This window comes from Phasianus colchicus, chromosome 6, assembly GCF_987193195.1.
Source record: "Phasianus colchicus chromosome 6, bPhaCol1.hap1.1, whole genome shotgun sequence".
In the NCBI taxonomy this organism is placed as follows: domain Eukaryota; kingdom Metazoa; phylum Chordata; class Aves; order Galliformes; family Phasianidae; genus Phasianus; species Phasianus colchicus.
The window spans coordinates 22,908,794-23,197,151 of record NC_143441.1 but is presented as its reverse complement, the minus strand read 5'-3'; the positions used below and the strand labels follow the sequence as shown (position 1 = coordinate 23,197,151).

Sequence of the window (288,358 nt, the reverse complement as noted above, 5' to 3'; positions counted from 1 at the left end):
CCTGATGGCACTCTATCATTGCTCCTTATTATTATTTACTAATGTAAATCCCACTGGACCATTCTGAAGAAAAATGCCCTTTGTACTGAGATAATCCATGCCCCCAGTTGACTATGCTTAGGTAGATGGAATAGATACAAAGCTAAGACAGAAAATATATTTAATGTCAGGTCCCCTGTTAACACTGCTCTGTGTACCATGGTTTGCATGATGAACTGGTCAACCTCACCATATTTGCACCCAACCTGGCATGGAATGTTTCAAAGAAAGAATTTTGGACTAACAGATCTGAAAGTGCTAAATTGTGATAAACTTTGTCTCATTTTTTCGACCAGTACTGCAAAGCAGGCCTAGTGAACATGTAAGATCCTGACTGATGCTTCTCTGTGTGCTGTGCTGCACCAGGGCTACAGATCATGAGTCACCTCGTGCTAATCCATAGAGAGCAGACGTTTGTTTTAATTATACATTTGCAGACTCAGCTGGCTGTAGAACTTGCTAATTTAAAGAGAAATTCTGGTTTATGTTGAAGGTGGCATAGTTTCAAGCACAATGTATATTTGGTATCTAAGCAGCACAATTAATGTTTTTGAGGAGAGAATTTGGCTAATTTTCTGCAGACTGTAGTTTTGATACCAAATGAGAGTGCTGAAAAAATAAGCACTGTGTTAACTTTTTAGCTACAGCTGTAGCTACAGCAACCCAATGAGAGCCAGCAGCTTTGACTGAAAGAATCAATACATGTCTGTGGGGATAAACTAGTAAAAAAAAAAAGACTGTAATTTCCTTCATAAAACAATGATGGACACTATGCTCAAATATTTAAGGTATGTCAATAGCATGAAAATATTTTACATAATGCCAGCAAGTTGAGATCTGGATAGCAAAAGATCTTATTTATTGGAACCATGAGTAGCAGTAGAGCACCAGTTTTTTATCTTCAGCCACCACTATAAGCACCTTCCTTGATGAGGAAAAGCAGGCACTGAGTAAGCGATGAAGGGAAATCAAGGAAGTTTTCCCTTCTTTTAAGCTTTTCTAACTCTGCAGCAGTGGTAGCTTCTTGCCTTGGGTATAATGTTTAACTAACAGGAATGTCAAGTAATCCTGTTGTGATATTGTTATTAACTTAGAGGAAACACCTGAGCCTTCACTAGAAAGGGGAGGCAGCAACCTGTCTGTGGACATCATTCTTCAAGTACATCACTGTACATGTGGAAACATTGCAGTTTTCATTTTCTCCATTTCCAAATTGTGTACTTCCAACCACAAGAGTGTACTTTTACTTTTCTTGGAGAATTGTTTCTTTTGTACCAGTTTTCCTTGAATAGTTCAACTTGAGTGCTAAGAGTACTTGTGTATAGATTTACAAAAAAGGAATTAAGCTATTTTTAAGTTAATTTTAAATTGCAATCTCTCTTTGGATTTCAGAGCCTGTTAGGGAGAAAAAAATTTTTTTTTGAATTGCGAGCATTGTTGCTAGTCCTAAAAAGGATCCATTATCAACTATTAGAGATGAAATGTGCTATAAATTGTAAGGCATACATAAGATGCAGGTTTCATTTTGGTCTTTCTGCTCTATGGAGTTGAGGGGTAATACACCTGTCTGATTTTCAGAGAGGAAACACTGTAGATACAAACCAGGGTGCAAGTATGTTCCTTTGCCTTAATGTTCTCAATTAAGCCTTGACATGCATGCCTCCTTTTCTTGTTGTATGTAATGAAATATAGTACCTCTCAGTCACTGTATCAGATGTGGGACAAGAAAGAGAAAAATAATGTATTATACAGTTGTTATGGCATATATGGTTTCTTCTAGAATTAGTGTGTTGGTGCCAATACCAAGGAGAAATCAACTTATGTGGACCACATTACTGTTTCTACTTGCCCTTCTGAAGCTCTTTGCTTGAAAGAATGCATGTTTTTCATCAGACAAAGAAGCAGAAACATGAACTAAAATAAACATACTGAATTAATGTATGTTTGATTTTTTAAAAAAGAAAAGTTTTCTTAAGAGTTAAAAAAAAAAAAAAGGAAGAAGAAGAAGAGAGTGCAATATTTGAATTTTTTCAACAACAAAAAATGGAGACTGTAAAACACCATCTTAATTTCATAGTCTTTTTTTTTTTCCTTTGTTTTTCCTTGCCTGTGAAAAAGAATTGAGAAAAATAGAATAAGGACAGAAATGAAGGCATCAGAATGGGAAAATTAAAAGAACTGATAGAATGGGGAAGAGCAAATGCTGCCCTTTTCTACAGGCCAATGAAAGGATTGCAAGTATTGTGGACTATACTTGAAGCATTCCTAGAAATCTACAGTGAAATGCATGCTTCAATGAACATAGCTGTATTTAAGAGTTTTATGTAGCATATGTAATTAGAATATCTATTAACGTTCTCTGGGCAACAAGTAATTAATAATGATGTTACAAATGTTTGCATGAAATTATTGTTTCTGCTCTTTAGAGGTTATTGCAGTGCTGACTCGTAACACTCTTAATGCATGGGTCATGGGAGGGCACCATGCAGCAATATTCCTGGTAAACATGCTTAGTTTGTGCCATTATGGAAGAGTAGACTGCGTTGCTATGACCAAAGCTAAGCTCCATTTTGTTTCTTTCAGAAACATTTAACCCTTTTTCTGCTGCACAGATATTAACAACACCTGTTAGTTGAAAAGATGATCTATAGATCATTTTGTAGTCTGCCTTATTTGCATTGAAATATTTCTCTACAATAATAGGCCCTCATAAGAAAATATTTATTTCTTCTTTCCAAGAAAGGAAAATTGCTTTTAGAATGAGTTTAATTCAAAATTAGAACAAGTAAGAAAATACCTTAAACATCTTCATTGTTCCTCCTTTTCATTAGTTATAATTCTTCTTCAACATATATAGTCCTTCTAGTTACGTGTAATATCAATGATTTCCAGAAAGAAAGAGAGGCCCATGCTGGCAAAACTGTGTATTGTTAAAGCAGTTTCTATTATTTGCAGTGTCAAATCGTTTAACATGGAAGCTTTTCTTACTGAGTTGGACTAGAATTTCAGTGTCGTTGCTTTTCACTTTGCACGTATTTGGGCAGGAGCTATATAAGAGAAGGCATGCTTGACAAAGCAGTCTATTGTAGAAGTTTCTATCCAAGAGGATTAAAAAAGAGCTTAAATTACAAAGATAATCTTATGGATCTTTCATAGGGACTGTAGATCTTGTTCTGCTGATTTAGAGGTTAATGTGATAATCATCAGCAGTGCAGACGGAAGCCTTCTCGAGTATCACTAATTTTGCCTGAAAATGTTGGTAAGCCATTATCATCTCCTCTGAAGTCTAGTGACCGAGAGTAGTATCCCAGTTTGGCAAACAAAGTGGCAGGCTGTCTTAGCCTTACAGTTTGGCAGACACTGAAGAAAGAATGTGAAAGCAAATCCTGTGAAGTTGGTTTTGTTGTTGCTGTTGTTTTCCTCCCAGCTTTTATAATTTATTTTTATGGATCCATTGTGTAATCATCAATAAGGCTGACAAAGCTGTATAGTGAAGTCAAAGAGTACTGTATTTCATAACATCTAGGTTGAACAGGTTTCTACCTCTTTATTACATGCATCCAAATTAGATACACTATCCTTATATATTTATTTGTTTAAGAAAGTTCTCATCAATGTTTTTCAGGAATTATTTTTTTTTCTGTGGCATGAGATGTTTCAGAGAATGAGGAAGTAGCTTTTGGGGTTTTTTTCAAGCAGATGTGGTATTCTCATGTGCTCCTAGAATGCAGTCAATCTTCATTTAAGTTAACTAAGCTTTTCTTTTGAGTCATGTCAGCATCTGTCAGGATTTTGGAATGATGTTTTAGGGCTGCTCAACATAAAGAATGAGCTACCGGACATCTCTGGTCATTGTAAAGCATTACAGTTACCTTCAATGTTTGATGAAGGAGAGCAACTTTTCTTTCTACTTGCTCATTTATTGGAAAGAAACAGAATGCTGACATGGAGATAATGTATGCTGGGATGCCAGGAGTGCACTGGCACAAAAATATTTGTGGTAAAAAGAATCTGAGAAAGTTCATTACAAGGGTTGCTAACGACTACATTACGTTACTGCTTTTTATCACTGAGTGCCAGATCAGTTCTGTCCCAGGAACCTTTAAGGATTATGTACTTCTGGTTGCAGCAGGTGGTAGTGATAAACAAAGCTTGTCAAGGCTGGCAGCATGCATCTCTTCCCCGGCGGTCTTTCAAATTATATGGAAGAAAGACTGTGGAAGCCAGGACCTGAAGGTAAACTAATAGATATTATTCAAGTCTGCTGAGTGTTAAATACTTCAAGAATGCAATGTTTTGTTGCTGCACAGACTTGATAAAATCAGAGATGAGGCAGTGTAGTTTCCAGTAATAATCTCTGTGGTTCACGGGATTTTCAGATGTATTTTCTTTTTCTCTGTAAAATGTCTGATCAAAAATATTTTGCTGTCTGTATGCTTCACAGAAATTTGATAGTTTCTTCATTTTCTCTAAGGCAGACACTTCAAACACTACCAAGATATATTTGAAATTCTGAAGTTAGTGATCTGCTACCAATTGCTGCATGTCATTGCACAAGTCTTGATTTAGTGGAATAAAATTATTGGTGAACCCAGTTGCAAAATTTCGCCCTGGCTGCATGTTAGTCACTTACTCAGTGAAACCGCTCATATGCAAAGATAAGGAAGGTAGTTGAAAGAGGTGCTCTATTTAGCTTACAGACTTTCTGGCTTTGTAAGGCTGAGCTCTATCTTGCAAGCAAATGTAGAAGGAGCAAAATATTTTCTTCACTTTGTGTGTACAAAGAGAAATGCTTCCAGATTTCAAACAGAATAATGGCTGTTATCATGGCTAAACAAGGTTCAGGGTGGCCCTCAAAACTGCTTGTTAGCCTAGAGCTGTGATTAAACCACAACAATGTGTGCAGCCTGAGACAGCAGCTTTATCTCCTGGAAAAATGGAGATTTATTCATTGTCTTACACAGTCTCTCACTTGTGGCACTCTCCTTCCCAGGACAAATGAGATTCAGTGCAAAGCATAAGTGCAAGTGGTCATTCCCCCCCATGCCATTGCTGAGTGGAAAATTTCCAGTCCTCTGCTAACAAACCTGAGAGTTTGTTTTCTGCTAGGTCACGTGGCAATTCATTAATATCAGCCAGCACTGACCTTATTCTGTATTTCAAGTGTAATCACAATCCAGCACAACAGACTTTTTTTACTTTTTTTCTTTTTTCCCCTGAAACTCAATGCCAGAAAACATTCCACGTTTATTCAGCTGCTAGCACAATGGTTCTGTGTCCTTCTCTGGTGCATCTATGAATTTTGATAGCAATAGTAACAGCATACTGCTCAGTCTTTAAGTGAAATTACATAGGAGAGCTTTCTTATTTAAAAAAAAAAAAAAAGTATTTCAGAACTAACAAAGTAGACTTTTCAGACAGTAGAGCTGTAATATCCAACTTTTAATACACTCATGGAGAGATTTCATTCATTATAGAATCACAGAATCATAGGCATTGGAAGGGAACTCTGGAGATCATCTAATTCAACCCAACCCTCACACAGGACCTATTTTCATCACCACTTGGTCATGTCAAAACCTCAGTGCTCATCATTAAATACAGAAAACAGAGGCAAGCTGCCTTTCCCTTTGAATGTTATGCAGCAAATTAGCAATATGTAAACAAATTGAAAAATATAAGTCAGCAGTGTGTTGCTATTCACTAATGTACATTTCATACTTTCTCTGTATCAACATTTTAACAGAATATGAATGATTGCCTCCTTTCCGTTCAGGTAGATATTGCCAGTATGTGCATCAAGACTGGTGCCAAGAACATACCCACAGTGTTTTCGCTAACAGATGCCCAAGTTCCAGATGAACGCTTTCTTGTGCTGATTAATGACTTGTTGGCATCAGGTGATTAGACCAACACATTTCTTGAAAGATCTTCTCCAATGACAAATGATCTGTGGTTTCAGTGAACTTTAAAGAGATTATTTCTCTTTCAGGTATTTGTAGGGAAGCCTTTGGAGAAGCCAAATAAAACCAGCCAGCTTGAGCATTGAGTTTAACTTGCTTAACAAAACACAGAGGAGACAAATTGCTAAGGCTTATCATGCATGAGTGCATTGATTTTGTGGAGATAAGAATCTCTTTCACTTAATATGTTTTCTTTGATATGATTTCACTGACATCAAGCCTTTTCCTTGTGACTGTACAGGTGTAAAAGAGAATAATGCAGTTGCACCCATCTTGAAAATATGAGGATCTGGATTCCAGTTGTGGGGATCTGGAGAAAGGAGAGAAAAAAGAGGTGGATGGGGGGAAGAAGAAAAAAAAACAGAATAACAGGATAAATACCATGCTATGCAGCTGGGGAGCATCTTGAATATATTTTAAAAATATTATTTCTATTTGTAACCAGACAAAACATCAGTGAAGACAAGAACTGCTATTCTGTGGGACATATCATACCTATTGGCAAATATTTTTGCCTTTTTAAAACAATATTGTTTCTTCTTCCTTAAAAAAGAATTGTTTTCTTTAAGTAAGTGAAAAGGTGTTGTGAATAAGAGAGATGTTGTTTTGTTACTTGATTGACTATCAGAACAATTCTCTAGTTATGTACCAAAACTTCATCATGCTAAATACTATATAGATTATTTTTTTTTTCTGAGTGTACTCTATGAGGCTTCTCCTAACTTCCCTTTCATCTTTTCACAGGAGATCTTCCTGATCTGTTCACTGATGAAGATGTGGAGGGCAAAGTTGCAGGAGTCAGAAAAAAAGTCTCTGACCTGGACTTGATGGACACCACAGAAAGCTGATGGAGGTGGTTCTTCAGTGGAATGCAGTAGTTGTTAAAAGTAAGGATGCCTACTGGCAACACTTTCCTAATGCAACTCGGGATTAACCTTCTTTGCTGCAAAAGCACATTGCTGGCTCATATTCAAACTGCTGTCCTCCAGGACTCCCAGGTCTTCTGCAGACTTGATTCCAGCTGGCAGCCCCCAGCATGCCCTGGTGCATGGATCTGTTCTGCAGATGATGAATTTTGTAATTCCTATTGAAATTTGTGAGGTTATAGTGGTTATCATGAGGTTAAAAACATTATAGCACACCACTTTCTCAGTTTTTTCCTCTCATCTTTTCTTCATTTCTTTCCTGCTTCAGTTTTGCTGGTATTCCCTCCTATCTGTAATTCTGTTGCCATCATTTCTGACCCTCTACAAATTTCCTCTGTAACCCAAAGTCCAATGGAGTACAGGATTTAGTGTTACATATTGATTTTACTTTTCTGGACTTTAGTGACATGATCAATAGCAGTGCGTACCTTCAGTATATCTCTTTCTAGTCAGTGCTATTTGTCTCTGTTTTGTGGCTGTTACATTTTTTAAGACAAGGTTTCTAGCACTTCTTTAAGTTCTTATTCCTCTTTTCTTTCCCTTTTCCCTTTGTGTTTTCCTTATTCCTCCTACATTTTTTTTATTTTTCTTTTTAACGGCTTTTTGAAAACCAGCTTTCAAACACCTTTACCTTTTACCTTGCAACAATTTCACCAGTCCCCTTCTGTGCAAATTAGTGCTTCTGGAGACAAGAACAGGAAATGTCTATTGATGTTGCAGGGAAGCAAAGTAGAGTTGCTATAGTACTAAAGAAGACATAAAATTTCATGAGTTAACACACTGGCAGATATCTCTATGGACTTTCAGTTAGCGTCAAGCAACCTTCTGCCTTCTACTTTCCCTAAATTTGAAGAATAAAAGGCTAATGAAATGTGAAAAGGAACAAAAGAAAGAATTTAGACAGTTTCAGTATACTGAGGCTTAGTGAAGTAATATGGTCTCAATTTGCCATTTCATTCTAAAAAGTCAGGATTCTATGCTAAGCCACATTTCCATTTTGCTCACCCTTCATCTTATCAATGCTTACAAATATCTCATGAACAGGAGTCAAGCTGATGGGGCCAGGCTCTTTTCAAGGGTGCTCAGTCAGATTACAAGGGCCAATGGGCACAAACTGGAACATAGGAAGTTCCATATGAACATGAGGAAAAACATGTTTACTTTGAGACTGTCAGAGCACTGAAACAGGCTGCCCAGAGAGGCTGTGGAGTCTCCTTCTCTGGAGATATTCAAAAACTGTCTAGATGGCTTCTTGTACAATCCACTGTAGGAAACCTTCTTCAGTAGGGAGGTTAGACTAGATGACTTTCAGAGGTCCCTTCCAACCACTACAGTTCTGTGTTTCTATACCCTGCAGTTCTCTTTAAGATTAGAAACACAGCTCAAGAACACAGACTACACACTGCCCCTCTTTGGACCACTGCAGCTCTGTGCAGCTTTTGCTTTGATTGTTTTCATCTGGAAGTTGCAATCAATTCTACTATTAGTGTACTGAGAACGCTTCATTTATGAGGGTATACATTTATGTCAGTGTAAGATGGAAGCATGTCAGTTGACACCATTATAACACAGGGGTCTGCAGTTGAGGTTTGTGCAGAAGTTTTTAAATATCCTGCATCTTTGTGCAGTAACCACTCTTAAATACCCTGGAAGTTACCAAAATCTCTTAGAAAATAATAGGCAGAATAAGCAACTTTTTCTCAAAGGCATGGGTATGAGACAAGGACAGTTGATCCTCATGAAGATCCTGAACTGTTGTCTTTTGATCTCCACTTGGTATTAATATTCTTTTGATTCTAGCAACTTTTCAACTTTTTCCCAAAATAGGGAATACCAGGCCTGAAATACCTTAGAGCTCACAGGTCCTACAGAAACATACTTCTTAAGTGTAAATTTCCTGACAAACATACTCTTTCCATCTTTTTGTCCTTGCCTTTTTTCTTTGTTCTTTGTGTCTTAATAGCTCATCTTGGTTTTCTCAGTGCTCTTAAACATTATTGTATATTATAAATACATACGGCTTTTCTTCTGAACAGCATCTCTGTTACTCAGTCCCTGTGTAGCCAGTATTCTTCACATGCTGCCAGTCTCTACTACAAATGCTTTTTCCCGTTTCTTGAACAGATTTCCTCATTGTCTGCTTTTCTCACTTTTGTAAGTTTAGATGATATCTGTTGTGAAGTCCCAGCAATAAGAATTATATCTGCTGCTGTTTTGTTGAGGGACATCTATTTTCCATTGCCTTTCCTGTAAGCAGACTGAAATACTTTAGCCATCACATCCATCACATCTCCTTATGCAAGGAGAACATTCTTCTCCCTGCATGGTCCTGTCAGTGTTTAATTTCCTCTCCATTTTCTGAGGGACTCCAGCAGCTTCAAGTTTCAGTCAGAGTTAATATCATCTGGCAGGTGCCCTGCATCACCACAAGCAGTATCATCTATGATATTACTAATAGTTTTCTTTAAAATAATTATCTCTATTTCCAAATCCTCTTTCATCAGGACATGTTAGTCTTTTCTGGTGCTCTGTTTTGTAAATTGTGCAGCTCCATCACAGCAGGGCTGTTGGCCAGTTGTCACAGTTACTTCTTCAAGAGAATAAATGCACATGCCTTTCAGCTTGAATGCCTTAATCCCAGCTAGAGAACTTTTGACTCTGTGTTTGGCTAATATTAGCCTGGTTTTAATTCATGAGGATATGAGTGGTATCATCTATCAGTTACCAATTGCACTTCTTGACTAATCCTTGAAGTCACCAACCAATGCCAGCAAGGAGGCGTGTGGATCAAGGAGAGACACACGAACACTCCTCCCCACTAAATGAAGTCTCAGTTAGGTTATTAGACAGTGAAGCATGTCCCAGAGTTCTTAAGTTTTGTAGTGCAAAATCTAGCTGCTTCTGCAGTTGGCAGGCTCTTATGCAGTTCTCTGTGGAAAGCTCCAAGGTTTTTTAATTTGAATGTCAGCCATCTTTTTTTGAATAATGTAAGGCTACATCTATGTTAGTGTATTTGAAGTCTGTTTTACAGTCCTGAGGACCTGCCTGTGTTGTGACATGACTGGCATCCGCTTGACTTAGCTTTTCTCTTGCTCTGCTCTGGAAATATGTTTCTTTAAAATAAAGTAATGGACTTATCTGGGAAAACTTTATTTTACTGTATGAGAAACACTCACTGTTTATATGTTGGTTGCCTGCATGAAAATTGTTTGCTTATTATGTTTACCAGCTTTTGCTAGATGCTTCATCTGTTTCTCTCCTGCCTGCCTTCAGTCATCAGTCTGTTCACACTCCGTTCCTTACTAATTTTTTATGGAAGATAAGCGTTGAGAGCTTTTGTGTTCTGTGGTAATCCACATGAGATCTACTAGTACTGTTCTGAACTAGCATGGGATTAGAATAAAGATTAGAATACGTTACCATAATGTACTGTTTAAAAAAATCCAAAAATTTTTGGGGGAGTGGCAGAAAACAAGGAGAAAATAGATGGATTTTGGGTATGATTTTGTAAATCTAGCATTTAGATGCTAGGAGAAAGTTAAAGAGTGAACAGTCTCAAGATGTCAACATTATCTTTCAGGGATACACAGTTTGTATAACCTTATGTAGGTCCTTATAGATACTAGGTCTTTTAAGTCCCACCAAATAATGTTAGAGAAAGTACCTTCCTCCTTGAAGCTCAACACAAGACTGATGTAAATAGGGCTTGAATCATTCCATATGAAGAATCGTGTATAATATTTATGAAGAATAAAATACTACGGAGGGCACAAGACAAAAATACTGATTTCTGTTTGGCAAATAGTGCAAGACTTTGATTTGGACACTTCTTGCATTCTCTTGCTTAGAGAGTCCAAATATGACAAATATGAGCCTTGTAGGAACATGAAAAAGCTGCAACTTCCAGCAGGACTATGGTTTGCAGACTTGAAGGTGTAGAATAGATTCAGTTTGGCACCAGTGCTGTAACAAGGACACTTGTAAGAAGCACACTAAAAGGATGTCAGATATCTCTAGGCTTTCCATTACTATTTCTACTACGTCAAGGGTGGTATGTTTATGTGTGGAGGTGGCTGCTAGAGGGATAAGAGGAGAAAATGAGGTGCCACAAACATCAACATTTTTTGCTATGTGTCTGATAATATAACTTTAGAACTTCATCAGAAAGCAAGGTGACATGAATGAGAGGGAGAATATCTAGTTAAAGAATGTGTGGTGTAAAAGAGAAGAAACTTCTGAGAAGTGGCCAGGGTGTTCAACAATCTTGAAACACATACAGCATATTCTTCACCTACGTTACTTCTCTATTTCAGACTTTTGAAATGGAGACTGTTCTTGAATCTTTTTGATTACTGCTTCCTTGTTTGTCCTTCTTTCTCATCAGCATGATGAGATCTTGATGTAAACTCCAAGATCTTTCTATGGTCTTTCTACAGTTTTAGCATAGTTGTCATCATTTTGCTAGAATGGATTTCTACATGGATATTTCTGCCACTTGCCTTATTATAAGAGCAAATAAAGTCTTCTCTTTACTATAGGCCACTGTGCTGATTGACAGATCTTTGTGCTGTCCCCATACAAGCTGGACTCCATTGTCTTTTTGCACAGACATAGACCAGTGGCTACATTTCTGCTGGCACTCTTGAAGACAGTGTGGGGCATTCTTCTTTCAAGTGTGAGAACATGTACTGCTGCTTGTAATTCTTGCAAGAGTCAAAGGTCACAAATGATTTAAAACCATTGGTTTCTCTTGCTGATTTGTTCTCAGGTACTTTATAGGCAGTGTGCAAATCACCTGTGGTTAGAAGAACTTTAGGCTGTAGAAGAGTTAGAGAGGTATTTTAAGCTGTTTCATAATGAAATACATCAGCAGGAGGACCAGAATTACTACAGCAATTCAAAACACTGTTTTAACAAGAAATAGTCATCCATATCCTGTTCCATAAGACAGATTAAAAATGTACTATGAGAAGCTATGGGAAGCTGATAAGTATGTTGGAAATGGAACCAGTGAATACCCTCCATTTAGAAATGTAAAGAAGTAAATGGACTAAATAAAAAGTGGAACATGCAGTTAGTTCACAGTGCAGTCTAAAGCACAGACTTGGGGACTCTAATTTATTAAATACTTATGGTTCACCAACCAGGAAAGATTTCAATGAATTCTTCTCTATTTTATGCCCCACATAATATTTTAGTCTGGAGCATTTTCTCTTGGTGTCTATCAGAATTTGGAAAATCATTATTTCTGTTTGTCTTTCTTGCTTCTTCCTTATACCCCTTTTCAACTTGCTCTCTGTCTTCTTTCTTTTATCATTGTTCCTCTCTTCTACCTTTCTTTTCTTCTATTTACACTACAACTCCCAAGAGAAATTGACTGCTTCTGTTTTTCTTGCTGTTACAATTGGCCTTCTAAAAATGGTGCCAGTAATCTGAAGCTTTCAGTTGTCTCAAAATCCCATCCAGTTTGCACAGCCATGAAGGAAAAGTTTTTGTGTGATACAGACTGACCTGGCTGTGACCAAAAGACATTTATTGATTGATTCTGATCTCAGCCCTGCCAAGGAGGATGTGGGGATTCTGGGATTCTGGAGGATGAAAAGATAGGCACTAGACAAAAGAGTGTTCTTGCAACCCAGAAGGCCAACTGTATCTTGGGCAGCACCAAAGGAGGAGTGAAACACAGAGAAGGAGGTGATTGTTCCCCTTTTGCATTGCCCTGGGTGATCTTCTCTAGTGCTTGATTTAGTGGCTGGCAACTCTGCTCATGTCAGGAGATTGCAACAAGATGATCTGCAGGTTCGTTTGCAACCCAAGCCATTCTATGATAAGTCTTGTAAGGCAAAAGGATACCTCATTTAATGAGAAGTATATAGGAAAGAGCACTGCCCTGTCTTAAGATTTTAATATCTCATTTTGCTAATGAAACAAAAGCAAACACCAGGGCCAAAACATGCTTTAAAAGCAGTAAGTAGGTCCATGGATATCAACAGAGAGATGGAGTAATCCTTCCTTCCCAAATGTGAGTTGCTTTGGATAGGCCTAGTAATACCAGTTGCCAAATACAGATTTATTTTTCTTTGACAATTCTAGCCTGGTTTGGGCTTTCCCCTTTTTTAAAAATAGCTTCTAAACATTCATGTAGAAACCAAAATCCCAATCTCATTTCATTTACATTCTTTTGACAGAGTTGCAGTGCATATTAAAATGGCCGGAAGTGGCTTGAATAGATTAAGAAACCCGAGAGCTGGTTTGGTGTCACAGGGACTAGGTGAATGTGTGCTTCATTTCTGTGCAGCTGCCTTCTTACTTACAGTTATCAACGTGAGAAAGCTGCTAGTCACGTGGGGAGAGGGAGCAGAAGTGTTGAGTATGCAGCGTATGTATAGCGGAAAGAGAGTAAAACCTATTTGCCCAAGATATCATTCTAGCTGACTAAGTTTTGTAGCTGCCAAATTGGTTTGGAGCCTCAGCTGTGAGTTGGCTCACCCTGGTGTGGGTTCATGGTTCACTGCACGCTTTTCTTTTCTGGTCTCCATCACTGTATAGTTCTCCCTCCTTCCCTCTCTGCAGATATTCTGTGTTTCTGCCCAATGGACTCATGCGAGGAGCTTGGGCTGAAAGTTCCCAGCATTGCTAACTGTGTGTTATTGACAAACTCTATCTGTGGCTGCAGGACACCCCGTGCTGGGCAGTGGGAGGCTCACTGGGGGAGCCAGGGGGGAAAGCAGTACAGAGCCTTTAGCTTGTTGGCCCTGTAAGGAAGCAACAGAGATATCTGAAAGACTGGTAACTGAATAAGCTAAAAATGGAACAATGTTCTTTTAAGTCCTTCTTGCACACTTGTTTTCAATGTTGTTCAAGCTCTCCCCTGCTAGAAGCTGCACTTTATGAGCATGCCACTGTCCAGTTCCTTTGGAGGAGTGGTTGCTTTGGTTGGACTGATGATCTTTGTGGTCTTGTCCAACCTCAGTGATTCTGTGATTCTAATTTAGGGAGGTCAACATAGTGCAGGCAGGGAGGGATCAGAAAAAGGAAAGTGTGCTGTAATTGATAGTACCACTGTCTTTGCAGAATCCTTCCATCCTGAGCTGTTTAGGAATACGTAGGTACAGAATTCATTTTGCCCTTCTCAACGCAGTTTTATGTATTCACTTACACTGCAAGCAGGGAGGCTGAAATTTTGCACTACGCACTCCAGGCTAACTAAAGAAAAGCTGTAAGTTAAAATCTCCCCTGCGACATGACAAATGCGTTTAGAACTTTGCTGCCTGGCTAATTATTCTCTCTGTGGTTCTGGTCGGGTCGGGGGATAGAGCCAAGAGCCCTCCCGGCGGGCGGGCGCTGCGGCTGCCCGGGGCCGGTCCGCTCACGGCGCGCTGCTGCCCCCTGTAGGGCAGGCTGGGAAGTGCAGCTCTGCTGCGCCTCGGCGTTCCGTTCCTGCAGCACCGCCCGCGGTATTCCAGCAGCACGCGGTGCGATCGGGAAAGTTATGTCTGGTGGGATGTCTGCGGGGCTTGTTCTTTTTCAACGTGTTGCCAACTTACATATTCCCGTTTATTTTTAAAGAAAATAACAGGAATATGCGGAGATAAAGGGAACAGACATTTGTTTTAACTTAAATTCTTTTTTTTTTTTTTTTAATTAGATCCTTAATTAATATTATATCTTGCTCTTTTGAAAGTACATCTGGTCAGCAGATTTAGGCTTTTCAAATGGAGGTTATAATTTACTTTAAGGACTATATTCCTGTGTAATTGCTTTGTAGCTGTTTAGAAGAATTCCTAAATTTTTGGCACTGGGACAGTTTGCCCAGAGCAGTCAGTGGTGGATGCCCCATCCCTGGAAATACCTGAGGTCAGCCCAGATGGGGCTCTGAGCAACGTGATCTGACTGTCGGGTGTCCCTGTTCACGACAGGTGAGTTGAACTGAGATGGCCTTTAATGGTCCCTTCCAATCAAATAATTCTGATTCTAGAATTCAGATAGATAGTAAAGAACAGAATGCTTTACTGCTTGTGAGTGAAAGTTCATGCAGCATTGACACAGGTAGGGCTGTGCCTGAGTTAAGCAATAGACAGGATATGAAAAATCTGAAGAGGAGACAGGATGGATTGGAAAGTGATGAGAAAAGTGGACCCAGAGCAGAGACATAGCATAGGAAGGCATGGAAACATGAGAAACTGTGAGAGTGTTGTAAGAGAAGAGAATCAAAATTGGACTAGAAAAGTAGGAGAGGTACCTGGAGTTCTGACACATAGTGTAACTGCTGGCATTGTGAAGAGCAGTGAAAGATCTGTTATTGAATTATTTTGCCATAATTAACTTTTAGCTTTCCTATTTCACTATTTAGGAAGCGTACTGAATGTTTCTGCTTGTTACATATTACTTTTAATGTTCTATACAAATATGTCATTATATCTAAATGATAGGGAACAGGAAATGGAACATTTCTGAGTTTAAACGCTAAAGGAAATCTAGGAAAAAAATCGGGGTGATTGAGAAGCGGGGAGGAAGCCTTGAGTTCCCTATCTATTTTTAAGCCAGCTCCAGGTGCTTTTCCATTGGATGCAGTTCATCTGGGGGAGGAAGGTGAGCTGCAGTGCCAGTGTGTGCTATGAAGGAGGGTGTGAGCATTCCATCTGCATTGTGTGGAATTTCCTTCTCCCACAGAAATCCCCACTTATTCCCGGCCAGTGTGGGGGTGAAGGGCAAGAGGGGCAATGAGTTCAGACACAGTTGGAGGGAAACTGTGAGTATCAGAAATGTAATTGGTTTGGATGCCTTTGATTGGATGTCACCTTGGCAGGAAAAAAAAAAAAAAAGAAAGAAAGAAAAAAAAGAAAAAAAGAAAGAGGAAAAGAGCCCTCTTCTGTCTCAATACTCAAACTGCTGAACTTGGATACACAAAGATCACAAGCAAAGAACGTTGTGCAGCAACACCAAAATCTGTATTCTGAGCTGAATGAACATCCAAAAATGCCTTTGTAGCTCACTTGGTATAAATAATCATCCAGAGTATTTTAAACTAGATTAAAATTATTTTAAAATCATGTCTGTCTCTACATTCAGTGGTGAACAATCGCCCTTACTTTTTACTAGTTTCATGTATCACCATAGCATACAGTAAAGGAATCAAATTACTCAATCTATCTCTTCTAAAATAATTCAAAGTACATCTCTGATATATGCTTTTCATATGTATTTTACAACTGTTGTCTTGTATGCTGCTCCTTCAAGACGCAGCACTAAACATCACACACAAGTAAGCATACCAAGGATAAATTAATTATGCTTTTAGCAAAATCCAAGGTATTTTACAACTATGATATGGCAAAGAAAAGAAAACAGAAATAACTTTTTTTTTGCCTTCTCCTCTTGCCTTTTATACTCCCCCCACATATTCAAGTTCAAAGATGCACCCAGTCTTACTTGATTTATCAGTTTGGATAGGACAGATTTACACCTTAAGGAAAGCAGCAAGAAGGACTCTGGCAAAGCTCCTAAGTCCTCCTCGTAACATGCACTGTTGTTTTTGGATGCTTAATGTCAGTCAGCCAAGGTCTAAAATAGAGAGACTGCATCTCAAACAAACAAACGCCATTGCCCATATATGTTCTTTCACATTTAAAGTAGGCTTATTTCTCACTCATTTTTAGGACTATTGAATTTGAATTGTGACAACCTATTCTTCACTACTGGTTTCAAGCTACTTTATGCTTTCTAGTGAATGGCAGTTAAATCAGATTTTGTTACTGTATCAAATCATTTTGTTTGATATTTTTTGTAATAAGGCTAAATTAGCAAGAATACTTTCCTTTGCCTAAAACCCTGAATAGGCATATACTGAAAAATACAATGTAGCATTAAAAAAAAAAAAAACACAAAAACTGAAGATAAATGAATGGCAGAATAAATAATTTATGCTAATGAAATTACTGCAATTAGTAGTTCCACAATGACCCTTTTAAAAGCCACAGCTGTTAATGTCAGGAAGTGCTGTCACCACTGACCTTATCATAAGAGAAAGTGACAAATTGGAAATGCAGGGAAGACCAATCATCAAAGAGGTCTGTTCGGGAACGATTAGTGTTTTCTGAAAAACAGCGTGAATTACAACCAGCTGCTCTCTGGCTCGGCTTGTCTCCCATGCTGTGCCATTTTGTTAAGCTCGGTAACAGTAGTTATTTTGCCCCATTGAGACAAGTTGTCTCGGGCCACTTCCAGCTCTACCGGAACCCACTTCTTCCCTTGCTGATTTACAAATGAAATTGTTGTTAGAGGGCTTTTCAGGGCTGCTGAGTAGAGACCTCTCATAAGGATCATGTGTGAGAAGGCTATCTTTGCCTAGGAAGATCCGAATGGCAGGGTGTGCAGGTCGTACACAATAGGAAAGGAGAAAAAGGCTGTAAGAGATGTCAGTGTGAAGCCAAGTGCTGCACAAATCTGCATAAAATGCCCATTCCTGCTGACCAGCCTTGCTGTTAGAAACATTTTTTTGCAAGTGCATGTAATGTAAGATGGATTTATGCTAGCTTTGCTTCAACTAATGTATTTTTTTATTATTATTATTTGTAAAGCAATTTCTTTCTGCTTTCCCTAAGCGTAAATCATTCTTTGTTTAGTCCTTGCATTAATTTCTGTTGTAGTAATTGCAGGTGAAATACGTATTCTTTTAAACTGGATTTTAAAAGTCACGAGAAAATAATGAGGTTTCTCACTGAGAAAAATGGCAAGATTTTCTGCATCAGCCTGATTATAATATTAATGATGTAGGCTTAAAACATTTAACTACATCAACAACCATTCGTGAGCAATTTTCCCAAAGTTCTCTAAGCATTATTGACAATGCTTTGGTAAATTACGTGTGACTTTCCTAAGAGTTGGTGTAGCTCATTTAATTCATATTAATTGATTTTTAGGCTTCCCTTGATTAATTGAACTGGGTTAGTCTTGTACAGAATGCAATAAATAATCATTAAAATGAAGGAGATGTGACTCCACAAATTATAAAGTTAAGTATGCTAGAAGTCACAGAGGACAAAATGGAAGTTAGTTACAATGATGGAGTTAAATAGGCTTTCCTAGAATTTCCCTGTTAATTTAGCATGCAGTATCCTAGCTTAGACCTGTATATGGATATATTTTAGTATTATAGGTAGATATGATCCTTTAAAATGAAGATAAATGAATTTAGAGTGTTCCTTTATCCTAGGGAAGTACATTCCTAAAGCTTCATTTTCAAAAAATTAAGGAAACCAACAACCAGTAGCTGGCAAAGTTACCAACATGTTTTCCCCTCTGCTCACATTCGGCTGCCCTGAGGGCATCTGGTCTGAGCTGGGGGCATGTAATGGATGGCCAATCCTGTTTGATCCAAAGTTAATGGCATTAAAAAAAAAAAAATCACTCTGTTCTGAGTGGGAATTTAACAATATTTGAAGTATGTGAAGATCAGAGGTTTTAGGGTAACCCATTTTCTTTATGGGATATATTTTTAGGTGGGGTTTCCAGAGGTGGAATAGAAAAATATAGTGTACACAGAATCATAGAATGGTTAAGACTGGACAAGATCACTAAGATTATCTGGTCTAACCATGACTAACTTTATTAATTCTGTATATGTAGTAATTGACATCATCTGTGCTTTTAGATTTTAGGAGTATTTATTTAAAAAAAAAAAAAAAAAAAGTATTGCTACATGAGTTTAACACTGGGAGCTGACTGGTTCATTCCCACTTCTCAATTTGAAGCCCTGCAAAAATAGAAAAGTATAACTGCTGTCTATCTGAAATAGCATAGTTTAAACAATGATTAAAATACTCTGAATTCTAATTTGACAATGACCAAATGGTAATCTGACAGATGGACCACTTGGATGGTTGAATGATTATACTCAAAGAGTTGCAGTCAATAGCTCAATGTCCAGGTGGAGATCAGTGAGAAGTAGTATTTTCAGGGGTCAGTAGTGGGTCAGACACTATTTAACATCTTTGTTGGTGACATGTTCAGTGGGACTGAGTACACCCTCAGCAAGATGGTGATGACACCCAGCTATGAGGTATGGTCGCCAAGCTAGAGGTAAGGGATGCCATCCAGAAGGACCTTTACAGGTTTGAGAGGTGGGCCTGTGCAAACCTCATGAAGTTCAACAAGGTCAGGTGCACGTGGGTTGAGGCAACCCCTAGCAAAAATACAAACTGGGCACAGGTTGCATTGAGATCATGTTGAGAGAAAAGGACTTGGAGGTGTTGGATGATGAAAAATTCAACACAAGCCAACTTGTAGTCAAGAAAGACAACTTGGGCTGCATCAAAAGAAGCATGACTAGTTGAGCAAGGATGGTGATTGTCCCCCTCTATTCTGCCGACTTGAAACCCCAACCTGCAGTACAGCATTCAGCTCTGGGACCCTCAGCACGAGAAGGACATTGAGCTGTCGGAACAAGTCCAGAGGAGAGCCAAAAAGATGAGAGGCTGGAGCACCTCTCCTGTGAAAACAGGCTGAGAGAGCTGGAATTGTTCAGCCTAGAGAAGAGAAGGTTCCAGGGAGACTTTATAACAACCTTCTAGTAACTAAAGAGGGCCTGCAGGAAAGCCAGTGAGGAACATTTTACAAGGACATATAGTGATAGGACAAGAAGTAATGTCTTTAAACTAAAAGAGGGTATATTTAGATTAGATGTAAGGAAGAAATTCCTTACACATAGGGTGGTGAGGCACTGAAACAGGTTACACAGGTAACGTGTTTATTCAATGCCAGGGTCAGTGGGGCTCTGGGTAACCTGGTCTACTGGAAGATGTCCTTGCCAACAGCAGAAATGTTGAAACAAGATTATTTTTAAGGTCCCTTCCAACCTAAACCAGTCTATCATTCCATGCTGAAACACCCAATCACAAAACAGCAACTAGATGGACATTTGAGCATCCTGAGGGAGCAGTGCAGCAGGTGCAGTTAGACTATTCTTACAAAATTCTCAAAGTCATCAAAATTCCATGAGCTACAAATATGGTCATATGGAAACAAAAGGTGATGCTTTTAATAGAGATCCATGAAGTGTACATGAATTTTGTTTGTAGATCAGCTTCTTGGGGCACATATTGTTAGAATCTCTCAAGAATGATAGCTAATGATCCTGACTCCTGAATAATGTATTATCTTTTTCCCTGTAGGTAGAAGATCTAAAATTCAAACTTGCTTCACAAGAGGCAGAACTGCAACAGAGAAATCAAGATGCTGAAGCTTTGACTGCTAAGATAGGGTTTCAGACTGAGAAAGTGAGCCAAGAAAAGGCCATTGTCAAAGCAGAGGAGCAAAAGGTCGGTCTAATTCCCCCGTTTAGTGCTGTTGAGCTATATTTAGCAGAAAATAAACCTTTTTAGGTGAATAGTTTTGAACAACTTCCTCTCCAGGGAGCATAAAGTCTAAAGAATTATTATACTTACACATGTAACAGCATTTCACACCATGATTACCACTTGACCTTTCTTTACATTATGCCTTTTCCCAACCTTTTAGCTGTTTTAATGAGATGAAAGAACAATAAATACTGAGCTCATTCAAGCATTTAATGGATGTGGATCTTGAGAATCAGACCTATTTGTAATACAGTAAAGGTCAGAGAGTCATCTCTGAGCACTTCAGATTTCTAAAGGCTTTGAGGCTCTAGGTGAATTGAACAACTCGATTGATACAAAAGTCCATTCCAGTACATTGCAATATTGCAAGATGCAAGCCTTGCATTTTAAGATTATAATGGAATTCCTAATTGTATGCGTCATCAATGTTGAATCTTCCTCCTACTCCTCTCAGTTCAGCCTATAAATATTAGTTATCAACTTCCACACTGGAAACATAGAGGTTTAGTGTATTAGCTCTCACCACAGACTGGATAGAAATGCAGTTTCATTTTGATTCTATAATTTTAATCTACTGTTAAAAGTGCAGGTTTTGAAATTAAACACTGAAGTATTGAATGCTATAAACTGAAGCTCCTCTGCCTTTAAATCTGAAAGACTCATTCAACTTTAGCATTTGCTATGAAACCTTAGGTCTATTGTGTCATTTATCAATATTGCAGAGAGAAAATTTTAAAGGACTCACAATAGCTGTTCACATCTGATTTGGAGCTATGGAAACTTTAAGTTGCCAAAAAAATTGTAAACCTTTTTCAGATGCTGGTGAATGGGGAAATTCATGCTGTTTAGGAGCAATCAAAACTTTCATTCACTTCTGTTTTGCTTTTAAAAAAAAATATTATTATTAGCTGATATTTAGTACTTTCAATAATAACCTTATGCCTCACTCTAATTTTAATGAAGAAAAGGTGGTTTTTGCCACTGACATAAATGAAGACTGGGTCAGGACCTTTATATTTCTTTGTGTTATGCTAATTACGGATTTCAGCCTTTCACTAGTCCATATCTTCTGTAGGGATCAAAAATTGCTGTGAAGTTTCAAGTCAGAACAGTGCAATTAATTAAGCTTGAGCAAATTGTATCAAAAAGCTCAACGTCCTAACAATCTCTTTTCTTTGGTGCTTTTTCCCTATTAGTTCTATGTGCTTATGATGCTACAATTTAAGTTGATCAAAAAATAAAGCATTCATTAAGCAACTAGGTGAAACACATTGAGTGACTGTCATGGAATAATAGTACCTTTGGGGCACTTCGTTTCAGAGATGACATTCAGCATGTTGCATTAATGATTACCATATTCTCCTGTTCATTGTTTTATTGCACTTGTGAAATGTTTTCACTGGAATGAAGGTGTTGTTTAATGCTACATTGTTATAAGGCTAATGGAAACTTCTGAATATTAATCTTCTTCTAACCTTTTTGTTACCAAAAGTCCCCAAACCGATAACCCACCAGCTAAGCAATTTGTGATTAATCTTTGTAACTGATTAAAATGCACTGCTTTTTTAAAAATTTCCTGTTCTGCAGGTTTCAAACTGTAGTTTATAAGGCAGTTTTCAGTTTTACAACACTTGAGCCATTAAATGCCCCAGAGGTATTCCCCAGAGTGAAGCGTTATGTAAGAAAAGATGAAGAGTGGAAGTCACTTTAGATCAGACTCTTCAGCAAACACAGGAACAGCTTGGGTGCCCTGTAAACATGGCAGAATTACATATCCATACAGTAATCAACAAAGGTCTATGACTGTTGCACTACTGCGGTTTAAAATACTGGGCAGTAACGCTGCTGTCATTTTATGGGCAGTCTGCGTGCTCTGAATGCTTCCAACCAGAGAGGTTCCCGGAGGAAGATGCATGTGACACTGCCTTTTTAGATGGGAACCCTTCCAGAAGAAGAATCAAACACAGGAGGTTGTAGGTGGGTACAGGACAGGGACAAAGATGAATCCACACCAACCAGCTTGTCTGATTTACCTCTCTCAGTTGAAGTATGCTGTTTGCATTGCATATTTAAGGTGCTGTGCTCATGGTCTGATTGCTAAGGGCACACAATAGGGCACATTCCTTCTAGCTTTTCTAACAATTTAGCCATGATATAAGATCTCTATAGTGTAGAAATCATTGATGTGAAGGGGACTAAACTTCTGGAGAAAGAGTGAAAATCTCCTTTATCTCTTGTGAAGGGAAATAGATTTGAGAAATACTTTTCTAAGTGTTATCTGAAACTTGTTTGTTTTTCTCTCCTTTAAGAAAAGTGAACTGGGCCTGTAATTGATTTGAGCGTCAGCACGCAATAAGTAACTAAGCGTAAGGGAAAAAAGAGACAGGACTGTAATGGAATTTGTGTGACTTATATTAACTGTTTGTTTTAATGAAGAATACTGTCTCACGTAAGAAGCGCTGCATACTTGGAGTGATGCTTTTTCACCTGGTTAAATGCTTAGTAAGGTTAACCAAAGGAGCATCTTGACTGAGTTTTAAATTTCTTCCTTTAAGTTAATTTTGAGAACATGGGCCTCAAATTGTCTTAGAGACCATATAGATAAATTCAAAGCTGCAACTTTATATGCATTATTTAATTAATTAATTTATTAATTTAAAAAATACACTGTGACTAAGGTGCAAACCAGTAAGAACTGGGAATTTAATCCTGAAAACTACACCAGTTCTGTTCAGCACTTTTCTTTCACAAGAGACAAAGATTTAACTTTATTAGTAACAATTCTGGCGTAATGAATATTGATTTTTAATCCTTTTTATTTCCATGGCTAATGTCTGTTTGTGTCCCTTCTAATAAACGGATACATGAAAAGTGCCCCTGACAGTAGTAAAATAAATTTTGTAAGGATCTTACATTCTTACAGAAACTTGTTATTGCTAATGCACAATGCTTGATCCAAATATTAACATCATGATCACTGTGATATCCTCCTTCTCTCTAATTAGACTTTGTTTAGGCAAGACCCAACAGGAAACATGCCTGTGAGATGAGCATGAGGTACAAGGATAATGATGAGCTTGTATAACTAACTTCAGCCCCAAGCAATGTGTCCTGAGAAATATGCATGATAATCTCCCAAATATGCAACTGCAGATGTCACAGTGCCCTCCAGGGAAAATTTACCAGATAGATTTGCACCCATGGAATTATAATCAGCTTTTAAACTGCTAGTTAAGTCAGTGCAGGAAGTTGTGAAAGTGCTCGGATTTCACTTAAAACTGGAGCTAAATGATATAAAGTCAATTTGAGCCACTGCTGAGCCAAAAAAATACTCTTGATAAATCTGCCTACATTGATATGTTTAATTTCCAAGCCTGAAATGAAATACTGTTTTCATACAGGATATGTTCTTTTCTTTTGTTCAGCCCCTTGTTTGAGTCCTACAGTTTCAGAGTTAGCGCAGCAAAACAAAAAAGAATGAAGCAAATTTACCAAAAGATGGAGGATGTTTTGACAAATCTGATGCATTAATCTATGCCCAAAAATACAGTGAATGTTTTACTTTGCAGGGAACACCCCAGTGTATGACCAGGACTAACTATTAACTTTCTTTGATTTTCTAAAAAGGAGCCTTTAAAATGCAAAAAATGGTGGAGTGATTACACAAAGGTTAAAATGGTCACCAGGTTAACCTGTCATCAGGTTAACGGCACATATCTAACATGAGAGCAAGAATAAGACAGTGTTGTGGAAGATGGAATCAGAGCAGCCTGTGAAAAAGAATTTGAAAAGTTATTATTTTGAGTATAAACTGTATTTGGCAGATAAATCAGATAAAGTTTCTTGCTTTCCAGTTTGCAAAACTGAGCACTGGAGGATGACTGAGAGTACCCCATTATTATAATAATCCAGGTAAAGACTGTCTGTGATCACACAGGCAGTTGTCCATAAACATAAACAAAAATGATTTCAGGTGTACCTATCCAAAACTATTTTGTTTCCTACCTCCTGTGTATATGTATTCACCTCTCCGTCTCAGTTTGTGTTTTCTCTGCAAAAGGGGCAGTCAGCAGGTTTCCACCTCCTGCTATTGTAAAGAAAGGGCATAGCAACGCGCAGAGATGCTTTATGATTCAGAGCATAAGGAACAAAGGAAGCCCGTATAGCAAATTTTCTCTCTGGAGCAATGAGAATAAATGTGATCTAGCTACCCCGAGGTTAAAATACTATTTTAGCAGAAATGCTACATACAGAATGAAGCGATAAGAAACTCAGAAACCTGTTGACTTGTAGTGATAGTAGACAGCCGATTTGTCAGCATATCCTTCTGTCTCCAGCTCTTTATCATCTTACCCCTGTTAGATACAAGGCCTCCTCTAAAGCAGTTGTTTTGTATAAAGTAATCTGTTTTAAAATCTGCAGCAGTAGCTTTCAATCCAAATCATAAAATTCATTGTTTTAATGGGTGGCAGCAATCCAAGCAGAAGTACACTGGAAACAGAAAGAGTGTGAGGCTATCCTGATGAAAGCCAAACCTGCTCCTGTCACTGCTAAAGTAGCCTTAGTTCACACTTAAAAAGGTAAAGACTGCATATTCTGATGTCTGCTAAAAAATTGTTTATCATTTAAAGCTAAAAAGTTATTCCAGTGGCAAGCTGCCAAGCACAATCAAAATTCCATTGTTTCTGTGCAAAAACAGGTACCTGAAATGGTGTTACACTCCCCATCAGCCTACGTTGTGCCTTACAAACAGAATTGCAGAGGCTGTGGTCATGAATATTTTGTCGTGTAATATTAGTGATAGCCTTCAAAATTCCTGGTAATCAGAAAGTTCTGTGGAACAAATCCACTATTACTGCACAGTCCTGCACATGTTTCTCTGCTCTTCTTTTTTCAGGTTAATCTTACAGATCTGAAAGCCTTCACCAACCCTCCAGTGGCTGCAACAAATGGTACTGCTGCAGTAGTGGTTTTTACTGACTTATGAAGAGAAAGTGCCCAAAGACCAAAGCTGGAGACTCTGGAAGTCTTTATTGGAAACTTAATGGCCAGTGGGGTATGGTATAGGATCCGAAATTAGAGGAGAAAAGGATACTTAAAAATTGGAGGCAGAGAAGGAGAAACTAAATAACATATTTATTTTCTCACAGTTTAAGTCTCTGGGGATAAATGCTGATTCTGCTTTGTTCTCTTCTGCGTGAGTTTGGTGACAAGTTTAAGCCAGCCTGAGCACCGTGGGAATTTATTAATAGGAAAAATAGATGAAAGGACAAAGGGAGAGAATTTTGCGATATTTATCTCATCTCTAAAAACTTCTTACATGAGTCACAATATATGTTTGTGAGGGTAAATTCTTCGGGATTTGAGGGGAAATAATGTTTTTGCTTTTACAGCATAACGTTTCCAAAACAACAATTTAGTGCAAGATTTCAGTTTTGCATTTGTGATGAAAGTAGGAGTTAGCTTCTGGTTCTTTGAAATGGAAAAGAAATAATGCACTGGAGCTTCTTTTCTTGCAGGTTGATAACTTCTTTAAAGCCTCAATAAACTATGATAAGGAATGTGTACCTGGGTTATCAATACAGTAAATTTCACTTAGTTGTTTATGTACCAATTCCTCTCTTTACTATCACTGATGGGGAAATTTCTGTTATTGAAGGTCTTTATTATCTTAGAAAGCTGAATGTAGTGTTCTGAGGAAAATGCAAAAGCAGCCTCCTTCCAAGGAAGATTTCAGTACTTGACGGAATGTATATATGTATTTATTTTTAGAAAAAAGCTGGAAAAGAAGTGCAGCTGTCCATGTCCTTTCAATTTTCATTATGGTTCAACAGTTGGGAAATATTCATCTCCAAATGTGAGTGTTTAAATCAAAATGCCCATCCGAGTCTGGCTGTCTAGAGTGTAAGACATGTAGTTGATCATCTGTGTTTCCCCTGAACACTTGGTAGCAGGATGGCTTCATTCATCCTAGTATGATAGCAGATTATCATTTAATTATGAGATAGTAAACAGATAATCAGGTTAGAAATCTACTTAAACTTAATGCCTGTCTTACGCTTGTATTCTAAAACTATGAAAAAGTTACATATAGATTAATTTCAGCTGAAAAATAGGCCCTCCTGAGAATGTACTTGGTTCTGCTTAAAATACCCTTACATGAGCTATAATTGCATATCCTCTAGTCTCTCTATATACAGAAAGAAATCTCTACATGTTTTACTGATGTGTAGATGAACGGTTCTAAAGCAAATATACATAATAAAAGACCAACAGGGTAATGTGAAAATCTTTCAACAGAAGTTATTTGCAAATTTGATAATGAATGTGAGACCAACTTTTTGTCTAATGTACTTACGTTGTAAGTCTCTTCAGTGTGTACGTGAAGTAGAGTCAAAATGTTGTGCATTGGTCCAGGCAAATACTAAATCAGCAACAGCTAAAGAGAATCTACACTCAATCAGGAAGAAGCTTGTTTTAAGCAATACTTTACTTATATGCATACTTCTCTAATATCTTGAGCCCATTTAACTTATCTATTTAATTTATTTATTTTGTTTTGTTTTTAATTGATTTTATTACTTGCCAGCTAAAGTATTAAGGATATATTTACATTGAGCATTGTCATTATTTTTTCCTACTGCACAACATTCAGTGGTTTTGGTGAGTGTACATGAAGCTGCTCCTAAGAAATTGCTGAATATCCTGAAAGCCATCTGGTCATGTTATCCAAATGGATTAGTAAACCAAAAATAAGAGTTGGTACAAATAGTTGGCTATGATTTTTACTAGATATATATGCTGTGTGTTTGTAAGTAAGCTACTGGACTATCACAATAGCTAGAGTAAAGGACTATGGCATCTCCAGCTTGTCTCTGCTCGAGCTTGTCATTAAAATATCATCAAACCTCCCCTGATTTTTTTGAAAGACCTCCAAACACATACACATGCGTACATGCATTAGAAGTGGAAAATTTGACTATGTACTGTTACTGACAAAAATATTTTCTATATTGACTGAACAGAAGATTATGTTTACCAGCAAGTACCCATTTAACATTTCTGAGGGATTATTTGTGGATGTTTATTAATTATTCATTTAATAGAGTAACTGCAACACAAAGCACCTCTGAAACAAACAAAGACACTTTTGGTATCTTGGGAGATGGTGGGTGGAAAAAGTTCCTCTACTGCAAGCTAATTACTCTGACTTATTGAACACGACTTTAAATGATTCAAAAGACGTGGCATTAACTGAATTCAGAAGGCTTTGTTTTGATTCTTTCTGTTGTGAGTATTTAGACCTGGAATCTCAATTTAAGTTATCAAGCAATAAATGAAGGCTGGTTGATTTCATAATGTGGGGATTGTTCTCACTCTTTTCTCTTAAAGTATCAATTTAAGAGAATGAAAAAGATTTGCTTTTAATGAAACTTAGAAAACTGTGGATTACGGTATCTGAAAGTTTTATTCTTTCTTTCAGTAATTCCCATTTAGTTCTCCTGCTACTACAGTACCCAGCTTTTCCTGTTCTGGAGATGCAGATTTAATGGTTAAACAAAAATAGCAGTGATCAACCTTCCTCTTCTAGTCCTCTCTGCCCTTCACCCTCAAAATCCCACCAGCTGGTACAACATGTATTTTTCCCTACTTGTGATATTGCCTTCCTGTGACCTCTTCATCACATCGACCCTAATGAATGTTGTATCTACACTAAAAAATATCTTGATTGAAAAGCCTTTTTTATTACTGCATATAGCTACACCAATGGATGTCTATTAAATGCAAATATTTTTTGGACAAAATTGTCCTTAATTACTTTTTATTATTAATTTTAATGCACAGCAGTCACCCCTGAAACTCATAGAGGTTTGTTGGGATTTTTTTAAGCATCCCTCAGAGGAGAGCACTAATATATCTCCATTCTTTGTCTGACAGTATCTCCAAAAATCCTTTCTTATTTGAGGTGATCTTGCTGTTGAATAAGTCTCCAGCTTTAAGCCTAGTCCTGTCTTTTATTGTTTATTTGCTTCCACTTCCATCTCTTCATAAATTTTTTGGAGTTGATTAGCAGCAGTTTATTTTCTCAGCTCTACTGAGTTCCTGATGGGAAAAGAGTTCTGCACCACAGAAAAAGCTGCAGTTCCCTTTACAGTTATCTGTTTCCTGTGTTAGGCTAACATTTGTCACGCTGCCATTTATTATGAGTTTGGTTTTTTTTGCTAACTGCTTTATACAACCCATATTGCACGTTCTGACAGGCTTCCTTTTGCAGTGAGAGGATCCAGATAACCGATTCATAGGACAGCTGGTAACTTGATTAACATCTTTAACGAGGTCCTTAGCTTCTTAACTTGTGATTTTCCAGTAGGTATTACTTATAAGAATATAAGCTCCATAGCTCACAAGGCTGGTGAATGGAGAGCATTGTGGTACATTAAATTCTCTGTTGATCGATGGAAAATAGTGCATATTGGAAGGAAAATAATGAGCTGCTCAAGAAGATGTAGTTCGCTGTATAGAGGAGCCTATGAAATGAGTATAAAGAGAAGGCAAAATTTTTTATTCTGGGAAAGAGTGTAAAAAAAAGTAGGCCTAGATTTAATTGACATTAGGTACTGATAACTCCATGTACACAGTCAGCCTGCAGAACACTCCTGATCCTAATTTCAGCTGTATGCCTCCGTAGTCTGTAAAACATAGAAGTCCTCAAATGCTGAAGCAAAGTAACTCCTGATGTAAAGCCATTCTTACATACATCTCTCTGATTTGGATCCAAACTGCAGGAAGGTTTCATCTCACCACCACTTCAGAAATCAACCTGCTGTGCTGCCCTATCTGCTGTCTTCTGTAGGGTTAAACTTCTTTTAAGCTTGCGCGAGACCTCCATGTTCAGCCACAGGAGAAGGTACTCCACCAGTGTAAATCCTTTCGCATTTGCATCAAATCAAGCAGAACAGAAAAGAGAGACTCTGTCTGTCATTTATGAATGTTGGCTTCTCGATAGTCCTCTGCATTCTGGAGCTAAACAAATTCAGTAAGAGCAATGAGTCAGTTACTCTTCTATCTTGTCTCCTTTGATTCAACACATTAAAGTGACATTAATGTTTTCTTATCATCATCCACAAATCAATCCCTATGTTCATTTGCACCTTATACTTCAGTTTTTCCTTGTCCTTTTCCCTTCTGCTCATTTATTTGCCTGTCTCTTTCCAACCTTCCTCTATCTAATTTTCTAAAGAATAGACAGTGAGGGCAGAGTATCAGGTGTTAGTGATCTCTGCTCCTGCACTCACTGCAGGGTTGTGCTCCCTGACTCATAATTCAGTTTCTTTCTGTTGGTTGAGAGAGAGAGGAGAGTTGTACGTATTTTTCATATGGAAGTTTTTGTGGGCAGCAATTTTCAGTAATGATAATTGCTGCAGCTGTTGGTAATCAATAATACATCTTCAGCAGAGACAGCACAGTAAACTAACCTCCTTTCACTTTTCATGGTTTCCAGAATATATCTTTAAATGACAAATTAAATTCTTATCAAACATGGGCATTATTGTAATGAGTATTGTCACAGTAATTTTTTTAATGTCAAATACATACAAACCAGTACTACTACTAAAGATCTATGTTGTTTTAAATATTTACAGTGTTTTAAAGATGATTGAAAAAATATTGCTTGGATGGTGATAACTGCAGATCATATATTGCAGGTTTAAATTTTAATATACAAGTATAGACATTTGTCCATCCAGTTGAAGAATTGCTACACTAAATGAAAAGAAAAACAGATTAGGAAATAGAAAATTAAAAAACGTATTTCTTTTCACAAATTTTTTAAGCATTTTGAGTTCAATGAAATTGAATCTCCATCCTTTGAGAGACTGCAGTTGCCTTCTAAAAATATTTGTGAAAATTCTGATTGTACGCTCTTGTATGTATTACAGGAACTAAGACTATTACATGCAAAAATAAAAGTGAATACAAGGTACTATCTCATTGGTGTTAAAGCTAAAAAGATGGGCCAAGTTCACTCTTTTGGAGGATATGGTGCAATTTGTACTGTTTATCATTAGAACTGCTTTACTATCAGTATTAATGTATGAGGGTACTTAAATACAATGAAAATACTCTCTATATAGGGTAATGGCTCCCTGCTCGGAACTGTGGGGCATAATTCCTGGTGCTAACCTTCTCACTAACAAGTAGCAGTCCACATTACAGGATTATGTGTGAATTATCCCACAGATAACAGCAATTTTCTAACTTGCTGAGCTGGAAAGTATGGAATTTTTATTTTTACAACCAAAAGAATCTTTTTCTTCTTCTTCCACTAACTGTACTGGACTAATTATTACCGTATTTTTAGATGACTATTTTTCAGGACAGGATGTTGAAACTTAAACCACAATTTAAAAAAATTAGTTCCTGTTCCAAGCATCTTTCAGCTGCTTTAACTACACAGGCATTAACAGAAAGATGTATATATATATGTGATTTATTTAAGAATACCACGTCAACCTGAATGCTCTATAAAGGAAATCTGGAGAAAACAGTACAGCTAAGTGAGTCACCAGTTATATGGCAGAAGTGGCTGATCCTGAGTTGAGGTGTGTTCAGTAGGAAATGCCTGAAAGCAGAGAGAGGGCACGTTGCTATGCTTAAAGAAGAGTGCAAAAGACAATGGTTAAAGGGTGGATTGGCACTCAGGATATCTGCCCTCTTTCCTGTTACTGGTAAAGCCATCCTATCTGCCCAATAGCAAATTGCCAGATCTTATGCCGTGGGCTCCTTATAAAAAAGTTGGCTAATTATTTTTTCTTGCTTTTTTTTTTTTTTCCTCTTTGGTGCAATTTTAAATGATCTGAAGCACCCAGGAGATATTTACACTGTTCTCAAACATCTAGAATACTAAACGTGACATTCTGTGGAGTCTTCAGATCCCTCAGTAATACAGTTCATTTTCATCTAGCAGAAACTTTTATCCACTTATAATCATCTTCAAGCACCAAATCTCTTCCACTTAAATCATCTTTTGGTAGGGGATTCCAATCTTTCTTTATTTTTTTCTTTTTTACTTTTTTGTCTAAATGTGCTTAACTATGTTGTTCCAGGAGCTGCAGAAAGAATAAAAAGTACAACAAAACTTTTCCTCAGAAATTTTTATCCTTTGAACTTAAAGGCACTATCTATCATTATTTTTAAAATATGTTACTTGAAACAAAAGCAAATAAAATAGCAACAAAAAGTCAAAAAGCCAAAAAGCAAAAAATCGTACGCTTCAACATTTAAATGAATCCCTTTACTTAGTCTTGGATAGCAATCTGTGTAAGCTCACAGCTTCGTTTCAGAAATCAGTTGCAGAGGAAGATAGACAGAGATGATGTCAACCATTCAAACAAACAACACTACTGAAATGGCCAACAGGTTGGTCAAGGGATCTGATGTAAGAACACTTTGCCCGGATGTTGTAGTTGGCATGAGTTTTGAAATATTTGAAATGTTCCATTAAACATGGAAGCAAATTTTGAAGATGTTGTAAGGACAAAATCCTGGGAGTGACATCTGAGGTGACCCTCATACGGAATCTTTTAAATGAAGGGGAAAAAAGAGCGTAATAAAATCCTGAGAAGCAAAATGTGCTGCACTGCAACTGAGGAATATAACTCGCATTTCCTAAAGGAAAGAAAAAAAGCAGGTATTACTGAATGACTGATACTGGCATGATTGCTAAGGAGAAATCTCAATAAGTAAGGCACCACATTTATACATAACTGAGAACACATCGTGACAGCCTGGGCAGCCTCTAGTTAATGAGCAGAAAGACTGAATAATCCTCTAGGTCAGGATGGAGTCACCTTTCATCTGCCTTCACTGCACTTTTGATTGTACGTAAGTGGAAGGCACCAATCAGATATTTGCTGCTTGCTTCTGTTTTTCCCTCTTGCAGAAACCATTCATTTTTTAATAAGAATGAATAGCATTTATGTTAGAATTATGCATATATTTCATTGTGGTTATTACCTTTATTTATAGACAAACATCATTAAAACTAACATATGCTTCTTTAATGGTCACCGGCCATTTAAATCAGCCACAGCATTGCTGTGCGCTCTAAGTCTTACACAAATCGTCTGTCTTGGTTCATCCTTTAGAGCTTTATTGATTCCTTTTTCACAAATAAGCGTAAATAACAGTAAATAAGAGCTTCAAAGAATAGCTAAAATACTATACCAAAGGCAGCCTTAATAACTTTTTCATAAGTTTTAACTTGGATTTCATAAGATCATTGTGACCTTTCTTTCCAGGTTCACAGAAAGAATATTTTTGTTTCTGCAAATCTCTCAGTAGAAATTGGCAATTAAAAAGATTAGATCAGTTTGTAAGAAATGCACCATTAAAGTACAGAGCCAAAGATAATTTAAAATAAATAAATAAATAAACAGTTCAGTTGAAACAGATCCATTTTTTTCTCTGATTCTAAGATCAGTACACTCAGAAACTTGTAGTGTGTGAATAATCTTTGCTTTGCAGAGCAACAGTGAAGTCAGTGGTGTGTAACAATGTTATCTGCATATGAATATTCTTGTTTTTCCCAACATGCCTGAGTCAGTCTCTGTAGACCTAGCCCAGCAGATCCTCAAAGCCTTTGGAGACCCTGTGGAAGCCAATGGGCCTTGCCGATAGTGAGTACTCTGGATTGGATTTGAAGCTTTATGCCTAGTTAAGTTTTTTTACAAGATAAGAGTTTTTATTAGCGATGTTTTTGTGTAAGTTAAGGGGGAAAATATTTAAAAGGATTAATTGAGAATGTCACATCTTTTCTGCTGAGAATAAATTCTTTTTGACTAGAACAGGAGACGGTTATGTTCTGAAAAGCATCAAGACTGATGATTTTGTCTATATAGCATTGACCTGCAAGCTCAACCATTCAGACTAATAAATCAGGCAATTTATATTTAATCATTAACTAACTCCCGAGCTGAACAGCTGTTCAAAATTAGAAATGGGTCACCCCGGCCAGGATGACATTACAGGCAATCTATAATGCATTAGAATAAAATTATAGTGATTTTTAACTGTCTGGAAATTTATTACACTGCATGTTCCAACTCTTAAACCCTTGTTAGCCAATGTCACTAGTGATTTATGGTGCTTGGGTGGTACGGTAAAATTACTGAAGATTTAAATAGACAATCATTCTATGTTTAGTAAATCTTCAAATTCCAAAGCTATTTTGGAGAATGAGGTGGGTGCTCTTCATTGTTTATGACTTTCCAGTCAGTGACAACAAGAGGAGAGAATGGATAAATCAAAAAGCTCTCTTGTAAATTAATGGATTTTTGTCTTGTTGCCTTCATTTAATGATTTAAGGAAGAATCCTGTTATATTTGTAGGAAGAAAACAGCTGTCTAAAATACTTAAAACAAAACTCTTATATATAAATATTCCGTCTATAGCTTTCCATGGAAGTAGCCCTTTACTTGTCCCTGGTTAAGTGGCTCTTGTTAATGTAACGGGAGCTTGGGAGGCCTTCACATGCTGCCTTCCTGCATTTTCATTGTAAAAAATTTCAATGCTAACAGTTAAGCACTGTATTTTACAGACAGTTCCATTTCTTCATGTCTTCTGGTTAACCACATTAGTAAATACTTCCGATTGCCTGAAAAACATAGAAGTAATATTCTTTATAAATATCAGCTTTAACAGTTGCTCTCTTACTTTGTTTGTTTAAACATAGAGGTTTATTTTTTAAATGGAAGAAACCATGGGGGATTCTGTCTATTCCAAGGTTCTCATTGATTTTGATTAGAACAAGTAAATGTCTGGAAAAAAATGTTTTTTTATTGACGTCATCACTCTGAAAAATATCTGTACTGATAGTGGGTAAAGAACACAGTGTTTCCCTTCTTTCTTGCTGGCCCTTGATTTACATCAGTCATTCTGCCCTCTGAAATATGGTTTCCTGATTTCTCTGATGCAAGTGAGCAAACTGTAAAGCAACTTCTGTTTTATCCTTGCTCCTATTTATCGGAAAAATGTTTCTATAGGTATTTGAAATGGTACAAATCAGGAAGTCTACTCCAATTTTACATATAGAGTTTCATCAGTTTGAAGGTGACTCCAATATGTCTTCAAGAACCATGTAGATGCGGCACTGAGGGATCTGGCTCAGTGGACATGGTGGTGATGGGTTGAGAATTGGACAGGATGAAGTTAGTGGGCTTTTCCAACCTCGTTTCCTCCCCCCTTCTTACTTCTTTTTCTTCCCGACAGCCTCCTTTCCTAACACTGCCTTTTCTGAAACTGTCCAGAAGTGATTGCCTTGACTCTAAGCACCATCACCTTGATGTATCTGCCTGCACATGCCAGATACTGCCAGTGATGTAGTATGCCTGCCACAGTGTACCTGCCCTAAGCAAAAGCATCATAAAGGGAAGGAAAAAAAATAAGGAAAAAACATAAAAAGCTTTTAATGAAGAGTTGTATCCAAATTTTTCAGATTCAAAGGGTTCAAATTGCCACCAGAAAGCATGAATTTTTTCAAGCCTTAGAGCCTTAGGAAGTTTATCCCTGACTGACAGGGAACATTTCCTGTAGTGCCTTTCTTTCATTTTTAATGTGAGGGTTGACTGTTCTGTCACTTCCAAGTTGTTCAGGAAATGATATTTTCTAGTCTTGCTCTGCAGTCTGAAAATGTGCATTGGAGCCAATCTGTTGAAAACCTCAAACCATACAAGAAAACTGTATGTGATGATGTTACGTCAGCAGCAGCATTTGCATCTTTCTTTGGAGCCTTCACAAAACCATGCAGTCAGGAGCAGATGGAACATTTCTGGATTCTTTTTCTGAAGCAACAGAAGGTGAAATTTTACTGTACAAAATGGCAGTCTAAACTGAGGAGTCTAGTTTGCTAAAGTCACGCTCTCTCAAAAATGATTATTGATCATATTTAAAAGTGGCTATGAAATGCCCACTGCAGTCTGATTTCCAGTGTATATACTCCAGTACAAAATACTTTCATCAGTACTTTGAGGATAATGGTAATGAGGACATAAGGAAAAAAAGTTCCTTCCCTTTCCAATTCCATGAGAGCCTGTAACCCTTGGAGTTGTCTCCGCAAATCTTTCTCACTTGGATGCTTCAGTATTTTAATCTGTAGTCTACTAAATAGGAGACCTATATTTCACCTGTTTCTGCCACTTCATTCATCTCTCAAACACTGCTCATACAGCTGTAGCATGATGTGGTGTGACTGGCATAAACTTACATCATGCCTGTGTTGCTGCACACTCTGTGCTGGGTTGTTCTAGTGTCACTGCCTTTGCAGCACTGACACCTTGTCTTCCTTGTCCATCCTTGTTCCTTTCCTCCTCACTACTGTAGGTGGTCCTGACTTCTTCCAGTTTGTTCCATATTTCGCGTCTGCCACAAATCTCAGTGCTGTACTGCAATTAGAGCTGAAGATGCATGTGAAGAGTGGAATGCTTTCCCCTATTTTAAATCACAAAGCTAAGGCACAGCAGATGAGCTGAGTTGCCTGAGGACACTCCAGAAATTCACAGTTAAAGCTGAATCCTGACTTCCCAAGGTCAGCACTCAGAGCTTCACTGCCATCTTTTTTTGCAGTTATTTGATTTTTGAGAGTTTAAAAATAATTAATTTGTGTGGAGCTATGTCTTGCTTGGAGCATTTCCTTGATCTTTCCAACCAAAACTTGGTCTGAAGATAAAGTCCTTTCTAAGTACTTCATCCTCCTTGCAGCATAACACTGATAGGTAGAAAAATGCCCTCCCTTTACTCAGTTCTGACAGTGGAGCACTGGAAAAAAACATCATTCTTTATTTTCTAAGCATCCTAGAAAATTGATGGAAACTTTTAAAAATAAAAGTAGCTTATACTGTAATGTTGTATTTTTAAGATGGTTGCAATGTGAAATAAAATACCTTATATCAGATTTGATTATTTTCCTGCAAATGGGGAAGAGTAGAAAAGAATGAGAAGTGCATATAGAAGGTGATGTTAAAAATTGTTGATTTTAGTTATTTATAATAATCTTTAGAAAGAACAACAACCAGTACCATGTCATGAAGTACAAGTTTTCATATTAGAATACATTTCTTGTATTGTGTAAAAACTTGTATTAGAAATCCTGATAAAACTTTGTTGCTTGTTTTTATCCATAAGGAAGAATTTCAGTTCATGGAAGTGAGTATATTGTTTGCTTTACAGTCCAGAGACAAAAGAAATCACATTGTCATATTTTGGTACTTTTAAATAAATGTGTTATATGCAGGAGATATGTATGTTAAATGCTTTCAAGGATATACATCTTTCTGGTCCTTTTATTTTGGACTTGGTGATTAGAATCAGGGTTTAGATGCTTTTGGACAGAATTATGTGTGACATTTCTGCCACAGAAACTTCATTGGATGTATTGTTCAGTTCTTATTAATATTAATGTGCAAATTTGGTTCAACTTATTCATATGTAATGATTTCTGTATAAAAATTTTGCATGCTTTTAGGTGTTAAGGTGCATTTTTAAGATAATCTCAAGTCTGCAAGCCAACAAAAAGGACTATATATGTCTAAGGAAGAAAACCTGGGATAATGTGGAAAAGAAATTGGTGAGAATTTGTCCTGCATTTCACTATGAAAAAATTAAACACTGATTCCAGAAATAACTGCTCAAGAGCATGCTTGAGCATTGAATTTGCAATATCAGAATCCATACACCCTGAAATTTATAATGCTTGGGTTTATCTTCTCAAATATAAATGTATTTTATGAAGTGAGCAACTTAAATGAAAACATATTTTTGAAAATCCAAAATAAAGACCATAAACTGATTCTTTTGCATCTTGAGTTGGAAAGGGTCCTCTTTAATATCCTGCCAGGAAAATCTTTTAACTACTTCAGCCCAGGTACCACTGAGTCACGTCTTGGTGCCTGCTAATCTTGGTGTTATGTTGTGTTCCAGTCTGCCTCAAAGTTTCCTGTTCCTAATGATCAGACCCTGCTAACCTGATGGATGATGCTCCAAGTGCAGCACAGAGTAACAAGGGACTGCTTGGTGATGAGATGTCAGCAGAACGTGCCACCATTCTGACACACTGTGAGCACTGCCCTCTGATGATGGATCCCTAGAAACAGGGAATTAAATGGACAAAGAATAAATACAGAGCAAACTTGAAAGCCATACATCTAGGAGAGAAGGGTTATGTATGTGCTGAAAGGCTGGCTTTCATGCTCTCTGAGTTTTGTGTTTGCTCTATGTTGGAATGCATTTACTTGATTAGTTGGAATAGTAAAACACTGCAGCTTATTTACCTGTAGTATCATTTTCCATTTGAAATGGTGCTTAAAAGGAGGCATTTTGCTGTACTTTGTTCAAGTGCTGAGGAGAGAATAAAAAACAAGTTGGGAAGGGCAAATCAATTTTCCATGGTAAGGTGCAAATTCTGATGGTATGACACAGCTTGCTCTGTACAGTGTAGTCAGCAAAACACTGCACGTGCGCCTAAAGGAGGGGAAAATTCAATCCAGAGTACTGCATTCAAGAATGAGGTAATATCTGGTCCTTTGCAGATAAACAAGTACAGTTGTAATTCTTGTTGCTTTTACTGGATGACACATAAGTTGACAGCACTTCCATGCAATTGACCTGTTCATATCATTTTTCATATTTACTTTGATTTAGGGAGACAACTATTCAAGTCTTGAACTGCTCCAATTTAAAAAGTTATCTGAGTTTATTTTACTGAATTCCAGATAAAACACGAAATTACACAGCAAGTGGTCACAGTAATGTCTCATGTTTAAAAACTGTTAATCATTTATCCTTTCTGCTCCTCTTTTTGACCACCTGCCCTTATTTTTTCCCTTATCCAATTTGTGAACTTCACTCATACTTTGCAATACACTTCTGCATAAAGCTAGCTTGTCCTAATTATTTATCTTCCACAATTATCTGCTCCCTAATTGCTGCCTATTGAAGCAGAGGTCTTATAATTTATTCAGTCTAACCATTGAAGAAAATGTTTATTACGTAGAAATCTACAATACTTAAGTATAAAGTTAAAAAAAAAAAAAAAAAAAGTTAGTAAATATGTTCCCTCTGTCCCTGGTTTCTACATCTTCAGTGTGGGGCTTGATTCTCATGTTTGCTTACAGGAAAATCTTCAGCAGTATATTTCTATTTAATATCAGGACAAGAAAAGTATAAATGTAAATACATTTAAATCCAAATGGTAGAACATTTAACAAGAAAGTCTTTGTGAATAATTTTGCACAGTTTAACCAAGTTATTTTAGAAAAGCTTCTTCAATTATATTATAGAGTTCTGCCTATGATATCACTTTTCTAATATTTTGCTATGGGGTTTTGTTCCTTTTCATGGAAAGTTTTCTGAAGACTGTTGATACAACTTTGGCTTGTGGAGAGATTATACTAATTGGAAACAGTGCTGAATTTATCGATCCCATACTTGATTCCCTACTTGGAAGGCATACAGGTAAAAGGGGAAGGTATATTTTTGTAAACAGAATTTGTCCATGACAGCAGGATATATATTGCTTTGATTTGACACTTTATGCTTACTTTTTCATTACACTTCATGAAGTTATTTATTTATTTTAAAATTCAATACCTAAAAACTGATGATGAATGGATATTAAAATGTCAGTACTTGCATCTGATTGGATAAAAAAAAAAAAAAAAAACCTTCTCAATTCTTGAACTGGACTTGAAGTATAATACTTCAAGTATTATATAAATGCAGGAATTTCCTCAATTCAAAGTGCAAATGTATACTTCTATAATTTAAAACAAACAAATAAATAAATAAAGGAAGTCCAAGAACAGAAGCTGTCCCAGACTCTCAATGGAAAGACAGCAGCACTCCAACTCAGGGTCTGGAGATGGGTGTTCAAGTGGGAGATTCAGATTCAAACCAGGTAATTCAAGAATGACTTACTGTGTCTTTCTCTGAAACTGTTGCAGGAGTGGTAAATGGCACCCAGTAAGCAGGCATATATGTTCTGGGTGTGCCTATGAATCTCAACTTTTGTTTCTACACCTTCCTTTTTTCCTAGATTTTTTTGGGGGGAAAAAAAAAAAGCTATATGAATTAGAAAATACCACCAAAACGAATTCCTATGATCTAGTTAAGGTACTCTAGATACATTTTCATGGATGATAATAGGAAAAGTCATTGAGTTTATCCACAACACTTTGTACAAAAGCATGTTAGACTGTGGTGTCTTCTATCACTTTATATGAAAGCTTCCAGTGTAATTGCTGAGTCTTCCATGCAGCTGTCAGCCTAAAGAACAATACTGATTTTAAGTCGCATGAGTAAACTATGTTAAATGTTTGATCTGGCTGACTGCAATGCCTTGCTATATTTTCCACTCAATTATGAATTCATTTTTAAGTCCTAAAGACTCCCCCTACTCTATTTCTGTTTTCAGTCAACACATTCACGAAGTAGACTTTTCATGTTTGAGAATACAATTCTCTTTTTGGTAAAAATTAGAGATATTCCTAAAGCATTTCTTGACGGCCTCAAATAATACTCAAAGAACATTCAGATTGCTTGCACAGATTGAGATTATTTCAGGAGAATATAGGAAAAATATATTCAATAAAACTGATATCTGGTTTTGTACAGACCACTCAAGACTTTTCCCCCTCCTCCACCATCCAGAATTTCAAGCATTGGTGCCCATGCTGTAACTTTAAGCAACAGCTCACATCTCCTTGAATACATGAAGCTACCAGAAGATGCACTCTTGCCCTGTACCAAGACTCGAAATCAAGTTTTCTGAGTGAGTATTTTAGCAGCACAACTGACTCAGTGTTCCATGGCTTGCAGAAGATGAGGCAGGTCTCCTTTGTGAGGCACCGGTAATATATGCACCCCTGTATTACAAAAGAAGGAGAGTTTCCCTCATTCTGGATTAATTTCTGTTATTTGTTTATTTTTGTAGTTGTGTCAGGCACTTTGGTATTTTTTTCTTCCTAATAAAGAAAGACTAGAAAGGTATTTGTGATAGATATGGTGCAGTCCAGCAGTTGAAGTTCATTAATAATTGGAATGTTGCAGAGTATGAGGTAATGAATACTAATTACTCCTTTCATGTCTGACAGCACCCTGTGGACCAATACATCAGTCCAGACTTTAATTTGGTTCTAGTAATGGTTTCATCAATAGTACATTAATTCTGTGTTTGAAAAGATATACAGTTGAACCTGACCCACACAGTAGATACCACTGTCATAAAATGGCCACATACTGACAACAACTGGATAATTACAAATAATTAAATCCACTGAGCTTCAGACAATCCTAATTTTAAGTAAAATATATCTTATCATATCAATCGACAGAAAGCATAGCTAGGGAGATTTATCAACTTGTACTCCTTCCAAAGCAAATTTACTGGCCTGCATATTAGAGAACTTTCTGTTCTGTGAAGCAGCTTCATAAAATTCTATTCCTCCCCATACTGCTTACCAGGATTATATTTGTGTCAGACTCAGATATTTTGTACCGCTTCCGCCATTGGTTTTGAATGAAGACAAAAAAAGAGACTCTCAGCTTCAGGACTCTTCAAATATATGTATACATTTACATTTTCTTCAAAACTTGGGTGATTATAGTGTGAACTACAGGTACTTGTTATCTCTGAAAACTAGATTTTTTACCCAAGTGCCCTAGCTAGTAGTCAGAAGCCTAACAAGCTTATGGTGCTCAAGTTTTAGTTCAGCTTTCTCGAGCTGAAAGCCTGCTCAGTGGATCTTAATGTATGTTGATCCCATGTTGAAAAGAACTAAAAAATGCTAATGCTAATATTTTTATTTCATTTTTCTCTTAGAGAGGAGAAAGAAAAGGCAAAAGTTGTTAATTTCAAACCTTATTTGTTGCAGTACACAGCTCTATGTAAGCACAGATGATACAAAAAAAAAAAAAAAAGTAAAATTCAGGTGCTACTTATTGGCAGCATATGCAAAAATGATTCAGAATGCACACACACAGATTTGTTGGAACAAACAGCTCAAGGCATGGAAGTAAGCAAGTAATAGTTTTGTACAATTGTTTTTGCTCTAGCCTGCTGATTGCAGAAGAGAAGTGATGCCAATGAATAGGTTTGGTCTGGACAAACTTTGATATTTAAGGTTTATCTGTGTATTTCTTATCCTGCCTCCCCTGATCCACTGTTGTAGAGATAACTGTATGTAAGCATTAGCTATACTAAGTCAATGTCATTTTGACCAGCAATGGAGATGATAAAGGGATAAATTCATTGCTCATAAGACTGCTGTTTGCACTCATATGACCTGCTACACCTACTCAGCTCCTCCGTGCCTTCGCAAATAGTAGTCATGTTTCTTCTGCTGTGAGACTGAGCTATTCAGGATTATTTAAGATGTCCAGAAATTTGATTTATGTGCGAATGTTGTTTGAACGAACAACTTTCCATCCTCATGAGGCGTGACTGTTATTCACACATAAGCTCAGCCAGACAATTCCTTTGGTTTCTCTACAGGGATGGCTCTCCTTGCCTTGAACATCTTGCCAGCTGTGCAACTCTAAGGCAGCATTTTTCCACTGAACAAGTTTGACCAACTTACACAGTCTGCCTACTGAGACTGCCTAATAACAGTTCCCTTCTGCACTTGTTTTCACCTGATTTTTTCTACCCTCTCTACATTACTTGGTGGAGTTTGCAAGTCTTTTCCAGAAGCTTTTAATTTTAAGCAGCGGGAAGTGAAAGAAAGGCTCCTCCAGAAAATGTGTTTATCCCTCTTTCTTCATACTGAAAAATACTGTTTCCCTTTCATTTCCCTTTCTTTTCCCATCCAAGAATTTATCAGTTATTTTCTGTTGTGGTTTAAGCTGGCAAGCAGCTGAACACTACACAGCTTTTTGCTCACGCCCTCACCTCCCAGTGTGATTTCTTCCCAGTGGGTAGAACTCATGGGCTGAGATAAAAACTATTTATTAAGACAGAAAAGAAAGAGAGAAATAACAGTAAGGATAATAATAGAGAGATTATATAAATAGACCTATATATGAGGGATGCTCCGAAAGCAATGCCTCCTATTTTATTATGTTGGTCCATGATGTCAAGGCGAATGTTGGCAGTATGGCAGTAGAGGTTGAACCTTCCTATCAATATTCCGTTACATGTTCTTGCTGTGTGACAGATGGCAGCAGAGGGGCAGTCTGACAGAATGGCGTCTGACATGGAAGTGCATGTGAAGCAAAGGGGTGGAATTGAATTCTTCCATGCAGAAGAAATGGCACCCACTGAAACTTATTGATGTTTGCTGAACTTTTATGGAGACCAAGCAGTGGATGTGAGCACAGTGAGGTGGTGCGTGGTGTATTTTAGTGTTGGCAACAGTAACAGTGGTTCACCTTCACTGGTGCAGGTTTCTACAAGTGCTGCATGTGAGCTCTTTTTTGTTGCTGGTGAAAATGCACAGCTAATGGTAGTGACTATGGTGAACAATCATGTTATGCAGCTGATAATTCACTTTATATTTATATACCCTTTCTAATTTTGAGTTGAACTAAAGTGTTTGATAAGAATTTTTTTTTATAAACTTGAGTCATTTCATGATATGAAATTGTTATTATATCATCAACATATTTTTATCTTAATTCAATGCTCTGATTGAAAGTCCTACACATTGTTTCTTTAGGCAGCACTTGCACAGGGGAAAGCAGTTATTGTGCTGAGAACTCAGATTTTGAAAGGTCAGAACAGACACTGCAGTCATTCCTGGGCTTCTCACAGATCTCAGTGCCGCATTAGCTTCCGAGCTGTATTCATTCTTAACACTCTTATTGAAAACCAGTTATTCCTCAATATTTACACAGGATTTTAAAAGTGCTTTGGGAACCACTTTTGAATCCTTTAATCTACTTTTTCATGATCCATGAGAATTCCAGCAGGAAAACAGTATCTTTCAAAATAACAGAGAGCTGGATCTTAGATGAATCACTCTGTGTATTCCTGGCTAGAATGGCACATTAATTTGATCAGTTCTATCTGTCTCTGCTGGTGGAATAAATGATTATGAAGAAAAAATTATCAAAAGTATATTTTCTCTTTAGTAATTTCTTTGGAGTTCATTTTTTACTATGCCATCCATCAAGCACTTCCATAAATGGTACCTATACATACTGCATTATTTCAGAATCCAGACATAAACTTTAAATGGATGCATTTCATTAAAAATAAAACAAAACAAAAAAGGTATTTCTACTGAGTTACCTTTGTGTTTTTAGTTTTTGCTTATACTCCTTAATCCAAGCGAGAGCAATAACATAACATTTATTTTTTCCAGATCTGATCACAAATCCTAGAATAGTAGCAGTAATAAAACTGAGTGATTATGTAGTTTTTGCCTTTCATAAATGACAATCACAAAAAATTGGTAATTTATTGCTCCTGTAAATTGAGAACCCATAAAGTAAGCAGTGCAATTCTCTTAGTTTTTCTTTCCACTGTCAAAGCAAACTAAAATTTATCTTTCGTCAGATTTCTGCTTCTGTCTTTTACCTTCTGTGTTGAAAGCACAGCCAAATGGCTCTGTATTGAGCTGCAATGTTCCGTTATCTCCATCTGCAGACAATTTTGAAGACTGTGAAGAAGCTGTAGTGTTAGAATTGAAATCCATGTTGCAGAGCTGAGAGGAGAATTCTGCTCCATCTACGGAAGGGTGCATGTCTGTGTGGTTGAATGTACCTAGCTATGGCTATGGTGTGTGAGCTCAAGCCAGGAATGCTCACCTCCAGTAGACCTCATTGCATTAGTGCATACATTATGCACACATCTGAAGTTGTCTTTTAGAGTCATGGGTTTCAGCACATTAAGTTATTCTTAGGAATTCATTTGCAGTATATCATAATTGGCTGCTATTTCTTCCTGGTCCTTGGTGAAATACAAAAGTGCATTCAGAACATTGTTTTGTTTAGTCTCTGACTCTGGCTAAGTGGATGACAGAAGTAGGCAAGGATACTAAAAGTTGAAATATATGCCCCTGACTCGGGAGGTGCGCTTTGATATCCTAAAAACAAATCAGTATTTATGTTTGTACAGATTTGTTTCATTCAGATGCTGATAAGGCTTTCATGAGTTGCATTTCAGTACTCAGCCACAGTAGTATAGCAATCACTTTTAAAACTGATCTGGTGAGAAAATGGCATCTCTTCAGTAACGGGTTCTTGTTCAACTGACAAAAAGTGAACCCAGAATGATTCATTCTTTCGTATCTGCTTAGTGCTGTAGAATTTCTTGCAAAGCTATTTCAAATGATAAAAAAAAAAACAAAACTGAAAAAAACATCACTTAAAGAAACAATTGTAAGAACTAACAGCTATGTGATAAAGAACTGTTTGAAAACATTTCTGAGTTTATGTTGAGCAATCAAGATAGGTAAGTTTACCCCATGCCACCAACTCTTCAGCACAGCAGTGAATAAAGTGATGTCTGCTGTATATGCAAACGAAACTGCCAATTAAGAAATGCTGTATGAATTTTTCATATTGTTTTGATCTCTTCAGTTATTGTTTTGTTCCATAAACTGCAGGCACATAAAGTTTGGTTTGCATCTGTTTCTTGTGCTGCCAAAATTATACAATACCCATCTTTTGCAATTAGGATTTTTATGATTTCCCCCTTCTTGTGCAATTTATTCCTTTTCAAGTGTATCCAGCTTGAAGACCAAAAAAAAAAAAAAAAAAAAAAAAGTGAATTCTACAGGAATTTCCATCTCATCTTTCACTCTAAACTTGCTAATCCTCCCCACAAGCCGGAGCTGAAGGCTCAGACCACCCTCATTATTTTCACTGTCACCAGGGACAGGCTGGAAGAACAGCTGTTTTCTGAGGACCAGTTTCCTGACTTGGAAAACCATAAGGTAAAAAATGTATTTTTATCTTTCTGTTACTCCTGAGATTTTAATATGCCTGTTTGCAACTGCTGTACAGTAATTATTAGTAACCCACACATTAAAGAGATTTTAAGGGTCAGATATTGTAAACTGCTGAAAGTGTTTCTATAGATTTGCTTAAATTGGTGCTCGCAGAGAGCTTGAGACCAAAATTCAGCTCAGTCTGTCAGCTGCCCAGAGCAGTTTTGTAGGTGGCAGTAAACTTGTAGAGAAATTTGAGTCAACTGCCAGAGAAATATATTGCAAGGTGATAATTGCTGAACTAATTTTAACATCTTGAATTCACCTGTAAAATGTGTATAATTAATTATTTTGAGCAAAATACTCCTATGAGACAGAAGCAGTCAAATTCCTGTCTGTCCAGCAAGTGCTGTCCACCCACATGTTCACAGCTTCTTATTTATGGTAAGGAATTGTCATGTAATCATTTTTTATTTCCTTTTGATCCATCTCTTTACTTCATTAGAATAGTCTGGACAGCATCAGCCCCATCTACCATTACTCACTGAAGTTACACAATTCTCTGTCTTGATTTGGTTTCACAATGCAAGAAATAAAGTGCTGGGTCTCCAGCAGTGAAGTCCAATGTATATTGATTATTATTTGTACCAGATAATTATGGTGACAATATTGTGAGACTGAGAAAGGACAATGCCATGTAACCTCTTGTTGGTTTACAGTACCTCTATATAGGTGCCTCAATGCTGGCTGCTCCATTCTGATGAAGATTTCTGACTGAGTTTCTCAAGCTTACCTGCCTTTTTTGCAGCCATCCCACAGGGTCAGGGAGGAGGAGCTGTCAGGGATTGTCTGTGAGCAATCCATTGTGGCAAATCTTTCAAAGTACTGATGCTATGAGAAAGAACTCAAAATTATTGGCTTTCTTGAGTGAGAGGGATACATCTGCTGAGTTAAATAAGGAAGAAGAAGAGTACTGCTGTCTTCAGCACTTGCTCATGGATTGTTGAAAGTTTCTTCAAAAGCTTCTTGGCAGAAGTGGTTCAACCCCCCAGTGCTTCGTGTTTTTGAGGGCTTTGGACATCTCTTCTCATAAGCCTGCATTTGTAAGCAAATTGATTATCTTGCATGCAGGAAAGCAAGAAAAATTCTGGAATATATGCAATTAAAGTGGGAAAACAACTAGAAGAAACCCTATTAGTCATGGAGGAAGCTTTATTGATATGCATTCAGTCCAAGTGCAAGAACTGTTTTGGTTGCTATAGTTTTGTAGCCTACTTCTACAAAGTTGAAATTTCCATCAAAATGATAATGAATCTATTCCACTATCTATGTAAAAAAAAGAAAAAAAGAAAAAAAAAAAAAAAAAACAACTTATCACCACCATTATCAAAAAAGCAACTCAGAACTGGCAAATTTCCCAAAGGTTTGTGACAGCTTGCAGTCTGAAGAGGGCCTAGAAAGATGATGTGGACAGGTGTGCATGACTTGTACTTCTGCCTTTTGAGACATAAAATGGATACTTGAAGATAATTAGATGGAATTCAGAAATAATTTCTTCTTTGGTAGTGCAGTGTAAAATAATTTGTAGCCAAGTTTATGTAAAGTTATCTTCAGTGCTCAAGATTCACATTTTTGCTTGTTTATGTTCCCCTAATCTAAGGAAAAATAAGTGCTGATAGCTCATTTTAAAATTTAGGTGAATTTACCATTCAGCACATAAATGAACAACAATTCTATATTCTGCAAAAATATATGACTGTCAGGTTGAATTTGATTTTCAAGGTGATTTTAAGAGTAAAGGTAAGTTCAATTGCATGCATGTGAAAAAATGGTTCTGGAAAAATCTGTCAAAATCTTTTATAACAAATATATCTGAACACCATTCTATCTGCAATAGATTTCAACCTAGTGTTTCAAAGTAACCTTAAACCAAGATGTAAATTCTTGTGTCAAAGATTCAGAAAAAGCAGCCATAGGAGTCCTTGTAGCTCTGAGCTTCCTACTCAATGAAACTTTGAGTGCTGAATACTTTAAGGCTGAAGTGGCTCTGAACCAAGTCTGATGGCCTTTTTCAATTTTGTACACTGTCAAGATTCTTCTAAGAAATAAAGAGGTAGAAGTACTTGAATTGGATTTCCTTCTTTGATTCAGAGTTGAATGCACTTACCAGAGTCCTGTTGACTTCCTAAGTACTCAGTCATGAAGTGCCATTAGATTAGATTGAGAAAATTGCTTTTTAGTTCTAAATCATTTTTTATGTTATTTCTGGAGACCCAGACAATCTCAGATAAAGTCATATATTTCATAGGAATTTGTGGTAGAAATAGTGATGCTTTCAAAGAGTTGCCTTTGCCTTTTGAATACATTTTTCCTCAGCCATTGTGTATTGTGAGGAAATCCGGCTATACTATAATTTGTGTCCTAGAAAGATATCACTGATCTTCATACTGCTTCTTATTATATTAAATGTTCCACACAAGGTTTCTACTTTGGTATATCTTAATGTTTAACAATAAGGAGATGGTAAAGCAATACAGGCAAAAATCAACTCTTATAAATAATAGTATTTGTGGATGTATGATTTAGTATCTTAAGGTACACCTTGAGTCTTTTGCAATTGGTTAAACCAGACTTTCTTTACATATTCCTGGAAGTATCAATATTTGTTTTCCCTTTTCATCCTTCACACAAAAAGAAAAAATAGGAAAAACTTGTTTATCAGAACTGGCCGCCCAGAGAGGTTGTTGTCTCCTTCTGGATGCTTTCTTGTGTAACCCACTTTAGAGAACCTGCTTTAAGAGGCTTGGACTAATGATCTCCACAGTTCCCTTCCAACCCCTAAGATTCTGTGATTCTATGAAAGTGTGTCATCTGCATTTCTGCCTTTGGTATGTTTCTAGGCTATGGAAGTGATGGATGTGTTCAAAAAGTTAGATAAAGATATTGAAGTATCCACCTAGTGGGGGAAAAAGTGAGTGGACTCAAAAATATCCAAAAAAGGAAAAGCTCTCCTGGGAATGGAAACACAAAAGCTCTCTTCAGAAACCAACCATACTGGTGACAATCCATCCGGAAAGAATGATATGTGCTCATAGGTGTCATCTGATGACATCTGCCAGGGTGAGTATGTGTGAGAGTAGCTTTTATGTAAATACAAGGAGAAAAAAAAAAAAGATTTAAGAAGTAGGCAAAGAACTTATAAAACTGGGTGATTGCCCAGAATTTGAAAAAAAAAAAACTCCTGTGGCCATTCCCAGACTGTTCTGCTTGTGAGAGTTTACTAACAGGTGGTTTGTTGAGACATGAGTTGTGGCATGTTTGAAGATATGTTTGTGATTTCTTTTTTAAAATTCAGTATCCTGTTTTGAAAAATTCTGTTCTTCAGCAAAGATTCAATCTGTTCTTATCTCAGTTACTTTCTAGTTGTACTGTTTTAATCTGCTGGTCCTAAGTGGTGGTCTCATAGATCTGATCCTTCAAACCACAGCATCACTGTTCTTACCCATTCAGATGCCTTCTGAGAAAGCAGTTTTTCTGTCCTGGGTGTTTATTGTGCCCAAGTGCCCTGGATTTACAAGACAGCATTGCCTGCATTTATTGACTTCTTTGATTCTGCTACTGAAGAAGTCCTTCTCATTCAAATTCTCATGCAGTTTTCTGTGGTCTCTATTGCACTGAGAAACAGATCACCATCTGGCTACTTTTTTTGGTAACAATTCACTTTCCTGACACTGTCTTTAATGAAACTGCTTAGGCCATCCCTATCAGATTTCAAGTTTAAGAATAGTGAGGGCTTAAAGTGTACATCAGGGAACATTTTTTATTTAAGAACATATTTTCTGTACATTCAGGAATTCTGTGGAAGAAGAGTGTAGCTTGAGATATGTGGAAGGCAAAGGAATGGATTTAGTAAAGTCATACAAAGAAAGCAGTCCAACCTGTCCTTTTTTTTTCTTTCCATCTCCAGGTGCAAACCCATTTGAAGACATGGAGATCTAGGTAAGCTTCTTATTTGCTTCTGATGCAAGAATCATGCAGGCATGCTTAACTAAAGAAAAAATGAGCTCCCAACTGAAATGGACCATACAGAGCCATATATGTAAACATACCAATATGTGATATTTATATATATGCTTGTATGTATGTACCCATACATACATGAGTGTATATGAGTTTATTTTTACTAAACAGATTGAAGCCCTCTGGAATGGTCTGTCATTAAAATGGAGTATGCGTTACCATGGAAAAGTTGGCTAGGGTTTATTTTCAGCAGAAGATTCAAGTTCTAAATTTCTTCCTCCCCCACCATATTCATGGTAAATTGGGTGGATGAAAAGTATAAGGCCATAAGTGCTACAGTGTGAAGAAATGTTTAGACTGAGCATTCCTCTGCTTGGCATAATGCAGGTTTCCTTTGTACTATTTTCTACCTTTTGACTAGATGAGGGCCAGAGGGCAATTTTCTCCATGCTCATGTAATCTTGTGCCCCCTGTGACTAAATAATGGTCATTATACAAACTATACTCAATTGTATAGAGTTCTGTCGCTTTATACTTAGGATTACTATTCCCTACAGACAATAGTGAGAATACCAGGTTAATACAGCTGTGACCTCACTGTGCTCAATTTAAACTCAGGCCTCACAAGGTGAGAGACTTGTGCATTTACCCACTGAACCAATCAGTTAAAAAACTGATGTGATATCTACCACATGTTGCTCCCTTTTTTACAAGGGAATTGCTCTGTACCCCCTGTAAGAGTTTCTAAAGCTCAGTAACAATGCTGAGCATCTATCAAAATGTCAAAAGGTTCATTATCTTAAAACCAAGGGAACAGATTTCTGCAGGCTTTTTCTAATACCAGCAATAAGGCCACTGTTGAGAGCTCGCAATTTTGCTTGTTGAAATTCTAAGGGTTTAGTGAAGTGCTTCAGAAGAAGTAATATGCATTGCACAAGTGATAGTGGAATTAATGGGGGCATTATCATTCTTTTTCCTTTCTGCTCTGCTAATTTTCCTATCTCCTCCCCTTCCGCCATTCATTCTCCCCCAATTATTTATTTTACAGAGAAAAAGCTTCCACTATAGACTCTGGAAGATTTCATATCTCTTTAGGACAAGGGCAGGAGATGGTTGTGGACGAGGACTTGATAAGGCTGCCAAGTATGGCCACTGGCTGCTTCTCCAAGTCAGTGTTAAATGGCCTCTCTGAAGGCAACTGTACACTCGGTTGGAGGGATGTTCCCAGATTACAAACAAAATATGAAGAAGGTTACAGCAAAAGTTTTAAACAGCTAATAATCTTGTTCTTTTTTCACTCTTAATTGTAACAGGATAAACATTATATTAATAGACTGTATGCTATATTTTTCTTAATGTTATCCTTGCCCTCCCAGGAGGAGCAAGAGAGATAACAGAGAAAGCCTCTGGTGAGTAGGTAGGGCTGTTCTCAGGAATATGCTTTCCACACATATGCTGTCCATCACTGGACAGTGATGGAGACCTTAACAAAATGGGTCTGACTAGCTCTTGGGAAGCTGCATAATTACTATTGGAGAATTGCTCATCCAAGATAGCAACAACAGCTCTGATCAGCTCTGGAGCATTGCAAACTCTGCAGCAGACAGAAACCCCATGCAATGCCCTAGCAAACTAAATGACATATGACAGTGTTGACAGGAGCACTGCAACTACCAGTGCTACTGAAAGAAGGTAACAGCAATAGTAGAGGCAACAGGCATGAAAGAACACATGAAGTTCCACTAAACATAAGCAAAATCTTCTGTACTGTGAGGGAGACAAGCACTGAAGACCCCTCTTTGGAGATCACTGCATGGAGAGAGAAGATGGGGCGATTATTTTCTTGCGCAGTGTGAAGAGTGAGAGATGGCTGAGCTGCAATTTGAGTTAAATTATTAGTACTGTAACAAAAAGGTGTAGACTGTGGGCTAGTGAATGGGTGAAACTCACACAGCTCCATTTTAAATCTTGATATTTCCATTATTTCCTAGCAGGTCATTTGGAGATAAATTCTTTACATTCATAAAGAACTTCTTCTTCTATCTGTCAGTGACATTCCATTCACTTTGTATATTAAGAATAATAAAGATTCTGATGTGGTATGAAACATTTTTATGTATGATAGCTGTAAACATTTGCCTTTACCTAGCACTTCTTCAGTCACGCTCCTGGTATGTATTGGACATGTTTTGCCTTAGGCCTCATGTTCTACAGAGAATTTAAGTTACATTCAAGTGCTCTACCACTTCACACTTATTTTTATATGTGAGTGTATGGGAACTGCTGAGTCACGGCCTGAACCTCTGATTGATCACCTGAGGCGAGCAATGAGTCAGCCCTGGGAGCACAGGTGAAAGCAATTCACCTGTGCTGCAGGAAGGGGTGGAGCCTGGCTCCACCTCTCCTAGACCCATTTAAGAGCTGACTACCAGTGGGGAAGGATCTCTCTCTCTTGGGAAGATCCGCTCCACTGGTCTTTCCTGAGTGAGCCCACAACATGGGTGGACATCCTATTTATTCTCTTTGTCTCGCTGTGCCTAACTCTCTTGCTTATTTCATTATTATAACATCTTAATATTATTTGATTGTATAATATTCCTTTATATAATTATCATTGATTATACAGTGAGTAATGCTATTATATCACTCAACTCTAGGTTTATAATTTCATTAGGTTCAAAATCAAGGCCTGGAACAAAAACAATGTCTTGAGGATAACAAATGTATTTGTTATCTCACAATAAACTTATTGGTTGTTTTCCAGCAGAGTATTTATGTGGCAGCTAAGTGGCTAGGAATCTTGGAAAAACTCCTTGAGCAATACAGTGAAGAAAGTCACTCTGATTTCCATGTCTTCATTAGTGCTGAACCAGCACCAGCCCCAGAAGAGCACATTGTTCTTCAAGGAATACTTGAAAACTGGATTAAAATTACCAGAGGAACTCCTACAAGGATGCTAGCTGATCTATACACTGCCCTCTACAGTTTTGGCCAGGTGAGAGCAAGATGGACTTTCTTCATTCATGTTTTATTTACTCCTTTCTCTGTGGGGAGAACTGATGGTGTTGATGACTAAGGTGTAGCAGACCAGAACTTTGGGGTCTTTTTGCTAGCTTCTGTTTCCAAGGTAAATGGTAGCCATGTGGTACAGTCTGCCACATGCCACCTCTATGTTTTCCATTCATTTCGGGGGGAAAGTTGTGTTAATAGCACATACATACACATCCATAAATATCTAGGTATGGATGTGCATAGCTATGTTTATAAAGATAGGAAAAAAAAGGTATGTTTATTGTACCAGCTGTACCCAGTGGTACAGTCTTTTGAAAACACTTGACCATTTGATGGTACCCATCAACTTTGTTCAGCTCTTAGTTATTACTAGGTTAGACAACATCCATTCTCACACAAAATAGATTTATGCATCCAGATATTCTGGCATTGCTTCAGTACCCTGTGTATGAATTCTTGTAGTTAGGCATAAAGAAGGGAATTTATGAGCAAGAGTTACATACTGCTCGCTGTTTTGTCTTTCACTCTTCTCCTGTGTGAGCACTGCTTGATAGGAGAACGTAAGCAAAGTGAGAGGTAGAAATGTAGAAGACCTGGATGGGCTCCGCCTGCTTCCCTCTAAGACTGGTTCTCCTTACTCTGAGGAACTTATAGACAGATCTTCACATTTGGTGCAAGTCAGGAGGGAGTACTGGAATAGCAAGTTTCATGTCAGCAAATCATACCATGATAAAAGCAAACAAAATGATTTACTTTAGCCACCTATAAAGTATTCAGGCTTCTCAGGACAGTGGTCATGGAACCAAGCCTGTCAGAGCTCAAGAAGCATTTGGGCAACATGCTCAGAAATACGAGTTGAATTTTGGGTGGTCAATGTGTGGAGCCAGATATTGAACCCCATTATTCTCGTCCATCCTTCCAACCCTGGAGATTTGCTAATACTATTAGCACGTCTTTATGTGTATGTAGGATACATGAAGGCAGAGCCTGGATGCAAGCAGGGTAAGAGTTGCTTCTAAAAGAAGCTCTGTCAACCAATACCTGGAAAAGCAGAGCTGTGCACTAAAGGAGCTGTGTCACAGCTGCTGTAGCTACAAAGGCATCAATTATGGCAGTATGAGAATAGCTGTAGTTTTGTGATTAACCAGACATCTTCTACTGCTGTGATGTTTTTCCTTTTTATATACATAACTAATTATAGAAATGCTTTTAATGGCAAGCTGAAAGAAAAGGCTAGACAAAATTTTTAACAAAAGCAACCCATATGCATTATTGTCCCACTTCAGAGTATTTTCAGTTCAAAAAATACATATGTGTGTTTTAATTAGCTCATTACTAAGCTTGGTACTTTGGAATCACTCTCACTCCTTACTCTCCCTCGCCCTTATTTCGAGCCATGAATGTTTGAAACTTACTGCAAGTTCCCATGCAGACATTATATTTAACACATCTCTTGTCAAGGTATTTTAATTTTTTGGAGGAAAAAACAGTATTGAGAAAATGAAACTACACCTTACCTAGTTGGAATAAATTTCATGTTTTGTTTCTTTAGGATGGAAGCTTGTCTTGGATTTTTAATGGTTAAACTCAAGGTTGTGACTTGAGCACAGTTTTTTCTTTGTCAGACAGAATCTTCACTTTTGCTCAGACTTTGCAACCTGTTGTTCAGTTAACAATGACTTGTTTTAGTTTTGGCAGCCAAGAGTTTATCCCTCTGAAGTTTCTTCCACACATCTATGCGTTTATGGGTATCAAAAGTTGTATTTGTTATGTCTATTTCTTCTAAAATTTAAAGGTAGAACATAGAGAACTGTCAAAGAGTCAAGAATTAATTTCTGCAAGATTTATGGGGAAATGCCAAAATATCTCAGTTTTAAGACTAGCTAGAAATCTTCAGAGAATTTTACTCAGAGTTTTTACCAGTACTACAAAAAAGCAAAAGCAAAAAAACTGTGATTAAATTTCACTTTCAAACATGACTGTTTCAGAAATGGTGTAAAATCTGAAGGAACAATATGTTTTTCAGACAATGTCAAACTTGCATATTTTCTACCTGGAATGAAGCCTGTGGGTGGTTTATGCAAAGAAACTATAGTGGTTTTTATTTACAGATTTCTACTTAAACTCCCTATATTTATTAGTTTTAGTTCAACAGATGTAATTCCTAAGGGATGCTTGTAAATAAAAAGGTAACCATCAACTACTTTGCTTCCAGGAAAGACTGCCCCGAACACTGTGCCATAGTTGCTCATCTTTGTTTCTCTCTCTTCCAAACTCAGGCCAGTGTGCATTCCCTTTCAGCAGCTGAGGCAGGCACAGCTATCAATAACATTGCTGGCTGTTAAGTGGATAAATGTAATCCTTTTTTTCCTTTGGCAGGATACCCTTGAACTGTGTGGCAAAGCACAGGAGTTTAAGAGCATCCTTTTTTCATTATTTTCGCACTCGTGTTGCCAGCAGAATCTTCTAGCCTTCCAGGCTGCAAACATAAATATACCCATTCAATACTAGAGATCTCACTGTTTGCATCACAGTCCTCTGCAACTACTTAGGCAATCACAGAGAGGTCATACACAGTGGTCAGTTAAACACAAGCCAAGGTTAGTTTGTCCCAGTCACCTGTTCATACTGAATAATGGGGGTATAGCTTTTATCTGAAGCAGTTATTTAAATATCTGGCATTATGAGGTTCTGTTGCTGAGAATGAAAATAAACCAGATCAAAGCTTCTTCCTTATTTTTTTTCCTAGTGGTGGGTGCCTGAACTTTATAATATAGGTCAAACCAGTTCCACATCAGTAGCTAAGGGGGTAAAAAATGCCCTTCATTATGTTAACAAAAACAGTGGTTTACATGTGCATATATGCCAAATTCATTAGGCAGGTAATGAAGCATTTGCACAAATGTAATTACATAGAGCAATTCTGACAGTTCATAACACTGCATTAATAATCACTACAATTAGTTCTGATGATGGAAGCAATTTACAGCACGTCACATGTATAAATAATGGTGCATTTCCTGCATGTGTCATTATTATGTATTAAGGATGCCACCTTGTTGTGACTTTCTCAGTAATGTTCCCCTTGAGTCGAAGTTAAGGGTAGATGAGTGATTTTATTTCTGAGCTACAGCATATTTTACACTTGTATAGTTTAAATACTCAGTTGAGGTCATTTATGTAAGTTCTGTAAATGCAGTGTCTAAATAATTGCAATAATTATTTATTGCTGAATAATGTGGTTAGTACAGAACAGGTCCTCCTGTGGTCAGAATTTAATGAAATATAAGAGATATTTATAGCTTTAAAGGAAAAAAAAAAAAATTACCCCTTGGTGATATGCTTTCCTCTGTATCTCTAAACATGCATTTACTCTTAGAAATTAATTTTCCTTTCTAATTTTCCCCCTACTGACCTTTTTTTTTGCTAATAGGACACAAAACTTGTTTTCCTTTCTGTAGTACTTCGTGTCACTTTGAAATAATTGTTTAATTTTATGGTGATGATTTAATAATGTTTCCCATTTAGAAAACAAGTCTTTAAAATCAGCTGATTCCAACTTTCAGTTATCTTTGCTAATAAATCTTACTGCTCTTTAAGCTTAGTTCTTTTCAAACCACACTTCATAAGCTTGATAATTAATTCTGCTAATTAAAGAGAGGGAGGATTCTGATGGCAGGAAGGACTAGAAAGGTCTGTAAGAGCAAGAATTATTTCAGCTCTCCCTTTGGTAATAATGCTTATTGGCCCTTTTCATTGTAGAGGTTAGTGATTCATTACACTGTGGCTTTATCAGCATTTTTTTATCTTAGAAATTGTAGAGGGAAGAGTGAAAGACTTTCCAAAATGCAACTTCATATGCATATGCACATGTGCATATGTGTGCATATGTACATATTGATATAACTCCCAGTTTGGTACCCTTCGGGAACAAACTTGTTTCATACAAGTAGGGATTGAGCAGAGTAGCAGAAATGCTGAGTCACGGCTTGAACCAGTGATTGAGCACCTGGTGGGAATGCAGGGCCAACCCAGAGGAGCTCATGTGCAAGCAATGCTTCTCAGTGACCAGAAGGGCTGGAGCCAGGATCCATCCCTTCCCAGCCCTCACTTAAGTGTTGGCAGTGGAGGGTATCTTGCTGGAGGTCCCTATCTACCTGAGATCTTACAAAGGTAAGCAGATTTTCTTCTTTTTTGTTTCTGCATCCATGGCTGCTGCACAGGGCTTGTTCTCATTTGCTGCAGCGTCGGATTGTGGCACCCCACTATTATTGCAGTACCTTCCATCACATTACAACCAGGAATAATAGACTAGAAAGCATTATCTAGCCCATCAGCTACTGAAGAATGTCCCATCTCCTATCATTGTTGGCATCAGTTTGTGCTGTGAATGAATATTTAACATTCTTGCATCTCAGTTGGACTTAACACATTTTCCCACTGGAAAGATGAATTCTGCCACACTCATCACTGGCAACGATGGTAAAGTGCAGGATGCCTGACCTTGCCTCAGTGTCCCACTTTTTCCCTCCACTGTATTGTCCATGTATGCATATACTTGGAGCTGTTTGGTGTTGAGGGGGATGTGAGCTCTAGTCTCTCTGTATTTATCCAGTGAGCAATGGCTTGGGCCTTTCTGAATAGAAACAGACCAATTTTTCATAATTACAACAGCAGTTATGCAAACCTGACAGCCCAAATAATTTCTAATACAAAGCCCTCACTTTTCTTGCAGCAGTGAAAATGTCCCTCTTATGAGCTTTGATTATTCCCATGTAATCTACGCTTCTAAAGGTATGTGTCTGAATGAGCCTGTACAGAGTTAGAATACTGATACACTTTTCCAAAATACAAAGGGAAGCAACCATTCCTTTAGAGAAATATATTTTAAATGTTAAAAGCATTAAGTGTGCTTCTATTGCTGACCAAAAGACGCGAGTTTATTCTGATGGCGAAGATGTTCCATTTTAAGCCAAAGTTGTTGTTGTTTTTCACAAGGATCCTCTGCTTGGGCTTCTCATCAGCAATGAGTGACGTTGCTCATTACGTCCTGGTGGCCTTTTTTTCCCCTCCATTCTCTTCCAACAAATTTAAAAGAAAGATGGATTTAAGTCTCATGTATTCCAATTGAAATAAAGTTGCAGCAAGCATACTGGAATAGCAGCAGCTATTTTACATGTTCTGTTCTGTCATATCATGTAATATTTAAAGCCTATAATTAAAATTTTTACTTGAACTGTTGGGAGGCAAATATTGCCCCCAAGGGCGTAAAGGTTCCTGTTTGGAAAGGCTTCATCACAAACTGGCATATTTTGCAAACCAAAGGGTAGCAAAAAGAAGCTTCAAACTCTGTGAAGCCAAATGAAGCAGAAAGACAGTAGTTCCTTGAATAAAATGTGTTACTGCTGCTAATCACAAAGCATAATGGCAACATTATGGCTGGAGTTCTACAATAAACATAATGCTTATGTGATGTGGCAGTAATGGGATTAATATTAATTCAATTTTTACTGAATCTTTTGAATAAATCCCAAATTCAAATGAAGTAGAATTTCAGTTACTTGGTGTTTCCTAGAGAGGCAATATAAAAGGCTGCAATCAGATACAAGTTTTTTATTTCTCCTCTAAGAAAGGCACAGTAGGTTACCTTCCTGTCACTCATGAGGATTATGTTTTTAAAGATCTGCATGGGAAAATGCATTCACTTGCTAATGAGTTATTTTCTCTTATACCATGCAGTGTTTTGAAAATGTACTTTTCTCCTTAAAGATTTTTAGGAGGGATAAGCTAGAAAATATGACATTAGGCTCAGATGATACTGCTTTACACGGTCAGACAAATGTAGTCATAAACTTGATATTATTACTCAGGTATTTATAGGTACCTCTTGCTGAATTGAAAAAAATAGAAAGAAAGCCAGGAAATCTGTACTTCAGTGTAGTTATGTTCTAAACAACAACAAAAAACAGAAGTGAGAATACTTAACTATGTAGCTTTGTGGAAGGAAACTCTGGATTTTCTTTTGTTTCTCACAACAGTATTTATTCTAGGCAGCTTTGATTTTATTCTTTTGAAAACTGATGTTGTTTCACCTAATGATCTTGGGTAGATTCTACAGGAGAATTTGAGTTATCTCTTTGGTGGCCACACCACCAAAGCCTGGGACTGCAGGCTTTGCTTCATACATTTGCCAGAATTCATCACCTTGTCTGTGTTAATAACTTTCAAACCACTTGAATGTGTATACATAGTTTGTTAAACTCGAGGTAAATTCGTCTTTCAGGACTGGAACCTTCTGGGGAAGTCCACAAGCTTTCTGGTCTTTGTGGTCCCACCATACCAGAGATGTGACTGTCTGTTGTGGAATAAATTACCTGACTTGAAACGAGCACAATGATTCATCAGAAGATTTTGTCTGCAAGGGTTTGTGACTTGGCACATTGCTTCTTTAAATACTTTTGCAAGCACTTACTTGGCAACTTCGATTCAGTGTTTTGTAATGCTGCTTTATATAGCCAGCCTAGTCACATAATGGTTCAGTGTATTTAGGTCTCAATTTTCCTATTTTAATTATTTTGTTTTCATATGTTACTACTTAGAAATGCCTGGGCAGATATAACCATATCTTTTTATTAAGCTGCACTTTAATTGATAGGTTCCCCTGATACAGCAGTCCAGAGTGGCACAACCCTCAACACTTCTATCTAATTGCTTAAATGTCTTTTTCTCTGAATAGATAATAGGATGGAAACATTATACATTTTCTTTCATTTTCATGTTCCCAAAACAGGGAGAACAGCTTATTAGTGTGTGCATCGTTTTTCATGGCTCTCTCACACATCTGTTTCTGTAGCTGCAGCTTTGTCAAATTGCCACCAGCTGATGTATACTGCATGATCTGAACTTTGCCTTTGAGTTTTGGTCCCGGATGGCAGTGCATGTAGAGCAGCTAAGAGTGTAAGGTGCAAAACTGCTAAAGCTGCTTCTATTCAGAAACAAAGGGCAAAACTTCTAAGGGTACAAGAAGAAAATTCTACTTTTAATTCTAAAACTCTTGCACGATAAATACTTTAATCTGTTTTCATATATGAACATCCACATAGATCTGTGTATTCATCCATATTCATCCACATTTTATACAGATAAGAACAACCCTAGCTGTTTCCCCTCTGCTGCTGAACTAACCACTTCAGAGCATTTACTCCATACAATTTGTGGAAATCACCTGAGAGCTTTTTCTAATGCCTTTCCAGACTTGCTATTTTTCTTTGTCCAAAGCTAAAAAGCTTTTTTGGAAGAGAAAAAAAAAATAGCAAGTTACGTTGGAGCATGCCATTTGCTGAGCCTGGCTAGCTTAGGGAAAATGTACTTTTCACCCTTAACTCTGCCATAAGTTCTGGGCAATATCAGTTTGCTCACATGTCCCTGTCCTTAACAAGTGGGTTTTCATATGTCAAAGAGCCACATGCAGATTAACGCAATTGGAAGGAACTATTCTGAAGAAGAGGCCCAAGAGGAAGTTGCCATGGAGATGCGGAGGCTAAACACTACTGTACTTGTGACCTCCGCCAGGATGATTTCTCCAAATGACAGCGGAGGTCGCGGGGGCACACGGGGGAGCTGGTTCTGCCTGTTCCTGCTCTGCATCCAGCCCCTGGGTGAGTAAAGAATGACTGCTTCCCTTTTAGGCAGTCCATTAACCTTCACAAGCCTGAACTTTCATTCAAATAATTGTAAAATAAGTATAGGTGGTGAAACCTGAGGAGAATCACTGCTATTTGTATGGCCTTTGGAAAGTTTAGAGACCCAACCCTGAGCAGGGATCTGCTGCTGTTTCAGAGAATTAGATTGTATCTTTCCAAGCTCTCTGCTGTAATTGGAAAATGTTACAGCACCAGCAAAAACAGAAACTTGTGTGCACTGGCTGATGGTCAAATGAATGCAAACAGGACAGATGTGCATGCATCTCCATCGTGGGTTTGCTGGGGAGATTGCCTTCTCTTTTACTCACCCGTGTTGCTGCTGAATTCCTTTAGCTGTAAAACCTTTTGCAAGTGTGTTAGAATTAAGCAGCACAGGTCAGCTTTGCTGTCCCTCATCTGAGGTACAACATAGGGACACAGTGGTGGTGGATCCTTGCTCAGAGCTCAGTGGGCTGCAGCTCCCTCCGGCTGCGTGTGTGGCTCCAGGAGTGCCAGCACAGAGCAGTAAGTGCTGCGGCCTGATGGCATTGGTCTTTCACTCAAGGTGAATAACGGCTCTTTTCAACACCCAGGCATTGCTTTGAAGTGGCATCTTAAGGCACAGCTTATTGTGGGTGAGGTTAGTTGTGCTGGCTCCAGTGTAGATAAATGGCTGGTTGCAGAACCAAGATTACTTCAGAAATAAGTGCTTCTTGGTATTATTTTGAGAGTAGCTTGTTGTCGACAGTTCTAAATGCCAAAAGCCTTTACATTTTATTGTGAATTTGTGGATAGGACCTTGCATTAGCAAGAAATGTCTCCTGTGAAAAGCACCTCTTACAGTCAGAAATAGTTCACAGCAGCAATAACTTGCAAGTCTAGCCTAAATCCCAGATAGGTCTGTGTCGAGTTCGGAGAAGTTCTGAATCCAGTGAAGTCCTTACAGCACAGGAGCTGGGAGACTGGAAAACAAGTATGACTGCTGCAGCTTTTATCCTGTTCTATCATCAGTCAGAGGGCAGGACCCTGCAGAGGACCTACCAAAACAGCGCAGTTAATAGTATCTGTTTCAGTATTGAGCTGGTTGATAACTTCATCTTCTGCTATGAAAGTTATCATCAGAGTCTATCTCATGGAGGATAAAGCATCAGGACAAAACTTCAATGCAAGACACCTGCATTTGGAGAGAGGGAATGGAGTTGCATGTTTTTTCTAGTCCAGCTTTTGGGTGTCAACAGCCAGGCAGAAAAGAAGGGGAGGGAGATCATCACATAAAGAAATGACCTAAAAGATGAGCATCTATATGCAAAATGGATTGGGATCACTACTTCTGACAAGCCAAGAATTGCTCAAATATCATATACTCTGGATTCTCTTCAGATCATTCATCTTTTGCCCCTTACTAGATTTCCATGGAGAGGAACAAGCATGAGTGTCTTGGAATTTTCTGAGGCTTCTCATTGGTGGAGATTTTTAGGCTGAGGTACTAAATGAGCTTTTTGTCTTGGTCTTCACTAGCAACCAGGATTCTTGTATTTCTCACGTCCCTGAAGCTTGCATCCCTGGGCCTCTAGGTGGGAACCTGGGCACTAAAGTCCTCCCTCCTTTCCCACCTCCCCCCCCCCCCCCCAAATCTGCTGTAAGGGCTGAGCAAGTCTGAGACCTTTTGAGACTAAATGTATACAAGTCTATGGGACCAGATGACATGCATCCAAGATCCTAAAGGAGCTGGCTGATGTGGTTGCTGAGCAGCTATTCATCATACTTCAAAAGTTGTGGCTATCAGGCAAAAGTCCAGGCCAGGACTGGAAAAAAGGAAACATCACTCCTGTTTACAAGAAAGGGAGGAAGAAGGACCTGGGCAACTACAGGCCAGTGAGCCTCACCTCTGTGCCTGGGAAGATCATGGAGCAGATCCTCATAGAAGACATGCTAAGGCACATAACAGATGAGCAGGTGATCTGAGACAGCCAGCATGGCTTTACCAAGGGAAGGTTATGCCCGATCAATTTGATCGCCTTCTGTGATGGAGTGATGACATCAATGGAAGGCGATTGATGTACTCTACCTGGATTTCTGCAAGGCTTTTGACAGGGTCCTGCATGGTATCCTGGACTCCATCAGAAGAGGGGTAGGGATCAGGAACAGGGAAGTGATTGTCCCTCCCTACTCTGTCCTGCATCCTGGTCTGGATGGGCATATTCTGAAAAACATGAGAACTTGCTAACAGTATACCTCAAATTGTGTACGGCCTCCAGTAGCACCCTGATGATAACTCCTGAGCTGAAAGGTGACCAGACTGACATCATTCCCCAGAGATGGGCAGTGAGGGCCTGTTACAGACCAAACAGTGAAACACTTCCCCTTATACACAGAGGCAGAAGAGGGTGGGGACATGAGGGCTGGTGGGCTGACTGCAGCTGCTGCTCTCTGGGCTGAGGTCCTCAAACAGTGTTTGTTTTGTGCCACAGGCACATCATCCTCCAAACATTCAGTTCAGAGCTCCTTTTCCTGTCAAGAGACGGGAGCATTTAAGGACCGCATGAAAGCTAGAATGTATTTTAACACTGGCTTGTTCGCGTAGGGACCCAACTAGAGAGGTGCAGTATGACTGTCTGCAGACAGCAATGCAGTCTTGCTCCCTTGACAGGAAGCTGGAGGTTGGTTTGTTTTGTAGCACGCAGAACTTTTTGTTTCTAAACACTTGCATCAGTGCTGTTAAAGGGGAAAAAAAATGAACTGATTAAAAAAAAAAGTCAGTCAGTCCTAGGCTTGTGAACAACAGGCCTGAGAGGATCACATTAACAGCTCTGACATCAAAATACTGTTCCAATACTGAACTACTGTGATTGTTATTTTTAAAGCTGTTATGCAGGGCACGGCACACACACAACAACTTGCCTTTGGCCAAGATGTGCTTGATTGTAGAAGGTATCAAAGAGACTAAAGAAGACTGGTCTTCCCAAAGAAAGGAACCTACATTATCAGGCTTTTCATGAAAGATAAGAAATAAATTTAAATTGCTTGACCTCAATAAGATATTACAGGGACTGCGGGTCCCTTATTTAAGTAGGTAAGTTCCACCAGGAGCTGGACTCAAGTGCTGTGGTCCTATAAAAGGTGCAAAGAAAGTTTAGGAATGATAGTGGATTGCTTTGGTCTGCTGTGACTACACATTTCATACCAGACCGATGTTATTCACTATCTATATTGCTTGCATTTACACTATTGTAAACTGAGACTAAATGTGGTTGACCTTGTAGAAAAGCAGCAGTTCTGAACTAGAACTTTAAATTTCAGTCTCTGATATTGATCACCTACATATTTACTGCTGTTCTTACCAGATATGTTGGATGATCATTATCTGTGCTATCTTGGATGTGGTTTTAGATTTTGAAGATTTTTCTGAAAAAGCTAATCGCAAAATCATCCTTTTTTTCTTCTCTCTGGGCACAAAGTTATCACTCAGCTAAGCTGATCTAACCAACTCTTTTTTGTTTGCCAGAGGCAATACATACTTGTTGAGGAAACATGACAAAAAACAAGGAAATTCTTGAGAATCCCTGAATTAGCACAAGGTACAATGGTGCACCCAGATGTGATACATTTGTGCAATAAGTATATTTTTCACCTGTCTCCAAGGAGTCAATTAGTGCAGTAGATGTAACATGGCTCAAAATATCCCTGAATGGAAACTACGTTCACCATTTCTTAATTTACAGAAGATACATAAACACTGTACCTTGCACTTTTGGAATTGTATTTTCTTGGCAGTGAAGTGTCTAGTTTAGGAAGGACAATTAAGGCCTACAGTCAAAAGGTGATTTTAGTTTTAACCTGGAAAGGTTGCCAACTAAGTTACAGCTAATTATAAGAAAGGCATATGACTCCAACAGGCACTCAGGGAAACGTAACCATTACTCACACTCTTCACTAGACTGGAATAAAATCAAATCACAACAACTCTTTTGAAAGAGAATTACTGCTCCAGGAAGTAAGCCAAGGTGAGGGTCTGGAGTGATGACAAGCATGTAGTTCAACTACTGCTTTTAAAAAGATAACCTGAATTTTTCAGAGGATATTTTAAAAATACTCAAGAAGCAATGCTACTAATCCTCCTGTTCTTATCAGTTACAGTTTCTTTGTGTTGTCATTAGCAAACATAAGCTTTCCTTCAAGTCCACTATAAGCAACAATTTCTATGCAGGTTTGTGTTAGAAGATCACAATAAGCAGCTGTTTAAAGATCAATACTTCTGGCCTAGCACTACAGAACACCACTTCAACTATTTGCCTATGTTTATTGCAGGTGCTAGGTGAGACATCCAGCTGGGGTCCACAGCTGAGGAACTGACTCCAACAATGCCAGTCATTTTCATAAATGTTATTACAGTATAGCAGAGGAAAAAGGATGCTTATGAATAACCAGTTCATAAAACCAAAATCAGAGGGCCAGCTTACTTTTGGACTTTTAATCTGAAAAGCAAACAGAAGACTACAAAATGGCAGGTATAGCTTTTCTCTTGGCTGTTTAGTACTAACCTTTCAACAGTAAGTGCTGCTCTCTGATTCTACTTCACAGTTAAAGTAAAAGGAGATAAGTAACTTCAGACAAAACAGCAGATCTGCCTTACAGAAAAGCATTCCTAAGTATAACAGTAAGGGTATTATATGTTATTTACTCATCCTTCAGTGTTGTGTTCATGTGCTTTTCCATATATTTATTAGTGCTGTAATTCCTTCATTACACTGATTATGGGAAAGTAAATGGGAAACATCACACTGGCTGATTGCAGTTTGACTCATAAAAATCTTCTCCTCGATTATTCTTTATTATTTCTACATAAAATGAAATACATATCTTACATGAATTTGAACATAATCATACAACAATACAAAAGCGTTGCTTGAAGTTCTTTGAAAGCTTAGTTGTGTGTATGAAAATAGATCAAACTATGGCCTGTATTTCAAAAAAACCCTCAACTCCATTGTTTAAACCAGTTAATTAGTAACAATATCTATAAGGTGGCTGGATCAGGCAGCAAGTATATCACACACAACTGCTACTAAGCAATTCATTTTCTTTAATGGGATGTGATGTTTTTTGTTCTTTTCTCTATTTTGTTTTTTTTTTAAATTATTATTTTTTATTTTTACAAAACACTTCCACTTTCATGTTTCAGTGGTTAATTGCACTTCGGATTCAAAAAAATAAAATTTTCATCCTCCCACTGGCAGGTTTATATCAGCTTTGGCTGGAATATAATGGCATGCAGATGGAAGAACACGTTCAGAAAGCAAAGGTTGGAAAATTCGATCTTTATGGTCAAATTGAAACAAGCATTTCTTGAGGTATTGTATACTTGTTGGATTTTGATTGTTCGTAAACAGAGTATGCTTTACAGGTAGTTGTTAAACTCTCTTTTTGAAACTTCGCACAATTGCATAAGTAAAAATATTGCTCAAATTACTAAAGTTCTCCATCATGCAGTTGTATAGACCTGTTAGAAATTAACCACTCTAAGGTTGAAGAGTGCCATTCCACTTAATGTATAGGTCTGTGCATGTAGATTTCTCTACCAAAACATTTTCCTGAGAGATGTTTTGCATAAGACCACATTAATTAAAAAATTCCACACATTGAAATGTATATACTAAATTCTAAAATTCTATCTTATATAAAACACAGTAATAAACTTTTAAAGTCAAAACTTGTCAACATATTAAACAGTTGCAGGCACACCTTGAGTTCAGTGCTCTCAATTGCCTTCCACCAGTTGTTTTTGTAAACTAGAAGACATAAGAAAACAATGTTAGTGCATTTTAGGAAACTCAGATTCCTCAAGAACATATCATTTCCATTTCTGAAGATGATAGTTTCCAAAACAACAACTCTATTTGCTAGAAGCAACTCATACTGATTTTAAAACAGGGAAAAGCAAATCAGTTGTTTATGCAGGGCCTATGTCTCACTTCAACAAAACTGATCTCAGCCTATGAAAATTCAGAGGAGATTTTTTTTGAAAGAAAGAGGATCTATCCCTGGCAGAAGTCAAGTACTAAAGGGCTTCAGCATTTCTAGAAGGCCAACTAGCACAAGAAGCTGCAACTTGGTTTAAAGCCCAGAAATTGAACAATTGTTATTAAAGCAAAATTACCCATGCTTAAGAAGTCTCCATTGAGAATACAAAATAAAGAAATACACTGCAGTTATTTGCTGTCTCAGAGACCAATTTTCATACTAAATTTAAGGTCACACAGTAATAAGGATTTGTAAAGCTATTTTGAAATGGCAAAGTCCAAAAGTGAAGAGACATTCGTGCCCACTAGCACTATAATGAAGACCTTTTAAAAATGCTCAACTCAAGCTTAGGCAGCAGTGTTGGAGACCTGAGCTGAAAGGACCACTGGGCACAACCCTCACCTTTCCAGGTATTCTTTCACGTTGTCATAGCCATAGAACTTGGCCAAATGGATGAGCATTCCTGTGGCACAGCGACCATCACGCTTGCGGCAGTAACTGCAGTTACACACACCGCGACAAGGAGGACAGATCCAGTCCTGCAAGGAAGAATGGGGGTGTCATTAAAGACCAGCTGTAGGTAGGGTTATACTATCCTTTGCACAGGAGTATGGCTTCCTTTTTGCCTTGTTATTCAGGGTAATCAACAAGTCAGCCAAACTTGTTACACTTACCACATACTGCAGGATTAAAATAAGATCATTAGTACTCTGTTGGTTTCAATAGGTCTTAGTCTGCAAGTTCAAGCTCTCTGGCTGACTTACTCATTATTAATTCAAAACAGATAAAAAGCACCTGTAATATTGCCTATCACTCTTGGGGTTTTGGATACTATGACCTTGGATGCACCTTTGAGAGACTGGGCATGATGATGTTAGATGGAACCAGAAGGGGCAGCAAGCTGGGTAAACCAATTAGCAGAACTTTAAGCTAGATTCAATGGGGAAAGAGTACGTACTTTTAAGTGGCAGAGAAGAGCCAGCAAACACTGTCATTATGTATAAGCAGCAGCAAAAAAACCTCAGATTTGCCCCAGAGAAATGTGGGAAAGCTCCTCCAAGAAGGTAACACAGCCAACTGCCCAGCTGAAGTGGCTCTACAGCAATGCACACAGCACATGGAATAAGCAGGAAGAGATGGAAACTATGGTGCAATTATAAAATTACAAACTAATTGCTACCAGGGAAACATGGTGGGATTTATCACAAAACTGGAATACCATGATTGAAGGCTACATGCATTTTAGAACGGATAGACACTGCAAGAGGGCTGAGGGACTTGCCCTCTATGTGAAGAAGTGGACAGACTAAAGAGCTGCCTCTGAGAAACAGTCCTGGGTTAAAATTAGGGATCAGACCAAGAAAGGACATCTGGTGGCTACAGTCTACTTACAGGACACCTGATCAAGGGGAGCCTGTGGATGAGCTACAAGCTTCCTGCTTCAGCTACAAGAATCACAGAATCATTAGGATTGAAAGAGACCTTTGGAGATCACATAGTCCAATCCCCCTGCTAAAGGTTTTCTAGAGCATGTTACACAGGAAAATATCCAGGCAGCTGTTGAATATCTCCGGAGAAGTAGACTCTACAACCCACTTTAGAAGCTTGTTCAGTGCTCTGTCATCCTCAAAGTTTTTTTTTTTTTTTCCTTATGTTTATATGGAACAAACTGTGCTCCAGTTTGTTCTCATTATCTCTTATTGCCACTGGTTACTGCTGAAAAGAGCCTGGCCTCATTCACTTGACTCCCACTCTTTATTTAGGGTGCATTAAGCATTGATAAGATCCCCTCTCAGTCTTCTCCAGCCTTAACGGTCCCAAGTCTCTTAAGTCTTTCTTCATACAGGAGATACTCTAGGCTCTTAAACATCTTAATGGCGCTCCACTGGAGTCTCTGTAGAACTCTCCTGTTTTTCTTGAAATGAGGAGCTCAGAACTCAGGACACACTACTCTATATGTGGCTTCACAAAGACAAAGCAGAAGAGAAGGATCACCTCTTCTTAATGCACCGCAGGATACCATTGGCCTTCTTGGCCACAAACACACACGGCTCGCTCGTGGACAACCTGTTACCCACCAGGACACCTACGTCGTTCTCTGCAGAGCTCCTTTCCAGCAGGTAAGCTAAGTACAAAAATATCGATTCTGCCAGATACCTTTATGTGCTCATGAGTCCCATTTTCTGGCTGTCGTATATGCACACTCCTTGCTCAGCATATCAGGGGAGTCAAAAGAACCAACTCTAAGACATTTAGGTACCCTCCTCCTTTTTTGTCATACTTAAATTTTTATCATCTAAAACCTTCTCTAGGTTCTAGATGATACTGAAAGTAGGCCATGTTACTGAAAGCATAAAAAGAAAGCACTTTTTGAGCTTTTCCCATAAGGGGACAGATTTCTTTTCTCAAAAACTCTCATACTTTCTCTCTCTGCTGTCTGGTAAGCAATTAGAGCTTGGAAAGCACTAGGACAGATAGGCTGTAACATAGATCCAGTATCTCCCCCTTGCACTCCAACAAAAATTAGCATCAGTCCCCATGATACTGCAGACCTTAGAGGAAAAGGCTTTAAACCTCAACATTATTACAAGCATAAATTCAGCACAGCTTAATAATAAATCGTATTATTTATACTTTGTTCCCAAACCTGAAACAATACTTACTGGATCAAGCAGTGCTGATTTCACATCTTCCCCATATCTGTTTCGAAGACATGGTCCACAAAACTGCCCCCTCACACCTCCACAGCCCTTGTTGCGACAGATGGTCTTTGTATCAATTGTCTTTTGTCGACACTGGTGGCAAGTACTGCCCTAAAAAAGTTGGAAAGAAGGAAAAATAAGCATGTGTAAAGGGCACCTTAAATGCTTAATTGGTTAACAATCCTAATACATCCACTGATAGCAAAGCACAGACTTCCAACAAAACTAAAATTCAGCAATGAACATCTTAGTAAGAACTGAAGTTTTGTCATTATTATCAATTTATGTAGTATCTCAGATGCTGGAGATTTTACAGAAACAGTGCCTGTCCTTAGCTTTAGAGTCTCAGACTACATGAAGCTCATGCTACAATTCTTATTCCCACCTCAATTTGGCAGTGAGCTTATGTATGGCATACTCAGAAAATGACTATCTCTGCTAATACAGCAATGAAGAATAAAGCACACAGTAAGATGATCCTCTAGCTTTTGATGACTATTAATAATAACTAAACCAGATAAAGGAAAGGAAGGGTTCCAAAGAGTTCCAGCAATCTAGCTGGAAACTAACCAACCCTTACAGAAATGTAGTTTCTTGAAGGCATAATGAGCAGCAAGGATCAATGGCATTTAGCTGCACAACCACAACAGCAACAATTAAAATAAATAAGAATGAAAGATAATAGGTTTTCAACTGAAGAGCCATAGCCATAACAGCTTCCATTTAATTCTATGGCATCAAAGCATTTATTTGCAGTGGCAAAAATTTGTTGGGACAGTACTAATCAGCATGAGCAAGTCCTCAGAAGACTGTCAACACTTTCAAGTCATGCTTGTGCAATACAGTAGCAAGAGCCACGCTCTCCAGAACTTCAGGAAAGCACACATTTCAGCAAGCATCAGATATGCTGTTGGAAGACCATTAACGGACACAGTACAGAAAATATTAGCCACTTACTAGAACTTTGTCATAGATTTTGTCTTTAACAGTGATTGCAATGTTGTCCAAGTCATCCTCAGTAATATCCTCTACTGGACGGTAAGATGAATACTTTGATGACCTCCTCCTTTTGCGCACGCCACAATTCCCCTGTTAAACAAACTAATCTCAACACCTTTTGTCTGGTGGCATGAAGACTGTCACCACACGTGACGACAAATTATCTCATTTATAAGGCACATGTAACTTAATGGTGTAGTCTACAGGCTCATGAATCACTGAAAGAACAGAGAGTAGATTTGAGCAACCATCCAAATCCACCGGCCTGTTTTCTCTCCCCTACTCCCCAATCATTTCTCTACTCCATTTATTATTTAATCTGTTTAATTATTTCTTCTTATGGTTACCTCCTTTTACTTCTGCTCCCACAAAGCCCATTTTTCTGCTTCTTTTCTTTGTGTTCCCTGCACACCTCTACTAATTTCATACTCTACTTCTTCCCTCACAATTATAGCCACTTGCTTTCTCCAGTCTTTGTTCATTCAGTTTCCTATTTCCTAGCATATTCTCATATTGCTTTCACCACAGACAATCTCTAATATTCCACTAAAAATCTTTACTTAAGTTTTAGGTTAGTCCAGTCTTTCATTACTATCTTGCTAGTTATGTGGAAAAGAGTCCTCTACTCACTAAATGCTCTTTTTGTTTTCCATATATTCTCTATAATCCTGAATCACGGATCATCATTATGCCCATCAGGAGATTTCAATCATGTATGTGTCTCACCTAATCCTGGGCCTTCCCCCTACCCCACGTGATACCACATCCTAAGTCAGATCTGCTTTTTCCAGAACAGAGGGATTTTCATTCCATGTTTTTTAGTGGTCAAGTTCCTGCCGTAATTGTTCATCTATGGACAGTGCTATGGGAACTGGGAATCCAGTCCCTAGTATATACAGATACAGAGCAAGTCTTTTTCATAAAGGCTACATGGTAAATAAAGTCAATACAAATGTAGATGGTTTGTTGGTGCAGGTTCCCTTCACTCTCAGTTTAATTATGCAATTCCTAACTTCCTTCTGCTATTTCCAGAGAGGAATTTTTGCTATTTTTTCCCTGAGTCTGAAGATTCAGAAGATTTGCCTTACCACTCCACTGTCTTGCCACTCAAATGCCTTATATATTTGGGTTCTAACAACTTTCGGAAAACAAACACTAGAACCTAAGTAAACTGTCTTGTTATTCTTGGGCAACACAAGTCACAACTAGAGCCCAGAAAATGGATGAAAGGCAGGAATGCCTGAAGACAATTTCTATTGCTAATCACAAATCAAAGGTTCTCATTAACTTCCTCCAAGAAGTGATGTCTACCTTAAGCATTGGCCAACAATCTATACAAATGTTTCTCTCTATGGAAAGTATCAAAGTCTGGCAAATACCATGCTCAGGCTTCTCTTCAAGAGGTTTTCTTGTTTATAGCTTTGTAAGTGTTCTGCAAATCTGACAGCCGACATAGTAAATTTTTCCAAGGCAAATTTCTCAGGTGGGCGAGCGTTTCTGGTTGGGTTCATGCGACGTGTTATCTGGCCTTCAGAAAACGTCCTCCTTGGTATTCTCTTCTGTTTCTAGAATGAGGAAAAAAAAATCTAGTTCTTGTAATTTCTAGTATTTTTCAGTTACATCTGTAGTGTTAAACACCAGAAGGATTTCAAAATGTCTGTTCCACACTAGTGCTTTTATGAATTCATTCTTCTTCCACTCCTTATCTGTTAAGCCAAACACGACAATTTCTAGCAGATAGAAAGTTTTCCCTACATGCTATACCTTTTTGCTCCTCGTAAAAGACCAGTTTTCATAGTCAGATTATATTTCAATTAACATCACAGAACTGTACCAAAACCCTATGGATGGCACATTAAGCTTAAAGCTATTTCTCACTGCTCTTCAGCAGCTGAAGGTTCAGAAGTTCCCACAACATGATCAGACCCTTAATGAATAAGCCAAAGTCCAGGTTTTCTTTCATACTGTTCATCTTAAAGGGCCATGGAAAGAACCTGAATAAATCTCCTCTTCTACATTCCAACGAATGGCAAGGATCTCTTGATATTATCAGACTTAATAATTATTAACTGAATTCATGCAACGGACTCCTGCATGGCCACCTAACATAAAAATATCTATAAAAGTGTCACTCTACTACATCTGACAGCTTGAAAAGATGAAAGAAGTTAAATCTGCTTGCCATCATATTTCCTTAGCAAGAAGTGAAAGACGCTTTACAAGAAGAGAGGTTATTAGTCAAAAAACAAGAAGAAAGGAAACTAGAACGTTCCTGATCTCTTTTCAACCCCTCAAATGAAGACACTAAGTGAAAGTAACATGCTATAGAAACATAACCATTCCTTGAATACAGAGACATGCATTTAGCCACAGCTAAATTGAAGACTTTCACAGACTTTGTAATTCTGTTTCACATTATCACTGACACACAGCAACATTTACAGGCTGGTTTCCTGAAGACATGGCTCTTCAATTTTACTTTACAATTCTTCAGTTTGTAACATGTGAAAAAACATTACAGACTACTAATCCACTTCTGGCTAAGAAAAGCTACAGTATCACTACCCTAGTTTCATGTTGAACCGGTTGAATTTTATCAGCATTAATAAGTGTGGATTTTAAAGGAAAAATCTGTAAAAGAAAAATTAGCTGGGAAATTTAAACGATCTAAACACAAAGGAAAGCAATTTTCTTAATTTGCACAAATGCAGCTAACTGCCTAGTATCTCAAAAGAATTTCTGTGACAAAAATTATAAAGTAGCATCTAATCTTGGTCTTCATAGTTCTTCATACAATTATCTTATAAAACACCATTTCCCCACAAAAACTTCAGTATTTGAACAATACCAAGAGCAAATCCATACAAAGTAACCAAAACCAAGGAAAATCCAAACAAAAGTTGGTGAAAGTGTTTTATCAAGAAGCATTTTAATCAAAAGTCTAGCATAAATATCCATCATCTCTAGCCAGTGCACAGAGCCTTACCGAAGGAGTTGAGGCAGGTGTCTTCACTGGGAATAGGTCAGGTATGGAATTCAGCTCTGCTAGTAACTGGGCAAGCTGAAAGAAACAGTAATATCATATTGAAAAGTCACTACAAACTTGCATATTTTTGACATGCATCATCCAGCCTTTGTATGCACTCTGAGACATACCTGAATGCATTAAATTTCAGCGCATGAAACATTTCAATAGCACTTAAACTGGGGCTCAAAAAAAGGGGCTCATTTATGTACGAGTGAAAAAAAAATCCCACAATTTTGCAACTTCATAGCTTCCATTAATTCTTACTGGAATATGACAGCCAATATTACATTCGATCTTGTCAAAACAGCACTGAAAAAGTGTGTCCTCAACACTAATGAAGTTTACAGTGGTAAAATTGGAATTAAAAGGAAGGGTGGAAGCAGAGGCCCACACACACCTAAGATTTGAACAAAGAGTGCCTGGAGGCTGCAACACATCCTGGAACAATGCAAAACTGGAGGAATCACAAAGGACCCAAAATCAACACACTACACTGCTGAATTTGCAGACTACTGTGAAAATTAAGAGATCTAATGGAATTTTAGACAGGGGGAAAAGCATTTGGCAATGATCAGTCTCACTTCTCCCTTATCTACATACACACTTTCAGTAGTAGCAGTAAATTATAATTAAACATCACATTCCACTGAAAAGTTACATTTATAATCCTTAGCAGTTTTGGACAGACTTTCCAACCAGTGAGTGCAGAAGACCCCACAGGTACAATGGGAAAGTAGAAACTCTATTGAATAAACAGCAAGAATGACCTGAAGGAACCCAATAGTTTTCTGACAGGTTCCAAACTTAAGTCTATAACATGGATACCTGTAACAGTGTTCACAGTACTGTTACAGTGCTCATAAGTCTTACCATGGCTTTATTTTCTTTAATATTCATAGCTCTTTTAAGCAGAGCACTGGAACTTTCTTCCTGCGTTTCTTTCATGTCTTCTTCAGATTCTGAAGCAGAGCCCTCTAGTTTGTCCCATCGCTTGCAATTTCTTTCTTTTGAAAGAGCAGTGGAGGGTTTACTGTCCTTTAAAGGTAGCTTAGGAAAAGCTTGTTCAGGCACTTTTTTCTCAGAAGACTTCCTGGTTGGAAACTGAAAGGCAACACGAAGACCAAAGCTTCTTCTTTTGGGAGATACTTTCTTCTTTGCCTCTTCCTCCTCTTCTCCCTCAGTACCCAATAAATTACCATGTTCTTCATCACTCAAGTCTGACTCCATCGCCTACGGACAGGCAGAACCATGTTATTTTTGCTGCTATGGCACACAAAATGTTATTTTTAATCACTAATTCTAGGCAGCAGTTTCACCATCTAAATGCTACAAATTCACCCAAATCAACAGGTTTTTACAAAGCTAGCAGCATTCAACTTCCTCCAACACAAACTCTGTGCATTAATGCACAGATATACAGACAAGGCTATCAGGAACAGTATTGCCTAGCAGTCAGTATACAAAGAGGGGGAGTTGTTCTCATTTCTAATATGAGATACTGCACTCAGTGAAGGTGGGGTTTTTCCCCTCTTTCAATATAATACGTATATTACGATATTCTTCAGTATGTATAATGATTATCATGGTGTGTCGCTAACACTGACTATAAGATAGAAATTTACACAGAAAAAGAAAAGGAAAAAACCATCAACATATACATACTGCCTTTACTGGAACTACTTTCTTCTTCACATCTTCCCCACTAGAAGCAAAGCCTTCAAACGCATCAGTTTCAGAATCAGTGTCTTCAGTGAAAATCTTCTGTAGCTCTTTAGTAAGGTATCTGGACTGGTATCGAATGCCCTGTAAAAATACCAGTCAGAAGCTATAAGAAACAGTCATACATAAAGTAGAAGCTAGTTAGAATGAACATGTTCAAAGGATTAATCAAGTATGAAGTAGATGATACATATTGTGAAGACACACTGCAGGCAAAGCTTGTCAAAAGAAAAAAGGTAGAAAACATTCAGAGTTTCAGCTCTGAGTTATTTTAACTTATTGAGTTGGTTTTTTTGGTCATTTTGAACACAAGACTAACTGAGCTTGGTCTCTTGGTAAAAACTTGATTACTTTGTCCTCTACTACTACCCAATAAAACTAAACCATTTTTCTTGTTTATAAATTATGAGTTTGTTGTGTTTGTCTCTTCTGGGTGCAAAAAAAAACCAACAGGCCTTAAATGTCTTAGTACTGAAAATATTAAAGAAAAAGGAAAGAAAAGCAAGCCACAAGCACAGGAAGAAAGAGTCCTCCTTTTTCACTTCACAGGAGAAAAAGAACTCTTTTCTGGGTTTGCCACAGAAGTGCTAAAGGCTCCTGGAGTTGGAGTCTGTTCCTTCTTACACTGTTACACCATTACTGAAGCAACAGATATCTACAAAAAAAAAGCACTCAGTAGTCTAAAATCCCTCCGCCTTCCAACTGCTCAACTTCCCTTTAGCAGTGCAGTTCACTTTTATTGTTCAAATGTGTTCTAGACTGACCCCAGATTTGACCCACAGACTAGGAAATGAAATGCCAGTCCATGAAAGAACAAAATCTCATTAGAACGCTTCTCAGTATACGTATATTCACATACCAAATATAGGACAAAATCTAGCACTTTTTTTTGGGCATCTTCAAACACAGTGCATTCATAAAATCAGAATTGTATTTCCATAGTTTTAATCAGAGTTAGTAGACCATTTGTCAATTCATCCTTGTGATTCCACTGAAATACTTGTTCATAGTAGGAACACACATGTTCACACCACACCTGCTTTTTCAGAGCCTACAACATTCATTTAAGTTTGTATCCCCAATTTTCCTCTGCTGTTACTTCCTCCCACTCAAGATACAAAAATGACCTTTCATATGATGCAATTGCTAAATATCTTTATTGTTCTCTTCAATTCCCTCCTATCCCTGACTTCAATTACACGCTTCTTTACATTAAGATAAAATCTGATGAAAAAGATACAATACATTCAGTGAAAATACTTACAGGGGAATAAGAGGGGGGAGATACCGCATACGCTGTTTCTTTACACTTAAACATCTCCCTCAAGTTATTATGGATAATTAGAATGAGTTTTCTGTGAGCAAAACTGCTTTACTCTTTTGTTGATAGCTGCAGTGCAGCTGCTTGAGAAAGGAACAAACACAATTGAGACGTTAAAGTGAAATTGCATTTCTCAGAGGCAAACAGAAGTTTGTATGTATTCTGTGTTTCCTTGAAATTCCACAACGAAGGATAAAAAGTGGCTGGGGGGGGGGGGGGGGGGGAGAATCTTAATTAGCCTGTTAGCCAAAGTGGCTGAAAATAATGCACCTAAAGCTATGTCATGTGAATAATGGTCTACACACAGTGAAATAAGCATCAGGGATACCTATTGCAGAAACTGCTGAAACTCATCAGAAGCACAGAGATTATGGGAGCTGGCGTGCAGAAATCTCAGAGGAAAGACAGAGACATCAGTCAATATTTATGAATGCAATTGTTCACTGACAACCAAGGGATTACCTGATGCAGGAATGTCCCACTCCACCTCTGCAAGGCAGCTGCCTCACCTCCTCCCAGCCATCACTGCATTTTTTCTGACCTCACCATTTTTGCTCTTCACACCAAACTCTTTTGGATATTTTATCTTTACTCAAGGAACCTAAATGGAAGCCTTCTGCCTCCCTGGGGCATAGGTAAGAGATGTTACTAGAAAACTCACTAACCTGCTACAGCCCTCTGATTATTATCCATTAATGAGCTTTCATCTCAGTGAAGATGAGGTAGTAAAATCCCTACGGGCATTCTGAAAGGCCTTTGGGGGGATTGGTTAAAGAATCATCACACAGGCACGGTTCTCCTTTATCCTTCTAGCAGCAGAAAACAATACTGAGAGGCTCAGGCAACCCCAATTGATCAACATATGGCTACAAGGCTGGCATCACTGGCCAAATTTTGAGCTTTATTTGGAGTTATCAACACAACATCAGGCCTACTGATGCTTGATGGGATGCACCTTTCTTAGAAGAGAAAAAGGATTTTTGTGCAGGGCTGATCAACAGAGCTTTAAACAAGATTGAAGAAGGAAAGGGATAAAAATCAGTCTCAACAGTGATAAACTACAGAATGGCACACCAAAATTTGAGGAACTAAGAGCTAGTGAGATCCTTCACTCTTCTCCACAAGATGCTAGGTATAATGAAGCACTTTTGAATGATTCTACACCAACGCAGGCAGCAAGAGAAAGAAGCAAGAGGAGCTTTACAATAGGGATGGTGAGCCACTGGATTAGGTTGCTCAGACAGCTGGTGGATGCACCATCCCTGAAGACATTCAAGGTCAGCCTGCACAGTGTTCTGAGCAACTTGATCTAGCTGTAGGTGTCCCTGTTCGTTGCAGGGGAGTTGGACTAGATGATCTTTAAAGGTCTCTTCCAACTCAAACAATTCCAGAAGGCTTGTCTCAGTCCCAAAGTATAACATCACTGGCAGAGTGAAACCTGGTATGCAGAGTTCTGTGGTTGGTATGTCATGATGGACAGCTCTAGGCCCTTTGTCAGGGACAGGAAAGGCAGTAGAGGTGGGGTGGCACTTAAGGAAGGGGCTGAGCTCACAGCTGAAAATGATGCAGTTGAGAGCCTCTAGATAAGGATTAAGGGATAAGTAAATGAAGTGTATGTCGTTGTAGGAGTCTGCTTCAGGCCACCCAGCCAGGATGACATCAATAACTTATTCTATAAGTAAGTAACAGATACCTCCAGATCAGCCATCCTTATCCTTATGAGCAAGTTTAACTTGACAGACATTAACTGGAAATATCACACAGCTGATACAAACAGATTCAGATACCTTCCAGATAACTTCCTGGTAGAGGTACGAAGGGAGCTGACCGAAACTTCAATCCTGGTTATGGGGAGAGCAGCTTCAGGCTGCTCAGAGAACTAGCTAACAAGGTTCCCAGGGAACTGCAATGAGGTTCAACAGTGCAGATCTCTTTAATATCACCTCTTAAAAGCACAGGAACAGACAATTCCAAAATGTCACAAGTCATGCAGAACTCAATTTTAGGGCCAATTCTCTTGAAAATATGAAAATAATATTTCATCAATGACTATGACACAAGACTTGAAGGTATACTAAGTTTGTGGATGACAATGAACTGGGAGGAGCTGTTGATTCCCTTAAGGAAGGGTAGAAAGGCATTGCAGAGAGACCCTGACAAATTGAAGGGCTGGGCAATCACCAACCATATGAAGTTTAACAAGAGCAAGCACTGAATTCTGCACCTGGAATGGGGCATCCCCAGCTACTCGTACAAAGTGGGTGACAACAGACTGGGGAGCAGCCCCATGGAAAGGGATCAGGGGATTCCGGTGAGAGTCTGCAGTGCCAGCTGTACATTCTGAACACATCTCACTTGGAGCAGGGAATACTGTGGGATTCCTAGAAGCACGTGATAACAGTACTTAGCTCTTACACAACACTTTCTATCATAGGATTTTAAAATCCTTTGCAGCAGAGATCATTATCACAACCACCTCCTCACACACTGAGAAACCAAAGCAGAATGAAGTAAAGTAAGGTGCCTGCAGTCACCAAGCAGGCAGAGAAGCACAGGATCCCACACAAGGCTCTACAACCACTTCTTCATTAATCATTCTTAACACCCAGTATGAAGCCACAAATGTAACAGCAAACCACCTTCTGGCTGTTTCAAGCTAACAGAACACCCACTGAGCAGCAAGATTACAAAGCAACTCAGAGCTCAGCATATTTCACTTCTTAAGACACTATATATCTCCATAGTGTAGACTGCAGTTCTACTTCCAAACAGCTTCCGCATTTTGTACAAATCTCTCCTGACAGTATTTGCTCAGAAATAGTACATACATCAGCAAGTCTCATTCTGTTTGTTCCCTTTGCTAGCACTAGTCATATTCCTTGTCTTCAGCAATGTTTAACATGATGGGCTTCAAAACAAAACAGACTGTACTCTCAGTAAAAACTCTCTTACAGAACATCAGGCCATATCTATCAGGTATTTAAGCTCCTAAAAGATTGAAAACTGAATCTTCTGGCAGCCAAGACAGCATATCAGTCATTCCTTGTGAACTCAGCAGGTTCTTCCAGACACCAAACAAGAGAAAGCAAAATATCAAATGATCAGGATTATCCATGCTATTTCAACCACTAAGACAGCGAAGAACTAACAAATCTCAGAGACAGCTTCTCTGGGCCAGTACCACTACAACAGCAATTTCAGTCCAGAAACAGTAACAGAGAGATATTAATGTCTGGAACACGTACTTTGAAATCTGCAAGGATACTCACAAAACCAGTCTACTCCCACATATTTCCACTTGTCCTATTTATCCAGAGCAATGACCCTAGGATGCTCATATTCTTTCCTATTTTCTACACTTGCCTATTTCATTTGGGATCTCCTTCCAGTGAAACCCATTTTCTTTCTAATATTATGAAGCACTTTTTAAAAGCTATCCTCAAAACTTGGAAAGAATAGGAAGTTTATCTAAATTTGGTTTTTGTTTTTTTTTTTAATATGACAACTTCAGATTCCTGGTTTTGCTGGGAGTTATGGTTCATGCAGCCTGGACACAGGTTCAGAGTACAACTGCACCAGGAGAGCACATCTGGGCCACAGTAATCCATTCCTACCCTGGATTCAGAGAGATTGTGGATGCCCCGTCCCTGGAGGCTTTCAAGGCCAGGCTGGATGTGGCTCTGGGCAGCCTGGTCTGGTGGTTGGTGACCCTGCACATAGCCGAGGTGTTGAAACTAGATGATCATTGTGGTCCTCTTCAACCCAAGCCATTCTACGATTCTATGATTCAGGAGGGGGGAAAAAAAAAAAAAAGGCATCAAAACTACTGTAGCTGTCTTCAGACAACAATATCTGTCTGGAAGCATCATCTTGGAACCCCAGAAAATCTTCAGGGTCACTGAGGGCATTTAAACAACCAGTTACTTCTTTGGGTATCTGTTTCCAATTCAAAACAAGACAGAAGATATGAATCAGACATGCCAACTTAAGAGAAAAACTCAAACTGGCAGCAGCACAACTTATTTTTACATTCCTATTCAAGTGCAAACATACATTACAAAATGTGCCATGCATAGCAAAACTGCATCTCATTTAACTAAACTCCAGAAAATTTGGTGCAGGCTGTTTTAATCCCTAAATACAGACTTCAGATTTCGGACTGATGTAACACACAGACTGTTTAACTTCACAACAGTGCTTCTCAGACATAAATACATGCACATGCCCACACCTTGCAAGTGCTGAGGTGCGGCCTTTACCTGTAGTGAAACCCATCACTACTCCTGAGCTTTTGTTGCTCTGTGAGAAGAGAACCAAGGATCGTGCATTCAGATACAATGAAATGCTGAACAAGTATAGGAAAACCTTACCATTTTACCTGGTAACAGCACTTTAGCCATCACTTAGATAATTCCAAAAATAAAACCAATGCAACTCCTGTTCTTTTTTCATTACTTCTCTGGAGTTTTTTTCTGAGATACTTGGTAAGAAAGGGAAAATGCAGACTAATCAAGAATGCTTGTTTGCTAGAAGCTCCAGACTTAGCCACCAAGAAGCACTGCCAAAGGCACTTCCCGAGGTGATTAAATTCACCATGTAAGAGTTCAACAAGTTCGGCCCAAGCATCAAAAGAAACTTGTATCACCAGAGCTGAACATTTCCTACCATCAAGTACTTCATTGACCATTTCAGGTAAGCCTCTCTTCGTCACAGGTTACTAAGGAAGCCTTGAGCCAGCTCCCACCTAGGCTATGTTAGGATTTGGTGCGTGGAAGGACAGAGTGAGAAGGCACAACCTTAAAAAATGAGGCAGAGGGCATTTTGCACTCACTAACATCTTACTCCTTCTTCCACTGAGTTTCAGAATGCAGTTTTCACACACACCATTACCAGTCTGCCACTCACAGAAGTGCTTGAGGAGGCATGTCCAAATTGCTAACCAATACCCAAACATTCATCTCCTACAACCCCAGGGCAAGGTCTGCTTCTTATGCACACTACTTTTGATTAAAACAAGCCTTTCTGTTGTTCGCAGTGCACGACAGCCACTGCTCTGGGTAGATCTCAGAACACAAGTGAGATAAGCAGCCAGCTGGCAAGGATGAGTTCCTTGCCCATGAACTTGTACACTGTTCATGAGAGCATGTCCAAGTGAACTCTTAAGCTGAGCAGCCTGCACTTGCCCACTGTCACAGACATCCACAGTTGCTCATGAAGCACCCCATATAATGATTTGGTTGGGTTTGGGATTTTTTCATGCCAAAATAATCACTCCAAAAGCAGATTAGATCATTCTCCAGAAGAAACGCTGCTGACAAAATTCTAGTTAGAAGAGCAAGCAGTATCTTGACCATACCTTTGCTCTCTGAAATAAACACAGTTTGGGCATACATGGGCTTAATTTCACTCTTACTCAGCTTTTCTAGAATAGATGTAGACTTCAAAATGGATTTACTATTGTTTGTGCAAGAGCAGAACTCATCTCTAAACAAGTGACCCTTGCAGGCACGTAACAGCACAATGCAATGCACTGCCGCAGAAGTCACACTGTCTGTATTTGAATTCTCTTGATTATTTCCTCACCCCCATCTCTTAAAGCAAGCTGCCAGAATTTAGTTCCATTGCTATGACGGAATTCACACAATACAGCACAGCCTTAAAAATGAAGCACTGTGCATTTTAATGGCAAAACACACAAGGAGCTGTGAGCTTCTTGTTATAAATTGCTTCCAGGAGACACAACATTCTTGTGCTAATGTACAACTGAATTAGCCACTCCTGCAATTACTGTGTGCTTAAATCCTTCTTCATCTATTACTTCTGCATCTGCACCAGAGAAGCCCTTATGGAGGCACAATTATCAATTATCAACAAAGGGAAAAAAAAAATTGAAAAAGTTTATCTTTATGCATTCTCAAATACTGAGGTACTGATTTAAATAGCTTACTGCAGAACTTCAACAGTTTTTTGGCGTGTTGCTCTCTGCAGTCTGTCAATGAAGAAACCTATTAAGTCATCAGTGAGCCCTCGTTTTTACCTAATGGCTTAGGTTAATGGCAGAGTACCCAGTACACATAAAATGGACTTACTCCAGGAGTTTAAAAACTTACTGAATTAAGGCTTGCATCCCTACAGAACCATGTCCCTACGCAAAGTCAGTAACTCGATCAGCACAAATCTGATATCAAACAGCTCCTATAAGTAATGGGGATGTGAATTAAAGAGTATTTCTGCTCCTTAACATTGGTGCAGGTTTCAGGTGTAATTTCTAATTCACTGCGGAAAAGCAGTGCCTCCAAACAGGCCTTTATTAACCTTAAAGTCCAGACTGCAGGTTTGCTCACCCACAACAGACCAAAGCAAGGGCAGAAATTCATCTACACACACTTCTGCACCTTCCTTTTGACGAAACTACAAGTCCAGGTTATGGCCAACATAAGCAAACACGTATCAAAGATGAGCTAGCTCTGGAAACTTCTGCCACGATGAGTTCTCCATTATTTCTTGTCCTCAAAGACACTTGCTTCGTTATTATTAACTTTCAACTAAAGCACATTCAGAAACTGATTCATAATCAGCATCCAAGCCTATCATTTTAACTTTGCCAACAAAGTGTCATATACCAAAAAAAGAAAATACATACATGCCTAAACAAAGATGTTAAAATACTACTCTACTCCAAGCACTTGAAGGATGCAGGCACTTTAAGACAGAATTTATTTGCTACTAAACCTCAAAAAAAAAAAAAAAAGACAGGAAGACTCAGAGGTGATGAACAATTCAAGCTCACTCAGAGAAAATATTTCAACATGAAAAAGCCCACAGGTTCAGAGCAAATGGAAGTCCGCTATAATGTTGCAGATTTTAGAAATACTGTCTTTTACAGATAACAGTTACAGAAAGTACTGAAATTCAACTGAAAGCTGAAGTTAATATACAGAAGAAGTATCATCCTTGATAAGAAATGTTATGTCTATTGAGTTCAGTTATTTTAGCACATAAAATACCATAACTCCTTTCAAGTACCCACAAAGCACTTCTCAAAAGCAGGCTACTACCCGCGACCAACAGCATGCTATCCAACTATTTCCAGAATTACCACACCTCGTACGTTTTTACTTAGCAGGAGATGAAAGTTCATACTATTCCCATCCCTCACATTCCCCTTCTCCAGATCTGAAGAAAGATAGCAAGTGCATGCAGAATACCCTTGAATCAGGCAGCTTGCCACGAGAGGTACTACTGGGAACTGAGAGCACATAGTTCATTTGTGACAGAGCTGTCACCAGAGGCAAAGCACGAGGAAGGAAAACAAGGCTGAGAGGGATATTAGATCTGCTGCTGGCACTCCACACACAACTGATGGAAAGAAAGGCACCCAAGGTCTCCCACAGTCCCAAGCTTTCTGTAACTGCTGTCCCCACAAATTCCTCCTGTGTTAGGAAAAAAGAAGAAGAAAAGCCTGAGGCAAGACGTTTTACTTTTCACATCAACAGCAAGAATTCTGATGTGTCCATTTGAAAGTCAACCATACTGATTCCAAAAGCAGATGTAACTTTGCATTCTGCAAGGCAACCAGCCAGGTTTGCCCAGCCAGGTTAAAAGGAGAACATGCCTGCATGCACACTTTGATTTCTGGTGGATACCTGTATGCCACTGTCTGCCCTGTAACAGGTTTAAATATTAGTTTTAGTCCTACACTTGCACATTCTTCTGTAACAACAAAGGATTAGGAGAGCATCCTGGGTGAGAGAGCAGAGAGCGATCTTTGCTTCTACCAGGCAGAAAAAACAAACAAACAAACCAAAACAAAAAACAACAACAAAAAAATAACCAATTAATTGGGCTGTTTTCCTGTTTGAAGCAGATGGCTAAATTCAGTAATGCTCAAGCTTTGTTTATTCATTTTAGTCAAACTGAAGTAATCCCAGTTTAATATCAAATGAATGTTAACAGAGTCTAAACATGTGCAAACTCGCACCTCCATTTCCTGCTGGAAAACCTCAATTTGCTCTGAGCTGAGCACACAGCCCCAGAAATGCCACCCAAGGGATGAGGTGCTGCATCTCCAAATAACAACTGAAGAGAGAAGCACTTCAAGTCTGATAATTACCACCAGCATCACTAGAATGGAGGGCTCCAGCCAGAATGCTCTTGAGTGCCAAACCAAACCCCAAAGCTATTTACAAAAGCTTCATCTTCCTACTGGAACCATAATGGCAAAAAGCATTGTACAGGAGCTTCATTTTAAACATTATGCAAAAGCAATAAAAAGTCCTGCAGGAGAATCACACAGTCAAAAGGACTGCGAACACCATCTGATCAGCCTGAGGTAAGGGAAAACAATCCTTGCCCCAGCGAGGTATCAGAAGATGACGGAGGGAGCAGATGATCTCTGCAGCTACAGGGAACCTGGGTGCGCAGCATGTCTCTCCTCATGTCTGGGCTGCCAGGCCCAAGGCCCTGTGGGTGTTCCATCCATCAGCGCCCCTGTAACCAGCTCCAGGAACCAAAGCTGCTGCGCCAAAACCTTTCCAATCAGCCTCTGGGACAGGGAACAGATCCAACAGCACATCACAACTCAACACAATGCAGTACTACTGACTTGGCAACTGCTTACCACAGGGGCATGCATTTACTCACAGCTGTACTAACTGAGCAGCCTCCATAGGCCACATCGCCTCAGAGACAGGGAAACCTTGACCGCTACCTCTTGGCTCCAACAGAGCAAACCCTCAGCTCAGTATGCCACAAGGAGCGGGAACTACGGAAGGCCACAGGCCTTGCTGTGTCAGAAACGAGCTCCCATGAGAACCACGAGCACGCAGACAGACTTCGCAGCACCACGCGAGCAGCCCGAGGCCCCCTACGCGCTGGGGGGACCTGAGCTGCACAGCAGCCTCACGCACACAGCTGGCAGGGACCAGAGCTCGCCTCGGGGCGCTGATCACACCTGCGACCATCCCGCTGCCTCCAACAAGCACCCACTGCATTCACGTGGTTCAGCCGCGCGTTTGCAGCACCGCGGCAGGCACTCGCTTCCAGACTAAAAAGGGCAGAATTAGATAGACAGACGCTCCTTACGGCTCTGCCCCTCGTCGCACAAAGGGGACGCTACAAGGCAGCCCACAGCCACACCGCCGCCCCCGCGCCCAACGCGGCGCGGTTCAACCGCGACACCGGGCCGCCCCGTGGGAGGAGCCGGGCAGGGCGCGGGGGGCGCCGCGCCACGTGGAGGGGCCGCGCTTCACGGCCGTTTTGGCGTAGGGCGGCAGGCGCCCCTCCGGCCCCGCGGACAAAGGCCGCCGCCGAGGCGGGAAGCACCCTTCCCCGCCCGCCCATCGCGGCCTGCGAGGGCTCTCACCTTGCCGCGGGTCGCCGCTGCCCGCGTCACCGGGCCCGCCGCCGCCGCCGCCGCCGCCGCTCGCCCCCGCCTCACCGGGCCCACCGCCGCCCGCCTCACCGGGCCCGCCGCCGCTCGCCCCCGGCCGGCCGGCCGGCCCCGCCGCCGCCGGCCGCGCCGCGCCATCGCTGCAGGAGCCCGCCGCGGGGAGCGGAGCGGAGGAGGAGGAGGAGGGGAGGGAGGAGCGCGGGGGGCACCGCCGCCGGCAGCGCGAGCAGCGGGAGGCGGACGGGCGGCGGCGGGGAGGAGCCGGCCCGCGGCGGCGGGAAAGGCGGGGGTGGGCCCGGCGCGGGGGGGAGGGAGGTGCTGGGCCGGGGCCGTCCTCTCCGCCCTGCTGCGGCGGGGGTGTGTCTGCGAGCGAGGGGAGGGGTAGGGGGGGATGTGCGCTCCGGTTTCGCCGAGTGAAACGCGGGCGTCGGGGCTCGTGGGCGCTTGCGGAGGCGGTGACCTGCCGGGAACGGCCTAGCCTGGCTCCGCGCCTCCTCAGGATTTAGGCGGTGACGTGGTACAGGTGTGAAGTGAGAGCCTTAACCCAAAAAGCACGACGGACGTGATGTGACTTCAAAACGTTTTGTGTGAGCGTAGAGTCGTAGTATACCCCGCGTTGGAAATGATGACCCATAAGGGTCATCGACTCCTGGATCCACGCAGGACCACCCAAAACGTCAGACTAGAAGCAGTCCCAAGCTTCCTAAGTCAAGCACTCATAACTTGTAGTTGTTATACAAGTGATCTGTAAAGCTTGTAGAAACAGTAATGCTAGAAAAGACCTCTACAATCATCCAATCCGACCACCAGCCCATCCGCACCGTGCCCACTGACCGCATCCCTCAGTGCCACGCCCACACGGTTCTTGAACACCTGCAGGGACGATGACCCCACCACCTCCCTGGGCAGCCTGTGCCACTGCAGCACCGCTCTTTCTGAGAAGATATTTCTCCTAATGTCCAACCTGAAAAGATGAAACCACTGTGAGGCAGAGCTATTTTCTTCCAACAGCAAGTCAGCAGTTCAAATGCCAAATGTCCCAAAGGGTGGCATATAATCAAGTCAGAAACTGGCCCGCAGTCTAGCTGAAATAAACCCATGATAAGTGCCTTCAGAGGTTTGCACTGATAAAACCAAATCATATGAACCAACTGTACTCCCCATAACTTCCCTTCCAACCCAGTGAGGAATTACCACACTAAAAATTGGTCATTTTGATTATTTTAATACTATCTGAACATCAAAGAATTACGTTAAACATGCTTTAATTTGGGGCACAGCTTCAAAATACATTGTGCAGTTTGTCACTATCATGCGTTTCCAATCCTGATAGGGGATTTTAAATACTGTACTGTAAATCCTGACTTACAGTAAAAGTCAGATAAAAATCATTTTCTTGCGGGAAAGTGAAGGACAGATGAGAAACCATCTTTTTCTACCTTACTCTCAACAGTCAAATAAGTGGAGGAAATGCTCCTCTGTGCAATATAGTATCTGATCCTCAGAACAACCCACACGGATAGATTCCCAAGGTGGACTTCCATTGAAGTACCTCCAAGCTTTTATATTCCAGCCGAGGGGAGAGTATTTGTTAGCAATGAATGTGAATAAAGTAGTTACAAGCACACAAAGACCTGTTAGCCAAAGCAGGCCATTTAAATGCTGGTATGCATTGCAATATCCACTACAGAGGCACCTGCAGTTGTCACTCAGACTGCAGAAATAAGGAGCTTTGTGGATAAGGTGGGGAGGAGTGGGTTCAGTAGCAGAAGAAAAGCGGGAATTATGTATAACATCTGCAAAACTGAAATGCAGACTTTTTAAAATATGAAAGAATAAAAATCTCTCGTGCAATACGGAGCTCACACATTCCCAGAAGATGTGTTTTATGTATTTGGTTGCTGACCCTGAATTCAGTTCTGACGCTTGTCCCCAACAGTCTACATTATGAAGCACTTCATTTGTTAAAAGCTGTCAAGATGCTACCTTGGATTGTGAACAGCAGATTTGAAATGATTGTGTTGACTGTCCTGTGCTAAATTAGAGTGAATAAAATTGTGTTCTGTTACAATAGAGATGTGCAGCTATTATGCTGTTACAAATACATTATGAATCACCTGGTAAGATCTTCTGCTATTTTATGCAATTTGTTTCTTTGTTTCTCTTTTTCTGTTAACTTTCCACTTTGTTTTATACTTGCACAACCACTCACAGCATTTTCCAGCCCTTTATGCCATCTAGTGCTCTTTATTTTCTTCTTTTAGAAGTGGGATTTCAAAAATTCCCTTAGTTTAATTTGTCTTCAGCTCTACCTCAAGCACTTAGCAGCACGCATTTTCTGTCACTGAATTCCTGCCCATTTTCTTTACCTCTTTTCACATTACTTCAAAGTTTGTCTTTCTAACCCCAATAGCTTTCATGTTATTGCCCTGCCAGTGGAATCTCATCAGCCGCTCAGATGAGGTTCAGCCAGATTCCAGGTACTCTTCAACTTCAGCCTTAATATATTAAGCCTGAACTATTTCACAACGACTGGGTCCAGAATAGCTTCTGACCTTGCTCATCATCCTGTGAGAGCGTTGCTGATAATGCCTCAGTCCAGGACTTTGGACTCTTAAACTGGATAATGAAACTCATAACAATAAGTTCTATTTCAGCGATACCATTACAACCAGACTGTAACTTTCCAAACAGAACAAATGTGGACTGAAGGAATTACTAGCAGCTCTAACTATGCGCATCCAGAACAGCACATCAATTTATGTCGACTGCCTCACTACCGCCCTGATGCACAGTAAAATTACAGGACAGGACTGCCATTTTTCCAAAGTGGCCTTGCAAATGAAAAATTTGTTTGCTGTTAGTTTCAAATGAAAGGATACCATTCTAGGTTATAATTCTGGACTTTCACCAAGCTGGATAAAAGCAAAAATCAGTCATCACTCCTGAGCTCTGTTTTCACTGCTCCTTCCAACAGTCTCTGATTTGGGGGCCATTGTAGTCATGGCTGGGGGTTTTGCTCCTATCTTCCTGCCACCACATTTCCCCAAGACCTGTCAAGCATTTTAAGTAGCATGCACTTTCCCACACTTCTCAATGAATGCTGACATACCTAACTTAAAAGGATTACTTTCTGCTGAGAGGAATTGTAATCCTCTTTTCCTGCTCTGCAAATCCTCTAGTAAGTGAAAAAGAAAGGCCAAGATCTGTTCTGCTGTGCAGGGCAAATCACCATCTCAGAAGGTATAGAAGAAAACAACAAATCTAAGATTTACTTGTGGTCACGCTTGTCCAGGAGCTGTGTGCCTATGTATTAACTCATTGGCATCTTTCATCACTATTTTTGGTGCTTTGATATTTTCTGTCTTAGTTTCTAATAGCTATATGAATGCATGAACAATTGCTACATGAATGGTGCTCAAGACAAAACAAGTCTCTCAGAGTTGTCTACAAAGTGCTATGGATGCTGAATTGCCTTAATGCAAACACAGTTTTTAATAAGTTGCATTCTCTTAGCAAACCACAAAACGTACTTTTAACTCATGTACAAAAACTAGCAGTTTTCCAAACCACTTAATATCAGCTTGTAGAGTATTTTCAAAAGCCAAGATGAAAGATGCTGGTGGAGGTGAAGGCTCATAATCAGAGAGTAGCTGACACAGGAACATGAGCACAAATGTTCCTACTACTTTGATTTCCACCCACCTATCTCAAAACATTTCCACACACCTAGCTGTTGTTCAACAAATTGGTTTGTGGGTGAAGCTGAGGACAAAATTTGGGTGATCTCACTGTGCCATCTGAGTCTGAAGCCTCAGGCTATTCCATTACAATAGCAACCTAAATACTGCCTACTAAAGTCTTTCACATGCTCTATCAGTTCCCTTAAAAGAGCTGCGCAGTGCTTTGAGGGTTCAGGGGGAGAGATGCTGCCAATAACATTTTCATTACTGAAACAAATGTTATTTCATTGTTTCAAGTTGCAAACTAATATTTTGTTTCCAGTGATCCATAAGTTGATGAATCAGGATCAGTACCACATTCCCCGCCTTTCATCACACTTGGACAACAAGTTATACTCACAAGGCTGATGAACTCCAGCATCTACATTCCACACAGGAGGTATTGTCCTTTTCAGCACATTACTGCTACAGCAAAAAAATAAAAATAAAAAAATAATAAAAAAAAAATCCATGCTCCAAGTTTGTGGAACCACCCTTAGCATTCTTGTTTTGATCTAATTCTACAAGTCTTAGGTCAAGGTAAGCAGCCATGTATCAGTCCTTGGTAGTATCATTCCATTGATCCTAAAATTACTTGTTGATAATTTGGGTGTGTCATGTTTTTAGTAATTTTTGGCTGTATTTCAGCCCACTCTGATTGATGGATTCTTCCAAACTGCCCGTGGCAGGGTTGTGTTAATACTACCGAATTCCTCCTTGGCGAATTCCGCAGCATCAGCAGAGCTGGTCATTTCAGTTGGATATGGGAAATGCCCTTCTCTTTCCTACCTTCCCAGCTATTCATCTAGGACAAATGAGCCTTATTGTTTGAGAGAAATGAACTTTGAATTCTCTCTTCAGAGGAAGTGTTGTTTTGTATGGCGTGAGCTGGGATCATCTGACCTTTCCCCTCCTTCTTTCCATAGATTAAAAAAGGCCAGGAACATGTGGCAACATCCCATACCGTCCACATTCTCTAGGGAGTTCTCTTCCTGATTCTATCCCCTATGATCTCTCATCCTTTGGAGGCTGATTTGTCAGTTCTGTAAATCTTGCCAGAGATCAATGTTGTTAGCAACATAGATTTCCCCCAAGAATCTGCTCTGTCTCTAACAATTATCAGTCCACTTTAATATTTGAAATTGAGAGAGCAATCTGCTCTGACTTCTTACACCCAATGAAGTTTGTGTGTCAGTGCTTTTCTCTCATACTAATTATTAATATGAATTATTACTTTTGGCAAACTCTGTTACAGTTTTACTTTCACATATGAATCAATTCTTGAGTTTTGAAAATACTTCTACAACCTGACAATTGAGAGGTTTCTCAACGTAATTCCATCTTGATTCAATGAGTTTTTCTCTTCAGCTTCTGGATCCTGTTTGGAAATCACCTGCATGATTCAACAAGTGAAAGCGTAGGCAATTACAACTTGCTTCATTTAGATGCAGAAAATGAAGGCATGTATGTACTAAGATATTTCTTTGTTGCATTCCCATTTACCTACAATGCACTTGGAGACCCGTTTCTTCAATAAATTAAAAAAAAGAAAAAAAGGAAGAAAATGGACTTTTTATTCTGCACAGCTCAGTTCCTCCATTCCATCTAGCTGTCTGCTCAAAACTAGAATCTATCTTGTAGCTTCCATTCAGGCTTTGTCCTTATTGCTTTCTACATCTCAAACCAATTGAGGTCTTGGTCCTATGTTTGTACTGGCACTCCTGGGGAAATCTCCCTTCTTTTCTCTAAAAGATCTGTCTAGTGGGCCAATCAGCTTCAGCCCATATTGGAAACAATTGTATTTTTTAGCATCACATACTGTGCCGCTTACTCTGTGAATTTGCTTACGAATATCCCATCTCCACATTACTGCTGAGAATACAGTGAAAGGAGAAAGGAAGGATTTTTCTTGTCAACAGCCTGGATAGCATTTCAGCTGAAGGAGGCAGTTTCTCTATTCTGAAACCTTCCCCTTTCCTTCTCCTGGCCTTTTCTCTCTTGCAGGTCAGACAGGAAAGTGAAATCAGTACTGAAAAAATTACAAATTGTAGTACAGACTAAATAATACATGTATATCATCCATGTCTGAAGTTACAATGGTAGAAGATGCAAAGATAAGGAGTAACGCACATTGAGGTGAAAGTTTTGTCTGTGACACAGAGTGCAGTACCACCTGGATTCCCCAAAAAATCCAAATGAAGTAATGTCATTTTCTTTTCAGAGCCATTAAACCAAAGATGGAGGTTAATTTATCACCAAGAAGTTCTAACAGCTCATCATTCACTAAATCTATGCAGCAAAAACAAAAAGAATCAGAGCACTGATCCTGGAGGTTGGAGAGAAGTGGGAGATGAAAACACAAAAGCAGAGTATAGGTTCTCATCTCCTTTGCCTCTCTTGCTCTCTAGCAGCTGAAGTGTCGCATCCCCTGGACATCTAAGAGGATTTAAGCCTGGTCCAGATCATGTCAAGGCCTTCCTACTTGATACAGCAGCCAGCTGAAAACTCACATTGGAGGGTGCATGCCCTCAGAGGGGACTGTGTGAGATAAGCTCACCCCAGCCCACCCACCTTCCTCTGTCAAATGGGGAGATGAATGGCCAACATACAAACTGGGGCCATACTGCTGCATGGGCCACAGCACACTGCTGTTCCAAGTCTCCAGTTGCTTAGGGAACACGTTGCTTCTGCCCATCTCTGTGCTTTAGTTTCTTGTCTACTCCTCAATAAACTATTTTAGCAAAATTTTATTAATGACTCACATTTAATTCTAGCAACTGGAATTAAATTGGCGGTACGCAATAGAAAGAAACACTGGCCTGCACCCAGCTTCTCTAATTTAGAGCATAGAAACCATAGTTGTGCCAGTACACCTTCTCCTCCTAGCTCTGTCTTGTGGGAACAGTCTTGTTTCCCTATCTCTCCTGAATGTAGACTGAATACTTCAGGTGCATGCACAGCTTGCTGGCTCCAGCCTCTCAAAGCAGCATAGCTGACACACTTTCTCTCATAGGTTGGGCAGGATTGTCAAGTGACATTCTGCCAGTACCACACATCTGCTCAGGGCATCATAAAACTTTAACTGGATGTCTGCAATTCAAAGCTGCTCAACATGCCCCAAAGAATCAAATGACAAAAAACTACCAGCATGCAAAAAACCTGTATCTCAAATATTATTTCATGGCACTTTGAAGCTGCCAATGGGTATGCATCCATAAAGCTCTCTCAACTTTCCACCTGTACAGCATCTGAGTGATGTTCTTTCCTGCTGGCACTCTCCAGAGAGATGTGGATAATGGGCTCACACGTGACCTCTGCAACCCTTTTGCAGATTTCTGAAACCTTGCAGTATTTGGGGGATATTGCCCTTCTTTTCGCACCTGCAAATGAACCAGAGCAATAAATCACCCCAGCGAGCATCCATAACTATGGGTTTAGGAATGACTTGCTAGTTACATACTAATTAGCAGGGATCTGTACAATCTGGCCAGGCATCCTCCACTTCTGGCCCCATCCACCTGAATTTGTTACAACCACATGCGTCAAAACATTGTTCATCTCTAGAAGTATCATCTATGCATGTAAAACATCTAGGCTCTTTGCCCTACAGCCTGTGTTGGTGAAGATGTAGATAGCAGATATAGCCTGCTATTTCCTCAGCAAGTATCATTGCCTAATTCTCCAGCTCACCAAGCAGCCTTAAACCCCCCAAGAGCTGGCTAGAGCCACAGCACCAAAAAAGCATTTGCCAATACCTCCTATACCTTATCACCAAAGAGAGCAAGCCTTGTGCAGCCTCAGTGTCTCGTAGGCACAGCTGTCTGTACTGGATTTGCATTGTGTCACCATTAGAACTGTGGTACTGGGGAAGCAAATGTCCAGTTCCCTGCTTCTATTGCCAACTATGTCATACTCCCTGCTTAAATAAAGCTGAAATCCACTGGGTTGAAATTCACTTCAAAAGGATTTTTAACAGCATCTTCCTAGAAACTTATTTCAAAATCTCATAGCTGTAATGGTAGAAACACCTGCTTACAAAATACATGTTAAGAAACTTTATCCTTTGCATTTGGAAGCTGCACAGGTCAAGGAAATCTATGTGCTACTATGGAAAACCTGGAAAATGCTAACTGCTGAACAAGTTTATTTAAATCTAATTTATACTCACATAGCTGTAAGCGTCTCCACTGATCAAATCACTTAAAAAATAAACCAAAAGGCTCTTACAAAAAACATTATAAAGTTCTTTGTTCTTTTAACAATGTTTTAGTACTAAATTCTAGAAAGCGTTAACAGCATTGAATGCAAGAAGCCAAAAACCCTGCAGGAGTTCAAGTGATACCTAATCAGTAGCCGGTGTTTGGTGCTAGGGAGTTTTTTTTTTTTTTTTTTTTTTTTTTGCTTACAGTCTGAGAAACAGAATATGTAGATCAGTAACTGGGAATGAGAGGAAGAGTCACAGATTCAATCAAGAGATGTCCTGGTTGCATTTGTGCTCTCATACCACTGAGATTTCTCTTTTAGAGGCAAGGAAATGATGACTGGAGCAAGGGAAATCTTTTGATACCTTCTCTCACACTGCAACATTAGCAACACCTGATTTCCTTTCCAAATCGAGATGTACCAACCTTGAAGGACAACAGCTCTGCGCACTGCTGACACCAATGATGGGCAGGATCCTGAGGGAAAAAGAGTGGGTGCTTTCTTTGACTAAAACAAGGGAGTGCAGGGGGATTCTCCACCTTGTTTCATTAAGCACAAAACAAAAATTTGTTGTACTTCTAAAATCTTTTCCTTCCCAACTCAGTATACCTCATGGAAGTCAAGAATGTAAAATTCAAGTCTAGTGTAGGAAAAGTCCCCCTCCTTTCTTTTTATTTCTATGTATCAATTACTGGAATTATCCTTCTCATTGTATCAGTGCAAAGACTCTCTGGATCAGACCCTATCTTTAGCAAATGTAAACAGATAAACCATTAGTTGGAAGACTCATGGGCGTATCTACTGCAGAGATACCAGTTTATACCAACATACAATTAAGAGAGTACTCTGTATTTAAGAGTCTTTCTGTCATTTGTTAAGAACAGGTTTTTTTGTCAATTGTTGTAGGAATGAACTCATTACAAATAAATCTTGTTCCACATTTCTGAGGAAGGTAAGGTAGTACTTAAATGAATTGCACACACTTCTCACCTGCCCTTCCTAAAGGTGTAATTCAGAACACTAATGAGGGAAAGGCTGCTTCCCCTAACAAACACAATCTCCTGCGCTCTGCTTGAAGGCCAGACCTGGGCTCGAGGACACGCTAAGACATTCTAACATCCATCCTTTCCAGAAACTCCAGTTACATATCTGTCACCCACAGTTTGAAAAAAGAAATTGTGTTCCATTCCCAGGAGACGCCATAAGGAATGCAGTAAGAAAAAGGAAGATCTGACAATTCAAGGGAGGTCACAATCTCATTTATGTTTTCAAATCCTAAAGTTTTCCCCATAGGAGCATGGCACAGATGCAGTGCCAGGGAAGCCTTTTCATACCACCAACCTTTTCCCAATATTAACAGTGCTCAGTTGTCCTCAGTGGTCCCTCTCCCATACACATATAGAATACCACACAGATGTTTTTTGAGCAATTTATCAGGCAGCTGGTGCTGGCTAAGCCTAGAGCACAGAGGTGTAGATATGAAAGGGAATGGTTTGAGGGAAACTCAAACACAAGCAAAAACCTGAAGAGAACAGTTATGTATCCTTGTTGTTTGGCTCATGCTTGCCATATGTTGAGTTAGTCAGAGCACTTCTTATGACAGGGACAGCACCTCCTACACATTTAAACAGAGCCTAACAAGATAAGGCTTCAGGGCACTCTGGCAGCACAATAGAAATCCATATATCCAGGTTGATTGACAGAAATTGGTGAGACAGATACTGCTTACACTTCTCTCAGGAAGTTCCCGTTACAGAAGTGGCACATCAGTCACTGAATCCACTGCATCCTTCAGGACAGAAGATGAGCCCCTTACTAACATGCCACAGTGAACAGCAAAAGGTGTCTTTTTTTTTTTTCTCTGTGAGGGAGCCACAGAAAGGATGGTAACGTCTAGCATGGCTGATCTCCAGGACAGGATGTGCACCTACTGTGCTCAAAGAAAGCGAGAACAAACATCTCTGTGGAACCCAGATACTTAGCTGATACCAAATATTTATTCTCAAGCATTACCTCTCTTGTGAGCATGCAGAAACACAAAAGATAGAGTAGTCATATAGAAAAAGCAAGGACAGAGCAGGTCTGCATAAGCACAAGCTCTCTGCCTCACCCTCATGCAGCACTGGTCCAGTTCCAACTTGACTTACCGCCCTGCAGCTGGCAAGGCACTAGCTCTCTCCGTTGGTAGGACATGAAAAAAGCAGGCTGGCCTGGTAGCTGGCTTTTCCTTCTTCCCACTGACCACCTCTCCCTGCAGCAACATATCAGCCCTGCATCCCCTCTGTCCTTCTCCCGTGGGTTCTTGGTAGAAATTGTTTGTTTCATCATTCAGAGGGTAACTGATAGGGCTGGACTGGAGAAGCGGCAGGCCAAGATGAGTTCTCACAATTCAGTGAAGAGGAGGTGGTGATAGCCACAGCAGAAGTAATACATTTCAGAATTGTTTCTCACCTGCAAAATAGTGATTTAAGGAAACTCAAGTTTGTCAAATTAGTCAGAGATGTTGTGCTAGCTCAGAAGAGAACCTGACAGGAAGGAAGATTCCTTCATGATAACCAGTTGATAAGGCAGCATCTCTAGCGCATACATTTTCCCTCTGGTCTTCGCAGTGCTAGGATACAATTTCAGTAAATCTTGTTGAACAGTGAGGGTGCAAGGTGGTCCCCAGTGGCAAATCTATGCCATGTCTGCCTAAGGAGTTCAGCACAGCCCAAAGCAGCATGAGTTCCAGCTCTGCTAGAGCTGAACAGGGTTCTGTGCATGCAACTTGCCTGATGCAGGAAGGCATATCTTTAACAGGATATTATATAGATTAGGGGGTGTTAAGGTTTGTATTTGCTTAAACATAAGAGTGTTACTAAAAGTACAGTTTCATTAGTGTTTTGATAGGGATCTTTCAGGAGGCTGACAATCCATCTGTTAGGTTCACATCTAGCCAGCATCCCCACCTTCTACCTCCCACCTATATCAGGATGGGTTTCACTAGTTTGTCAGTGGGTACCATTTCTTTTCAGTAGGCATCACGTTTTTGTTCTTTTGATAACCCTGAAGAAGAAACAATGCTTTGTGATCTCTACAAGCAGTTGTTACATCTTCCAAGAGATAACAGTTTGTAAGGTGCAGCCCTGGCAAAGAGCTAGGTATGAGAAACACCTTCAAGGCTCTTATCAGTATGCTGTATCTCTAGCATTGTTATCCCAAAAAAAATCTTTTACAATGAAAATAACCAGACCAATCACCCTGATCACCCTGTAGCAGTTCGGTACCCATACTTTGATGTCTGTACTTGGTTACAGAGAAATGAGAGCATAATGAGAGCTTGTTCGGTCTAGCAGGCAACTACCTTGAGCCAAATAAATAAAGCACATTTTTTAAAAAGCCTTTTGCTTCCTGTAGAATGCTGCTTTGTTTGCCATCATTGTTTGGCAAATAGGAAAGGGCTTATCTCTCCTTCACAGAAAGTATTGCAGCTATAGAAGAGCTCCAGAAACTTGTCAGTCTTTACTAAGAAAAAAAATATTGGTTTAAGTGCATTTGCCAGGAAATTATCTGAACCTTCAGAAAGAGAGAAGGTGTAAAAATCAGTTTATTGGACTATGCCATTCTTTTCAGGTTTTTAGCATTTCATTCAAATTCAAGGATCTTATCAGGTGCATTTTCAAAAGGTAACTACAGTAACCTTTATCATTAGACCATTCCCATATTAGATATTTTTTGGTTTGTTGCACAATTAGCATTCCCCTCTCCAATGCAATATGTGCCATATTTATGTTTGATTAATTTGTGATTAAAATTTAAGTGACTATGTCTGGTTTCTAGCAGATGGAGGTAAAGGCATAGCTTTGACCCTAGTTACAGTTTTGTTTAACCCCCTCTAGAGAAACATAGTTACCGTGCATTAATATACAGCCTTTCACCACCAGGCCTGTTAGTGTACATTATGGACTAATAATAATAATTATATTGTCAAAGAATTCAAACTGCATAACAATACAATCTCCTCTGAAATGTGAAGCGCTATAGGTAATGAAACCTACTTTTCTTTATACAGTCAGCTCAAACCTCTTTCTGAACAAACTGACATTAAGTAAATAGTAGACCTGGTTGCCCCCTCCTCCAGGAGAAACCACAGGAGGAAGCAGGGTGGGAGGAAACCTCCAGGGAGTTTGTCCTTGTTGAGACTGTGCTTGAGCTTTTCTCCTCCCTGCATTGCCTTCTCCTCACATGCATGTGAATGGGGCTGAAAAAAGGTGACCTACCTGGAGGAGATGCTGGTGAGGGTCTCAGGCAGGTTGGCAGAGGAAAGGTGTGTTGCTCTTTGCACGCTGCTGTGCTTGCAGTTCTCCGGGGACACAGAAAGGACAGGCTTGAGGGAAATGGTGGAGTCACCATCCCTCATGGTGGTCAAGCACTGAGGAAACGTGGCAATGAGGGACATAGGTTAGCAGACACGATGGGGATGGGCTGATGGCTGGACTGCATGATCTTAGAAGTCTCTTCCAACCTTACAAATTCTCTGACATTGCTGCAGCTGTACTTTACAGGGTAAGGCCCACATTGCTTCCTCTCAGCTCAGTGCTGTGGCCAGGCTGCGTGCAGGGACTTTGTTCTGACTTCTAGCAACCTGTGCGTTTCCAGAGTGCAGTGCCCGGCTCTCCACACCAATCATCAGATCAGTGTACCCAGATGTTCCTATGATCACTTCTTGTTCATTTAGTCCCTTGATAAGAATAAGAGCCATAAGAACAGACGAAGCTCACAGTGTCCTGCCATTGTGGTTCAGCAGAAGCCAAAGCAACCCAGGAGCCGCTTTCCTAATTCTGGACATACATGATTCAATTAATTTTTCCACTAGGATTCCATGAATACTTTTCCTATGAAACTGCCCCCCTACTAACCCTCTCTCTCACGTACACCCAGATAAGACCAGCGCACCGGGTGAATCTTCCGGCCCCCACCCCGCTTCCCCAGGAGCCCACCGCCGTTCCGTGCTGCAATGGCGCCATCTGCTGGAGCGCGACCGCAGTGCTCTCGAGTGTTGGGGCGGATGGACCGTCCCTGACACCTGCTTCGCTGCTGATGCCCAAGCTCTGTGCGCCGAGAGAGAAGGCTCTGCCACAGCCGGCCTCTGGTCCCTGGGCCACTCCTTCCCCCCACTAAGGAGCTGCCTGGCCGCAGTAATGCTGCAGCAGGAAAGGAGCGTAGGCCTCGATGTAACAGTGAAGCTAGGTAAAATGGTCAACTCCTCCACAGGGCATGAAGCGGGTGGAACTACGATCACTGCTGAGGCATGAAAATAACCAAGATCTGAAACATCTCTAAGAAAAAAAAAAAAAAAAACCTTAAAAAAAAACAAAAAACAAAAAAACAAAAAACAAACAAAAAATCACCAAAGAGACTTATTCCGTCCACACCTTGGCAGTCAGAGAAACAGCAAAAAGCAACTTGTCTTACAGCACACTGTACTGTACAGTATGGCTCCAATTTCTCCTCCCACTTCTATTGGTATAAGATCCAGAAGGCAAGGGAATTACACAGGTATAAAACCGGCATTATCAGCGCCTAGGTCTCTTTAAATATTACTGAACCCTACTGCTGATCCTTCTTTGTCTGCCTGTTAGAGAGATTGTTAAAAAGGCCCATGCATTTATCCATAGCACACTGTATCATGTAAAGGGGTTCTTTTATTGGCTTTGATCTTTCTTTTTTCTTTTATTATTTCTTTGAAGAAATGCAGGACTATTACCTCAATCTAGCTAGCTGGCCTGCTGGGACTCCCTTTGCTACATCAGGGGTTTCTCTTCTTTCTAATCCTCTCTTTATGGATAGCCCTTCTATACCTTCTAATGACTCTTGGCTAAAGAGTGTATTTTGTTATTACTACCTGTTGTTTAGAAATTCATTTTATTTGGTGTAGGTGTTGTTAATTGTTTGCTAATGAAAACCTGCACAATCCATGCAGGTCAGGATTATGCTGGTCTTTATAGCAATTAACTCTTTCTTCCTTTCTGTTCTCACTTAGAATCCCTCTAGCACTTCTCAGCTTTTAAATATCAAGCCCATTTCTACTTTTTGGAGGACCCAACTACAGGTAAAGCTTCTCTTTCCATGTGTGATTTTTGAAAGGCAGAGATGGATGGATGTTTTGTAATTTGCAAGATGTTTGTGTGTAAAATACACTAATGTCTGAGCAATCCCGGAGCAAGATGTGTAGGACAAGCCCACAGTATTATAAAAAACTAAAATTATTCTGTTCTGGAAATGGGGATAACCTGAAAGCAAGGAAGACTACATACTCCTAAGGATTCTTGTATTCCTCTACCTTATAAATGCTGTTTGGATGCAATATGTGCCCCCCTTTACACAACTAGAATGAAGAATACCATGCTTTGAAAAGTTTACCACTTAAGAGAACAAAGGCAGATCAACAACATTAGAAAGGCAAAGAACAGCTTTACAATGTAATAGAAATACAAAACTTTTCGGATACCATTCTCTCCTCCTCTGTTTCGTTCCCTTTGCGTGACCTTGTATCTCAGGAGTTTCTTTACATCCATGTCATCAAGAGGATGAATGGATTTAGGCAGGTGAATGCCCTCAGCCCCCATGCTGCCCAGGCTATAGATCTGTGCACACTGAGGAATACATTAAGGTAAAAGTTTTCAGGAGGAAGGTGCAGCACAGGACACATCACCTGAGGCAAACATACCCAAGCAGCAGTTCCCTTCTGTCTTTGCTTAGGAGTAGAATTTTGCCTCCATTTTGCAACTGCTGGAAAACGCATGAGCAGCAAAAAGAGGAAGATGCCTCTGTCTCCCTCACTCTGTCTTTAGAGAAAGGAGAGGAGAGGGACAGGTTCAGGGCTGCCTAGGGAATCAGCAAGCTAAACCCCTGACTCTTCAGCCTGAATGTGCAAGTGACTCATCAATGAAGGAATCGTGTGTCTCACTTCATGTTCTGCAAAGGGCAGTGACAGTTCAGCTATGGCCTCATATCGTTCCCACACCAAGAAGCATCAGAGCATTTGTTTTGTTTTGGTTTTTTTAACCTCAAACTAGATTAGTTTTTTAAAAACAGAGCCAGAATATCTTCATGCTCTTCAGTATCTTGGATTTTAATAACATGGCTCTGAGCAGTCATGCTTTGCATGACATGACAAAAAAGTAAACATAGTGTATATATTGAAGAGTTCACAGGAAATGGCCAAAGTAAAACCAGGAATACTGCATTTTGCTTCAGGAATATTTCTGCAAGCAAGGAAAAAGTTAATATTGAAAAAAGAAAAAGGGAGAAAACAGTCATATATTAAAGGCTATATAGCCTTTACAGTTTGTTTGCTTCAGTGTTGTCCTGGATGCTGAATACTAATGTGCTTTAATTAACTCTCGACCTTCTTGAGTTCCCTTGACAGCTGATTCTGTAAGGCTAAAGCACTATGGTACATCACTAGGATGTTATTCAGCCGATCTCTCCATAATAAAAATATAAATGTCCTAATTATTTTTCCAGCCACCACTGCCAGTTCTGCTAGGTGCCAGGCAACAGTGCTGCTGTGTGTGATTGATGGCACCCTGCCAGTCATGTGTAACTGTATTACTCATTGAGGCTCCAAGCAAAACCAGGTTGGCACTATATAGAATCATAAAATTGCTCAGGTTGGAAAAGACCTTAAAGATCATCAAGTCAAACCACAATGTAATACTACCCTAACTCTAACAACCCTCCAATAAATCATGTCCCTGAGCGCTACATCCAAACTGTTTTAAACATGGGCATAGATGGTCACTCAAAATTTCAAAGCTGCCTTCAGCAAAGGCTTCTTTCTTAGAGCAACAAGTATGCAAAAGGAGAAAAAGGAAGGGCAGGAGGACTGTGGCAAACCAAGACTAAAACTAAGTAACATCTCATCACTATATGTTTGGAATGTAACTTATATTCATGGCTAGTTCTTCCAGTAGTCAGAACATCTTTAAAATCTTTCTTTCACCTTTCTCTACTCATCACTTTTGATATTTCCCTCTCACTCCCTTTTGCCCTTTAGTCTGTAATCGCTAGGGCTCCCTTTTTCTCTCCCCATTCGAGCTCACCTCAGCCTAGTTTCAGAGTAACTGCCTGTGTGCCCTGAGTCTAGACAGACATCCTGTTATGGTCTAACTGCTTCTAAGAGAGCTTCAAAGGGGCTCTGCTTCTTTCATTACACCTGGGGCCTCTTCACCCCGCTCACGTGCAGTCAGCACAACTAGCAGAAACCTACAGCAGAGAGCTCAGGGTAGTGCCAAGCTGTTTTTGCTTGGAGCTCTTCTTGACACAGGCAACAAACCAGAGAAAGGCAACTCAGTTTAATAGCAGGGAGAAAAAACATAGTACAGAGAGCCAAAGGAAAAGCTACATTAAGGCTCAAGTTTTGTTTTTGAGGATCACTGAAGCAGCAGCAAAAAAAAAAAAAAAAAAAAAAAAAAAACACAAAACCAGTAAGTAGGAGGTTAATTCTGGCCTGATTTGCACACTGACTTTTTTGATTTGTATGACTGAAACTTTGGGTGCTAATTTTGGCACTGCACCAGCAAAGCTGCAGATATATTTGGGTATCTCATCTCACCAGCAGCCTAATGCTCTTGCATTAGACATTGGCTGTTTGTTTTTACCAAGGCATGATCATGCTAACAGGATGCTGAAATCTTTATGAGGAGAGCAGTTGTTAGTTCGTTGTTGCTTTAAAGAATTTACCTTAAGGGTATGATATACTCTGCAAGGTATAGCATAAATGCATCAGATCGCATCACCACATACTTCCTTTTGGCTTATGACTGCTCATGGTAGCCATTAACACAGAAGCAGTTGCTGATTTAATAGACTTTGGTTGGACCTTCTTCTAGTTCAGGGAACATGACCAAAATAATTTTATTTCAACACTTTCACATTTCATTTGTCTGGATTTAACTTTATTCTTTCTTTTGTTTGTAGTACATTTTGGGATGGTCCTTAGAAGGCCCTTGATGTGGTCATTACCAAGAAAGATTTGTCCTAGTCTCTCTTCTTTGTAAGAGATGTGTTTTGGAATTCTAGCAGTAATGCCTGCTTGGACATTCATAGACATATGATGTCATTTCTGCAAGATGCAAATTGGTAGTGTTGTAGAGTCAGTGGTAGTAATCTACAAAAGCCTGTATCCTTCAAGCTAGTAAGGAGCTACACAGCTTATCTTTCACCAGCCTGCACACTTGTAGTAACTACTTGTACTGTGGGAACTATAGTTCCACAGTCCCAAAATCAGAAATCCAGCCTAGAAGGTGGAAGACATGAGTTTAAGCTTCAGTTCTGTCTAATGAAAATTAGTCCTGGGGTTGAAACTGAAAGCAGGGATCATATTACTTCTCCCTTGTTTTTTCTATCAAGCTTGAAGATACTCTGGGGCAAATACTGATTTACTGTGCATTGGTGTGCCCCGAACCTAGTCAGAGTAGAAAACATAACTGGGGTAAGAATAGTCAGACTGAACAGCCATTGCAGTCAGTCTTTCTGAAGAATGACACATGCCACGTTAAGAAGTCAATATATAGAATCATAGAAAAGGACCTACAAGATCATCTAGTCCAACTGTCTTCCCATCACCATTACTGCCACAAGCCACTAAACCATATCTCATAGCTCCTCATGCAGATGCCTCTTGAACACTGCCAGGTATGGCGACTCCACCACCTCCCTAGGCAGACCATTCTGGGGCCTGCTATTTATGCACCTGTAACATAATGGAAAGTGGAACAAGAAAACAGAGCAGAAAAATCTCAGGCCATAGTGAGTGATGATCCACTCAAACACAAAAGCAGCAGGCACAGAAATAAGAGAAAGAAGCTACTTAACCTTAGAAAGCCTGTAAGGTTCTCAGGTAGACAGGGATCTCCTCCACCTCCACTGCAAACCCTTAAGTGAGGTCTGGAAAGGGGTAGATCCTGGCTCCAGCCTTTCCAGTCACTCAAGTGCATTGCATGCACCTGAGCTTCCCTGGGTTGGTCCTGCCTTTCCATCAGGTGCTCAATCACTGGTTCAAGCTGTGACTTAACATTTCCACTACAGCACCTAAAGGCGAAATTCAGTATAGATGTCAGAGGGTTTTTTAGATTGCATGCAAAATAAAGCACATATGAGATCACAGAATCACAGAATCACAGAATGACCTGGGTTGGAGGGGACCTCAAGGATCATGTAGTTCCAACCCCCCTGCCTAGCAGGGCCACCAAACATACACCTTTACTAGATCAGGTTGCCCAGAGCCTCGTCCAACCTGGTCTTGAACACCTCCAAGGACGGGGCATCCACAACATCCCTGGGCAGCCTGTTCCAGGACCTAACCACCCTCCTAGTAAAAAACTTCCCCCTAACATCCAACCTAAATCTTCCCTCTTTTAACTTAAAACCATTTCCCCGTGTCCTGCTATTATCAGCCCTTATGAAGAGTTTACTCCCCTCCTGGGAGTAAGTTCCCTTCAGATATTGAAAGGCTGCAATGAGGTCGCCCCGCAACCTTCTCTTCTCCAGGCTGAACAAACCCAACTCCCTCAGCCTGTCCTCATAGGGGAGGTGCTCCAGCCCCCTGATCATCTTCGTGGCCCTCCTCTGGACCCTTTCCAAAATCTCCATGTCTTTTTTGTACTGAGGGCTCCACACCTGAACACAGTACTCCAGATGGGGCCTCACAAGAGCAGAGTAGAGAGGGACAATCACCTCCCTATCCCTGCTGACCACCCCTCTCCTGATGGAGCCCAGGATCCCATTTGCTTTCCGGGCTGCCATGATGAAGCATGAGTAGCACCTGTGAATCCTAATTTCCAGGAACTTTGGATAGACATATGGAGATGAAAATCTAGCCGTAGCAGTGCAGGAAATAAAATGTAGCTAATTTAAAATACCTTTTTAATCACATAGTTGGCTTTCCTATGTGAATACGAAGGCTTCTGAAAGGGGAGACTTTGTTTCCCATAATAGTAATTTTTTTGCTATTAACTGCTCTTTTATCCTTCTCCACTTCTGGACTAAATGAGTGATGTGGAGACACATGACTGGCTTGGTGAAATCAGCCACTTAGCAACACTAAGACCAGATGCCCATGCAATAGAATGCCAAAGGAAAGTGCTGGCATCCTCCATGGCTTGGAAAAATGTCTGAGTCGAATGATTCTGTAGCAACCTCCTCTGCAGAAGTTTCAGGACCATGATCATGGCCCATGGAGAACTGCACCTTGCAGCAAACCCTCATGTTGCAGGTCTGGTGCTCTGCTGGCTTTTATCCAGCTGTTACTTAGTCAAAAGCGTTGGGGTCTTTTTGCACGTGTATCTGCAAAGAAACCAAAACCTTTTTTTCTGTTCACCCCTTTTCACTAATGGGGTGAATTAGACCAAAATAATATAATTTAAAAAAACAACCATATGCCTGTTGTCATACTGGTAACAGCAAAGAAGTTACACAATCTGGTTGGTGCCAGTTTCATAATTTTGTCATTTTGAAAATTTCATTGTTTACTCCATACCATGATTTGCTTCACGTAGTAGTTAACAGCTTAATGTGATTGCTTAATGCAAACCATTTATACAAATAGAAAAAGTAAACTTTCAGCCTTTCCTTCTGAGAAGATTGAAACTGTAACTAAAGTGAATCTACATTTTCAAAGTGGAAAGGAAATACAAAAGCTCAAAGGATATTTTGCTTCTAAAGTCTTAGCTTTTAAGTCAATTTCATGAGCTTTGGTGGTTGAGAAATGGTTTGTGAATGTTGGGTGGCAAAACTCTAGCATTAAAGGAAATTAACATATTGCTAAAAGATCCAGACCCTTCTGCATTCAGGTTTTGGTTATCTCCATAGTGTGAAGCCTCTTGAGGCTCTGGATAACCAACCATTTGATAGTGATCTTTGTCACTGATGCCCTGCCATAGTCCACGTGAAAAGATACAGTTCATGTCTTATCACAGAAATTTTACATCAGTGTGATTTTCCAGCACATCTTGATCAAAAGAGCAAAGGCAACAGTTTGTGACTCCCCCCATCACATTCATGCTAGGGTAGGGGGGGGGGAAATGGGCTGTATGGCTCATGCACTTGGCTGGCACTGAAATCAGGCTGAATTTCTGGAGTATGCTTCAGGTTTCCTGCCTATCGGTAAGCACATAACCCTAGGGAAATCCATATAGGAAAATCTTCCCAATATCACAACAGCCTGGTCAGAATTTGTAGCTCAGAACTTGGTCCCCCAAAGAGGTGTAGCTGGGCCACACAGTCATACTTGGGAGCACCGCAGGGACTTAAGGGCGAAAGGGACAGGGCTGTAGGTGACAGGAATCAGAGCTGGAAAAGAAGTGAAAGCAGCCTACTGAGAGGAGAAGATGCTCAATCTTGAGGGCCAGGGCCACATGCACAGGGAAAGCTGTGGAGAGGCATGTTGCTTGGAGCTCAAACACTCGCATGTCATTAACTAAACTGTGAAGAGAAACCTAAATTGCAGCTGAGCACAGTTACAATGGCTGATTATAATACAGAGCAAAGTATTTCTAGCAACAAAGGACCTAAGCATATTAATTCATTCAGCTAGCTGTATTGTGTGTAATTCTTGCTTACACTTGCTGTCATGCAATAGAGTTAAAATTTACAATCTTATTGATGTGAGAAGATATTTTTATATATACTACTTTGTTAGCCATTTTGCTTCCTAATAATTAATCAAATCCCCAAAGAAGTATCATGTTGGGGAGTGTGGATTTATTTGTGTTATTAAGCTATTCTAGCAGAGCATTTCTGTGTGGTAACAGCTCTGTTACAATATGGCCCACTTGTTTTATGACAAGTTACAATTTTCTTGTAATGTTAGCTGCAATTCATCTCAATAATTATGCTAAATTAAGTACTCATGCACGTATAGAAATAAACATTAAATACATTAAAATAAAGTGAGAAACATAATTTAATCTCTCCCAAACTAAATAGAGCTGGGATTGCTTAGCAGCCCCCAACTCACTCATTTCAGCCTGGCTGAAGAGCCCCATGGCTTAGGGGTCTCTGGGGAGATAGTGGGTCTGGGAAGGACTTTGTGGATTCTGATTTCTGCCACTCTCCAGGAAACCTTCCCGCTCTAATGCTCTCAAGCCCTGCCCCTACACAGATCTGGCTGTACAGCCCCATGGTCCCTGGGGGTGGCTGTCCCACAGCCTCGCTGCTCTCCTAAAGATCTCCTTTGTGTTCAGGGCAGCCATGAAATAGGAGAGGCCAAGGAGATGTGAAATGCAGAAGACAGTAAACATCATGGTCATATCTCTGCTGAGTGAAGCTGTCCCTGCTGCCTCTGCTCCTCAGTTGGGTGAGCCTGGGGAAAACCCAGTGTTGTGGAAGGAGATGTGGAGAACTCAGTGGCTGTTTGCCACACATACCTTTCTTTTGTCCCCAGTCAAGACAGTTGATTGCAGAGAGAAGAAGATGCTGTGCTTACTTTCAGCCAGAAGATATTTAAGCAGATTCCTCTTGTCATGACTGGCTAAAAAATACAAAATTCTGTGTCCAGACAAGACTGTGGGTTTGTTCAACAAATCCAGGGCCTGAAAAGCAAAGATGTTTTGTGCTCATTCCCCTGATCTGCATGGTCCACAGAAGCAAATGAGGCCCAGGTGATGGACCTTGTGTGGATCTTGCAATTAGGAATTACAGTTACTGGTAACTCGAGGCTACTAAGGCCAGTGCCTCCATGCTAGACTCTCTGCAAAGGCATGGCGTGAAGAAGATCTTGTGGTTTCTGCCATGCTGGCATGCATCCAGAAGTAGAGGGTATTAGGTTAAGCCTGCTGTGTGCTCAAGTCCAACAGAGAATTGGCACAATACACCTTCCACCATTCTGTGCATTCCCTTGACACATCAACAGGCAGAGAAAGCTGTCTGACTGGGGAAAAGGCTGAGAAGGAACACAAGAAGGAAGGAGGAGGGACAATATGTTATCTTCTTGTTTTGAAAAGCTGTTTAGTCGTCAAAATAGGAACCACTTAAAGCCTAAAGGTATTCTTGAGTCCATTGTTAGCTTCCTTATAAAAGGGTTGTGTGCTGCTATCTGCTTTTCTTGTCTTATTTTTTCTCTCTTTTCACCACTGTTGAAAAGAATTGTATTAAAAAACACTTCCAGGGAGCACTGTGCTCAGGCTGATGCACTTCTTTAAATATCCATCACAAAAAACACCTCTGCTGGGGAGTGGCACCCCAAACCATGAACAGTGATGAGCACAACTCTATCTTCACCCCTAGAGAAGGAAACCTGTAATGGAAATGCACAGGAGACCCTCACCTGTGGCAGGTCTGTAGTGAGCCATTGTAATAAACAGCATGTTTTTTTTCTCACTCTTTCGAAAAGAGGTTTCCTTAGAAACCATTTGTCTGGTAAATAAAGTCACTGTTCATAGGCAGATTTGCCTAATACTGCTGAAAATGCTTTAATGGCCTTAAAAAATAATGACAGGTTATGTGCCTCTGATTGTCACTATGGAATGGAAACAGTGGCATAAAGGAAATAAGACAAACACCACTGGAAAAGCAAAATACCTGGAGATAATGATTTTCCCAAGCTCTCTTGTTTCATGTAGGTTTCCATCATCAGAATTATGCAGAGGGCCAAAAGCACTCCTGGCCCCAGCATTAGCTACAGTCATGTGCAGTGACTATATGGTCACAAGCCAGGACAAAGCTGCATAGTCTTATGGCTATGACTGGAACTACGCTACCGTGCCAAGAGCCACAGAAGAGACCGAAGCAATGCATAACATGATACTTCTTCTATGATGTTCTTCTATCTGTAAAAATAAGCTGATATGTCTTTCTTTATTATCATTCCTAGTAAAGCAGGGACTTGGAGATCAAAAAAAAAAAAAAAAAAATTATTATTCACTTTTCCCCCAGAAATCTAGAGTGAAATGTCTCTCTGAAACATCTATTTCTTCTTTTCCTATTGAGATGAAATGACTGTTTGTTTACTACATTTACTCCCCTGGAAGCCAAACAACCCCTCAGATACAGAACACCTTGAACACAATGAACGATATAACAGATTTGTATTAGTTGTACTGCTCTTTTTGGTAGGTTTTTTCCTTCTTTTGAATGCAAGAGACATTGGTGAGGCTTAAAAAGACCTAAGTTTTTTGTTTGTTTGTTTTCTTTTAAGCACCTATACCATTCTGATACATTTTTAACATCTAGTAACAGAAGCTACATCAAAGATAGACTGGGGTAATGGTCATAAATGGACTTGCTGTTTGAGATTACTCCAACTTGTGAGTCTGAAATCTGGACAGCTTACCTTCTTTATTCATCATCACCTACAGAAAAAAGACCAGCAAATGCGTTCAGCATCTTGGAATCATCCTTCTTTACAAGATTTTTGCTATAAATCCACTTGCTGTCTGATCTAAAGAAATAATAAGTGATAAAGAAACAAATATGACAAAATCTATAAGAAACAGACTGGAGAGAGAAAATCCTTCTCAGGAGTCAAAAGTCAGCAGGATTAGAACAAGGACGGGTTCACAGATTAATTCTCTGATTGTTACCCCTCTTAACTTCTTTCTTTCCATAACTGGAAAAATTGATAGTCCTATTCTGTGCTGTGCCCAAAAAATGAAGCCCAAAGTGATGAAAGCAGATATATCCCAGTTTATGTATGCATACAATGATCAATCCAAAGAGGTGGTTCCATTTTTTCCCACGCACTGTGTGATGGTGCTATGGAATCATTCTTGACCAGTCAGTAGACCAGCTCTCTCCCACATCTACACTGAGAAGTAGTTATTAACCAAGATGGACATATGGACATAGGAACAGAGCATATGAAATATATCAGGTCAGGTGACCAAAGTGAATGATACAGATAGAAGTCTCATCTGGGTGTCCCATAGCCACAGAGTTATTTGATGTTTCAAAGTGTCTACTTTCCCCACAGACGATTCTTGCATACAGGAATACTTTGCAGGGTTAGCATTGCAGTGATCTTGTCTGGTATCTTCTGATGAAAATTCCCAGTCAGCTCAATTAGTAGCAAAAAGATACAATTCAAAATGGGAAGGTTTTTTGAATGAACAAACTTGTGCTTGTAGCCAGGTTTGGCCACAATGCACCAAAAGATCTGTGCACACACGTTTGCCTATCTTGTTCAGTTGCCTTGAGCACTAGGTTGAGACTGATCCAGTGTTATAACCAGGGCTAAATCCTACTAATCCATTTTCTATCACTGACCCTCAGACACTGTAGATACCTACAGTATCATGAGAAGCTTGATCGATACAGACTGAGGCAATGGCTTAATGTATTTGTCCATTCCACCCACCTTTCTCACCCTTTTTGGCAGTTTACCGAGGTAAAGGCATAATTTTATTTAAGGGTGAATCAGGCAGAACAGATTCCTGCAGGCTATTATACAATATATGATACAAAGAAGCACAATTTGAAACACAATGTGTTTCAAATACAAGCATGCTGGACACCTTGTCTGTGACTACCATGCTCAGTCATACAAAGCAGATGAATAGACTTTGCCTTCCCCATATCTGTTTTCTGCAGCTTTTCTGTTTTCTCTGCTGTTCTGTAGGTCAGTGTCTGGAAACCCTTTCCATGATGAGTGATTAACTTGGGGAAACGTCTTTCCCCCTTGTGGCTGCTCTGGGTAGGAGTTGGGTGGTGAGCTGGTGCCATGTGGGAATCAGCTGTCTGAGAGCACAATCCAGCCTTGGCCATCTGAGAGAACATGTGGCAGGGGAACATGTGGCACTTGTAGGTCAACAGATCATGTCACTGCTCTTCATCCCTTTGAAGCAGGGGTTCACCTACAAATACTACCAGTGCAAGTGGTTTTGCCCCTGCCAAATGGTAATCATTTTGCTCTCTCAGTTTGTGCATACATCCAGAGATGCTGTTAAGACCAGTACACATTGCCTGGCTGAGAACATTTTTCCATTTTCCATTTCTATGAGAAGCATCATAATTGTTGGCTTGATTTTGAATGTTTTCAGTGCAATACATGCCATACACATTTCAGCTTTAAAAGTGTCTTGTATCAAATCTCATATACCGTGTAGGTAAAAAATAACTTTTCAAGACTATTGTTCTGCAGGTAATGATAAAACTAGTTATAAACATCTCATTGTCTTAGAGCAAGTTGTTAATTCAGGCTGTGAATTTTATTTTCATGATTGACTATCCACCACTGGCACATCCTATTCAGAAATTCCTGAATAAGTCCTCAGATCACTCATTTTTATTTATTGTGTTGGATTATTTTGTTTTCCAAACTGAATTTGGCCACCTCTATCTTATAAGTGTTTGAGATAAAGGAGTCCTGAAATGCTTTGAATCAATTGTGATTAGATTTGTGGTAAACCAGTTTATTTGCTGTCAAAATTAATTAAATAAACTGAGAGAGATTGAATTTAAGAAATTATTATTCTTCACAATATTCGGTTAGAATCAACACTGTCCTGAAGTACTCCATGCTTTACAAATGCAGCTTGGTGACTTGAAATTATTTCAGTACCCAGAAATCCATATTTCCTTCAAAAGTTTAGAATGTGTTTCAAATGCAAATCCAAGTAAACAAAACTATTAGGTTCTGAGCCTTTGCTGATGAGGCAGTTGTGAATTATTCTGATCTTCAGAGGCCATGTGCAATCTCTCTCCAAACAATAAAAGGCATATTGAGCTGCACACCAGCGGCTAAACCACCATATAATGCTATGCTTCACCAATCCTAAATACAGTAATTTGATTATTTCCAATGTATTTGGAACTGGTGATTGCTTAGTGCAAATGAGATACTGAAGTTTACTATTTTTGTTGCAATTTACTCATTTCTTCAAGCTTTGCTCAATTATTTTCATTCTCAGTGCTTGTTGATGCACATTGTAATGAAACGCCAAAAATGGGTGTCCAAATGCTTTTTCAAATACTGTAATTAACCCTACATTCACATCAAATGCACTTGGTGTGCCATCTGTTACAACACACATAGCATTTGATGTATTTCAGATGACCACTTGCACTATTGCTTCACAGGCGTCTTCACCCTTTGTTGTCCTCAGTAGTAGTTTTAGCAACTTTACTAATTAGTTCTTCCTTTAGTTCAGTACAATGTCTGGATCTAGTTTTTGTCTAGTCATATGGAAGACAACTCACTTTTAAGTTTTTTTTATAAGTAAATTTTAATTCACCACTCATGTCTAGCTCTCTGTATTTCTACTGCATCACATAGAATCATAAAATCATGAAGATTGGAAAAGACCTCTAAGATCACCAAGTCCGACTATCAACCCCACTATGCCCACTGACAGCATCCCTCAGTGCCACATCTACACAGTTCTCAAACACCTCCAGGGACAGTGACCCCACCACCTCCCTGGGCAGCCTGTGCCATTGCAGCACCACTCTTCCCGAGAAGAAATTTTTCCTAATATCCAACTTGAACCTTGCCTGGTGCAACTTATGGCCATTACCTCTCATCCTAATATTTGACATATATTTTACATGCACTTGACACATTGTCCACATTGTCTAACATAAAGACTTTGCACAAAATACATTTTTTTTTAATGTAATTGCTATCAGATATGATTTTCTATAGAAAATCATGCAGCGTATCTGTCAATATCTTCCTAATAAAACAATACTATTGCTATTACAGATCTCTACAGACCTCTACCACTGACGTAGTTAAAAGGTAAGTATAGAATACAACTAAAAGATAGATAAATAGATAGATAGATAGATAGATAGACAGACATATATTTATATGTAATAGATATGTAGCTATATAACTAAATAACTAGCCAAACTAAATTAATTTCATGTGATATTTCAGTTCATTTGCTTTTCTTCTTCTCTTGCTTCTGACATGAAGACGTAGAAAGAGAGAGAAATCAGATAAACTTGTATTTACACTGAAGGTAACTAGTAGTATTCCCATTACCCACCTAAATTCACATATTCCTAGTAGCACCTACATAACGTTGTTTTATCTCCAGACCTCAGAACTCCTCATAGAAGAGGAATAATTGTTTCTTCCACAAGCAGCCACACAGCATGCAACAAGGAGACTCCCAGAAGGCTGGTGGCAGAGCTGTGAGGTTTTCTGAGTCCCAGCCATGCTCACTGGGACACCTTACACCCCATGAACTCTGCAGCTCATCATGTAGGATCTGCAGCAATGAGCAAAAGATCTGTCCTTGTCCTCTAAAAGGCTCTACTTGAAGTCCAGAGTAGCTTCTGTGATGGAAAAGCCAGCTTGAATGTACGCTGCCACAAATTTAGGTAGAATTTAACTCCTGCTCGTTCTCAATAGGGACTATGAGGGACAGAAGACAATCCAGTATCAAAATCAATACTGAGGATGCACAAAGCAGCTACATTAAAGCAGAATAAAGATTTTTAACTGATTTTGGCAATGTTAAAACTATCTTCAGAAGGGAGGAAGGAGGGAGATTTTTCTTTAGACTAATTCTTAAAGTTGAGAATTTAGGCAGCTACAGAAGAAGGTCTTGTTAAATTCCCACAGTTCCAACTAATGAGCGAGAGTTAAAGAGGATAATGACTGCTTAGCCAACCTCTCGTGCAGAGCTCACTTTCCTGCTAGGCTGACTCACAACAGCAAGGCACCAAGAAAGGTGCTGCCGCAGGGACAGTTACAATGGAGCCATGTGATTCCTACAACCAATTTACTCTGTGGGAAAATCCCAATCCCGTAACTGCTATTCTTTCCCAGAGCCTTGTTTTACTTTTCTTTGCCACAGCAGGGGTAACTTTACCCTCTCAATTACTTCGCTGAAGCTCTGCCTGTGAAGAACAGGAGAACGTGGCTGGGGAAGGGGAAATGGATGCTATCGCTCCATCGCACAGAAAGGTTCCCTTGCTGATTGAACTATCTTTTCTTCCATGACACCAATTTAATTTTCACAGTGATGCATGTATAGGCTGACTCCAGGAGATGTTTAAGAGAGCAGGTAAACTGATTCAGCAGGCTGTGTAAGTAGGTTATTTGCATCAAACTTTTTAAATATTTTCTTTCATTGAGACAAAAAGAAATTCACCTGGCTAAAAATATTCCTTCCAGCTCATAAGGAGTGCTGGATTCACAAAAGTGAAGGAAAAATATATCTCCGTTTTCTCAGTAGCTCAGGCATTTGTACAGTAGCCCCAGAATAAAGGAAATTCAGATCTATTCCTTCTCCTCTGTCTGGGATTTCCCCCACACTTATCCTTATGCTTTAGCCACTATTTTGTAAGATACTATGATAGCGCGCAAACTTTATTTACATTTTGTACTTCATAGAAATATAAATATTTGTATGAATAAAACAATAAAAAACATCGGTTTGGCTTCAAGCTCCACTATGTCTGGCCAAAGGCTTTATAGTTAGAAGAAGTAATATAGCTGTTTTTGTGGGTTTGGTTGGTTGGTTTGGGTTCTATGTTTTGTTTGGTTTTAGAGGAAGTGTTTGTCTCATATTAATATCAGGAAATTCTAGGTATGTGCTAGTGTGACCTACTGTAGAGGTCTTTCTTGCCACCTACCTGCTGGAGTGCAAAAAGTGAGATACGTTTATCTCATCTCAGAAGAGGACTTTACTCACTAAGGTAGAGCAGCACACTCCTCTGACATATAATGAATGCTGGATGCACAGCAGAATGGCTCTGAAGCTGTAAACTAGTGCTTAAGCCAGTCCTGGGAAATGAGTGAAAGCTATAATCTTCATGATGTAGGTAAAGTGGAAATGTCAGTAAGGGGTGTTGTAATAGAATCAGCAGATGCTTACTGATATCTAACAATATTTCAAAGTGTCCCAGATAAATCTGGCATTCATTTTATTCTAGTTCCAATCATAAGGGTGGACAACCCTACCCTGATCGCCAATCCTTCTGTACCTCAGAGCATTTTTTCTTCACACTTCTGAGCTAATAAAAAGTGCCACTACTAATGAGCACTACAGGTGCACAGATTATCTTGTACCTCCAGACAGTACTGTATAAACATCACAATTCCAGGGCAAGATGGCTCTTTCCTTCAGGCATCTCTATCATAAACAGTTTGAGCTGTGCAGGTTTTCCAGTGGTTCGCTTACTGACTAGACTGCACAATTACTCAGGACTTTCCTATGTTATGTTCAAGGCTCTCATACATTGTGGGGTGAATATCTTCAGCACCCCGTGTCAGGCGGACTCAGGCTTCCCTGAGGTACTCAGTAAGATATATTCACATAGCTATAGAATTAGACTGCATACAGAAATACATATGTATAATGACTTCATCATGTATAATACATTCAATACTTGAGAGGTTTATTCAAATATCTAATTTTTATTTTTCAAAGGATTTCAATTACAATGGTACAGAATACAGAATAGATGCAAAATATACTAATGCTTTTAGCTGAAGACAAAAGTGGCTTATAAAAAATACGTGGCAGGAAGCATTAACAACCATGCAATTTGAGCATTGTACAGGAATGCTTGCAGCAGCAGTATAATTGTTTTTCTAGGTTTTTTTGCTCTCCATGCTGGCTTGCAGAGTTAATCTCTATATGACTTTTTTCTGAATTCAAGTAAATAAAAGAAAAACAAGGCTCTAGATGTACTCAGTGATTTTACTTGTTTCTTTGTCTAAATGTGAGAGGAGGATGGGCTATAGGAATATGTAATACACTGAAAGTTGATCCAAAGCTGTTTTGCTACTCATTGCTGGTAAAAGAATAGAATATCACCCTTTCCTGATTAGGAAAGAAAAATAACAATCATATTAGAAGAAAACATTTCTTTCCCACCCAAAAAGCCTAAATATTACTGAATGCTATCCTTTTCATTGTGATCAAAAGAGAAAGCCCTTTCATTGTTTAATTCACAGCGATTGAAATCAAGAGAAAATGTATCATAGATTCATAGAATCACCAAGGTTGGAAAAGACCTCCAAGATCATCCAGTCCAACCGTCCAACTATCATCAGTATTTCCCCATTAAACCATGTCCCTTAGTACTGCATCTAAACACTTCTTGAACACCTCTAGGGACAGAGACTCCACTCATATCGTTATATAGTTTGGTACAGAGGTAGGTGCATTAATACCCTTAGGCATGTCTTGCATTCCATTCCTTCATCCCCACCTCATTTTTTTTTTTTTTTTTTCCCAAAGCTTTTTTTTCATGTCTTTCTATTTTGCAGTAACCTCAAAATCTAATTTACTATTTTTATGAGTTTAATTTTCACATTCAGAGGATTTTTCTCTTCTTCACGGCTTTTGAGAAACCGAGGCTGAAAATTAACAAGTTAGTGAATGGCTGGCTGTATCTATGTAAATATTCCTCAGTATCAGAGGAATCAAACTTTAATCAAGCCCCAGAAATTCATCTCCAGATTTTACAACTTACTTAACCAGCAAGTGATATTTTTAACACCAACAATTTACTTCCCTTTGCTTTCTCTGAAATGCTATTGACAAATGTTAATTGTTTTTTTCTTAAAAGCAGAAGACTTACAGGTAATTAAAATAGCATTCTCTTGGAGAAAAATTATGACTGCAAAGTTCTCTAGAACATCAAATGTAAATCTGTCCTACACATGGTTACTTTCTTCTGCTGGCTGCCCCTCTACCACACTCGTAGGAATGGAGATAGGAGTCAGGGATGAATTTCCAAGATGTCTTTGCTTACAGGAAACAAAATACAAGTTACTGTTTGCCTGACTGGCATGTGAACAGATCTGACCAAGCAATTTTCATTATTAGACTTCTGGCTATTTTTTGTGTTTGTGTGGAACTGTGTGGCACACCAGGTTTTTGATTTTGAGTCCAGTATTCCTGGAAAGCCAGGGCCTGAGCACTTGGAAACAGGAAAATAGTTTCTCATGTGTTGGTCAAAAAAATCCTAGTGAAGATACAGATTTGGACTTTGAAGACTGAACCAGAGATTAATACAGAAATATTCAAAAATAAAAAGAGCCCTGAGTAGTGGGCAGTTCCAAGTGAACAAAGAACAAACTAGAATTATTTTGATATCTACTATGTGTTTTGTACTATTAAATTGAAAGGGAGAGAGTGCACTAACATATTTTGAATTAAATTCAGAATCACTTCTAAAAAAAATTTGAAACTAAAGTATCAAAATAGTTTTCCCCAAAACATTCACACCTTAAACTTTTCTTTCTCTTTTTTGACTCCATTTAATTATTTTGAGGAAAGTTTACAGATACCTGAATTTTGATGACCACAAATAGTAGGAGAGGAAATTGGAAGGGTCTCTCCTGAAGATTTTGAAGATGCTCTGTGGATACAATACAGTTTGTTGTTGTTGTTTGTGTTTTGTATTTTTTTGCTTAGATCATTGCTTGCTTTTAAAAAGGAGCACTTCCACTGGAGATATTCTCAATTCAATGAGTAAATAAATCAACTGTAAAAACATTTCTTAAATATGAGTCATTATACACAGGCAGCTGCCAGTGTGAGGGTTTGTTGCTGTCAATTAGGATGCAGGGACTGCACCTCACCATCTGAATACATGAAGCTCGCAAACTCAACATGAGCCAACTTCGATTAAATTTTTTACAACTTTCAGAATGATAACATTTGGGCTAAACAACCATTCAGTTAGCCAGATTTTAATAGAATTCACCTTGCCATACTTACAAATGCCCATCACAAAGACAGACTATCAACATCGTTCCATTTTTCCCTTAAATTTGGATGGCTGAACAGTTTTAGGAGCTATTTCTGAATACAGTGCTGCACTTCTTTTCCTGTCTGAATACAGCTCTGGTGAGATGCTGCTCTGCTCCCAAGCAGAGATACAAATAATTGCAAGCATACCCAGAATATTCAACATTTTTTAAAGCAATAAGCTGAGATTCACTAGGAAAACCATGATTACACAGTTCTCTTACGTCCTCCAAATCAAAATGAACATATAATGATAAAAGATTGATTCTTTGGCTATCCTTTCTGTAAATGCTCCCTTGTTTTCCACCCTGTTTTTTCTCTTTTCCCAGGGGAAAGTCCTGGTCTCAAGTTTTGGATATCTGTTGACACATGCTATTGCCCTCTATATGGTAGACTGGGACAACAGACAGTACCCAAGACACAAGGACATTGGCAGTTCATAAAGCAGCAAAATGATGGTTTCCATCTTGTGCTCCATTCCTTTCCTAGCAGTTGCTAACTCTGTTTGCTTTTTGAGTTCTCAGCTATTGGAACACATGGACTGATTACCGTGCTTATCTTTCTGAGATCATTTACCTTAACGTTGCAGCATCTTCATACTGAAGAACAGATTAGCAGATTGACAGAAAACAGAGAAATTTTGAGTATGTAGACCCAGTGAATCTGAAGCTAGCAGCAATCCTGTAAGTCTTCCAACAAGGGAAGTGTGGATCTAGGAAACCCACTGAAAAAATTTGACTTGCATATAATAGTGTTAACAATTTTAGGTGAAATCAACCTCGGATACAAAGGTTTGCATACTAGCATGAACAAACATATCTCATAGTAAAACAGTTTGTGCGATGTCCTGCCTGTCAGGTGACTTGGAAATCCTGGAGATCAGGCACATGCCACGCTGTGTGCAAATGGTCAGTGGACTGTGCACTTCTGCCCCTGCACCATAAAGACCCCTTCATTGCTGATAAACAGAATACGAAGCTTAATGAAGTAGATGCTGCAAGCTGACAGGAGTTGTTGGAAAGGGATAGAGAGAAACCAGAGCAATCATAGGCAGAATTGGCAGAAGAGGTGGCTGGCTATTAGGCAGAGGGAAATAGAGTGTAGCTGAGCATTCGCTGTGGCCAGCTGGTGAGAACAGAAAGAGAGCACAAGGAAGTAGTAAAAATCAAAAGCTCAGGCAGGACAGAGTGTATTGGAGAAACACAAGCAGCTCTTGAAGTTACATTCAGAATTTAAAATAAATAAATAAATAAATAAATACCCAACAACATAAAAACAAAAGAGAACCAAGCCTGCCAATACTGTGTGTTGTCACTGAGGTGCTGAGACAAAGAAACTCCCATGGCCTCCACGTGATGTAAGTATGGAGAAGTGAAAGCTTCTCTAGGAACAAAGGAGAGACATGAAACAAGAGGAAAAACAAAATGCATTTACAGAAGACCTCTGGGCCTGAATTCTATCTGTTGTGCATTTTGTTATCGGTTACATAAAAGTGAATTTAAGGTTCTGCTGAACAAATAGCAATGTGCATCAGCATAAACTGCCATGCACTTAAGAAATTATTGCATTTTCCTTTTCAACTGAAAGTTCCAGTCCTTCCTTCCTTCCAAGATGTTTTTCTCTTCCTAGAAAGCTCTGCATCCTGCTAACAAAATTCATTAAAAACAATATTATTTAAAACTTGGTATTTTTGTGCAACGCAATGCCCTGCTGAAGCTGGTGGAAGCCTTGCTTGGTGCAGGATTAGAAAACCTCAGACTGATAAATTTGTTGGAGGTTTTGGAAGAGAAAATTAGTTCTTTGGGAGAGATGTTCTCTTGGCTCATGAGATTTAACTATTTATCTTTATAAAAACACGCCTCTTGCTGAATCATATTATTTCACTGAAGGAATCCACATGCCCTTATCTTGCTTTTTTACCGATTTAAGAGATGGTGTGGCAGCGCGTGTGAGTATGCATGAAACAAAATGGATTATGAATTTGAAAATTGCCAATTATGTTGCATCACACAGCTCAGAGCACTGGCACAATGATGAACCACAATCCAGATTTTTCAGCTTAAATGGCTTTACATTCAAGCAAGCAAATTAACCATAAAATAAAGGAGGGGGGGTACAAAATATCCCAAGAAAGAATAAACTGCAGATAATAAGCACCAATCTGGTGTTGAATGCAGCCCAAGATACCAATTGTTTTAAGTCACGACAAAGACAGCTGAATGCTCATCTTGTGGATATAGAGCATGGATGATTGCTTGCCATGAGTATCTTCTCTCACAAATAACAGTTTTTTCGCTCTTAATTTTCTGCTAAATTGGAAGCTAACTGCTTCCCACATTGTCGTCGGAGCACCTGCAGCTGTGCTGGATTTCTGCGCACCATTTCTTTTAGGTAAAACAGCACTCCACTTCCTTGAGCTCATCATTATGTTTATGTCTTCCTTTCATTGCACTGCCGCACTAATGATTCAGGCAGGCTGGTCAGTCATTAAGTGACAAGCAAATGATACCATATGCAACGTGTGACTAATCGGTCTGAACAAATGAAATCACAGACTTGCTTTTCCCATCATTCATTTCACAAACAGTAGCAATGTGGTGCACAGCAGGTAGTTCAGTTAAAACCAGCCTTGTAAAACAAATTTCCTGCAGCCGTTTAAGTGTGCTGTGATAGATTCGATGCTTAAGCATGTAGATGTTGCCCAGGGGAACTGAGGATGGTTTGGGCAAAGGGAAGTAGGGAGGAGGAGAAATGCTCGGTACATACATTACAGTAATTAAAGGTTTAGTTGTCTTATTGGTTTGGGCATTTTGTTTGTATGGATCACAGAAAGAACTACTGGATTACCAACCCCAAAACATACATAACATACACAATGCTTATCAAGAGAGAATACATAGCTCTTTAAATAAAGTTCCCTTAAGATGCATATTTTGTGCACATCTAAGCAATCCCACTAGTTATAGTGGGAAGGTAGCGTGACCTTTGTGTTTGCCAAGAAAGGGCAGTCTCAAAGCTCTAGAGAAGTTATATTTTGTTTTTCTTACTGAAACACCATCTACAGTCTTGCTTTCCCCAATTCAAGACCTGCAGTGTTATATTCATATGGTCAAAGAGGTGCCCTGTGGTCAAATCTGCCATAGAGCTCCTTATAAATATCCAAAGAACAGATCAGACAAAAACCAAATGTGGTACTTTAAAACAACAACAACAACAACAACAACAACAAAAACCTTTAAATACCAACAAGAAAACAGTAAGAGCAGCTAGAATTGATCAAGGAAAAAAAATAGCCCAATATTTTCCTTTTTAATAGGACCTGAAGTGGATGAGGGCATCATGACAGGCCAAGTTTACGATGCTTCCTTCTAAAACTCTCCTACTTCCAAGGCATTTTTAGTTCAGGGACTTTGGGGGGGCACTCATCCTGTTTCTATGCATTTAACATAATCAATTTCACTCTCATGAATGTGCCCTTATGGGATGGTGATAATAAACAAGCAGTCAAAGACATTAGTAGGATCTGAAGTGGAAGATCATTTAGAGTATGGAGTGCAACTGGTTTTTGCAGTTGGGATAATTCATATTTGGAATGATTTAACAAGAACTGTGGGAGACTGCACTGGGGGCCTGATATAAGACATATCTAACATTAAAAAAAGTCCAGCCATTACCTACTATTATGTGTGGTTTTTTTGTTGTTGTTTTTTGTTTTTTAAACACTATTGGGAGATATGTGACTGTCAGTCTTCCGCAGGAATTTAAAACACTATGACATAATGACATACATTATCACATGCCTAAGAGTAGCCAAGGACCTTTGTTTATATTCTATCATGGTTACTGGTTTATAACAACATCCACAGCATCAACATGAGCCAAAGACCTACTGATTTGGTCCTGTTCATTAGCATCACTCCAGCACTACAATTTCCACATGGTACCCAGGTAGCGCTTACTCACCAGTTTCAAAGATGCCTTTTAGGAATCAAACATTTTTGAAACAGTTTGTTTCCCTCCCCCTCCCTCCCCCCAAGGGGCACTCTTTGTTATTTAAGTCATTGAAATAGTGAGAAATAAATACATAGCCTCTCCCTACTGTATCTTCTTCCTTACCATGCCATAAGCCAGGAGCTCCTTTCACAGGATGTCTCACTCAGATTTTTTTTGTCTTCAGAGAAAATAAAGGCATTCATATCCCAATTACAACACACATGGGATTTCACAGGGAGCCACATACCATTCAGTATAGTTCAGTGCTTAGCTAAATGCCTAGATAAATGTGTATTTATTGTTACCTGCTCCAGGACATTTTTCCATATCCTGCAGCTCTGAAGAGTCTTTTAAATCATGTATAAGAATAGCTAAAGAACAGTAAATGATAAAGCGTGGGACAACACAACTTACAAATGAAAAAAAAACCTTCCTAGTTATTGCAAACTGAAAACCAATGCTCACATATTTCCTAGTGACTTTTGTTTCTTTCTCTGATTTCTTTTAAATACTGCCATTAAAAAAAAAAAACAACAACAAAGGAAGATGCCCCCTGTGGCTTTCTGTCAGATACTATCTTATTTGTATATGGGTTTTTTGAGGTTTAATTACTCCCTTTGTTGTTCTTTTCCTCTCCGTTACAGAACAAGTCTCCAGATTGTTCCATGATCTTTGTATCTATGCAGATTAGATGTGGAAATTAAGGCAACTTGCATCAGCTACATAATTAAGTGCATAAAGAAGTCTTCCACATTTTTGTTTTGCTCTTACTAACAAACACATAAAATTGGATACATTTGGAGTTTTTAGGGTTCAAACAAATATTTTCTGGGAAAGCCCTACCAAAATCACATTGTGCTAGTAAATAATAAATTGCAGTTTTAATAGTAAAGCTTTCAGCCTTACCTGTCTCACCCTTCATGCCCGTTTGGCATTATTCTTTCTGCCCTTCCATCTACTTTAATAAGATATGTAACTGTCACTACTTACCACTTATGACTGCCTTTGTACCAGCATCCTTGAAGCACTCTGTACAATGCTGAGCTTATAAGCAAGAAGGTGAAAAAGGAATAGTACAGACTATATGCCTGGGATGAGATGTGTCACATTACTTGCTTCCTAACTGTTACAAAGCTACAGCACTCACAGTGGTTTTTAGGAGGTTTGAACATAGATCTGCTATTGCACACTTTGTCATAAAGTTACTAATGGTCTAATTCTGTAAACAAGTTAGAATGGGGAAGCCATGGGTTGACAGGCCTCTCTTACTCCATGCTCTCTTCCTACATGAGGAGGCTTAAGGGTGAAAATTAGCCTGGCTGACTCAAGAAGGGTTCTTCTCCTATGGCAGTTTCATCAGGAGGGTTGGCTTTCGCCTCATCCAGCCAGCCAGAAATACATTTGGATGAAACGCTGTCTTCCTCAACATGATAATAAAGAGGACTTGCAGCAATCATCAGAAAGATTTTACAAAAAGATCCCCAAATTCTCAATGGGAATAGAGATGAAAAACTCTTTTCTTTCTAATCATTTGCCCACTTTGATCACAGGCTGCTCAGGACACAATCCGATTCTGCACAGAGGAAAGAGATTTCAAGGCCAGCAGTCCCCAAATGCAAGTCTGTAACCACACAACACAACACAACTTCTTTTAAATTTTCCCATCATGAAAGGGCAATGCATTCTGCTCAGCTCAGATTAGAGGGTGAGAGGGGGAGGGGTTAACCAAAAAGTTACCAGAAAGCTTTTTGCTTTCGTTTTTGTTTTTAATACCACATTTGCCAGCTGCTTGTGTCAATACAACTCAGCTACCAGTCACAGCCCAGATTCTTGCCCAAGGAGCCCCTCAGTCTCAGGTACCTCATGGATGAAACAACATAAAGGAAAAGCAGAAAAGTTCTGGCACAGACTTAAATTCCAGGAAGACTCCATCTCTGTCTGATGCACAGCTCACCTTTATTTCACTCCCATGCCATACCAAATGTCTCATCATCATCACATTTCTAAACCACTAATGAGAAGCTCAGCACTGTGCCCAAGACAGATACATTCTGGAGCTGCTCTTCTCCCCATACAGCAGCAGGGTGGAAGTGTGTGGCACTGCCATGAGGGCTGTGAGGAACTCCAGCATTTCCAAGTTCCTTGTGCAGCACAACATGAATTTGGAATGGCCATTTAGAAACTGATGAAAAGAAATGAATTCATTAATATGACCAAGTTCTTTTTTCCATCCCTTATGCCACTTTTCAACCTCCTCAGGCCTTTTTCAGGATAATGGACAACTACTTCCCTTAAGTTTTCCTCTTGTTACCGATATCTCACATTGCCAACATTCCAATTTACTCATCTGTTTTCTTCATTCAGCATGCCATCAGCAGTTCTTCAAATGCTCTCTGTATGCTGATGTCTGCTCTGGACTTGAGCTTTCCAAGACATTTTAGCCTAGTTCTCTAAAGAAAGGAGATTGATGACACTTTTCTTTAGCAAATTTGCACTGGTGTGTTAAAAACTAATCATGGTACATTACAAGGAGCAGACACTTGTTTAGTTTGATTCTTTTACCCCTTGAAGATATTGACAATTTATATACTGCAGTGAAATTCAAGTATCATATCCTTCATATCACAGTATCTGATTAAGAAAAATCAGATATATCTACTGAAAACAGTAATAAATAAAATATTGCTGCATCTTCCTACTACTGGTGCCCAACATTTGCAGAGTAGCAGGTTGGATCCAAAAGTGTGTAACAGTATTGGTACTGTATTAAATATAGAAAATAAATCACAAGAAATTTGCCTGGGCAAGGTTTGTGGAAATGGGCAGAAGATAAGGTAAGCAAGGAAAACTCCCTTCAAAATTAGAAAAGACAGTAAAATATCTTTTTATTTCCTCCTATTTAGAAAATGTCTTATCCATGCTTTCCCCTCCCCTAAAAATGCACTCTTTTTTTTTCCCCTCTCCTGACATCCTTTAATTAATGCTCTTTTTTTGGTGACACTGCACACAATGTATTGTGTGCAGGAGTGGATGCCAACCCCTGCTGAGTGATCAGGACCCCCACAGCGCACAAACAAAAAGCATCCCAGCATCTAACCATGCTGGCTTCTGTGAATAGATTGTCCTTTCTTTACTAAGATAAGAGATGTGCAAGTGCCCATGCACTGGATTAGGAGAGGAGAGATACACATCTCAGCGTAAATATAGAATATATCAGGGAAATTTCAGAAAGTGATAGACACTGATTGATCCTAAAAGTGGTTTTGGGCATGCAGTATCTGAGGTGTTTCTCAAGAAGGGCCACCATTACCCCTAAACAAATGAATGGAGAGCAGTCTCAAGACTGCTTGAGACTGCTACCAGTACCATTGCCAAGGAGGCATTGGACCTGTCTGGTGTGCCCTCCAGGGTATCTGCCACCAATCACAGGAAATCCAAAATCTCAGAGGCAATGGACTCATGGACATGGAGACAAGGGATAGGAAGAGGCTAAGCTTCCACCTTTCTGCAGTGAATAAGTAAAATCTCACCTACACAGGTTTGTGTTTATGCTTGGTACTTAAACATAATGCAGTATTAAATTTCAGATAGCACCTACTGCATTAAGCTCCTCCTGACATTACAGTTGATGAGGCAAGAACAGCATGCCATTCAATTAATGCCTTCCTCTCAAGTTTATGTCAGCTTAGCCCTTCTCATACCCAGCACTCTGATGGAGGGCAGGTCACTGAGACCCAACAATCTGCCTGAGACATGGTGACACTTAGCTGCTTGTGGCACAGTAAAGCAGGATCTGTAAAAACTTGAATAAGTATGATTAAAATTGTTAAATGCTCTTCATTTCAACTGTGTAAGCCTGTCAGTTTCAGGAGGATTATCTGGAAGTTAAACTGAAAAACAAGATGTTCTAGCAGTGGTGTATTCAATCAGGTTACACTGCAAACATTCCTGAGGATGCGTGATGCTGACTGAAGCCTGAGTCCTTGGACTAGCTCTCCTAAAAATAAGGAAACACTCATTGCCTTAACAAAAGCTTTTGCAACTATGGGCTAAGCATTCTGACAAAGTTCATGGCAGAAGTGACGTTAGAGGAACGTGATGGTCTCTGCATCTCTCCCTACTGAGCCCACATGCTCAGTGCATCTGAAGGCCAACTGGTGGTAAAGATGCTGGACTGAGGCTCAGGATGCACAAGCTCAACTCCTAATTGTCTTACACTGCCTGTCCCCTTGGCCACCTCCAGTCCATGGGACTTTGTGTACCTTGGGTTGAAGTTGCCACATAAACACAGAAGGAGTTAGGAGTAGAGCCCCGGCTCCTCTTGCCTCTGCCCAGCACACAGCCAAGAGTTTATCAGGATGCAGAGTCTGGCTCCCTCTTGTGCTCCATCCTTTCAATGAATTAATTTGGGAAATACGAAGCAGAAGAATATTTTTAGTGAGTGATCTGTCAGCGCCTCTAGCATAGGATTGGGGCCCTCATGCACACTGTGAACTTGAAACACTTCAGGTAAGCAACTCAGCTTCCCATGCATTTGGATAAGCATGCTTTTAGATAGAAAAAATACAAATAAAAAGAATTTGAATAGAAATGCTGAAAAGGTTCTAACATTTCTAACGTTTTTACAAAAGCCTTCCCTTTTTCACTGAGCTGCAGCTAGCGACCTGTCAACCTGGGGCACGTTTGTACCACCTGGTAGCAAAGCCACTTCTCTGTAGAGACAGCTGCTTCACAGGGTACACCAGCACCTCTCTGCCAGCATCCAGGTCAGGAATTTCTGAGGCAGAAGCCTGAATGGCAGGACATGGCATTTCTGGTATTTTACAGAAGGTGTCATTGTTGCACAGCTCCATTTGACAAACTCCATCTGATACTACAACACACAGCAAGACTCTTCAGAAAATAAGCTTTCCTCCTTCTCATACAGACACAGCCTGTCCCATGTTAAGCTCAAGATTAAATATTTCCTTCTGTAGGATTCAAGTATACATATAGACAAACATGGCAGACTACTTCTGTTTCCTTGCAAAGAAGATTAATCAAGCATGTGTAATCTCACAGAATTTAACCTTACATTTCTGTAATAAAAGGAAATCTGCTTTCACCATAAAAAGCATGTTGGAGCCAGCATGATCCTCATTACAACACAGTACCTGTACTTTCTTGCCATGTCTGACACACTGTGCTCAGGAGAGCTTTGATCACAGCACAGGTGCAGGGAGTACAGAGTACAAATGTGGAACATCTTTAGCAGCTGCCAGAAACCTGGCCACCCCTACTCAGAGACATCACACCAGTTAACAAAGATACCCCAAATATCATTCCTCTTTCAAGAATGCCCTACTTTCTGCTCACAGTATGAGAGTAGGAAACACTGTTAATGTATAAAACTAACGAGAGCTTAAAATAGCTACTGCAGTTGAAGGGAAGGGAGTAGGAAGTCAAATGCCTTTGTCTTACAGTGATGCTATATGCTCCTGTTTCAGTCGTAATGCCCTACAGTCATCTTTGCCACCACTGTTGCAGTAACAATGTGAGGTGGTACCTTTGTTCCAGCATGTGTGCTTCAGGTCAACTATGAGTACAACGATGCCACTTCCCCAGATCAAATTCTGCCATAGTAACTCACCTCATACATAAATCATTTCTTGACTCTCTATGTGCTCAGAAAAGAAATTGAGAAGCCGGGACATAGGGGAAAAGAAAGAAAAGTGATGCAAAAACTACCTTTCCTTGGAGAGAAATACATCATTCTGCACCAACACTCTACTACTGAGTGGAGAAGGAGAAAAGTCTGATCAAGTTGCCTGCCAGAACTAAGAATACTGTGTCATTTACACTTGAATTAGGGAAACAGTAAATAATGATCCACATGATTTTCAGACGTGGTGTTTACATGGGACCTCTTAGGAATCAGAGGTAAGTGCCTGTTTCTTTTGGCAGTGTGCTTCTATTGTATGTTATGCTCTCCTCCAAATGAGAGGGGGCGAATAACAAACAAGTATCATCCATTTTGGGGTCTACTTTTGGCACAGTGAGAGTAGCTAAATTATACTGCCAACACCCAGCGAGTGGGAACTTCAGCATCCAGTCCTCTCCTAAACACAGAAGCCTCTAGATGGCACTGCAGGATTTTCTTCCACTCGGCAGCACTCTGCTAATTGGAAAGAGAGTTTCCTCTTTCGTTTTTTTTTTTTTTTTTTTTTTTTTTCTCCACGACAGAGAGGGAAGAAAAGACGAAAAGGAAAAGAAAAGCAAACAAAACCATGCTCTACCCAGACATCAGTTCACATTGTTTCAGATCTGTTTCGTTTTACTACTTGAACTCAAGGCAGAAAACTTTATCCGATTTTTATCCAATTTGCTCCAGCTAGAAGTGTCTTTTTATTGATTAAAAGCAAGTCCAAAATGTCTTTGTACTGAAACACATTTGCACTGTTATCAGCTTTGTGTGATAGCAGTTCTCCCTCAGATTGGGGCCTTTTTGATGCAATCAAATTGTATTGTCTTCTTTGGACAGACAAGATTTAGGGCTTTTGGGAGCCCTTAAAGCACTCTGCTCACACTCCTTAGGTAAGCTTCAGAAAAGATGCTGTAAGGTAGTCCAGCATTGGTCTCTGTGCTGCAAAATATCCAGCAGAGAAATAGGACTGATGTTCAGCTTCTTGTCCCCTGAGCTACTCTCTTTTCCAGACATAGAAAACATGGAAGGAAGCAAAAAAAGATGCACGCAACCCTGTTACACATCTAAAATGACACTGGTGTTCTACTGGTATTCATCAGGTAGGAGTGGGGCAACAATGGCATTTGAGTATCAGCCTCACACACAGCGCCCACAAATGGTCAACAAGATAACCTGAGATAACAAGAGATGAATCATCAGGCAGGAGGAAAGCATTATGATGTGAAACAAAGGAACATCAGCAGTAATGACCTGCCTACAGTGCTGAAAGCGGGAACTAGATCATGACCCTGAATCCATGCCTTGCTGACTCCACCAGCCATTAAACCTCCAGCATGAAAGGCAAGTTGTGTTAACAGTGCCTTGCTCCAGCATGCCCACCCACTGGTTCCTATGACCTGCAACTCTTCCACCAGGCACAAGCAAACACAGTGTTGAACAGGAGCTGGCTACATGCCCACCACAGGGCACCAAGGGGCTGAGGAGCAGTGCTGCTGTGTGACTCCTCCTCATCTCTCCCAGCTGCCCTCCAAGCTCCCCACAGGCATATAATTATTTCTGAGGCTTTCATTACACTTTCAGATTTGGTTGAATGAGTCTCAAGTACTAAGAAGTTAACAAGGGATAAGACAGGGCAAGCATATGAGACATTTTTTCTTTAGAAACTATGTTAAAAATACTTCCTCTTCTCCCTCAATTGTACGAGCAGCAAATTCTTGCTCCCATAAGCACTACGGGTTACTCCAGATGTGACTGCTTCATACAGGAGAATAAAGCTCAAACGCAGGATTAAGTCTCACAGTTTTCTCTTCTGCCAATCATCTGATAGTACAATCCTGTGCACAAGACAGGATGTGATTTTCTAGGCCCAGTTATCTGCCTTTCAGTCACAGTATATTCTTGCTTGCACCCAGCCTGAGATATTACAAGGTAGGAATACAAAAGTAACCCTCTTTTCAACCTCTTCCAACAAAGGTATTCATAGAAGAAAATAAAACCATTGCACTGTATGCTAATAAAACCCAAACCAGTAAGACTACTGTTTCTGCAGAACAAGAGACCCAGGGAGCAAAGCGTTGCTAATGGCAGGCCACTAAGATAGATGTTGAGGCTCAGCCCAGGACCATGCCTACAGTGAGCAGAAACAGGCCCCAGAAAGAGAAGGCTCCTTGTCTGCCAAGGAGCATTGCTTAAGCAACCACCCACCATGGGACATGGAAGTAGGTTTGGAGAAGGAGCAGTTGTGGAGAGCTCACCAGCCAGGCCAGACAATGTAGATGTCTGAGGGGAAGATCTATGCCATCCCCGAAAGTATTGAAGAGATGTGCTGACAGGACACTTAAGTGACATGGTTCAGAGTTGAACTTGGAAGTGTTCAGTGAATGGTTGAATATGACAATCTTTAAGGTCTTTTCCAGTTAGCATTTTTACTTGCTTATGGGTCCACTAAATGAACAAGAGTTATTGACGTTTCTTTTAACTGCTGTTCATAAGCACTCTTCTTCCTGAGTCCAGAGAAGAGCATTTGTTAACATTCCCAGTTACCACCCCAGGCTGAACAATGACCATCACAGTGACCACAGTCACAATAGCACAGTGATTTGTGTCCCCAGATTGGACTTTGGGGAGACCCCATAATGAGCTAATGCCTTAAGTGGTAGGGTAAAGCAGAGTTAGCAAGTTGTGTATGTGTTTGAAATGAGGGGGTTATTACACAGAATAGTTTCACCCTGGATGAGAACATCTCCCAGGTTTGTGATCTGGATGATCATGCAAGCTCAGGACCAGGGCATCACACTTCTTTGTAATTACATGATACACATGTGATAAAACCACAGCGCTCCTACTACCAAAGTTCTCCCAAAATCTGATTAATATGCTGGAGGGGTGGAGGAATTCAGATTTTCCCAGAGTCCCTACAATCTGCAGCTATTACCAACCAACAGCAGAGATGGCTGTCCTTTCCAAATCTCACTCCTTTTAGTAGTCGTTGGCTTTCAGCCAGCATCTTATAACACAAGTGATTTCTAAATGCTCCACTGTTTTATATATTTGCAGCCTCCCTGTGATACCACATGCTAGCTTCAGAAGGTTGGTCCCAGCTATGCTCCGTCCCTCACCCAGCTGTGTACATAGAGGTACTAAAGATATGTGGAATTCAGTGCATCATGCCCAGGCTGAAGAGGAGGTGACACACAATGGCACAGGGATTGCAGATCTGCCCCACAGCACCTATCACAGGTGCAGAAGTGTGCATGCTCCAGAGGACACAGCCCAGCAGAGCTGTGCATCCTGCAGAGCGGCAGTGACACCTGAAAGATCTCAACCTGCAGCAACCCATTTTCCTTTCATAGTGTGATTCATTTGCTGCACATTGTATGCACTGCTACACAGGACAGTTTAACCTCCTCTTTTTCAAAGGTCAGGTGAATACAGCTGCAAACTACCAAGAAAGCAAGGTGCATGTGTTCAGCAGCACCTCCTGGAGAAAAACTGCCACTCTTTCCCACAAAACCACTACTTAGATGAAACACCAAATTCAGCATCACACTATTAGCCCAGCAGGCAGGGAATTTGTTTGCTTTTGTCAAATACTCACAGACAACTCTGTGGCATGTTTGGAGAAGCTGCCCTGGGCCAAATGCTCATGCTGCAGCCAGCAGCTTTGGATGAGACGCTGACTCTGGGGACTACTGACAGCTGAGGAGGCAGCAGTCTTTATTCCCATCAGCATCTGTCCTAAGTGAATGTGCCCTCTCATCATAAAAGCTGGAAACTAAATCCAGGGGGAAATATGCACAAAAAGGCTGAACAGATAATCCCATCAGTCGACTTAAATGGGAATCTGAGTCAACAAATCTAATAAACTGGGGTCAGTGGACCACTCAGATGACAGAGGAGCCTCTCCTGGCTGCATTGTACCACACAGTCTCTTGAGGTTGCACAGGAAGTTTTGATGCAATAAACTGACACATGACTTCACCACTAGATGTCAATGGTATCTGAATTTTCAAAGGGGAAGCTACTGCCAAGAGCAGGTTAGCTGCAGAAAAAGCTTGTTCTAGCTGGCAGCAGCTTTTGCTGGAAGCAACCATGCCAACCAAGCCCTCTGCTTGATCAAAATGCTGATCTGCTCCTTGCAGAGATGCTCCCTTCAAGAACCCTGCCTGTCTTCATAAAAAGACAGAAGTGGCAGTTTCTTGTCCAGTTCTTGATGGGAAATGATACCCACCTTTGCCATGCTGGTATCACTCAACACCGTCAGAAAACCTTAGCATCTAGCCCTAGATTTCTATAGTTTGCTCTTGCACAAAGCCAGATCAAGTCTTCTGGAGTCACTCAAAGCACTGAGGATTAATCCACATTTGCAAAAAAAGCACAAAATTAAATTTAACTAGGTAAACTACATTACTTTCTTCAGCAGAAACTATTTAAAATTAAAATTAATTACTTCACTTAAAATGATGTAAATCTCATCAGATAAACAATGAGATAAGAGTATGAAAGTGTATTGTAGACTATTTCGGACTCATTCAAATCATTCTCAGTTGAGCTCTATGACTCTGGTAGTTCCTACCATCACATCATCAACTCAAAGAGAGGCCTCCAACCAACAATCAGTAGGTCAACATAATTTTACATTGTCTTTCTGAATGAAAGAGGGAGAGACAGTCTTAGCAACAGCAGCTGGATTTGTTTTGATAGAAATTCTCCTTGACATAACCTGAAGACTTCAGACTTCCAAGAGATCTATGGCTGAAGAACCATCACCTTGAAGCAATGAGCCAAATCCCTCAGTGAAGTTTTGCAGGAGACTGGGGGCGTTCCAGCTGACAGCAAATTCAACACGATCCAGCAGTGTGCCATGGCAGCCCAAAAGGCCAACCATATCCTGGGGTGCCCCAGGACCAGCACTGCCACCAGGTGAGGGGAAGAATGGTCCTGCTCTGCATGCCTCACCTCCAGCACTGCATGCAGTTGGGTGCCACAATACAGGAAGGACCTGAAACTATTAGAGAGCGTCTGAAGGAGACAAAGACTACGAAGATGATTAAGTGTCAAGAGGTCAATGTGCATGAGGAAGGAGCAGCTGAGGTGCCTTGGTTTGTTCAGTCCAGAGCAAAGAAGCTGAGGGGAGGCCTCATGGCAGCTGCAGCTCTCACAGGCAGCACTGAGCTCTGCTCTCTATGACAGCAACAGGACCCAAGGGAACGGCATGGAGCTGTGTCAGGGGGAATCAGGTGGGGGTTTAGAAAAAGGTTCATCACCAGAGAGCAGTGCCCATGGCACAGAGCTGCTAAAGTTCAAGGAGCATTTGGACAACAATTTTTTCTAGATCTGAATCACCCCTACTTAGATTTCCTGGTAAACTCCCCTCCAGCAATGCACAGCTCTGTGCTTTCAAGCCATCTGTCACAGCTGGTGGTACTTCTCTCAAGAGGCACTTTACCACTTAGGTTAAATGGATGAGCTGTGCCGGTGTCACTTCCCCAAGCTCAGTAATACTACCAAAATGATTTCCCTGCAGAGGCAGCTCCTCCCATCACTCTGGACAGGAAAGGACTTGCACTTGAGCAAAGAGCAACTGCAGGAGAACAGGAGAAAAAACCCAAACTGCTTACATTTTAGAAGTCCTGAAAACTCCCTGCAGCTCTTGGTACAAGACAATGCAATGAAGATAGCCCATCTCCTTCCAGAGCCATCATTTAAACCTATCAAAGGAGGTTTTGAGCAATTGGCCTTGGGTTCTGTAAGTCATTTGGTTCTGCTAAAAGAAATCTTCATACCTTGCTCATTTTAGACACATGCTTCTTTAAAATGAAGAAGGAAAAGTGAGTTTGACTTATGCTACCAAATTATAATCTGAACTACATTGATCCAGCATTTTTAGCACCCCCAAAACCACTCTGACTACTTACCAGTAGCTGAAACTTCACTAGAAGACACTGTAGCCACCAGGAGTACAGCCAGCCCACACAAAAAGGACAACAGCTCCTACTTACATGTGAGCCCAACACTCAACGTATGCAGGTACAACCAATCAGACGCAAGGAGAGCACATAAAGGAAGAGTTTCCCCCTCAGCTGCTGGATTTATGTGACAGTTCTCCTCTTTCCCACCCAATTCCTCCTTCCCCCAATTTTTTTTTTTCAGGATCTTACATATTTCCTCTCTAACTGGTGTGGGTTTTTCTTTTGTTGTTGTTGTGGTGTTGTTTTTTTTATTTATTTATTTATTTATTTTTCAGTGGGGAGGTGGTAAGGACAAGGATTGCCTTTACCCTGAGGATTCCCACTGGGCAAGTGGGACTTGGAAAGGGTCAGCAGCACCCTTCAGATCTGCTTGCCAAGGCTTTCAAGATGATGCCCCCTGGCTTATTCCTCCTGCTTTTTTGGGCTCGGCTTTGTGTGTACTCAGCTGCCCTCGCCATGGCAGAAGAGAGCATGACCCAGGGCAGGTGCCCAGTGTGGCAGGAAAACCTGCTGAGATATGGAACAGCAAATATTGAGGAGGATTTTCTCAGGCTGAGCTCTCTCTCATACGGAGAAGAAGGAATAACTTCTGCATAGAACAGAGCAATTGCCTCTGTGGAAGTCAGCCCTGCTTTGCACAGAGGGCTGTGCGGTGCCCCAGCAAATTCCCCGCTCACTTCCTTGTGCCTTCCCACAGCTGTAAGCACCCATCCTCAGCCCTATACATTTCCATGGTTCCAATGGGATGGAAGAAGAGCCCTTTTGTGCAAAGTTACCTGTTTGCACGCAGCTATACAGGGCTTGAAGTAACTGCAGGAGGTTAGGAAACACTCCCCAAGCCTCCTGAGATGATGGGGAGAAATGATCTCGTGGGAGGGACTGCGATCAACAGCTAGGAGCACAAAGTCTTCAGCACAGCAGGGTCTGGAAAGGGATGTCTGGCCATAAAGTATCTTCAGACAACATTATAGAGCTGTGTCAACATTCTGAGCTTGCATTGCCTTAATTATTCCAGTTAAAATTCATTCTCCCTGCTGCAGACAGCTGAGAGAAGGCAGGGGAAAATGCAGCAGCACCAGCAAATACAACTGAAGCAAGGGGAAAGCACTTACTGTCCTCACTAAGAGGATTGAGTGCAGATAAAAGCAGACTCTGGGGGATTGGAAGACAGGTTTACTCCTCCTTCTCCCACAGGGACTTCTCACAGTAGCTCCAGGCCCCGCTCAGTGCAGTGATGATAAGACACAGCTGAGACCCCATTAACATCATCTGCTTCTGAAACTACCTGAAATATATCAGCATTAGCAAGTCCCACCCATTGGAGCAGTGCTTTGAGTAGGGTCAGGCTCCTGACACATGCTGCATTCCCCTTGCAAATGCCATGAGGGGGTTTCAGGACTGCATGACTGAAAGTGTGAGTATGAGATACACCAGTGATGAACAATAAGGGAGAGTGAGAGGCAGGAAGGCACAGAGCCTAGCTTCATTAAGGTAATCTTTATATTTTGAAAAGCAATATTAAAAAACACTGGAAAATGCAAGATAAACGTAACAGTTGCTTCTACAAGTTTTAACCTTGTATTGCTTGGCCATTTTGACATATAAATTATTGCTTACTAGCTCTCATAAATACACAATACAATTAATATGTACAGAGGCAGACAAGCATGTAAGATGAAAAGGAAAACATTGGCGACATTGATTCTGGTAAATCAGATTATTTCATACATACCGAGTCTCATAGCGGTGGATAACTACTAGCTGTAGTCCCTGAGAAGTTAGGTAAACACCTTGGTTTGGGATTTTCTGTTTTATTACTCTTAATGCAAGCTGACAGCATTATGGCACTCAGAGAGAACGTATCAAGCAGGTGTTCTTCCTCAGCCCACTGACTTTATCCCAGTATTTCTTAATGGTGTAATACAATGACAATAAATAGGCTATGCAAATAAATATTACTCTGCTAAAATGTTTAGTATTTACATCTTTCTGTATCAGTTTACAGCCACATCTTATTGTTTCCAATACTCCCCTTTTTTTTTCTTTTTTTTTCTTTTTTTTTTGCCAGTGTCATGCAAATGGAGTTAACTTCTATCTCAGGTGGGGCTAGAATTAAATGCGTCATGGAAGCTTTTTCCTTTGTTTTGTCTAATTATTCCTCCTAGCTACTCATGCAAATAGGCTGAGTACCTAACCACAAGTGTCTCAGAAGATTCCTGAATTTTATCCACGTAACATAAATGCGCTATTGGAGAGGGAAGAATGACTTAAAACTCACAGCGTTACCTGTGCTGGGCCCTGGCAGAGACTATGGGGCCCCCATCTCATTCACAGGATTTACTTCTCATTCGCCAACCACCTTTCAAAGTGCCTGCGACTGCAGCTCAGCTCTGCGATACTTCAGTTGCTGAAGGAAGACCCTGTTTGTTTGTTACAGATTATCTCTAAATTTAGATTATTTGCCTTTCTTTTAAGGTAACAGTTGGAAGATCCATCTTTTCAATGTGAGATTGATGCACCAAAGTTGGGCCTCCAGACCATAACATCATATTCAAATAAGAAAGGCCACTATGAAAATTAGTTCATCAAGTTTTAAAGAATAGCCCAGTTAGCCATAACACAGATAACGTGCTTAGTGCAGGCTGTGTGTCTTCAAACTGGTTTTCTGCCAGCTGTAAGGGCTGACAGCACCCGATTCAGTGTAGAATTGCAGTGTGCAGAAAGCCAATACCCAACCTGGCCTGTAGCCCAGTGGTGCAGCATTACCCAGCCATTTACTTTAGCCAGTAAGGTGCCTTCAGGTTGGCTTCAGCACACTTTCCAATCAATGCCTGAGCAATCATCTTTCTTTTTTTTTTTTTTTCCTCCCCTCTTCTTTAATTTCCTTCATTTATCTCTGGCACTGCTGCTGTTTCATCAGCAGTAACCACTGCAGCTATCACAGAGCTGAATGCAGTGAACCACGGTACTTACTTATGCTCCCTCTTCCACGTGTTTCAACAAAACAAGTTGTGGAGTTGAGTATTGTATGAGCTAGTGCATGCAGTCAGGTCCAAGCTCTTAAAAATAATGCCACATAATGAGATTTCACAAGGGGGAGCTCAAAAACCAGCAAACAAAGCAAGTAATACATCAGGGTGGGGATTCAGGGAGTGCTGTAGCCAGAGGAAGAATTGCAACAAAACAAGAAGCAAACATAACCCATGGTTTGTGTTCTTACACTGCAAAAGGAGCCCAGTGCAGCTAGTGTCCACATCTGAACAGTTTTGGTCTGTTTGCACAAAAGAGTTATTTACAGTATCTGCAGTCACATCTACAGAAGAACATAGCAAATTTTTACTCCATGGCCAGCAAGAGTTTATTTTTTTGTTCTTTTCACTGGGTAAAAAGAAGATTTTTTTCTAAAAACAAAAAATCATATAGGATTTGATAATAACAAAGTACAAGCAAATACATTTCTGAAACATCTGTTTCCTTTACAGAAGATCTATACAATATTTCACAGATGGGAAAACTGAATGCATTCTACAGATTCCCCCACAGACTACCTGTTAAAGCTGTTCTTTAATCCCTTTAAACCAGAGATAAAACTACGATGAAGAGCGTGCTACTTCAGTAGACCCACATTTCAGTAAAGCAGCATCTTCTTGGAAGTCTTCCTCATGTGGAACACATGCAAGAGTGAAAGGCAAAGCAGTGCAATGCATCCAACTCCCTGCTTTGCAAAGGGACTGTTACTACAAGTCTGTGTACAAACCAGTGCCAGAGTAGCACGCTGCCTATTGCCTGTGGCATACACCAGATTATTTTGGGGTAACTTCTTCACACTAAAAACCAGAGCTGTGGTGATAGTGGTGCTTAGGCTTAGGTCAGTCATAGATAGGACATCAGAAATGCCATCTTGGTATGTGCTCAGAACTACTTCTAGCTATGTGAAATTGAAAAGGACCCTAATACTGAGAGCCTGCTGTGTATGCAGGTGGTTCCCTGGTATCCTGTAAGGGGTACCCCGCTGCTCTTTAGAAACTGGAAGTGTGTGCAAGTGAGGTGACATTTTGCCTGCTGGAGTAGAGTATTTCCAGAAGGTTAGTTAGGAACATGGGTGAGCCTAGGCCTTGGAATAGATACAAAAGAGGCTGTAGTCCAAGCTGATAAAAAAAGCTCCTGCTGTGACAGTTTATTACACATTATCTGCAGGAGCTGGTACTAAATCTGAGATAACTGAAAAGGAAGAAATAAATGTATTCTGGTGTACAAACAATTGTGTCCAGGAGCTGCAACAAAAGTGGATTGGCTCTGACAGTGCATTCTATAAAGCAGATGCTTGAGGGGCCAGAACAGTATCAACTCTTTAGTTCTGACCTCCAGATCATGACAGGCTCTTGAGTTTCACCTGGTGCACTGCCTTTTTGTGTTTCCATTCCTGGTTGTCTGCACTTATCTCAAACAAGATGCTCTGGTGGACTCAGGGGAGCTGCATGGATTGCACAGTATTTTTGGCAACCTTGAATGAGCGAGGTACGTACTGTGGTGAACTGAGAATCCCCTTGCTGCATGTTCCTTGCGGAAATGTTTTGCTGCCGTGACACAACGCTTCCTTTCTTTCTAATACTGGCAGAATCTGCACTGAAAGCTACACTGGACCAAACAATATTTTCACAGAAACCAAGCTCCTGAGCTCAAAGAACGCTACTCCGTTTGGTGACAAGCGGGGATGGCACCAAGCTTGCCCTGCAGCTCTGCAAGCAGCTCCTTTGCTTGCTCTGCCTGATTTTCCTGTGCATGTTGTGTGAGCTACTGATAAAACTCAGTAAACTGTTCTCATATAGGGAAGCAACATGCTTAGCATAAACATTCACTTAGTTCAAAGTGCTGCAGTTACAAGGTATACAAAGCTGTGCACGCTCACGCTCGCGGCTCTATCCTGTGAGAAAGCTCAAAGAGAGCTTGCTGGTTGTCGATGACGTGCAGGTGGTGGATGTATGGCTTCAGTTCATTATGTTCTTTCGAAGGAACTTCATTGCCTACAAAACAGAGAAAGAGAATGGATCAGAAAGCCAACCCTTGCCTGCTTTTCATTTCTGTGAGCCATCACAGCACCTCCAAGCCCCCAGTGTGCCACCATGTCAAGGGTTGCACAGCGGCTCAGAAGACAGCTGTTCTTTCATGGGTGCTTAAAAGGCAGGAGGAGTTAGCTGTGCAACTTACAACTTGAAGGGTGGCTTGAATAGCAGATACTTTCTGCTACAGTTGTTGTGCCTGGCACTAGCCTGGGGAACTCTCTGCCTGTGAAACCTTCCAGCAGCGCTGGTGACCAGCAGAAATGGAACAGGAAGAGCTACATTCAAGGCTGCTGAGACCCACTGAGCCAGGCAAACAAAACGATGAGACACATTGCCCTCTGCTGCTGACTGCTGACAGGCTGCCAAAGGTCGAAGAGCTCTGCTCTAGTCCATTAATAGTATTACCATCAATTAAAGAAGAAAATGCTCAAGACTCCCAGAACCAATCAGCTTAACCCACACACTCCCTCCCTCTCTTTTGTTTCATTATCATCCCTTTTTCCACGCTCTCCAGCTACACCAACAGCTTTCCAGGAACCGACTATCCTCCTTGACTCTAATGAGCACATTTGAGGCAGGGTAAGCAACACTGGATGTCAAAACAGCAGCTTCTGCATACAGCTGCTAATGGTGCTCCTGGGCAGCTATTTTCAGGAGCTATTTCCAAGCACCTCTCTGACTTCAGAAATGTGGGAGAGAACATGAGAATGTGATAAATCTGTGTCAGAACACATCGGTGACCTTTCTGTTCTCGGGGAATAGGCTCACAGCAGCTATGCTGCACACAATAAGGAACATTTGTATTTCTCATTAACACCTGAAATTACAAAAGCTTGAACTATGTTATTTGTTTAGGCTGCTTTGCTTGATTTTGGAAACACAATTATTTGTTTTCAGGATTTAGTATGTAAAAATAAAATATTATTTCCATTAAAAAAGCATTTCAGTCTTGCTTGGAACCTAATCAGCTTCTAATCCAGAAACACTTTGGCCTGCACGCTTAATACACTTGATACAGTTCATAAGCAATAATAATGTACCTTGCTTGCTTTTGGTTTGTTTTTTTTTTTCCTACAGTAAGATGCCTGCCACTCTCAGGCCAATCTGGGAGTTGAATGCAGTGGAAAGATTCACAATCCTGAGAGTAAAATATGCCCACTAGAAAGAGAAACTGTCCATAAAGTCTCAATAAATATTCAGTGAATTCATTTCATGCCTAAACGAATATAACAAAAAATAAAATGCCTGCAGGGATATCTGTAAAAGCTGCTTCCTAAATGCCAGCTTCACAATAAATCAAGTCTGCAGTAAAATAAAATAACAATCATGCACTTCAAACTACCAGCTTATATGATAAATCTTGGGTATTAACCTCAGATTTATGTTGCAGTGTTTACAAAACCACTTAAAAAAAAGAAAAGAGAGATTTGCAGAGAAGCTGCGAAAAAACCCTGCATCATTAAAGGAATCAATGCTATAACTTTATAATGGCAAATAAGAGACATCCTAACTTACAGAGGTGCAGTTTGGATTAATCACTATTTCCTTCAGCACCTGGTTTAACAGAATAAAAACAGACAAGGTATGCCCTTCTCCTTTTCTCATTCTTTCTCTTAAGATATATCTAAGTGACACAAAAACCATAATGGTAAGCAACCTTTGTTTAATAAAGACTGTGCATACGTACGGTAATTTTATAGAACAAAGTGTTCAGCAGAGCTCTTAATAGTACCTATCATTCTCCATGGTACATTATTAATACGTACAAATTTTTAATATTCTTTTTGTCAGGGTCTGTGCTCTGTGCTGACAGCTGCTGAAAATACAGCTAAAAAAAAAAAAGATTCAAGTTTTTTTTCCCCAACCATGAAAATCCTGCATTCAGGCTACAGCAAAGTTCTGAAGCTCTTTGGAAAAAGAGTTTTTAGTGGCCTTAGTTTTAGTCATTACATGTTTAGTGTTTCTGGCTTCAAAACGATAACCACTTCCTCAAGCAGTGCTGTGTTTGTCCCCTTCCTGCGTTTAACCTCTCCACAGAGAATGAGAAATGCTGAAGAGGAGAAAAACAAGGTTTTTGCTCTGTTAGCAAAGAGGTTCTTCTGGCATGGGTCCTTAAGGTCAGATTCTCTGGTGTCTAATAGGGTGGAAAGCAGAAAAGAGAAGCCTTTTCTGCATAAGTTCTCCAGTATCCAAAACAAGCAGAGCTCAACTTGCAGATTTTCCCTGTCAGGGGCACAAACACAGCCAACTCCTTTCCACCTAGTCAATGAAACCCAGAGGATCTGAGTGTCTTCAAGACTTCAGCCACTGCATGAAATGTTCATTAAAAAAAAAACAAACAAATTCTGGTGGCGGAAACCAAGTGAAAAGCCCCGGTAATGAGTAACATCTTTCAGCATCTGGAAGCCTGGACACCTCAGAGATTCATGGAAAATACTGAGGTAATTCAATAACCAACAACCAGTGTTAAGGCTGTAAAAAGGCAAAACAAGTAACAAATTCTGGCTACTCACCAAACTGGTTATTTCTGCAATGTCTCAATGATCGAACAGTATCTGCAATCATGTGCTGCAAAGACAAGACATAAAACATCAGTGCAAAAGTCTGAGAGGGATTCTGTCTTTAGAAAATTCAGAAGAAACTCCCTGGCTTACACTGTAAAGCAAAAAAAAAAAAAAAATCAAATGTAGTAAAGTCGAAAATGAGGACAGTGGGAGAACAGGTCCTTATTGATACTGCACAGATTAATTGAAAACAACTCTCTCAGAGCCCATGGAAAGCAGTAATGAAAAACAGCCATACAATTACTTATTTTTGTTCCTGTGACTCCTATTAAACTGAAACCTACAGGAGGAAAGTCTTGCGGGTTGGCTAGATGCTTCTGATCCATCTCATGCTTCTTGTTCATTATCCAGGGTTTCTAGTAGTCTACAATCTCTCCTTCTGTCTCCACAAGTTTCTAACTAGGCTTCTGTGGCACAGATAACACCTCTGTGTATGTCTGCACGCTGCCTACTACAATCAGGTCCCAGTATCAGCATTTTTCTGTAGTATGATAACCAATACATAAAAATAACAGCCTACAGTGCCAGATGAAGCAAGTACTCTGACATCTGTGTAGATATGTACCAAGAAGGAGATAATGCAGGTACACCATTTAGAAAAGGTTGGTGCTAGCAGGGATACATAACTCTCTTGTCCAAAACAGAGAATTCTGTCCCATTTTGACAGGTCAAAGTACAAACACAGCAAAACACTGTGTACTTTCTACACTCACAAGATGACTACCTGCAGAACATGAAACAAAAGACAGTCCTAGGTAATTGGAACAGCAAGCTGCATTGCAGAAGAAATGATGGTGAACCAGTCTTCTCCTTGTGGCTCTAAGAAAGATGTAATTTTCATTTTGCTGGGCTTTCCAACCACAGAGGAAAGACTTTGAAGTTCTGAGAAAACAAAGCCTTGGAAAAATGGAATGTAAATTCAGAATATCACTAGAAAAATATCTGACTTTAGGTCTTAGCAAAGCAGTAATTATGGCTTTCCATGGTTATTTAAGATTTGCCTCAAGAATTCACCTATAATTGATGCTGGAATTAAAAAAAATCCCTAAACTTGATCTTTGATTCTTCTTTCCAATGCAAATATCAGAAATAAGGAAGATCAGGAAGATTTGTTCTTAGTTGTCAGCTTCTCCCAGTTTACTGTGGTGACAATGTACGTGGTTTCAGCAGCTACTGATGCTCACATTCCCCTGCGGTAGAATAATGAAAGCCATCTATGGATCACCGTTAACAGAATCATTATTGATCTGGAAGACCACTGCAACTGCCATACAGTAATGCCACAGATATGGTGGGGGAGGAGATGAGAGAGAGACCTGCCTTGAATATTCACTGAAACAATGGTAGAGGTAGTGGAACTTGATGCTACATAGGAGATTTCTCTTTGGTACTTCACAATATACATCTGCAAATATTTCTCATCTGAGTTACAAACGTCTGTCTATTTTTATTGTTCTAACAAGTCATGATACATTATTTGCTTTGATGAAGCATTCATTTAAAACAGTTTTATTTTTCTGTTCTGAGGTACAGTAAGTTTTGGATGTTCCCTTAGATTATGCATGCTGTGGTTTAACCCAGTAGGTGGCTCAGCATCACACTGTCATTCACTCACTGCCCCCCTTCCCAATAGGAAGAGGGAGAAAATCAGAAGAAAAAAAAAAAAGTAGAACTCGTTGGTTGAGATAGAACTACTTACTAAGGGAAAAGGAAAAAGATAATAGTTATGATTTTATATATACGAAAGTATATAACAAGTGATGCACAAGCAATTGCTCACCACCCTCCGACCGATGCCCAGGTAACCCCCCAAGCAGCAGAAGAGAGCAAGATGAACTCCCATTCCCTTCAGAACTCCTTTTGCATAACGTCATATGGTATGGAATATCCCTCCAGCCAGCTTAAGACAGCTGTCCTAATTCCTTTCTCTCCCAGTCCTTGGACCCTTTGCTGCAAATGGCCTTGTCTCTGTACAAGACTGTTTAGCCCAACCATAACATTGAAAGTTATCAACTTTTTCTCCTAGACCCAAAATAGCATCACACCAGACACTCTGAAGAAAACAATCCAGTCCCAGCTAAAACAAAGACAACACAGAGGAAATAAAAAGGTTTAAGGTTGGTTTCTTTCAGGCTCAGGTTTCAACTTATGAAAACTGGGATTGTTCACAATAAATCAGTGAAGTATGCTCATTTTGACTAGATGTCACCTATAAATGTGTTGAAGCACTGATCTTTTTATTTGACTGCTATTTCACTTAAAAGTGAAAAGATAGAATTTAGCCAATAACTCTTCACCAAACCTGGTAACTAATTTAAACAAATTGCAGCTAGCAGTAATAATGTAACAGCTCATGTGAACTGCTTGTATTCTTCTCACATCTCCCTCAAAAATAAGCAGAGGTGGAATGAATTAGTTGTCTTCAGCAGATTATCTTTAAGATCAGAATGACACAGAACAGCTCAACTCTCACCACCCACAGAGTAGCACTTCCAGGACTTCTCCAAAGGAGAGAGCTTATCACAAGAAAAACAGCACATCTGTCTTGGAATCTTCTTCATATCTTCTTCATAATCCTTTTATCGGTGAATCAAAGGTGGGTTCTTTTTTTTTTTTTTTTTTTTTTTTCCCCCCCTATCTCTTGTGCTTCATTTACCCTGCAATCATGGGTAGCTATTGTGCTGATGTCCCTGCACTGATTATAGTGATGTTCATAATGTGATGTCCCAGACTTCATTGTCAATAGTGTGAGTACTGGGAGAGCTACAACATCTACTGATACTGCTCCTATAACATTTTCCAGCTGCTACCCTTTGAATTTGGCTTTTAGAAGTAAGAGATCCCATTATCTCACAAACTGTCATTCTTTGCTGTTTCACTTTTGGTGGTCACTGTGGGGTCCATCTCAAGACAGCCTCTGGATGCGATGGTCTGGCAGCAAAGAGTCTATCTGTTCAACTCTCTCCTAAAGCAGAATCTTTACTAGTCTAATTAGACTGTCTGTCCATTACCAGCTCCCTGGGATGCAACTGTAATTCAAAAAATCAGCATATTCAACTAATATTTCCTGACTATTTAAACAAATGCTTGTACAGCATTAGTATGACAAACAACACCTTTCTTGTAGGCTTTCAGCCTACCATCTACCTTGAGATCATTAGCACTTCTTCAACTGATGAAAGAAAAAAGAACAGGCTTGGGAGTTGCACAAATATTTGGAGTGTGCAGGAGGTTGAGAATCTTCAGCTCAGTACTGAAGGTACTATGTAAGATGTCATTATCTAAACCAGTAATGGCCACTGACCTGTATTAGAGTTTGCTGGAGTGTGGCTAAGACATGTCATTGTTAAGATATGGGTGATGGCTGCCCCCTGAAAAAAAACTGAAGCTACATTTCAGTGAAGCAGCTCAGTAAATACAATGGAAATATCTTGAGATGAAACAGTAAAAGACTGTCTTTTCATTTATTCCTTCAGATTTAGTACAGGAACAGGGTATGAAACTAAATATTGATCTATTGTAAACTAGAGTTTAACCAACAAGGAGTTAAATAAACCACTGCAATCCCTTCAACTTTTGCTATTACTACATAACATTCCAGAGACAAAAGATCATCTCTTTTTCTTCTCTTTGCAAATTCACTTCTTTATATTTTGAATTAACTTTGTCTTCACTGCAATCATGTCATGTCAAATCAAGTTCAGTCACGGTAGGATTGTTGTGGCCATGATGGTCTAAGAATATAAAATAAGCAGGGATTGCAGTAAAAGATTATATATTTTATTAAGCCAATTGATATTATTGGAGAAAAAAAAAAAACCAACAATAGTTCAGACAAGCAAATCTTCCTTCTGGTCAGGTGTTTAACGCAGATCTGAAATATTTCAAATACCTACTCAAATGAAGACATAATAAACCATCTTTGCTTTTAAATTCCTAAGTAGAAACTGTACATGTTTATGGCAGTGAGTAAGTTTCTTCCCCAAAGCAGTAATCTGCTATGGTAGAATAATTCTTTTCTTCTTTTTCTGCAACAGTAAATCTGCAGGTGAGGTTCAGTGGCTTGATCCAAACTAAGCAGGAGCCAATGTCAACCCTAATTTTTCTCAGAGGCCAGAAAGAGCTCAGTATAATGTAAAACACCCAGGAAGACTTCCCTGGGACAAAGCCCATACAAACTGAAAAAAAAAACATGGGCATATACATGGAGATGTGTCATGTATCTTGTTAAGTAAACTCATGCCCATAGAACTTAACAAGTGAACCACCAGGATACATATACTATCTGAGTTACAATTACACCCATAATAAAATGTCTTCTAAGCCTCCACTTCAGTTGCTTGCATTCATATGGATACAGGCAGCCATGAGACAGCAGGTTCCTCGGGGTGTGATCTGACTAACAATTCAGAGGAAGCATCAGTGTCAGCAACACTCACCCCATCAGCATCACACAGACTCTCCCCCATTTAAAATGCACATTTATCTTTTTGCATCGAAATGGTGAAATCCTGGCTCACTGAAGTCAATTAGTACAGATCCCACCACCTCTGGAGATACAATGGTGACAGCAAGGATAGGAAATCTTACCAAGCAAGCCCAGCACACATTAAATGTATACATGATTAAACAACAAACAAACAAGGTCTGGCTAAGACTCAAATAAGAATCAGATCTTTCGTATTCACTGAATTAATATATGGGCCAGTGGGGGGATTTTAGTAACAATTACTGTGCATCAAGGGCTAGTTTAATTTACATGTTAATTGGATGAACTTCCAAGAGGCAATGAAGAAGAACATGCTAATGAGTTTTATGCAAACACCTAAAGGTCAAACAGTTAATGGACTTGGGACAAGAAAACCTTTCATTAAATGCAAATCAGTGTTCTCCAATTCTGCAACAAGATAAGGTGCAGAAATCAAGTAGAAAACACAAAAAGAGGGTCTCAGGTTCAAAAGTCAAAGTCCACATCTGCTTATAAGTTGAAGGGCAATGTACATTATGATGGGATGAGGAAAAAAAAAGCTCAACATCTGGTTCATGAATAACTCCCAGTTTGCATGATCATTCTCGAACAAGTGTAAACACATGGAGAAAACAGTTAAAAACAACTCCCCAGCAACAGCCATCTGGACTCAGTCTCATGGCATATCCAGAGCAATCAGGAAGAACATTTTGGTTTCTTGATCAAAAACACCAGCCCAACAAAACCAAAATTTCTCCACACCAGCACAGTTCAAATATAAAAGCTATGGCTTTGAGCACTACAAAAATGTTATCAGCAAAGACTTGGTGCAAATTAGACAAATCAAACATTCATTGGGAATGTCATGCCAGCATAGAGACATCATGACTAGTGTAGAAGAGCCCAAAGATATTAAGTGGCATTCTGTACCAGAGTTAGTGTAGTGGTGTGTACGTTCAGTTCGAGTTACACTTCAGACATTCATTCATTCATCATCTAACCTAGATCATAAATTTTACTTCAGTCATGAGTGGTTAAACTAGAGATACCTTTTCTTTAGTGCCTTGAGACAACAGAAATCAGAGAAAACTGGAGAATGTAACTGAAGAGAAAAAATGTACGAGGTGGTGCAAAGGAACAGATCCTCCTGGAAATAAACTGAGGCGATTGTACAGCACTGATTCTGGGTAACTCTGGCTTAACCATTTTACAGAGAAGTGGGGAGGAATGAGTGAGAAGAGGAGCAGAGGAAGGGGCAGGGGAGAGTTCAACTGTCAGCTGTTTTATCCTGTTTGCTCTTTGAAGCAAAGTTAACCTCTGTTTATTTCCTCCTGATTTACTCAGAAGAAACCCTTTTTAGTCATATAAGATAAGGAGGGGAAGGAAAGAAGAGAATAGGAATTTCTGTGAAAAACAGGAATGATAAAATAAAGCTTACCAGCTTTTCAAAATTAACAAGGTTATCCAGAAATGTTTTATTTCCTTCATGAATGAATGTTACATCTGGAAAAAAAAATTAAAGGAAAATAATTATTTTGCAGGACTTTGTTGTTCTGTACAAAGAAATGATATTTCTAAACAGCAACTAAAAGAAAAAGATAGGAAAACATCCCATTAAAGATTACCAAAACAGCTTACGAAAGGTAAAAAAAGCTTAGCATAACGATATGCACTACATAGACATCAAAACAAGAAGATTTTCAAATCAGAGCCCAGAATTCTTATTAAACCTGAATTACCTATGAAGTGCATGTGGTGCAGAGAATGACTGGGTGTAAGAGAGATATCCAGCTTGGCAAGCCTGCTCCCCATGCTTGCAGGATAGATCCAGCCTGGGACTGTGCCCAGGCTGGGACTGAGCCCCCGAGCTGTGAGCTCCACAGGGGCACAACACAAGGCTTGGGGGCAGTTCTGACACCCCCTTTTTCCTTCTCCATTGCAACTCTCTGAAGTACCCCCAGGCACACCGGTGAGATTAAATGAGAGCCACCAAATTGGAGTTCAAAGCCTTGCATGAGGCAAGCATTATGTCCAGGGAAACCTTAGGGAATCGAAACTGCCTTACACAGCATTGTTGGAGAGGATTTGCAAAGACAAAAAAAGGTCAGTGAGAGGAAACAGCAAAGGTCTATATTTAGCTTCAGGAAAGGAACTGAACGCACTGTAATGAGTGGGAAGGGAAAAATAATAATAAAAAAAAATCAGGTGAAAGAAGCACTGCTAAGATTATGATTAAAACTGGAACTGGAGGTCATTTTTTCTGTTTTTCTAATGCATGCTAAGACACAAAGCAAGACCCGTCTGGAATGTGAGATACTGAGGTCACAGGCAGACTTTGGCAGCGCATCCTCTGGATGACACAAAGCAGCACCATACCCCTCATCTCCCACTTTGGCCACGCACAGCATGGATGTGTGCATGCCTGTGAGGACTGGGATGAGAGAGCACTGATCTAACAAGATGGCATTGACACCATTCCTCAGTAAAAGCCACAGTTCTCCCTGCTGAGGTGCTAGTCCCCAGGTCAGCTGTGTAAAACATCTCAGGATATCTCTAGGTTCCCTCTCACATCTACTTGGTCCCACAGATTTGGGGGATTTTAGATCTCAGAACCTGCAACTGACACTGGGGACTGCTTTATCATCTCTCTCATCCTACCTCAAAACAGCCAACCTGATTTATTTCCTTTTGTTTTAAAGATTAGCTCTGTGCCTGAGGGGGATTTTGTAATTGCTTAGAATGGAAATGTTAATGGCTTAATACTAGCCTGGAAACCCAGGGCTGGGACTCATTAGGCAGAGCTCTGCCTGAGGGGTGTTGAAGAGCTGGGATCTACTCTAGCGCTCCTGAGCAAGTGGGGTGAGCATGGGGACACACTGGGCACACCTCCACCACCTCCTGCTTCTGGGCAGCACTCTGAGCATCAGGGGGAAGGAGGGCACAGGACCAACTGCACCTTCTCCATATTTGAGCACCCAGGGAAAGGGCCAGGGAAAGGACAAGCAAGGCTTTGAAACCCTACTGGCAGGCAGGAACTACTTGTCTCTGTATCAGTGCAGTTAAAAAATGTCACTTTTAATGAAGAACTTCTACTGGAAGCAGAAATTTCCAGACAGCTTTTAAAGTCTATGACTGCAGTGGATATCTCTGAGAGTGGAAGAAAGAGAAATTTGCTTTGTGGCCAACAACTAAGAGTCTAGATAAATTCAATGGAGCAGAAAATTGCATCTGAGCTACGTTGTACAGATACAACACAGCATTTTATTGCATATTTGAAAAATCTGCCTGACTTTCTAAAGCTGTGTCTGTGCTGTAAGAGAGCTCCACATTTAAATTTAATTAACTTTAAAGGGACACTCTGAAGTTATTTCTCATAGTCAGAGCAAGGGTCTTATTTCATTTACTTGAAACTACTTTTGTTCCTCTTGTGCTAAAATATAGGAATTTGTTGATTTATTAATGATTTGTTGATTTATTAATGATGTGCTAACGTCATAGTGCAAATAATTTTAATATAAACATGCTTGATTTGAATGAAGTCATAGAACAGCTTGGATTGGAAGGGACCTTAAGGATCATCTACTTCCAACTCCCAGGCATGGGCAGGGCTGCCACCCACCAGCTCAGCCCAGGCCCGCACCCAACCTGGCCCTGAACACCTCCAGGGATGGGGCATCCACAGCTTCCGGGCAACGTATGCCAGTGCCTCACCACCCTCTGAATAAGGAATTTCTTCCTACATCATATGTACTGTGCAACACATTGGGAATTGTCAGCCTTGGCAACATTTCCTTCTGGATCACCATGCTGAAGAAGCTTGCTGTATTATTTGGCAATATCTCTGCTATCCAGTACACTTCAGAGGCATGAGATTGCATTGCATGAATGCTTCTTAGGTGCATGCTTTTACATCCCTCACAGCAGAGCAGTGCAAACATCATTGTTACAAGTTACTTGTTCAGGTTTGCCTTCCTTTGAAGCCTTGATAATTATATCCAGCTGAATTAATGCAAATGCCTTTGAAGCCCGCCAAGAGGAGAAGCGTCTTGTGGCTACCAAACTGTCACCAGCTTATTTGGAAAACTGTCTCCAAACACGTTAAATTTGCAGCAGTAGCAGGTTAGCACAAACAGCCTAACGAGAACACTTTCAGAACACAGGAATAATCAAATGAATTTGTCACGTTCTAGACAAGGTGATTAATAATTAATGACACTGAGATAATGGAATAACCGAGATACCTGCTACTGAGCTCACTGCCCAAGTCACTGCACTAGCAAGTAGCTCTGTTACACCTTTCAGCCTGCAGGAGGACAGATAGGCACATCCCATTCGCTCAGCTTTACAAAATGAGTAAATCAGCTTGCTCTACCCTGGCGAGGCAGTGGGGCATGGCTCTGCCCAGGAACAAGCTGTGAAAATTCCTACTTTCCTCCTGACTTCAAAAGCAGCTGTGTTTATTATTATCTGGTTGGAATGTTTTCTTGTAGATTTCATTGTATCTGCCGCGTATTTACCTAAATTCCATGTGAAAGAATAATCTCCTTATGAGTATTTTAACTAACCTCCACAAATTTTTGCACACGCACTCACATGACAGAGAAGAGCAGACAAGCTTTAACATTACCTTTCAGAAGCAAGGGCATGAAGGGAATCTTCGGAGATTTCATTTTCTTGAATGCATCTCTGTAAGCTTTATGATTCAGCGAAGGGTCCTACAATACCATTTGGGTAATAGAGAGAAAAATCAATAGGCTATAAAAAGAGCAATTTTAAATCCATTATCAGCTTATGATCCGAACACAACTTAGATAGATATAAGAAGGTTTCTTCAGGAAATGAGGTAGATAAAGGTTTTCAAACTGAGTAGCTTACTAAACTGAAGAGGAAATGTAAACAATGAGAAGAACAAAAGTAATTATGTTCCTCTAGATGAAGCAGTTCTAAAACTGGAGTAAGCTGCAGAACTGATACACCTCAACAACTCTGTAATTTCCCCATGATTTTCTATTAGCCAAATTCCTTCAACTTACTTTCTAGCACAAAACGTACCCCTAGAGCATATTGCTGATAAATTTCTTCTTCCAACCAATACCCACACCCCTACTCACCCTCCCTCACAGAAGCAAAACAACAACCAAACAGAAACACCTATTCTCAGATCAATGGAACAAACACTTTCAAAGAAAATAAGAGAGCATGATTCAATGGCATTGTGCAATTCAAAAACTCATCTCAATTTCCTCTCTAAACAAGTAGTTTTGTACACCAGCTCACAGACAATCTTGAAAACACATTAATTAATAAAGGACTCATAGTGCAGCAGCATGACAATCGTTAAAGGCTGGATTTCACGCTCCCTGCACTAGGCAGCAATCTCACCAGGCACCCAGCTCCCTGACAGCCAGAGGAAACAGTTGTTTATTCAGCTTTGATAATGAAGACCAAGACCCCTAGCTTCTTACTTTTTATTTTATTTTTATTTTTTTTAAACATCAGCTGTCCTCCTCGTCTGAGATCTGCAGCGCATTTCCTTGGATAGAGGATGATTAACCAGCAGAGCAATAGAACAGTTTTCAAACTGATGATACTGGTGAACGGGTGACACATTTGCCTCACTCTGCCCTTCCTCAGCTGTCAGGAGCACAGCCTGTTTCTTTTTTGCTTTTTCAAGACCACCTCTGAGCTCTGGAGGGCTGCATGGCCTACAGCTAATCTCTGATCTGACATAACCAGGTTCTAGCTCCAGTGACAGGCAGGCTTGACACAGATTGAAAAGAAGAGTGGTAGATAAAGATGAGCAACTCTGTTTTGCTGCCAATGCTGTACTTACTGTCAAGCTTTCCAGTTCTGTGAAAAGTTTCTTGAACTTTCCGGGAATTTTCTGAAGTGGGGAATGCAGAGAAGAAAAATAAGTAGAGTTGGTAAAAAATAAAAACAAACAAAAACAGAAAAATGCTGAACTTTTTTCTACAGAAGTGATCTGTGAAGTGCCTGCTGGCAAGACACCAGCACTGCACTACATCCTGCAGCCTCCATACCTTGTGTTCTTTTACAAAAACAACGTATTAACAGCTGTTTTTATTTACTTCCCATGCTGGTGTCAGAGAACTTTCATAAAAAATGAGTACCTCATCTCTGATATCTCATTCTAATCAGACAGGGAAGGATTCCATGAGAGCCTAAGCACAAAATAGCTTCTTCCTTCATCCTTGTATGTTAACGCCTACTCTATTCCATAAGCATCTGCTGCCTGTATCTCTAAGATGCTTTAATGGATTTAAATCATTATAGTCAAAGCAATTTTTCCTTAATTTGAATTTTGCTGCTGGTATTTCAGAAGGGTTTGTGGGAACTTGTCTTTTTTTTCCAGCTTTACTGGATAGTTCAGTAGGTTATCCCCCTTACTACAAATCCTGTCTCACTCGTGTACTTAGATCCTGACAGCCACAGTGATACTATCAGGGAAGAGAAATTCAGAACAATTAAGATTAAGTGGATGTGCGATATGATTAAAATGCTAAAATAACTGGATATGGAATTGCAATTGCACATTTTTAATATCTTCAATCAGGGAAAGTTAGGGTCATTAAAATTCTGCATACTGTAGAAAAAAAATGTAGAATATGCTTGGGAGTACACTGCTTGTTTAAGAATTCAAGTGCAGAACCAACATAATTTAGTGTGTAAATGGTTGCTTAAATTTAGGTGGCTTCATTTACATGTGTAAGTAATTATAATTAATTTATAAACATTGCTCTACTTTCTAGAAGTCACATTACTAATGCAAATAACCTTCTGCTTTTGAAATTTGCAGTGCAGAGTTTTTTTAAAAAATGCCTGTGACTTCATAAATATTTTATACACAGGAATTTGACATATTTACAGCGATACATGTGCAGAGGCACTCCTTGTTCAGTTTGTTCTTCCTAGAGAAGTTTGCCAGAGGCACATGATCCTCAGAGGGGTCTCACCATGCAGGAGAGTTCCCTGTTGTATGGGCAAGAGAATCACACGCTGTTGCCAACAATACTTAGACTTTTCCAATCTTCTACCACAGTCCACATAAAAGGGATGAAGATAACACACAGAGTGGGGCAAGGTGTTTTAGAATCAAAAGACACAAGGGGATTCCATAACATATGTATTTTTTCTCTGTACTGTTTGCTTTATCTGTTATTTAAAGGTAGCCTCGACTATCCGAGTCCCTGCAAACTCAACCCCAAAGTAACAGTCATTGTCCTCATTTCTCTGCATGCCAAAGTTACTGGATATGCAGTGCTATTTACATATGCATGATTTCATGTGTTAGATAGCTTTGTAACCCTCCAATGGCCACTGGGTTTCAGCTGCTGGTACACAATAGCATCTCCAAAGATCACAGCTGTTCTTTGACACTTTGTGAATACTTTGTGAATACACAGGTTCACATTTGTTGAGTACTGCCTGCTTGTGGTGCTAGGGCAGTGGCAAGGAATGATGCTTCTCCCCATATAACATCAAACTACTCCTTCCTCAGTTTTAGGTTCACCAGCAAATACAGTAAACTTGCAGATAACTCAGTAACTACTCAGTCATCTACTGAGATGGAACAACAAACAAACAAGGGACAATATAAACACGAGTCTCAGTGGAACCCTCCTCCAAACATCTCATGCTCTGACTGACTGGCAACTGAAAGCTTCTTTAACAGCCAATCTCTGTTCTCCAGTATGTTAATTCATGGCAACTGTGATGGACTTAATCAAGGAGAAGTTAAAAAGTTTTGTTTTTCATTTTATAAATGAAATGCCTTGTTTAGAACCAACCTTATAAGATGTTCTGTTCTGAGATATACTTACAATGCTGGGATAATTTACCTGACTTTTCCTAAAGAGCTTTGTTCTGGAAGGACACATTTACTTTTACTTGAATAGGTATCTATCAAAGGCTTCGGGTCACAGTAAAGTTTCCCTACTGACATTTGTTCTCTGTTTGATTTCAGCGTGAAAAACAAATAATTAGGAAGAAAAGGTAATTCACCAGTACACAACATATGTGAGAATTGGTTTTGACAAAATCTAACAGATACAAAGATGTGTCTTACCTCCCAGGTCTGAGACAGCCGGCTGACAGATGCAGTGTTGAGACCCATAACAATGGCAAAAAATGAATTCAGATTTCTTTGGGCTTTACAGCTGTGGAATAAAAATATGAATGTTGTATTCTGATTTTTTGTCCTCGGAAAAAAAGATAAATGGAAAGCACAGGTATCCTAGGTTACTGAGTCCAATTTCAGCTCTCAGCACTAACATACAATCATCTTCCACGTAATGAACTCATTAAACGTTCTACCACGGCCACCTGCAGTCTAGGTGATGTGGTCTCAAAGAAGTTTTTTAGCAAGTGTTCCATGTTTCATCAACCCTGTTGTTGGCAGGTTATTTTTCTTCCTTTGCTGTCAGAAGTAATTTTCCCTTTTCAATGTTCAAGTTACTCTCTGCTGTCCTTTACCATACAGAATAAATCCTTGACCTCTATTCTCTTGTATTATAAATATTTTCATCCCCTTTTTCATTTTTTCTGCAAATTGTACATCACTGGTTCCTTCAATTTCTCCTTGTGGCCATGGATTGCAATCTATTTCTTCTATTGCTATTATCTTTCATTGAATTCTTTGTGTTTCATTTTAACTTCTCTTCCCTCTCTCCTTCTTACCAAGGAGAGGTAATGAGACAGTGGGGAAGGAAGGAGGAGCACAATTACTGCTTTCCCTCTAAGTTCTTACATCTTTCTCCTGTGCAAGTATAAAATAAACATAAAATATATCTACTTGGAACAGCATCACACTTTGTCCTTGTCTTTAATTTGTCATCTATTATCACCCAAAGACCTTTGTCACAGTACTGTTCTTTACAATCATGCATTTATTTCTTCAGCTCGGTATTAGAATTCCCTAGCTGAATTACTTTGCATCTATCTAAATTAAATCTTATCCCACTGTTGTTTGCACATGCCACTAGACTCTTTAGATCATTCTTTTTTTTTTTTTTTTTTTTTTTATCCTCCAATGCATTTGCAATCCCTCATCATTTTTATTGTCTGAAAATCTGATTAATGTTCTTTTTACATATCCCTATAAATTAGTTGTAGTTCGCACTAGTTCTAGTACTGGTCTCTACAGAATTCACTTGATACCTCTATTCTTTGACATTTCTCTACATACAGTCAGTCCCTCCTTATTTCTAATCAATTAGAAAATATGAAATCCTGAAATAAAGAGCCTTTGTCAAAGAAGATTCCAATTCTATAGATTCTTGAAGACTACAATAAACAGATGTATATTTTTGTGAGTATGAGAAAGACAGAATTCTAAGATGATTTTAAGTATGAGTGAATCCACTGTCTTCAATGGGATTAATCATCAGGGAAAAGTATGTACCAATGCTTCAAACTGGAAACTCTCCACCACTTGTTACAAATTTGCATAAAGCTCACACTCATCACTGCATACCATTTTTAAATGGTGCCTCTCACTTAATTTCAGTTATCTTGAAGTTAATTCTGACTCTGTTGTTCAAGTTCTTTTATCAATAAAGTCAGGCAGCTCTCAGAGGTAATCCTCTGTGAAACAACATAGGACCTGGATAAAGTGCTATCGGAGGACCCAATTCTCTCAATCAACTGCAGAGAGAAGGTATGTATTTCAGTCAGCCACCCCTTGAGCAGCATGAAGGCATCTGTTACAATCCATTTATTCTAACACCATGCTGACTTGCTTCTCTGACTCCTCTAGATGCTCATTTCTAGCAACATGCTAACTCATTTTCTCTCTCAAGTCACTTGTTTTCTATTTTAGACTAACTCATCAACAGAAGAATAGACATCTGTGTGTCAGTAACTGCCTCTCCTTAAGTACTGACATACTTGTGTAAAAGCCAGCCATCTTCTGCAGGTGGAGTTCCCTCAACAATGAAGCGCACGCACGCACACACACACTTACCATAAGATCTTAGTTCTGTTACTTTGCTGACAAGAGAGACTCCTTGCTGATTCTGAGGGAGCAGGAAGCAGCCAGAGCAGCTCAGAGCTCCCTGCCTCTCTCCGTTCATCATAAACAAAACAGCAGGGCTGCTTGGATCGTGCCTGTGTTTGGAACAGTATCCCTGCACCTTAACCGTTCCCCCTTCAACTCTTCCAGAATTTATGAGATACAATCATATTTTCACTTGGAAACATGCTTTTCAGAATTAAAAAAAAAAAGACCTCAAGCAAACTACACTTTGTTCTCTCTGCATATCTGTTATGTCAAAATCTACATGCTGGGTGATGGGTGCTTCGCCAATGCACTGGGAAAATCTATCTATCATTTACTGACAACTGTATTTAGTTTCCACAACTTGGACTATTCACTTCATAGACATGGAATTAATTGAGACAGAGCAACATTCTAGTCTGGACACAAATATATCTACATTCATGTGGGACAGAACCATTCACTTTTGATATAATTGGACCAAACATGGCCATTGATAAGGCAGAAAATGAACATATTACCATATACCATAGAACTTGCAAACTAAATCAGATCACATTTATGAGTTACACAAGATTAGATTAGGAGAATTAATTTTGCCAAAGGCACTGCTTCAGCAGACAACAGGCTTTTGTATGTAAGTGCCTTGCAAATTAAATCAATCCAGTCGATGAGGGGAACAAATTATACATTTTCCATGAATATTCATATTCAAATATTGCAAAAGACCAAGAAGAGGAGAAAGAGGAAAGGAGAATGGCTGCACATATTTAAACTACTCCATTCCCTTGGTTACCAAAATAAGAGTGATTTCAGAGAAAAAAGCTTTCTGTGCATAGTATATACATGTATGCTGTTCCAAGGCACAAAATGAATGCCAGTACTACTTACTAATAGTGCAACAGACAGTCAAATCTCATTAGTGAGGAACCATCCTGCTCCACTAAATTAAAGAGTACTCCAGACAAGATTGTATGGGGCAAAAGATTACTGCAGCCATTTTCCTCTCTAGTTAGACCTATCAGGTTTAAAACAGAATGTTCTGTTTTTCTTATAGTCTTTGGCGAATAACAGTGCTGCTACTCAGATAGCTTTATATTGGAGTTCCTCAGGTTATCTCTGCTAAGAAAAGAACTATCCCTACTACAGAAGGAGGTATTTCTGCAGCATCACGGATTTTCCATTGGATACTGCAAATACGTTAACTAAACTCCTGGGAAAGGGTTGTACATCATATATTCTACCACATTTAATTTCAGCAAGTGTGTGCTGTTATTGTTTCTGGGCTATTTTACTTACATATGCTTACTACACAGTAAACTGCTTTTTGTCTTTGCTCTTGCACCTAACTCTTCTTTCACAGTATTTATGTAAGGCACACATATTCAAGGGTTTGTATTGTAATTTTAGAAACTTACTGGGCAGCAATCTTGATGAACTTTTTGACTAGCTGTACACGTTTGCAGAGCTGGTTGCAGAGAAGTATCTCGGTGGCAACCCAAAGCTGGACTTCGTTGCATCTTTGAAGTAGAAGACTGAGATTCTCAGTGTTTTCAGCACTGCCCTGTCTGCTGAACGTGAAGTATATCAGCTCTTGCTGGAAGACATGGACAATAAAAAAACCACAGTTTAAATATAATTGAGGTATAAAGTATTTAAAATACTGGTTTTGAAACAAGATTTAGAAACAAATGGCTATTTTTTATTGTTCACAGGCCAATCACAAATGATTCAGGTTTCAAATCTGGTTTAGCAAAGTTTAGAGGTGTATTTCAGTATGTAGATAGACTGAAAGTCTTGCAAGATTCCTTGTGAGATTTCTTGCAATTCCACATGTGGTTACACCAATCTGTCTCTTTCTGTATTTCATCACTCCTACTCTAGTGTGAAAAAGCAACCATATCAGAGCACTGCAGAATCTGAAAGCTTTCCATTCCAATTTCTTTCTAAAAATGACTCAGTTTTCAAGAACAGAAGAGCTGCTCTTGCCGTCTGTGCAAAAAGCCTTGACTAGCTCTAGTTTTTGTGTCTAACCTGAATAAAAGAACATAAAACGAAAGGAAATCTGATGAGAAGTAAGAGAATTTCCGTGCCGTTTTCTCAAAAAGCCATCACACTTTTGAGTAAGTGATATTTTCAAGTGACATTCTGCAGTGTGAGCTGTGTGTTTTACTCAGCAGCTCACACCAGAACCTATCAAAGTTGTTGAAATAATCCAATGGACACAGAAGTGGGCTATTATGCCACTTTCTAAATCCTGTCTGATATTTTTTATCCCACTGAAGCCAAACCAGAGCACTATTATGAACACCTGAAGTTTCTGAAATAGTGTATGCTGTTGTGATTAAAGCCATATCAAGGATACCTATTTGTGAAGTTCCATATTTACTGGAATAATGTTGAATGCAAAGTACAACTTGCATAGACAACACATGAATACAGACAGTTTTTGAGAATAACCATGATCTTTTATTTTCTTCAGGTAAATCTCAGTAAAACCCATGAGATATACAGGGGACATGAGATGCATCACCACAGGGAAGCTACAAACCTTTGGCAAACTTTGTCAGTATCAAGGATTACTGCACAGCTCTTGGATCTGATTCAATTAACATCACTATAGAGAAATTACACTGTCATGGTGATGAACTAAGATCCAAGGAATGTTGATGCTCCAAAACACTAGTGCAACTTCAGAACCCCATAGCAACATAATATTTTACAATAGTAATATATTTGGAAGTGGACATGATGCTGCTCACCTCATGAATTGCATTGAAGAGATTCCAATCAAAATTGGTTAGTTCTAAGGCAAGATCCCAGGTGTTGATTCCCAAAATTCTCACAGACCGTTGCTGCAACTCTTCATTGTCAGCAAATGGGCTCTAAATTAATAGACAAGAACAAAAAATCCTGAGCAAGTGCCAAAAGGCTCACAATGGAACAGATTCTAGACCAAGGTACAAAACAAAGCTGAGTAAGTAATGTTCTCTAAGTGCACTGAGGACTTTTTTTTTTCCACATTAATTAAAATTGGTGAGTGATAGCATATTTAATAAATAGCTTGAAACAAGAAATGTGTCAATAGGATTGATTATGGCCTATTGGATTAGGTCTTCTCCCTCTCTCTCTAAACCTTGAGTTTAAAAAAATGACCAAACAGGTAATGAACATAATGAAAATATGATCCCTGAAATTATCAGAAAGTAGATTTTGAATTAAGACACTAGGAAATTTCTCTATCATTCTGCGAACATACCAGACTTAGAACAAATTCACAAAACTTGCCAGCAGTCAACATATGCTTACAAAAAACATAAATCCACCTGTTTTATGATTAATTTACTCTAAATGCTGTTGCCAACAAACACTGCGCATTCTGATTCATAAACATTACTGAGGTTATTACTGTGGAGTTCACAGGCACTGCTGGTATTAAGGGTCATTTGACATAGCCATTATTAGCTCTGATTTTCAAAGGTTTGTATTTCTCTTGGGTTTTTTACCTCATCAGTTTGAATCTTGGCACATGAACCATCTGTCAAGATGAAAGATTATTCTTATCAGTTAAGCCATTACTTTGGCGCTTTATTTTTGACAGTTACAGCAAGTTTTGCCATTTTTATTATGCAACTAATGAAACTAGATTGGTTGTCACCTGACCACACTGCAAACCTTTCCTTAATGCTGGCATTTTTAGAGGAAGCTGAAACGCTGGAGATAATGGGGATGACGGATTACAATGATATCAGCATGTCAGCTCTTCAGGGCACATTGATCCAACAAAATGTAAATAGACATTTCTCATAGCTAGGGCGAATGCACAAATGCTAGAGCTGACAACACGTGAAAGTCAGCTGCAATACTGTCCCCACTCTTTCCTCAAAGTGCATGAATAATTAGCAGAGAAGACTAATTACTGGAGTTCCTGCCTCACTGAGTTTTCAGGAAATCAGCAGGGAGAGAGTTTTTGCGATCTCAGTTTTGGAGGAGAGCAAGAATGAGAGATCTGCAGCTCTCCAACCCACTCCCCTCTCTGGCACCAGAGAGACAGAAGGAAGGGTTACACAGCAGCAGCAGTGTAACCATATGGATACCACAACACCGTAGCCACGCTGATGCTCAGTAATTTTCATATAACTCACTCTAGATATATATATATATATATATACATGTAGTAATTCTGTGTTCATATGTTATGTAGAGTTTATCACTTCCTACAATTCTGTACCAGCCATTTTAAGTATTGTACAGGCACACGAGGCAAAAAAAAATAAAAATAAAAATAATACAAAAAGGCTATGTGAGCTCTGAAGTAATCTTCATCCCAGTCAGTCCTGTACAAGCACAAGCCAGCTTTTCCAGGCTGACGTAGATTGAAAGATTTAAGCTCTATAGAAGCTTTGGTCTATTTGAAATTGATGAACAAATTCCATTACTGCTCAGTCAAATAACTGCTGTTAATGCAAGATTTTTTTTCCAGGTATAGAACAGCTCACTAAGCTCCACTAAGGAACTAAAAAATAAATTACATATTGAAAAAACCCTCTTAAAGGAACACTAAGCCCTTGATCTTGAATCAGACATATCAAAAAAGGGGAATACAGAATACATATCCTTACCAAAGAATCAGTCAGGTCTCTTCGGTAGACAAACATACGACTGGATGACTCATAAGATTTTGAGATGGCCAAGTCATTTGGTTGTAGTTCATGTTTTTCTTTAAAAATAGAAAACAAAACACAGAAGCTTCAGAAAAGTAGTATAAGCTTTCTTAAGAAAAGAAGTATAAATGTAAGAACATTACAGTTACATTTGAAAAGTCACATCAGCTTTTTAGAATGCAACTCAGCATCAAACACAATCTCCATGCAATTCCAGGCATGGGTTCATCATTTCCACACTATTCAGAACAATAAAAGTAAGATCTATCTGATGCTGGACTACAGCACAAACAAAAAAATATGCTTTCAACTTCGACTTAATATAGGATAAACCCTTAAATTTTCTGCCCTAACCTCCTATGCATTATTGAACATTTCATTTCAACCCAATGAATCTACCACAAGCACAGTGACTTTTGTTAGAGCAATGTGTCTCAGCCTCAAGAGACAGAGCTGTTGTGTGTCTCAGGCAGAAAAGAACAGGGAGATGCCATCAATAGCCATTCACCCCATAGAGAAGAGCTCTATGGGTGGAAAAAAAAAACAACAACAAATCCAACCCCTTGCTAATTAATTTACACAGAGAAATTCCTCTAGACCTACAGCAATTTGTTTAGTAACTAGTTGAGTGAAGGAGCAGGACACTCCAGACTGGCAGTGAGGAGGAAGGACTTTTTTTCTCCAGTGGGCAATCTTAGAGGCACCAGAGAAAAGTGGAAGAAAAAATAAACAAAAACTCAGAACACAGCTATAACATCCATGCCCTAGGAAAACTGTCTCTTCCTATGAGCTTCAAGTAATCTTCTGGAGAGCTGACATGTGAGATTTGATTACAGTCACTGTATTAATGCAGACGAAAAAGCACTACAAGCATGCTGACAGCCACCTCAGACTGTTCACGGCCCATGAAGGAGGATAGGAACAGGCATTCAAGGGCAAAGTATCAATAAAAGCTACTCATTTTTGCCATTTCCCTTGCTCACACTGACAACAGACACATTCATGCTGAACTATCAGTATGTCTTTCCAAGGTAATTTTGAACAAAAAGACCTTGCTTGCTCATTTTAGGAGTATAATAAAAATGTGTTCTTCAATGCTCATCCTGCTGGCCTCCAAGCGGATGGCAGATGACAGTTCTGAGTCACACAAAAGAGAAAAACAAAGGAAAAAATAAAGAAAACATGGCAGGCTGCTGATTATTGTACACAGCGCACAAGTGACAATGCATAAACACAAATTCAGTACCCTTGTTCTATCTCCAATTAATTCAGACAATACCAAAGAGCATTTTGGGAATTACTATAGCCATGTACAGATGACAATCCTGTTGTACCAGCTTTTTAATTATTATTTCTTATTGAACAGCCAAATGGCAATTATTTCTATTCTGTGGCTTTCTCAGTAAACAATGCAGTTAAGAGATGATACTGTTTTTCATTATTTGTGAATTGTCGGTTTTCTTTACATAAGCAAGTAGGCAGTTAGTGCCAGATTCATTGCTAGCAGAGCAAAACTTGTCCTGCTCCTGAACAGGAGCATAAGCCCCAAAGAACAATTGCAGCAGCTTGATCTTGCAGGGCTGCAAAACACACTGGATCTGAGTTTGGGCATGCACAAGGGTAAATGTGTCTGCCTGCAAGAGATGCAACTCAGCTGGTCAAGATGCCAACATGAGAAGCTCCCACATGGCCACTCTGTGCCCAAGTTCCTGACTGCTGGGGTAAGGCTCCAGCTCCTGCCACTCACACTGGAGACCCACAAAATTATTTAACTGTGCTTAGTGTGGGGGAGGAAAATGTGGGCTTCCAATTCTGAACTGGATATGTAAGTGGAACAAATCAGCATTTGTCTATACTTCATTCAACTACACTGCCAAAGAAATAAGTACGAGTGAAGAATATTTAAGGGCTCATCCTTTGCCTTAGGGGACCGACATCCACTAATGCTGGCTGAGAAGATGGCCCAGGTGTTGTAAAGGCTTAACCCTACTTTGTGGGCCCACTTGTCCTTGCTACATACCCAGTTACATTACTTTATTTTCAGTAAGAGTCCAGTAAGGTATCACAGTGAGCAAAGCAATCTGAACAAAAGATCTTAAGATCTAATAGCTTGGCAGTTCCCTACTATCAGCCTACCCTCAGTCTGATCCTCCTCAGAAAAACAGTAAGCCTCCTCTGTTAAACAAGAAACATTAACAGCCAGAAAACGTCAGTCATAAGCAAGTTTGCTTACAAATACTGCTAGGTCATGCTCAGTATCTCATCTGTGCAAAAATATGCCTCCCTTCTCTCTACTGGAGAATCTTCACTACCCATCCTGTAAATAAAGAAACAGCCACACATTCAGAAGCTGTTATTCCCTTTTATATTTTAAAAGAAAATCCTTCCTCAACACCTTCTAAATTAATTTAGATCTGAAAGTTGAAGATTTATGTATGGGCAAAAAGAAAATCTTGTAATACTGTAAGACTGGGAGAGTCTTTTGCAGTCCATTTCCAGCAAGGGAATGCCTCATCCAGTGTTACTCGGGAATGAGCTGTTTCCATGGGAACGGCTCTGGGAAGCAGCTCTCATTGTTCCATAGTCATCCAGCTGTGGGCCACAGCTGTACCCTGCACCAGAGAATCCCAACCCTCCCTTACATGCTGCACTAAGAGGTGAGTGGTCGGATGAAGGAAGATTATTTACCACCAGAGAACGTGATGATCACCAGTGCCAATTCCTCCTCCGGGTACTGGATCTTTTCTGCAACAATCTTCAGTATCTCCTGCGCTGAAGTGGTTACTTGAGCTTTCACGCTGACATAGGAGTGCTCCGTGATGTACACACGGCAGAAAACTGCACAAAGCAAGAAAGACAGGCTCAGTGGCAGCCAAAGGCACCCCGAAGGAACGGGGGAAAGCCTCACAGCCCCAGTCCCAGCTGCAAGAAAGGCGACTCCTGCACCCTGCCCAACAGGGGCATGAAACTGAGCGCAAACGTCATCATTTCCCCACTTCCTACCTCTTCCCCCTGGGAAATGACAAGGACAAGCAAATGCATCTCCATGGATTCATTTCAGGGAAGCCTATTTAAGAGTTCCTACCCTGAGGACTCAATGTGGACAAATTCCTTTGCTGTGCACCTTCTGCAACCACTGCAACCTTAGCAGTTATCATCTTCTGTCCTTACCTTCTAGGCCCAGATAAATTAGCATTCTTTCAGTGTGTCTCATACCTGCTGCAGAAACTGGTTTGCTCCTCTACTTTCATCTGGAACAGCATGTTTCTCGAGAAGCTCCCTGCTCTGTAATTACTCTTGCTAGCTTATCTGTCCGGACCCTTAATGATGTGCATTGCCAGGGCATTTTTGCACCGGCAGAGGCTGCCTGAACAGCAGTGCAATTAATTCTGACAAACCTATCCCGAGTCACTTGCAGTACACATTAAAGGGACTCATTTGGAGAAAATGGACAAACCCTGGGCTCATAACTTCCACTGAAGTCCTAGAACTGATTAGGCTCTGGAGGTGATTCCCATCAGTAATGCTGCAGGAAGCTCATGTAATACTTTGTTGCTCCTTCAGAAGTGAGGTATACTCCCTCTGCTTCCCAGAATTTTAGGTTTGCAGTCTTTTTTGTTGAGTTTGCTGTAGCCAGTCATTTGAAATACAGCTGCCATACTTAAAAGGGAAAAAACAGCTGTAGGCTTGCAAAAATATTTTAAAAAATGACACCCGCTAATGAGAATCACAACTCCAGATTTCATACTCACTTCTGTGCTTAAACTTTCAATTTTCTTCACTTTTGTACTTCTTATTACAGATAGGCTGCTACCATGGCAGTATAATACAATACTTTCCTTCTCCATAAATGCTGTATTTTTATTGACAGATGCATGCAGCAATAGCTCCTTGTCTGTCCTATGAATCTTCATGGCTTCGGGGCAGTACCATTAACTGAGACTATGCCAGAAATGGTTAACAACTCTATCTTACTGAACATCTTTTTTTTGTGTGTTGTAGAAGAGAAAAATGAAGATAAGAAGGAAGGAGGAACTCGACATTTAACCTTGGGGAAGAAAAGCAATTTGATTTTATAATTTTTTTCTTCACCTGTCTATGCTGACAGACAGTAAATCAGGTGCTCAGCATGTGTCAGAATCTTTCTTCAGAATACATATAACTCGTGAATAGACAAATACATCAACTGCACACTAAATAAGAAAATAAGTAAATCTGACACAAATATTTGCCCTCCATATGCAAAGTGCAACACAACTTGCCTGAATTTGTTTGAAGCCTCAACCTCTGTCATTTGGCAGAGGAAAGTGACAGCAAAATATTAACTTATAGTTGAGCTACTGACGTATCATTTGCTTAGCACCAAACTAAACCAACCTACAGGTCAGGTTCTTGAAAACAATCATCACAGCAATTATCCCAAAACCTCCCCCACAACACATCTTTTAAATGTTCTGTGGTATCTATGGACATAGGCCATGTCATCCCTTCCAGGAGCCTACACCGCTCCTCAGTGAAATGCAGCAGGGAACACTAACAGGAGGACATGGGCATGGACTGTAAACCACCCTGGAAATACTTACATTAGGAAGTAGAATGCTTCTGGTCTGATCTCTACCACTGAGGGCAGGAGCCATTGGACAAACCCATCCTTAACAAGCACCATCACGTGGCAGCACTCCACGGCCCATCCCATTTCCCTCCATCGTGCCCAGGCACATGCCTCTTTCCCCCTAGTCTTGCATCTTCTATTTCATTCCCTCAGTCCCAGCACATCCCATGGCTCATGCTCGCAAGAAGAGAGAGAACAGCAATTTATGACCTTGCTGAGTCCAGTCTTTCCCGTCTCCATGGCCATTCAGTCTGTGCCCTCTCTTGTATCTGAACACTTTTCATGAGCTGTGTCAGACTTTTTTAAAAAGAAAAACGAGTGTGGGGGTTTTCATCCAGAAATGACATTTCAGAAGCAGCCTCGTCAGCCTAAACCCCAAATAAATTTCAGGCACGAAAGAGGCTATCTATCTACCAGCAGTACATAATGTAAGGAGAGACATGTCACTACAGGAGCTCAGTTCTTATTGTGTCACAAATGAGCACTAAAAATACCCTGACTCAGCCTGAACTTCTGAAGTTTCATTCCCACCAAGAAAGGAAGATAATACTGCATAAAGGGCTTCCCGGGAGGAAGCCCTTCTGCCTATCCTCTGCTTGCGTGCATGTTATTCTCCTCTCTGCCTCCTTCCTCTCGCAGGCACTACAGCAGGGTGAGAGCTTCACTTTACCATTGCTTTAGCAGCAATGAAGGGAAAAATGAAATAGTTGACGTTAAAGCATAGTGACGTCTCACCCGCTACATGGAAATGTTTTTGTGGAGACAACCTACGCAGGTTCTCAGAGTTAGCAGATCCTGTCCCACTTAACCTGACAGGTGCATTCACCTCTCGCACCCAGGATCTAGGTCAGGAGACTATTCCTGCCCTGTGTTACAGTTTCCAACTCTGATGGATAGGCTGTGAGCCCCACAGCTCTGTCAGGGACCACAGAGGAACTGGGCAGGTGGAAAGCCTGAGATGTCACTCCACTGCTGAGTGCCTGAAAAGCAGGAGGCAGACAAGTAATCTTCACACAGGCAAATCTCTCTTCTTTCAGGGCCCCAGGGTCCTGTTCAGAAGCTGTATGCCTGGAAGAAGACTGTACCTTAACAGGCAGCTCTCACTAAAAAGGTTACCCTGACATTTAAAATACTGTGCTAGGCTTTTTCCCATTCTTAAGTTATACTTACTTTCTTCTGCTTCATTCATGGTTCCTCTGTGCTGCAGCCAGTTCTCCTTTAGACTGAACTGGTGGAAAAAGGTTTTGTTCTGCAAGGGAGTGGGAGAGGAAAAAAAAAACACAACAATGACTGTCTGCATTCCTTCCCTTTACAGTGCAGCAGTTGATAAAATACAGCATTCAGTGCATAGATCTGGCTAAAAAGGTTGCAGTATAGGAAATTCACCCACCCTTCCTGCATCAGTAAGCTGGAAGTTGCCTAACTTAATAACGGTAAAGGTGGGAATTTCTGAGGAAGTGAGACATGCCTATACCAAACAGCAGCCACACCTCAAGGTTCTTTGTAGTTACGTGCAGAGGTCATTTCTTACGTACTTTTCTCATACACATTTCCTATGCACCAATTGGCCTATTTAGCAATTTCACTACAATCTCATGTTCTGCCTCCTGTATTTCCACTGTAACATTTTAAGCCTTTTACATGCTTCAGCCCAGATACTTCAGTAGGTCAGCAGTTCAGCCCTGCACAATTCATATGTCAATATTCTCTAGTAGCACCTTTTCCTTCTGCTTAAATAGACAAATCCATGTTCCTCTTTCTTTCTCTCTTTCTCTGCCCTGTCACAACAAATTCCCCTTTACTTTGGCTGCTTGACACCTGCAGTTGATGTCTGTGCTCAGACTGGTTTGCCCAGGTTTTCTGCATCTATCCAGCCAGGTGGGACGAGCTCCCAAGACTCTGTTATTCAAAACATTCAAGAGTGACATCTCAGGATGCGTTGTTAAAATGATAATACTGTCACAGCCACTGCAGGTTAGTTCACACAAGTGATATCCAGGTGACACTGCCAGAAAAAAAAAATGTCCTTAAGCAATGTTGCAGGTCTAGCCTCACTGATGTATCCTGTCATGTTTTTGGTCACCCGTCACTTCCAATTGAAATGCCAAGAAAAGAGGTGAAAGTGGAGAGAAAGGAAGAAAGAAAGTTTGTAAGTTAGCTAGCAATGAACAAAACAAGGTTTGTGTTACCTTTCGGTGTGGTGAATATTCATCCACAGTGCTGAAACGAAAAGGAAAATTCTAATTATTCTTTCAATCCAAACCTTAGAAAGTTTCAGCAATCTAAAAAAAAAAAAATTACACAGTCTCCACAGAATGGCTGTAGAGATCCTTCAGTGAAAGCTGAGGTCATTTGGCTCAACCACAAAACTTTCCTGGGAGTCACAAAGTCAGTATAAGAAAAAAAAATGCTGCCAGTCTGGGAGTCCTGGAGAATGCCGATACCAGTGGCAGCCAATGTCCTTCCAGTTCCCAAATGGACAAACCATAGAAATAAATTCAATTTGCTGGAAAAATGTGCCAAGGGAATATCTTTTAAAAATACCATCAGATTAATAAAATAATAACCCTGACATAACCATTGAGAAATAGATTTGCTTCTCAATACTGCACAAGAGAGAGAGATAAAATGCATCATCTGAAATCAGAGACTGCTGAGTGACATTTTGACAGTTTTTCCACAAAGTTCCACACCACCTGACAAACATCAGATAAGATGAAATAATCTGGCTCTATTTTAAAGATTAATTGTGAAAATGAATACAGTACTTGTATCACTCATCCCTCTATCTTTACTGAATTACAGCAAAATGACAACAATAATAAATTACACTAAGGAAAATGAGATCTGATCACAAGGATACTTACTGACGACGATGCATCCCAAGTATTTTCTGAAATTCTTTCAGCTCCTTCTCAAGAATGGGATATTCATACACATCATCTAACACATTCCGGTATATTGTCTACAAAGTAAAATAAATACTTTATGCAATCATCTGATAACTCAAACATAAATCTGAAGTATCCCAGCAATAGTTTAAATCAATCAGGCGGAAGCATACTGCAACAAATTTCATCATAATTCTTTTGCAAGATCCATGAGCAGAGAATGTCCTTGCTTATTTTTATAGGCTAGTCAATGCTCAGTTTGTCTAAGAAGAAACACTCTGTATCAACACCAAGTGAGTGAGCAAAATGTTGATGCTCATTAGTCTACAGAAAGATAAAATGGCACTCATGGCTGTTACACAAAATCTAAGTTAATTCAGGAGAATCCATTCTGAAGCTTGAGAACATAATACACCATCATTCCTCATCCAAAATGGTAAAAACAGGATTAATCTGATTTAGACTTTTAAAATGAATGTTCAACTTCAATTTTCCTCATATTTGCATACTTTTAAATTGAGTAATATCTCTCACAAACAACAACATACTCTTAATTTTAAGCCAATAAATAAATAAACCTTACTTCTTCTTTCTGGAGGAGGCATTTTCTGACTACCGTCAACTAGGAGTCTCAGCTAACTCTGGGAGACACCACCTCAGCTAAGAGGTAAGGCAAATGAATTGGCTTAGCTGGTTGAAATTGAGGGAAATATTTTTTCTATACTGTTCCAGAATCTGCACACAAATGTTACTCTTTTCCTTCCAAAAACATGGAGATCATATGCACTGGCTGAGTCATCAAGTTGTTTTAGCCCAATTAATACTCCGACATCTATGAATCTCAGCATAAATGATTCTGGATTATAAACCTATACGTTGCTTTTACACATATAACTTCAACCATCACTTATGTTACTACTGTTTTGTATCACACCAAATCCTCAAGCAGAAATATTGGGTGTACAAAAACTGGACAGCTACAAACCCTTATGGGCAGAAAGACAGGCACTGCATCAAGGTACATGCAACAGTATAACCTGGCTGGTGGCTAGAATGGTGGAAATTGGTGGCGCAATTTCCAGTACAGTACTACACAGCCTAGTACCAAAAAGCAAAAATCCTAAGGTCTCTGCTTTCATACACAGTATGTCCTCTTCCAAAAATTTTATATTATACACTTTATGTTATAGGTATCAAGGACAAAATTTAAATATGAAAAATGATGTTTTATAATTTTTGCTGTTGCAGCTTCTTAGACACTGTATACTAATTAAACAGCATTGAAATGCATCAGGAAGTGATTCAATACCTTTAAGAATTGTTTTAAATGCTCATCTTCGTGTAACCAATCTTTGTAGAGAGAAGTCCACTGAGACACCAAATGCAAGACCTTTCGTTTCCTGCAGGATACATCAGAGTCATCTTCTTTCCCTTGATGGTTCTTTGCACAATAAGTACAGTAAGTTAAGGAAAATAAATACTAAGAACTCATTGAAACTTTGAAATTCAGCAATGCATAATCATCTTGTTTGTTGTTTGGCAATGAAAGACTACTTTTTATTTTAAACATATATTTATCCTGTTTGAAGCTCTGGGAGTTTCATCAACTTTTTGGAATGAAATGCTCAGTAACATAAATGTTCATTCTCTCTGTCAACAGAACTTTTTTCCTTTCTAGATTAGAGAGAAAAGTCTATAAAAAGTAAAATCCATTTAAAAGGAATTATACAATGTTAAGTCATAACTTTCCTGAAGCTGGAACAAAACTTTGTCCTGCACAGACGCCAACATGAATGTCTGCATGAAAGAGGACAACACATGATTACAACAAGAAAAATATTGAGCAGAGGAAGTCAGTTTCTTTTTCCCTGTGCAAATTACACTCTAAGCTGAAATAACACTATTAAGAAAAAAAGAAAAGAATCAATTTCCACTATTGTCCTCTATTCACAAAGCAGAAACAGCAAATGACAGAAGATATTCACATTATACATCATTCCTGTCCCTTCGCTATTCTTTTTTTCAGTAGGTGAAATGACTTTCACAACAAAAAGAAAACAAAAAAAGTTGTTTCAATTCATAGCTCCAAGTTCATTCAAGCAACATTCTATAGCTTATAGAAATAATTGGAAATACAAAAACAGTTATATACTGTATCACATAACAAAAGGTGCAGACACTGTAAAATACCTATTCTTTACACATTCTGCAGTGAATTACACAGGTATTCTAAGAATTAACATTTATGTTCTGGAGAGGTTTTAACCTGATTTTAAACATTGTTTTGTAAAAGTTGAAAAGATTCATATAGCTTTAAACAAAAATGCATTTATAAGGTTTGCACTGCTGGTATGAGTTAAGCTTGACAATATACAAACCTAGGTGTCACTGTGTGATGGGTGTTAACACAACACTTAAAAGGATATTGCCTCAGAAGTGCCTGGCACAAGTCATCCGTTGTCATGAAGACTGTGTATGTGAGAAGGAAGTCATCCAGGAGAGTTTCTGCAGAGAAAGACAAAAAAAAAAAGTCTAAGGTACAATATATTTTTGAGAAGAGGAAGACAGTACCTACTGTTAGCATGCATAGCAAGAAAAAAGCCTAAAGAGTATATCACTGATTTGTCACACAGTTAATGATACATTCACACTGCAAAGATGAGATCCTTATTAACACACACGTTCTCAGTTCTCAATGAATAAACAAGCAGAACTATACACAAAATAAGCCACAGTTCAGGAATGAATATGAGTCCTTATCACAAACACCACATTCCAGTTGGCTCTTCTGGGTGGTTCCAGCTATTCAACATTTTCACCAGCAAATTGTTTCAGAATTTCAGAAGACAAATTTTTGTAATAGAAAACTGAGATTGCCATGTACTGTGGTAAACATCTAGGCACAGTATTTGAGAAGCAAAAACCAAGCATACTTAAATGTTTAGCTAATTAAGACTTGTGTGCATCGCTAATTGCTGGGATACTTTCTCTCTGGTTTACTTAATTACATTATTCAAAATTATTTTCCGTTCCTGACATTCCTGCACTTGGTTTCTATTGATATAACTAAAGGCACCTGCCAACAGAACACCTCTCCTGCAGCCGTAACACCTCAGGCTGTCAGGACAAGAGGCACTGCCAACTCAGACATCAGCATAGTTTTCCCATTCCTCATTCCCATGCCAGGCTAATTTTAGGGTTTATTCAAACCTTCACCATGCACACGAGGTGCAAGGAGGAAAGCCGAAAGAAAAACGTTTTTTACAAGATGAGAGCGTTCAGGGGAGTCTTGTGATGGCCTCCAACAACCCAACAGCACAGAGAGACAAGACCAAGCCAGACTTTTCCCAGAGGCATGCAACACAATGACAGAGGCAAACATCAGAGATTGCAACAAGGGAAAATTTGTCTTGATAAAAGAGACTTTTTTCCCCTATGAGGACACAGGTAGGCTGCAGAAGCTCCAGGACCAGGGTTATTCAGAGCCCGCCTGGGCAGGACCTGAGCTGCCTGGCCTAGGGAGCCTGCTCTGAGCAGAGATCACTGCCAACCCACGTTGGTTTGTAACTCACACAACTGTGCTTCCAATTTTAATTACTCATAAATTATGTGTGATGCAGGAATGAATTCATACTTCATTCACAAACAAAACAATCTTTAGGATGCAATTACTCTGTTTTACCAAGTAAGAACAGGAAAACAGATAACTGAAGTAATTCTGGTAACATATATTGACATGTAAGTATTTCTTTGAAGCACTGTAGAGCATAAACACCTTAGCAGTATTACTAGCTGTTACTAGTTAGCTGTTACTAGCAACCGTTACTAATTAAGTAGCGATTCATTGGTGGACTTACAGCTGCTAAGACTGAAGGACAAACTGCTCCTTGCAGGAGAAAAACAAGGTTGTGCCCTAATTTCCTATCCTGGTCTCCTCACTGTCCCTGATCTCATCCAGCTAGTGCCTGTGTACGTGTACACAACCGAGTGCATTCCAGAAGCTCTTCAGCCCAAGAGCGCAATTTCACAACAATTTATGCCCATTTCAGTCACTGCTACCTTTTTGTCTGTAAACTGACTTCAAAGATGAGGTGTAGAATGGCAATAAATTCAGCCATCTATCATTCAAAGCCAGATATCATGTGAATATCACATGGATGGATAGCTAATGATAACCCATCCTGTCAGCATGGGACTAAAAATACCTCCGCTGTCATTAACAAAAGAAAAGCAGCTGAATCAATGCCTTTTGCACAGTTGATCTAGAAAGACTCCTGATCTGAAGGGGCATAACTGAAGCCTCTTGCATTCACAAATAAAACAATTAAATTCTTTATATTTCACCAACATTGTTTTAAAACTGTGGAAAGTATTATCTTTGTATAAAAGGAACATTTTGTCTCCTAAATGAAAAAGATCTTGTGAACAGCTTGTTCTGTATCCAAAAGGTCAGCAGTTCATTCTGTTGCACATCTTTTGTTAGCTACAATGCAGCTATTAAAGTCGGAGGTTTCACAAATATTTATTTGGAAGCTACAGTTCTTGGAGACAATAACCACATCTAACCTCCTATCCCAGTTCTTGACCAAACTATGTGCAGTGGTGCTCATCAAGTCAAAGATCCAGTTATAACAGATTATTTCCACAGAAGCTTTCTATTCTTTTTAGGTGATATCTTAGTTTCAGCAACAGATAGCCATGCATTCAGAAAAGAGATGAAGTACTCGCTGAAAGAAAACTGTAAGGCTTCTCAATAAGCTTTTGCCATTGTTCAAAATACTGTGACTTCATCATACTAGCTGGTGTTAAAATATCAGTATATAAGTTTATTTTTAATACCTGATCATCTTTACCCATCATAGATACCTGATCATCAGGTGCCTATTTAAAATGCTTCCAGGACACCAAAGTATTGGAGTAGCAAGAAAGGCTGGGTTTGCTGTGACTTTTTTTTTTTTTTGCAGTAACTGTGCTACAAATATCACAAATATCACAATATTTTAAATTCTTTTAAAAAAACAGTAAAGATTAAATTTGTATTTCTTTTCCTTTTAAATGGAAAGGCTAAAAAGAAAAGTCCTTAAATACTGATTCGTGTAGCTTGCGTATGGGCTGGATCTCTACAAACTGCCTTTAAACTGGTTTAGAAATGTATACCCTAAAGGAATGTTTTGAAGAAAAAAGGTCTAGATTGTACATGTAGACCATTAATAGCATCAGTCATCTGTTAAATTGCTTTAACAAGTAAGCAATGAAAGTGCTTTTGCTAGATTAAATATCTACTGCCAAACATCATCTAAAGACTTTATGGTAATACTCATATTTTAAAATGTCTCTACCAACTTGCATGTACTTCCCCAAAGTAGTACTTATCACTGTAGTTCACTCCGTATTTTCTTCTCAAATGCACCATTAGTTATATAATTCCAGAATGGCTTTATATGCCACAACAAGGGGACAAAAACTGAGTATGAACTAATTCTTAAAAAATAGTTTGTCCAACACAAACAAATGCACGCTTCTCAAATGCTTTTGAAGATTCACAATTAACTCTTTCCTGGCCTCAATGTGTAAACACAGAGAAAGACTATGCATAAGACAATTTATTCACAGCATTTTACTCATTCTGGCTACAAATGGACTCTTACAGCAGTAAACTTCAATGAGTTAGAGCTTTAAGCATAGCAGATCTTAATAAGTATGAATAGAAGTTGTCTCAAGGTTTTCCTGTTTAGATTTGGTTGATTTAAGAGTTAAAGAAAAAAAAAAAAAAAGAAGGAAGGAATGGCGGGAAGAGGGGAGGGAGGAAGGAAGGAAAAGAATTGGAAAGAAAAAAAGAAAAAGAAAAAAAAGAAAAAAAAAGAGGAAAAAAAAGGCAATTCCAGTCATCATTAATTATTTACAATGCACCATATTGCCATATGGGATGAAGTACCTCAGCTTTTAAGTTTTATTGTTCTATGTCTCTGTTTCTGCATAAATTTGTGGCCACTTCCCCATTCTTCTTATAGAAAAAGTTTTTCTGGTGTTTATAGCATTCAAAGAGAATAAAAACACTGTAATGGTTGACAAAGAAAAAATGCTTCCTATGGAGGAAAAGTATTTCTTCATGCAGAAGACTGTGATGTTATTTTTTTAATTTCTCTTCTTCATGAATTTTTAATGTAATCATTTTCTCTTAGCCATCAATCTAATTTTTCTATACTCCGCACAGTTTTCCTTTATTTGGTTAAGCAATTATTACGAAGTACACAGTCAGCTTGCAGCTATGGAATATTTCATTCCAAAGACAATTTCAAGCATTTTAAACTTCATTAAGACATGCAACAGAAACAGCATGAATTCAATGGACTACTGCTCCTGCAGCTCTTCAGGGGCAGCCTTAGGCAGTAATCTCAGCACTGAATGTGTGCTGTCAGTATCATATCATAGGCATAAAAATAACAAAAAGGAAAGCATTGTGCTTCCTCATTATTAAATAATCAATTCACGTCAGCTTCTGATGAGACAGTTTCTCATGGGCTCACTCTTCACTCAGGTGAAATAAACATAGCATATATGTTTAGCATCGACACCAACTTCACTGGCAGCTGTTAGTACCACATTTCCAATCTTTCTGCAGTATACAGGTCCTTCTGCAACATGCATGCAGGGTGGGTGAGGAATGGAAAGAGCAGTATATAGACATGGGATGTTCCAGTGCATGAGGATTTCCCAGGGAACATTTGCATTTCCCAAGGAACATCTGCTTTCAGTCAGCAACTGGAGGAATCAGCAATGCGTCTACAAGAGAAGCTGTAGCTGAATCACATGGGCATGGTGATGGGAGACAATGGCAAAAATGGTGTGTTTGATTGGGAACACGGATTTGAAGTACCAGAAACAATAAATGATCATATATTCAAGTGAACACCAAGCTGCATATTACCATGTACTTCCAAAATCCAGAGAATTTCCCGCTGCTTTCCACGTGCCCACTTACCTAACCAGATCATACCCCTTTTCTCTGAGGGGGTAACTTTAAATACTTTGGAGTTTGTCCTCAACATGCGGGTATATCTTTACATATGCACAATTTTAAATGGCAGGAGTATAGAACGGGATTGTCACAGGGGTTTACACATTAAATTTTATTTCTCAGTGGTTAATCTACTCTCTCTTTCACAGTCTTCTTTAGGCAGGGTATTAATTACCAAGCCTTACAAAACAAATTAATAAACAGCTGTAGCCTGACACCTTCCGTTGTACATATTTAGCTAACCAGGACAGGCAGTATACTTTATGTCATTGCTGTGTTCAAAACCTGTGAGCTATTCTCAGATTCACTTAAACTAGCACAATGGTACAAGGCATCAGGGGAGCACTCTGACATTAATAATTTGTTACAGAAGTATGGAAAGAGACTTAAGCCAAAGGAAACGCTTCTGTTAAATGAAACAAAAGTTAAGTTATTTTTATTAAATTATTTTAAGAAATTTTTAGAAGTAAACATTCAGTTTGGCCAGCACATAGAATGAGTAAAGAAGGAAAATGAGCAGAGAAATATTCCAGTGCTACAAATGTTTACACTTAACTACTTATCAAACTGTATGTCCATATATTACTTACTAGTATGTATGTGCATCATTCTCTTTAGACCATCAAAGCTAGAACAATGCTGTATATATTTTTGCATTATACGTTCAATAGATCAAACTGTTCAGAGTACACCTATTGCTCAATTGCTAATATTAGACACCCCATCCAGCTTAGCCAGATATAACTGCTCCTAATACCAGCACTGAGTCATTAATCCCTTTATACCCACAAGAAGAGATAACTTGAACACAAAATCCAGTTTGTCCTGGATTTCTGATCACACTAAATCACTCAAAATAGTTTTTGTCTTGATGCTTCTCAAAGACTAACAGCAAAAATATAAAGGTTAAAACTAAGCCAAGTCAGTCTCCCCACTTCCATCACCAACCAATTGCCCAGATGACAAGAAACACTTATTTCCCCCTCACCTCTGACAAAAGCAATGTTTTGCATCCTATTCTTCTCACTCTATGGTGTGTCTGTTTCCATTTCTTTTCCATTCAATGCTTATTTAAATATTAAGAAAAAATAAATTTATGCAAAATAATCTGGCCAACAGGATTTCAATATTCAATTCATAATTTTTTTTCTTATGTGATTTATAAAATGTAGCTTCCTTTGTATAGAGGAGCATAAGAATACCGGTTCTGTGCATATGACTGTATTCCTGCTGATTGTCTACATCATATACTGTTAAGTGATAAGAGGATAATAATAGAAATCTGTTAAACTGTAAAGAAAAACTACTAATCTAGTTTCTTAGAAAATTCATTATCATTCTGAATCCAAACCTCTGACACTTTGCACTCTACAAATCTGGTGTGAATGGTTGTGCAAGAATGACAGAAAGATTTGAGGTTTTTTTAGATTTGTATTAAATCGGATTACACAAAAATATAGATAAAGCCTTTTTCCACTTTATGCAAAGTAGATGTTCAGCTTTCTCTGAGGATTTGCCAGGGGAGGCCAAATCTGGATGAAGAAGGAAAAAAAAAAAAAGCAGTTGTCATATACTCATATTGAGTATATATATATTGATATATATATAGGATATGACAAACAAAGTAGAAAGGTGAAGAACTTATTCATTGAACTAAAAATTTTACTCTTCAAACTATCTTCCCTCCAAACCAACGGAATCACTAAGTGCCCTTACTCTCAGTTTACCTGTTATTCTAATAAATGTATGATATAAGAGAAGATCATAAGATCTCCTTTGCCCTGAAGCATGTTCAAACCTGAGTATGAAGTATTTGGTGTGCGGGAGCTCCAGCAGCATGAACTGTGAATGGGAGTTACACACACATTTCTCAGACATCAACACAAACTCTTGTTTTGTGCAGGAATTAATTTCTTTGGTGCTCAGGGAGGGTGGGAGGGAGAAAGATGTGCTTTAGACAACATACAAAAAAAAAAACCCCAAAACTATAACCCTTCAGCTGTGCCATTTCTGATTTGCAGTTATGGCAAAGACAATGGTATGAACATATGGTTGGCTCCAGTCATCTCTTTATGTTAATGGATTAATCAGTGTAAGCCAGCATTGTGAATTTAAAAATTGCCAACAACTTCAAACGTGGCTCTTATTTGCATTCACTGTATCATCCTCACTTTGTAGAACCAGCCACATTCCTTTAGTATTTAGTGAGGCTCATCCCTGGAGTATATTTGAAAAACATTAAAAAGTTGGACTTAATAATGCTGATGTAGCTTGTGAATTTGAGACACATATCAGCAAGTTGTGGGATTTTTGTTGTTGTTAATTCTTTAAAAAAAATAACAGTAGATAGGGTTAGCAATACCGTAATGCTCAGAAACAGTTAAAACTTGCATTTCATTAAGCATAAAAGCAGCCCTATGAGATAGGGTTACAGCTGGGCAAACAGACAGATGAGATCCCTAAGCTTGAGTAAAATGGATGCTGATTGCTTACTGTTCTGTAGGGAATAGACACTTTTTTGCTATTTTGAATATGCACTTACCGACTTCAAATTAAACTAGATGAGAGCGACAGCAATGCATTTGCAAGTTTTCCTGCCTCTCAGCGCTGAAAGCTCTTAAGCTTGATAAATTCTTTGTCGCTCTTCCTACTCCTTTCCACAAAACGTGAAAAATTATAATCACACCTCAAGGCTGCTACACAGAGCCTTTTTGGTTCACATAATACTATGCAACGCTCTGAAACCTTTCAGCAATGCAAATGTCTGTCCAGTAGTTGTAGGCAGTAATCAGAAAACTGCTTGTTCTGCAGAAATGGAAAAGCGATTTGAGGGCAACTCCTTTCAAAGACAGAAGTTTCTCAATAATCTGTAATTCCACAGCAATTTACTAAAAATGTCAGGATGTCTCTGAGTACCGACAGTAAATGCAAACTGCTATCATTACTATCTGATCCAGCAAGATACCACTTGTATCAGAGAGGGTGCTGAGTGGTCCCAAATCCCCCCCCTTGCATTCATTCAGCAGATGGCACTGACACTCAGGACCTCACAGGATTAGCCCTTAATCCAAAATCAGATGCTCTGAAAATGCTATGCCACCACAGACACAGCATGAAGCAAAAACCAAAAATTATGCTGAAGAAGAAAGGTCAATAGAAAAAGGAACATCAATATATAATTTGCTACTAATGTATTAAAACAATTATAGTAGTTATGTCATCTAGCCACTGAAGCACCGAGAAATCAATGCAAAAGGAATAAAGAGCAAGACATTTATTTCTAGCATCAGGTTAGGAAAAGAAAATATAGAAGGGCAAGACATTTAACCTGTACAACCAGAATTTTTATTAGAGCACAAAAATCAGAAGTAGGAATAATTTCTAAGGTCATCTCCCAGTGTATTCTGGCAGTGTTTTAACATCTGCAGAATGAATCAAACACATTCTGTCTGGTAAGGTCAAAGATCCTCCTAAAGTTGCATTCCAGTTGCTGCCATCACACATATTGAAGCAGTTTCATATTTTGTTAAAAGGACAAAAAGCCTGAAACCACAGGCAGAGAGCAAATGTCAGACTTGTCTAGCTTTAATGAGGCACTAATTTTTTTATATAGACATCTGAAGCTTTTTTTTTTCTTTTTTTTTTTTTCCAGGTAGGATGGAGCAGTGATTAATGTGCAGCTATAATGGTCTGGGTTACTTGAAGTTATTGGACAAATCTACAATGCCTTATACACTTAAAAGTATTAGAAGCAGTGCCCATAGCTGTCAGCCTAAGACATTGCTGCTTTTTGTTGTTAAAAAAAAATGCCTTGACTACTGCAAGTAAAACACCCAAGCTTTCCATGCAGTGAATCTTCAATTGCAGAAAATTGAGATATTTAAAGGTATGTGCAAAGTACTTAGGGCAGCCTAGCAGCAGAAAGCAGCCAGTCCTTGCTCACATCAGGAATCTCCTGAAGTACTTCAGGGTAAAAAAAACAACACCATCTTCTCTTTCCATCGATTGTTTATAATAAGCCAGCCAGGCCAGGAGTGCCTGCAGCAACATGATGGAAGATAAAAGATTTAATGGTTCTCTTTCATCCTTCTGCCCGCAGCCAGCTGCCTGTGGGGCAGAGAAGATAGGCATGCAGCAGTAACAGCACAGCGTGCCCGCACAGCCCTCACTTGTGCTTCACCTCCAGCAGGCACACAGCCCATCACCCTGATCCCAAAAGTCAGACAAGCAACACAGCGCAATTTTCTTCTTTTTCTCTTCTTTCACCTGGACTTGTATCCCTGCCATCAACCCCACCTCCAGGCACCCAACAGGATGCAGTACTCTCCAGTCCAGATCCTCTATGCCACCATGCCAGGTGACACTGAGAGCTGTTATTGCTCCAGGGTGCAATGGGACCTTTCACTGCCTGTAAGCATCACTGCCCATCCCAGGCAGCACTCACCAGCAATGCAGTGAAGGGGCTCCACCACCTGCCCCTGCAAGCCCCGTCATATCAATGGGTGCACTGAGGCTCCCGTGCCTTCTCCCAGGTCCACTGGCTCAGTATGCACTTGAGTTTAAAGGGAATGCTAAAATTAGATGAGACATTTGACTTTCAGAAAGTTAATAGAAAGTAATATGCACTTAATCTAATATGTACTTTTCATCCATGCTGTCCAAAACTCATTGCGTTGAAAAAAAACAGGTTTCAAGTTCAACATGTCCTTCTGTTTGCTGAGCTGGAAAACCTTCTCTTGGGGAACAGTAACCTTCAGATCTGATATTCTATATAAATACATAAACACTGTCATCTCTTCTTGCCGATTCTTTATTTTTGATCTCCAACTTGAGATACTTTAAGAATACTTAAACTGCAGAGACATTTCTAAGAAGGAATCCAAATTTTCTGTTGCTAACCCCCATGCAATGTATACTAAAAAATGAATAATTTTAAACTCTTAATTACCAATATCTTCATAGGCAGAACATGTTAAAGTTACTGCCACTTAAATTTTTAAAGTAGTGCCTAATGACAGGCTCAAAAGTACACAGCATTTGGACAATATCCAGTCCAGTGGATTGCAGCGACAACCAGAATATAGTAACCACAGGATAAAGGCCAAATGACACCTAGAAATGCCATATCTCAAGCTCTGCAGGTCGGTGCAATGCCTTGGATTCGGTGTGCAGCATTATCCTCATAACCACTCCTAGCTGCTTTCCATACCAACTGGAGCACTACGTCCCTGGAGGGACAGAAATGTACAGATCTGCTCTGTGTATTTTGAAAAGTGTTTAGCAAGAAACTTTGATCCATTATTTTTCCCCTACAAAGAAGCAACGGGAAATTTCTTTGTGCTTCAGCCTGGGGAAGGAGATATAAGAAGAATCTTGTTTGCCCCTGGGACCCGAATTATCATAAATATGCTAAGCAGTGAGCTCCACAACATGTGGCACTAGAGCATGTGCTGCAAACAGCGCACATTTCTGCTGCCTGCCTTCCTCTCTCTCCCCAGCATGTTCCCATGGGTTCCCATGGATGAAAACCCACAGACGAGTATCAGAGCACCCAGAGGGGAGCTGTGTTTTGTCTCCCCATGTGGTGAATGGGCTCCAAAAAAAACCCTATACATGTCATGGTGGTGGTGGTTAAACACGTTGCATTAATTGTAGGCTTACTTACATACACTACAAACATGTGCCTAAATTGCATATGAACCTGAAATTGCACTTGGAATGCTGAGACACCCAAATCATTCCAGTGACTGGTTAACATGTAATTAAAGACAGCTTTTCTCCTTTGATCACTGACAATTACAATATAAGACAGCATGTTTTTCAAGAATATCTAACAACTTCAAACCAAAAGGTTTGTCAGTGCAACCTTGTCCTGACAGCAGAATGAAAAAGAAAGAAAAGATTCCTGCCTGTACTCCTTAAAGATCATACAGGGCTAAGACAAAAGACAGATGTTATCCATCATCCAGCTGCTTGTGAGCATCATAATACTTTCATGGCTGTTTTATTCCCAGCAGCAGAAAGGTGCTGCTGTGCAGCAACCTCTGGCTGCTTGCATATATGGTCATTGAGTGTTGCACTTTTAAAAAGAACATCTTTATTTCCATAAATTTCAAATAATTTGTCTCACTGGGGAGTTCAGCATTAGGTCTCTGACTCAGCTGTACCATAATTACTCAGGGATTTTATTTGATGGCTTTGCTTATTTCAGTTAAATAAATCTGGGATATTAAGCAATTACTGGATGAAAGCCCAGCAGGATCGTTTTCTAAAGGTAACTACTCAATTTTGTCATTATTTTAAAATTTGTTTTTGTGCTACTTCATTATTTAATTACAAAAACTACACTAAGAAAACAATTCTGGGATAAATACAACTTTGCACTTGGAAAAGAAAGAAAAGAGCTGTACTGTACCAGTCTTAACTAGGCCCTGTAACTTTCACGCATAACCTGTGAAACATCTAGCACAAGAGAGACAGTCTATACCTTGTAGAAATCGTTTGGTCAGTATCCTGCTTCATCCACCCTACCAGCTGCTCTCTGGACTTCCGTGGGGTACAGCAGAGTTTTTTTGGCTTAGATGCAAATTATGCCTTCCTGGGCTCAGGGACTGTATTTCACCAATACACACCTGGCAGTGATTAGCACTCAGTGCCACCTCCCATTTCTACAGCTCATCGATCCAAGGTATCATGCATGGGACACCAGAGCATTTGGCCTCCTGCCAATGAGCCAAAGCCATCAAATTTATCAAGTTAGATAGTAAACTCAATGTAAAGTCCCTTTTGCTTTCAAAATTCGAAACCCTTTTCAAATCAAACAGGCCAACAGTGGCACAGTTTCCACAACACCTTTACTACTATTATCAACATAATAAAGTTATCATCTTTTCCTTCAGAATTCCTTGTTTTCTCCTGTTCCTTATGGGAATACCATTCACAGAACTGAGCTGTCTGCCCAACTGCCTGCCAGCCTTGCTTTCCCTTGCCCCTGGAATTTTCAAATCTGTTGGCAAATTTCAACCAAGTTTGAGGCAGAGGCTGCAAATTCTCAAAGATACTGTGCTTCTACAAGTAATGAAAGTAAGTGCATGTGCAGTAATTTGCAGACGCACATTACTCTCTCCTTCAAGAAAAGGCTGCACATAAGCAAAGTTATGTTTCAGACATAAACCAGCTCAGCCAGAAGAGACAAAGCCAGAGAACCTCAAGCTGCTCCTGGTAGGACAGTTCCTTAGACCAAAATATACCATCTCCAATATTAGGACTAGCAGCATCACCAAGATATATTCCGTACTTAAAATTCTGCAAACTGTATCCTTAGCCAGTTCCTCTAACAAGGCATCTTGCTGCTGCTGTTCCCATCTCTGCTGCACCACACTGCTATGCAGTGTCCTGGCAGAGCACAGGGATTTTCTGGGCAGAGCACTGCCTCTTACTTTATGCTTGCACAGCACCAGCCAAGGGCTCTGTGCCTGCTGAATGCCCATATATACGAAAAATTACATCTTTCTGCATTTCTTTCTGTTCATTAAACTGCTTTGATTATTCAGTTGTTCATTGAGGCCAATTATAAAAATCTTGTTGTAATTTTTCCTTGTATAATTCCTAACTATTCTAGAGAAAATCAGCAATTATGTGATGACTATCTTCTACATTCACTGGCCCATGGGCACAGGCTGGTAGCCTATAGCTTCTTTCAGCTCACATACCAGTGAGTGTGCATTTAATTTTTAAGAAGAGTCCCTGTAGGAGAAGGTAGCAAGGCATTTTAAAGGAAGGCTCTGAGGATTACATATAACTCTTCAGCTGGCTAAGTACCTCCTATATAAGAGCATATATTTAAAGGCACTTTTCCAAATCGGCTTTTAGAAACACAACAGCAACTACAGCAAATATACAGGAGTCGAAATCAATTCTACTAGGAGCGGCTGTTTCAAAGACACAGCAGCCCACATCCCAAAAGGACAATGAAGTACAATATGCAAGCTCATTTAATCACTGTATCCAATTACATGCAGGAATAAATCATCGCACACATGCCTATGTCTGAATTTTAAAAAGTAAATAAATCATGAATAGTCACACCGAAAGCTGTGAGCCTCTGGATTCACAAATTAGCAGGGGAAGTGGGGCATTTGCTTCCCATTTGAAATGGAAATACCCCAAAACCACCAATACCACCTAATTATTTTAAGATAAATACAAAAGCTGTTATTTTTTTGTTCAGTTTGAGGCTTGAAAGCATAGATTGACATTCTCTGCAGTCAGACAAATACACTGGGAGTCTTCCAGATGATGTATTTCACTACCACTATACTATGTTGGTTGAACAATCTCAAAATGTTCTTCACAGTGAGACCCAGACAATCTACTGATCTGTAACTGTAGGCATACCAATTGCTTCTCTACCTCTGAAAATGTCAGCCCTAGAAGGAATAACTTTATGATTGTTCTAAGCTACAAGTTCTGCTTTATTTTGATAACCTGAAGCACCACTACAGCACACAAATGCGTTCGCTTCACACTAACTCTTTTCACAGATACTAGAAATCCACTAGCCATATGTTGACAAACACTGACCTCAATTGAGCTTGTACATGGCCTAATAAAGGCCTTCCCCAGCCTCTCTGCCCTGATCGATGCCCAGCATTCCCTTAAGGCACAGAGCTTTGGAAGAGAAGCAGGCTCTCCTGCTAACACTACAAATAATAGGACTTAGGGCAACAGCTCCCTCATTCCACACTTACATGACAGTACTTTCTAGGAGGAACTGAATTCTCACCATTTGTCAGGCAAACCCAATACAGCAGTTTCCCGGAAAACTAATGGCACTTTCATGTCTTTCAAAGCTTTTAGAAAACTGCTATTAAATATTTATTGCTCTTTGTAATCAAGTATATAGTTCTAACTTCCCAAATTGCATCTTACTAACCTGGATTCCCTGAACAGATTTGCAGTCCTTTAAACTGAGATGTTAAATCAAATGCCCTATGGCCCATCCGCATGTCAAAACCCTCAACTGAATATGAAGATCAGACTCATTAACACCAGCCGAATCTGCATGCACACATCAAAGAAAAAAGCAAAAACTGTTTGAAATATTTGCATAAGCTCCATAAGCAACTCATAAGATGTGCCAGAAGTTTTGCCTAGGGAGATGGGTCACTAGACTGAAGACTGTAAGAAAATTTGTTTTTCAACCAGTGACACCACACAGATCTCAGGAAAAATGCCTTTTTGCAGCTTTGCAACAGAAGTATTTGGGGGAGCACTGAAGATTTGGGGAACACCTGGGGAGTCTCCATGCAAAGTGCCCATTCCTCCTTAACCCTCCAAGGACCACGGCCCACAACCCAACAACTGCACATAGGTGCTTTGGGGCTTCTGTTTACCTCAAGCTTCGGGTGGGAAGAGGGCAGGGAAGGCAACTCGGAGCCTGCAGCACACAGCAGGATGGCAAGGAGATGGAGGAGCACAAGGAGAAGCTGTGGTCATCTTGAAAGGCTAAATATTTTTATTTACCATAACTGGGGGTTTCCATGCTTTGGGATATGTAAAACATCACTGCACACTTACTGCTGCTACAAGAGTTTGAAAGAAAATCCCATGACAACAGAATTCTGATAAATGCTGTTTGTTTGTGGCTGGTTCTTTTTGCTGTTGTTTGTTTGCTTGCTGCTTCCAGCTTGTGGCTGTGCATCCCGTATGCTGTACCAACCGCAACAACAAACAAAATCCCACAGACAAGGCTTGCATTGGGATGGGAAACAAATCCAACAGAGGCCTCATTATTGTATTGATGCTGGGGCTCTGATGTCATGGCTGGGAAAGAGCAAAAACAGTATCTGCATTTCTGTTTGTAGCTGCAGCATTTCCTAGAGACCGGTCACATAGCCCTAAATCCTAAGGAGTGCGTAGAGGTTATGGGAAAGCAGGCTGTTGGATCACTGAGGAGCAGGAGGAGGAAGAGGAGAAAATAGCATGGAAGGATGAAAGAAAGAAGAAAGAAACTGAAAAAGTAATTAGAATTTGAGGTGTACTGGCCTCCAGCCATCCTGGGTCAGATGGCATGATTTCTCCATAATTACACTTCTAATTTCTGCCAATTTGTATCTGCATCAAAACTCAAGTTCAAGCAAAGGAATAGAGTCACAGTTCATCCCAAGTGTTGTCATGAGAAAGTGTAAGCTTTACATTATTAGCTTCCATCAAAATGAGATCCATCAGAACTGCTACTTTATTTACATTGATCCATTTCTCCCATCCTGCCACCCTCCAATGTCTCTGTCCTCAGTGCCTTTGAAGACAAGGCAGAACATTTTCACTTCAGAGGCAGAGTACTATTTGGGGAAGATCCCACGCTGTTTCTGAGCTGAGACAAGGTCATCTCCCGATCTCAGTTCAGCTCTAGAGACACTGCGTGAGCTGCTGCAACAGAGACCACTCACACAGGTATTTTTCATCTTGTCTGAGAGATGGGACAAGCAATTTACTTCACTGCAGTAACTGATGCTATTCCAAAAAGCTTTCTGCCAGCAGCTGCCATAGTCCATGAGGGCTACTGACATGCTGTAAGAAACCTTCAGCCATCAGCGATGTGATTCTATTCCTATTCCAATCTGTGAAACACTTAAAACCGACTTAAAAAACATGAAGGATTGCCTCCAATGCCAACCATGCTGACTCTCCCAGAAAATGATACATAACCCAACAGATACCCAACTGTATCAAGCCTTCTCTTCTGAAAAAAAATGTAGCAATTTAAAGCCTGTCCGTGCATCAAGTGCAATCTGTAAACTCGTAATGTTTTTGGATTTATGCAAAGAGCATTCCAGTTGAATATTTACTTTTTAGACAGGCACCTGAGCTCTTGCAAAACTATTCCCACTACAACCATCTATTCCTATATCCAATAGCTGAGCTTCTGACTTGCTCACTGAAACCAAAATCCAGCAAGACCACGTTAACCACAACAGAATCCCAGCCAACCGCAACCAGCAAAGTGCAAATGTGGGTGTAAGTTGCTGTTGCCACAGATGCTCTTCCCCTTTTTTTAAAGTCAGACACGGTAGAGAAAGCAGCATCCACAGGCACAGCCAAGCTCCATTGCATGTGATAATCCAGAGCATGCTGCAAATTTTAGTAACAGAAGGCATGACAGGTAGCTTAGAAAGGTAACTATAATCACAGTTCGGCTGCAGTCAAAACCAGCTCTGCCCATGCTCATTAAAAGACTGAGGCTGCTACTTCTGTAACACCAGGAGACTGTCTGAGAGGAGGGCGTGCAAAGGAGTATTGTGGGGGAAGGAGGAATTAATAGCATGAGAGTAAATTTAGTTCACAGGGGGAAGAAAGCAGCTTTGAAGAACAGATTTCCTTCAGATTTTTCATCCAGAACCTCAAAGCACAGGTCCTCATTCTACAGTGGCTCCAGCTCCCACCCTGTGGGCGAGGAATGAACACGCTCTTTATATTCTTCAGAAATTGTGAATCTCACAAAAAAATCATTGTATTGTAGCAACACTGAGCACTGGAAACATTGCAATTCAGGCCCTGAAGACAGTGCATGATCTGTGTTCTTGGACTCAATGATGCAGCAAGTATTTCAAAATAGTTCTATGTTTTCAGCGTTCCTACATGAAAACTCTCCCACTGTGCAAACTTCTTTCCCCAGAAATCCTTCAGAGAACCATACCCACAAGTCACAACATAACAGAAAGCCAGCTTTTGGGAAGGAGTGCTTTGCTCTATTCTGCAAACAAGTTCGCTCCTTAGCAGCCACTGCAGAGTACTAACAGTACTAACACTAACAGTGTGACAGGAGTCATTAACAACAACCAGTCCCACTTAGGGCAGCAGGTGGTAACTGCAGTGCTGTGGAAGACAAATGAAAAAAAGGGAGTATTGCAGACAAGAGTCCAGTTCTTTTAGCAGTCTGCAGCAGCAAGAGGCTACAGATCAGGGTTTAATAGTGAAAAGTCTGAAGAAGGAAGGAAAGGAGGACAACACTTAGTGTAAGAATGGGTAAATACTGAGAAAAGATGTGATGAAGGGCACCGTGTGTATGCGAGGTCATATGTGAGGTTGAGAGTACCTAGAAAGTTGTGTTACCTTCACAGCAGGGCTGTCCTATCTGTTCATATATTTCACATTTCGATGTTTAAATCCACTGCTGTATGGAAATGGAGTGCAAGCTGACAGGAAGCCAATACAAGCACAGTTCAGACTCATTTCAGCATCTGGGTACCTTTCTGCATTATCCCCACATCAACGTTGACTTTCTTGGCTTTGATAATCCTACTACTGACTACATCATGACGCCATCTCTCCTGCTCCTGTTTTGCCCAGAGGATGAGGCTCCAATCCCCTTCAGCTGACAGAGTTTCAGCAAGCTGCTGGTGCTCCACATCACAGAAAGGAACAAATTTAACCTCACTCACTTTCTGCTCTTTGCTGAGTAGGAAATGCAGCCTACATGCGCATATAAGCACGCCACAGAGAAAGGAGGACAATGTTGCTCTATGCTCACTGCTCACTGTGTGCTCAATAGAGCTGAACTCTGCTCTGCATCTGCAAGATGCAACACAGGCTGCAATGGAAGGGATGTGGAACACTTCATCCCCAAATTTGCAGCTGTCAAACTTAGTAGACCTTCTGTACAGCATTTAAAGGCAGACAGGGACCCAACCCAAGTGGCTGGCATACTTCTAAGATGATAGCTCTGTTGTCAAGAAACATTTCATTGGTACCAACACAGCAGCAATTCACTTCTCATTTCTGTCCTTACAACCATCAGACTTGGGAAGACTTTATTTCTGCTAGATTTGATGCTGACCGGTCACACTGAAATGACTATAAGACTCAGACTAAGGATGAAATTAAGAGGCAACATCTATTACTCTCTCATCACTAAGCATAAGCACTTTCATTAACCAAAACCTTGTGAGAAGGTTTTATACTCCCTTTCATACTCACTTTTTGGCTTAACAACGCAAGACAACCAGCAATATTCAAAAGTACCATTCTGAAAAAAGTTCCAAAGGGATATTTCTCAAACATACAAACATGTCTCTCTATAATCTCAGTTACTTAATGCACATATTAACTTAAAGATACATTATGACCATACATTCTTCTACACATTTGAAATACTTACTCCACTGGTTTTGCAATTGATTCCTGTTATTCAGATTTCCCTTGACATTAGGGCAAAAGCTATCTTACAGAAAACTGACTGTAACTCTTTAGGATCACAATGGCCTTCCAGAAATCTTACCAAATTCCCAGTGTCACAACAACTTGTCTCACAGTTACTTCGTCTAAATGTTCACATAATCCAAGTGCATACTGCAGTACAACAAACTAACATATTCCACTACTTACAACTTCAAGTCCTTTTCACTATCAGAAGAAAATTATTGATTTTCACCCACTAGACCTGTACTTGCCAATTCCTTTCCACTTACATCATAAAGGTTATCAAAACAAATCACATTATCTATAATGCACATCTTCATAGCAACTAATTTCACACTGGTCTTTCATAATGTCTCCTCATCACTTTCTCACACAGCAAAATGTGATAACCAGTTGTAACGAACCACAGAATTATGGGAGAAAGACTGAGGAACTAAGAATGTTGTGATCTAATTGACTAATACTTGTTGGGTAGCTTTTTCCTCTACAAACTTGACTCAAAAACAAAGCACGAAAAATACCTGGGGCCCTAACACCTCCTGTCAAAGCTACTCTTGCACGAGGTATAAAATGTTTATTTATGGTGCCTGAGGTGTCAAGGTGCCAAAATGTGCCTACTTGCTCCTAGGCAAACTGAAACCATGGGCCTACTGGCTCATCCCATGGGGTGAGCTCACCTCGTGAGAAGTGTTTGAGGTGATGAACTGAAAAAATACCGCCAGTATCTTTGGAGAGAGCCCTGAGCACTGACACAACAGGACATTCGTGGTTCCTGTGCTGACTTCAGGAAACCTGCAGCAGGAACACCGGGTTCATGGGAACACAGCAGCACCTGCCCACAGCACCATGGACAGGACATATTCCTGGAGGAGCAGGGGACTGGCTTGTAGAGCTCCCCAGTCACTGGGTTCAATGGTGCAGCATCCAGGAGCAGCGTTTGTCATTCTCTGCCTTTCCAAGAAATTGCCCTAAACGAGTGCATGAGTGCAAAAACACCCACAAAACCTTCTCAGGCTCTGCATCCTCATTTCCCAGAAATAACTGTCTGAGCTCCTGCCAGGAGACAGCATCACAGACACATTCCGCTTGCTGGCATTTCCTATTAGCTTAGGCACCACAGTGTGTGACATGCTGTCTGTAGTGAATCCCAGACGTGGCACTCCTTCTGCAGCCTGATTCAGCTCACTAATGTGACAGAAAATAATCCCAGCAAAGGAAAAAAAACAGCTTCCTACTAAGATAGATAGATCTGCTTGGCACAAGGTCAAACCAAGTATATCAGGGGAGAAGGGCTACATGGTGCTGAACAGGAAGACCAATGGAGGATGTTGCCATCTCAGCAGAAGCCAGCGCCTTATCTCAACCTAACCCCAGGCTCCCACTCTCCTCGTGCCTACTCTAGGCACCATGGGGCCATTGGCAAAGCCATTCAGCACACTGCTACCAGCTGAGCAGCTAACTTGTGCAGCCATCCCAATTGAAGAAAACAGAGCCTTATCACACATACAATTTAGAACCTGATTAACCATTTGCAAACTGCAGCATGCTGCATGCAATGCATTGTCAGATCAAGGATCCTCACAAAACAAAATCAGGTCTTGGGCAACGTCCAACAGAGGATGCCCAGAGGAAGAAAAAAACAAAACAGACAAACACCAAGATGACTTTCTGTCTCCTTTATACCCTACTAACTTCCAATAATTGGCAGTGTAGATACTTCCCAAACTGGAAGTTACATCCACATCACTGCAGTGATGGAATTTTTGCCAGGATTACAGCCAATTTGTCTTTAAATCCTTCAAACTTTGGTTTCCACAAAATGCTCACAACATTGAGTCTCACTGTTTAGCTGTGCATTGTATATAACATATAATACATATTTTCTAGTTCTAAAACCAATAATGTTACTATGTTACAAAGCACTTCCTACATATAACAAACAATGAATAATCTTTCCACATACACTTTCCCCAGATAATTCATGGTCTTATAGACTGCATCATATGCCTTCTTTACAGATATTGCTTTCCTATGCTGAACAGCCCTAGACTATTTAGTCTCAAATCTATTTAATCTATACTTGTAATCAACCTTGTTGCCCTTTTCATGCTTTTTCTAGTTCATTTATAACCTTTCTGAGCCACACAGAAGGAACCATAGTATACATCTATATTACACAGTTATACAATAGCGTAACTATGGTTCTTGCTTATCTTCTTTCCTAACTGTCCCAAATATCATTTTCCTTTTTAATCAATGCTGAACAAAATTTTCCAAGAACTATTTACACCGTCTCCAAAGACCTAATTTCTGCATGATATTTGCTAATTCAGCATCTCCACTGAATATATATAACAAGGATTCATATTTCTCCATGTTAGAGAACTCATTACTTTGCATTTACCAAACTTGGATCTCATCTGCAAATTCATCACCCAGTTGTACAGATTTTTGCTCCTTTTATCTTTCTTCAGCCACAGGGTTGGCTTGAGGGGGCCTGCTTCCAGCTCATATTCCCAGTCCCAGTTGCCCAACTTTTACTCCTTTCGTAAGGCTATTTTTGTGTTGGACCAGCTTCCTGATCTGACCTACCTTGCGCACACGCCCCAGCAATTCCAGTCAGTAGGATGGCAGGACATGACCACACAGAGGCAGAGATAACAGGGTGTATAGGAACATAACCTTGCATGGCCACTGGAGATGAAGCTATGGCTTCACTTATCATGAAATCCTCAAACAGTATTATCAGAACATTCTGTTACCTCTGTCTCCACCCACACTCAGCAGCATCCCAGTCTTCTCTGGCAGCTTCTCTCCATTTTGACTGTTGACAATTTACTATAATTTTCCTTTCTCTTGGCACTATATTCCTGCGTGCCTTTCTTCCTACTGCTTTTACTGTAATGCTATGAATCTCCCAGCACAAAGTCAAAATTTGAGGATGCAGTTTTGCACGCTATTCCAGCTCCTGCAAGCAATCACGGCTGCTAGAGGGATTGGTCCCTCTGTTCTCTGTCCTGCTGTCCCCCCATTTCCCACTCTGTGCTACCATCTCCCTTGGGACAAGGGCAAAGTTTGTGCTCAAGTAAACTGATCAGTCTTAACACTAACAAAAATTTAGTATTTCCTGGGCCACTGCCAAGCAAGACCAGCTCCCTGCTCAGAGCAAGCACAAAATGACACAGCAGTCTGGACCAGCACAGCAGGACCAGTGCAACAACAGTAATGGGCTGGGGAAGGCTGAGCAGCCACCTTCAACCTCAGTGCCAGCTTACACTGGAATAATGCATCAGTAAAATGACAATCTTACTGCCTAGACGCTCCCCAAATAGAATCATTTCTTTTAATTGGCATCACATTTTCAACCTTCCTCTACCACGGAAGCTGATTTATATGATAGATTATACGGCACTATTAGGAGTTCAGCAATTTCATATCTCAGTTCCTTTAGAAGTCTTTGGGGAGTAACATCTGATCCTGGTGATTTGTAACTATTCATTTTATTGATTTATTCTAAACCTACTTCTACTGACACTTCAATATGAGAAAGCTTAGACTCATTGTGCATGAAGAAACAGACCTGTGCAAAAACCTCCCCATGTCCCTGCACACTGAGACAAATGATTATTTTAGCTTTTCTGCTGTTGTCACATCAGCGTTGCTCCATGCATACTAACTCTGCTAAAGCCTTATTCCTCAGTGTGGGGCATGGCACTAACATGCACTTAGTCTACTCAGTTCACCAGCTTTTCCCAGGACTTTGTGTTTACAGTGCTGGTCAGAATGACAACAAAAAGCATTTCAGGATGGACAAGCAGTAGAAGTTAGGACTAGCGGGTATTTACTCTCTCCATCCTAAAGGCTGGAAAATAGGATCGCAAAGTGTTAGGTAAATATTTGCTCCCCTTGACATCAGTCTCTATGAATCAGACATAATCATGTTGACTTTGTGGCCATCACCAGAGCATGTTTTTAACACATTTTATTCATCAGGAACAAACCACAGCGAGCAAGAGTCCTAACATTCTTTACAACAAAGAAAAAATATCAAAAAGCAATCAGATCTTTTTCTTTTTTCTTGGATTATTAAACAAAATGCAATGCCTAGAAGAAGCAGAGGTATATTCTTTTCCAGCATCACCATTCAGCAGCTCTCTTGACTGCATCTGCTCACACAGGACAGTACAGCTCTCCTCTCACAGGTCACATACAGCTTCTCAGTGGGTGCCACCACCTCACACCAAAGCCCTATCTTTGGTGCAAGTGCAGAAAGAGAAGGAATTAAACAAAAGTAGCCTCTACTTAAGTAGCACTTGCAGTACAAATAGACATGATCTGAGGGCACCTCCCTCCCCGATGCAAGGGTATGATCCAAAAACTAAAACTACCTGCATGTATGAGGGGAGAATTCTCACTAATTTCAGGACAGTCCCAGACCCAGAATTCTAATCCCATTCACAGTCCCAGAATCAATGACACAGCAAGGAACAAATGTCGCCAGTCCTTCATTTTCCAATTTCAAAGATATGCAGACCATATCTACACCTTTACACATCTATTTTAGTCAGGTCATGAGAACTCATCTTCTTTTTCTGTCCCATCAATCGTTATCCAAGCATTCATCACAGAATTGTGAAATACCCTAAGTTGGATCACAAGGGTGATCTGCCATCCTAATTTCCATGGCAGCCTGTGGGTGCGATGACCATTGTGTCATTCCAGAGGTGGTCAAACACTGAATGCTGCCACTGTGAGGTATGCTCAAACAGCAACCAGCCAGAGAATACTTAATAGCATCCAAGGAAGGAAATGTTGCTCACATGCAGGTTGGAAAAGCTTTTGCAGACGAGAAAAACTTATCTGAAAGAAATACTGCAGTCAACATGGCTTTTGAGATCCTGAGATGCTAAGATTTGGCCTCTTGGAGATTTACTTATTCAAATCCTGATCCTCAATGGATTAGCCAGGAGGCATGCCTAGCATTTTCTGCCTGGTTATTGACTTATTTCAGGGGCCTCACTGTTCAATTCTTAAACTGCACAAGCAGCAGGCACCCCAGTGACTCCAACAATCATAGAGATTATTCAAAAAAGTTGATAGTTATAGAAATGGAAAAATTTCCAACCATGTCACAGCAGGAAACGAAAGGAATGGTTTTCCTAGGAGGTGGTATGTGACAGGCCACAGCAACCCAACAAGAAAAAAACTTCCTTTTGAGATAGAAGGCTGTAGGATTGTTAGTAGCAAGTCCCTATTTACAATGCTGCCACAAAAGCTCCCATGTATTACTAATAAAGTCATTACCAAAAACTCCTGTAATTAAACAGTTATTAAGTATGGCAGCTTGAAGAGTATTGCAAAACTCAGACTTTCAAGACATCTTTGCCCACAAAAGAAATCTGAACTACAGGACAATTCAGGTATGCACATGGTAATGTCCCCTTTAGCACCCTTAGCTACTGTAACAGTATGCAGTCATGTCAGAGACACTGGGACTCCTCAGAATGGCTGGAAGTGTCTCCAACTCTATCATAGCAGATGCTCTGAGAGCAGAATGCTTCAGGTGTCTTACTATGAGATTAGCAGAAAACGCAGAGTGCTGTGAGGCTTGGGCAAGGCACTAGCTGACTTATTGAGGAGCCCCAGGGCCTTCCTTTATTCTCAGAGCTACAGACAGGCATCTTCTGGCTGGGCCTAGAAAATAGAGAATATCTGGATCTACTGACACTATTCAGCCATGTCAATGGCTAGGAAGTGGTACTCCATGGCCACTCTAGCCCCAAGAGAATGCAGATGTTCTCCGTAACGACCACTGAGGGCTGCAATTATGATTTGTTATAGAAAAGGCAAGAAAACATGTGAAACGTCCCTTACTGTGAATCCATGCCAAGGATCAAACAGAACAACAGTCCCTGTGCGTGAGGATGTTTAACAAATACTCTTTCCAAAATTCTATACATTACAAATAAGCAAACCAAGTGGGGGCTGCAGGGAAAACAGGAGGCTGAAGAAGTCATCCTGGAACTGAAAAACCAGCAGCAGGAGCAGCAGCAGCTGAGTACATCATTTTCCTTTTCTGTTCCACTAAGCTATGTCTGCAAAAACACAAACCTGTGGGCCTTGCAACTCCACCATCCTCTGTGATGGGCCAGAATGAGCTACTTTGACCACAGCTACTTTGTTTGAGCTCTGGGACCCAGTGAGCCCTGGCCATAAAGCAGAGCAAACTGTTTCTTTCTCAGAGGAGATGCAGTAAGGCAAGATGAGGTGAGGAGACTCCAATCTACCTTTAAATACTTAGCCATCTGCTAAAAACTAGTCAAGCAGTGGCTTTAGCACTGGTTTTGAGGGCAGTTTACCAGCCCCTCTCTGTAACAATAAGAACAGGCTTACGAACTGCCTCCTGCTGACAGGAGGAAGAGAGCAAAAAGGGGAAAAAAAGAAAAGGTAATACACGTGAGAATGTATTAGCACCTAATGATTTGTGTAAGGAGTTCTTTGTACTTAAAAACACCGAAATACAATACATAACGCTAGTGAAAGTCTCACTGTTTTTCAGCAAAATTATGAGCTTATAATAAATAGCTGAGGCAGTCTCTAAGGGTGGGTCGCTGATGTCCCTCAGTCTGCAGGCAATAAACATTCATGGGGAAACTTATTCTGGGTCTAACATTTGATCTTAAGGGCCAGCTCAGGACCCTCCCCACACTGCCTATAGAACCAGGCTGACGGCATCCACAGAAGCAAAACAATCACAGCCTCCTTCTGCACTAAATATTAATGTCAAGGCAGACAAAAGCAGCACTATGAATACCATCATAATGCCGCTACCAGATACTCTATATATTTCTTCAGGGCATTCATACATCTTCGCTAGGAAGATGCCCATTGTCCCACATTAAACTAATGACTTGTTCCAAGAAGCCAATCCTGACACTCCTCTGGGAATCACAGATGTTATTTATATTTGCAGTCACTTAAAAGGATTAAAGTGTGTTTATTCTCAGTAATCTCATTTGTAGAGAGAGACATATGCAGGCACCAGGAGCATGCACGTGAACCCTGTTGGGGAGCAATGGAACGCCGGGCTCCATGCACAGTCAGTGCCTCTCTCGGCTCCTTGGGATGTGGGACCTGGGGAGCTCTCAGCAGCCCCTCCACTTTCATTAAGCTCTATGGGAATTGCAGGCGCTCCTGACGAACTACTACAGGAGCTCCGTTGACAGCGAGCCATGCACGGAGCCAGGAGATCCCACTGAAAATTAAACTGCATGTCAAGTAGCCCGATCAATATAATCACTGCTCCGGGCTGGAACAAATTGCAACGTCTGGTTGAAGACACATAAGTACAGCATCAGCTCTACAGCGTTAGGAGGAAATTTATAAGCCGCACTTGAAGAACGCGCTGAAGCGGTGGCAAATCGAGCGGCAGCCCAGAGGCTGAACCGAGTGCCGGGCTGCGATGGGGGCTGCAGGCCCGGGGACGGCACCCGCTCCGCTCCGCACGAAGTTGCCTCCCGGCTGCCTGCGCCCCGAGGCCGCGTGCCGCACGTTCTCGTTTTGCTCGCCCCGTGCCAGCGCCGGGAAGCGGCCGGCTTCCAGTCGGTGTCCCCGCATCGCCCCCCGCCCCCTCCCGGCCGCACGGGACCCCGCTGCCGGGCGCGCTTCTTACCCGTCTCTTTGTCCTGCGCGGCTTCCAGGTGCAGGTCGCTCAGGAGATGCTCTAAAATCTTCTCCGGCGTCCCCGACACCACCACGTACCTGTCGGAAAGCAGAGAATCCCCGGAGTCATCCTCCGTGGAGGACTGCGAGCGGCTGCTCCACTCGTCTTCCTCGTCTTCCTCGTCGATGTACTTGAAGTACGGCACGTCGAAGGTGGGCAGCGGCCGCTCCGCGGTCAGCGCCTCGGGCACCCGCGCCCGGCCGCTCCCCATGGCGCCCGGCTCCGCGCTGCCGCCCCTACGCGCGCCCCCCGGGGGCCATCGCCCTGCCGGGGCCGCAGCCCCGCCCGGGAGCCGCCGCCGCCTCGCACAGCGCCCGGCCCAGCCCCGCGCAGCCCCGAGCCGCGATGCCTTACCTCCCGCGCCGCTCGGGGGCCGGGCTGCGTGACCACACCTTCCGCAGCACCAGTGCGGGGCCGGCCTCCTCCCGCGGCCGCTCGCGGCCGCCTCCATCGTCCGCTTGCTGCTAGACAGACAGACAGACAGACAGACAGACAGACAGTCGTCAGTAGCCGCTCCGCGAGCAGTTCCCGGCCCCAGCTTCAGCCCCAGCCCAGGGTAACGCTCAAAGATAAGTCTGAACGCGGCCAGCGCTCCCCAGTTCTCCGCCTATAGCTTACGGCTGATGTGCATTCTATAGAGCTCCGCTTCCGCACTTAAACAAAGGCACGAAGCCGTTGGGGTAGGCACGCAATGAAAGCATCTGTGGAAATGTTTTGTGCATAGATTTCCCTTCCCTTGCAACAACTTTTGAACTCGGGCAGCACGGCGGCACAGAGAGCGGAGCGCGGCGGCAGCCTCCGGGTGAGCCCGAGCTGCGCTGCGGAGCGCGGCCGTGCCGGCACATCCCGCAACCCGAGCGCTGCCGCAGCGCAGGAGCCGAGCTCCGGGACAGGCTGTGTCTGCGCCCCGGCTCTGCTCTGCTTTAGTCTGAGCGTTCAGCGTGTCAGACAAACATTTCGATTCTTTGATTTCTGCCAAGAGCCGGTCGGTCTGACTGCTGGCATGCTCCGAGACGCAGCCCTGCCCTGGACAAGTTTTCTCTTTCTGCAAACAACGTGTAGGATCGATCTGTGAAATATCTGCAAGGGCAGACATGCGGGTACCGCACCACTTAACATCAAATGCTCACTGTAACGCTCCCAAAGGACATCAGTGAGGAGCCACACTGCAAGAATACTGAAGCATAACTGCAATCTTCTGTCTCACAGCCACGGGTTGGTGCTGCCTGCATGTACAGAAAGCTGTGCTGAGAGAAGCAGCAGAAGAGAAAGAGCCCACGAGCAAGAACCAGGCACAGCATTACCAGTGCTCAGTAGCAGGGAGGTGTATATACATGCATCCACCTCTCTGTCTCTGTTCTCTGGCGTCCTTTGAGCCCTGATACTCATTTCCCTGTGCTCACTAACACTGCGAGCTGCAGCATGAATGGGGCGTGCGTGTGCTTACACATCTATTTCACACAGATGGAAATGGCCTTTAAGCTCAACAACAGACATGACACACGTGAGCAGCGAGTGAGCATAGAGCACCATGAGAGAGAAAGCTCTGCTGTACTGAGCAGTGTCTGTGTCAGAGGGCAGCGCTCCTGCTACAGCATCCCACAGGCAGCATCACGCCCAAAAAGCCTTTGGATAACTGTATGCAAATTTACTGTGTGCAGCACCCCAGTGGGGAGATTCTCACACAGCACTTCTTTTTGTCCTTGCCCTTTTCATCAATTGTCAGGGAAGAGTAACAAACAACCCATTGTATCAGGAATCAGTATTTCCACAAAATAGTGGGGAGGAGCAGAAAATTTCTTCATTTTGCTCTCCTCTGTTGTAAATAATTTCACTTGAGAAGAACAATTATTGCTTCATTACAATCCCACTTATGTACGACATAACTCTGTGTTCAGCCAGACCCTTTAATCACACCACAAACAACAGCAATTAACCTGCACAAAGGAAAACCCAGAGACAAGTGCTGTGGATTCTCCCACTATTCACAAGTTCTGATCTCACAACAGATATTATTCTAAAACGACACAAAGGCACGCTCCATTTCTTGGAATCCTGAACAGTCTGTGAAATAATTAATCTCTCTGGCAGCCAGCTGGGTTGCTCTCAGTGCATTCCATCCAGCGGTGGATGAGGACAGAGCCCCCAGGTGACAGCAGATGTGCTGAGGAGCAGAGCAGCACCCAACTGAGCCCTACAAGTCAGCATGCTGGCTCCAGTGACATTTCCACCATGCTGACAATGAACTAGACCTCCCAGCACTTGCTCAGACCATTACACAGCCCTCACTAGGGTACCCTGCATAAACCACATGCAGCTCAGCACTGCCACTGCTTCCACCACATCAACAGAACAGAATCTCATGCTCAGGTGGTAACATTGCCCCTCAGCCTGCAGCCCCCTTTGCTGCCTGCTTGACCTTTTCCTTCGTGCACTTGTAGGGGCACGACAATACCCATATATGGCCTCAAGCAAAACACTCGCCCAGACTCTCTATGCCTCAGCTGCCTCTTCAAAAGCACAGCTCACTCCCACGTTACACAAGTGCTAGGAATGTTTATTCCATATTTATTATGGCTTTTAATGAATCCTCTCATCTCCTGATAGCTGACCACGGCACTGTCAACCTCTATGTCATTTCCCAGCAGGCGTTCCAAGCCAGCAGCATGGCCCTCTGTACTTGGCAGCCTTTTTGACCAATATTATGGTCAAGTTTCCACTGCTCCCATCTATCTTTCTCCTACCGAGATAAGCTATTCATCTCCCAAGCAATATATTTTAACAGCAGACAAGTACTGCCTTTTTTTTTTTCAGCATGAAAGTAGGCCTGGGGTGGTATAAATATTTATATGCTTACTGGAACGAAACATGGAGCTCCTTGCTTAGCGGGCCTTAACTTGTGTAGGTTATGCTTCGCATGAGCAGGAATATGCCCGTCTGAGTTACTGCCGGAGCAGAAGGAAGCAGAAGTATCTGTGCTAGTGCTGCACATAGCCCTGGTGTGTCAGCTTTGTTATAGAGGACAGCTGCAATCACAGAATACCCCGAATTGGAAGGAACCCATAAGGATCAAGTCCAGCTCCTGGCTCCACACAGCACCACCCAAAACTCAAACCATATGTCTGAGGACATTGTCCAGATGCTCCTTGAACACCGTTGGCTTGGGGCTGTGCCCACTGCCCTGGGCAACCTGTTCCATGCCTACCACCCTCTGGTGCAGAACCTTTTCCTAACCCCCAACCTGACCCTGTCCTGTTGCACTTGGTTTCTGCACTTTCTGCAACTGGCATGGAAGAACTCAACTACCAGCCAAAGCAGCCAATAAATCTGGTATCAGCCAGGGACATTTCCATGGCACTTGAATTCCTCGGTTTGGACCTAATTGAACTAATTGAAATGGGAACAGCACACAGAACGTGCTGCCTGCTAGCTGCTGGAAACATTCACAGCTGGGAACAGAGATGAAAAGCTCTGTGTGACCCAGAAGTCTTGGCAACCCATTTCTTCCTAAAAAGAACAGTGCTCTGCAAAGGATACGGAATACTCAGAAACTTGTTTCTTTATCTTTCCCAGGACAGGTTATCTGTACATTGCTATAGCCATCAGTGAAGCACCTGTAATGATGAAACACCACAAGCTAGCAATGCACTTCCCAATGACAGAACTTTTCTCTACACTGTCTTTTCAAAAAAGGGAGCTAGAGCTACCCTGATACAGACAGGCTCTCACATTACTGATCTCAGTGGGTAAAGTAACACAGAAATTAAGAGAGAAGCTGAATAAAGACATCTACAAACAGAGCACCAAAAAGCCAGCTCACATACCATTTTCTTGCTGCCAAACAACCGAGCAAAGGCAAAAAGGAGAATCCTTGAGCAACACGCAACAAAGCAAATCTTATAGAGACTATCTACTTCAAAATCACATTAAATAACAAAGAAATTGCCTTCTCTAGGAGCTATGGAGTGCAAGAACATTTTGTTTTCATAGCACAATTTGGTAAAACTGACTCAACACAATCAGACAGTGCTGATCACATCTGCCTCTGTTTTGTGTTGATGCGGGTGCCAGGGCATGTCCTTGAGCAATGGGGAAAACAGACAGAGGACTCCCAGGGCCATTAGTGTCCCAAAGAGAAGCCTGCCCCACTCAAGGAACCCACAGAGCATCCCTGCATCCAAATCTGTGGGTATAAGGAAATATTTCTCTGTAAGAAGTGTGAAATTCAAAGCTGGAGGCTGAAAGGTACTTGGAAACACAAGGGTAAGGGAGGGCCCACTAACGTGCAGGGAAGCTGCTCCAGTAGGTGGAAAAGCAGGACAAGAGACACCAAGTAACAAGACCCTCATTGCAGAAGTCAGATTGTTTTCTTGAACAAATATATTTTTGCGTGGACATTGCATGGATTTTTATGAAGATGGCAAAAAAAAAGAAGCCATGAAGACTGACCCCGGAGGGATTTTAAATCCCACTTCAGAAGTACAAGGACACAGGAGCTTTTCAGAGAAACCACTGTCAGATATTTTTTAACACAGCAAAACAGTATTTACATCTAACCTTATTCTAAGCAGCCTCTCAACCACATTAGCTCTATTTTTCATTAAAAACCTTTTGGAACAAGCAGATAAGATTTGACAAGCTCACACACAACCAAAGATGGATGTTCACAATGTGAGGTGTTTATAAATGCTAGTAGTAGACAATGAGATTAGTCCTAGCTATAAAATACATATTTGTATTACACATGTGGCAGAAAGCAGGAAAAGTAAAGCATCCGATTAGCAGCTCTCCCTATAAGCGACAGTCTTTCAGACAGCATCTATCAAAGATTAAAGATGATTACTTGCTTATACCTTGCTATGTTTTTCCTTGGAATCTGTAAGCAGATTTAGATTTCAAGTCCCCTAGGTACACATACCCATACCAAAAAATGGCCCTGTTCTTTACAGGATATCCTTTGTTTTTTGACAAGAAACTGGAAATGAACACATCACAATTAAAGTGGAGACTGACTGCAGTATCTCTGATCTCTGTGGATAATACACCTCAGAATGCGTTGCCATATTTCACTGAGTTTTGAGAGAGACCAATATCTACATTAACAGGCTCAAGTCACTTTCAACTGCAGCAGGAGAAAAGCATTTCAAAGTCACCAGCACAGCTGACCTGACCTACAGAAGGAGACTGGTAAATATTCTTTTATTCTAGAAAGACGGAAATAAAAAAAACTGTTACTATTCTACCTCAACTTACAATATTGTAGCACAAAACATTTTAAATGGGACTGTCTATTTTGTAGCCAGTTGCATGACCACCACTTTTTCCAAATTTCAAGGGAAAAATTACTTTACTGAGCAGCAGGATGCTGCTTTTCTTATGGCAATTTTTAAGACTAATAAGACTAATAAGAATAAAAAAAAAAAAAACTCTCAAAAGGTTACGCTGTTTTATTTCACCATAAAGCATAGCTTGTAGAACATTTTATTATTTTTCTCATCTCGTGAACTTTTCTCCAATTCTTCTTGGTACTCAGATATTTCCATTTCTCTGTCCACCATTTAAACCTACTTGTATAGCTACGTGCTAATCCAGAGAATACTGGGAGAAACAGATCTCCACTAATGAAAAATTCAAATGGCTTATGCAGTGATTTCATTGTCTCTCAGTGACTTCTGACCAGCCTATAAAACTACAAAACATTTGGAATTATTCAACTGCCACCTCCGAAGGGAATGCAAGGACCACACCAAAACTTCCCTGTCTCACACTGTGCTCCCTGCCTCAGCGATGCACAGCAAAGAACCCCAGCTATGCTGATCAGAACCTGCTCTGAGTAAGTTCACTTTGCACATGGTGCTAAAACAAGCACGAGCCACATCTTGACCAAAAAAAATCAAAATCTTTTGGAATATCACATCTAGTAACGCACAGAAAAAGGCCCTTCTGCAAAAACTGTTGGTGCTGTCATCTGCATACTGAGTGGCTGCTGCAAAGGCAATGTTAATAACAAGTTACCCTTGTAGAGGGGTCAAACGGATAGTGCTGGTAAGACAGAGATGACAGACAACAGGCATCAGGGAAAAGATTAATATCCCTACACAGTCATACATCAAGGAACTCAATTTTTGCCTGTAATCCCAAAACTGCTGAGAGTAGGATTATTTCTGCTTTCCCTATTACTAAGAAGAAAGAAACCACTCACGGGAACAGGGCACTGCTAAACACAGTCCTTGTGTGAGTAGAAGGCAAAAGAAACCTCAGTCACATATCTTCCTGAGCTACAGCAGTGATCCCACTGCAGGCAAAACTGGGGCTTCATCCTGCAGATCACTTAAAGAAGTAAAAATCTGTATAGTTCAGGAAAGACAAAAGGAAAAAGAGGAGAGCCTTCCACTGTGTTCCACAGCAGGTTAGTGACAAGGAATGGCCCAAGGCCAGGCCCCTGACCGAACCCCCATTACCTCCAACTATTGCCATTTAAAACTAAAGCATCTTTATGGATCGGAGGTCAATGAAAAGAAGCAAAATGTCTAACATAGGGAAAAAAGCACACTTTCTAAAATAACATGAAAGAAAGCATTACTGGTGTCACAATCATCAAAGTAATGACTTCATAGCCTTAGCCCTCCACACCTCCTTGTTGGATAATGACAAATGTCTTTTTGAGACAACTGAAGGCTGTGCGTTTCGTTTTCCCCTGTCTTTGAGCACACACTCTTCACAGCTCTTAGGAGATAAGTCTGACAGCCTGACAGAGTGCTGCCACCTTGGCAAGGACAACCCAGGAGTCCTTCCCTCTGAAACCACACAAAAGCTGAGGAGAAAAGGAGGGGGGATTGTGAGAGAGACAAAAGACATGAGGACAACATTAATATTGTTATCATTCTCTCACAGCTGGCAGAGCAGCACTTATTTCAAAAGCACAAGGATATGGAAGAATTGGAGGCCTAGAGCACGAATACTTTTTTTTTTTTTAAAAAAAAAAACAAACCAACTTGAAACAAGACAGGATAAATTAATGTGAGTGCAGAACAAAAGGGGTAGGTGCTAACTATCTCTTTCAGTTGCCATGGGATTAGCGCAGCAGTATGTGGAGCTGGATGGAGATTTTTCAACACAACTTCCTTTTCCTTTTGAAAATATGTGGATTCCTGAGAACTGACCCTCTGCCAGGACACATCAAGCCAAAGGAAAGCCAAGCTGTCAGGCTCTCTGCACTCCCCAAGCTGCCAGAGGCTCAGGGTCCCAGCCCCACACCTGGGCATCCAAGTCCCTGAGCCTTCAGAATAGGTGGCTGGAGAACTAAGTCTGTACTTCTGCTCTCATTTTCAACTATATGGCTTTCAACTGAATCAGAATTTTCTCCTCTGAAGAATTAAGACTTCCTACAGAACAAAAAGCTTACAGCCAGATGCAAGTATCTGTCTTGCACATAAAGCACCAGGTCAACCCACCAGTTGCTGACAGGAGCATCTTTCAGTGATGTAGTGACAGAGGATCAAGCCTTAGTTCAATGACATTCATGAAGGAAATAACAGGATGACTACAGGACTTCTTAGTTAGGAAGCGGGGAAGACTGCAGACTTCACCCAGATACCCCAAGACTGCCAATACAAACTGCTACTGCCATACGTGTAAGGGAAAATAAAAACAAAGGTTATTTATACACAGAAGCTCTACTTGAGAATAATCTTGACAACAAAGTATTAAATTCTAGAAATTACTGGAATATGCAAGGGGGACTAAATAACAAGTTCAGATGTTGATTAACATCTGAAAGAGCTGGAACTCAGCTTCCAAAGCAGCATGCTCACAGCTCTTCCACGGCCATGAAAACTGCAGAAGATAACTCACTAACATTAGTTGGTTTAATTTATTAGCATAGACAAATATTCACCTTGGTAAGGACACATGTGCAAAGGCTTTACAACCTCTATAATGGACATAGCAATAAATAAAGTCTCCTGAATGAAAGGAAGAGAGACAGCAGTAAATATATGACACTGTCAGCCTTATGTTGTTCTAATTACCTACGTCGGGCACCTACAGCTTCTTAGTCAAACAGACATGGCTGTTAGTCTCTTTTTTTTTTTCCCTTTCACTCCAATTTATGCATAGTGTGAAATAAAATATTATTTGTAAAAACTGATTTATCCCATCACTGTCTGCCAGGGAAACCTCTGTCTCCTGCCCTAGGTCCATAGTACCTCTGAATGCTGACATTGCCATTCTAGTACAAAAAAAAAAAAAAAAAAAAAGGAAATGGGAAAATACAAGCATATATGCTATCCATATTATAAGCCATAAATGCAAGTGTGGAAGATTAAAACAGCTACCAAACTGAGGTGCTGTTTGCATTTATCCCTGAAAAGCACGTATCTTTTTCTAGCACCCCTGTGCTCACAGAAAGAAGGAACTGATTGTTCACAATCAAACACCGAGCAAAGAACCCTGTCTGTTCTGGCTTCACAAAAGGCTTAAAATGAACTCCAGAAAGCAGAATATTATGTGAAGCTCATGCTCACTCCAGAGAACTCCAAAACCAACATTTCTCAAACGCGTTGACATTTAACAGGAGCTTCCAAGAGAAAGTGTGAACAAGCACTGAATAAGGCAGTAAAAAATGTATTCCAAAGCTAACATTTAAAATAAAACCAGGGTACTTATCTGCTAATCAAACAGAAAAAGTCACAAACTAGAGTTTACCCTGTGTTCTGGTGTTTGTTTGTTTGTTTTCTGATTTGGATATAACACTGTGATTTCTTCTGAGAGAAGAAAAAAAAATTATCATCACCATAAATATAATGTCCTTGGGTTTAGATGACAGTTTTAACTACCTCCAAAGTAGCCTGAAATGACCAGTCTTTTTCTAAATCTTCCTAATGGTTCTTTTGCTAATTAATTAATGCATCTAAATCATTCAAAAATAGGTAAGCTACTAATCACTTACAGACTTGATATCCTAAGGAGACAATGAGGCTGCCAAAAAAAAAAAGGAAAAAAATGGGTAGAAGGAAAAATAAAGCCCACTCCTTCCATTTAACAGTAGGAAATTTGATTCTGCATTTCTTAAGCAGGGTAAAATGCCTACTAACTCCAATAGTGTATAAGAGAAATAGTTCAGTAGATTTCTTGTCTACATTTAGCAAGAATATGAAAAAGAGAGAAAAGGAGGGGAAGAACAGGTTAACAATTAACCAGGTATTTATTGGCAGTAATCCATCCCAAACCGGAGGTTACAACACACAAGAAAGAAATTTTATTGCAAGATTACAATTAAAAAAAAGAAAGGATTTCTGGTATACTTATGTAAAGAATAATACTTCATAAAATTAAATTTTTAGGTATTGAGGAAAACCGAAATGTCACAAACAATAACAATCACAAAAAATATACAACGCCAGTTAAATGTGCTAACATTTTATATTTCTCCTGTTTTATGAATTTAAATAATCACATATTAAGATACTTCCATTTTTTTCCAGGGAGATGAAAATATCTGCTGCTTAACTAACTATACGGTCTAAAAATACATTTCAGTATGAATGCTGGGAGTCTCCTCTCTGCTTCCTTTAGATAATACAATCGTGTCCAACTTTAGGAGGAAGATAAGTTAGTTACACCAAGGGCAATCTCAACATTTATACAAGTTATGGAATAGAAAAATGCATAGTTACCATGGCAACTGGTAAATCACATGGTTTCTGCAATGAGATGCAAGGCATCTTGAGTAAACACTCATACGTATGCTTCTGTGTCCTCTGCACAGACTGTTCCTTTGTTGAGGAATGTGCACAGGAGTGCCATAGTCCAGACTGCACCCTCTTCTGCAAAAAGTTGGTACAAGTGATTCAAAATGTTATTGTTGTACGGGATCTTTTAACTGGACCCATCATCAGAAAAGGAAGGAATACTAAAATAATAATAATAAACAATTGAATGCTTTGTTATGATTCACCTCAGTCAAAACTGTGAACATTTAACACTGACAATGTGCTTCTCAAGGTCACATTGGACCTGGCACCAGAGGACTGCTCACAGCAGCGCTAGAGGAGTGCTCCTGTTGGATGTGCAGCAGCACACTGTGGGCAGATGGAGCTTCTCCTGTCCGCAGCCACCTGCCCCACCCATTAGATGGATGTTCAATCCCGCGAAGCCAGGACATCTGATCTGCCCTTGCCTCAGTCCCAAACCATGCCGCTGCATGCTTTTGCAGGTTCTGATCTTATCAGCAGCCAACATTCAGCCTCTCCCTCAGAGGCCTCTCCTCTTCCCAGCTTTCTACAATGACAGCTCCCCAGAAAAATCTCCCCAGACTATATTCCTTTCCTGCCAATCACAGAGCACTAAAATTTCCATCAGTCTCTGGGCTGCTGGCCTTTTCTAGCTTTCATTCAACCACTATCATGTCCACACATGGCTCCATCCCCAGCCTTTTAGTTCACTCCCAGGAGCAGCATCAACACACGATTCCCCAGCAATCTTCTTTGGATCACCACCTTTCTCCTCCCCCAAAATGTCTCCTCCTTCTTGGACACCCAAGCAACTTGACACAGTGTCATCTATAGGAAACTACAGAGAGCAACAGTGCTATACTACATGACAGTATCTAATATCACACCAGACACAGAGGGGTTTCTCTGGTCACCAGTGCGGATTCTCTTCTGGCCCTATTCTCTATCCCACACTACATTCCATCACCACCACACAGCAGAGCACAGACTCCCTGGACACTGCCAACACCTACGGTGATGCCCAAGAAACAACAAAGCCTTTCCATATCTCTGATCCTCACCTCTCTTCCCTCATTCCCAGCTCAGACTCCTTCCTGACTTTCATAGCTTTATGTAAGAGCTTTATTTAGATTTGTATTCTTTTAGTGCATAAACTCGAGTTCTCACCTAACTAACCTTTTCCTCCTTATTCAGGAAAGCATTTTTACAGCTGTATCTCTCAGTTACCCTAAGTCATTCCAGCAATAACTTCTTAAACGTGTTTACTTTGCCATTCCCATCCTGCTGGCCATTTGCTGTTCGACCTGAACCTTGACAGGTAAGGAGATGTCACAGCTGAAGAAGAGACATGTTCTGGAATTCATCAGCTGTCAGAGAGATTTGAGCAAAGGAAAGAGAAAATGAGATGTGTGAACAAATGACCAGGTCTTACCTCCCTAATAGAACCCTGTGGAGAGGGTTACAATATCCAAGTACTCCAGGGAAATAATTAATGATCCTTTCTTCAGTTCAGTCATGTTTCAAGAAGCAATCGCCTGAGTTACTAAGTGCTTGAGACTGCCTCTGTAATTGCGATGATTTATTTTATGCGTTATCCTAACTACAGCACTAGGTCAGGAGGACTTGTGCCTTATGGATGCCTTGAATTTTAACACAGCCATAGGAGGATTAAGAGAATGCGATCTGAAAGACAGACTACAATAGTTCAACTGAGGAAAAAAAAGTCTATAAATCTCCGGTATCAGAAATATTAGGCTTCTGTTAGGTTTTTAATAAAATGGATCATATTTTCAGGTAATTTGAAACAGAAATGGCTTACATTTTCCTTTGCTCCCTTGAAATGCAAGTAATCACAATCTAATGTTATTAAAGATCCATTAGGATTTATTTTCCAGTGTTAGTAACAAATGTGTAACTATCCACTCATGTAACTACCCACAAAAGGCAAAAAAGGAAAGAAAAGCTTTTCTCCCTATCTTACGCCTCCATCTATCCCAGAGGAAAATCTTTCTCTTCAAAGCTCAATCCTTCTCCGCCACTCTGGATTTGTGCTGGCACAGCACATAGTCATAGGCTCCTGGGTTGTTGTATGACATACAGGTACAACCTTGCACATAGCTGCCCACCTGTCCTCCCAAGGAAATGCTGTGCCAAAGAATATTTTGTGAGGACAAACCTTCATGCTGAATGATCCAATATAGAGGTCTCTTTGGGGGACCCAACCTCTGGTCCCTTCACTTTTAGCTGCATAAGGCTCCAATGGCATAGAAGGACGTTGCTAGGATAATGAAAATTGAAAATGCTGTCATCACTAGAACTTTCAGGCTGTTTGCAGACCTTGAAGGCAATTCCCCTTTGCCCCCATAAACTGTGCCCCCACGATCACTGTAGCAAAAGTATTGCTAACCTGCAGTGCTATTTTGCCAACTGCTGTGCCTCAAGGTTAGCAGTGTGGAGAACATGAAGCTAATTTCCAAGGTCAAAATAAAAACACAGCAATGATAGTAACTTTCACTCATTTGGTATTCAGGATGCATTCTTTCTGAATATCACATCACAAAATCAGTGCCAATTCATCAGGTTTTAAGCTTTGTCTCATTAAAAATTAGACTATGCTTAAAGTAAAATGCAATTTTTTATTTGATCTGATTAAGATGTTTCTGTACAGCACGAGTTAAGCCTCTAATTATCTGTATCTCTATATTATCTCAATTGTTATTTAAATATAAGCAAATTCATAACAATCCATTTTGATGGACAACATTCATGTACTAAAAAGAGGTAAAGCAAAAGAAGTCGAGATGCTGAATGTCAAGCTGCGATGGTCTGAAAATGAAAATGTTTCCCTGTCCTGAGTATGCCAGGAAAGTGAGAGCTCCTATGACATTTGGCAGCGATTTCCCCTGACAAAGCAACTTTCTGTGGCTTTAATTTTTATAAAAGCCCCAATTGATCTAGAGTTAGCTCCTTGCCCCTAACAATGCAATACAGATGAAGTTCATTAAACATATTTTCTAAGGTGGCAAAGGGAAGTTTTGCTATAGCAAGCACTTAGCATGCATGTGGAGAAGCAGAAAGGAAAAAAAAAATGGAATGTAAAAAGGATTGGAACAAATTATTTGCTATAAAAGCAAAAGTGGTATGGGCATTTTGATATTATGTGTTGTGCTGCATTAGCAAAATGGCCAACATGAAGACTCCATACCATGGGAAGAATTATTAGGATATTAATCAATAGGATTTTTTTAGCAGGCTGAGCATCCAGCTATTCGACACAGATCTTCTCCATGCATGAGAGCAGTGGAATACAGGAAACCTCAGCTTTAACGAATTACAAGAAAAACTGCAAATGCCTAAAAGATTATAGTTAATTTACACAGTATCATGATAAGGCAGGTCTTACAGCTTTGTTGCTATATCTGCTGGACTGCAAAACCCTCATCTCTTCTTACTGCAGGTAAGGCATTCTTTTCTACCATTCCGCTATAATTAAATGACAAAATTGGCTTTTTTTTTTTCCCACTCCTGTGAGATCCTCACAACAGAGTGAACATCAGACAAATTAAAAACTAATAGTATCTTAGAACAACAGATATACGTACAATTTACTGCATAGCCTTTGTCTAGTGCAAATATTTACTATTTTCATGTCACTGCAATGAAAACAGTAAACGTCAATTGATTAACAGGTAAATATTAGCCAGCAAGCATTGTGAGAGCATTACAGTAGCAGCAGACAAGGAAAATAATGAAGACAAGGAAAATAATGAAGACAAACTGTACCCTTCTTCCCCGCACAACAGAAATGTAACTTTTGTAGCAGGGAAAAGATAGCCATATCAGTATGAATACATCAGCGTGCCTGTAACAGCTGAGGGTGGGAGTGGGAACAGAGGAGTTCCTGGAAGCATACAGCCACCCAGCGCAAGAACAGAGCAATTCCCTCCTGCAGATGGCTATGGATCCCACACAACTTAACACAGATGCCCACTGCTCTGCTGTACAACTGGAGCATTCTGTGCCAGCATAGCTTCCTGCAAGGAAATGTCCAAAATGAAATTTAAAAGTTTGATTTTTAAAGGTGTCCTGCAATGAAAGCTGTCCCTCTGAAAAAAAAAACAAAGGTCACTTTTAAGACTGCACCTGACCTAGGGGTCTCTGCCTAATGGCCAGGCTCCAGCACCAGCCCTGCTCTTTGGGGAGCCAGCTACAGCCTGCATGTCTCACTCTCTTCATCAGCAGGCACCAGATGGAGTGCAGGGAAGGCAACATGCACAGCACCAACATCCCTGAGAGAGGGGCACAGAAGTTTTGTACAGGGCTCAGATGCAATCCCTGAGATTCAGGCTCTGCTTTGAAGTACTGAAAAAGAGATTCAAATTTTTCAGAAACTGCTGGAGGAACAATTGGTACAGTCTGAAGAAATGTAAAGGAGAGGGGCGTTGGCACAGATGGATCATCAGCAGAAAGCATCTTCTTTATGTTACCAGCTAAGGCTGCATGCAAATGGCTGGTTATTTCTCCAACATGAAAAAAGGTTCCATAAGTATGTCGTGTAGGAGATCAGCTTTGCTTCCAACAGGCTTTATAATCTACTTTTTGAATACATGAACAGCATGAACACACATTGGCACTTATCTCTACAGAAGAGAGAACTGGGGGACCACGAGCATCCTGAGCTCCTTGGTGAAGGAAGCCTGCCATATCCTTAATGAAACCCTGGGAAAGATTCCATATGTAAGATATCATCACCTGGGTTCCCAGTAGGGCATTGCTCACATTGCTCAAATTCCTCTTGAAAACCTTCTGATGGCAGCCATAAAGCAGGCAGAACAGTCCTCACCTCACCCAGATCTAATGGACTTCTACCTCTGTGGGGAATGGCAGTAAAGGACTTACTGCAAAGGCAGTTTCAGTTAGAAGCTACATATTTCTTTTACACAGGTTCATCAAATCCAGGAAGCCAAAAAAAAAATCAATATAGCATAATAATTATGTCTCTATAGGCACCGTGTATGGACTGACTATTTAGACAAACTCCGTGTGTTGATTCAACTTGCACATGGGGAGAAAAAGACAGAGTCAGTATACTTTCAGCTTTGTGCCATTCACACAATGAAATCCAGGCCTGAATGTGGCTGGTTTTTAGCTCCAAACCTAAACAACAAGCCTTTGCATGTGAGAATTGAAATCCTGACCCTTTCTCTGAGTTGCCTTCCCTTCACCATAACCACAGAAAATCTATTAGCTTGCTAAGTATGGCCAAGCAGCATATTTTGCAAGCACTTCATTCAACTGCCATAGTTGTATCCACAGGTATATTTTTAATGATTCTGTGGAGAAAGATCCCCTATTTGCAGTATCAAAATTGTCTGATAAAAAGGCCTGGACTTACATTACATTAATCTAAAAATGGAATAGATACTGCAATATTTCAACCACACCAAGAAGGCAATGCATGTTTGAATTTGGTGCTAGTTTCTCCAATTAAAGAAGAGCAGATTCTTCTTGGTTCTTCCCAGTGCTGGGCTAAGCAGAAGTGCTTCTCCAAGTAGAGTCTGCCCAGGTCTGCTCCCATCATCTACCAGAGAAAATGGAGAATTAAGGGCTGGTGCTCTCTGTCTGCTACTGCAGGTGACGCAGTGCCAGGCAGACTTTCAGGGGACAGAGCTGATGCGTAACACAGCCAAAACAGCGATTTGAGCTGTATGCCTTTCCCTTGACCAAAGAGGGCTGTGTAATTCAGCACTGTCCCCTGCTCAGGGCTCACCACAGTACAGCTTGGAAATCCCAGATTTGCTTTCCAGCAAGCTGCTCACAAGGAAATACCACACACTATCCGTGATCTTCCTGAGTTAGGTCACTATCATTTTCCAAGGCACCAAATGAGGCTTTTTTTCCTTCAACCAGCACCACCTGCTGCTCCCATACATCAGAGTGTTCTCTACTCCACAGAGTGAAAAAAAGCTGAGAACGGCTTGCCACATGCTATCAGAAAGCATATTTGAGGACAGCCGCGAGGTCGTTGCTAATTTCCAATCCTGTTTCATGTTTCCACGTGAAACATCTAATTAAAACTTTTCACCCAGTAGTTAAGATGAAATTCATGCATATGCACTTAAGACGTTATTTTCACATGCTGTGAATTAGAATATAGAAGGTGCTGCACACAGCAGTAGGAACGCTAATCGAGGAAAGAAAGGGGAATACCTGCTTTGATTTAGAGGAGGACAGTCAGCAAAAATCCCCTTATCTCCTGGGTTTTCATTCCTTTGCTCTCTGAGCTGCCACATGCAACCAAAAAAATGAATGCAAGTGTTGTATTAACTGCTACCAAATCAGCATTCTCCACAGGTGGCTGTATGCCAAGCACATCTTGCAAAATGCCACCACCTTCCAAGGCTACAGCACGACAGAAGCATTAGACCCCAAGGGCTATACTCTGCTCTCACTGAAAAATACCTATTAACGTCAGCAGGAGCTGAACTAAGCTTTAAAATGCAGGCAGGCACAGTGAGTGACAGAACGGTCTTAGCAGAAATGCAAGGTCGAGTTGTCTTTCTTTTCTTGCTGTGGCAGAGGCTTCAACAACATAAGCAATGCCATATACTTTACAGCTGCCCTTCTTCACACTTTACACACTTTTTTCCAAAAGGCCCTCACTGCAAATTGACTGACTCTGGCAGAATGGAAGCAGCTGAATAAAAGGGAAAGGCAGACTGTTCATACCCCACACTCCAGGTGACCTTGCCTGCAGGAGCAAATGCTGACAAATGCTGGTGGCATTTATTCCAGTGAGGTCCTGTCACAGGCCACCAGATGTCAGCAGAAAGGTAGGCTGCCCCAGCGGCTGGGAAAGGGCTGTGATGTCAGCACAGCAGTACCTGCAATCAAAGGAGATCCCAGCTGGTGCAGAGCATCCTGCCACAGGAACCACACCGTCTACGCAAGAGCAGCTCTTATCACAGAATGTGCTCAAAACAGGAGCAAACTGAGTTTTACAGTTTGTCAGTTTGCAGGAAACATGGTTATCTGTTTCATACGTGTCTCCTGCATTACTGGCCCAAATCTACACTTTAATGAAGTAGCAAGTTCTTCTTAAATATATTTCACAGAACCACAGAAACACCAAGGTTGGAAAAGACCTATAAGATCATCCAGTCCAACCACCCACCTATCACCAATGGTTCTCGCTAAACCATGTCCCTGAACACAACGCCCAAATGGTACCTTGAACACCTCCAGGGTCAGTGACTCCACCACCTCCCTGGGCAGCCCATTCCAGTGCCCGAACACTCTTTCAGAAAGTAGTATTTCCTAACATCCAGCCTAAATCTCCCCTGACACAGCTTGAAGCCATTCCCTCTAGTCCTATCATCAGTTATACAAGAGAAGAGGCCAATCCCCAGCTCACTATAACCTCCCTTCAGGTAGTTATAGACAGCAATAAGGTCTCCCCTGAGCCTCTTCTCATATTGTGAGAATATGAGGGGAAAAAAAAGAAAAAAGGAAGAATAAAAGAGAAAAAAAAAAAGAAAGGATGATTAGAAGTCCTGAGTCCTTCTAAATGACTGCGATCTGTGGGCAGGCTAGCTACCAAATCTCAGACACACTCTGGAGAGGACAATGTGGTACACAGGCATCAACTTCTAGCTTGGCAACATCTTTCCAGATACCTTCACTGTTTCATCTCAGCCAAGCCCACACTGTGAGCCATAGCCAGATGTCCTTGATTGGTTTCAATTCTAAGAGAAAAGAGAGTAAAGCAAGGAATTATTCAAATGCTCTCTGTCACTGACAGGTGAAGGTCAAATTATGTAAGTTGCTCTAAAAGTAATCACTTCTATTTATTTCCACAGAAACAACATATGCAAGTAGCACAATAACACCACTCGATTGAGTAAATTCTCAAGAATTATATGAATTATGCAGATGGACAAAACTTGAGAACAATTTGTGAAATGAAGTTTTGGCGCCCCTAACTAGAGGGCTCAAACCTGAACAGAATTGGAAGTATCTGAACTCTACATTATGAAGAGGTAGCATGCTGTCACTGTGAGGGTCAGCTCTGTCACCATATCTCATTCCCACCTCATACTCACATCCTTCTACCACGTAGAAAACTAACCCAACTGAAAAACAGCCCCCCCAAAAGGGTGTACTTGTTTTATTTTTCAGCTGGATTATCCTGTCTGTTCACAAAGCAGCACCAGACAGGGCTAGGACAAGGTGCAGGAGCAGGACTGGCTCAAAGTCTAGCTGCTTCCATCCTTCTGGAACGTCCAAACCACCTCTCAAGGATCGCAAAGCAATTCATCAACACTCATTAACGTTTTACAGCACTCCTTCAAGGTCCTACTGCTCAAAAGCCCATTTTATACCTGGGTTAACAAAGACACAGAGAAGTGATGGGACTTGGAAAAGGTTACATATTAAATAACCAATGGGGTCAAAAATAAAATCCAGGTACCAGGACTCCAACATTCACTTTTAGACTGTTCCTAAACTTGCCCTAAACTGTTATCACTTTTTACCCCCTCCACTCTATTAGCTAAGCTATTGTCACATGCAGGAATGAGTCACTGCCCTACACCAAAGAAAGCCCAGCAGGCAAAATGTGCACGTGGAATTTCCTTCTATACAAAGTCATTTAATGTTACAGAATAAATCAAAGAGTAGCAAACTGGGCTTTCTTTTCTTTTAAACGCTAGACCAAGCATCTGGAGGAAAGAAAGTATTATGGGAATACAGAACTTGACTCAAAGGAAAAGAGCGAGTTTTGCAGTATCCTGCACATGCTTCTATACTGCAGTCACAGCACGTGTTGTGAGCACAGGCATGACTCGCCTCAATTGTATTTTTACAGGAATAAAGACTTCACCATCTCACTGCCATTTTGCACAGCTGGTAATAGAGCATTCTTTTCCAAACCTTGGGCCACATTAAAAAGATTCAACAAAAAGAATAGTAAGCCCTCTTAAAAAATTGTTAAAAGGAAAAAAGTATTTTCCTTTACTATAAGTGTTTCAAGAGGTTTAAAAAGCTTTTCCTAGCAGCCAAACAATCCCAGTTCTACAGCTGAGATGGAGACCATTTCCTTATCTCTGTCCAACTTCTTCCATTACAAAAAGATGCCTGTGCCTGTACCTCACTGAAAAAATCCTAGGACCTGCAGAAGCCTTTCCTTCTCAAAAGATAAGGAGGTTGACTTACCCAGAGCAGCTGATCACCTAGGGCTACGTATTCATTCCAATACACAAAAGATTGACCTTCAGGAACATGGCACTCTCTGGAACATGACAGAACTAATCCCAGCCCCTGTTGCTCCTCATTCAGACCAGAAACTTGAACTTCATCTTACCTCTGCAGCATGCATGCACCTACCACTTACGCTTTAATCAACGCAGAGTGATAAACTGACAAACTCGCTAACAGACTCATTTTTTCTTGGCCTGCAGTTGAGAACTATTAAGTCAAAATTGCAATCATCTTACCCTGGTATAGCTGCCTGGTTAATACTGCAGGACTAACAGACAAAAGGAAACAGCTTAATTTCTTCTGCTCCAATGACCTGTACCATCTCATGTCAATCCAAGCCAAAAAAGTTCTTGCGAAAGCTGTCTGTGCTATTGCTGTTACATGTTTGATCAGCAGTTATGCTGCAGATACAAAGCAGCCTCTGATATAATAGGAGGGAGCTAAAAGCAATATATCAGCTCTCAAGGCCCTGGGTAGATTCATCCAAGCCAGAGCAGAGAACACAAATGAGTTTTTTAAGAAGTGAAGCACAGACCTCAGATTGGACATCATTTGTTTGAAAGAATATTTTTCCATCAGTACCCCAATTACTGACAACCTAAGCAATACATCAGTGTGAGGCTGTTTGTCAGGGTAACAAACACCACAGCTCTGGGCATGTCCTGACACTTGTTCTTGTCTCTGTGTGCAAGTGTCCACTCCATTAGATAGGTGCACCCCAAAATAGCCTTGATGTCTCAGGGCTGGAATTTCCTCAAGAAATTCTTCAGTTGTGAGTAATCTATTCAACCCCAGGCTTTAAATCGTTAATCTCCTTTTGTAAGCCTTTTCACAGCCTCAGCCTGACCATACCCTGCTTCAATGAGCAAACCATTCGTCTCCTTAATGAGAACACTGATTACAAAAGTTGGTAGCCAGTAAATTAAGAAAACTGTTCTCAAATGCCTCTTGTGCTTCAGAAAGAGTACCTGCCCTGCTACGATATAGCTCTTTCATCTTGAATTAGCTAAATCACAGCATCAGTGCCTTCAAGCTCCAGATATGCTCATGCTTTTAAACAGTATGTAACTCTTATTAATACATACGTTAATCTGTAAAGGGATTACAAGGTGGATTTGGGAAACATTTCCCTACTGATGCACTGAAGTGTTGAAATAGCCCCAGACTAGAATATCATTTATGCAGCTGAATAAATGAATTTCATTCTTCAGTCAGTCTCTACACATCAGAGAATCTTAAATTTCCTTTCAATATGAGCGATAATTTGCAGAAAACTTTTTCAGCCCATCTGATTATGAAAACACAGTATAAGAGAACGTTTTTTCCCTATTGTTGAGACTAAAATACATTTGAGTTCTTTTACAGTTTTCATAAAACTGTGACTTTATAAACATGTGGGATTTCTTAATAGGTACAACATTTTACTGCAATGAAATTTCACTGCAAATACTGCACAAACAGCATCAAGTCTCTCATACAGACATTATTTAATGCTTAAAAGACATTCCAAAAATACTGTGTAGTGCAAATATGCCTCAAATGCATCTCAAATGTGTTTGAGCAAAAAGAGCAGTGGCAAATAACTTCAAGTAGCTTTGTGTACATAGCTTGCTTTCTGTAACTGATGCTAAGCAAACTTTTCAAAAAGGTAGACTTTTTATAGCCAAACATTTCAATTCAGATTTTTAATCTATTTTCTGGCAAAGCAATTGTTTTAAAGAACTGAAATATTTAAATAACATAAAAATACAAATACTCCATTTTACATCTCCCTAGGCTTATGAGCACAACTTGCTTGTAATTATATTATTTTTAATCTAGCCCATATTTGAAAATAAAATAATTTCTGTGCACCTTAGATAACATTTTTTATTGTTTAATTGTCAGTATGTTTTTACCTTGTAGGAATGAAACAGCTTAGATAAGAAGCCAAGCTGCCTATTTAGAAGCTTATTTACTACCATTTACTCATTAGCAAAACTGAAGTTTAGGAAGACTAACACATATGGCAGGTTCAGTGCCTTAATTAAGAACCTTACTGTAACACATTTACAAGTGAGAATGGGAAAAAAAACACTATAATTCAGTTTTGTTTCTTTTTCCCCTCGACAAGTCTGTAAGCATTATTACTGTTGGAGCATTTTGCAAACAGTATATTCACCAGAGAGAAGTTTGGCACTGTGCTGCAAAAACTGCCTTAAATTCCAATATGACTCTCTAACCTGTTCACAGCATGCTTGCAGTGCCAGAAACAAATAAGCAGGTCACAAATGATGCAGCTTGTGAATAAAACTTTATAAATTATAGGATTTTTTGAAAAGATTTTTTTTAAGCAAAGCATAAATCTGGAAAAAAAAAAAAGAAAAAGGATAGCATTCAGGAAATTTTAAATCAAAGAATTATAGGCTTTTTGACTTGGGTGCTTCAAGGATGAATTAAAAATGTATGCATGTATAAAATCAGCATATGTATAGCCCGATTTTATGCCCTTCAAACCACATCCAAACTCAAGGAAGCCATTCTTTTTGACACCTAAGTTCCTAAATGAGCAGTATCCTCCCATGAACCACCCAGCTGAAATGTATTTCCTCTCTCCCAGACCTTTTTTTTCAGAAAAAAAATTATTCACTTCTTTCTGAACCAGCAACCCAAATTAATCCATGCTTTGCTTGCTGGTTGTAGGCCATAGACCACAGTCCTCAACATTATGTCTTGAAGAAGGCAGACAGGTATTTTATCTGCTCCCAGACCTCTGCAATAAAGGAAGACCAGACTCTTTTGACTCTCCACTCTCCCATGTAAGTCAAGAAGATCTGTCCTCAGAGTCAGCTGAGGCTGGTCATTAGACCAAGGGATCCTACCTACAGACAAGATAGCCATGACACTCAGAGCGCTCGAGATACAGACAAGTGAAATTTCCCTAAGCAGCTCCACACCTCATCTGTGAGGTGTGATGAGCACGCTACACATCACTCTATAAGAACACCACATCCCGAACTGAACACATTCTTCTTCTAACATTTCAGCAGAACACAAGGGATTGGGCACTAAGCCGATGCCAATGAATCTGCCATCACTTCTGCAGCAGTAGGATGGGGGGAAGGCTGAAAGCTCACATAACTGACATACAGGCAACGCTCACTGCACAGCCTGCCCTGCAATGGCCTGCCACATCGCTCCTCAGAAAGGAGTGGGAACAGCTGCAGGCAGGAGAAGGCTGCCCAGAGCTGACTGCTGCCAGCACACACACGCCAGAGCAGTCTCAGATGGGAAGGGAGGAAGGGAGGGAGAGGAAGGGATGGAGCCTCACATCTTCCTGAACGTTCACGACCTGAGCTCCCACTGCCCCCACCTTGCAAAGCATAGGGTTTTTTTTTCTATTGAAAGCAAAGTACTTGAGTAAGCTAAACTGAGAAGCCTGTGGCACATCTTGCCCACTTTCAGCTCTGCCTTCTTGGTGCCCATGCCCAAAGAAAGCAGCGAGCTTAGCAAATAACCCACGCAAGAAATAAAGGCTGCATGAGGAATAACCTGTGTTTTGCCCATAAAGGATCTCAAACAACTTTTGTATTTCCTGGCACCTCTTAGGTCTAACCACACACCCTTGTTCAAGAGCAGTAACTGCTGCATTATACCACTCAGCCAGCTTGACTGAGCTCCGGCTAAACTGGAGCCATTCGCCCCCTAAATAGCAGCAATTGCAAAGTATCATACTTTTCAAATGAGAAGAAAAGCTGAGCACTTCTTTCCTTTCCATTTATAGAGCTGTGCTGTAATCTGCATAGCTGCAGAACTGCAGCTGACACCCTCTGCAGTGACTGGAGCAAGCAGCAAAAACACCACTGTATTTTTGGAGTACCAGTCTACCTCTCTTCTATACCTCAGAGCCTGTAATCTTGCTTCAAAATCCCAAAACACAATTAGAAATCTTTCCTGGATTAAAATCGTCTTTACTTAAGCTTCTAACCTTTTAACTGCACTTTGCTGATACATTTTGTAGATACATGGAAATTCTGCCAGCTGTCCACAGCTAGTGGATCAGTGAGGAGCAATTCAGTCTCAGGGATCTGAGCTTCACTAAGTACTCTTCTCCTATGTGCACACCTACTGATACAACTACATTTTTAACTACACAGGATTAGAACTTCTATGCTGCTGAACAGAACGGTGTGAAGCTCTGAAATAGGTTTGATTCTTCTCTTTTCCTTTGTACAGTCTTACTACAGTAGGAAGGAGCTCGCAGATGAGATGAAAGTAATTATTTTCTAAAGCATAGGTCTTTCTTCTGCTGTCCAGTGAGTACAAAATGGAAGACATTACATATATATTACTGCAAGATACGTGAGGACAAGGTATGATTTTTGTTTCTTGAAGTTATTTGCCTGGGATTCTTTAACTGAACATGCAATCAGAACAGAAATCTTTACTAGGAGAATAAAAATAGAATACATTGTGCTATAAGCAGAGCAGTCATATTTTAGTGCATTTTCCAATCCAGTTATTAACATCTGAATAAGTGCTTTCGGAAGCATTAAACAGAATAGTACTTTCTCCAGTGTGACTTTTGATTGAAAGTACATATTTTTATGAAACTTCTGAATCCCCTACCCTTTTCAATTCACACCAGAAAGTACCACTCAATACTTCCTTCTAAAGCAGCAAAGTAATTTTCTTCAAGACAATTTAAATTGAGTACTTTAAGCACTTGTATACCTCACCCATTCTGTCACTACATCCTAAAAAAAAAAAAAAAAAAGACAAACACTTCATATTCACTAACAACAATTTGATGGAAAGCATCCTGAAATAACTTGCCATTTCACCATGCATAAGATATTTATAATCGTAACAGACTTAGAGACAACATAATAATTTAAATGTGTAGACAATTATTGAATTCAATGCACTTCAGAGATATGTAAACGACAGAAGAGAACTGCTGTAGTTCCATGACTAATGCGTGACCTGACCATCAAGCTTTACTGTTTCCTAACCTAAATCTCCCTCCCTACCAGAAACAAACAAGAAAACCCAAACAAGAAACGTCTTACTTGTTCAGTCTTCTCTGGTTGCTTTCTATCCGCCTGCAAAAACTGACAGTTTTCTCGTGCCAGCTTCTGGACCAGCTCAATTCGTCCAATGTCATCTCTCTCCTGAAGCTTGCACAAAACCCCTGCCTTAAGGGTGGGAGAAAGAGCAAACAGATACTTAAATCCACAGTCCCAGGACATGGCACTGCCACAGGATTTCAACTTTAAAAGAAACGCATCTGTTTGATCATATTTGCTGAACTCTGTGCCACTTGCTGAGCACAGACTAACTGCTGCTGCCAGGGAAACAACTCAAGAAGAGCTGGGGCACATCTGACTCTCCAAATGTATCTACTCTGGAGGAACAAGGAAGGGCTAACTAAATCAAGTGCTACTATGTGTGTGACTGATATGCTGTGTTTTGTTTGTTCCTGTCAGCCTGTTTCCTGTTACATCAGAGAAAAAGAGCAAGAGGTTAAAAACTCATGGGAAAGTTAGCCAGGAACGGCCCTGGAAAAAGAAGGAAGAGCAACACAGTCACTCCTAAAAATAACACGCTGCAGCTCCCAGCTCTGCCTCCAACAATGTTTCATGCATTCAAGCTGTAGGAGTTAAAGTTGTGCAACATTTATTTATTCTCCATGTAACAAATTACATAGTTCAATTCTGTTTAGGGAAGAAGATCAGGTTCTCTATTAAAAAACATTATATAACTGTTTTTTTCCCTTTAATATTCTGTCAGTTATTCAAGCTATGCTGATAGCATACCACCATAACATCCAGTACTGGTTGTCTTTACAAAAATGCTGTATATATGAAGACATACAGGTACGCCAGACCCATCCTTCAAAATTAGCTGACAAGGGCTAAATTGCTCACAGCAGAGCTGATGGCTGACACAGCTTTTGCATTGAAAGCTGCATGGTTTTATTTGCCCAGATGTTTCCTGGTGGAAGAATACATGCCTTGGGAGGGCCAAGCATGTGGCATGGCTCCATTACTGCTATATGACTTCAGAAGCAGCCTGCAAATAAACCTTTTCTCTCCACTCTTTTCTTTCTACTGCTCACCCTGAGTTTTACTAAATCAGTATTTGCTCAAAAGTCCATAAAACATCTTGCAAGTCAAAGCCAAAGCCCTAGGATGCTCCACCAACATGCAGTGCCATGCGGGCTTTGGTCCATTGGCCTTGAGAAACTTCTGCCCATGACAGCTGAAGCATGAAAGTGGCAATCCAAGCTACTGATCCTACAGCCCACTGCTTTCTCCAAGGAAGAGGGAAATGTAGAGTAAGGTTTCAACAGCTGGAGCAGGTAACAAATCCACTGCTTGATGCTGATGGAACATACAGGCTTCCCTCCTGAATCCAAAGAGTCATCCCTACTGAATTATTTGAAATAAAAATATCACATGCCTTTTTTGTACTCTACAGTAGACATTTTAAATAGTCAGATGAATTGTTTGCTAAAATTCACATTTTTGTCCAGTAATACACACAGGGAGTTTGGGCCATTATCACAGACCTGGCTGAGATCAGACATCTGCACTACAGAGCTTTGATTTTGTGAGAACGCCAGCTAAAGCCAAACCTGCTTATTTCATGGCTGAGGGATGCTTCTAGCAGAGTGTAACATCTGTGTGCTGTAATCCCTGCAGGCTAAGGACAACTCAAAGCTTTACAGCTATCAAAGCTTTGGGTCCATGAAGATTTACATACTTTCTATGTCTGGGCTATAACTACTGGGGAGGCACCTTTCACACCTTCCACCCAGACAAGTCAGGCCATGATCTATGAGAAGCAAAGATGGTTACAAGTCCCTGCACATCAAATGTCAGATGGACAACAAGCAGAAATGCCCTGTTCACTCTGCTGAACAAATATGTATTGATTCCCAGTGCATGAAGCAAAGCCCAAAGGTTAAAAACTCTTATTTTAAGCTGCGGAAGAGGGATTTCTGTTTTGGGAGAAACAACTGGCTTCAGTATGTTCAACTGGAAGGAACATTGTGGAGAACAGCAACTTTCTGAATACGTGGTCCTTGCTTTTCTTTGTATGTTCAGACAGAAGGTACTGTTGCTTCCTATGTGGGTGAGCACCCCAGCAAAAAATAAACTCTCTGACACTAATACTGCCTGTATTCAAATGGGAAACTTCTTTAGAGAATCCTATCATCCTGTTTCAAATAACCACCAAGAAGAAAGAATATTTTTTAACATGCCCCTCCTCCAGCAGTCTTCCAGAGGGTAAAAAGCCAACTAAAAAATTCCTGAGAAAGACAGAGTTCTATCAAGTTAAATGTACATGCTAGGCTCTAGAAGTAAATTACACACTTGAAAAACAAAATGCTAAATGTGTTGTTTTATAACTAAGGATAAAAATATGAGCCTTTCACTTTAAATTCTGATTTTCTCAATTATACCAATTTTCTACTATCAATCTTTCTGCTAAGTAATATGAGAAAGCATTCAGCTCAACTAATTAAGTAATCAATGACAACTTCTAAAAGGTGGTTGGGAAGATACTGTTAGAGTCTCATACAACCAGTCATTTTCATTTGTCAATATAAATCTAATTTCCAAGAAATACCTCTAAAGCTGTTAAGGAAAAGGGTAAATACCGACCATTCTATTTGCACAGTGCAGTCTTGATTTGTCTTCTGTGCAGGCACACAGCCTCCAAAATCCTGCATGCCCAAATATTTCTGCTTAATCCTCCAATTCACATATACCAACCAAGTTGCTAGTACCAACTTATTTGAAGGTGAAAATTATGAGCTTGTATATTTTAACACACATTAGTTTAATGAATGATAAAAAAAGTATGTAGAACCTCACAGGAAGACTTCACTAATATTTACAGTGCAAATTACTATAATTGCAGGTGTTTCTAGAATATTTGAAATGAAATAAGAAAGTTTAACTGGAAGAAAAATGAATTAGTCACTACTGAGGTTGGAAAAGGAAAGATGCTGACAATGCCTTTTTGTTTCTCAGCACATCCACTGGAAAATATTCCCTCTGCAAAATCCTTAATATGCCAGGGGTGACATGGCAGTGACTTAAGGCATCCCTATGGAACGTTATTTAAGAAACAATCCATTTAAAAATCTCACATTTTTTTCCAGTCTTCCACCAGCTTTGTGCATTACTGAGGTAAGTCAATTCTGTGTCAAGCAGAGCAGTGTTTAGAGCAGGCATCACACCTTTAGATCCTGCTAACAGAAGAGATTTGTGTTGTTTGAACTGTACAACTATGTCCTTTGCATCTGTTGAAAACATAATTATTGCAAGTTTCCGCTTTGATCAGCCTGAAAACTAAATACCGGTATGTCACTGCCTCAACAGATCATTTACTTTGCTCCAGTCACCTGCACAGTCTCACTAAAGTAAAAAGAACATTCAAACCCTTCGCCCAAACTGTACCCAATGTTTGCAGAATGCCGTTTTTATGGGACTGACAAACAAATTAGAGCAACGGCTGCTTTGATAATGCCACTGTTCTACTCCCAGTTGAGTTCTTCAACACTTTCCTTAACTGCTCAGTTAATAATTAATTGTAAATGCATTTCAAATTCTTTCAAACTTCAGAAGCTGATTTGCAGCCGAATGAGAGATGAATAAATCAGTATTAACCATTCTTTTTCATTATCATCCGCCCATGTAATCCTACTAGCTGTCTACTTATAAGCTTTGAGCAACCAATGTAGTCTTTTCTTTTATATCTCTTATATAAATGTAAACAAGCACTTCCCAAAAATAGCAACTACATGGACTGTTCCAAAAGTAATACCTCCTATTTTATTATACTGGCCCACAGCCTCAGAGGCAGATGTTGGTGGTATGGCAGTAGATGTTGAATAACTATTCTAACAATATTCTGTTACACGTTGCTACTGCGTGACAGATGGCAGCAGTGGGGTAGTCTGACAGAATGGCATTTGCATTTAACATGGAAATGTGAAAAAGGGTACCCACTGACATTCAGTGATGCTGGTGGATGTGAGCACAGTGAGGCAGTGGGTTGTGCATTTCAGCAGTGGCAACAGTGGTCACCTCCACTGATTCAGATTTTTACTAGAGCGGCATGCAGGCTCTTGTTTACCACTCCTGAAAATGTACAGCTAATGGTGGTGACTGTTGAAAAATCATGTTTTGTAGCTCTATCAAAGAGTGCTCTTTGTATCTGTTGTAATTTCCATGAAAAATAGTAGGAGGCATTACTACCAAAGCTTCCAGCAGACCCTCCTGTGCTTGAGAGAGCCTGCATCTCAAAAGGGTTCAGGTACTGCTAACATGACTGCATAGAACAGGGTTGCTCACAGACATCATTACAAATCCCATCCCTCTCACGTACAGCTTTTTAGTTAGCAAAATGTTAGGAGAGAAATCAGAGACAAGAGCTACAGTTTGTATTCATCAGGAGAAGAAATTGTGACAACTGGTGGGAAGCAAAAGATTTTCAAGAAGAACAGAAGAAACAAAAAAAAAAAACCAAACAGTCAAGACTGGGAGAAACCAATTTTAAATTAAAAACAATAATCAGTATCAATATAATGTGCAATATAATTATGCACAGTTCAAATATGTGAACGGAATGATTGAATGAGCTAAAGATTAATCCAAAAAGATTCACAGAATCAACAGGGATAAGAAATCCCGCAATAAATTACTGAAGAGCGTAGTTTTATTTCTTCTGAGTAATATCTAGAAGTATGCTTTGGTTGTCAATGGGGATAGTTAAGGAAGGAAAGAAAGACGTTGTTTCTTACACTCAAGCGACTCTTAAGTATCTTCATTTCATTGCATGTCTACTTACAGTGATTAAAATTCAATCAAAATGTCATATGCTCTTGCCTCTTAAAACACAATTCATTTTATTTTCACATCTGGTATGTGCTATGTGTATCATCCAGAAAGAGCAGAGAGAGTTTAAAAATGCTGTCTGATTCCAACATCAGGGGACTAATTCCCAGGGTGACCATCAGTCTTATTCTAAATAGCCATATAAGACAATATCCAGAAGACTTCTACTTCCTACATCTCCCTGCTCAGATCATTGAGGAAAATCCATTTTCCAGTGCTAAAGAGCTATCAAAAGCAGATCCTTCAGCTTGTAGACTTGAAAAAGTTTCTAAGATGCCATTAATCTTACACATTTACCTGAGCATCAGAGGCACTCCTGAGCTCTTCCAGCCCTCTTATTTCTTGACCGCTGTGTTCTTCATTCTGATGAATTGCTAAAATAAGAAAGAGAATGTGTTGGAAGCAAGCATGTTTAAATCACAAGCAGCACCAAAGCAGCACATGGCCCATTCCAGATCAAACAGGATGGCCATTAAACCAATGTGGTTCCAAGTTTAGCTTTCTAGTCAAGTCATTGAGTAGTTTTGGAAAACCTCCTGTATGGACTTGTTTTTAATCTAGGCAGTAAAATGCAGTACTGAGTAGTTATATTTCTGCTACTAAGATATTCCTGATAAAGCAGTGGAATTTAAGGAACTTGTCTATATACTATAACAAGACCCAGCGACTCACAAAGAATGAAAAACAGAAATCCCTTTATTTTCATCTAATTGCAGAAGGTCAACTCAGACTAAACAAAATAAGCAGATTTACCCTTCATCTCAGCATTGGAAAATTCTTTGTAAGCAAAGTGATCTTAATCTCAACAAACACCACCATTACTCACGAAAGTCACCTCCTCCATCCTAAGATATCTGAACCAGTCATCAGTCTGCACCTGATCTGCCACTGCTTGTTTGAAAGCAAGCATCACCAATCTTGCTTTGCCTTAAAATTACATCTGTAAAGTGAAGCTGCCTGGGATCTGACCGCTGAACAAATCAGTATGCAGGCAGCAGGACAATGGTTGGCAGGCAGAAGTTGGAGCCTCATCAGTCACTCTCACCATAGTTCTCCTTAGCCTAACCCTTCGGACACAGCCAGGTTAACACAGTCAAGCTGATGCATGGAGTTGAAGCCATGAGATCTGGCACGCTGAGTCTGCTACAGGCATGAGGCACAGTCAGCCCAAGCCTCAGGCAGCATCCAGAATGTTAAAAAAGAACTAACTTTAGACTGTTCTTGAATTCCAACTAAAGGATACGGATTTATTCTTTTACTACAGGATTTCTGCTGACATTGGTATGCCAAATAGGGTACGATGCTTCTTTCTCCCCACCTCACACAGTTATATTATTAAAAAAATAAAATTAATATAGAAGTAATTTCAAAAGGAGGAAAAGTAATTTTATCAATACATTTTATTCTGTTCAGGAATCTGTTTCAAGCAGTTTAAAAAAAAAAAAAAAAAAGGCAAAAAAACCACCAATCAGAAGTCTGGTACAAACCTTCACTGGGTTTGCTGACATCACTTGACTCTCTACAGCTACCTGAAGGGAGGTTTGTGAGGTGGGGGTGAGCCTCTCCTCCCATGTAATTAGCAATAGGACTAGAGGGAATGGTCTCAAGTTGTGCCATGAGAAATTCAGGTTGGATGTTAGGGAATACTTCTCCAAGAGAGTGATCAGGCACTGGAACAGGCTGCCCAGAGAGGTGGTGGAATCACCATCCCTGGAGGTGTTCAAGAAATGTTTAGTGTTGTATTGAGGGACTTGGCTTAGTGGAAAATATTGGTGAGAGTTGGATGGTTGGACTGGATAATCTTAGAGGTCTTTTCCAACCATGGTGATTTTATGATTCTATAAAAGCCAAGCCCTAGAATTCAGGGCAAATGCTGAAAACATGGGGTCAATCTTTAGATGTAATAGAAAGCATTTATAATCTGGGTTAAATTGCAGTAGAATTTAAAGACAGACAAAACCAAAATGTGATAGTACCACTGCAATGTATCCATGCTCTAGGCTGGGAAAGCAACAACCCAACAAAGACACAACCAGAATTACAGCCCCAAAAGCTCTGTGTAGCCCCTGCTTTCCTGTCCCAGGTTTCTCAAGAGGGCCTACTCCATCCTACCACATCAGGGATCTGTGCAGCCCCTTCTTTTGTGACCTCTCTCCCAGTATTCTTCTTCCCAGAGCTGTAACTGCACAGGGCATAAAGAATTGATATGCCAAATACTGCTCAAAACAGCAGGTAAGAGGCAGGAGTGTTTCAATGCCATAAGGTGCTAATGAATAAAAAATATTGATAAAAAAATAATAACAAATGGTTGAGAATTGCTCAAGACTGTATTAGCAGAAATAGAGCATTTCCTCAACTCTCACTTTCCTGGTTTCTCCTAGTCACAAATGGTCAAAACATCTCTTCAGATGCTGACGGCTAATCATGGTATTTCCAGGTCAAAGTAAATCCGTGGGTCCAGGCAGCTTCTCCTAGGCATGCTGTAACCAGTTGTAATGAAGAAATGACAAGCAGCCCACAGTCAATTCCTTGTCACCCAGCATCAGCCCCTAGGACTACTCTGACCAAAACAAGTTGGCCAACTATAGAGGAAGGCATGTGCTATTGCTACTTTGGCTGTCAGAACAGCAAAGGGACAGCATAGGAACTATCGACAACAGCAGGCATGGAGGGTTGCAGGGAACTGCATCTTTCAGCAGGCACAGAGGAGGAGGAGGGTGCACACTCCCAGCCTGCACAGCACTAATGTCCTTGGGTGTTGAACAATTTTAGTGTGAGAAATTTTAAAGCTGACGAGAAAATGGCCATGGTTAGGACATACGCTAAACAAATCCATTAAAAAAAAAAAAAAAAGTATTTTTGTCAGCAATTTCACAGCTCAACTCTAAAAAAGCTGAAAAAGTGGATAATCCAAACCCAGCTCTCCTTGGCTGCAGTACTGTTTAGACTGTGTAAGGAATGTAGGAAAGAACCAGTAAATATTTTCTTATAGGAAAAAAAGGAAAGTCCCAGACCTCACACTGACATGCTCCTGGCTCTCTTGGGAGAGAGGGAGTAGTCAGCCTCTTTTTCATGAAGTTTCCATCACAAACTTGGTTGCTGCATCCTCTCTGTCTCTCACTGAAACATGTAAGGACCAGCCATGGTTTGAGCCCTTCAGCTACATTCAGGGGATAACACTTAAGGAATCAGACCATCAGTATATTTTTTCCACCACAAGAATACAGCTCGTTGAAGGCTGAAGTGGCCACACCGGTGAATAACAATCCTTAATTCTATTTTGATGGTTCCAGTACAAAAAAGGTTACTACATATTTTTTATATAAAACAAAGAAAAAATAAAACAACATAAATCTCTTAAATACTCCTATATAGTTAAAAAATGTATGTTCACATAGGTCATCAGATGCAGCAAGAAACTAATTGTTGTATTTCCTCACCCAGTGCCATCTTACAGACAGCCCCTCAATTCCCACCCAGGAAATCACTCTATGGCAGTAGCCTTGGTACTGCCCCAACAGGCTCTTGTGCATGCAATACACATTCAGCCATAAAATGTAAGAATTCAAGGATAATTTTCCATTTAGGGACAGCTGGCTTTATATTTTTTAACAAAAAGGCTTGACATTGCAAATTCAGTCATAGGAAAAGCGACAGGAAGGCTAGGGTGGGATGGGAAAGCATTTCCCAGGCAAGTGTTGATTCTGGGACAGTTCCCTAAAACTGTAGCATGTAACACAAAGAAGTTGTGAATTTTGGAGCTGGACCAACCACTGCCTTCTCTGCCAGCATAAGCCCTGGTTCTCTCTTTGCCACACCAGTACCCAGCACACCTGACAAAGCAGCAGTTCCAGGGAAAGGCAAAGGCAGTTTACCCTGATATGTTAGTATCTGCTTAATGTTATGTTTGCATTCAGCCTTGAAACCACAGAAAGAAAAAAATGCAAATGAATGTGCACTGGCCAGTTCTCTTTTCTATCTGCAACACTTCTCTTTTGGTCAATAAGAGAGGTCACCAGGAATAAAATAAAAAGACATTAAAGGAGCATTAGCTTGTTAATGTGCAGTTCCAATGTGTCCATTTGCAAATTAGCCTAGGGAATTTCAGATGTTGATTTTTTATGATCACTTAAGGATCACAAGGGTCATTATCTGATCCAAGTCCCTTGTATCCATATGGACTGTAGCTGAGCTTTATCTAGAGGATTCTTCCATAAAACCAACACTGGAATTGAAAGTACTTGAAGAAGGAAGCTTTGTCCTTTAGCAATTTGACTTCAGCTCATTAAATCAACAGAAAAAAATAGCAAAGAAGTAAAAGTAAATCATGCTGTATAGCTATATCAGCAAGATCAGTCATTGCAAAGGAGTCAGAAGGGAGAGGGAACATAACCATGGCTGACATGGGAACTGAGAACAACCTTTGAGTCAACAGTACTGATTGCTGCTCTTCCCGCTTTCGCAGCCTCACTTCAAACTTTAAAGCAGATTTAAGGCACAGGAAGAGATCTGTCTCCCTCAACAGCACTAGAGAACACCAAAGGGCTCTTTGCAGCTGGACTCAGTGTGCAGCACTGAGGTCCTCCCAGCACCCAGAGGAAGCACCCCACCTGGCCCTGAGGCTGCATAGCACTCTGCTCCTAGGTGGGCTGCTCTTCATGGCCCCAGACCTGAAGGTAAACCATATTTGACTTTTAAAAGTCACATCTTACAATTCACACTATTGCATTTTGAATAGCATTTTGTGCTATTCAAATAGCAGCATCTTTCACCTAAGTGAATTTGGAAAGGACAGTTAAAAAAAAAAGAAAAATCCACCCATAAAGCAACTCCTGGAACCCAAGGAATTCCAATCTTCCCAGAGGCTTTGCTCTATTGTGCAGCAATCCAGCATGCTTCCTCTGCTATAAATGAAGTTTCTTCTTTCTGCCCCTTCTGGTTGCCAAGATAACCTCCCTGAGACAAACCCCTGCGCTATCGCACAAGCTCTGCAGCCAGCCTGCCTGAACAATAACACCAGCAGAGGTGTGAACTTCCTCCCTTTGGCTCCACAGGGTGTGAACTCCAAAAGCTAATTATCTAAATGATTCAGTGGGGACCCGCCACCCCCACCAACCATTTTGCTGCAGGACAGAGCAGCATGGCAGGCGTGGACATCTGTCCTCCACCATGGCCACTCCAAAGCCAGCTCCCCACAAAACAGGCTGTCCTTCCAGCTGTAACACGACTGGGGTTTGTTCAGCTGGTGATGGATTGCTGTAAGCTCGACTGCGTTTGATGTCCTGGTTGAGAACAGAGCACTCTGTCAGCAGGCAGCAGAGGGGACAGGGCATTTCTGACAGCCTGTAAGCTCGCTCTGAAGCCCAGCCATGGCACCAGGACTGCCTGCCTTCTGGGAACTCATAAACCTTGCCTTTGGCAGATACACTGCTTACATTGCACTGCCCTAGGCTGCTCTCAAGACTGATCCCACTGAGCACTGCGAGCCCCCAGGCACAGCCTGGCAACACCTGTCAGTTAGGAAAGAGATGTCCCCACGGTGGTGTGGAAGCAGCTCTGCCTCTGCACTTAGCTTGGTCTCTCCTTAGACTATGCCTTTCATACTTCAGCAGTGCCTTCATTTCAAATAAGAATGCTCATTTATTACTTACTGTTGTTCTTTAACCTGCTAACATCCTCCAACACCAAACTATTTCACCCTTTGTAAGATTTCAATCCTACCGTGTGATTAAACTTTTTATTGTATAGGTAAAATGGATATGTATGCATAAATACATGCATATATAAATACATGTAATTGGACGAGATGATCTTAGAGGTCTTTTCCAATCTTAATGATTCTGTACACATTCATCATTCATATCTATAATTTCTTCTAGCCAACAAGGCACCAATATGCCCTCTGTAGATAGAATGTTGTTTATTTGACAAGCCAGCAGATTTTCACTCTCCTATCCCTGCTGAATGGTTATAGGCTATTTTTCTGTTCCTGTTCACTGCTGAAAAGACCTAGGGAATCTCCAAGAAAATTCCCTGGGGGAAGCATTCAATGCTCTGAACTGCCAACAGCCTGCACCACTTGATTTATCATCTGCTCCTGGGAAGTTCACAACTTCCAGCATTCTTCTTATAACTCAATTTTTTTTTTTTAATAAGTGTGTTTCTCTCTTTTTCCCCCTCCCTAAGGAAGTTCATAGCTTTCCAGAAGTAGCAAAAAAATGTTTTTGTTTTTGTTTTTTTTTTTTCCAAAGAGCACATCATTCTAAGCCCACTTCATGGTTTTTGAAAACTTTCTTATTCGAACAACAAAGCTTGTTGTTCTTCATGGAGAGGGTAGAGAGGGCTCCAGAGAGGTTTGTTACTATGGCAGCTCCAAGCTGTTTGACAATGTTATAATGTTTGCTGATGCTTATTAATTTATCAGGATGGGAAAAAAAAAAATGGCTTGTATTGATTCCATTGGGGAAAATAAAAGCCACATCCTCTACCTTACATAAGGCACTAGTGCTGAGAGGTGGAAAGGAGCTGAGCTGCAAGTAAATGCTACACAAACCCCAGATTTGGGGGACCATGTTAAGGCAGACCAGGTCCTCACACATACATACTCTGTATTTTCCAAGTCTTATTTCCAGATAGAAAGAAGAAAAACAACAAGCAGTGAACAACTCTGAAATCACCAAAAGCTGCATATACAGCACAGTGATAATCCCAGAAATAAAACCTTCCAACTGAGAACTGGTTCTTTATTTACCATGAAACTGTGATCCTTTGCTGGAAATTACTGAAAAGAGAAAGCTTTTTAAGCTCATCCTTAACATGATTCCTTTTATTAGCAATACAAAATTTGCCTTTGAGCTTTCTCATTCCTTCCCACTATGTCTGCATATATATATGCAAATTATTGTGCAGATTTCCCTTCTCTGAGTACACCACATATCTCTGAAACAGTTGGCAGGCCCTTGGGGGGTGTCGCCCAGACAGCTGTGCAATCAGCTGAGTAAATCAGCTAATTAAAGAAACAAAGAGAATGCAAAAATTATTAAAGAGACGCCAGTTTACAATATTGTTCAGCACCTCTGTATCTAAAAAAGCACAGCAAGCATAGGATGGAATAAAGGTGCTTGTAAATTTGAGAATGAACTACTGCCAAAATGACAACGACGCCAGTTTCACTCAAACATTAATCTGGAATTCATGGCTTTTGTTCTTACTAATGCTTTGCAGTTTAAATCAACTTAATATACATTATTTCAGCATTTTAAATGGACAAAATACAAGCAATAATGTCAGTTCCATAACTGATTTCAGTATGTAAAAAATGGTCATTAACTTCTCCTTGACCTTAGGTGTAGAACTAATATTGAATTTGCACAGAGGGTCCTCATTATGCTTGTCTAGCTTCCATCCAGAAGAAATAAGATCCCAAGGGTCTTAGTGCTACAAGCCATTCCTCAGAACTCAAATAGGAAACAGGACTCCTTAAGATTATGCAAAAAACATTTCCTCTCATTGCAGAATTTATCAAAAGGAACAGATAACAGAAAGGGTAGGAATCTGAAATCTAAGCAGAGCAAAGCCAGGCTGGTAAGAAAGGAGGCTGACAGATGTAGATTTGGTCTGTCTGATCCACACATCATTAAAGCACCGTTCCTTTTCACTGCATCTGAACAACCACAGGAAGGGCAAACCTCATTCTGAATTAGACTCAGGCCCGCCTATGTTATATAGCCATTGTAAATTAAAGAATGAGAAAGCAACCAATATTTCCCAATTTTCCAATTTCTGGCTCATGGCCAGAAGCCTTGGCTGCCGTTCTTTCCACATTCTAGTACAATGCTTCTGCTAGAAAGTTCTGTTTATTTTAACTGACCCTTTCATTTGGTTTTGAAGGTCCATATTTTATCCAAAATGGCAGTGCATTGGAAGAATGGGATTTGTAATCTCTGGCTAAACAAGGGGGGGAGCTTCCTACCAGATAGTCTGGCCAGGGGAGGTTTGGTTTTCATTGCCAGACACACCATGATACATACAAAGGAGAAGTCACATTTTACACATGCTTTGTGAATGTATGAGCTCGTATCATTTTTTTTTTTTTCCAATCAAGGAGAAAAGAAGTGCAGAATGAGTAGCAAACAGTATAGGATTACTATATAACTAGACAAAACTGATATTCTTCATAGAAACAGGAGTTCAAGGGAAACCATTCAATGGCTGAATGCACAAAACTTTGCATTTTACCCAGTGCATTTAAACATTTATTCTCATCAGCATTTTTAAATAAAAATAATAACAATCAAGCACTAATGAATGGATCTCTAACAGTACTGCTTGAAACAAAGTGCTAAAAAAAGTGGAGGAGATCCCAACACATGACGAGCATGCATGGAGAGAAGCTGGGGGCAAGTTGTTCAGATGGGAGGTGCAGGCATGCACAAGGGACAGTGGCAGAACAGGCTGGTGAAAAATGAAACGCCACGCTCTGCTCCATGGCAATATCCTACGTGCATGGCCAGGAAAGGAACAGGAAACAAAGAGGACTCTGAACAAATACATTCTGTAAGCTCTACAAATGCCTCTTCCAATGGACTAGAAACAAAGCATTCAGCCAGGGACTGCATTTTCGCACAGTTCTTGTCTTTTTGACCTTACCATGCAATCCCTTTCTGCGTATTTGCAAAACATCTGTCATCTATGCAGCTATTTTTTATTGCTCATTTTTACATGCAAGCGCTTTATAAATCATGCAGAAATAACAACACCCAAATTCTGAAACAACTACAGAAGAACTGGCCATCTCCTTGCCAAATCACGGGGTGGTACAATCCAGGTGGTCACCACACCAGCCACAGCACAGCAGAGCATAGTAGAGCATGTCCAGGCTGCACAGCACTAAGAGTAGCGCTCCTCAGTGCCGGAGGCAGCCTGAGCCCACCTTCTTGGTATGCCTGTGCTCAAGGGCAGTGAGAGAAACCCACAGGACGCACTGGGCTATTCGGGTGGGCATTGCCTTCAATAAACCATGAAACTTTTGGAAAGGATCATTTAAAGAAGCCAAACAAATGACCTCCCTTAGTTTAAGGCATCGTATCCTCAAAATACAATGTAATTTTTAAAATATTACTGTTTTCAGGTACAACTTTTATGCTTTTTAACCCCATTTCAATGGGAAAAGATAAAGTTACTGAGACCAAGCATGACTCTCCTGCACCTAGTAGAGGACACTACTCCAGGATGACTTATAAACACTTGCAGAAGATCTCCATCTTTTTCCACACATTTCGCTAAGTCTGACCCTTGCTTTCACGACAAGGGTGCTTGGAGGAAATGCTGTAATGAAATATGGTCTTACATAAATGAACCCACTGCAAAGAAACACAAAGGGACATAAAAGAGCAGCACGCTTGCTCTTATCAGTGTTGTATGCTAGCTTTTTCCCACCTTTCAAACTCTCAATTTTTCCATGGGGAAAAATGCACACCTCTGTGGCACAACTGCCATTTCATTCTGTAAATGAAAACAAGTTCTGCCAGTTCCTAAGGATTTTCAATGGCAGAGAACCAGTGATAATAATATGTGCCCATTTCACAACAGAGATATTGTATATTCCCTTGTTTACAAGACCTGTGCATTCAAAGAGTACTTAATGTGTTTCAGACTCAAACACAGTGCTGAGCTTCTCCATTCTTCAGTAACCTTCATCACATATTTGCAGCCTCATTTTTCAACCACGTGTTGAAAAAAAAAAAAAAAACGGACTCAAATTCTTAAGGACTTCAGAGTCAATGTAACAACTCTACTACAGGTGAGTAGTAACATAACATTGGAACATTCACGTAACATGGACTGATTAATTATTCTGATTTATTATTAGAACAATTCAAATAGTATTTCTAATTATTATAAAGGAGAGTCACCAGAAAGTCTCACACAGATCTGTGCTACTTGAGGAAAAGGGCTGAATGGGAAAGACACAACTTCCTGAGCTAACAAAGCTGATAAAGCAGCGGAATGCTGCCAGAAGGGTCCCCTGGGCTCCTTCCCACACCACTCCCCACCCATCCATTAGAGCTGCCATCCTCACTTTGCACTGATTCCAGCACCTCTCAGCCCTGAGAGGAAGGATCTAAAGATACTGAGTACCTTGGAGAAAAAGTTGCATATAAAATGTAATACTGGTAAATGCAAACTCATTCCCATAGGAAAAATTATACGTAACTGTATGCAGGCAAGACTCCGTTATAGCTCTATGCAGTTTTATTTTCTAAACTTAACACTCAGTACGGATCAAAAAGAAAAACACACACAGACAGAAAAGGAAGAGGATTAGTAATTAATTGATATGTTGCTGAACAGAACACAAACAGAAAATACCATAATACTCCTGCATAAGCTGGTGTGTTTCCGTGTTTTAAATACTTCATGCTGTTCTGGTTGCCTCATCCCAAAGTAACATTATAGAAGATGATCAGCTTTAATGGAAGAGATTTAGAATGAGGAATAAGTAGGGGTTTAGCTTGAAAATGAGACAGCTCACTGGGGATATGACAGAAGGGCACAAAACAGTACGAAGATGAACTGGAGATGAGTTGTTCACCACTTGTGTAACTGGAGAGTAGCATCACAACACCTACCATCATGGGGATTGTGTTTAAAACAAACAAACAAAGAAAAAATGCTTTCACACTCCTCAAACTGTAGGACTCACTGCCACAAGATGGTCTGAAGTACCAATGGGTTCAAAAACTGATCTGACAAATCAATAGTAAGAAAGTTCACCAGGGGCTACCCATCACAGCAGAATGAGAACAGCAAAATCCCTCTTCCACAGACTGGTGGATGCTGAGTGAGCGCATCGGGACTGTCTGTACTTGTTCTGTTCCCCTGCCCTAAGCATCCTCTGCTCATCACTTACAGTGGGATCAGAACTGGATGCACTTTTAACTCAACCAGGCCTGACTGCTGCTGTGTTTCTAACCTGGTGATGTTGCTTCAGGTGAGCTCGCGCATAGCCATGCTGCAGCTCCAGTGGCACTCAGGAGGTGGCAGAGCTGCTGCTGGGAGGGAGAGCTGCTCACAGTCTGTAAGGCTCGAGCCCCACTGGTGTGAGCTCACACCAAATCGTCTGCCCTGCTCTTCTCAGGAAAGAGATGAGAAAACCCCCCTGCCCTGTTTGTTCCCCATGCCATGGTGTGCAGCTCATGCTTACAGATGCCTGACTTCTTGCTTGTGGACAGGATTAGCATGAGCACAGAGCATCCACCTGACAGACTTTGATCAGATGTGATATACCCGTGTATCTCTGCCACTGGCTAAACCTCCAGCCTTAGGCTATTTGCTGCATTTTCTCCCTGCTTTAGCTGCCTTCTCTAACACATAAGGAACATGTCATGAGCCATGACAAGCAATTGAGATAAATGCCAGCCCTTGTAAAGCTTCAGAGCAGGGGCTGCCTCTCTGTTCTGCTCCAGCACACTTGTGGTAGCGATCACAAACCAGCAAGGTATAAACACCACAATTGTAATTGCCAAGCACCTACAATTAAAAACAAAGTTATCTTCTGCTCCAGTTACTTGCTTCCCAAGACCTGTTACCAAATCAAGAATGACAGCATTTAATCTATTTATTTCTGATGTTAAGCAAGAACAATTTTAATGCATTTTTATATGCCACAGAGAAGTGCACAGGCTCGCTTTTTCTTAAGTCAACTTTATTATGAGAGTTTTATTCTGGTGAAACATAAATACACTTTGTAGTCAACAGTGCAACTGAAGACCATAAAAACTTCAGGATTACAGGCATTAATTTTACTCCTTTTGCACTGCTTAGTTTCATTTGCAAAGAAACTACCAATGTTAAGTTCCCCCTGCATGAGGGCTCCCAAGCACCTAGCTACCTGCTTCCCCCTTGCTATGTGTTGCTGAGTGTTATGGATGCAGCATACATTTTAAATATGAACAGGGAAATCTCCACAGCATACAGGTTTTTTATTTCTCAGATTCTGCATTTTTCCTTCAGCCATCTGACAGTTTTATGCTTGTTCTCATACTCTCCCACTCCACAAAAAAAGACCAAAGAACACCTCTGGAGGAAAAGCATTCTCATCCACACCTTGCAGACTTCATTTTCTGCTGATGCTGTCCACCCAGTAAGAATCTGATACTCTGCCCTACCCCACATCAGGCTCATGTCTGTCTTTATTCACAGAGCATTTTGTCAGCAGATACAGACAGTGTCTAGATCTCTGATCTGAAACAGCTGTTCCAGCCCAAGAACTGACATAGCTGTAATTACTGCTTCTCATACACTGAATTTCTTTGACTGCTACATAGCAACCCAAGTTTTATTTCACTGCTTGTTTCACCCTGATAACCAAAGGCAATGCTTCCCCTATCCAAGCACAGCAGACCTCAGAGCCTGGAGTCTATTCAGCTCTCAGAGAGGAGGCTGCAGTTCTCACGTGCTTGCGTAGCACTTTTATGCAACATAGCACAGTGATTGTCACAATAGCTCTAGACAAGTAATATTATAGGTTTTAACAGCCAGTTTTTCTAGTACAATTAAATCACTGGAAAGAGCCTCTTTAAAGGCAGAGGTATAACCAGAAATAAGGAACAAACCACACAATCTTCATTTTGATTTAAAAAAACTTCAAGTTTTGCTCTTCCTGGTAGTGCTAGCCAGCTGTCTGGAGGAAATATTTCAAAACATTGTAACTTTAAAATTACACCAAGCCATCAAAAGCAGCACATAAACGTCTGTATAAGAGCTCTGGGGTTTGCAGTGCAGACCTCAAGGAAAGGTCTGAGTGAAGGCAGGCCCCACCCCAGCACCCAGACCCACCCGGCAGGCAGGACGAGGGCTGCAGCCCACACTCAGCCTGGAACCAAACCAGGGCCACCAGCCCAATAGCCATGTGCCACAGTTTTAAAGCCAAAATAAACTCTTTGTCTGAGGTTTATTTCCTGGAATTATATAGAGTCTTGGACAAGGTTAGAAGAAAAATATCTTAGAAAGATCCTGTGGCTTTTAGCCCCAGAAGCACTTTCTGTGAAATACGCTTCACTTCAGCAGGCACAGCATCCACAGCCTGATTCTTCGCAGTAACTGCTATGCTGTGAACTCAACCATCAGCAATAAAATAAATAAGCATCATCGTCAACCACACTAATTTACTCTGTTCCTACTGAAGTAAAGGCGTTAGCATAAATTAGACCTTACAGTTAAGCCTGTTCATGTAGCCATTTATCTTCTTAACAGTTGTCCAAGATGAGGCACAAAGAAATGCACATTTCAAAACCAAGTGTGCCTGGTTTGGGCTAAAACTGTTTTAAGAGTTGTCTTTCATTCAGATTGAAACTGATTTTGCTCATGTTTCCATTAACATATTAGGAAGGGCCGATCAGCACTTCAGAGCTCTGCAGGAAGCTTTGTTTATTTAAGGCTGAAATTTTTAACTAAACCATTTCTGCCTGCTCAACATGGGCTGCCATTCTACTGGCACAAGGGAGATTCCAAGAACTGCCTTCCTTTCCCATTTTATACCCTGCAGCTCATTCCCAATCCAGTTGCTCCAGTCCCACATCGCAGGGACACAACAGTTTATGGAGCCATCCACGGAACAGAAAAGAGATGCTAATTCAGGTCAAAACAAACTCTTTTAGGGAAAGGAGCTTGTATTCACAAACAGTTGCTGTAATAACATTTGCCGAAAGAACTGAAGATGAGACATAGGAACAGAGATTTCTTGGAGCTGTATAACCGCTACGTAAAAGCTTTGTGGAACTATACACTTGACCCATTTTACAGCAAAACAAAAGGAATCCTTCAATCTCCCCTTAAAATACCCTGTTTTTTTTCTGCACTGAACCAGAGCAGAAGCATTTCCATGTTCAGCCATCATAATTCAGGTGGGACTGGGCTGCTACCAAGTGAGGACAGCAGCAGAGGGCTGCTGACATTGCTAACTACCACAGGAGCTTCAGAAGCCAAGTGATGATACTCAGAATTATGCAGCTCTGAATTCACATTTACGTATGATTGTTTTCTGTGGATTTAGAGGTGACCATGGATGCAACCTATGGGTATTTCTATTTCTGGCCAAAGATGCATCACACTATCTGAAATATTCTTTTAATATGGAAGTATTTGCAGATATACCAGCCACATCTTCTGGTGCCTTGAGCTTACGGTGTCGTTTTGTGCACAGTGGTGTGTTGCATATAATAAGTTTTTGCTGTACTTGCAAGCAGCAGATAGACATACGGATACAGGTCCTATGACACCATATCATTAGCAAGTCAGAAAATAGCTCAAAGTGCAAGATCTATTACCTCAATTTCTAGCAAAATCACTGAAGTCACAAGAGATGCTCAGTGAAATTACTCCCAAAGACCTCTAAGGCTTTGGGAACATGCCAGTAATTTAAGTCAACTCTATTTCTGTTTTGCTCTGGCAATACATTCATCTCTCCCTTTGCCAAAGGCAGTTTGCCCTGACTGCACATTAACAGGCAAAGACACCTGAGAGTTAACCCTGTACAGGAGCAGGTCTGCTCACGTAGGTTTGGATAGTTCCTATGCAAAGCCAGGGAAGTGGCTGTGCTGATAAACACTGACAGAGGTGAATGACCACAGATTCCAGTACCTTTACACTCTATCAAGAGCACATGCTATAATGCTCATATTCTCAGATTTTCAGTTACCTTTCCCCTTTCTGACTTCATAACTGTTACTATAGTCATTTGGGTGCATCAGACAAGTCCTCAGGAAAGAAAGCCCTCATGCACAAAGTTGGCCTTTTGCTTAAGATAAGGAAGTGCACCTGTTCAGGCAAGTAAAACACAGCAGAGATGGCATGAGATGCCAGGCCATACAATAAACACAGGGAAACTATCAACTTATTTGTCTGTTATAAAGTGCAAAGCCAGAGGTAATAACAACATTAGCCAGCAAGAGATCTGTGTTCAATTCAAGCATAGCACTTGTATTTTACCAGCAAGGCCATTAGATGTGATGGGAAGAAAAGCTAAACTTCACACTAATTGCACAGTGCCTTGCAAGCACATTCTCCAGTGAGAGGGGAATGAGCTCCATCTTTGCCTCCCAATCTTAATAGGACAGCAACAAAAATATAAATAACAACAAAAGGGAGCAATGTTATACAAACCTCTCCAAAGTCCAGTCTGACTCACCTGACTTCCTGGCTTTCAAGGCAATGACAGCCGCCAGCTCTCTCTGAACCTAAAATACCAGGAAAGGAAGCGATGGTTACTGATAGGCAGTAAAACAAACAAAAAAAGCAACCCTGGTAGGATACAGAGTATCAGTATTTTGGAGCAGTAAACTACAGGAGGCATTACACAGAAAGTCTTAAAACTGCAGTCACTTTTCTAGGAAATCTATTTCTTTTTTTCAGCTGGGAATCCTGTGACAATGATTTTGTTTCAGCCTTAATTAAATGTAAATATTGCACCTTTCTTAGGGAATGGCTAATTCAGTAGCTTGACATGCAATTTATTTGTGCAGCATATCTCCTTCACAAGCATACACTTAAGACTTCTTCCTTTCCTTCTTAAATGTTTATTTTATCTCTACTGAGCACCCTTGTAGCCTTGGACTTTTGCGTGACTGCAGCACAGGCACATTGCCCATGCTGGGGTTTGGCTAAGGTTCGTGGATATAACTGGCATTCACTTTTGCAGTCTCGAGGAGGGAACAACATCTCCTACTTGCATGGCTGACCATTTCAGGACCAAAATTTAGCTCCTATTTCTGCACATGCACCTGCAGCTATCTTGTTTCCAGGTTTCCAGGCTATCTTACCGGGATGTGATGAAATGACTGCCATGCCAGCCAACTCCCTCTCTCAGCTTCTTGTCTCTGCTTTCCTGAATTCCCTCTACTTTCCATATAATCTCTTATGCTACCAGACACAGTTTCTTTAGCTACCTCACCCCTAGAATCTTTTTCCTCCATAGATCTTTTCCTTTAAAAAAAATAACAAATTTCCATATTATGTGTATTTCATTTATGCTGTATACTTCTCACTACCATCACCTATATCTCCCAGCTGCCTCAAGTGCCTTGAGGAGACACAGAATTCCAGGTGCTCTCCTGCATACACCACAATGCTTCCCTCCCTCTGCCGCATCCAATTCTCCCAGCTCCCCTTGTTTCCCAAAGCAGCCTGTTCTGAGAATAACAAAAGAACGGTGGGACACTCCAACAGTTTTTCTGGGGATTGTCTTATCTCTCTGCACAAAGTCTCTTGCATAGCACACTACCTGTTTTGTCTAACAGACCTGTGCACAGCTCAGGCTATTCTGAAGTGGGAGTTTTGGAATATGATTTCTGAAAGGATGCAAAATTAAAAATATCATTTACAAAACGTAGTGTATGACCATGAAGAGCCCCCGTAATAGCACAGTCAATAACAACAGTCTATATCCCATTCACAACACTGAAGAAAAGTTTAAAACTATAAAACCAAAATAATCAACGTTATATTGCTCTGAGCAGAAAGACAGACTGCAGCGATTACCAGGAGAAGACAAAATTGCATAGGACATGTCAGGACAATGGTGACCCTGCATCCGCTGATCAACAGCTGCCACCCAGCAGCCTGCTCCACGTGGGGCAGAAAGCAGTCATACCAGAGGCCACATCCTTCCTTCTCTTATAGGAAAGGAAGTGACAGCTTTTTTGCTGTCTTCGCAAGATACAAGGATCTTTTCTACTCCTTGATGCTGCCCCACGGAAAGGGACCTACTTCTCGGCCTCTCCAAGCAGGAAAGTATGAAGGCAGTGCCACAGATCTCTTAAGTGCTGTCCTGTTTCCAGCACAATTGTGCAAGCTGGCAATATCACCTTCCCTTCCTTCCTTCCTGTATACTCATTCCCACGTCTGGAGAATTGTTAATCATGTTTAATATAAGCACAAACTGCAAGCATGATAGGAAAGAACTTTTTTTTTTTTTGGCAAAACTACTTTGCATGCTTACTTGCAACATTTAATATACACAATAACACACACAAGCTATCCAGAGAGATTTTACATAAAAGCCCAAGCCGTTTCAGAATAACCTCACCAGCACTTCTCTTGGATAAACCACTCAGACCTCGTGCTTTTTGTTAACCTCAGCAGGAGGTACCAATGTCAGTGCCCCAGGTGCACACAATATGAAATAGTGCACTAATGATTCATCTTTATCTTCTAGTGTTTAAAAAACACGTTAGCTCAAGATAAGCCTTAGGAGACATAACAGTCTTCAACAGTTGTAAACATATCAATTTTCCAATTCTGTTTGGATTAAATGCAAATCTTTGTGTTTAAAAAAAAAACAATGAAATACCACCTTCCTAGAAACAGGAGAAAAAGCAGCACTGAGGTATCCTGCTATTCTGTGTACAGTATTACTTTCTCTTACAAGGTAGAACTTTCTCAATTTGAACAACAGTGTTATCATCACAGGCAATAACAGCACTACTTTTCTGAATTTTCTCTATATTAAGCAAAATATCTTGTTGGTTGGAATGTGCCAAGAATGTAGCTGGTGTTGAACTTAATCTGACCAAAACCTTTAAGCTAAAGTAGGGTGGGAAAAAATGTCCCTTCAGTCTTAATATTAAGCAAACGCTCCTTTCTCAAAGGGTTTCATCCTGTCTGTCTGAGCTCCCTCTCATAGGATTCATTCCAGTCACTAAGAATTGGTGTCACTAAGCATCCTTCTGGATTTGCCTGGTGTCCCTAGATTTCATAATCTATATGCTTTTGTCTATTTTAGCATAAATGCACTTGACACCTCCGCTGGACATGCAATTCCTAAGCATCACTACACCAACGGAAATCAGTGTACAACATTCATTCCTCACTGCACACATGCCACACATTATCATACTTCTTCCTAATAGTTTTTCAGTTACCGCATGTTTGAGAAAATCAAATCCCACATCACATTGCAGATAATAATCTAGACTCAAAGTAAAATATATATTCAAACAAGAGCTATGCCTACCATTATAAATGGAGATATTAAATACAAAAATTGTTTATTCATGTAGCTTGTCACCACAAAGTGAGCACTATCTAAATAGTATCCCATTTTGAGCAGTAATGAAGATGTCAAGACTGATTCAGTCTTAAAGACTAGCTCACCACATTGTATTTACAGAAATATTATTATTACAGTCAAAAGAGAATGTCTTGTGTGCGCATCTTGCCACATCTTATTCAGTTTTCCTTTTGCAATAAGAAAGAGCAAGAGTATTCACATGGAGTGGTACCCACGTGTATGTCTGCTTCCTCAAATACAAGCAGTAAATTTACATGGTTAATCTTCCCATCCTCAAAAGACAGACATGGCTAAAAAAATGTAAAGAGTTTAATCCACATTTTTGTACCTCAGGTAATGACAGTATGATGGACTCCAAATAAATGCAGTACCTGGATGACTTCTTAAGGTACCAGGAAACTGTATTTCCCAGATGCACTGCATTAACACCTCAAGTATGCTCTTTCACCTTATCACAAGGTGATGCAACAGAAACACTCAGAGACATCTCAAAGTGCTCTGGTTTTAACAGACAGTGCTACAAGACGTTTTAGATGCATGTCCTTCTTTGGGACATGACAAAGACTTAATCGCAGCTCTGGAATGCTTCTTTAAACCCAGGAGTGATCTTTACATTTTTCCTAAATACTCACTGCAGTGGAGTATAAAATGAGAGCATGAAGCTCACTAGGTTCCTTTCAGTTACCTTCACTGACTCTGCTTCTTCCACTGTAGAGCAACTCATAAAGAAAAACCAACACATGACCAAGTTAGTTTCTTGTATTATGTACCTGACTCTGCTTTTAAAAGAGGTGTATTCCATGGATTAGGTACAAAGATGAGAGAAAAAAAATCTCTGCGGTTTTCTCCAACTGCCCTTCTGATGTGCTATCATTCACCACAGCCACTCTTATCTTCTATGATCTCCATAGTCATTGTTTAAAACTAAGAGTGAGTTTCCTTGCCTGACCATTTCAACTGGCTGAGTTATCCTAAAACATATGAATTGTGCAGTGAATGTGAGAAGCAGAGTTATGCAAAAGAAACAACACCTGGTAAAGAATATTAGGGAGTAATAAGAGAAAGGCTAACAAAAAAGCCAGACTGCAGTAAAATAAAAGAGGTAAAACGAGGAATTCACCAACCTTGTGCAGGTGTCTGTGCCAGTCACTCCCTGTTCCCTTTATGCAGAGTGAATACATCACCATTACAGCTTAAGGCATGTTTGCTTTTTGTAAAAGCAGACTTCCAAAATAAATCTCACATTCAGCAGCCTAAAAATGCCTATTTCTACTCCCTGGCTCTATGGAGTGCCTGGGGAAACTAGCTTAGAGGTAGATGCTTGCCACATGGCCACTTGTATTTAGGTGAGGTGTATTCTACCCTTTGCAACAGAAAAGCTTTAGTAGGGATAGAGAAGTACACAATTAGACCTTAAGTGTATCCACGTCTAGAAGTTCTCTGTACACTTTCCAACACTAAACCAATGATTTATATGTTAGGCACACAGACTCCTTGGTTGGGGAGACCCTCCCAATCAGTTTATATATTTAAATTTGCAAATTCAATCTCTAAAAAAGAAAACCTGGCACAGGAGCATCCTTCTGACCTGACACAGAATGTTTTAATCTGTTATAGGAAAGACAGAGAAAGATGAGCAGACGGCAGTAGTATTTGCAGGCTGTTTTCCCTTATTGCCTGATGGGATTTGAACCTCTGTACCCATGTGTTCACCCTCTGTGAAACGCATGAAAAAGTAAAATCTAATCTCCAGCTCTTTAGGACTGGAGGCAAGATTCTTCACTTCTGGAACACTAATCTGAAGAATACTGTGAGCAGATTCTGAAGTACGGATTCTTCAAGTAAGAGTGGTTTAATTCTGTACAGAATACAAGAATATTCAGTGCACCAAAAAAGAGTACATTGCAAACAAATTTCCAGTCATGGCCTTCATGGTTGGCTTCCTGCTCCAGCTCACAGGGCTCTTTTCCAAGAAAAAAAAACATAGAGAACCTATATCCTGACGAGGACAGCATCCTGCTGAACAGTGAAAGCTGAGGGTTCAATTCCCCTTGAAGCACATGAAGGCTCACCATGAAGTCTTAAGCAGAATATTAGATCCCAAACTACTGGATGGAGGAAATGGAGTAAAGCAATATTACAGATTATATTTCAGCTTCCCTTAGAGGGAGAAGTTAATATGTAAATGTTAACATTTGAGGCATTCTGCTCTGTTCTCAGGCTTTTTGTCCAGAGTTTGACTAGCAAATTGATACAGAGAGCCTGTACAAACAGGAAAAAGCAGGAAAAAAAAAAAATCAGTTGTTTCTGACACTACCATGCCAATGAATGGACTTCAGGCCATCTGGAAATGCAATTGCCTAATTTTTCTTCAGTTAGTTAGCTGCAGTAGTAAAACGGCTCATTAAAAATAAAACAAAATTGAACATACATCTTATTGTTGGAATCGCCAAGGATGTAGTTCAAAGGTTTGACCTTGCAAGATAGATGAGAAGCACTCTGAACTCAATGTCAATTACTCAAATGTTTAGAGATGCACATTCTCCTCCAACCTGTCCATCAACAGTTCGATCCAGTGCTCTCAACATGTTTTGCTGAGACAAAACACATTCTTTTAGTTTTGAGAGAGGAATCTTTTGATGGCTACTGGTAACGTTCAATCAAGAAAATGGTTTAGAGGGGTTTGTTTGCTTTGTTGTTGTGCTGTTACTTTTTTTTTGTATTTGTTTTTTTTTTTTAAGATGACTTCGCAGTAAGTATGTTTTTCTATTTTTTTTTATCCCAAGTAAAAGTAAAAACGAAGGAAATCAAGTTTCCCATTCTTTCATTTTAGTGTCAGAAAAAAAAAAGGTAGAAAACAAACAAGAAATTTGAATATAGGGAAAATAAAAAATAAAGAACAATTTACAAACACAGAATTTTCTAACCTCATAATTTTGCAGGTGTTGAGCAAAGAGAATTGTTGTCTTTCCACATTTTTGTAAATATCTTTTGTGAAAACATTTGTCTTTAAAAAGCTCAGCACAAATTTTCCTTCCTTTCAATTTTTCAGAGTTTTCAACATACCCACTTGATTCGTTTTTCTCTTCCTTGCTTTCCCCTAGACTATTGCTGCTTTTCATTTGACCATGAGGATCTGAGTGCAAACTAGCTGGCAGAAAAATCAGCGTGATTCTCCAAATTGATATTTCCTGGGCTATGAATAGCATGGATTATAAGAGAGCAAAACTGCAGTCCTTCCTTGGACTGATTTTAATAGCTGTGTAATTACACACTAAGTCTCTAATAGAGCTTCCTCTTTTTAGGGACAAAAAAAAAAAAAAAAAAAGTTTGCATTACAAACACCTCCTCACTAAGACTTGCTTCTTTAATTTGAAAAGATCCAAAACATGACAGTATTTCAAACACAATCAGTACAAACTTTGATGCAGTGACCTTACCGCAGAAGTGAGACGAGCAAGAATTTCAGCATTGGTTTCTGCTGTATCTTCTATTTTTTGATCAGGCCTTAAAAAACAAAAATAAGATTATATTATTTCTTTCATTCTGTTTCAACATCTTTTGATTTCTGAAAAGCACAGAGCTATATGGCCAGAGGCACTAATATAAAAAAGGGCTTTTGAGATTCTACATCAAAAAGATGACTGCAACGTGACAATAATTAATTGTGTCAGTAACTACAGAGCACAGCCTTTGTACCTTGCTGTCAAGAACTTTTGTGATTGGATTGACGTAAATCAATGAGAGAATTCTTCAGCTATAAAAACATGATGAAAAACTGAAGAACACGGGACATTCTTAACTCAAAGTTGCTTATGTGAATGCATATTTTGCTGTGCTATAAACATATGCCATCAGCAGAGCAAAGCCTTCCGTCTGCCCACCAACCAGCTTTCCTCAAGTGTGGAGAATTATCTTTAATGGTACACGAACTTGCACAGATAAAAGCAGGCAGCATCAAAATTACTATGGGGCAGGTGCAGTTTGATATTTATGAAAAAGTAAAATTGAAAAGAATAAAGATAAGAAACCATAAATTAGCAAACTAAAGTAACAGCTGAGAACACCGTTAGGTTGCAATGACAGTAATTCACAAAACAGAAAGACTTGATGCGTCTTTACAAAAATGGGGCAGTGCATGATGAACCCTTGTAGAGGCTGTCACAGAATTTTCCCATGTGGAAGAAGCCACACTGAGACTGCTGTGGGATAGAAGTATTTTGTCTTTAAAACAGTCTAATTCTCACCAGTAAACTACCCGTGAGCCTTTCATAAGGCTTACAGACAATCAAAATATTGTCAACCACAGATACAAGTACGATAGGATTATAACTGTGGGAAGAAGAAAAGGATATCTTTTACTTTTGACAGTTTTCAAGAAGCATGGCGTGCCAGCGAGTTGAGCAGATATGCATAACTGCAGCTGCTGTACTAAACATAAATCACTGGTATTAACAGTTCCTTCTGTCTTTGGCTCAATTATTTAATTGCTCATATGCCTTGATGTGTTTAGAGAGATTACTGACAAGATGTCTGGAATACACAGCTGGAGCATTTGTGGTTCTTACAACCCATGTCCGAAAATTTCTTTCCCTAATTAAAAAATTAAGGTCAGAAAGCATTGGATGACACATACATTCATCCTCTGGCAAGGATATTCAAATCAAAAAGGTAATCTCGATTAGAAAGCATCATTATTATCACAACTACCTTTCCATTCAAAGAAAAAATGTGATTTGATGTTTTAAGTGTTATAAAGAGCCCAAAATAAATAAATAAAAGTTTGCATTTAATGATTTATTCAATTTCTCTCTTCCTAATTTGGAACGAGATGAGAATAGCTGACCAATATCTATGCCTACATTTCCCTGCACATCTGATCTTTTCTGATCCCCCCAGAACCAGGACGGGATGAGGTTTTTCTAAATGAGAGGCAAAAGACAGCACCTCTATACACAGCTACAGATACAGTTCATCAGAAAAGCACATAACACAGCTATTTCCATCTTGGGTTTTTTTTTTCTAATCTCTTCATCTTCTATTTTAAAATATTCCCCATATTCATCTGCATATGAGCTTCAAATTCTTATGAAAACATTAATGCACTTATAATTGTAGCCAACTTCCCAGGATTTAAGAGGAAGATTGTATTTTGATATCCAAGCTAATGAAAATATAGCAGGACTGGTACTGAACAGAGACCAAAAGCCCACATAAACAAGTCTAATGACTACACTGCCCAGTCTTGGCATACTTGAACAGAGCAAAAGACAGGGATGCTTGCCCCAGATCTGCAAACAGGCAGGTCAGATTTGCACAATCACCACCATGCACCACGTGGAAGCAAATGCATTGCTTCCCAAGCTGCTAACAGAGGAAGTGATACAGCTGTGCTCATGATCCCATGCCTGGACAGTACCTCAAATATCCAATGTAGAGCCACAACTTATGCTGTATGCTAGGTGTACAATCTACATACAACACAAATAAAAGACCCAGAGATAACTAGGAGTTGTCTCCATTCAGCAAAAGCTTTCCAGGAACCCCAAAAGGCACTCACTAAATGGATATCCCATCCTGGTATCTGTATTAAAACCAATCTACCCATAAAGCGGCTGCTTTTCTAAAGTTAATAAAATGCATATTATTTTTGGACAGAAGATACAGAGTATAGTGTAAAATTTGTGAAAATAAATCCCATTTCTAATTTTTCCTTCAAATAACTACAAAGGTACTGTTCGTTCCAATAGTCCAAGGCATCCAATGTGTTCTGGCGCCGGGAATTAGGTGTCGTTATAAACATCTCCATTTGCAAAGAAGGAAGTAGAAGCACATAAAGATTAAATGTCTGATACAGTGCCACTGCAGTCACTGGGAAAGAATTCAGGAGGCAGTGAATGAGAGCCTAACTGACTGCTCAAGGCTGCAAGGAAGTCCATGGCAGAGCTCTGAATACAAATCTTTTGTTCCCAGGTTAAGCCAACATTCACTTATTTTCTATTCAAGCAGAACTTGGCCATGATTAACATCGTGTGTTTAATGACCCCAAGAGACTTCAACATCAGTCTCAGCTCATCTGGCAACATCTACAGCGGCTCAACACTGAGAATACATGCAACAGCATGCTCCTGGGTGAGCAGATCCGTTGTGCTCCTGGGATCCACCAGTGCACCTGACAACCCAGGAAAGCACAGTACCTTTGCTGCCCATCAGCTTGCAGAGATAGAGCTCATTGAGCACCTGCAAAGAGCTCAGCATTGTATCCTGGTGCACAAGCAGGAGGTCACTGCTCATTTCATCAAAAGCGAGGAATGCAATTAACACAGTAATAATGGCCCTCTCCCTATAAACATGGGGAAGCCAACAGTACAGACTATGAGAAAAAAATAACAGAAAAAAGAATACAAAAAATTAAGGTAGAAAGAGACAGTGCTAAAGGTATCAAAAACAACTATACGTGTATTTGGTAAGGTAAACACTCACTGCAAGAAAAGGTTTTTAGAATTGCCTTTCTTCATTAAAAGAAACACATCAGTTTATTTAACTTGGTGGGATGACTTTAACAAAGACCTCATCACATCTATTCACTTTCAGATTGTGTTCTAGCAGTTTATTACGTGCATCAGACATGGAGAATTTTGAAACTGGAAAACCCACCTTTCCCTTTCAGTATCACCTTCCCTAGAGACTGTAACACTACTTAACATTCAGTTCCTTCAATATGTACTTTAAAAAAAGCACCTCTTCAATCTGACAGGTAAAATCTCCAGAAAATAACTCTTCAGTGACAACATTCCCAAAAGGAATCCAGCTTTGACTAAAATTTGAATAATGTGAGCTAGAAGGAGCTGGAAAGGTACATTAAAGATTAATTGTTCAATTTATGTGACAGGGAGCATCCTCCACAAGAAATGCCTGTTACACTGAAATGATGAAAGAGCAAAGCTGGCATTAAAATGGAGGAACTCTGGCCAAGGTCAGCATGCCTGGCATATTTTTAACTTGAACCTGAAAAGTCTCAAACCCATTCTTTTACCCAGTATCCTTTATGTAACATGTCAGTATGAACTATCTGGTTTGCCTTTTGAGTCAAAGCCTTTCTACAAGTAGTCACGAACCATGACAAGTGGCCTCATTTGCAGTGATAATGAGGAAAACCACAATCCCCACTGAAACCAAGATGAAACAGCCCTGATTATTTAAGGAACAGCCAAATTGTTTACTACTCAAGTAGACTGGAGGATAAGAATTTCTGTTTCCAAAACTGTTCAAAGGTTTTGTTCCACGAGTCATCTGCTTAGATCACACTCAACCCTGCTTTAGCCAATTTATGGGCTTCGTCCCTTGTCAGAGCTCACTCAAGCTGACCAAATAAATTCATTTTCAGAGGAAGCCTCACTCTAGAACTGTCAATTTCTGGTCATGAGGGCAGTCAGCAACAAGAGCAGTCATCAAGATCCTGCCTTGAGCCATACACAGAAGTTACTGAGTTCTTTTGCAATCAACTCACTGTACTTTAGACACAGACAGAATGCCTGGATTTAAGAAACTGGGCTTGAGACATTTCCAGGCACTTTGCACTTTATGCTCTTTTAAATTATTTCTGTTAGATATTTATTTGAGAGAGTGTGTTTTTAGTATCTACTACATAGAGAAGGAACATTTTGTTACCAAAAAGTTTTGTATCTGGCATTAAAGAGAAAAGAAAATCACTCTGTTGCCAAAGTAAGAATTCTCCACAGCTTAAGTATCGTGTTTGAGGCTTCATTACACTACGGACAATGAAAGAATTTAACCCAACTCATCTACTCTGGCCAGCTCCTGTAGCTCTGCCAAGGCATGAGGGGTCATGATTCTCCAGACCTCTCACTGACGCCTTTTTCTATATTTTGGCCTCTCACTGGGACACAAACAAGTATGTTCTAGATGCTGTAAATAGACAATGTTTAGCATGCAGCTGTTTCAGCACAGAAGGTATGTTAATATCCCATGGTGAATTCAAGAGTTGCTGAACTCCCACTACCCCTCCTCAAAAGAAGAGAGGGAGAAAATAACGTGGAAAAAGGCTTGAGGATTGAGATATGGATCGGGAGATCATTCATCAGTTGCCATCAAAGGCAAAACAGACTCAGCACAAGGAGATTAATAAAAATTATTGCCTATTAATAAAAGGCTAGAGCAGTGAGAACTAAATGCAAACCAAAACCACCTTTCCCTTATCTACCCCCTTCTACTTCCTCACCCTGGCAGCACAGGAGAACGGGGAATGGAGGCTGCACTCAGTCAGTAACACTTCATTTCCGCCGCACCTGCAGGGGTACCCATGGGCTGCAGCTCCTTCAGCCATATCCACTGCTGCAGCATGGATAGAGGAGGTCTCTCCTTGGGCTGCAGGAAACTTTTGCTCTGTGCCTGGAGCACCTCCTGCCCTCTTTCTGTACTGACCCTGGTGGCTGCAGGGCTGTTTCTCTCACATTTCTCACTACATTCCTACAGCTACGGTGCAGCATTCACTCTTAAATATGTGTAACCAGCATCGCTCATGGCTCAGCCCTAGCCAGCAGCAGGTCCCTTTTTTGGAGCAACTGGAACTGGATCTGAGCTGACAAGGGAATTTTCGGGCTCTGCTCAGAGGCCATCCCTGTGTCTCTTCCACTACCAAATCCCTGCCATGTAAACCACATACACATCCACGAGTCAGGTGGAAGAAGAGAAACAGGAAGGGAAACTCTTAAATTAAATATATAAGAGATAAAAACGTGAGACAACAGAGCTCTGACAAACATGCAATAGCAAACTAAAAACAGATGACTGAAGCTACCACATTCCTACTCATCCACTCTATCCACCTGCTAGCTGAGCCTGACCCAGGACAAGGGCATCTGAGCTGCTAGTCAATCTGCTCCACAGCATGCTTGCTGCCAAATTAGTGCCAAACTTCGAAATGCAGGAGAACACCCCCAAAAAATAAAGCAGCTTCTGTAGGTAGTATTGCAAGCAACAGTCAGCAAGGTAATATATAAGAACCGAAGTATCTAAACAACACCAAGAGTACTGCCATTTATCTAGCACCAATGATTTTCTCAGATGTTAATCACAGTGCAGATCACAGGGAAGCCCATCTCTACAAAGCTTCCCAACCCTGAGTAGTAGAAAGCTGGCTCATTTGCACAGTGGTTTTGTGGTAAATAGTGTCATTGACAAGTCAGTCACCTGTTTACAAAACAGTCTTAAGTTTAAAACAGATGTAGATGTCTACTTACAGATTGCACATGTCAATCCTGGGAGGAGACAATGGCAGTAGTTGAAGTAGGAGTTTTACAGCATTCTTCCAACCTCCTTCTTTCTCAAATTCACAGAAAAGGTAGGTACATTCATCCGCTGAGAACTGGTAGAAAGTATAAGTGTCTCGAAAATAGACTTCTCGATCCACTGTTAGAAAAAAATAACATTAAACTTTTACCACATAAAGGTTCTGCGTTCCCAACTTATACTATATTGCACGTGGCTTTAATCCTGAGTTGCAACACCACACAGGTTCAAAAGGATCACAAACAGCATAGAAGCAATCCTGTACTCTAGCATTAATTTAGTATCCAAACAAAACAATTCCAAAATCTCAGCATGTAGATCTTCAGGCTCCTGATATTGAAACTTTAAGATTGCTGATTAATCAATTTTGGAATCAGTTTGGAATGAGGAGATACAGCTAGAAGATAAAAACCTTTCATTTGTCAAATTTTTAAGCCTCAATTTCCATTAGCTTCTAATCTGATCTTGCTAATGGCTAGCCACTGGTGAACAAAGTTCAATAAAGCAGATGAAAAGTATACACCAGGCTAAAAAGCAACAATAAAAAATTCTAAGTTTAAAAAAAAGAGTTGAAATGATTTCACGATGAATATCTTCACAGCACGTTCATAAACTCACAGCTTTTAATGGTGATAAGCTAATGCTTAGCCTATCATTATCCCAGTCCCTGCCAGAACTCAAGGGTACTGGTTCTGTAGAATAGTCTTGAGTAGGATGATGTAGCAATACAAACAGCTGTCATCATCTCTGGCATATCTGCAATTAAATTGGGCTCAAATGACAGGTTCCACAGCCAAAAGAGGGAGTTCCTACTGAGGGTGTCACTCAACTCTTGCCAAGGCTGCATTATCAGACATACTGTCAGTGTAACTAGAGTAGGATAAAGCCTTTAAGCATACACTGAGTGTCAGCTTACATATGGAGAAGTCTTCCACAACAACCTCATCCTCTTGCAGGGAGGAAAGGGAAGCGTCTAGCACAAATCCCAGTGCTGAGAATGCACCAAGCAACCCAAGTGGTGCCACCAGAAGTGGAGTCCGTCAGTTTTCCATAGGCTGCTTATCAGTGCTATTGCCACAAACCACATAATCTGGACCAGACCCCTAAATTTGGAGGGGAAGGAGAGGCAAGTGGGTAGAACTTGGAACCACAATTTTCCCCAGGAGCTGAATCTTCTCACAATCTGTTGTTTTTCATAGATTAGAATACAGAGTGGAAGGGGAAATCGCTAACTGCCAGGGAAGTCATCTGGTGAACTGCAGAGACTAAACAGCTGCTATCTTATGAAAAACCAAAAAGGGGGAGGAGGAAAAAAATAAATAAACTAGAAGAGACACACACACTGATTGCAACTTGGCAATAGGCAATTATGTTTACAAAAGGATAAGTGAGGAACTTGCCTGAAGAGAGAGATTCATCTTTGGTATTTATGAAATGAAAGGTCACGGAGGCAGGCCTACCAAGGAGGTGGTAAAATAAGCAAGTGTAGTAATTAAAAATTGACCTATCTGCTTTTTTTCCCCCTTTTTCTGCTCCCATAAAAAAATGTGATTGTTACTCTATGCGGGGAAAAAAAAAAAAATCAATAATATTCCTTACTTACAAATACTATCACACTGACCTGATAATATAATGCCCATATCCAGAAGCAGCTGCCACACTCCAACTGCAGTAGATCTGCACTTAACAAAAGGGCAGTGCTCCAGCAGCCAGTCTACCAGTTCTGATCCAACACAGCTTCTCCTGAAAACAGACAAAGCATTAATGTAGTATAAGAGGTAATGTTAAACTGCTGTTCTATAATACAGTTTATATAATAATAGTTTTATAGAGGATATCCTCTTGCTCAGCAGAACAAGCCCTTTGTCTCAATTACTGCTTTTTGCAACCTTATTCACCTCAAGGAAAGAAATTATTCTGGCAAGTCGCAGCAGAATGCCCCCAGTTACAATAAGGAAACTTAGGAAGTTCCCTTACATACCTAAATCATGTGGCAACCTTCACAATATAGAATATTTTTTATCAATTTGTGCTACATACAGATAGTCATTGGAAATGTGTAAGAGCTACATAAAATCCTGAGGCTAAAAGCTGGATCTTATTATATTTCAGAGCATAGTCATAAGCAATACAACCACACAGTATCTGTGTAAGGCCTTGAGTGTTGCTCTAGGAAGTACTTCATCTTCCATATTATTGGTAAAATTCTCTTTTTAATTCATTTTGAAAAAAATTTATGGCTTTTTCTTAAATATATATAGATACGAATGGTGTTATAATAGCAACACACATTTTAGTATAATTGAAAATAGGATGAAGCAATTATTCTGTAGTGTAACACAAACTGAAAAACACTTCATTACAGAAATATTCCATAAATTACATGCAAAAATCATTGTGTACATAAATCCTAGGAATCCAATTAACCTCTTCTATAACATCAGATCAGGGTTGAATCTAGCATTCTTTTCAGCAAGTAACAAACAGGACTGTATATGAATCTATAAGCAATTAAATTAATGGACAAGTCAGGCCACTGCTGCTTTCTGACAACTGAAAAAGTAACATGAGAAAAAATGTTAAAATACATTTTTTAACAATTAAATATACGTATATATTTGTAACTTCTTGGTAAACCACACAGGATCTTACACTCAGAATTTAGTTTCTTATCAAATCAGGACATGGACAAACGTAAGTAAAACCCAATCCAGTTGGTTAAAATGAATGACCTCGGGTTACCTGCAAATTCCAGTAAGGTACACCCTGTCTTTAATCAGATCAGAAGCTTGTAGTGTAAAAATATTCCTGAGAGCTCTCCCAGCACAGGAGGAACTTTCTCCATAAATCTGAATGAAAAGAGAAATTGAAAAAGTGTGACAAACAGGGATTTATTCCCACTGTAGCAAATTGCTTTTGCCACTGTCTGCTCCCTCCTTCTGAGCAATGCCTTCTCCCTCGATAAAAGACAAACAAATTATCAAAGCCTCATAGGAAATGTACCCCAACTTCTACCATACCCAGTCTTATTACTAGCTGCAGATGCCCCCGTGAGCTAGAGATATGTTCAGATTAAAACAAGTGCTATTCTAGAGAGTCAGAAAGACTATTAACCTTTGAAAAATCACAAACACAATTACAGTTATTCCAGATGTATTTGTATTAAATAATTTAATACAAATTAAAATGTCATTTCATGCATTGTTGGTTTGTTTGTTTGTTTTTCTTTTTGTATAGAAACTTTCAAGGTACAGTGTGACAGCTACAGGTCAGTTCCTCTGTACCATGATACAAGAATGGATGCAAGTTTGGGTTTCCCATGCTGATTTTTACTTTACACCTTAAGGCTGTAGATGGGTCTATCAAAATAGGACCTAATTCTGTCTTCCATAAAAGGTGTTTTATTCGGGTTCTACACACTACTCCTCACTGATAAATCTAACTTAGGCATATGTGGTCACATTTCTTCCCAGTCCCAACAAACCATAGCAGTAATACAAATAACTAACTTGAAAGAAAATCAATATCACGGTTTCACTTCTTTCGGTTCATGTGTTCTTGTATCTTTCAAAGAACATAAAACAATCCTTTGGCATTAAAGTATTGTGAGATGTAAAAATAGAGTTCTCACTCTGAAATACTGCAAAACTAAGTTGTCATGGGAGTAGCTTAAATGGCTAGGAAGCAAGTGCACATCAGATTTCACAACTTTGCTGGAAAACTCAGTAATAGAAATAAACAATTTCTAAAACATCTAGATTAAAATTCATTAACTGGATTTAACAGCAGCCTACATCATCCACAAGAGTCTTTAAAGCTATGGTGAAGGGGTTGAAACAAAGCCAAAATATTCCTAATACATTGTTTTATGAAGTGGAATCACAGCGAAGCTTGACAAGTACCTTGTTTGAAGGAGTTTCCAGGTATGGATTTGAAATTCTTCTGGACAGTGTCTGTAAGACAGTTTGGTAAAACTTTAGTTCAATCTTTTTTATTTATTTTTTTTTATATAGGTATTTTAGCTGTTGAAATCTAAATAAGAATTTATCAAATCATTTGAAACTGAAGTTTCAAACTAAGATGTTTGATATTAGGGAAATGGGTAGGTAAAGTCACTTCTGTATTTTTAGCTACATTTATTCTGGATCTGGAAAAGAAAATGAGCAATAAAAAATTCTGTAGAAGAGACCCTATTATTTGTGTCAGAAATGGCCAGAAATGACAAGGAAGTCTTACAAGACAAGCCTAAAAATCTCTAGGTGAAAAGACCATCATGACAGCAGTATGTACCAGAGGGGGGAAGTGTAATTCTGTTTGCCCTAACATCTCTTCAAACAAACCTTATCAATTCAGTAACAACACCTCAGGGTCACAGAACTTCAAGGAATATCACTCTTCTTAAATTAAACTCTTAATTACATGAAAACACTGCCTTGTATAAGAATAAATGAGGAATCAAATAGTGACTAAGAGGGAAGTAGCACTGCTATAATACACACCATGTCACATGCTGCACTGGTAACAGCATCTCAGAAACAGATGCTCCAAAGTAAGAGGAGATTCAAACAATGATATCAGTAGGAATAATTAAGGACTTGGATACATTATAAGATGAAATGAAAAAGAAAAGACTGTGACCTTGCAAAGGAGAGATTACAGGAGAGATGCCATTACACAAAATGATGAAACAGCACAGAGAAAAGATAGAATTTCTGTTCTCTATATAATGTGATACATATAATGTGAGAATAACAACTCACACAGTGAAATTAGAAAGATTTCATATTTGAAAATATGGAAAGGAAATAGAAAAGTAACTCTTTAAGGAAATGCAATTGCCAAACCTTACTGCTGTTCAATAAGGATTGTGGATTGAAAGTTACAAAATCAGGAGTAGATTTCTAGGAGGCAAATAGGGATAAGCATCTATACTAGAGTCAGGTTATCTCATCCATAGTTGCCACATTACTTCCACATCTTGCCAGTGTTAAAAGACAAGATATTGCCTACTCCGCTGTTCACTGGCAATTTCTATCTCACTACAAACTATACAGCACACGAGCAAACACTGCCTAGAAGAAGCCTGGAGCTGGAACAAAAGAAACTGTGCAGGTGCACTGGCAGAACAATGCTTGTTTGCATTACCTGGCCTGCAAGTTGGACTAATCAATTCTTCACTTTGAGAAGGATCCAATTCACATGTGGGATGCTGTAATCACAAGAAAATCATCCTTCTCACACCGTAAGAATTACAGAATCCACATTTCAGTACTACCACCTGCTTTCTCACCTCGTATTTCTGGAAATGTATTCTTATAAAGGGAAGGGAAGCAACAAGGAATGACAGAAGTATCTGACTGTTTACAATTCCATGCCCATCACAAATTTTAGTGTAGTTCCATGTATAACAGCAGCTCCATACAGAAATACTACAACACAAAAGCTTAATTTCCCTCACCCATACACAACAAATATGTTGTAAGACCACAACATTGCCTCCAGTCCCACTTAGCCTTTCTAGCAGGCATGTCATTAACACCTCGATGCTGCAACAGCCTTACATACCAACACTTCAATTGACTTGTGTCCAAGTGTCTCATTCAACAAACCTCCCTTACTATTGCAGCACAGCCCAAGTTTAGACATCACTGTGCCCCTTCCCACTCAGTCCCCAGGCTGGCATTAATGCCAGTATCATCAGAAAGCCAATTCCAGTGGTATTGGTGGGAAGGAGAAGTCAGTATAGGACTCGCCTAATTCCAGGGAGACCAGCATTCCTCTTTTGGCAGGATGAATTTGGAGGTAGCCTGGCTCCTCAAACTGGCACGTTCTGTGAGGGAAATAGTGGCACTGGGAGAGTTAAAGGCAAATGTGAAAGCAAAAGGGAAGGACAAGAACACAAGACTAGAAGTACTGGGTTGAAATGGGAACATAGGAGCTGTAGGGCAAGCTCTAGTTTCATGAGGTGAAGTGAGTAAAGTCCTCCACCAGGATTCCACTGCTGGCCTCATGCCATCTGTGCTACTCATCCACCCTGTTCGACTCCAGCCCAGCTCACTAAAGAGGGAGGACCAACAAACTTAGAGAAAAAGAGAGACTGGAAATAAAGTCGCAGTGATAAGCTTGATCTCAAAGGGTAAGGTGAGCTCCAAAGCCAGTGTAAGGTTTGATAGGAGAGTCAGTAGAGATGAGGAGGAGGACAGAGAAGAGCAGCACAACCTCCTCAGCCTGGCACCAAAAGCCTGATCAGTTCAAAGACAAATCTGTACAGGCACCAACACAGAGACACATGGATGTCCAGTGATGCCCCACAGGGGTCTGCTGCAGCCCTTTCAAAGCTAATTTCAGGTGAAGCACATACACTTGCACTTTAGCATCTCAAAATAGACAAAGAGCAAGAATTAGATGCAAATTTCCCCACCTTCCAGGGTTTGCTGCCCTAGCCACCCAGGTCTTGCTAAGGCAGCACACCTCAGGGGACACTAATTGCATGCTGTGAAGTGAAGAAGCACGAGGCTGCAAAGCCCTTCCAACTCACAATGAAACATTCTGTTGGGCTGCACCTAACTGAGCCCCACACATAACTGCACACACACAAAGCAAAAAAGAAGTAGGCTTAATGGCAGCATCTCTTTTTCTCCAGGCTACAGAGGGCCCAAGACAAGGAAAATTGAACTCACAGTGCCCACTTTGGCACATACTCATCTGTTAGATGATAGCTGAAGCTACGAATTACTTTCAAGGAACGTGTAAAAAGCCACTCAGGCTGAAAACAAGTAATGCATAAAATGTTTCTAGTTTATCCTTCAAATTACACAGAACTCAGGTGCCCAGCAGAGAGAAGGATTCACAGCCCTGAAGGATGGGAGGGCAGGACAGCATAACAGCTTCTTTTGGTGGCAGCTGGAACTCAGGTAAGCTCAGAGCAAGCATTAATCACAGCTTACAAGAACATGCTTATGCATGCCAGGCGGGTATCTACCTACAGGACATTTCTGCAAATACAAGAAAATGGAAATTGCATATGAGAGCAACAAGTCCCCCCCAGAAAAGTAGAAGTGGTACTCTGGAATAGAACAGAAAAAAAAGGATCTTTCTTACTGATGCTGAGGGGGATGTGCCACTCCTTTCTGAAGTTATTTGGTAAATACAAGCTCTTCCTCCCCAGTGATCACCCACTTCTACCACAAACATATATTTTGAATTTATTTGTAAATAACTCCTGGAATGAGCCATAACACGCTTTTAAAGCAAATTCATGTCATCAAGCAAACAACTCATCTGTACTGAAAACCACTTTGGAACAGCCGCTGCAGCCCATGCCATGGGCCACGGGCCAGGCCTGGCTTCTCCCATGCGTCTGTGCCAGTCTGAAGAGGGGCTGTGCAGGGCAAGAGGTGGGCAGGGAGCGGGCATTTCCATTCAGCCTCAGGATGGGAAAGGAGCTCCCCCAGCTCCTGTGACACACGAGTGGGGGATATGCCAGCATAAGGACAAAAGCCTGCATGAGACAGGAGAGGACAGCAGGGACAGGGACCAGGAAGAAGTTTTGGAACAACACTGCTAAAATTCAAATCTGTGTACACCACAGATAACACAGTCCAAAATTGGGAAGAACTATAAAGGATTTTACAGCAATATTTAAAACATCTAGAAACACAGGGAGTAGAGCAGTGGTGTTAACAGAACAAATGGATTCAAGTAAAGTGACCAGAGATTAATTTAAGAAAAACAAACAGAACACCCTTCTTTCCAGTTCACATGATCACTCCAAGCTAGCCTTTTAAAAGCAGTAGCTAATTTAATGACTGATATTTCTGAGCAAGGTCTTTATCTGGGTTTAAATAAGTACTCCATCAACAGGACAGTTATTTTTAAAGATCTTGGAAATCTCTCCCATTACTTAAAGATTAGCACGCAAAGCTACTTGTGATAATATTTTAATGAGAGCACAATCTGATTTCTGAAAGGTTCAAAAACAAATTTACCCACAACATACTGGACAACACACAAGGTACACTAAACGAGGGCACTCTGGTCTTCATTTGAAAGATCAAGCGAGATCTGAGTTACTTTTTCACTTAGCAGAGCATCGAATTGGCTTTACTAAAGCAATTCAATCTGTATTCACTAGAAAGTGGTTAACATGCTAACCAAGGGATAAGTACACTATAGAGGATGTTCTCAGACATGCTTTCTGGCGATGCATTTATATTTTCTCCCAATTTTCAAATCTTGGATTCTGATTTGGCTTCATCCCTGTTTCAGACAACGTTGCCTCCAGGTTGCTTGTGCTCTCCTGCCCAAGCTGTTCCAACAACTGCTGATATTTCAGGGCAGTTGCAGTAGCATCAGTGATGCTCCATACATCTGCTAGCAATTTAATGTTCATAATGCTCAGAAAGACACAGAGCAACAGTGCTTGGAGCTCCAATTTAAGTGCTTTCCCCCCCATGGGGATTTGGTACGGTGGCAGCAGCCAGCAACCTGTCTGCTCTAGAAGTCACACTGTAACAGCACAGAAGAGGCCTTAAAAATAATACGGAAATAATAACTTCAGATACAATATTCAAGTGTTTTGTTTTTCTTCTAAGAGCTTCAAGTATCTTCTGTGCAACTAGCAAGAAAAGAAAGCTTTGGCAAAAATAGGAAAGAATTGATTGTTTTTAAACTAAGACTGTAAAATATTTAAAGGAAGGAATAAGGAGATTTGTTTTAAATCTCAAAGAAATAAGAGCAGGCAGAATCAGAGATCTCCCCCTCCAGCAAAGTGCTTAAGCTTCCACTCCAGGTTTTTCAAATAATTAGTTTAACTGGCTATGTTACCAAAATGGTGCATAACGTTATGTCAAGAGCTTCCAACGTACAACCAAACTTCACCTGTTACAACACATTTGTATATATTTGTCTATTTGATCAGGGCATAATTTGCAAACACAGCCGTTATCATTTTAACACTGATAAGTAGCTCTCAGCACATTTTTATGTATAAATATAAGAAAATAAGTGCTTACAGTTTCAGGACACTACCACTATATCCCTAAAGAATTTTGTATAGTACTTCATGCATTCCAAATTGGATTACTTGATATGCTTAAAATTAAATAAATGTTTCAGTGCTGTGCTCTATCAGGGCTTATTTCCCCAAATATAAATAGCCTGCAAGAAAATCATCACATTTTGAAATGCATGCGGTGCAGCACAGGCTACCATCACTATTCCCTGACTGGGGGATTTCTGCAACTGCTCAGCACCTGAATCCTAAATTGCCTAATGTGACCACAAGGGAAATCATGCATTCTGATGGATTCCCAAAAAAGCATTTTAGCATCCAAGCCTAAGATACACTTTCACAGGTATACATGCTGGAGAGTTCTCACCTCTCACAGTCACGAGAGAAAACGTACATTAAAGGATCAGAAGCAAAGCTGAACCCAAATTCACATTCAAATGCAGTAAGATGTTAGATTTGAATGATTAGTGGAGGGAGAAAAGCACAAACAACACAGTTGCACAGAAAAAAAATAAATAAAAAAAAAAAATCCACCAGGGGTATTTACTTAATTTCCCTCAGGCTTCTCTCCCACTCCACACAAATGAAAAAGTAATTATTTTTTTTCCTAGACAGATTTCTTTCTCTCATTATGAACCCTGAAAATGATAATGCCCTAATAACGATAGAAATGACTGAAAACATTACAACTGATGAAAGTCAGCAAGGTTTTGTCTTAGATAAAAATTTACTTGATTTGCAACAAGCAAACAGCTAAAGCAATTAGCAAGTTTCCATTTCCAGTCCTGATCCAAAAATGAATTCTGGCACAAAGTGGGACTGCACCTTCCCGACACACCCTGCCCAGCATGCAAGGTAAGAAGGCACCAATCTCTGCATGAGTAAATATTCATTTATTCCGAGTTCTTGGTCATTCCAGGCAAGAAGTGGAGGAAGGGAAAGAAAATCAGTGCACAGTATGGGTTACTGCTTGGCAGGACAAAGGGAAATGGTTTGGCAGGACAAGGGGAAATGGTGTTGAGGGAAGGAAGATTTAGGTTAGATGTCGGGGGAAGTTCTTTACAGAGAGAGCGGTGAGGTGCTGGAACAGGCTGCCCAGAGAGGTTGTGGATGCCCCGTCCCTGGAGGTGTTCAAGGTGAGATTGGATGGGGCCCTGGGCAGCCTGGTCTAGTATTAAATGTGGAGGTTGGTGGCCCTGCATGTGGCAGGGGGGTTGGAGATTCATGATCCTTGAGGTCCCTTCCAACCCTGGCCTTCTGTGATTGGCCACATTCAAGTTCTTGCATTTGACGTTGAACACTTATATCTTATTTCTGCATAAAAATCCTACAGAAGTGCTGTGTTTAACAGATCAGTTGCTACTGCTGTTTGGCAGTGGCTGCATTTAGGGAGTATTGTCACGAATCCCAATCTGTTTCCATGTGACAGCAGATTTTTGCTCATGGTTGCTAAGGCACAGCAAGCAGAGTTGGTTCTGCAGCTAGCTGACTTTCAGCAGATAGTGTTCATATGAAATGTAGAAATACATCTGACTTTCTGCCAAATAATATTCATAGCAAGCAACCTTCCCCCACTGTTCCTCTAAAAACCCACCGTCAAAATCCATATGGATAATAAAGAACAACCAACAGCACAGCTCCCCACATTAATATTTATGTTAGATTCAATATAAAACTTTTTATAAAGGAAATCACTTTGATCTCAAATCTCATATACTAGGGTGTAGCAGAAGAAGGTCAGAAAGCTATAACATGAGAAATCTGCATTTAGCAGAGCTTGAAATTTAGGGTTCCCAGGTGAGACCAAAGAGCGCTTTGGAGACACCCCAACAGGCCATTAGGAAAGAAAACTGAGGAGTTTGCTCTTGCCTTTTCTGTATAAAAAGAACTTGCAATGAAGCTGAATGAGTTATTTCACAAAAGGGATGCCTACTAATCACAGCTCGTTCTTGCCTCCCCCAGAACAGAAAGACAACTTGAGAAAATGGCTGACGTTTCTAAATACAAGGAACACTCTTCAGGTTTACACTTATATCTGAGACAACAGACATTAAGGCAACATGTTTAGAAGCATCTTTATATTTTCCAGGATACACCAAGCTAAACACAGCTGAATGTCTTTATGCTTAAGACAAAACTTTTTCAGTTATTATTGCATAAGACCCTTTAAAACTTTTAAAGCCTCCATATTTTAGCAAGGAGAGTAATTCAGTGCATTAAAGGCAGTTTTGTCTGTAATGCCTTTCTCTCTACCCCAAACAATTTAAGAATGGGGAAGGAAGGGAAAAGAGCTATAGAAGATGATAGTACAGAAGGATGGGTCAGCCATTTTCTTCCCTCTTGCCCAGCTGTAGCATGGGAGAAAAACCTCAAAATAAATCCAGCTTCAGAAAGAATCTACACATCCAGGCCTCTCTGTATGTCTCCAATGAGTGCCTCCAATGCACTGCAGGATGCTGACTCTGAAACCAGATCAGTTCTAGAGAAATGGAGGAGCAGTGAACTGCTGGAAGGGAGCGGCTGGGTAGGACAAGCTTTGTAATCCCTAAAAAAAAGGAGATGACCACTCTTCTGCTAATGATGCATTTCCACAGCCAGACTAAAGCACAACTGAACAAGGTTGCTGACAAGCAGGTCATGCCTCTCCTACATCTCCAGCTGCTCCTTCTTACCCCTGCCACTCCTCTGCCTTAGGGCACCGTGTTAATGAAACCACATGCTCAACCAAACCAAAACACTGATAGCTTAAAACTGGTTTAATGAGAAATGATTGACTTTAACCTAGATTATTCCCCACTGCTGATGCTAGCAAGACAGGTGAGAGGGGCACAGGCTGAATCAGTGGAATGAGGAGGGAGGCAGGAAGGGACAGCTGAGCTCAGAGGATGCACTTGTTTACACCACATTAAACTGTTCAAGGAACTATGTCTAATAAATCCTTAGTGTCTTTGCTCTGTTAATGCAAAAAGGAAGTTAACTATACCAACAAAAAACAAGACAAAATTCACAGGTGTTGGAGTACTAGTAATAGGGAATGTGACCTCCCACCCACAAATTCACGCGAGTGCATCAGCTTAAGAAAAACAGAAATCCCACCTCATTTAATTCCACAAACCAACCGTAAACCAAGCAGGCTAGAAGCATAGCTTACAACATAGAAAAAGAGCTTAAACATGATTTCTGTTCTTTCTTATAACAACATTATGAATATTCTAAACTCATATGCTAATAAATACTTACAGTTAGAATGGCTTTTAAATATGAAAAGCAGAAATAATCAGAATTTTTCTGCTTTTATCATATTTTATACGATGTGAAAATATACAGAGCATTTTTAATTGACTGTTTGCATTCCTTCATTAAGCTAACTAGTTTGCAGTTTCAGTCACACCTTTCCTGAAGTTACCAAAAAGCTTCCCAATGCATTTCACTCTTCCTTGCTGCCAACATAGTACAACCAAGCAGCATGTTCCCTTTTTTCAGAACAAAACAGGCACCATAAGTAAAAAATTAGCAATACTGCTGTTTATTTTTCTTTAAACCTCAGCACTTCAGTTTAGTAGATGTTGTTTTTAATCTACCACCATGTTTCTGACCATCAGCATTTGGTTTGGTTTCAATTTGGAGGGTACCACAAAAGAAAGGTGGGTATTTTCTCATGATTATTAAAGTACATCTTTAGAAATATTAATTGTTGCATAATATGCTATAATTTGATAATAGATTATTGGGAACTTCCAAGAGAACACGCACAATAAACAACGTTCTGAGCGACAGGTTACAACTTTTTTTCACATAAATCTAAATGAAGATGTCAACAAAACAGTGAAGAGAGATGAGGAGTGGGAAAACGTGGATTGTCTGCATATGCAGAGCTTTTCAAGATGCTGGCACATCTCTTGGGCTGCCAGCCAAATACTTTCTCATGACATTTCCAAATAAAAAAAAAAAAAGAAAAAACAGGATGGCACATCAACTTAGAAAAGAAATACTGTGAGGCAGGCAGTCTGACTCACAAGCATGTATTAGTAAAAATAAATTTAGGAAAAACAAGGTGAAGGATGTCATCATTAGTATGGCAAAGTGACATCATGGAAGAAAAATACCACATAAAGATTGTTCCCCAAAAATATAGTATGGCTTCCACTCTTGTAGAGGTATGCTATCTCTGTACAGATCTTATTTTCAATCAAACTACCACAGACAGCACCTCATTTAGATACAAGCATCTGATTTGTTCTTTCTTACGTTGTACTCTACTCAATTATATGCAAGTCATAAAGGAAAAGTGTTGAATTTATTACATTCTCAAATTAAGCATTAGCAGGGGAAAGGGAGAAGGACAAAGTTCTCACCAAAATGTATAACCTATTATGACCATATTCTGTGTGCACTTCCCAGCTGCTCTCACCCTCTGGGGGCACTGCAACTCAAGCCATGTTTTGCTACTTACCCCATCTGTATAGCCCTCTCCTTACCTCATCTTACCTATTTTAAAGCCCTCCTTACCAGGCTGGCCAACCTGTTGACAAAGACAAACGTACCCCTTTTAGTGAGGAAAATCCTTACCACCCCCTACCAGATGTCACTCCTCAAACAGGATTCCGCTGTCAAATATAACTATTTCCCCAATACCTACTTCTCTAATATCTTCATATTTAATTAATACCACTTCTTTAAAGGTATTAAAGAAGATTGCATGAGCAATTGGTCATCACAATTCCCAGAGAATGGAGAGTGCAATCTCTGATGCTAAAGCCTCAGAAAATTTGAGGTAGAGGTTTGGTGGTTTTTTTTTGTTTTTTGTTTTTTGTTTTGTTTGTTTGTTTGTTTTAAGACAAACCAAAACCAAGGTGAAAGGGCTAAAGTCAAAGTTATCATGCTAGATCATTACTATCATCACGCTGGTAGTAGTCAGACTATTGTAATGCATGTCAGCAGCTGCATCATAGCACAGGGGCTCCTGCAAATAAATTTTCAGACTCATTATTTTAATGTTATGGAAAGAGGGAAGAGAGAGAAAAGACTTTACTCATCTCCATGCCCCTTTCTCCATGGAATTGGATTTCAGGTTCAGAGAGGGATAACATTTCGTACAGTCGTCATGACTGCTATGCATAGCTCCCTTGATCATCAGCCTAACCTATCAAATCAAGTAAACCTATTATGATTTCTACTGGTTCTTGGAGTAAGCTGGGAAGACGCTGGCTCTGAGGCTGGTTGTGCAGAGCTGGGACCTACAGGGAGACAAGCAGCTGCCCAAGCTTCTTCCTGGAGCTTTCATTACTTGACTGGATAAGATCCTACACAACCACTCTAGCTTTCAAGTTTCCACACAGGGCAGGGGCTGGACAAGAATGCCTTCTCTTCCAACTCAAAGAATTGTATAATCTCCTGTCCCATCACTCCTTGATTCAGCTGGTCACCTTAATTTTCCTCCTTGAATCAGCTTCATCAAGCATGGGAGAAAGTTCATAGAGCTGCAGAGCAATTGCAGATGCTTCTGTAGACACAGCCAGTGTTTAGTAAAAGGCTCTGAAAATCACCTATTTTCATATCAGCCTTTCACCAAAGTTTCTCCCAATGAAGAATCATAGAATCAGCAAGGTTGGAAAAGATCTCCAAGATGATCCAGTCCAACTGTCTACCTACCACCAATATTTCCCCACTAAACCATGTCCCTTAGTACAACATCTAAATGGAACTTGGTCTTGTTGAACTTCATCCTATTAGCCTCAGCACAGGGATCCAGCCTGTCCAGATCCCTCTTGTAGGGCCTTCCTACCCACAGGTAGATTAACATTCTCTCCCATCTTAGTGTCATCTGCAAATTTACTGAGGGTACATTCAATCTTCTCATCTGGGTCACCAATAAAAACATTGAACAGGACAGACCCCAGTGTAGACCCATGGGGAACACCACTCGCAACCAGAACATATCACCCAAAGTGCCAGACCTCAGCCACTGAATATGCTGAGGTGACTATAAAATCATAATCATTGAATTGCTCAGGTTGGAAAAGGCCTTAAAGATCATCAAGTCAACCTCAACCTAACCGCACTACCCCAACTCTAACAACTGTCTGCTAAATCATGTCCCTGAGGGAAAAAAAAAAAAAAAAAAAAAAAAAAGACCTACCTCTGCCATCAGTGTTACTGCAGGCACTACTGGTGCCAGAACTTGGCCTTCAGTAACCCACATTTATTAGAGATTAAATATAATGAAACTTTTAGAGCAGATAATCAATTAACCAGGCGATTCATCTCACGCATTACTAACAGTCACTCATTGCACAGCCACGAAGTTCTACCACTTCCCCTGCTACGTGAGGCCCTCCAGCAAGCAAGCTGGTTTTCCTCTGTACAGACCTATGAGCATTCCCACGAATTGCCTTGATGACCCTGCTGCAAGGAGACTCACCTCTGCTGCATGAGATGTGACAAGCAGCTGAAAGACAAAAATATCTAAATCCGCCGCCACTATTTCAGAGAAAACCTGTCCACAGACAGAGGAATAAGTCTTCAAACACTGGCAAATACTCTGCAAATCACTGTGAACAAGCCTGACAGAATAAATAGCTTAAAATGTCAATACAAAGTACATATTATTGAATAAGAAAATCCATTAAAATCTTAATGTATTCAAAAGCAATTTACAAATAAACAGTTTTATAGATTTCAATAAAAGCAGCTCATTTAATTCATCACATACAAAAAGACAGTTAAAATTCAGTTAAAATTTTCATTATGATTTATGAAAATATCTTTCAGTAAATTGCATCAGTTTAGCTTATTTGAAAAATGACTATATTTGAGACTTATTTTTTTCTGCACAAGCTGCATGTCAGTGTTCCACGAATTATTTTACAAGTGTAAAAAGGTATGTTTTCATGTTATTTACTATTTCAGGGAGTTCCATTTTTACCACTGCCTGCATACATCGATCATACAGTGATTTCCCAAACCCTATTTTTTGAGAAGCGTGCAATTATTCCTTTCAGGTTCACAACACGTACTTCACTTTTGATGAGATACCTGAACAAAATGTTCAAGTTCCTTGTTCGTAAGAACTGACAATCTGATTTTGCAGTGTCCAACCTCGAGGACTCAGTTCTCCGGGAGCATCTCCACTTCACTCCTGCATCTCTCTCTGGTTTGGTACCAATCTTATGCACAGGAAGGCAAATGACTTGCTGTGAGAAGGGCAGTGCTCCGTTCTGTCAAGCACTTTGAGATCACAGAATGTCTTGCGTTGGAAGGGACCTCAGTGACCATCCAGTTCCACTCCCCTGCTACAGGCAGGGTTCCCAGCTATAGATCAGGCAACTAGCTCAGCTTGCCCAGGGCCCCATCCAACTTGGCCTTGGACATCTCAATGGATGATTGTCAAGACTGGCTGTGCTCATAGCCTGAATTAAGCTATTAACTTTTGCTTTTCTTACTTCTTAGATTTTCAAGGAGTGGGAGCAGCCTCCAAGCCGTATGAACAAGCTACAATGAAATAAGCTCACACTGCGGTCTTAACAGTTTGAGAATCTGCAGTCAGTTGTTTGTATTGGCAGCACTCCACCACATGACCTCGTGGGAACAATATGAATTTCACTGACAGTAGCTCTTGGCACAAGCCTGTGCCAACCAGCCATGGACTGAATAGTGGGAGTTCTTAACCACTTCCAGAAGAACAGCTGTAATTTACTTGTTTGCAGAAGAACTACTGAAGTTTAACTATTTTAGTTTCACAAGGCAGTCAAGGCTTAACTGTGCGAGAAGCTTAAGAAGCAATCAATTCTCAAGAAAAAAAAATAAATCAAGAATTGTTCCCTTGAGTCACCCACACAACTTCTAGGCAAAGTAGCTCCAAGAATTCCCCACCTGCCCTCAGCAGGTGAAACTCCATTGCAGCTTTGCACAACACTTTCAAACACCCTGCAGAACCTAATCTTGATAACATCTTCTTGTTCTTGGAAACCTTTGTTCCTGCTTCAACACCCAGACCAAATGAAAACTCAAGTGCATTCCATCTCCAAAAGAAGACCTGTTACCACTAAGATACTTGAAAAATAAAGGCAATTCACCTACTATTTAATCCTGAATATTTAGCATCTAGAGTAATGTGAAGAGTGCAATAACCATTAGATATAGGACTAGAACTTGAATAGGAGTCTAACATACATGAACATACACTAAGAGTAGCTTAAGTAAATTTAGCTTTCAATACACTGAGATGTTGCAGAATCACAGAACTGCATAGATGCAAGGCTCAGATGACCCTTGTAAATTTTTATGCATGGAAAAATAGCTCAACTGCCAAGTACTTAGTAGACACAAGTTTCACTTGAGTATGATAAGATCATTTCCAAATAACATAAATGACATATATTGCGCAGATTAAAAAATTCATATATAAACAGATGTGCTCAACTCCCCTGTAAGGTTATACAACTATGTCAGGAATTTTTAGATAGGGATCTCCTTCAAGAATACAAGTCCAAGGATAGAAAAACACTGTCTCAATTCAGGCAAGATTTCTGTTCCAAAGAGGCAGATTTCCCTGCTGGTACTCTTTATCCTTAATTTTAATTATCTACCTTTCTTCTGACGTACATCTTTATGTTCATTCTTCATTCATATAATGCTTGCTTCCACACAATTGATATTAATGAAGCACAGAAGTATGTCATGTTATACAAGTGCTGCTCCAAAAGTAATGCTTCCCATTTCATCACGACATCAGTCAAGGTTGGTGTTATGGCAGTAGAGGTTGAACCTTCCCACTAATATTTTGTTACATTTTGTTGTGTACAACAGATGGTAGCAGAAAAGCAGTCTGATAAAATGGTGTCTGACATGGAAATGCATCAGAAGCAAAGGCATGGAACTAAATTCCTCAGGGGAAAAAAAAAAAAAAAAAAGGGCATCTATTGACATTCATAGATGCTCGCTGAACATTTATGGTGACCAATCAGTGGATGTGAGCACAGTGAGGCAATAAATGGTGCATTTCGGCTGTGGTGAGAGCAATGTGAAAGGAAATCCATATTCCAGACAGCCATGCACAGCTGTCACACCATGAAAAAGACAAACATCTCAACCAGCTCATCCAGGCATGTTAGTAGATTACGACCAGAAAACTGTGTAAGGAGCCGAATATTCAGCTTCAATGTATTGGAAACAACTGTGTCAACACTGGAATACTGCAGTTTGTGCCAGGTGAGTCTCTCACAGAAACAGAAAGAACACTGTCTGCAAGATTGTCGGGACCTACAGAACCAAGATGAGGCAGAAGGTGACAGTTTCCTGGATCAAGTTATCACTGGTGACGAGACAGGTTATCACCACTATGAGTTGAAGTCAAAATATCAGTCCATGCAGTGGCAACATGCAAGTTTCCCATCAAAGAAGTAGTTCAAGTAAAGTGATATGCACTATCTTTTGGAATAGGAAAGGAACAATGCTTCTGGATTTCCTGGAACCCAGACAAACCATCAGCTCTGACCTCTGTCTCATGATGATGACTGAGCTGAAGGCTTAAACTGCCAGAGAAGATAACCTTTCTCTTGCCATAGCAGCAGGCCCCTTACCAGTTTGAAAACCAAAGGGCATACTGAAAATCTTGTCTGGACTTCCCACCACATCCACCGTATATTCCAGATTTGGTGCTTTCTGATTTCCATCTGTTCAGGACAGCGAAAGATGGACTGCGTGAGCAACCTTCTCCTTGCGACAGTGCCATTTTAGCAGCTGCAGAATAGTGGGTCACCTCCACTGGTGCAGATTTTTTTTTTTTAAAAAAAAAAAACAAACAAGAGCAGAGTGAAGGCTGTCTTGGTCATCACTGGTGAAAATGCATAGCTAATAATGATGACCCTTGAAAAAATAATATTTTGTAGCTGAAAATTTGCCCTATCAAACAGAGTTACTGTGCTCTTTGTATCTGTTGTAGTTTCTATGGAAATAAATAGGAGGCATTAGTTTCAGAGCAAGCTACTTTTTGTTTCATTATTCTGAATTTATTCACTGTAATGCCCAACTAAGTCTCAAAATAAAAGTCCTGCTGTGGAAGTCAGCCCACTCTGCATGAGGGCTAGCAGTTTCTTTATCATCTCAAATTTTCCAGCTGTTTACAGGGAGTCAACATCATGAAGACTTTCCCTTTCAGTGTTCACTACTGAAGGGCGAGATGTGACTCCAACAAGAGACATTTGAAAATACAAGGCTTACATACCTTACGAGGGCTCTTCAACAAAGCATTTTAAGTGCTCACTACATTCACTGTTTACTTCCTACACAGCATGGGCCAGATTAGACAAGGCCTGTGCAGGTGATCCTGCACCTCGTATTAGGCTTACAGAACACAGGCATTCAACCAAGCTAAAAAAAGTCACAACTCAAAAGAGTAGCTTATAAAAATTAATGCTTTCTGTAATGAAGTCCCACTCAAAGAAAAAGGAAGTATTCAACTGCATTGCACTAAACCCATTCAGGAGACAGTACATATAAATTATTTCACAATGTCTAACTCTAAAATAAATAAATAAATTAGATCTTCCTTCAACTGGTCCCACAAGAGTCTCTCTTTCCATATTAGGTTATTAAACCTGATGATTTCCAAGCTCCTACAACAATTCCGGCAAAACAAGACCTGCTATGAGCAGAGTTTCTCTCTCTTTGGTTCATTTCATATATATATATTAGGAATCCTTTAAACGTATATAAAGGCACCTTTGTTTTTCCTTTATAAAGAAAGACTCTGTTTCATAATGAGGAAAAAAGCAGTCTGAAAGTCAGTGGATTAAAAGATGTTTCTATTTTTAAATCTGATTAGATGATCTGAATTAATTAACCTTTAACTGCATTTGCAACTATTATCTAGTTCTGCATCCCAACAGAAGTTCCACCATATGACATGTATGTCCTAGTCAATCTAATTCCCATATTCCAATACATACGAAAAAAAAGTAAAAAAAAAAAAAGTACTACAGTCTAAATTATCATTAAATAATATGTATGTAGCAGGAAAAAAAGTCAAGAATATGATATTGGTATAGAAACTTGAGTTGAATTGTATGTCATGAATTTGAGCATACGTACTGGCATCAGACGTGTCTTGACACAGAGGTTGAATTCCCTATAATTTCAATACTATCTCACTATACCAGGAGTTGTAAAGAAGATTGCTTTTGTGGAAGAACTGTTTGGGAGTGACACATCTCACCATGGGACATACCAGATATCAACCAGATATGGGGACAATCCAGAAAATACATTTCAGAAGATTATGGTAAAATTTAATGGTACCTGGCATAGTCCAATGAAACTTTATTAAGCAACCCTCCTGCTCAATTTATGATGTGCTTTTGTTTTTAAACAGGAGTCCCTTGCCTTGAAAGCTGCAGACTACCAGTTTAAGGCTGTTTCAAAACAGACATGAGGTGGTAACCAGAGCCTGCATATGCCGAATCTGAAATAACAGCTCAGAGAAATATCCCATCCTTCCACTAAAGTTACCAGTGGTAGCAGTACAACTATTTTTAAAGCAATTGTACTTATTAGAATACATAAGAGAGAAGTGAGACATAACCTGGATTTAAGCACGTTTATCAATTGTGTAAACCATTACATACGAAACAAAAGTGGAATAGGCTCTGCGTTATTCATAGCCAGAGTAGCTGAACATATCCTGAACAGTACAACCTCAAAGAGCCAGCAGACCCATCTGCTGACACTGTAGCACTGCAGAGGAAAGAATGCACACATCAGTGCCTTTCTACAGGGTCACATTTTCACCACCTGAGGAAAGACAGCCCTGGCAGACAGAGCAAGGAAAAGCACATCCGAAGAGCTTCTGACCATCAGCCTAAGCAGCAGCTCAATCACTCCCTTTGCTACTTGGTTTGTACCCTCCATGCCCTACCACACTCATCACTGTTCCTTTCAGGACCCCCTATGCATATGCACATGAAGCAGCAACTCCAAACTGAGCCACCTTCTTCTGCTTCACCGGACTGAGTCAGAAAATCATGGAATCATCTACATTGGAAATGAACCTTAATATCATCAAGTCCAGCCAACAACCTGACCTACTGAGTCTCACCACCAAACCACATCCCTTAGTGCCACATCCACACATCTCTTAACTACTTCCAAGTTCAGAGACTCCACCACTTCCCTGGGCAGCCTGTTCCAGTGCATGACTAAACTCTCTGAGAACAAAGTCTTCCTGATACCTACTCTAAACCTCCCCAGCACAACTTAAGACCATTTCCTCACATCCTATCACTTGACATCAGAGAGAAGAGACCAATGCCTTCCTTGCTTCAATCCCCTTTCAGATAGTTGTACAGAGAAACAAATCAGAATCTTAAACCTGTAAAATCCCTAAAAAGATGCACTGTTCACTAGAAATTAAAGTCTGAGCTAAAAGACTGGCCACATCTTTTAGGTGTTGAGGCAACAAGAATTAACCTTCCTCATCTTTAATATTCTGCATCATAGCCAACGCTTGCAACACCGATCACTTCAATATGCTGTTATCCTCCTTCCAGTTGCCCACTGTATCCTAGTTACCAGGCCACCCACACTGAGAAGTTATTAACTAATATCATTTCAAGATAGAAAACATTTTCTGACCTATGCAAAATAGGAGGTGGGAGAGAAGGAAGATGCTGTGGAGCTGCTCTATTTACAAGTTGCTCCAAGCAATGTGCTCACAAAAAAAATGCTAGCTTGTTAGAGAATTTAGACTAAAATTGAGGAAGCAGAATGATCCAGAAGAGTTATACACTGATGCTTCCCTCACTACAGCTATTAATCTATCAGAGACTAGAAGAGATACTCTACCAAAGTTCCTACAAACACTAACAAAAACCAAGATGCCACATCCTAGCTGTCTTCCAGAATCACTTCACCAAACCAGCTTGGGCCAGCCCGGATGCCCCACCAAAGACTTGCTGGAAGATTTTGAGATATCAGTTTCTCAAAAACAGTGTTATTTTCACCCCAGTCAGTTTGCTCACTGCTCCATCCTCTCACACACCACCTTTTCAGACATGACTTCAAACCAGCTATTGTTTCGGTATCAACAAGGGCTTCACCAGTTTGATGCAAGCCAGTAGCGTATCTTTTTAGTCACCATTCAATTATTAAATAAAACTAGTGAAACAGTTTAAGCACCTTCTTGATACCTGAGTACACAGACAAACAATTCTGATGTGGAGACACAGGAAGACTGAAGAGAACAGGGATGAGAAATAGTTATTTGGGAAGCATATGGTTAACCCTACAGAGCAGGTGTTATCATCATGCTCACACTATGAGCACCTCATCAGGACACTCTCCCTCTCACCCTATCCTTAAAAGACAAGACCAATACTTCTCTGGTGTGACTTGGGTTTGAATTTGCTATGCTGAATCTAGTACGTTTTGTCAGTCCTTTCAAGGCACCAGAGAAGACAGCTGCAGAGGATCTCAGACACTTTTTCTGGTAAGCAAAATTTTGCTTTGGAATTCACATCCCTGCTCCATCAAACAAGATACAATCAAAAGATCAGGTGGGTTCATCAACAGCAAAGTAATGGCAACAGGAGGGCTCTGGATTTGGAAGATTACATGGGAGGCCCAACTGCATGTTTTTCACATGCCTTACGCTTGTTGATGTTTTGAACTGCTACGTTTGTGCCAAGAGATAACAATGACTAACTCGGGAGGGAAAAAGTCACATTACATAGAAAGAAGCATACACATACTGAAACTGGAGTTAGTTGGCCCAGGCTGAAAAGAAAATGACTCACAGACCCTCAGTATTTAGCTTTGTTCCTAAAAGTCAGATAACACCAGAAACTGCTACAGTAATGGACAAAGAGCCAGTCTGTTTTTATCCTTAACTCAAGATAAATAATTTAAAAATAAAACAAATTTCTAGTTTTGGAAATCTCATAAACCATACCCTTAGCTCCTTCAGTGCCACAAAGTGTTTTTTTGCCTCAAGTCTATGTAGAGCAATTATTATTGCCTCTGGGCAGCTTCTCTGAAATTAATTTTATTTACAGAATGGTAGAATGTTTCCTTATCCACTCCCATCCTCTTGCCATAAGTTCTCCTGTAACACGTTTTGCTTGCTGTTAATTAGCAACTGAAATAAGTCCTTTTCTATAACTGCAATAAATGGCTTTTTAAAGAGTTTACTAAGAACACAACTTTATTTAACAGCAATATAGCTCTGTTAGCTATATTTTGTGCTTAAATGCAACAGTCCACTACTGAAACACTTTGTACCTACAATCTTAATAAAGAAGTTTATAAGTTTAGAGAACAGCCTGTAACGCAATGTTCTTCAGAAATCTTTGTCACTGATTTCAGTTAGATAGCTTTACTCAAAACAACAGTTTTGCCCCAGAGTTGCCAAAGATTAAAAACAAAGAACAAAATACTCTCTCCCTCTCCTCCCCATTCATTCTTCTTTATTCATTAGATGGGTATCTAACTCTTAATAAGCATACTCTCTATTCCATCACTGCAGCTTTTAAAGAAAATACTGATGTTAGCAGAGTCAAAACGCACTTGTAGGTTAGTGCTCAATGATTATTTGACAAAGTTGCTGGTTACCAGTCTTCACAGTGCTTTCCAATCAGTTGTGTACACATTTCTTAGGAGTTTCACCACCCATGACCACTCTTTTTGGGGGGAGGATTAAAGAACTGGGGAGAGAAGGGGATAATTTTCTGTTTTTTGTTTACAACAGTAAAATCTGTGACATAGTATATTGGTACAGACTAGCATGAAATTAGCTGTTTTTTCTTGCACATTCAGAGATCTACACTGCAATACTTCATCAGTGTATCTCCAGCAGAGATAGTAGGCTCATCTTGGCGTGTAACATTCCCTTGAAGAAACAACAGCAGTCTTTTCCTGGTGAGACAAATACTGTAACTGATCAAGCAATAGCAAACTAATGAAGGACAAGTACAGGATTAAGCAGTCTGTTTTCCTTTTGAATAGAAAAAAAAAGAAGGCACCTCCTTGTTACATCTTCAGCTGAATGCTGTTTAATATAATATAGTAGCATGCTAAGCAAGTTTTGCTTATATTAATTTTAGTCAGTCAAAATCAGAAGTCTATAAACAAGTTCAGATGGATCTACTCAAGGTATGTGTGGATAACTCCATGTTAAATTATCTTCAACATCAAATACAAAGCAATGACCAGCAGAAGGAACAGAATGCTGACATCTTATCTGGTTTAAAATCAACTCTTAACATAAAAAAAGCAACGTGAAACCTGTGAAAACCTAAAGATATGCGAAGACTAATCTATGCCATCAAAAGCTCTAGAAAGATAGCAAATGGTTTGGATGAAAAGCATACAATGGAGAAAGGGAGGAAAGTGCATGATGTGTAGAACTCAGCAGCATCGTCCTATCTAGATTACATTCAGCAGAAGCCATTACGAGCTTAAAGGGACATTGCCAAAGCAGACAAAGTTCAGAACGAGGTGTAATGCAATGGCAAGCGCAACAATGACAGCAGAGCAGCAAGACTACAGGCTGCAGCAAGTGAGGATCACTCAAACACAATGGCAATAGGCACGGAAATAAAGAAGCTGTTTACCTTCAGAAGACCTGCAAGGTCCTCAGGCAGGTGAGGATCTCCAGATGAGATATCCTCACCTCCACTGCCAACCCTTAAATGAGGTCTGGGAAGGGATGGACCCTGGCTCCATTGCTTCCAGTCACTCAGGTGCATTGCTTGCACCTGAGCTCTCCTGAGTTGGCCCTGCCTAACTGCCAGGTGCTCAGTCACTGGTTCAAGCTGTGAGTCAGCATTTCCAATACACCAGGTAACAAAAACAGCCCTGAGAAAGGGACTTTCTTCAGATGGAAAGAGTCACATAGAGAGACTGGAACTTATTGCTTTAAAAGATTTCTGTAAAAAAAAAAAAAACAACAAAAAAAAAACCTAAGAATAGGTTGTACAGAAGACAGGAGTTTCCTGCTAGGACTAAATGAACAAAACAGTCACTGAAATGAAAGGTGGAATATTTGAAACTGATCAAAAATAAATGTTTTCTTAAACACAGGAAAACAAAACACTGTTCCTTCCATATCAATGTCACTATTATCAAACATCATAACAAAGTTCCATAACTGCAAGTTTCAACATAAGCCTGAAGCCAAAATACCAGACAGATTCATTGAAAGGCTGGATTTCTGTATGAGTAGCATGAACAGCTGTAACTACCTGTAAGCATTAGAATATAAGGTATGTCCAGCTATTTGAATCTAGAAAAAGACCATGTAGAAGGCAGACTACATAGCATTTGCCCAATGTTATCAGTTATTCTTCAGAGAGTAAGAAACTTTTATTTGCAGTTATCATTATCTGTCAAATTAACCTTAAAATTTGTGGACATATGACTAGATGAACCAACATCTTGATCCACTACAATGATTTCTGTCTGCACTAGCTTCCTTTGAAATAATCAGATTTTTTTTTTTTTTTTTACATAAAACTTCTACCAGTATAATGTATTTATTACCATACTGAATTGCAAATAATCAACTCACAGGGACTTTTTAGCAGGATTTCAGATAAATTCTCAGTTTATTCACACTTTGTATTAAGTGAAAACAGATATCTCAATGAAAAAAAAAAAAACAAACAAAGAACAAGAGCATCACACTGCTGCTACTGAGTTTGGTGGCTCATCCTAATGCATGTCCTGGCAACCTAAGAGACCTATTGATTTGCAACCATTCATTCAACTGCAGTAAAAGGCATAATTAGATAAATAGCTTTGGTAAAACAAATCTGAAACTCATTTGTTTGGGGACTGTCCATTTATGAGATAAAACAAGAAATTAAATATCTGCTGAATGTTTTTCTTCACATCCTTGAATGCAATAAAAATATAAATAGATGTACTCATTTAATTGCCACTATTATTTGTGCATTTTATATATTTTGTTCCAGCAATTGCTCTCAGGGATAACGTTTACAAATGACTATGCTCTAACAGGCCAACCAGTTCTACCCACTCAGTGGATGCTGAGTTAAAAGGAGAGAGGGTCTTTTCATCACCTGTAAACATTCTTTGAGGTGAGAACAGCATCTTTGCAAAGGTTTGTATGCTGTAAGTTTTTCAAAATATCTGAGTTCCATTTCTGGACCTGATGGTTTCATTCTTTCTCTGTGAACAGAAGTCAAATTCTGCTTACATTTTCTAAGTTTTTATGTTACATCTATAGCAGGATCTAGCGGAAACATACCGGAAAGCATGGGGTATGTTGTGCCCATACCTTTATACTTTGGCAGCTAACTGCTGGATTCTGCTTTTGTTCACTTCAGACTGGCATCTCCCACATACCTGGCCTTCCTTCACAGACATTGTGAACCTCGGCTCATCCCATAGGACAGATTCAGCAACAGACTGGCAACCCGCACTCCTCAGATCTGCTGTCACTGACAAGGGCTTCAGGCAGTGCAGAAATGACTTACTGCTACGAAACGCTGGGCTGCGCACGAGCAGGGATCCAGATCAGATCTAACAGATTTCTCTAGCTCATTCCTTCAGTGAGCCAGTACACAAACAACAGCTCTGCAAATTGCGCAGCCAACCATGCATGCGTATTGTTTTTCTTTCTATTTTCCATATTTAAAAAATCAGTTTATGCATCAGAGAAGTGCATTCACTTATGGGATGAAATGGAACATCTGCTTAACAGCATATAGTAGCAGTCCATGACAGTAAGTGATTAGCACATCCAACTGAAATCACAAAGTATTTTAGAATTATTTAGCAACTATCTAAGCCAGAACTTGGCCAGAAAACCACAATTAAATGCTTATCATCTTAAAAAAATAAACAAGTAAAACTCAACCACCTGCTCTCTCTCCCTATCCTCTCACAAAGATACATAATAAATTATTGAGGCTCACAAGTGGTCTGGACCTCAATTTTCTGTTGTTTGTTTTTAATTCAAAAAATGCAGTACTTCCACTAGTTGACTGCTCCATAGGACTGATCTGCAGACTATAATCCATCCACTGCAAGAGCCTGGTTTGCCATGTACATCTTGGACAGTGGTATCTTTGCAGGCAACCACCTTTCTCCTTGGTGCTGCTTGTTCCGTGGTCCTAGTAATGACTGATAAGCAATCTGCAAAGATGCTGAGAAGGACAAGCAGCAGGAAGAGCTAGCAGCAGGTGAAGAGCACACATAGACAGAACTGATTCTATAATGAAGCAGCAAGACCACTGGCTTCTGAAATATTTGTTTTCTTACTTCTCCACTCCATGTCTCTCAATGAAGTATGGGCTTTGGTATGAAGCTCAGGAAGAAAGGATAGAAAGGCAGATCCCTTTGATCAAAGGAAGTCAAAGAGCACTCTCAGAACAGGACAGCCTCTCCTCTAGAGCTGTTAATACAGCTCTACTGGGACATATTTATATCGACTGACGGGTTTTCTCCTAAGTTAGCAAAATATTTTCACGCTACAGAAACTATACTGACTTTTAATAGGTTAGTCAGCCGTCTTCTCTCCAGGACAACATCTTGTGAAGAATAATTCATCAAAATAGAAATCATACTGTAGAATTTTAATATTAATAATTGACCCCAGCTTAATATAATAGCCATAAATAGATCATCTTGAAGGTCAGTCAAGTCAAAGTCAAATCATAAGTTAACTGAGATAAAAGATACTGTGACAATTATGAATAAACATTGCCCTTTACACTGGGAACTTAAGGAGGAAAATATTCAGAACCTGCCCCCATGGCTATTAACTTGAGAGCTTCAGTGACTTCATCTTTATCCTTAAACTCTTGGCAAAACCACAGCTGCAATAGAAAAGTTTAAATCAAAAGGTGTCACATATATAATATTTATGCAGCCAATACTAAAAACATGAAATACTCCACTGAAATTGATCCATACATATGATCCCTAAGAGATATGCGAGACTCAGGGAATGTGAGGTTTCTGAATTTGTGCACAAAGAATTGCAGCCAGTCGCCTTCATCAGAGCAATGCTGTGAGTGACCTAAGATAGCATGGGAGCTACAGAGCAGGGCACTCTTACACTGCCCAAGGTTAGAAGGCATCCTGTTTTCTGTGCTGTACTGCAGCTCCAAAGTGAGCCTTGACCAGTGCTAAGGGTCATTATCCAAACATGAATGCAAGCCCCTATGACGTATGAGCCCCTCTTCATACATCTGGCCCTCCAGAACCTTCACCATCTCCATAGCCCTCCTTTAGACACCCTCTAATAGTTTTGTGTCCTTCCTATATTGTGGCACCCAAACTGCACCCAGTGCTGGATGTAAGGCCGCACAGCACAGAGCAGAGCAGGACAACCCCTCCCCTCACCAGGTGGCAGTGCTGGGCCCGGGGCACCCCAGGTTACAGTTGGCCCTTTGGACTGCAAGGGCACGCTGCTGGCTCACATTCAACTTGCCATCAGGCAGAATGCACAGATCTCTTTCTGTGGGGCTGCTCTCCTCTCTGCAGAGGTAAATATTCCACCTTTTAGTGGCCAAGTTTAAACCTAGTTCTCCCAGAGAAACCTGTAATGAACACAAAAGGAAAACATAAACCATTTTAAAGACACAGAATCTTTAGTCTAAGGTCCATAGTTTCCATAAATAACAAGCAACTTCCTTTCCAGTATGTGAAATATTACTTTAATTATATATTAAAGATAAAACATCTGTCCTATTGCAATGGCTTTCCGTGAGTTATGTTAAAAAGATGCCATATTCTGCTTTCCTATTTTTTTTTCCTTCTAAAAAGCTATCACCTCTTATTTTCAGCATTTTAATTAGCATAAAAATGCACGGCTTGTTTTGTTATTTCCTCTTAGTACAGAAAGGCATTCAAACCACTGGGGCTATATGAGTAACAGCAGTTGAATACAAACCTTAACACGGTTTGTCATAATTGTACAGCGCTGTGCTTATTCTTTCACCTCAGCATCTGGGAAATCTAGTGTGAATTAACCAATAATGCAAGTTTGCAACAGAGGAAATTAAAGAATACCACTCTGCAAAGTGAATTGTTTAGTTCTGACTAAGGAAACACCATCAGCTCACAAGTAAATCAAGCCCTCTCCTCAAGGTGCATACATTTGCAAGTATCTAAATACTTTCCTTTTAACTTCAGTGGAGCTGATCTTATTTGATACATAGATTTCCTTGACGGATTTCCAAGCCACACACCACAGCATGGCCATGTCCTACAGAAACAAGGAGCAGAACCAAAAGTGAAAGTAGGGATACCTTTGTTAAGCCAGAAATAAAAAAACATGCAGGACTGACTCATATTTTAATCAGTCTCTAACTGATGATTCTATTCTTAACACATAAATACACAAAAAGCAGCACTTAAAGCACTTTAAAAAATGGGTAAAACCTACTCAAGGTGTTTTCAGCTTGAGCTCAATTTGCAGCAAAGCACAGGGGTTAAAGGTAAAGCCATGTTTTCTAACAGTTGATTATGGATGAGAGAGGGACTTACCATGATATGCTCCAGCCAAAAAAAAAGAAAAAAAAAAGGAAACTCAGAACTTACCCTATAGCCTGGGAGCAAGCTCATACATTTTTTGCAACAAGAAGAAATGTTGTGCATCTCCCATGAATGGAAGCCACACGATGGCATCTATTCCCTGTGCACAGACAGCAGCACCTGCACCTACCCAGGGGCACCAGAAAGCAGTGGAGATGCCAGCCCAGGCACTGCCAGCTGCTCCTACACTACTAGAGTGGCCACAGGCTGCGGGCACCATTTGGCAAGCAGACTAACCTCAGCCTCAGGCACAACAACGACTGGGGGTTCTGCAGAGCTTCCTGAGTCACTTGGAGGGGCAGAGGGGTGGGTTTGCCTTAGGTCTCCTTCAGCTGTAGTTAATCAAACGCAGGCATGATTCCTCAGATGTCGTAACACATGGACTAATTAAGAAGCATTCTCAACTTAGTAATTCACTGAACACTGACTATGAAACAAATTATTATGCAAAAAAAAACACAAGAGACACTGCAATTCCCCGTCAGCTACCATGGTCACTGTCGCTAAGCTATTTTACTCATTACTCAACATTTCATGTGTCACCACTCACAGCTCTGACAAGCTAAAGGATACTGTTAAAGACAATTATCTTAATCAAATACATTTAGCAGGAATACATAATAAGCCTGATTACAATAGGAAAAATTCAAGACTACTTACCGAACCTATTTTTAGTCCCATAATAACTGCCAAAATGATCAAGGTATTAAGCTACTAAGTAGAACCCCAATGGTAGGCTTTCAAGTAAAATGTCACCAATATCAATCAGCCCACTTCAATATTAGCTGTGACAGTAAAACTTTCGATTCACTGAGCCAATCCAGTCTTCCTGTGCCCTGATTTCAATCAGTATAGTGTACATGCATGACAACACCACATCTTTTTAATGCAGGAAAAACTCCAGTAAATCTCCATAGCATATACAAATATAGGTACCAGAGTAATTGTTCTCCTAATTTTTTTTTCCCTACTCTTCTCATTAACATCCATCAAACAAGAATAAATGTGCTAGTGAAATGTGTTGACGATGCGAAACAGGAGATGTTGTTGAAACAAAAGTAAACAGCATGGCATACTGGAAGATGCAGTGACTCTGAGGACTGGAATGTAAGGAGAAGGATGTAAAGCAGCAGCCTGAGATACAAGGTCACTCCAGCAGTAACAAGATGAGGAGCTTCAATGAAGAAGAACATGGACTGCTGTAAATATCAGTTGTCAGACTGAGTATGAGGCAGACCTATATGCATGGCTCAATCAAAAGGTATCTATGAACCACCAACGTATTTTAGCCATAAAAAGAAATATGGGAAATTCTGAGTATTTCCAACAGAGAATTTCTAGTGTCCTGGAGAAACCTCATTTACAACACTATGGCTCCTCCAATCCTGGCATGAACTGTTTTAAGGAAAGTAGCTTGAATGAGGTAAGCAACTGAAAGCTTCTTATGAGAGATGGATAAAAGTTTACCAAAATGTAGGCTAAGAGGGGTTAGGATGCTTCATTTAATTAAAACAGATTGCATATAATTTGACTTTTCTCCCTGCCAAAGAAGAGTTCTCTGCAATAGCACAACAGCTGCCAGTGCCAGAATATATGACAGATCTCTCTAATACCCTCCAACCCTCCAATTATTTTCAGCTCAGGAACTTTCCAGCCTGATGAGGATTATCTATTATCTATGTTCAATAAATTTCCCTTCCATGAATTTCCCCAGTCTTCTCTGAACTCCTGTAAACTCCCAGCCTTCATATCCTAACTCCTTGATCTATTTTCAACCTGTAACCTTAATGTAAGTTAACGTGCTGATTTACGCACAGGAGTTATCACCCAAACAGAGACAGGTTCTCTTGGTGTAAGAGCATCTGAGAACATTTGACTGGCTGAAAACCATTGGGAACCTCACAGAAGTCATTACAGAATCTCAGAAGAGAAGACAGTCATGGTATCTCATCAACCAAGCAAGGCTGAAGGCCTGGCCCATGGTAATGATTTGTACGTGTCTGCAACATCAGAGCAACAGAGTATTCGAGCAGCTCTGTGATCCACAAAACATTTTCCAACAGCACTACTGTGACAAAGAGCAACGACTATCCTCACAAATAGTTAACACTATAACCAGAGAGAACAGCAAAACCAGTTAATAGCTTAAATACTCATGCCTACTGACTGTACACCTAACACAAGCTTCAAGGAGGCAAACTGGAAAAGGCTCCTACTCTGCAAAGGTTGTGAGAAAGCATGCACAAGGGGAACAGCTGCACAAGGCACACCAAGTCAATGAAATGCATCCCTCCTCTGCTCCTGCATGAGCCCTCGTGGGCTGTGACATGCTTACAGTCCCCATCAAGGAACCAAGCTAAATCCACCCACCCTCCTAGAGGCAATAAACAAATAAATAAATAAATAAAATAAAACCAGCACCGCAAAAGGCTGGATCATTTTCCGCTGTTTTATCTGGCAGGAACAAAGCACCAAGCAGAGTAAGAGGAATAGAGCCCATCCCTCCCTCAACTCACTGCAGCCAAACCTCCACAGCCTCTGCAGACATCTGTGCTAGACCTGCCCTTAGACCAAACAGAAGGAAATCCACCGTCAGGGACAATGCCAACATCCAGTTCAAAGTTCAGGAGCTCTAAAAAAGCATTGGGCCTCCCAGCAGAGGGATTACAGTTTTATCTAAATGATGGGAGTAGTGCAGTGTATTGCTATTTACCTGGCCCCACCAAACAGGAAAGTGCAAGCAGGGTGATTGCTGCAACCTTCCGACAAGGTGCTTTTGCATCTCTGTGTTCTTCACGTGTATTAAAATGAGCTGTGTCCTTACATAGAAAGCCAACATGCCCACTGGTATCCTGGTCTTTGGGTTCACTGAATGGAAAGAAGAATGCTCAATTCATTTCACCTCCGTTTTTTCGTTTTTTTCTACATTATCCAATTATCCCCATCTCTGGACACAAGTTGTCAAACAGTCTGATGTCAAGGGTCGTGGCCCAAACTGATTTTAAAAAATGCATTCCACTCCACACTGGTTTGCAAAATTTATTCCATTTTTTGTATACTACTCAATGCTTTCCTACCCCCTACACCACAGGAAATATTCTAACAGCATGCAGTGAAGTACATCCTTAAAATAATTATAGCACCCTTAATATTTCCATTATATTTTATTATCCATACCCTCCAAGCACGCATGCATACAGATTATCCTTGTTTTATAGATGAGGAAGCAAACTGCACCACAGGCAGTCCCTCAGCAAGTCAGCACCAGAGGCAGAACTCCCTGCTCAGGGGTCATCATATTTTTCTAGGAAATTAAACAAAGTGGAATTTCAGCTGGTCAGCACTTACTTGAGAACAGCACACCTCTGTGAGCAACATTCCTGGTGAAACCAGCTGGACAAATAAAGCTCCCAGCTTGGGGTTTGAACAAACAAAAAAGCGCAAAGAAAAAGTCACTGAAGACTAAGTACAGACTGAAATTTTGAAGGAGGGGGAAACAGTGATTTCATAAGTAAATGGCACCAAACACTGAATTTGGATTCACCTGAAATACATCGTTAAGCTGGAATTGAGACATCTTTGTTTCATATTTGTTTTAACCAACCTTTCCACAACCTTATTTTAAGGCTTTTTCAATGTGATTGGTTTAAAAGTATATCCTAGGACACCTCAGCAGACACCTGCAGGAATTCCAGCTGGATCCTGGGGAAAGGCAGAACCTTGCAGACCAGGAGGTGGCAGAGCAGGCAGTCCCCTCCTCACATAACGCTAAGTCACTGGCACGGCATCTCCACAGAGCATTGCCCACTGGCCCTAGAGCTGCAGGGTGCAGGGTTGGCTCCTGACCGGCTCACAGCCTCTCTCCAGCCATCTCCCTGCCTGGGTGGACAGGTCAAGAATAACGCTGCAAGACAAAGCACAGACTATGCCACCATGATGCAAGACCACAGATGACAACAGCACTGAATCTTTTTCTCTGCATCTGCTCATATGGGCAGAGCCTCAGCTGTCAGGAAGCAAGATAGGACCAAGACTTCAGCAAAGACGATCAAGGAACTGTGTGACCCAGAAGCCACCCTGCCTTCTCACCAGGGTGTGAACTCGCCAACTCCAAATATTTACATAGTAAGTGCTCATAGTAGAATCATAGAATCATTAGGGTTGGAAAAGACCTCTAGGATCACCTCGTCCAGCCGTCATCTGATCACCACCAAGCCCACTGAGGCCACATCTACCCTTTTCATGCTTATTAAATGCTTTTGGTAGCAATGAAGAACAACCACGATGATGGACCTGAGCCTGCTTTGCACAGCACGTCGCTGAAGTGCCGTGAATCATCTATACCAAAACTGCGTTTAGACATACTCCAAACGAGCCAGACAGCTGTCCTGAGATGCTCTTTGCCTCCTCACAGGAGGCTCAGCCCGCTGCTCCTGCAGCTTTAGAGGTGGAATAAATCAAACTCATTTCAGAATCCAGAAAATGTCTTATCTTCACTAGAAGATAGATACCGTCGTAAACAGTCTGCTAGGGCAAAGGAGGCTTGGCCATTGAAAAGGGACTGAATCCCCCTAGCCCTGCCTTGGATGGGTAGTTGCCAGGTGGATTACAATTTAACCTGAGCAATAAAAACCATCGGTAACCTCCACACAGACCGGTCTTTATTCTGCACATCAGACTCACTTCAGAAAGAACCTTACTCTCAGACAGGGCTCTGAATCAAAACCTTACTCACAAATGGCCATTCTGCCATAAATTGTGCGCTATCTTAACCCTATTTATCTTCTTCACGTGTTTATCTTCCAACAACAAAGCAGGAAGTTTCACTTGAAATTCACTCTGCTATATCTCACAACAACACCCTCGTGTGTGTACTCACATGGGTAAAGCACCACAACACTGATCTGGGTACAGACACACACTGAGCACAGAGCTGTGGGTCAGCACAACGCAGCTGCACAGCAGTTCACCCCACTCCCTGCACGGATGAAGCCAGCCCCTTCATTTTGGCTGTGGGATGGCAGGGCTGGGACCAGGTTTGGCCTGTCAGTGAATTTTCTGTGACTCGACAGCAGTGCCCATCACGTACAGCTCCAAGAAGGTGCGGGAGCTTCTCGTGGCGGCCCCCAGACGTGCAGTCCACGCCGCGCATTGCCAGGGCGCTGCACACACCAAGCGCTGAGGCCGTGCTATGAGCCATCACCAAGCCCAGAGTGTCACACCAGGGATCCTGCAGCCTTCCCCGCCCCACAGCCTCACGCTCCGTCGGAGACGCGGACGGCACCACGAAGCCGCTCGCTCCGGCTTCAAGAGCTCGAGGCCGCGCTGAACTTCACGGCTCCGGTCCCCAGGCGCGCCCGCGGAGAGGACGAGGAGGGCCGAGCACGGATCCCGGGGCACGGCCGGCGCCCACCCACGGCGCTGCTCGATGCTCGCCGAGGGTCGCCCCGCGGGCACCTCCTCCCGGGGGCCGCCCGCCTCCCCGCTGCCCCGCTCCGGGCACCGCCCCGCCCGCCCGCCCGATCCCCGCCGCGGCGGCCGCTGCCCGCGGGCTGCCCGCGCACTCACCCGCTGCCCGGCGGCGGCCGCGCTCTTCCTCCGCAGCGTCAGCCCGCTCCGCAGCAGCGCCGGCAGCTCCCGCAGCTTCTGCCGCAGCTGCACCGGCGGCGGCTCGTGGGCTCCGCCGCCGGGGCTCCAGCTGCGGGCCAGCTCCGCGCCCTCACACGGCGGCGGCATCTTCACGGAGCCCACAGCCATGCCGCATCCCGGCCGCGCTCCGCCGCGCGCGCACGCCCGCCCGCCCGCTCCGCCCGCCTTCCCCCCGCGGCGCCCCGGCCCCGCGCCCACCCACGGCCCCCGCGCACCGCGGCCCCGCCGGGCGGGCGGCCCCGGCAGGCGCAGGAAGCCCCGCCGCCCGCCACCTTGCCCGCCCGCCGCCGAGCTGCCCCCGCCCCGCGCCGCCGCTCCGGCAGCGGCGGTGCGCAGGTAATGGCAGGGCGGAGGAGGCGCGGGCGGGAAGCGGCAGAAAGTCCGGTTAACTCCTTTGCGCTCGGGGCCGGCTGCGGCTGGAGGCTGCCGGGGGTCGGAGGGAGGGCTGCGCGGGGTGAGGCTCAGCCCCGCCGTGTCCCGGGCTCAGCGCGCTGCCGGAGGAGCCGGGCGGCTCGTCTCAGGTGGGCGGCCGGCTCCCAGGCATCCTGGTACTTCCTAGAGGAGCTGAGCACGGAGCCCTCGCTGCCAGAAACTGTCTGATTTACTGCTTGAATAGAGAGAAAAGAAGCATTCTTCTGCCTAGGGCATTTATCTGGAACGTGGTACCTTGCATTCCGGGGGCTTTATTTCACGTCTGGAGTCTGCATCGACCATCTCGGTGGCACAGGTGTCTCCTTGCTTTCTGCTGGGCTCCAGTCTTACCTGCGCAGTTCAGAGACACTGATGTGAGATGGGATTCTCCTTACAAGCATCATCTGCCACACAGCCACAGATAAGGGTGACCTGTTCCTCCAGCATAGATTCACCGGGTCCTAAATGTCTCAATAAGTGACATTATAGTCAAGCCAATCTCACGGAAAAATTGTGGAAAGCTGTCCTCCTGACCCAACCATGAGGTCAGAGTCTCAGGGACCAGCACCACCAGTCAACCAACCCCACAGGGAGCTGGCTTCAACAGCAAAATTAAAAAAAAAAAAAAAGGGATGGGATGGGATGGGATGGGATGGGATGGGATGGGATGGGATGGGATGGGATGGGATGGGATAGAATGGAGTAGAGTAGAATAGAGTAGAATAGAGTAGACTAGAGTAGACTAGCATAGAATATAATACTTTTCTTCACTTGTTCTTCCTAAGCCAACTCAGCTGGGATCTCAGAGGTATCCATACTGGAAGGGAGGTGACAGATGTGTTTGGGCACAGAGGCACAGAATGGCCCCTTTTAAAAGCAGTGTGAAACGGAGTTGTGTGTTGCATGGATACAGCAGCAGTAGTCTGGACTTTCTTAAAATTATAGAATGATAGAAACATTAAGGTTCAAAAAGACCTCTAAAATTATCCAGTCCAACCATGCAACCCATCCCCACCATGCTCACTAAACAGTGTCCCTCAATGCCACATCTACACAGTTCTTGAACACCTCTGGGGATGATGAGCCCATCACTTCGCTGGGCAGTCATCACCACTCTTTCAGGGGAAAAAAACAATTCCTAATATCCAACCTGAATCTCCCCTGGTGCAACCTGAGGCCATTAACTCTCATCTAATCAATCAGTCAATCAATGGCATCCCTCCTTTTCACCTTCGCAGACCTGACAGCAGGCTGCTGCAAAAAGATGATCCTGCCTGCAACCCGTGAGCTTGTGCTCTGCTGAACCTGGTACCCATCTGACTCCAGCCAGCTGGTCAATCTGCTGGAAAAATTACACTTCAGAAAATAATGAGTTTTCCATTGGCCAGAGCTGAATTGATCCACCTTGTGACCACACAGCTGCAGGATCGAGGCAAGCAGCAACCTGCAAGTGAAGGAAAGCAGAAGTACTCCTTTCAGCAGCCATCTGTCATTAAAGAGCTCTGTTGCATCCTGTGCGTGCGACTTTGCAAGCAGTGCAAAGCGCTGAGCCAGGTCCTGCTGAAAGGGCAGGGTCTGTGCAGCCACATGCTGCTGCCGCCTCCTTCCTGCTAGTGCCAACAGGCACTGGCCATGGTATGAGCCGAAGCAGGGAACTAATCCATCTGAAAGGCAACTGTAAAACATTTTCAACCATTTTACCTGCCTGCTGTGGCCCGTCACATGAGACCTATTGCTGATATAACAGACAGACACAGGGCAGGAATGTACTCCTCAGTGTCAGACCTAACTTGGATGAGGTGTTCCATGGACACCACAAGCCTTGTGGGATTATGCTGTTTTAGCTGAGGCTGTGCTGC

The 288,358-nt window shown here is 40.4% G+C and overlaps 2 protein-coding genes and 2 long non-coding RNA genes across 10 annotated transcripts; 1 reads left to right on the top strand and 3 right to left on the bottom strand.

The window, feature by feature from the left end:
• The first annotated feature begins 51,629 nt into the window (after window positions 1-51,629).
• LOC149917492 (uncharacterized) lies at window positions 51,630-58,745 on the top strand. The gene is made up of 4 exons (XR_016467480.1): window positions 51,630-51,733; window positions 51,997-52,227; window positions 56,980-57,038; window positions 58,528-58,745. It is a non-coding gene; the product is annotated as an uncharacterized LOC149917492 (long non-coding RNA).
• A 5,637-nt stretch (window positions 58,746-64,382) lies between these two features.
• Window positions 64,383-85,161, bottom strand: CDCA7L (cell division cycle associated 7 like). 2 transcript variants are annotated; one of them, XM_031590085.2, is made up of 9 exons: window positions 85,081-85,161; window positions 74,339-74,479; window positions 73,547-73,906; window positions 72,635-72,709; window positions 71,028-71,213; window positions 69,607-69,738; window positions 68,611-68,760; window positions 66,350-66,486; window positions 64,383-65,715 (listed from the first exon to the last, which is right to left on the bottom strand). In XM_031590085.2, the coding sequence occupies exons 3-9, from the start codon at window positions 73,901-73,903 to the stop codon at window positions 65,685-65,687; spliced, it is 1,068 nt and encodes a 355-aa protein (XP_031445945.1). In that variant the 5' UTR covers window positions 73,904-73,906; window positions 74,339-74,479; window positions 85,081-85,161; the 3' UTR covers window positions 64,383-65,684. The 2 variants fall into 2 exon arrangements, with proteins under 2 accessions (XP_031445945.1, XP_031445944.1); XM_031590084.2 differs by lacking the exon at window positions 85,081-85,161 and adding an exon at window positions 84,670-84,787.
• A 9,858-nt stretch (window positions 85,162-95,019) lies between these two features.
• On the bottom strand, window positions 95,020-102,937 carry LOC149917491 (uncharacterized). The gene is made up of 3 exons (XR_016467479.1): window positions 102,894-102,937; window positions 97,292-97,852; window positions 95,020-95,483 (listed from the first exon to the last, which is right to left on the bottom strand). It is a non-coding gene; the product is annotated as an uncharacterized LOC149917491 (long non-coding RNA).
• A 30,927-nt stretch (window positions 102,938-133,864) lies between these two features.
• On the bottom strand, window positions 133,865-286,237 carry RAPGEF5 (Rap guanine nucleotide exchange factor 5). 6 transcript variants are annotated; one of them, XM_090142681.1, is made up of 27 exons: window positions 286,008-286,237; window positions 254,770-254,820; window positions 253,610-253,716; window positions 252,489-252,610; window positions 250,819-250,987; window positions 244,996-245,062; window positions 238,676-238,724; window positions 223,783-223,859; window positions 218,644-218,769; window positions 204,278-204,427; window positions 194,955-195,064; window positions 194,550-194,638; window positions 169,086-169,164; window positions 167,969-168,113; window positions 166,636-166,733; window positions 165,958-165,988; window positions 164,939-165,017; window positions 161,845-161,994; window positions 159,115-159,212; window positions 157,255-157,377; window positions 155,911-156,089; window positions 152,564-152,654; window positions 150,311-150,361; window positions 149,105-149,192; window positions 145,916-145,980; window positions 139,959-140,013; window positions 133,865-137,406 (listed from the first exon to the last, which is right to left on the bottom strand). In XM_090142681.1, the coding sequence occupies exons 1-27, from the start codon at window positions 286,194-286,196 to the stop codon at window positions 137,288-137,290; spliced, it is 2,757 nt and encodes a 918-aa protein (XP_089998807.1). In that variant the 5' UTR covers window positions 286,197-286,237; the 3' UTR covers window positions 133,865-137,287. The 6 variants fall into 6 exon arrangements, with proteins under 6 accessions (XP_089998807.1, XP_089998808.1, XP_031445947.2 ...); XM_090142682.1 differs by lacking the exon at window positions 254,770-254,820 and having other exon boundaries at window positions 286,008-286,236; XM_031590087.2 differs by lacking the exon at window positions 204,278-204,427 and having other exon boundaries at window positions 286,008-286,235.
• Window positions 286,238-288,358: the final 2,121 nt, after the last annotated feature.

Bases quoted from the DNA above. Each gene is read 5' to 3' on its own strand.
- RAPGEF5 (XM_090142681.1), bottom strand. From the start codon at position 286,196: ATGGCTGTGGGCTCCGTGAAGATGCCGCCGCCGTGTGAGGGCGCGGAG. The intron at 250,988-252,488 runs GTCAGTGTGATA...TTTTTCTAACAG, and splicing joins TATGGGCATTATATTATCAG to TGGATCGAGAAGTCTATTTT. The intron at 218,770-223,782 runs GTAAATGTGTAA...CCCACCCTTAAG, and splicing joins GGAGTGCCTCTGATGCTCAG to GCAGGGGTTTTGTGCAAGCT.
- CDCA7L (XM_031590085.2), bottom strand. From the start codon at position 73,903: ATGGAGTCAGACTTGAGTGATGAAGAACATGGTAATTTATTGGGTACT. The intron at 72,710-73,546 runs GTAAGACTTATG...TGTTTCTTTCAG, and splicing joins TTAAAGAAAATAAAGCCATG to CTTGCCCAGTTACTAGCAGA. The intron at 66,487-68,610 runs GTAAGTATTGTT...TCTTCCTTGCAG, and splicing joins AATCAGCACTGCTTGATCCA to GACTGGATCTGTCCTCCTTG.